Raw genomic sequence first — 215,722 nt, 5'->3', positions numbered from 1 at the left:
AGACAGAAAAGAAAAAGATAAGAACACATATACGAAAGTCGTTTTTTTTTTTTTTTTTTTTTTGGATTCAAAATATGAAGCGGTGATTTGAAGAAAAAATAAGATAGTTGTAATCCTGGATTAAAATTTATATATAATGATTACCATCTAACTTGGTAATGTTGAATCTGTCGGTATTCTTAAGTATTTGCGCATAAATATATGCTCCTCTTCTTCTTCTTCTACGCGTTATTCCCGCTTCCTATGCAGGGTCCGCGTGTTACTTAGATGCGACTTCTTGTTAGTACTACTCCCAACCGACCCGTCGCCTGGTCTGCTGCTGGTGGGGGGGGATATATTTTTGACTGTAGAGGCGTATGTTCACGGGGCCGGTTTGCCTGTTTGCGGGATGAAAAACGCCAGATAAACTGGCGGAATAACCCTACTGACCGCGCCCAAGACCGGCTAACTTGGCTATGCCTGAGGAAGATCCTCAAATTCCTCACGTCTACAACGGGAATCGAACCTGGGACACTCCTTCCCCGGGCATATGGTTGCGAAGCGCAAAGCCACTAGGCTAACCGCGCGGTCTGCGCATAAATATATACTGAATGTCAAAAATAAATTATTTAAAAAAATGTGAGGAAATGAAAATGAAAGTGGTTTTTGGATTTACGCAACTAATGAAAAACCTGCGTTTTTCATTCTGCAAAACCCGAGAGGGGAAAATCCTTCCACCTCCATATGAGACTAGATAACTCACCTGTAGATGAAAAGCTCTGATAAAGGTTCTTCATGTCCTGTATGGAGAGAGAATCCAAGTCAGCCAAAGAGAATCGTCGATAACGACAGGGCCATACTTACACTTTTTTCGAGGCGAGTGGGGCCCGAGGCGTAAAAGATGAGCTCTGGGGGTACCTCCCTCATTGTTTGGGGACCTTAAATTGCCCCTAATTTTTCGGGGGCCTCAGCTAGAGCCTCGTGCGCCTGTGCATAAGTACTGCTCTGGATACCGACCGAGCTGTGGAGAAAGAAAAGGAGACATGCTATGAGTGAGTACATACAAGCCAACCTATACAGGTTGCAAATTTCGTGTTATGTGTATCGGTTTGTCACAGTGATTATTACTCCTTATAATGAGTTAATATTTCGTTATTTGTTTATATTTGTCAGGCACTGAGTAAGCAGTTTCTGACTATAGCAGCGGAGTGGCTTCAATACAGCTACTTCAGTTTTCTTTTCACAAACATAAAACCGACTTCTAACATTTATTTAGTAGTGGTTACATGTCAAACTTTAATGTGTTTGAAAAATATAGTGTAGTAAATTTAACGTATTTAAATACCACATAATTAAATGGAGTTTATCAATAATCTTACAACTAATATTTCTAGATAATTCCAACATGTGTACCTGTGGTGTAGTGGTTATCACATCCGCCTAACACGCGGAAGGTCCCAGGTTCGATCCCTGGCAGGTACAGATTTTCTTTTGTCCATCCATGGATGGATCCTCTCACCCCAAAAATAGAACACTTGCTTTTAAATTCATTATTAAACTCTTATTTTTGTCTTGTCTGATCCCGTAAATTTAATATAGTCAGATAGACATACGAATTTGGGAATTCATAGAGTTCATGGGGCAGCGGCCACTGACTTCCAGTTAGTCTTCTGAGATACAAATTGTTTCTTAGAATCAAAAACTTCACTGTGAAGTTTTTGATTTGAATATTCTTAGAATCAAAACTTCACACAGTGAAGTTTTTGATTGTAAGTTGTTATGGAAAAAAAAAAAAAACTTTTACACACAATTGCACTCACTGTGAAAAGGAATGTAAAATACTGGCCGATGGTGCTCCTTATGTGGATCAAGGTCTCCACCTCTCTAAATACCGGTGAACATGTTTCTATACTGAGTTCACTTCAATAGAGTCCAACGTGACCTCAACGACATATTATTATTATTATTATTATTATTATTATTATTATTATTATTATTATTATTATTATTATTATTATTGCGTGATACTCCCAAGGAATCCCAGAACTCACAGGGACACACACAACTCCCCACTTGACCTACTACTTAATCCTCCAACGACGACACACCGCCTCCACTACTTACCGTATTTACTTGAATATAACTCGCACTTCTCCCCCAAAAATTAAAGTTAAAAAATCGTGTTGCGAGATATATGCGGGGATTTTCGGAAACTAAAGTTTTTCAGGAAAAAATTAAATTGACGTTTATAATTAAATTCATTATAATTTATAATTGCTCACATTATTTATAAAATGAATGCATTTAACTTTTAATTATCAACGTTATTTACGCGATCGGCCGCTCGGCTTCATCACGCGATATTTTGAATGAATCTTTTTCTTGTAATTAAATTAATTATTTCTTTCGAAATCATTTCCCAAGCTCTCCAAATCCAGTAGTACAGCAGTTCTAATGATGGTGTCTTAATCTTAATCCATCCCCACGCAATTCAAGATCAAGTAGAAGTCAATGCTCTCACTCCCACGTTTCCTCTACTGGTTGCTTCCATCTTTGTGCATATCATTGGTACGGTATTTACAAAAGATCGTGCGACTCAACGACAAAGGCAAGCCGACGATTGTTGAGTTGAAATGCTGATTCCCTTCACTCGAATTTTTAAAATATCTGAAACTGCCATAACAACATTCACTATTTATTTCTTAAAGTTGTAAACTTTTTTCATGGGCGAACTATATGTGAAACTTTTTAATTTCTTTTTTCGTAAAGTAAAATCAGGGGTGCGAGGGCGAGCTATATTTGAGTAAATAGGGTAATTCTGCAGCTACACACAACGCCATCTACCGCCCACCACCAACAATAATATTTTTTTATCTGTAAATTACGAATGTTCATTTTGGACGATTTGCCTGCTGGATGGAAAATACCAGTGAAGAAATAAGCGAGAAAAAGCCATGCTACCTCCAAAGATTATCTAACTCACCTTCAATTGAAAAAGCTCCTATAAAGATTCCTCTCGTCACGACGAGAATCGGAAACCAGTCGAAGGGCTCAATGTCCCGTCAGTGATATAGAAATACATTAAATTAAACGGAAAAAGGAAACAAAATAAGGGAATGAACCAATTACAAAATTCCAGAAGATTTCACGAAGTAATTGTCGTATGAAAATCTTACGACCTTCGTAAAGTAAATCGCCAGAAGGTTCTAATCCTTCTTCTTTAACATCTAGAAAGAGTAATGACCATTTGTTATTATTATTAAAATCTACGTCTGATAAACCTTATCTTCATTTTTTTTTACTAAAGTGGATTTTCTTTTAATGATCTAACAAACAACAAAAAAAAAAAAGAGTTGAAATAATAATAATAATAATAATAATAATAATTACTATCACGATATAAACATTTAATGAATTATTATGACGAATTCAAATTTCGTCACGCTTTGAACAAATTTATTGACGCAGTGAACGATTTCGAGCCGTAACTATAACAGTCTACATCCTTTTCCACTTATAAAACATTCAAAAGACTGAACGTGGGAGTTACACATATGCATCTTTAAAATACAGCGTGTTAGACTTTGAAGGCTAGATATAATGGTCAATAAGCATTTCAGTTCTACGCATGCAAGCAACAGTTTATTTTAGATTTTGTTGTTCTTGTTTTCGTCAGGTGGCTATTCTGGTGTATTCTGACCCGAAAGTATATAGAAAATGAACGGATACATGGTTGTTGTTTTAAGTCATTTTATGCCAATTTAAAATTATTTTAAAACTAAACCATTTCAGTTTCGGTTTCAGTTTTTTTTTGGGGGGGGAGGAAGGATTATGCAATCTCTCTTATGATCCGATGTCATGTAATAAAATTATTCCTGTTTTCTGACAGAAAAAAAAAATTAAACTTTAAAAATTGTTCCGGAAAAAAAAAAAAAACTTGCATCTATATCTTTACAGAATGCATCTTGGTTCTTTAAGCGCATCTAAGGAGGTTTAATTTGAGACTGATGAGTATAAGGAACCTATCAAACCGGTATCAGAGCGTGAATGACGCATATCCTACTTAAGTTCGTGAGCCCAACCCAGATGTATCCAGTCCACCATAGGGCACGTAACAGTACAAAAGCCGACGTGACGGACGCTGTGTTTTTCAGGTCACTTCTAAGAAGTTTTTGGATTTCGTCCGAATGATGGATACTTTGGAAGTTTTCACGGCACCATCTATCATGTCAGCTTTTGTTTACATTCGAAACACTATGCGAGGGAGAGTTTCTTCGGTTGTCATGCTCCTCTTTCCGCTGCAGATGGTCAGCATGCACGTGCGATGGTTTAGCCGAAACACAGTATCCTAGAAACAATATGTACTCCGTCTATTTACATCTCTGCTTTGAACGGAGGCTAAGTGTCAAACCTTTCGACAGATTTCTCGTGTTTTCTTGACCGAACTGAAAACACACTTTTCTTTATTGAGACATTAACAAACATCGGTGATTTTGGTATGATTTTAAAAATTCGAGCTTTTTTTTATATATAATAAAATCAAACACAGACCATCACCTAGGTAATTATGTAATACATAATTGTAAAAACAAAATAACTCATAAATAAGAAAATCCTTTGTCTGCTTGTCTTTCTCTACAGACAAAACATTTCATGCATTTCTTTATTATTGTCATCTCCATAAAATAAGCATCATCTTTACAGTTTTCGTGAACAGTTTCTCAGTATTAAAGAAAATAATCACCATTTTTTTCATGTCCCACACCATGCGTGTGTGTGTATGTGGGTGTGTGGAAGGGAGTGCGCACGTGAGTATTCGCAAAGTTATTCTTATAAAATTAAAAACAAAACGATATTTTATTTAATGCGTAACAGGCCACTAGGCCTAATACGTAAAGGAAGAAGAAGATTTTTATTTAATGGTGAAATTCATAAATTTATATTTATATATTATGTCCATATTCGAGCCTCCATAGGTCAGTTGGTTTCGACGATGCCCTTTGGTTGGAAATACCTGAGTACGAATCCAGGTCTAGTACACAAAGGATCTTTATCAGGACTTTTCATCTGAAGGTGAGTTAGCCCGTCTCATACACAGGTAGTAGGATTTTTCCTACCGGAAACTCGGGTTTTTCGTCCCATAAAACAGGCAAACCGACCACAAGAATACACGCAATATACACACACATGACACCATCCTATTTCGTTGAATATGGTTTCGAACGCTTCTGTGGTAAAATACGGGTCTACACGTAAGCGTAAAACAGGAAGAAAGAGGAAAGATATTCATATTCATATGGAAGCAGCAGAGTTTCATAACACATGCAGACAAATTGAGCAGAGAAAACATACAATTAAGAAAATACTATTAGTGAGCGTAGATAGTGGGTTTTGTGCTGTGGAGTGCCCTTCCGCAATGAATCCGCTGCATCTTTAGCTGTTTCTCAAGAATGAGATCAAATCTAATTTAAAGTGTTAACGACAATTGTTTTAAATTACTCTTTTAAAAAAGTACAATCAAAAAACAAACATTAGTAACAGAGATGTAAATTTTTCAATAGAAACAAAACACTAACTAAAAAATCAGCTTGTAAAGAATTTTAATGTGAAGTTTGTTTAAATTAGCGTATAACTGATGGTCCGAAAAATATTGATGCCATACGACAACAATAATTCTGTTGCTTTACAATACGTTATTACGATCTGCATCTTTAGCTCTTTCTCCATATGAGATGAAATTAAATCAAATTTAGTTTGCATGTTGGCTCAGTGGACAGTATCTTCCCTCTCCAACAAACAGGTCATGTGTGCGAATCCCACTGTGGCTAAGGACGTTTGAAAATGTCTTTAAGTGTAGACGATTTTAATCGTCCAATGTGAGACCATTATCCTGTTTACTAGAAGTCTGAACTGACTTGAAAAGTTTCATGTTTGGGCTCTAGAACAGAGTTTAAGGAGTATCTACGCCTTAGCACACCCGTGATTCTAATGTAATAGGTTTATAATCTTTTGTGGGCGGTTCTTACATTAAAAAAAATTGACCGTTTGAGTCTGACATATGATATCAGGACCAGAAGATTGTGTTGCCATCCAAATGATTCAAGATGTTTTTTTTTATTTTTTTATGATAAAAAATGAAAGCAGGTATGCAGTGAACTATTCTTCGGTATAGCAAAATGTGACTTGTCTTGCTCATCTATGCAGGAGATTCGAGGAGGAGAAGAATCATGACAGAAGAACAGCTTTGTTCCATGTGGATATAAGAAAGAGAGAGAGGAGGAAGAGGTAAAAAAAAACAGGGAAGAGTTAAAATTATAACCGATGACCTTTGCTGGGAACCAGTAAGCACGACTGCCATTTGAGTAAGATGCTAGTTTTCTGCACCTAAAATAATATCAGGAATCGGATGAAATTGTGTAGGGGATTCCCAATGTCAATTTAGATCCATATAATTTTATCTACCATCTTACATCTATGACACAGTTCAATTCAAACTATATACGGAACAGAGGTAGGACTTGAAGCAAATGCAGTTACTTGTTAACTGTTTCCCGTCTTATGATTAAGCACTGACCAGTTTTAAGCTTTTCTTTCCACATTTCCATTTGCACGGAACTTCTCATCGAGTCGCACTATTCGTTAACGGCTGGATGCAAGTTCCTCTTGAATTCATGTAGAGTAAATGTAGTAAAATTATCTGCGAAATAAAAATCCAGTATATTTTTTTCTTTTCATTAAATACTAGACATTCTCTTCAAATGAAACTCAGGTATAAGTTTAACGCGAAAAGACCACAAAAACTAATGAAGAATTGAAGATACTATGAAAAAAAAAAATTTAGATTGCAATATGAATGTCCCATTCACTTTTCTAAGAGAGTAAATGTAACGGTTCATTCGTTTATTCAACAGCATTATCACCCGAAGCCTACAGTAAGCCATTCTAGTGTTTAATCTTTACAGACTCAGAAATTGTAACACCTCACTTAAGAATTAAACATAATTTATTCTAATAAACTTATTCTTAAAGTGCTAAGTCGTTTATGATACTTCAGCACCTGACCTTGACAGCACACCCAGTTTCGTATCTCTCTCTCTCTCTCTCTCTCTCTCCCGGACATAAGAACCAACTCCAACTTCGTAGTTCTATTGTACCAGTAAAAACACACTTTTTTTTTTTCTTCTGCTGTTTCTTAGGAAGCATTCCACTACTATATCCTTGTCACCCCAAGTTCCGCGATGCTGTTTTGCCCTCGCTTGTGACACTCAAATTTCAGGCTACAAGTCAGCTGGGCTTCAACGGGTCCGCGTTGCTGCTGTACATGTGACACCCGCCCACACATGTTCGAAACCCCGCTAGTGGGACCTCACGCCTCGACATTCTCTCTGCCGGCAAGGAACAGTTGACATGATGACTACTGTTTCTAATATCTGTCACCACCTGTCGTATGTAGGGGGAAACGTCTCTTGACATTCCCCCCATCAAGTGTGCGTACTTGTTGGCTCGTTTCCTTGAGCAAAGATTATTTGATGAGAGGGAATCGTGCCTTGTAGTAGTTTCAAGGCTATAAAGTCAGACCGTTGCTATCTTTGGAGACCATCGACGATATATGGCTTTTCCTATTAAATAGAAACTGATAGCCGAGCTTGAGAGTATTTCTCTGTTTCGTGGGAAGTAATCTGCGGATTTATGGATCCATTGTCGTATAGCCGTACTAATCCGGCTTACAACTTCGCGATGTGGAAATCAGCTAATTCTTTCAACACCGTTGCATTTCCAAGTGCTCATACAACATTATCAGACAGAAGAGGAAATATTCTCTCTACGCCATCATTCGTATCACTTCCCCCCACTACATATGAGGAACAACCTTCCGTTATTCCGGATCTACAAGTAGATGAAGTGTTCTCTCTGTCTTCCGGTACCATCCATTCTCCAGTGCTTAAACCTTTTGCCCAAATTTCTGACTTCCCAGAGATTTTGAGTAACGGTTCGATCAATCGAAGGAATAAATTGGGAAGCGAACTCCAGACTTCCGATCGTACCTGCTTTCAGAACTTCGACAACGGTGACCTTTCCGCACTTCGCCAGAGTAAAACATCGGAACATGATTATATTTCTTTGTCCGATATCGAGTTTCAGGAGGAAGATGACGATTCTAGTTGCGTGTTCGAGACGATGTTTGATATTAACGACAATGCCAATGCAAAGGCAGATTGTTCCGAATGTTCGTCGGATCTTTCGCCCCAGACGATAAAAGAAAAGTGTCACTTTCCAACAAGAGATACGACTTCATCAGGTAGGCTTACCCGATCATGTACGTAAAATTGAATTTTCTAAATCCTAATGTTATATTATATATATATATATATATATATATACATATATATATAAAGAACAAAAAGACGAGTTATTGTTTTGTTATTTTGGGTTTCAATATTTATTAATATACTAATTTTGAATCGATTATCTGTAAATAAAGATTAAATTAAACACTAAGATAGTCTTCAATTGAAAGAGCCGTATAACTAGTATTTCGTTACAGAAGTACAAAATCTAAAGGATATTCATAATCAGCATTTTAGCCAGGAAGCAAGAACATCTAGTTACTGTGCGGATTCCTTGTTATGATTAATAATTTCTTTATTATCATGATTATTCTTGCACATTTGTATTTTGTCTAGGAAATTAATTAATTCTGTTTAAGACGTCGCTGTCACTTTGGAATATCTTAACCGTCTTGTCGAGAAAGCCGATGTCAAGAATCCTTTGAGTGTATCACGTCTTTCAAATTTCCCTACTGGATAAATCTAAAAGGATTTATGAGAATGGATCCTCCTTTTAGATTTATTCTCCTGGATAAATCTAAAAGGAGGATCCATTCGCAGAAATTATTATCTTCATTCAAAAATCTGCGGATAGACTCTTTCTTGCAAATTTTTCAAGAATACGATGATGAAAATACTTGTATTTTCATCATCCTTTTTTCATCCCTAAATGTGGTTTATTGATTTGTGTTGAAATGAAATCCGGTCTTTTGAAACTAACCATAACTTCTATACGGTCACTTCGGCAACTGATTCGCAATTTGGATGGGTTTCATCAAAGTTGTCTTCCGCGCAGAATGTGAACCAGGCAATAAAATTATTTATATCTGTGTCATCTTTAGCAAATCTCTCTCTTCCTTAATCTTAACCCGATACATCTCTGAAAAAAAATCTTCATTATTTGCATGTATTTCCTTTATAATTCCATTGGGATACCCAGCATTTGATTCATTTTGCAACATTTCACTGCCAATTATTGTTTTCTTGCTTTTTTGAGACATTGTTCTCGGCACAATGGAACTCTCACCAAACTGTAGAAAGTGATGTTAAAGCATGAAAAATTACATTAGGAAATTTCTTAAAATCAGCAAAAACATTCTTTTTTTTTTTTTTAAACAAAATTATGTTTTTTAACTTGGCAAAAGTACAGAACTCTGTTGGCGCGGATATTCAAACTCATACTAGTTTACAACTAAGATTCTTATTTACAACGTGTGTAACTTATTTATATTAGTTATATACGCTGGAATGACCTATTATAGCGTCATCGGCAGAGTAAATTCGTAAGGGGAGGGGGATAAGAAAAAAAAAATTATCATGCAGGTTTTGAAATCTGTGTAACTGCAAAGTAATAGTGATCAGTGTCTAAAGAAGCTTCTATTTTGTCCCGATCTGCTTCTCAAATACATAAGGGGGAAAATCAGTTTGAAATCTTATATGTTTTTCTTGTTGTGTGTGGGATCGTCACAAACAAACCAGCCAGAATAACGCATGCATTAAAATCATAATACATTGGCCTCATAGCCTTAAAGCAACAACAAACCAATCAGCGGGAGATATAAAGAAATATTTAAAAAAAAAAATATATATATATATATATATATATATATATATATATATATATGTATAATGTTAAATAAACAGCAAACATAAACTCAGGCGCTTCATCATAACTATTACAATCGATGTACAAAACCAAATTTGTTTTATATTTAGAAAACAATTCACCGTTTATAGAGAGATTGTAATTGTTATCATAGCGGTATATGAAATGAAGAATTTAGCCGAGTAATGCATGACTGAGTTGGTCCGAAACATACAGGCTCCAAGGAATTGACAGAGTCTGCGCTTAGGCTGGGTAACATGTTTTCCGGTACTCAGTAATAATGGAACCAAAGCTTTCTCTGTAATGAAATAATAAATAAAATAAAATAAATATTCTTTCTTAACGTTTGATAGTTCATAAATAATTCTGAGGCTTACGAGTTTTTGTTTTATTTCTCTTTTCCAAATTTCGAGGTTTCCCTTTCTTAAGATGACACTGATCACTTGTGCAACGACGTGTCGCTAATTCATATACTTCATCGACGAACGAAATCTCTTGGATCGCCACTGAAATCGGGTGTGGAACATTATGAATGGCTTATCAGATTCAGGAGAATTTCAGTGTAACAGTGTGCGTGTGCGCGCTACACTGTCACTTGTTTTACTGAGACACCGGAACTTCATCCTTACACTATTGAAAAAAAGTTAAAAGCATAAAAATGTCTTCCCCAAATATTTGAAATGTGATTAAATAATTTTAAATAATGCGATTATTCGCAATTTCTACGTCTATAAAAAACAACTGATTTTCATTATAAAACTGGAATCTTTAACTCTGCAGTCATGGAGCATTCTTGCCCATGTTTATAAGACAGTCATTATCACTGCATAGATAATTTTGCTAAGTGCTGGATTAGGCGCGACAAAACCTCATATTTTGTAATCAAGTTAAATTTTTGTATTGAAGTTAAAGTTTACAAACCTAGTGAAAGGTTGCTTCCCTGGTTTTGTTATTCTAATAAAAACTAGTTCGCACTTAAAAACACGTACTCTCTATACCGGAAGTCAAATGAATACAAGACCTTTCGTATGGCAAGAGCTACCTACAGACTTGACACAACAATACACAGATCGCGCATGATGTACCTAATGATGCACGTGATTAGCTATATGTTATCAATTGCTTTGACTTAAACAAAGTGTGGGGGGAGGGGGGACCGGTTGTTAATTGTTTGGCTCTTTCTGTATGTTCTCTGCTGCTTTTCACGATACTGTTAAGTAAATGGCCAGTGAAATGTCGAAGGTCATGTAATTTCTGGAATTAACTCTCTACGATCATTATCTCGTATTTATTATTGGAATTAACGTTTCTGTATGAAGCTCTGCGATCATGGTAGCATCGATTAAAAAAAAAAAAAAAGGAAAGAAACAAGAGTTCGATGCTACACACCATAAATACAAATCCTGTAATCACGATGTGCTGATGGTGGATGCTAAATCCAGATGAACACTTGATAACAAGATTCATCGTTCCAAGGAATGCTTTTAAACTATTTAACTGTCTCTAAACATTACTATTTGTGCTCGTCTTTCGAAATAAAATTCCTTTTGACGTACTGCACCGGGTATGGTATCTATATGGTCCTGTACCCTAGGCTTCTTTCCCCGCAATTTATTATGATCATTTTTTTATTTTTGCAACCCATACCTACCTAAATATCATATGAAATATCCATAAAATTCAAGAAAGTGAACGAAGCTGGAAGTGTACTAATATATGCTGAGTCTTGAAAATAACTTGAAAATAACAAATACAACTATGCTACTAACATAATAGCACCCTCACAAATACGTGCCCTACCTGTTCCTTTGGTGTCCAACTAATAATACGTAAAAAAACTTTAAAACAATCATATTTAGTTATGATTCCTAGATTGTGTGAAATCAACCCGAAAGTTGGTTTTACACAAATCTAGGAGATTTTAACTTGTAAATCAAATTGGCTCTCCTTCTCTGTCTTCACAGATCAAGCTGGAAGGGAGGATGAATCAGTTGCTATCAGTCCTGATCAAATACAATTAGTTAAACCTGCTAACCAGAATATCAGATAATCCATTTCTTAACCAAATCTCCCTACAAATACACTTTTGATAATTGCTCTTTTCTTGGCAACTCCGACCAAAACTTTATCCACGTTTCCTTTTCTAGAAATGGATCTCATACGAGCAAATCTTCGCCTTGTATCCAATGATATTACAAATGGGATAACCTCCGGGATATCTACGCCTCTTTTCCATGGTATGATTACTGTCTCCGCTCACTCAATTCACGTGCATGCTCCGATCAAATTAGTGATCGACCTTTATCCAAACTCTAGTTTTTTTTAGAAAAATGCCCTGTGCTCTTCCTGCTATACAATATCTTAAACACTGGTCGTTTCGTCATTCTCAAGTGGAATAAAGATAATCTAGTGAATTAGTCCTGCTTTATTATCACAGGTATTATGGATCTCAGGTTAAGATCCATAATAGTCAATATCCTGGATGGAGATGACACTTGACAAGTCGGGACGAGACTCCGTTCTTTACAACCTTCTCCATACTTTTTCCCAACGAATATAACCGTCAACTTTTCAAGAAATGTTAATAGATTCCAACTTTCATTTGCCCACAAACGACACCGTCATGGTCATGTCATAGGTGTACAGCATCGAATGACCCCTCGTTTGTAGGGTTAATAAATAAATAAATAAATGAAAAATTTAATCAAACTTAGCCTTTATAAGAATTGAACTTGCAGAAGGACGAAATATTTTCCGACTTTAGCTCACAGATGCTTTAACGTAGGAGACTGGCTAACTAAAACTAACTGGCTGGCTCAAGTTCGAAAGACCTCGTCAATACCAACTGAGCTATTATATCATCCCGCAAAACAGAAGAAACCAGCTGGAGAATAAAAGCAATTATTAGAAAATATAGTGCTGGATTTATAGCTTTAAGTTCCTTTGGCTAATTACAATCAAACCAAAATTCTGCAACCATTCTTCTCTAAAATAACAGATGATTTAGAAAACTTACGCAATTCTGAACCATTCATCCTGGAATCTGGGTTATTCAAACGTTACGCATTTTCTTGAAAGACGGTATCTGAAAATATGCATCTTTAGGTTAAAGCTTTTGAATTTTGGAACAAAAAAAAATCTCAGTATGTCTTCATAGAATACAACATTGAGTCGCGCGATATACAACACACACACACACACAGGGTGCAATGAAGACCAAAATTAAAACCTTTTTACAAATTTAAATCATTCTGTCAATAAAAATGCGCTGCTTGCAACTAAAAGTAAACCATGATCACTTTCTGAACGTCCCACAACCTAAATTAATTAAATTCCCTCTGGTCAGAGCAGAGTTACTGCAAATACTGTATATGGGATCGATACGTTTTCTTTTCCCACTATGTGCACCTGCAAATGGTCCGATCGAAACAAAAACCGGAATGCCAAACAAATAGAAATTCTTTCAGCTAGAGTCTAGGAGTAGCTTGTGTACGAACTGAAAGGTTGACTGCGCATATGAGAAACGCATCTAAAATAAAAGATATGATGAAATTAATCGTTGTGATTCTTCGGCTATGTGCATGGTCAGGGAGGAGCAACCAAAATTTTAACTACTGGTTCGAGTGTTTAATTGTTCACAGCCAATTCCAATTGATACAAACTGTACTTCCTCGATTCTAAGATGCCAACGATTGTTAAGACGCACCATCATTTTCAGCATCGCTAACAAAGAAAAAAAATATTACAACAAATTGACAATATCCAAACAACAGAAAACATTTAACTATGTACATATTATCCTTCATGCATATCCCATCCATCGCATCCAATTTTCATTCGTTCAAACGAGTTGCGTCTCTGATTAGGAGTTGTAGGTAATTCATTGCAACCAGGTTGCCTTTCCTCTGCTGCATTCCTTTAACGGTTAGTATTTTATGCCTGTGGATATGCGTTCACCGGGCTGATTTGCCTGTTTGAGAAAGAAAAAAAAAACTGAGTTTCGAGAAGAAAAACCCTTCACCTCAGTATGTGACCGGATAGCTTATCGTCAGAGCAAACTTTGTTTACAATTACAGTCTAAATCTTCTGAATCCCTTTTTCACTTTAGAGTCGTTGATGTCCGCGCTTCCCTGAAAAATCGATAACCGTCCTCTCGGTTATCGAATATTGCTGCCGGAGCATTTCTTAAATGAGTGCTCCATTATAATATTTCAGTATTTTCTTTTTTTTTTTCAAGTTGATCGATTTGTAGGTTTTGATGGAGGTAATCTCTTTATCTGACCAGAAAGAAACACCAGCCAATATTTGTATTCCTTCATGCAACCCCTCACGACGCAGAGCCGGCGCTAGGGTCTTTGACGCCCGCATGCAATTTCTATCTAAGCGCCCCTGTAACAATCCGGGAGTGTGTGTGGGTCTTTTACGATAATAAAAATTTAAATTATTTGGAATTTCTTAAATAAATTTTGACAGAACAGCCACACGTTGGTTCGCTAAATGTAACGAACCGGGAGTGTTGACTAGACAGGATAATCGTTAAAAACCCGTAAATTGAAAAAATTCTCAAAAGTTAAACCAATTTTGATAAAGCCACTTCACTTTAATCGTTGAATATAATGATACAGGGATTATGGCCTTCTCACCGACCCGAATCGCTAACAAAATTAAAATGAATTTTAATTAAAGTTAAAATTTATTTCAACTAAAGTTTAAAAAAATTCTTGCATTTTACAAATTACTAAATTCTTAGAAACTTGTAATAATTTTTATAAGTGGAACTGTCTTTTAGGAAATTAAAAGAAAGTCAAGATAGATGAGAAAATAATAAAAGAATTCAGAAATAATTAGAACATTTAATAAGTATTCAAAAAATAATATCTTTACAGAATAACAGAAAATAAATTAAATTACATAAATATACTTGAAATTTTTTAAATTAAAATTTTAAGTTTTTGATTTCATATTCACAAAATTAGAAATAATGGTCTTAACATCTAATTCCGCACATATATCATTTTCAATGGCTATTAACGCCAAACTAACAAGCCTTTTTTGTGACATACTTGTTCTTAAGTAGGTTTTAATCAATTTCAACTCGGAAAAGGAACGTTCACCGCCCGCTATACTGATAGGTAAGGTTAATAGTATTCTTAAAGCAATTGAAAAGTTAGGGAAAGATAAATTATTGGACACAATAAAATTAAGAATATCGAAAGGGCTTTTGAATATTTAAATTATCCTTACGAAAAATATCCCGGAAAGCACATAACTCGTCATATAGTTCTATTGCATTTACGTTTTTTTTATTATCGCAGTTACTGTCGTAGGGAAAGAGTAATTGAAGCAAGGTTACGGCAGGAAACGAAAATTGGTGAGGAGCAGTTTGGATTTATGCCAGGAAGAGGGACAACGGATGCAATATTTGCGCTAAAGCGATTGATGGAGAAATATAGAGAGATGCAAGTGGATCTGCACATGGTGTTTATAGATCTGGAAAAGGCATACGATAGAGTGGCCAGGCAGGAGGTATGGAAGTGTATGAGGAAGAAGGGGGTGTCGGAGAAGCACGTGAGGTTGGTGAAGGAGATGTATGAGGAAACAGAAACTCAGGTCAGGTCTAGTGTCGGCATGACAGAAGGGTTCCCTATTGTCGTAGGGCAACACCAAGGGTCAGCTCTGAGCCCCTACCTCTTTGACCTGATCATGGATGTACTAGTGGAGGATGTCAAGAAGGAGGCACCATGGAGCATGCTGTTTGCCGATGACATTATTCTATGCGAATCATCCCGAGAGAAGCTTGAAAATACCCTGGAAGAGTGGAGAAAGGCATTGGAAGAGAGCGGCATGAGAATTAACCGGGTGAAGACTGAATATATGTCAACGGGGAGTGATGAGGATATCGTCATACGACTCCAGGGCGAAAGGCTAATTTCAGGGAAGAAATTCAAGTACCTTGGGTCGGTTGTCGAGAGTAATGGTGACCTGGATGAGGAAATACAGCCGAATAACATGCGGTTGGATGAATTGGAGGAAGATGAGCGGGGTCCTGTGCGACAAGAGAGTGAGTTGTAAGAGGAAAGGAAAGCTCTATAAGATGGTGGTGAGGCCGGCGATGCTCCATGGTGCGGAGACGTGGCCTATAACCAAGGCACAGGAGAGGAAGATGGAGGTAGCGGAGATGCGGATGTTGAGATGGATGAGTGGTGTGACAAAGAAGGACAGGATAAGGAATGACTACATCATAGGGACGGTTAAGGTGGGACCAATTGGCAAGAAGATACAAGAAAGTAGGCTGAGGTGGTTTGGACATGTTGAGAGGAAGGGTGAAGAGTATGTTGGTAAACGAGTGGAGTATATAGAGTTGGAGGGAAGGAGGAAAAGAGGCAGGCCCAAGCTCAGGTGGAGGGATAAGATGACAGAGGATCTTAGGGAGAAAGGATGGAGTCCAAAGGATGCCCTGGACCGGAGAACTTGGAAGAGGAAGGTTAAAGATTGGTGCGCCGATCCCGTTTAACATGGGATAAGGCAGAGTGAAAGAAGAAGAAGAAGAAGTTATTGTCGTAGTCCTTCAAGAGAATCTCTAAATCGTCACAAATTTTTCGTAAATCTTCGTTATTAATTTGTAGTCATCTATACAAGAAATTGAAATGATCATATATTTTAGTTGTTCAAAACGTTCTATTAACGAACACATTGCAAGTCTAGAAGTGCATAAAACACATTCGCTCTAAATTTATCTTCTGGCGATTGTGGCGTTTCGTCATGATGCTCGTATTCAAATTGTCGTGTCTTCTTTCGTCATCGAACTTCCGTACCAGTTTTAAATTCTTGTTCTCCATCCACCTCTTCACTCAGTTATTTTTCCGTTTTTAGAACTTCTTTAAAAAAATTTTTTTTTTGATCGATACTCTTGTAAGAATATTTTTAAGTTTTCGATAGATTCTAAAGCAAGTGTAATGTTCATATTTTTGTCTTGAATCATTTTACTCACAGGGTTTATTCCGTTAAGTAAATCATACCAAGTTTTAAGAGAGCAAATAAATTTGTAGTCCTTTATTTTAGCACATAATGTTCGTGCTTCATGCTGAGTTTCTTCTTTAAAATTTTCATTATTTAAAATTTCAAAAAGTGCACCATAAATTTCTCCTAACTAATATCATAGAGGATGGACTGCATTAATTTTACTTTCCCATCGCGTTTCTGATGGCTGTTTCAATGTTAATTCTTTTTACGAACTTTAAAGGATTGTCCAACGTTTGTAAGAGAATGAAAAGAATTGTATATTTCTTGAATAACTGCAAAGAAACTAAATGTATCTGCATTCACTTTGGCTGCATCGTTAATTATTAAATTTAGAGTATGAGAAGCACGTGGCACGTTAAAAGCTAGAGGATTTTTGTTCAAAAGCAAATTTTGAAGCCCATATTTGCTCCATTGTCATACCCTTGACCTCATATGTCTTCAATGGGAATGTTCCATTTTTCCAGTTGTTCGACTATTGTTGCACATAAACCACGTCCTGTGGAATCTGATATATCTGCAAAACCTAAAAGGTTTTCCCTGATCTTGATAATTCCATTGTCACAGGAAACAAAGCGAATAATAATGGTCATTTGTTCTGTTTTACTTGCATCAGGTGTGCAGTCCAAAATTATGGAATAATATTTAGATTTTAGAATTGATAATAAAATTGTATCCCTGATTGCGTTACTTGAAGTTTCCAATATTTCATTTGACGTCTTTACTCAAACAGTGTACTCTATTGTTTCGTTTTAGGGCTCTTTCAACATGATTTTCCATAACAGGATCAAACTTCCCAAACAGTTCGTCTAATTTTAAAAAAATGCCGTTATTTCTTTCATGTAATATATCAGATTATCCGCGAAAAGCTAAATTTCGGCTTCCAACGAGTTTTATAATTTCAATCAAGCGTTCTAAAACACTCGTCCAATGTTTCTTTTCCATTTCAATACATGCTTTGAAATGGAAAAGTAGTTTTCTTTTTTTAAATTTTTATCGAGTTCCTACCATTTTAAGAAATTTTTCATGCGAGTTAAACTAGTCTCATGTCTATGTAAAGTTGTACTTACATTTCTACAATCGTTATAATCTTCTACAAGACTCAGTGGGTGATTCAGTTGATTCAGTAGGCGACAAGTTTGCAACAAAAAAAAAAAAACAGAATTTAAAGTTTCGGAATAAATGAGCCATGTTCTTTGCACGAGCTCCCGTTTTCCATTTTTTATTATAATATGTGTCGCCAAATTTACGACTATATGTATCTCTGCGATATATTATATTTTTATTTTGAACAGGCCCCATTTCAATTAAAACAATAGTTCAATAGTTGCAATAGTACCTTCATCCAAACTTGATGATGTGCATGGTTCTTCAACTCTGATGTCTGATGTATCGAGTTGGTTACAATCTGCATCAGAATATTTTAATATTTTAACAAATTTATTAAGAGCCCCAGTTTGTTTCTTAATATCTGCTTCTTTCGCAGCATGACGCTTATGATTTTGTGCACCGGATAACTTTTTCTTAAATTTTTGATTCCATTTCTATTTTATACCCACAAGAAATTATTACACAACACGACACAGAGACGAAATAATAGTCCGCACTGCGCTACTGTCAGTAGCCTACTGAGATGCGTACCATATGACTGGTTAACTAGCAACAAATGTTTTGTACGAAAATTCGTTTCTGCGCATAAAAACTGTTCACCGTTTTACTTTAGATAGACTGCAGTAGACACAACATTCTTTAATCAAGCATTTAGCCTGCTCTCGCTGCAAAATTGTAAACAGCCGGCTGATCAAAGAGGCGGCAATATACATTTTTTTTTTAATTTTTATTCAGTGTACACGACCTCATTTATTTTAATATTGATCATTCTAAGAATTATTTTGTTTTTATGATAAAAATTTTGTTTCTTAAAAATTAACTTATGAACCGTTCCCTGGCGGCGGCACCCCCATTAGCGGCACCCGCATGCCCGCTTCCGTCGGCCCTGCCACGACGTTTCAATTCATGAAACGTCGTGGGGATTGCAGCTAACTAGTCACGCTACCAGGAATAACAACCAAGTCCCAAAACATTTCGGAGAGTTTATTCTTTAATTGCTTAGTAAATATCACGAAATGCATCAGGGACGTCTGACATCAATTCCAGACCACTTTTACTAGTTCTTCTATTAGCTGAAGCTCGGTTGTTATCTATCCTTGTGTGAGTGCACTTATAACATCTTGGCAGATCTCACTAGGGATTATTTTCTGTTTAAAATTAAATATGGGGGTAATTTTCGGCATCGGCAGTTATACATAACATAATAGTGATATGGTGCTTTTGGAAACTCATGCTCGTGATTTTGATCTCTTTAGCACTGAATTTCGAGGCATATCGAAGAAGTCTGCATTTTCTATTTGACTTAACTGCTTCGTTTTCTCCTCAGCTAAATCATGGAAAGTTAAGTAACTTTCGTTGAAAGTAGTTTAACCTAGCAAAACTCCTTGGCTCTCCCGCTGACGATTAGTAATTTTTTTTCACAGCAATTCTAAGACGCATCCTGATTCCAGACTTTAAAATGTAAAAATATGTACGTCTAAAAATCAGAGAACAAAGTGTGTGTGTGTGTGTGTGTGTGTGTGTGTGTGTGTGATTACTTTTTTCTCCTATACGTCCACTTATAATATGACCTTTTTTTTTCATTTTTTTAAGGTGATGTAATAATATGAAATGAATTAATAACATTAAAAATAATACGATAATGATTGAAATACAAATGCACTTAACAAAATTAAGAAAGGTAAGAGAAAATAAATAAAATTACTAAAGGAAAAATACTGTTTATTTATTTATTTTTTATTTTTAATAACAAGGTTCGAATATTCATATTTTGATGGAATTTTAACGGATGTCTTCTATACCAGCGCTTCCCAAACTGTGGGCCGCGTCCCCCTCGGGGGGCGTAGGTTTTGTTGGGGGGAAGCGTAAAATAATGAAAGCAAATTGAAATGTTTTAAGACTAAGTAGATATTTTTATCTTAAAAGAAACGTATTTAATTTTTATTATTTATTATTTCTTTTTTGTTGTTTTTTATATTTTATTGGAAAAAAAAATCACACATTGGTGTTGGTTCATAAATTTTGCTTGCTGCGTATTTCGGTGCTTAATGAATATTATTAAATCTATGCTTATTCATATACGTTTCATTTCGAAGCAGAAATCTAAGAATTGCAGTTTGAAATATTTCACCTGATATTCGTGTAGCAGTATTGAAACACATCCATCACATTAAATTGTTATTAAACTTCTTTTATGTTTTTAATTCTTTCTTTCTTTATTACTAATCGTTTATCGTTTTATGTGCTTGTACTGTAAATGTACAATAACAAGATATCTATCTATATAAAATATGAGATAATGTGCCATGTCAAATATGTATGTAAGATGCTAAAAATGTAATACTATTTGCATTTGATTTTTGCAATATTCGCTGTGTATGTTTTGTATCGAATATAAATACAATAAACATTATAATAATATATGTCTATATTACGATTTTTTTTTCGAGGGGGGCCGTGAAATATTTGAATTTTTTCAATGGGGGGCCCCTGACATCCAGAAGTTTGGGAAGCACTGTTCTATACCATGTCTACCGAAAGCACCCGTTTAGCTTAAACGGTTTCAACATCGCATCCTCGTAGTGATAATCCCAGCAAGCTTGGCGTTCCTTTTGAATGCAAGAAGCTTAGGGATTTCCTGAGATATAGAAGATATTTTTATTTTATTTATTCTCGTTTAAGGCTTTGAGCTTCTTTTTTTTTTCGATAAATATCTCTTGTACTGATAATAATAATAATAATTTTTTTTTTTTCATATGTATTTATTTTATTGATTGCTAAAATATTTATACATACAATAAACATCTTGTGTGACATTGCACCTTATAATTTTACAGAGTTCAGCACTAAGTGCTGCAATTCGTACATTGGATTTCAATTAAAATTTTTAATAATACTTTTTTGCCTTTATATTATGTGTTTACAACACATGTTCTTCTAATATTTACAATAACGATTATACAGAACTTTTTGTATAATTTTTTATTTTTTATTTTTATTTTTTAAAGTTTGAGAAAGAGTGATTATACACACAAATTTTTGCATTTGCTTATAAGGATTACTTGTAGATGAGTGAGGCAAGTTAATCCCACCTACTTCGAAGCTTGGGTTAGCTTTTATGAAGAGAGTGGGATTTAGCCTTCACTATTTGTGTTGTTGCTACTGTTTATGTATGGGATGTAGGCATTGGATGCTAGTGATTTGTGATGTGTATATTAGTGTTAATGGTTTCTTAACTTTGTTGGTATATTTTCCAGAGTTCGTTTTTTAATGTTCTGTAGTTATCTACGTGTTTTAACTTTCTTGGGAGGTTATTGAATTGCGTGGGTATCTGATGTGATCTCACAAAAGAACCGTATGAGTTGTTGAAGGGTGTGGGGATGTAGAGAGTTGTTGTAGGTCGTGTTTTACGATATGCGTCTCTGTTGTTTCGATAGGTGATGTTGAAGTAATTCCTTGTTAATGTCATGTAGTGTTTCAGGTTTTTAATGCTCAGAAATCTATGTGTATCGCCATGTGCTTGTCGGATATTGGTTGTTGCGTGTAAGGTGTCCAGATCACTGTTGACACTATTTGCCTGTGCAGTGTTTCTAATTTTGTTAGGTGGCTGTTTGATGTATTTGTATGGACTGTTATTCCGTATATGAGTAGGGATTCGCAGATACCGTGATATAGGAGTTTTTTTTTTATGTTGGGTGGAATAATGTCTTTAACTTGGAAGAGTTTTGCTGCGATGATCCGGAGTTTGGTGTGTAGGTATTCTATATTTTTTTGTCCATTTAAGTTGGGAATCTATATAGAGACCAAGGTATTTTGCGTGTGTTACAGGTTTGATTTCGGAACATTGGCACTTATTTTTGTTGTTAATGCAGCGGTATGTGTGACAATGTATCGATAGTGATGCGGGGCGTATGATTCTTGGGTTGTGTATTATCAACATCTGTGTTTTGGTGCCCTTGATTAGAATTGCGTTTTGGTGGAAGTAGATTGTGATTTCGTTTAGGTCTTGTTGTGCTTTGCAGAGAGCTGTGTTAATGTCTGTGTGAATTGCTAGTAGTGCAGTGTCATCTGTGTATTGAAATATTTGACTTCTTATGGATATGTTATGAACATCGTTAATGTATATGTTGAATAGAGTGGGTGATAATATGGCACCTTGAGGTACACCGTGTTTTACTTGTATACTCCGACTGTGACATGTACCTATTTTTGTTACTTGTGTTCTGTTTGAGAGGTAGTTCTTGAACCATGTATGCAGTGTTCCTCTTATACCTGTTGAGTATAGTTTGGTGAGTAATATGTCATGTTCAAGTGTGTCAAATGTTTTGGTTAGGTCCAGCAGTATAAGGACGGCATACTTGTTTTTGTCGAGAGCTTTGTTTATTGTGTCGGCGATGTCTTCTAATAAAGTAATGGTGCTTTTTGTTTTCTGAAAGCCGTATTGGTTTTGTGAGATGATGTTGTACTTCTGTAAATAGTTCTGTAGTCTGGTGTGTGTTATTTTTTCTAGACTTTTTGAGATGACTGGTGGTGTAGCTATTGGTCTGTAGTTCTGAGTATCGTTTCTTTTGCCGTGTTTGTATATTGGCGTAATTACTGCAGTTTTTAGTTGTGGAATAATGCCTGTGTCGAATATTATGTTCACGAGTTTCAAAAGTATTGGATTTATTTGTTCAAAGTGTGTTATAAGATCTGTGAGTCTTATTTTGTCAATTCCTGGAGTGGTCTTTGGTTTTAGTTGTAGGATTGCTTCTTTCAGTTCCTGTTTTGTTATGGGTGGAAAATACATCGTTTGTTGTTGACTTTGTGTCGGTAGTTTTTTGTTGATCGTTGGTAGTTTGTCTTTTTTGAGTTGTGTGATGTTGTTTGTGAAAGCATGGTTGAATGAGTCTGCTAGTTCCTCTTGGTTTGTGTCCTGACCGAAGCTTTTTGCAATAAAATCTTGTGCTGAAGTTTTCTTTTTTCGGGTTACTAATTCGTTCAGTGTAGCCAGTAGCGCACTCAGGATTTAATCTTCGAGGGGGCCCGAGTTGAGTAGACGATTTGAGAATACTACGCACCGCATACGACCTATAACTGAGCATCTGCAATGATCGCTAATTCATAAGTACAGTACTGTAGAAATAGAAGACACGACACAACATAAATTTTAAACAAGAATGAATTTTAATTAGGGAAAGATTTTTGGAAAATTTTCTAGTGTTTTTTTCCTTTTTCTTTGGAGGGGTCAGGATCCTCTGACCCCTCCTCTGGGTGCGCCACTGAGTGTAGCCCATGTTTACTTAATGTTGTCGTTATATTCCATGAATTTTTGGAAGTAGTAGCGTCTTTTTGCCCTACGAATTTTTGTTGTTAGTTTATTTCTTGTGTTTTTGTATAAGGTTTGTAAATGTGTGTTACTGGGTGACTTTTTAAGTTTTTTCCACAGATTTTCTTTTACAGTAATAGTATTTAGTATGTCGTCATTTATCCATGGATTGTTGTCTGTTTGTCGCCGTTTGTGTAGGTTTTGTTGCTTTTTTGTATATTTCTGTGAACTTTAGTTGAAAATTCTCATATAATGTTACAGGATCGTTTATTTTAAGTAGGAAATTCCAGTCCGTATTTTTTACTTGATTATCGACAATGCTCTTTAGTATGATCGAGTTTTGTGGTGGTGGGAGGGGGGGGGGTAGGAAACGTAATAAAACGTAATAAAACGAAGTTGAGACAAAGTAGACAATAATAATAATAACAATAATAATCAGCAGGTTTAAATCCTTAAAACTGCTGATTAACGAAAGTTACTTTAAAATTAAAAATCATTTCGGTACTCTTTGCGGAAAAATCATAGAGATACACATTAAGATAAAAACGGTTGTCTGTTTGGTATTATCTGTTAGGTAAGCTTTATTTATTATTTTTATTATTTTTTAAAAAGGTAAGTCAGTGAAATACGTAGTCACCTTACACCTCAATCTGACGTATTTTTTTAGGCACCTCCTAGAATTTTACACTTTTCTTTATAAAAATGTTTTCATACCCTTAGAAGCCTCTTTGTTTATATGTAACAAAGGGATGCTTACGTATAATCGATATATATATGTAAGCATTTTGTTTTTACATATATCGATTATGTTATTTCATGATCGAGAACATATATCTTGCTTTTGTGAACAATGATAACCAACGAGAAAGAAGGAGACAGCAGCGCATGCAAGTAGTCTGTTTTAAACAGTTCTGGAAGTGAATTTTAAATTGATTTAAAAATATTAAAATTAATACTAATTTTAATTTTTCACACGATGGAATCCAGTCAGTATCTATGATAAGAATTAAAAAAAAAAAGTTTATCATAAAGTGAGGGAAGGGCATGATTTTGTAAACTTCAAAGTCCACTTTCTCAGCATAAAAAGTTTTTTTTTTTTTCTTGTTACTACTTAAATAAAGAATAAAAATATCGAACAGACAAAATATAAACCAATAAGCACACTGTTATTAGATGTTATTAGAATATAACATATACTAAAACATGCTATAAGCTCGATTCCCGTACCAACAAATCAATATACAATTTCGAGAATTCATTATTTCAGACCAACAAATCATAAATTTGATTAGATCATAAAGATCATAAATTTGAGACCAACAAATTCGCCAATCTGACCATGAATTATTTGAAACGGTCATACACTGTTACTGAGTTGCTAATCTAGTCGTGCAAATTATTACAAGTTTTTCGTTCTTCCTGATTTCTTTTGCATTCTAATATTTATATTGGTCTTGAAAAATTAAACGCTTACTCGTTTATATTCATATTCGTATAGATCCATGTTTCTAACTTTTACACCTAACTGTACCTTCGTAGTGCCACTGGAAGAACGACAGGCATGCGCCCTTAGATTGAAAAAGCTCCGAGTTCGATTCTCGTGGTAACGAGAGGGATCTTTATATGGGGATTTCAACTGAAAGTGAGATAGCCGACCTCCAGATAGCTGGATTTTTTCTCGGGAAAACTCGAGTTTTTCATCTGGCATACGGAATCTGCCAGAGAACACGCATACATATGCAATTTACAGAGAAACACCCAACTGTAGACAGCAGTGTGTGTGTGTGTGTGTGTGTGGATGGTGGCGTGGTGAGTAGATGAAGGTTGAAATGATGTAGGTGGTGAGTTGTATGGAGTAGAATGCCCTTCTCGAGATGTGTTCCTTGACTCCTTGGACTTGTCACGTAATAAAGTTTTAAGTTCCGTATCAAAATATTCTATAAAAGTAATTAAGAATTTGTACAAAATGATTGTAATATGTCTCCGTATCAATATTTCTTTCAAAAAAAATTAATAAGTAAAATTGTAATATTTTAGTACATTTATTAGTCTTTCGGGTTGGTTGCGCCGGGGAAGCTCTGTATAAAGTAAGCTAAAGAAAAGTAAAAAAAAAAAAAAACACGTATAGTACTAGGAACAGTTCACAACAGTGGATCTAAACAGACGAAGTGAGAAATGCGAGAATGAGTACATATTAGGTTCTGTAGAATATACAGATCTTTTGCTAGTATACTGTCATTGAAGTCATCGAGAGATGACTTCAATGACAGTATACTAGCAAAAGATCTGTATATTCTACAGAACCTAATATGTAAATTCTGAAAGATATGTTCATTTTATGAGGCGAAGGGATTTAAATATCAGATCTTGTGGAGGTAAGCCTGCTAAAAGAATTGATAATTCGATAGCGCACCCACTATTATTTAGTGAGAACAGAAGACTAATTATAATCATGAATTGCGCGTTTTAGAATTAATGTCAGTGATGAAATGAGCATAGTAATGCCTCTCCGATTATGTAGATTACCCATCGAGTAGACGAAACCTGAGGAAAATAGAAACTTGCCACTACTATATGAAACTGGTTAACTTACTTTCAGCTGAAAAGGTCTAGAGCAGTGTTTCTCACTGTGGGGCATACGCCCCGAGGGGGGATTTGAATATTTTTTTGGGGAGGGGCATTAGAAAATGATGTTGCATTCGTCACCTTATCACCGATATACTCAAAAAAACTCACCACTGTCGGCGAGAAATTGTCGATGTTGCAACTCTGACTTTCCGAGAAAAAAAGCTGACATCAAAAACCCTCAGAAAAGCAAAATGATGAGCCTATTAGAACTTCAGTTCCAATAGACTGATAGATAGTTCTAATAGAACTTCCAGAAAGCAATTTTAAGATCTCTAAATTGTCCGAAAAAAAATTTTCAATACGAGAACAGAACTTGATGTACGCGCGCTATTCTCTGAACTCTTGATAGTCATCATCATCATGCGTATCAAGGATTTAGGCCTAGCATGGCCTGTTCCAGCCTTAGAAGTCATCGTTGAACTCTTGATAGTGCGGAGAAGAAACCACAAAAGTGCAAATAGAATCACACACTCTTCGTATAAAGTAGTAGCACATCTTGGTCATGTATACTACAAGTATGAAAAGAAAATAAATGACGAATGATTCAGAAGTTTTTACTTAGTATGGCTATCAGTCTTGAAGTTTTTTTTTTTTTTTTTTTTTTTTGTTCTTATTCTGGATTAAAAGTAATCTAAATAAGATCAAAACATGAGTTGACAAAACATAAAACAGAAACATTTCGATATAACTCACCTATGCCGTTTTCTTCATTTCAGAGAGCAGCGTTCACAACGGCGATGTCCACACCAGGTCTCGAAAAGAGCGGACGGCATTTACCAAGCACCAAATTCAAGAATTGGAAAACGAGTTCGTTCAGCATAATTATTTGACCAGGCTAAGGCGGTATGAGATTGCCGTTTCGCTCGATCTCACAGAGAGACAGGTAAGCAGTGATATTTTTATATGTGAATGTACACTGATCAGGGATCAGGGGTGTAATGATCGTGGCGAGAAATCCTGCAAATAAAGGAAGGGTGGAATTTCTGAGAGTTTAAAGAATTCTATGTAAAGGAAAGACTTACTAAACTATTAAAATATGACTCTAAAATTTTCAAAAGAGCCAGTGGAAAGCTGATTTTTTTTTTTTTTTTTTTTTTTTTTTTGTTTTGCGAGAAATCGAACTTACGCCATTAACTGTTCATGTAAAATTTATGACAATGAAAATTGAGTTCCCAAATATAATTAACAGAAATGCAATACAAACCTTCTAATTTAAGAAAATGCATTTTAACAAGTACTCGATGTTTTCTTTAAAATCAATTGCCTTGAAAATGCGAAAATTGCTTGACGTGACAAAGCGATCTGCAATTTTGTTTCTTCTGGGTAAAGCGAATAAAAACTGCTTCATCTAAGTTGCAGAAAAGAGCGTTTTTGCTTGACTGTTATGCATTTAATAAGATTACTACATAACGAGACAGCTAGTTTCGTTCTAATTACATGGAACTCATCCAGTTGTAAAAGAAGAACGATAAAATATCAAGTAACAAACTTCCAAACAGTAAAAAAAAAGCATGACAACAACAAATGTGATATTATGTAGGATTCCGATAATTCAAATGAGTTGTGAACATATATCCATTGCTGAGTATGTTCTGGGTTACATATTTGATTGACCTACAGCTAGGAAACCGGCTCTTAAGTCGGCTCTCTTAATAAAAACAACAAACTTCCGGCTGAGAAAGCCACTAGAGAAATCGGCTGTAAAGAGTCTACGAACCAACACCAGCAGATGCAATACAGTAATTCGTGATGCGGATAATTGTAATAGCAAGATCATAACTCCTTCATACATGTACGTACTCTGTACTGAACTATGATCTTACTAGAGGGTTTCAAAATCGCACTAACAACCTTCTAAAAACTACTTATAAATTTAGTAGAGATAACAGAATACTATTGCGATCTCTCCATCTTCTCATCCTTTGCCTTTATGAACCCCCCCCCCCAAATTCACAAAGATATTCCTCTGCATCCAAATGTCGAGGACGTAGATTCCTCAACATATACTTTTTTCCAAACATTCATCAAAATTATTAACGAAGCCTTTTAATACCTCGTTTCTGCTATCAACAACATCGCTCTTGATAAACACGATATCTGAACTTTCATGTAGTTAATTTGTTTACCAAAATGACGAATGAAAAAAAAAAAAAAATCACTCCTACAAGGCAAATTCTCTAAAAAAATATTCATACTCCTTTTGAACATTGTATAAAACAACTGAGTACTTCAACTACAATGATTTCAGAACTAGCCATTGGCAGACCGCAGGACTAGCCATGGGCAGTCCTCTTTCTCCAACGCTAGCAAAGCAAACTTTTATATGGTAGATTGAGAAGAAAATCTTACAAGAATATGCTCTCAAACCTAAGATATAGAAGAGATATGTTGGAGACGTTTTCTTAATCTGAAGACACAGACATTGTCACAGTTTGATCTTCTAGACCACTTCAACAGCCGACATCCAGATCCCTTAAGGATTATAAAATAAGGTTTACTTACTAACGAGAATTTAATGGTTCGTTTCCTTCCTTGGAATTTAACTAAAAGATCTGGATAATTAACTCTCTATCTTTAGAAAATCAATCTCTACTAATATATACCATCAAGCTTCTTCACATCATTATAAACCTCAAAATTTAGGCATTATCTCATCACTAAAAGTGAGAGTTTGTTGTCTTCTTAATGATGAGGAACAGTTAACCAAAAATTTTAATTTCTAACACCTAAAGTTAACTTGTCAACTCTAGACTCCTTGCTAATCAACAAACTTACCCATCCTCAGACGATGAGGAAAATAAATGTTTTATTTCTCTTCCCAGATTGACTCTATTTCAGTAAAACTGGATAAAATTCTTAACGGGTATAAACTTAAAACAATGTTTACCCCTTCCATCGGTATACAATCCATACTTCGATCCCCTCAACTAAGACACTGTCTTTTGAACAGCCAGAAGTTTATTGCCTGTGGTGTCTGCAAGATCTCATACTATAGACAGATAGAGAAATCATTTGATCAGTGTATGTTCCTCAATGTGATGTTCAAGAGATAGAGAAATCTATTGAGCAACGCATCGAGAAACGTGGAAATATGCTGGTGAGGCCAGGCCACAGCTTTGTTATTTATCACGTGTTTTCTTTAGCGTGTTTTCTTCAGAATGATTCGGAAATCTCACAACAATGCTGTGACAAGACCCACAGAAAAATCAGGGACTCTGTGGAGATGTTATTAGACCTGTTCACCCGAGTACTCCAAAATTAATCTGTGTGAATGTTTTCTAACAATAGTCAATGAGATAACATTAACGCCCATTCTAGTATGCGATTAGGGAAAATGTGATTATACAAAATAGCAAACATATATGCATTATATAATTCTATTTTGTACAAAAACAAATGATTATTAAGAAGTTCATATTAGTCGCTGCATTTTCTCCAGAAATTTGTCATTATTTTTAATAAACGTTTAAACATAATTTACTGAAAAGCAGAGTTATCGCGAATATTATAAAGGAGAACGGTTTTTTAATGTTACTCTCACCCATTTCCTCCTCATTTTTATCAATTATATATATATTGTAATTTTAATCTATTTTTACATAGTCCGGAAGCCCTGCTAGAGAGACCAAACGTGGAACAAGCCACATCAATTTCCAATAAGCGGGATAGTGGTCTAGAACTGGGGAATGAAATTAATCTCCCACAATAAAGACACTCGCCAACATTCATGTCCGCGGCAGGATTCGAACCCGCAGCCTGTTGGTTGTAGAGCAGGAACGATAACCATTCGGTCAACCAGGCCGGTAATTACTCTACGGAAGTAAACGTATATTAAAAAAAAAAAAAAAAAAAAAAAAAAAAAAAAATATATATATATATATATATATATATATATATATATATATATATATATATATATATATATATATATATATATATATATATATATATATATATATATATATATATATATATATATATATATATATATATATATATATATATTTTTTTTTTTTTTTTTTTTACTTTTTCCTAGGAAAAAGTAAAAAGTAGTCATATTTTCCCGATCAGAACTGAATATATGATAATGCTACATTATCACAAATTGCGTGCTGAGTATAATACTTCCATAACTTTTGTTTTAAGTCATTGCTTATTCAAGGATAATTTAAAAAGTTTATTATTTTCCAGCAGTCACCAACTCTGTCATACAGAAACATAACTTTCTAGATAAAATGAAACTCATCTTCATCTTGACTGACGCTTTGATTTTGAGGCGTGGCTATTAGTTTTGCCGCAAATCAGTTCTGTCAAGTCACATCTGAGCAGAATTGGATGGGGTAACGTTTTTAACCTTCAGATAGGAATACGTTTACAATCGCCAGATCAAGTTCGCGGGATCAACCTCACTCTCCTGTACAGTGATAGCGATAAGAAGCCCTATCAGAAGCGACAAGACACACACACACACACACATATATATATATATATATATGTGTGTGTGTGTGTATATGTGTGTGTATATATATATATATATATATATATATATATATATAGAGAGAGAGAGAGAGAGAGAGAGAGAGAGAGAGAGAGAGAGAGCTCTGGATACAAGCTGGCCACTGAATTAGTAAAGATCTAATAGTAGCTGGCCTTGATGGCTGAGTGGTTAGCGTTTCCGCTCTCCAACCAAAAGGCTGGGGATTCGAATCCCGCAGTGGGCATGGATGTTTCTAATTTATGTAGAATTACTAGTGGTGATGGCAGACGATAGATGGCGTTTGTGTAGTTGTGGTTAGTTGTAGTTGGTGGAGATAGAGAAAGATGTTGAGTAGGTGCCCTCCCTCGGAGTTTATGTACTCCCTGGAGGTGTCCAGTAATAATAGTATGTTCACTCCTCATTACAGGTATTTTTTTTTTAATTGAGACAAGACCTAAGTGAAAAACAGATACATAAAATAGATAAACCCATCATATTCAGAAATATCCGCATGATTATAAAATTTACTGTTTCTGAGGTAAGCCTTACATTTGGTCAGCCTGGTCATAAAATTATAGAAGATGAACAAACAGCAATGTCTCTCATGAAAGATAAGAGAAGTGTGGCAAACCACATCATGGAATGAAAAACGACTGCTATGTCATGCTCGGAAATTTTTTTCCTTGTCATCGTTTTTTAAGAACTGAGTGTAGTTTCCGTTCGCACAGAACTAGGATTCATTTGATTTTAAACGACATTAAAGTGCATATCGAATTTTCTAATACTTCAGACTGTAATTAGTCTAACAATCAACAGAAAGAAAAATGAGTCAAGTTTGTAAGCAACTCTTTTACAGTATATCATCATACAGCAATCTTCGTTCCATTTTATATCAATGTTTTGCATCTGTAACTCCGAAGAATATATATACAGTATATATATATATACTTGCAGCACTGACAAGTAGTTTTTATTTTCGGCAAATCAGGTTTGAACACTGCATCTCAACAAATCGACTATAGAACTCATACTATTTTAAACAATAATACATACCTGTTAGATTTGAGTGCCAAGAAATGGCGACAGATGTCTGCTGTACTCTTTTTCTTTGATGCCAATGAAATCAGCTAACAGTAATGAGTAATGGGTGTGCCCGCCGATCGTCTTAAAAGTTACTTTGGCTACAAGAGCTCTGGCTTACACAAGCGGGCCACTGAATTAGTAAAGGTCTAATATATTCAACACTTATTGCAGGTTTCTTTCTTTTTTTTTTTTTAATTGAGGAGAGACCTAAATGAAAAACATATAGATAAAATTTGATTAGGTTCCATATAATTAGATTCAATTATATCACCTATTTAGTTATTTTACTGTAAAATTATAAACACTGAATGGCCAGTTTGTTATAGATATTCATTAGTAATTGGGTTTTTGCAGTTCTTATACATTTGTTGACAGTGGATCGTCACAAACAACTCATTCCCCCACATCCCAAGGTTTCTCATTGTAACTTAGATCAAGTGCCTGAGGGGGAAAACAGTTCATTAAAGCAAAGTCACTGCCGTGTTCTGTAACCATTTACGGAAGACACGTGTCCTGCGACATCCTTTTAGATGTGTCCATCACATGTAGGGTACATGTTCAGTATGAATGGCCATACTTAATCGGGCAAGGATGTTGTGTTACGCACTATGTAGGCCTTACTCAACTGCTGCCAAAGGACTTAAGAGTTCCAGTAATATCCTCCCACGGTGGCCATAAGTCAATTGCTATCAACTTGAATTTTGGTGATAGAGCATTATGGGTGCGTGTTATTGTCAAAACACCGTCCACATAAAAGAACGAGAAACGGAATTCATTATTCCATGCAACCTTACTTCAGTATTCAGCTAGCTGGCTAAATGACTTTCGTACCTTAACCGTAACGCTGTCGTTTCTTCATCTTGTCTCTGCCATCGATCATCTATTTCCAAGCAGATGACCGACGCTAACTTTGTGTTTTCCATTTTCCAAGTTTATCACACCGTTCTAGGTATACTCGAGACACTGTCGTTGCATGTGATCATTCAAGCAGGACGCCAACACACACACACACACACACACACACACACACACACACACACACACACACACACACACACACACACACACACACACACACACACACACACACACACACACACACACACACACACACACACACACACACACACACACACACACACACACACACACACACACACACACACACACACACACACACTTAAAGAGTATACAGGGTGTCCACAAATGTTTACCCTGATTTCAACTGGCTGTAATATTTTAACAATGAAACTAACTGAATAAATTTTGTTGCAAGTAAACTTGGACACTCATAAAGTTTCCATACTGGTATCTTCAGTATACTGCTTTTGCCACCAGGAGCGCTGCTGCTGATTTTCTTTAAAAATGGCTCCAGTACAGGAAAAAGCCCAATGTGTTCTCTGGTTAGCAGAAACAAAATCTTCAGTTACAGTGCCAACGTTTGCGTACCAATTTGTGGTACGCAAGCGTTTGAAACTATTTGCGTACAAAGTCCAAATTGTCCAGGAGATAAAGCCAGATGATCGTCCAAGGCGTGAAGAATTTTCTAACCTCATTTTGAACCGCATCGATGAGGATAATGATTTTTTGCAGCGTGTTTGTTTCTCTGATGAGACAACATTTCACGTGAGTGGAGTAGTCAACAAGCACAATGAAAGGATCTGGAGATCTGAAAACCCACATGCCATAAGAGAACACATTCGAGCTAGTCCAAAACTCAATGTGTCGTGTGGACTAACGCATGATCGAGTGATTGGCCCTTTCTTCTTTCTTGAAAAAGAAATGAATGGAAATGTGTACGTAGACATGCTCAATAATTATGCCATTCCCCAGCTACAGGAGATGTAACCAAATGTTATCTTTCAACCGGACGGAGCCCTCCCTCATTGGTCTCGTGATGTTCGCAATCGTCTTAATCGAGAATTCCCGAATCGCTGGATTGGCAGAGATGGTCCAATCCCATGGCCCCCGAGGTCATCGGACATTACACCTCCCCCTAGACGTGTTACCGGCGGTGCACATGTTGAAGTTGTTCATTGACTTTTTTTTCTAAATGTTATGCATTGAAGTCTAACTTTGTGTTCTATTTCAAGTATCCACTGATGATGATTTATAATATATTATAATCAGGATAAACATTTGTGGATACTCTGTATATTGTTTCCCAAAGACAATCTACCGTTTATTTATAACTATAACTGGCACCTGCTAAATGCTATTAGTCATATATTACTGGGGAATTTCATTTAGCATGGGAAGCTTTATATTTTGGCCACCGTGTATGCATTACTATTATTTACAGCCAAGCAAAGCATTATACTAACTCATTAGGCTTTTTTAATTAAAAATTATGACACATTATTGCGACATGGTTGTTTTAGGCATTTCATATTTCAAATGGTATTGTTGTAATTAAAAAAAATGCATAAACGAAAATGATTTTAAATGATAGAGATAAAGATTAAGATATATACTCAGGATAGAAACATAATCGAGAAATGAATAACAAATAAAAATTAATTTAAATTATTAATTACTGTGACTGTAATTTCAAGTTACATATTAAATAATGACGAAAAACCCCACTTTAACTGTCATGTTTTTACAAATAGCCAAAGCAGATGCAACTTTGGTAAGTTGCCAAATCACTGCTAAGGAAGTATGAGATCAGCTACAATTCTATCACAGATTAACAAATAACCTCAATGACATATGGTCGTGAGAATAAAGAGCAGGAAGTCACGACAGTGCTGATTTGATCCTCGAATTTAAAGTTAAGAAATAGAGAAGCGAAAACTTATCGGTGAAGTCTCATGAAATATGTCTACAGTTATGTCTAGTTTGTAGGGTTTTTTTTTATTTTTTATGTGTGTGTGTGTGTGTGAAATCCGAAAGGACGCAACAGTCTGCATGTGTTACAAGTTTAACCCGTCAGATGATTTCGGAGGGATTTCATCTTAGTCGCACACTACAGACAGTTGTTGTCAAAATGAGAGTGGTGGTTTACATAATTTGACGTAAAGACAACAAAAACAAAATATTCTAAGCTTGTTTCGTGTATTTTTTAATTTTATTTTTTATTTTTTTTTATTTTTATTGATCGGGTTAACATCGTATACCAGCTTATCATTTCATAAGTCAACAGTTTTGAAAATTACATTCGAAAAATTGTAATACAGGAGGGGAAGTTACAGTATCTGTTCTTGCCTGCATATTTCATGATTAGTTCTCATGGTTTACATCTCTATTTGGCAAGCATATATAGAGTTTTTTTTTTTTTTTCTTCTCTCCAAGCAGTTAGAGGAATTTCCTCATTGCAACTGGAGGAGCACAGAGCGCCGAGTAGGAAAAGAAGTAACACACTGAAATTCTCTAAGTTAAGGTAGAGAGATTTTAGAGTACTAGATCGTGTTTTCAGGGAAACGATCACCTTGTGTACTATATATAGTTTATTCCAGGCACTTAAAAATTATGTTTTTTCTATCTTCTATTTTGGCTGACAATTTTTGAAGTTTGAAGTTGTGGGTTTATGTAGCAAACAACTCATAAGAGATATCTTTCTCCTTTGTCCGTCACAGTTTTCCTTTTGAAGCGCATTTTAACGAAATGAAGATGCCACGAACATGATACTGGACGATTCAAGATGTTTGGAGAAGAGATTTCTGTAAACTAAATTAGTTCACAGAATTTGCTGGAATATACTATTATTTATTTATTTTTTAATATCATTCCTGTCCACGAAATGTCCAGAAAATTCTCTGATTGTTTGACCCACTGAGGGTCAAACAATCAGAGACTCTTGTTCTAGACACTAAACGTACATTTCGAGCTGATTTAAATCTCCAATAAACAAACTGGTGGTCGGACTGAAGGGGGAAGAAATTCATTTAACACCTAAAACATTCACAGATATCAATGCCGCAATGGGATTCAAACCCGCAGCCTGCATGTCAGGGAGCAGACTCTAACCACTGCCTGGTAGTAGTGACCAGCCACTTCTGACAACATCAAGATCAAGATAAGATAAGGAATCGTGACGTGAATGAGATGATGACGTCATTGTGTATGTGTGACGTCATGAGTTTGGAATGTTTGGAATTTCCTTTGGGACATATCTGTCAATGGCTTCAGTTCTTGTGTTTTGTTCGCGTATGGAATTATGGGAATGATTAGAGAAAAGCATTCGTGTTGTGATTGGTGGGACACTTCTGACCAGATCAAGATCAAGATAAGATAAGGAATCGTGACGTGGGTGTGTGTTGTTACGAGATGTAGATAAGTGACGTCATTTGTTAGTTGTAAATAAGTGACATAATTTGTTAGTTGTAAATAAGTTATGTTAATGTATTGAATGGAAATGAAGATATATTATTATATAAGGAATCGTGACGTGGATGTTTGTTATTATAGATTTTGGAATATCTGGAATTTCGCTGGGCCCTCGTCTGTCAGGGACATCAAGTGGTGTGTTTGGTTCGCTTATAGCTTATTGTGGGTGATATTTAGAGATAAGAATCGTGATGTAATGTGTTTGGAAATTTCTGGGGAACATATGTCTCTCTGTGATATCACATGGTGTTTTGGCTATTGAATTGTGGGCTGAAAATGTTTTTGAGATAAGATACCTTGAAATTTTCTCAGGGTGACACACATCGGTCATTGTCGTCAAGTTTTGTTTTTGGTTGTCTATAGATGGGTGTACTAATTTTCCAATTCAGTTTGGGGTATTTCTTTCCTGTTAAAGGGTGGGAATTCTTAGAGTAAGTCGTGATGGCGGCTGTGTTCACGCGTTTCTGAATAATTGAATTATATGCTGATGTCCCTCAAACATACACTTTTTTTTGCTCCGATGTTATCACTATCAGTTGGAGGAGATATCACTAAAAGATTAGTGGCAAATGAAAACCTCTTCTCGAATTAACGTTATCTTGTTTACTAATGTTTGGGTAATGGTGTTTTTTTTAGTTTACATGAAGAGAAAAAAATCAAATGGTATTTTAAAAATTAAATTAAAAATAAACGGAGAATTAAAAGTTTACAATAACTTTTTTGTATGTAGTCTAGAAATTCTAATGATAATTAGAATTAATTAGAATTAAAATGAGAATTATAATTATAATTAGAATTAGAATTAAATGATAATGATAATTAAATTTACTTACAATATTTCCAGAATGATTCATCTTAATGCAAATAGATATTCCAAAATAGTTGAATTGTTATCCACACCACAACACACAAAAACGCAATCTTGAAAGAATGAAATTTCTGTAATAACCTGAAAAACCATCTGACTTTTGTTCCTTAGATTTTCTGTCTGTTTGGTACACCGTTAATTCCTTCGCATTGGGTCATACTATGTTTTTATTCCCAAGGTGGTGATTGTAACCTCAAACTGTCTTTTCCTGACTAATATATCCGACAGCCATCAGTAAACGTTCACACAGAACAATATTTCTGTTAATAACCAGAAAATATAGTTGACTACATCGTTTAGATTTCCACCCTTTTGGTTCCATTCGTTTTCTTGGAGATGACTCATTAATTTCTGGTCTTAGTTTTTGACCTCTATCACACTATGGAACTATTTGTATTAATCACATCCTGTAATATATGAGTTGTGGTATTGTTCAAAAGGTATTATTTTCCCACGGTTGGATGTTTCTCAAATACTTAAATATATATCTAAGTGATTAGCATTCACATGATTGTGAAGACACATATCGTAAATTTATTCATTCCTGATTAAAGATTTTATACACTTATTGTTTTCAAGTAGATGGCTTGTTTGTTGTTTACATTTTGTGTAGCTAGGAAACTGGAATTTATTTCAAATGAATATTAGCTCTGTAATATATACTTTATTAATTTCTATGTTACCTTTTATTTGCCTGTAATATTATTAGCAAATTGTATTTACTGAATCTAACATGCAGAAATTAAATAAAATGAAAAAGACAGTATTTTGATTTCTTATTTTTCCGATTTCATATTTGCATTGATGTTCATAGTGTATGATATGCTACTGGTGCTTACGTGTAATTCACGTGGTTTTTCTTTATTTGACATTTCAACACAAGTTGAACTATGGTTTGTACATAGTTCAACTATGTAAAACTCATTTCCATTAGTTCCAATTGACTGTTGTCCTCTCAGCCTGACATTTATTTCTGACATTTTGCTACTGTGAAATAAATGTTGCCCAACATTTATTTCACAGTAGGGATATTTATATATATATTTTAGCACAATTATTATATTACATATTCTTTCCAATACAAATAAATAATTAATTATTCTTCTTTCAAATGAAAATTAGCTCAAAAAGAAAGAATGAAAGAAAGAAAGAAAAATGGTTATCCTCAAATAAATATTTCTGATCACAGTAAACAAGAAATTCATCAGCTTTTTCAAAGTTTTGAAATTCATGCAAATATTGTCTTCATCATTTGGTATCCTTTCAATGAGAAACGGGTCTAACTATTAAGTTCGTTAATGTTTTTTGATTTATTTCTTCCAATGGCTAGTATTGTTTGATATATGCATGTTGATTCACTTGTTATCTGCATGCTACGATACCATTTTATTTTATTTTTTTACTTTCCAGGTAAAATATTTTCCACTAAAATTCTGCCCATTAATTTAATACCCATTTCCTTTTGCTACAAAGAGTTGACACAGTTTCACTGAGTGGATTTTCAGAAAAAAAAAGTCTCTGGTTAGTTTGTGGCATGAAATTTCACAAGGAAAAAAAAGTTATGGTCTTACTTAAATTTGTATAACACATTCAACAACACCCAATTTATTCATTTAAATTTACACATTTGATTTGAATGAAATATTATTTACAAATTGTATTTACTGAATCTAACATACAGGAAATAAATAAAGTGAAAAATACAATCTATTTTTTTGTTCCTTAATCTTCTTATTGCTAAATCTGCACTGTTGTTCAAACGTTCTTCCCATGCTTGTCGAATTACCATCATGTGGTTTTTGACAATATGACTCTCATCCTCTCATCTGAAAGTTAATTTTCATCTGGTGATTGTTGGGAATTTATTACTGTAGTAAAATTACGGTTTACATATTTACTTTTTGAAATCAATACATATATTTCTGAGATTATTAAAAGCACAGATTCTTTCATTATGTTTCCAAAAGCATTTAAAAGTACACATTATGTTTTCGCGTTTTGGGCATTTAATTTCATTTAAATCAAGAACAGGCCTCCCTATTAACTTCGTTAATGTTTTTGATTTTTCTCTTCCTTTGGCGAGTAATATTTGATATTTGCATGTTGATTTTATCATCCAATTTCTTAGTTTGTGCAGAGATAGTGAACCAATTTCCCACTTCAGCTAGTGGTTATATTTTATTAACCAAAAATTCTGTTTTTTAACTCTTTCAGGTAATTCTTTCCAACTACAAGGTGAATTTGTCAATGCATATCTTACAATAATTGCATCGGAAATACAAATTTCTTTAGGAAATAAATTTGAAGTCTTATTGAAAAGAAATTGACAATCAGTTATTCCAAGGATAACTGAAATTCGTATTTTTCACCCACTGTCGATTTTTCATATTCGTTTTCCTTCATTCTTCTTCTTCTTAGATTACTTCATATGGCACCACAAATAAATAGTTATTTATTATTATTATTATTATTATTATTATTATTATTATTATTATTATTATTATTATTATTATTATTATTATTATTATTATTATTATTATTATTATTATTATTATTAGCTCTGATCTTATATTTTAAGTTAACTTTCTGTTACAAAATTATAAACAATTAGAACTTTTCACAATGAAACTTCAAAGAATTTTGTGGCTCACCCATTATTTTTACATTACTGAATACAAAACAGCAGCTGCATTGGATGAACGATTACCTTAAGTCTAAAGTCACTCGACTCTATGGTTTTTTCTTATAGTACTGTTTGCACTTACTATGTGTCCTACCCTGACTGTTCCTTCAAAAATGAACCTTTTGGGAAGATGACTCAATGATATGTTTTCGCATACTGTTGGATATACTGTTGGTGTATTTTTTATCTTACTTTGTATTGGAAAGGTAAAATTTGTATTTGTGTTATCTGGAGAGTACAAACATTTTTTCTATACCAAACTTCAAGAGTTTAAGTTATATTTTTGGGTTAATTATCTGCTATCTCTCTGTAAAACAACCAAATTCTAATTCGGATTTTCGATTATGTGAACGAATTGTTTTCAGATAACTCAAACAATATCAACAGGTATCATTAGACAATTTTTAAAATAATCAATACATGGATATCGGTTTTCAACACTCCCCAACCCCATTACTGGTATTAATTTTACAGTAGTGATTTTTTTTTAAATAATTAAACAGAATTGCATTAAGGTATAAAGTTGTGGATTTAAATATCAAGTTCTAATCCAATTAACTGAGTAAAAAATTCACTGTGGAAAAACACAACAACAAAAGCACACATCTTTGTTCATTTAAGTTTACAAATGCATATTTTATTTTGCTGTAATACTATTTACAAGTATATTCACTGAGAAAAATTTGAAAAATATAATTACCTAAAAATATTTCACAATATTTAGTTTAGACTCTTAACATTTTCCAAAGAGTTCAATGAATAAAATTTTTGTTACTCACTGTTTCTTGGTTACATTACATCTAAATAGCTAGATTTTTTAAATCAGATATCATGGTAAGCACACCTCCATACATTTGATATTGTGTCAGTCTGGAAATGACACATGCCTCCCTAAACATCCTGTGTATTTTATTGTCACCAAATACACACAAACAGTTTTCGTAAAATGTTCCTAAATCCCAAAATAAAGATTCTTTATCGAATTGGATAAAATCTTGAAAGTCTAATTTTACCATTGATGAATTTAAATGATTAGCGATAACTTTCCCCATGATACGATTACCTGGTAATTCAGTTTTTTCCGAAAATAGTAAATGATTATCAATGTCATACATTTTTGGTGAAAATCTCTCAGCTTCTTCATATCTAATAGAAAAAACTTCACTTCCATCAGCTTCTGTATCAAGTATCAGTTCCCCATCTTGGCATTTCAGAATATAACACTCACCGAGGTCCATTTCATAGTCAACACTTCTTTGCAAGTAGCCGAGGATATCAGACGACTTCCTGCATGACTTTTCCCAAGTGGTCCTGGATAACTACATCACAATGTACGTGCCTTCTAAAATAATAATCGGTTTCAATCCTTTTAGAGCTATGCGAACAGCTTTGTCTCGTGATACTTTCCTGAAGAAAGAAAATTTCAATAACTTTTGTGGCTCACCCATTATTTTACTGTACTTTCCTGGATACAAAACAACAACACAATAGATAGCTGCACTGGCTGAACGAATTGCCGTAACTGCAAAGGCACTTGACTCATTTTTCCTTGTAGTACTGTTTACCTGACCCTTAACCCGGACCGTTCCTTCCAAAATGAAACTTTCGCACAGATGATTCACGGACATATTTCTACATGCTGTCAGATATGATATTGATGTGAGATTATCTTACTTTGAGACATCATAGGGCAAATCTTATCTCTGTGGCTCAAAGGGTATTCTATATTATTTGTCCTTGTTATGTTAAGTATTTTATCCTCAAAAAGTGTTTTCGATGTTAGACCATATAAGTATTTTTCTCACTCATATGTCCGAAATTGTTGGGATGGGAAAAAAAATCATTAGGTGGTGGAAATGAAAAGGTCGTCAAGAGGGTGACAGACGTCTTCCCTTCAATGCTCCCCCACCCCATCATTTCCCCATTCTCCCCTTCTCCTCCAGAAGATGTCTTCTCAGCATAGTGGAGATGTGCGAGCTCAGCATTTGCGGATATCTTTTAGTGATGTCACCTCCAATTGATACTAATAATTTTGGAGGGGGAAAAACCTCCAACTGATACTGATAAATGCAGAAAAAAAAAAGAAAGAAACGCTTCCCTGCAATGCTTCCGCACCCATACTCTAACCCCTCATCCCTCTCTCTCCTCCAGAAAATGTTTGCTCAGCCTAGTGGAGATGAGCGAGCTCCTCATTTGCAGATATCTTTTAGTGATGTCACCTCCAACTGATACTCATAACTTTGGAGGGAAAAAAAAACGCGTTTTTTTTTCCTCCAAAGGAAACAAAACAACCAACGTGACGTCACACACACAGATGCTCCCCAGAAATATTCCTAACATTCCAAACTCATGACGTCATCATCTCAACAACCAATCACTTCACGATTCCTTATCTTATCTTGATCTTGTCAGAAGTGGCTGGTCTACTACTCCCAGTTTATCCATTGGGTAGAGGCGAGCAACCAGACCGGCAGACTTTTCATAGCTAAAATTAAACAACAACAATAACAACAACTAATATTGATTTAATTAATTAAATGAAATAAATATCAGAGTATATAGCGATGCCATGATATTTGTAATACATTGATCTTGATCTTCAGCAATTGAAGCGATGACGTGAACCCTACCCAACCAGCAACTCAGAACTGAAAAAACGAGCCTACAAATATATTAATGTGAGCAATAATTTCATTGAATAAAGATAAAAAAAGAAACATGTTAATCACATTCTTGTAGAGTGCTATCATTCATTATCAGAAATGCATCCACAGCCTTCTTGTTCATTTTTTTGTCATATTTTGTTTTTCCTATTTTTTCTAATAAAATGGTCCGATTATAGTTTAATAAAAGAAACTATGATTATCATTTCAACTAGTTTTACACAAAGACAAGACTTATAAAGAAAATAAAAGATCTAATCAGTATAATATTACACAATACTATACTAATCAGAGCTGAATTTTAAAATGTTGACATTTCCGTTATTTTTGCAAGAACCATCATTGTCTATGATTTCTTTCTTTCACTACGCGTTATTCCCGTTTCCTATACAGGGTGCGCGTGTTACTTAGATGTGACTACTTGTTAATACCACTCCCAACCGACCTGTCGCCTAGTCTGCTGCTGGAGGAGGGGGAATATATTTTTGGCTATAGTGGCGTATGTTCATGGGGCCGGTTTGTCTGCTTGAGGGATGAAAAACGCCAGATAAACTAGCGGAAAAAACCCTACTGCCAGCGCCCAAGACCGGCTAACTTGATTATGCCCGAGGAAGATCCTGAAGTTCCTCACGTCTTTGACAGGAATCGAACCTGGGACACTCCTTCCTCATGCATATGGTTGCAAAGCGCAAAGCCACTAGGCTAACCGCGTGGACCATCGTTGTCTATAAAGTGACTATTCAAAGAAATCTGTTGAGCACTGGTACTTCTGACATTTAAAAAAAAGTGTCAAAAGTTATACTATATTTTATGACAGGTCAACTCGTTTTAGACTCATATACTCTGAATATACCGATTTATTATTTTGCCAAAACAAATGGTCCGACTGTGCCGGTCTAACTATAATATAAAGACAAAGTTACATAAAAACAAAAGTCATTAACTTTCATTCAGGCAGTGAAAAAGTATTAATATCAACTTGAATAATTTTTCCAATAAAATGATTTTTCCAATAGAATCATCATGGTTTATTCAAGTATGAGTACGGAGATATGTACAGAAATATCCATATAACAACTCATTGAAATAACATCTATTAAATGTCAGTGAGCTAAATTGCTCCATTAGTAAATGTCTGTTGGTGCACGTCTTATCTTCAAAAAACTTTTTTATGTATTGCCAAAGCCGTTTTCTTGGTCATCCGCCTTCTCTGTTTCCATTAGTTGTTTGTACGCAGTAAGAGCACTCAGGAATAGAGCACTCAGGAGAAGAGCGAATCAAGATTGGTCTAATGGATCCAGTCTCTAAACAAACGCATATACGTTTGTGCTAGATTTATGATTTAACACATTAGACCGCAAATCATTAAAAATCATTTAATTTAATTTAATTGGTTAAATTAAATCATTAAAAATATTTAAAATTAAAAAATAAATAAACAAGGAACTAAAAGCTACCGTTAGTTGCTAAACTCTTATTACCAGTTGTTGTTTGCAATTACGGCTGAAGCAACCTAATGCCATGTTTTGAAAAGGAAAACGCTGCCATTCTCTTTATATATAAGTTGAATTTAATCCAGACAGGACAATTTAATTTAAACAACAGCTTTTACTTATTTATCTCTTCTTAACAAATGAAAGTGAAAAAACTAATTTCAAGAACGTTTAAAGACTTTAAAGGTTGTTCTCTGTTTTATTTTTATTTGCAGGTTAAAGTGTGGTTTCAGAACAGGCGGATGAAGTGGAAGAGGATGAAAGGTGCCCAAACAAATGGAAAAGATAAAACGAACCAGAAAACTTCTACGTGTAGCAGAATATCTAGAAACGACGGAACATGTAGATCCTCCTGAGATACCAACAGGGATGCGATCTGGTGAAGAGCGAAAACGAATGTATGATAAGCGATGAAAATGCATCAAAAAGAACTTCTGCTGAACTGGAGATAAAACAGATGAATGATGTGTGCAGTATTTGTAATTAACAGCTCGATGAATGAAAGAGTATGATATACTCTTATTGCATGGTTTTTTGTTTGAGTGAAAAACGAAAGAAAAAAAAAAGCATTTCTTTACTTAATCCAGAATGAGTTAATCCAGTTATTTTCTTTAAAAATAACTGAATAGCTATCCCTTTATTAATTAGCAAACACTAATATTTTTACTAAGGTTCTAAATTGACTCCACCTTAAATGTACTTCGTCTTATACGCTTCCAATTTGATTTAAATAGAATCAACTTTTTTTTTTTTTTTCAATCGCATGAGTCCAGAAAGTTTTATGAACGAAATCAATATATATATATGTAGACAGTATTTAATAAATATTTCATGCTTAAAACTTTACTAATGGAACTTGTAGTTAAATCATACGCACAATAACAACAGTATACGGTATAAAAATATATGAATATGGGACAACTATCAACTTTTTCAACCGAAAATATTGATAACTGATCAACAAGCGTAAACAGAATGAATTATTTAGTTTTAATTCGCTAGTTACCATTATAAATGTTATTCGTTACTTTAATATTTTCGCTTTTCATTATTTATCTTACTGAAGAGGAGTAGGAATACTTATGAAATATGAGTGCAAAATTTTTATTTATTTTATAGATACTAAGCGGCACCTTCCGTGGAATATTTCTAAATTTTTATAGTATAATCGTGCATATTCAGATTTAAGAGTTAAAATTGTTTTCATGTTTTCAAAATATTACACTCGTGAAGATTTATTCTAATGGATGAATCCTATTTTGCAGAGTTGTTTTTTTGGCATGCACTTACATCATTAGTTATTAAATAAATGCAGAAAAAAGTAACTTCAAAACAAACGGCACTTGTAGTATGCATATGTGCCATTTCAAGATCCGGTAAAAAGATTAAAATAAATGGGTAGCATTCAAAAAAAAAAAAAAAAGTAATTTCTGGAACAAATGTTCCCTATTTCGTTCTACATCAAAAATAAGGAACATCTGTTCCAAGATTTTATTTGTTTATTTATTACAAACGAAAGAGTAAAATCTCTCTAAATTGTGACGTCATAAATATGATTCTTAAGTACTTTATTCTAACTAATATGATGATATCTTCATTCAAACTGAGCTGACCAAAGGTCAGGTGAAAAGTAAGTGAAAAATATAGCTTTAATCTATAAATAACCTACATGTTATTAAATACTGATGCATGCACTAGTTAGTTAGCGTATGACGATTCAGCGGCAGTGAGGCCGTACGGGCAGCTACAGCACCATCTCATGAAATGAATATAAAGCTATTGGTTCTAATGTACTTTTGTCTCAATTGCATGTATTCTTCTGGCTTGTTTGCCTTGTTGCGGAACGAAAAACCAGAGTTTCCGGGAGAAAATCCCTGCATCCTCCAGAGCATACACTAAAAACCAACATTTAGGAGACTGTATTTCTTAACGACTCACCAAACTGTAGTCATCCGCTGGTAAAAGCTTTACCTGAAATAATTTCGTGTTCCATATATAAAACATACGTGATTATACTACATGCTAAACATTTGCATATTTATCTATAATGACTGAAAATAAAGAGACAAGAGGCTTCACTTCGGCGATGCAAAATTATATTATACAAATTAAGTGAATATTGAATCCAACATTATTTCAAAGCCGAATATATAGAAACTACAAGAATTTCTTGCCGAATATAAAAACTACAAAAGTTTCGGCGGATCCAAGCGTAAGCAACCTTTCAGGACAAGGGCAACTCGTGGCAAAGGTGGAGTAAGTTCTGATCACTTTCCTTAGTATTCTTCATAATGCAAAGCACATCTCCTTGCGGATGCTATGCATTATGGGAAGGGATCACTACCCAGATCAGTTTCGACCTTTGTTCAGGTCTCGTCAGTGGGAGCCAGACCCAGATATACCCAGGTTGAAATGACGCAGAAGTCATTCTTTCCCATATAGGTTGCCAAAAGGTGTCACATTTTAGAGGTACAAAGAATTACTGAAAATAAAGAGCCAAGAGGCTTCATTCGGCGATGCAAAATTATATTATACAAATTAAGTGGATATTGAATCCAACATTATTTCAAAGGCGAATATATAGAATGGATGGATCCGAAACTTTTATAGTTTCTATATTCGGCACGAAACTCTTGTAGTTTCTTTATATTCATCTTTGAAATAATGCTGGATTCAATGTCTATAATGATATTTTTTAAAATTTATTTTGAAAATAAAAATTCTTAAAAATTATTTTTAATAATATATTCTCTCTCTCTCTCTCTCTCTCTCTTTCTCTCTCTCTCTCTCCAGAAAGAGTGGAACTCCTTTAACTCTGACTAACTTCTGGGAGTCAGTGGGCACTTGGTCTCCACCCTTAGCCGTCAAGGATGATATTAAAAACATCGGGCAAAAGTGCGACATAATGTGAGTTGTATGGTCGATTTTTCTCAGATGGGTTAAAAACCAACGTTTCCAGAAAATAAAAGTCAACGTGCCTGCGCCAAAGATCCTTGAATTCTGACGCCGATTAAAAAAAAAATAATAAATAAATAAAATAAAATAAATAAATAAATAAATAAAAGGTCAAGAAAAAGTTCTAGTCGGCAACTAAAATTGAACCCTATAATGATCAAGCATTACAAAATCGTTGCCACATCATTTTATTAAAATAATTTAATTCCATAAATAAAAATACTAAGCACTTAATTAAAAATTATTATGCTTATTAAAATTTAAAATTTTATTAAAATGCCCTTTGGTTGGAAAGGCCTGGATTCGAATCCTGTTTAGGATGCAAAGAATCTTTAGAATGGCTTTTCCACTCAAGGTGAGTTAAATGGCCTCACACGATGGTAGTGCCAGAGTTTTTCCTTCGTAATTCGGGTCTTTCATCTCTCTCTCTCTCTCTCTCTCTCTCTCTCTCTCTCTCTCTCTCTCTCTCTCTCTCTCTCTCACACACACACACTGACTAAAGAATACACGCAACTGAAAGACATAAAGATAGATAGAATTAATTGACCTATCGTAACAGGACCTCCAAAAGATGTGATGTTTCGAATTTTGGTTCTATTTGTTTGGCTGGCCCTCTCAGGAGAATTCAATTCCTTGAAAAAACGAAGACGAAAACTGGAAAATCAAATTCTAAGGTTCTAACAAATAGAACGACAAATTGGTATCTAAAATATTCAAAGCTCGGATCGTAACGACAAAGAAGGTTACGCGGCATTGTTCGTCAATGAAATGATGGAGTTCATCAGAGAAGACAAAAGTATTACTCTAGCAGATGAAGAGGCTACTAAAATCGAAATATTTTCAACACATTTTAGCATTTAGAAGGTCGTCACATTAATAAAAATCTGCGTCGCTTTGTAGAACAGAAACAAAAAACAAAATAATAATAATAATATTCATACGCAATAAATTTAAAGTCCACCTGTACTTCAACTGAAAGGTACCCGAACTATTTGGTCTGGTTCCTCAGTATTACTTACCTCCTTAAAGTTTATTATGCCGCAGTAATTTGTAAGCAAAATCAAATCTACAGTATATTGTAACAAGTGTGTGCATCTGTGCAAGATTGGTCTGGCAAAGATTGAAAGCAGTTAAGTAAACATTCGAGGTATTCTTTACTATTTAGCAAATAAATTTGACTTTATAAAATAATAAAGTGCGGAATAAAAAAAGTTCTAGAATTGGAAGAAAGACAGAAGCTGGGTGGGGTTGGGATAACACATTTAATGGAGGCTTGCATTTCTCTGGTTGAAGACTGATGCATTGAACAGCAGAAGCCTTGAATTGAGCAGAAGCAATGAACTGCCTTAAATTATCATGTAACACATAACTACATTGTGTGTGTGTGTGTGTGTGTGTGTGTGTGTGTGTGTGTGTGTGTGTGTGTGTGTGTGTGTGTGTGTGTGTGTGTGTGTGTGTGTGTGTGTGTGTGTGTGTGTGTGTGTGTGTGTGTGTGTGTGTGTTTTCGCATGCTGTTGGATATACTGTTGGTGTGTTTTTATCTTACTTTCTGTGGGGAAAGGTAAAATTTGTATATGTGTGTGTGTACGTGTTCTCCGGTCGATTTGTCTGTTTTATAAAAATCAATTCCATCTCGTGCGAGATTAGCTAACTATGAAATTGGAAAGCCCTTTTCAACTGTAAAGCAGTATAAAGCGCCTCTATTCCTAGACTTTGAAATTCGAACTCGGGTCTTTTCCAGCCACAGAGCAAATATCAGGACGTCATGGCGATTGCGCTACAAAACCGTAAAGACAGAAGATTTTCGCCAGAGAAAAAAACACGCCTGAGTTCCACTCCCATCTGGGACGTGAGGAGCATTTATAAGTTTCGAGTGAAAGTCAGGCGATCTCATACAGAAGTGGAAGAGTTTTCTCCTCCCATAAACATGCAAGCTAGCGCTTGAATGCTGTCATCTGATAGGTGGGGGAGTAACAGCTATATACTTCTTGCTCTTATTAATTCGTGGCACGAACTCCACGAGACGTTGACAGTGTCCAATAAGGATGCTGGACAGAGAGAGAGAGAGAGAGAGAGAGAGAATGATGATTAACGCAAAAATTAACTTGATTAAATAAATTTAATGAAATTTTGTACAAAATCGCTTCATCAGATACATATCAGTTCATAATTAATAGTTACTTTTTAATCCCAAAACAAGATCTATTCATAAGTTTTCTTAATTAACAAAAAAAGAAAGAAAGAAAGAAAGAAAGAAAAGAAACCATTAATAATAGTACTAATACTACTCCCAGAGAAGTATATCTGTTGCTATTTGAATATTCTTGATGACTAGAGAAAAGTTTGCAGTTAAAACAACAATATCATTTTGTTCACCAAATGACTGTATAAACTCGATTAAACATGCATATTAATGAATCATTATTATTATTATTATAAAAACCTCCATGGAGTCAAAGACTCATCGTGGGAGGTCCACTGTTATACACACAGTTTATCATACTGTGCCTTAAATATATTCACTGTCTCTGCACACACCACATTCTCGGGCAAAATATTCCAATCACTCACCACTCTCCATACAAACCCTCCTTATACAGCTTCCAGGAATGACCTCTTGTTCTGCTATCCTCACCCATTCTGTGCAAAACCTCCCCGACATTAATCTGGTAATAACCTCTTAACAGCTTATATGTCTCAATCATATCCCCCCCTCCTCCTTCTATCCACCAATTTCTGCAAATTGCATTTTGTCAATCTGTCTTCATACTCTACATTCCAGAGACCAGAAACCACCTTAGTCAATCGCCTCTGAACTTTTTCCAATGCAATTTCATCTTTTTTGAAAACCAGGTGACCAGATCTGTGCACAGTAATCCATATGTGGCCTGATCAAAGCCTTATAAAAGCAACCATAACATCCTTACTTCTACAAGTCAATGTCCTCCGCATCATTCCCATTATCCGCTGTGTTGTCTTCACTATTTTAGTAACATGTCCCCGAAATTTTAGGTTCTTGTCTACAATCACTCCCAGATCTCCACATTTCCTCTACCTTTTCCAAGATATTTGCACCGATTGTGTACTTTACATCCCACCTCTGTTTCCCAACTTTCAAAACCTTACACTTTGAAACATTGAATTGACATCCCCACTTATTTACCTATTCAGCCAGTGTATTCAAGTCCTCTTGCAAAGCTACACCATCCACACTACTCCTGATAGCTCTCCCCAACTTTGCATCATCTGCAAACAACTGCACATCACCATTCAGACCTCTCCAGATATCATTTACATACAAATTAAACAGCAATGGACCTAAAACAGACCCTTGAGGTACACCACTAGTAACTTTCCTCTTGTGGGATATCGCTCCTCCATAGACAACTCGCTGATACCTATCAGACAGCCAATCTCCAATCCAGCGACCCAATTTACTGTTCAGCCCCTTCCGTTCCAATTTAATTACCAGCTTGTCATGTGGCAATTTATCAAACGCCTTTGCAAAATCTAAATATACCACTGTATATGCAACACCCTTATCCAACGCATTTGTCATTTTACTATAAAAAGTAAGCAGGTTGCTAAAACACGCTTTTCCTTTAGTAAATCCATGCTGGCCGCCAAAGAGTATTTTTATGTTGTCAACCCAATTCTGAACTTTATTCCTAACCAACTTCTCTAATACCTTGACCACAACTCCAGACACACAGACTGGTCTATAATTCAAAGCCTTACTCTTATCACCTCCCTTATGAATTGGAACAATTTTACCCTCTTTCCACTCTTTTGGAACTTGACCCAGTGAGAGACTCATGTTGAAAAGATATACAAAAGCTGTTGTTAACTCTCTGGCACATTCCCTCAAGACACGTGGTGAAATAGCATCAAGTCCCACAGCCTTATTTACATCAAGTCTATTCAATTCCTCATATACCTAATATTTATATATTATATGAATATTAGATATAATGTAAACAGTAGTAATAGATTACTAGTATGTCTAATGGAGGCTTGCATTTCTTTAATAATAATAATAATAATAATAATAATTAAATAGACATCTTTTTTTTCATATATGTTGTTTAAAAACGTATTTTTAATGGTGATTATTTTTTTTATTGCATTCATGCATTACGTCTAGCCTTTATGTCATGTAAATTGGTTTCATATATGCAATTTACTTAATTTACAAGTAAACGTTTTTTTCATTTACAAGATTAAATAAAACTTGTAAAAATTTTTATTTTATATTGTAAATTAACTTTTCTACATAAACTTGGCAAAAATTGGTATGCATGTTTTTAATTTATTTAAATCGCAGATCTAGCTCTCAGAAGATGATAGGACAACAACAACGATTATTCCCAAAGCAGGATCTATTCATAACTTTTCTTAATTAACAAAAAAAAAAAAGAAAGAAAGAAAAGAAAAAGAAAAAAAAAAACGAAACATTAATGATAGTACTACTTCTCCCAGAGAAATACGTCTGTTGCCATTTGAATATTCTTGATGACCAGAAGAAAGGATGAATGTTTCTTGGTGCTGTTTGCAATTAAAACAACACTATTATTTTGTTCACAAAATGACTTTATAAACTTGATTACATCTACAATGTCGTCGCCTGCTGTCTTGAAAATGAAATAAACGAGCCAGACGATCTTGTCAGAGAGAGCAAACCTCCCGGATGTCATGGTTATGTATCACGCGCACCGCTCGCTTTCACACAGTAGCACGTGCTGCTCATATATTCAAGGATGTCCGTTTGTAAACTCCACCGAATTAAAAAAATAAAATAAAAATTTATCTTTCGCAGAGCTCAAATGTTGCAGTATTTCCCCTCCTGCCATGAAGGCCGCTTCTAGAAAATCATGAGTCATTTTTATACATATAAAGAATTTATCCTTCAAATTTTAGAGAGTCGAATCCGCTTTTTTGAAGTACACATTTATGTTAAAAATCTGGAACTACTCAGAAATGAAGTGCACGCTAAAAACATAATTAGGAATAGCAAGGCATATTAAATGCGCTTTTACACTGCACGTGAAGTTCTCAAGAGGTAGGGGGAGTACCAGCTGGAGTTACCAATTACTTCAAAGTGAGGCCTTACCTAAATGAAGTGAAAGTCTGAGAAGAGCGGCCATATTCCTTCATTATCAGTAAGGAAGTGTATGTTCTTTCACAATGATAATTATTATTTTTTGAAATAAAAATTCACGAGTTATTAGGAAATATGTTTTCAAGTAATGCATTTGACCCAGTTTTCTCAACTCTTAATCTTTGTGTTGCATAACAATAATGAAATTTTTGGCGCACACAGAAAAGCAGTACCATTTACAGGAATAGGAAAGGATTTGAGAAGTTGAAATAAATGTCTACAAGAATTTCTTTTCAGCAATGTCTCTTAGCGATCCCATTTATGAGATCACTTATGTAATCTAACGAGTATAGTCTGCGTGCTAATTTATGAAATCACAATTATGTAATTTAATTGGAATCGTTTGCTGTTTCAGATTATTCCTTGAAAATTATTTATTTTTACACAGTATAAAAAGTTTGAGTTTCCAAATGCAGTAACAGAAAGTTCAAATTAACTTATTCTAACGTAGCCTTATTTTCTAGTGCAACAGGGTAGGCATAATAATACATGCAATAATACATATTAAATATGCCGATATATACTATAATATGCAGTGCAATGATACATATTACATATATTCTTCAAGTTGCGTATTATATATTATTATATTTCAAAATACAAGTTAACGAATCCATCTCCTTATAACTGAAAATCTCTTACCAGTATCTAACCTTTAATTTCATTGCCTTAAAACATAACATAAATCTGAAAAGCAATGAACATGTATTTTACATTGTATACTTTTATTTTTATTAATTAAATACAACACACACACGCTAATTGGTCGTTATAACTGTATGACAGCGACATCTAAGATGCACAGTAAAACTAGAAAATAAAATAAATGCAATTTTTTAATAAGTACAGTGGTACCTTGAGATACGAGTTGAATTCATTCCATGACCGAGCTCGTAAGTCAAAATGCTCGTATCTGAAATCAATTTTCCCCATTGAAATTAATTAAAATGAGATTAATTCGTACCAGCCCCCAAGAAACCACTCCAAGTTTTTTATAATAATGTATTTATAATGAACAAATATTGTATACAAACAAAATAAAACCGAATACTGTACATGCATACATGTAAAAGAGAATCTAAAGAAATAAATAGATGTTGGCGGAGCCGATTACCGTATGGTATTAATTTTTTCTTAAATTTCACTTTTGCTTAACTTAATTTTCTTCTTCACTAGTTTTTTTCTTTTTTGCCACGCTTTCGTCACTTTCATCCGCAGGGCGTTTCAATAGAAACCTGTCCAAGAGTGTCATTAAATAGCGCCGCTGCACGATCAGTTGTAACTTTTTCAGGGTGTCTCTTTTCAATAAAGTCCGAAACTTTTTCCCAAATTGCCAACAATTTCTTTATCTCACTTGAAGATATAACCTCCTCTGCCTCTGCGGTTGTACCAATCTCCTGCAGAACCTCCGTATGTTGCTGCGTGTGTAGTTCCGTCAACTCCTCCATCGTCAGTTCCTCGGAATGTGCGGCGACAAGGTCTTCGATGTTTCCTCATCCACCTCCAGGCCCATGGACTTTCCGAGGGACACAATCTGCTCCAGCACTTCCTGTTCAGGTCTAAATCCTTCAAAGTCCCTTTCAGCCACAGCCTCAGGCCACAGCTTTTTTCATGCAGAGGTCAAGGTCCTTTTGTAACACCCTGCCAGGCCATATCAATAATTTTGAGGCACATGACAATGTTGTAGTGGTCCTTCCAGAACTCTCGAAGAGTGAGGTTGGTGCTCTCCGTAACCTCAAAGCAGAGTCGGAACATGTGTTTGGTAAAACGTTTCTTGAAATTGGAGATCACCTGTTGGTCCATGGGCTGTAGGATAGGGGGTGGTGTTGGGTGGAAAGTAGAGAACCTTTATAAAGCTGAACTCCTCGAGGATGTCGTCCTCAAGGTTTGGTGGGTGGGCAGGAGCATTGTCAAGGACGAGAAGGGCTTGCACGAGTAAGTCATTGACCTCGAGGTATTCCTTAACGGCAGGACCAAAGACCAAGTTGACCCACTGTACAAAAAATTGCCTGGTGACCCACGCCTTTGGGTTTACCTTCCACATAACCTGCAGTTTTTCTTTTAAAACCTTATGTGTCTTGAAGGCTCTGGAGTTTTCTGAGTGGTATACGAGCAGCGGCTTGATCTTGCAGTCGCCACTCTTGCATTTGCACACAGTGCGAAGGTCAACTTATCCTTCATTGGCTTGTGACCTGGCATCTTCTTTTCTTCTCCCGTTATGTAAGTTTTGCTTGGCATCTTCTTCCAGAAGAGCCCTGTCTCGTCACAGTTGAAAACTTGTTGGGGGATGTATCCTTTGGCTTCGATCAATTCAGCAAAGGTTTTTACAAATTCTTCATCTGCCTTAGAATCAGAGCTCGCTGCCTCACCATGCCTGACAACGGAGTAAATGCCGGTCCTTTTTCAGAAATTTTCGAACCATCCACGACTGGCTTTGAACTGCTCTTGTGAAGCCTCCTGTGCTGAAGTATCTGGGATCCGCTACAGCAAATCTGCATAAATGGCTCGTGTCTTCTCGCAAATTATAGTCTCTGTTACAGTGTCTCCTGCAAGCTGCTTCCCTGTCAACCAAAAAATCAGCAGGTTCTCCATCTTTTCATGGACAGAGTTGCGTAGCTTTGAAATAATTTAAATGCCCTTAGCTGGAGTTATAGCCTTTATCGAGTCCTTCTGCTTCAGAATAGTACATATCGTAGAAGTAGTGCGATCGTACTGCGTTGCCAAGTCTATTACTCTTACGCCTTTCTCATGTTTGTCTATTATCTCACACTTTAATTCCATGGATATCACCTTTTTCCTTTTCTCACCACTGTTCTTTACACTCACCTTCTTTGGACTCATGTTTATACGAAAAAAATTAGCTAAATAACTGTACATACAAAAAAAAAAAAAAAATTAAAACTCAACACGACATAAATGCTTCTGCGGTGAGATAAACGTGAACTGAACGACGCGCAAGACTCGGGAACAGGGTGACCACATCTAGTACGTTTTATAAATTTTTAGTGTTCTAGTACGTTCACCAACAGATCTAGTACTTTCTTCCTTCCGAAAATAACAAGATGAGTTAGACATCTGAGTTTAATATTTTTCTTTTTTCCCTCCTCCCTCTCAATGTCCGCTAACCTTCTCTTCCCCCTGATCCCATGCTCACGCAATCCGACTGGCATTAGCCAATGAAAATATATTCTTCGCTATTCAAACACTTCTCGCGCGTTATAAGAAGTCCAGTGCTTTTATTAATTTTATTAACAAAAACTTGTTTAATTCTTCATAAAAAATATTATTATTTAGATTTTACTTTTAAACATGGAAAAGTGACAAGAAAAATGTTCTAAATTTAAATTTGATTCTAAATCTCAAGAGAAAATGTGGAGTGCATGAGTCAGTCAAGTACATAAACGAGCAATTGAAAGTGAAGATCTCAATGCCAGCCCTTCCCACTCACAAGAAACCACTTCTCACACAGGTAATTCAGATAAAAGAGAAAGTGATGCTAGGTATGATTCAAATTCAGGTTTGCAAGGTTCATCTAAAAAGATGAAAAAATCATTTAAGCAAAAATTCAAAGAAGAATGGTTAGAGGATCACTTTCTTAAATCCTGGATTTATTCAGGTAAAAGTAAAGAACACACTGCTTATTGTAAATTTTGTGAAGAATTAATGGTAGCAAATGTCTATTGATTCGTTATGCAAACACCCCAAAATACTAGCAGAATGCAGAATCTAAAAGAAGCTCACCAGGTATAATGTCATTGTTTAAATCCAGTTCCGAATATCAGTCAGAAAAATAAATTAAAGAGGCAGAATTAAGATTATGTGCATATGATGCAGACACCCCCTTTCGTACAGGGGTGCAAAGAACCCGAGCGGCACAATTTAGGGGCAGTATAATCGAAAATGTTCATAAATAATTGGGAATAAATAATACACTGAACTGTTTGTGCATATTTTCACCTTCGAACGTGAGAGATTTCAGTGAGGAGCTGAGTCGTTGGGTAGTTAAATAAATGGTACGAGCTTCAACCCAACTTACTTTAATCACTGCTGCTCTCAGCACAGTGAACAAACATTCTAGGAATTTCTTGCGTTTTCTTCTTGATGGACCTGTGTTTCACTCAGGATTTCTCCATGCGTGCAGGTCACAAAGATACCTCCGACGATCTCGATCCTCTCTCTTCCATGTTATACCCATAGATTTCACTAGTGGATCTTCTCATCTTGTAGGTGGTCTTCCTGGTTTTCTCTTTATTCTTGTTGCCAGTTGAATATTCTATATGTCTATCTGTTATTCCTGAGTCTGGCTATGTGACCTGCCCATCTCATCCTGCTTTCATATACTGCAGTTACCACATCTTTTATGCCTGATATCTTTCTTAGTTTAGTGTTTCTAACACGTTCCATTTTGCTGGTGTTACAAATTCTACGTTCCATTGCACGCTGAGTGTTATTCTGAGAGTCTCTTCTTTTCTTGTGTTCCATGTTACATTTTAGCAGTATGTTTATTATATAAAAATAAGGTTTGTTTTTACTATTTGTGTTTTTTCCTTATTTTAATGTACAGTCCTCTTAATGTGCAGTATAATAAAACGATTCGTAACGTGTTATTGTACTTTGGGATCCTTTAATTTTAACGGAAAGGGGGCACAAAACTTTTGCACTCAGGAGTCGCAAACCAACGGAACGGCCCTGGATGCCGAACACAATCTGCTTTTGTGGCTTATGGATACTCTTCCAACTCTATTGAAAATTGCTCCTGATAGTGAAATTGCTAAGAAAATGCAGTGTGGACGCACTAAATGTAACTATCTTATAAAAAATGCTTTGGCTGTAGATTCACGCAATGAAATCTCAAAAAAAAACAAAAAAAACTCCTTTGATGAATGGACTCCTTTTGACAAAAGGAAAATTGAAACATTCATCAGCTACAGATGTTACTATTTCTGAAGAATTAATTAATTTAGCAAAATCTGATAAAAAAAAATAATGAATAAATACTTCCAGTGTTTTTCTTGTGAGTGGGAATCCCTGTATATATTCAAAAAGCATAATAAATAACTAAAAATTTAATGTTACATTACTTTAAAATTAAAATGAGACTAAAAATTATATGGTAAATTAACATACATGTGAAGTGCTAGATTACAATTGGGAATTCTGTTACGATGATTGACAACTGCAGCTCTTGGATTCATAGATGACTACAGTAAGGTGAGTTTTGACTTTTTTTCTTTTCATATTTGTTATACATGTGTTAATTTAGCGGTTTTACATTGAGTTCATCTATAATAATAAGGTAATAATACCGTAAAATGCCCTAAATAGAGTGAATGAAACGAAAGCAAATAAAAATTTAGTACTTTTTTTTTTTTGAGATCTAGTGCTTTTTTCCTGCATAAGTTAGTACGAAATATTTTTGCTGAGTAGTCACCCTGCTCGGGAATCTGAGCTGAGTGGTGGTTGTGACGTCACCGAAGCAGGCTCGTATCTCAAATTCTGGCTCGTAACTCAAGGCAAAAAATCGACCTAGTGACCGCTCGTAACTCAAAAAACTCGTATGTTGGGACACTCATATCTCAAGGTACCACTGTATAAAGAAATGAGAAATATTTAAAGTGATGACTCCTTTATGGGTCGTCGTTTATAAATACTGTATTTTAACTTGTTTGCAACTATTTATACGAGTTTTCTGAATAATTACATTAAGCTCTCTTCTGTATTTATTTATTTATTTATTTTTTTTTTGCACTTGATATTTCGTTATTGTGATTAAGCATATCGTAAATCAGTTCTGAATAAACACAAAACATAATTCAGTTTCCCTTGAATCTACTTTTATGTTTATTTGTTATGGTATCTGTTGCTCTTTGTTTATTTTTCTATTTTGACTAAAAGTCTCGATATCATATCTCATAAAATAAATAACTTGTAGCTCTTTTTAGACTAAATCATCATACAATAAAACCTTATCAAATAAAGCAATAAGATAAGATACAGAAACTTCAATACTGTTCAACAAACATTTAGACAAAACAGACCACTTAATAAGAACTGATTATTATTATTATTTATTTATTTATTTTCTTCCAGCATATAACAGTCTATTTAGTTCAGATTAATAGCACAATTCATTAAAAAAATTGCCCTAATAGGAACGGAGAGAAAATGGAGGAAACTCCATATGAATAAATAAAAGTGCCTGAGATGGTTTGACCGTAATTATAACCAACCAAATGTGTTTTTAAGTTAGACAAATAATAATAAGGTTATTGCAGTTTGTTGGTCATTTTCATACAAAATTCAAATTCAAAAATCCAGAAACAGCGAAAATCACACAACGACCCCAATATTTTCAAACATTGAGTACCAACGACATTTCACATGGCACAGCAAACTATAAAGACGAGAATACATTTAAATAGGTTTAGTTTTTCATGCTGGCAATAGGATATACTTCAGGAAATGATTTCTACAACGTATTATCATTGCCATAAACTCCTCCATAAACTCGCAATGAGTTCAATTTCTGTTTTTTTTTTTTATTATTATTCCTGCATGCAGGCAAATCTGCCATGAGAACACACGCAATTTACAGACAACAACGAATGCTTCTGATGGGCAGTAGGTGGCGTTTTGAGTGTTGATGGCAGTAGTAGTAGTATTGTGTGTAGTGAAGTAGTGTGCCCTCCCAGGACGAATCCTTAAGCCCCTTGGAGGCGTCGGATGGTAATAGTAGTAATAGTAGTAATAATCATTAATTAGCTCTTGCGATTGTTGTTTCTATACAGTGTATAATGAAATTTCTATACAGAATTGTGGACATATAAATATTTTAAAAAAGATAACTGGCAAACATTTAATGAAAATGGGAAAGAAATAACTAAAGAAGAATTAGAAATCAGCCTGAAAGAAACAAGCCGGAAAATCACCTGGAGAAGATAAGCAGTTCAGAATTATATAAATATGCAGGAACAAGTTCAAAGAAAGACTCGTATTATTTTTAAATAAAATCTATTCAACTGGTAACCCCCTACTAGAATGGAAAAGAACAATTGTGATTCCTATCTTTAAAGAGGTAGTAGAGATGTCCCTCAAAACTACAGAGGTATAAGTATACTAAATTCCTGTTACAAAATATATAGCAGAATTTTAAATAACAAACTAATAAAATACTCTAAAACTTTATTTTAGAAGTACAGAATGGATTTAGAGAAGGACAATCGTGTATAGACCTGGCCTTTTGCTTAAAATTAATAATAGAGAAAAGAAGAGAATACAACTTAGAAACACATATTGCATTTATTGACATTGAAAAAGCATTTGACAAACAAAGTTAAAAGAAACATATTATTTAACATTTTAAAAGAAAGACAAATACCAAATAATATCCTAAAAGCTCTTATAAGTATATATGAAAATAATCAAATACAAATAAGATTAAATCATGAGCTATCATATGCGCGAGAGATAAACCAAGCAGTCCGACAGGGATGTCCCCCTATCAGCAACTCTTTTTAATATTTACCTAAATGAAATAATAATAAAATGGAATAAAAATTTCCATCAAGGTATTAAACTTTCTCCTACTGTGAATTTAAACACTCTCCTTTTTGCCGATGACCAAATAATAATAATTACAAATTCTGAAGATAACTTACAGAATGCTATTTTAAATCTAAATGAGATAGCTGATAATATCAACAGAAAAATCAAGAACTATGGTCTTTAAAGAACAAAATCCAGAATGAACTAAAATAGTAATAGATAACAAGATTTTAGAACAAGTTAATTAATTTAACTACATAGGGTTTATGATTATATATGAAAATGAAAAAATATAAACCTTAAAACTGCAAAATATTTAAAAATAACAGGTGTAATTAACTCTATATTTAAACCAAACCTAGTTCAAAAACAAACCAGACTAAAAGTATACAACACATTAGCCCTACCAGTCCTGATGTATGGAAGTGAAATCTGGACAATAAAACAAAACGACAAACAAAGATTAATAACAGCTGAAATGAAGTTTATGAGAAAAACTGCAAAGCATACTCTATTTAATCACAAAAGAAACGAAGAAATTATGAAATTATTAAACCAGGAATCAGTAATAAAAAAAATTAAAAATATATAAACATAAATGGATGGAACACGTTCAAAGAATGAAAACAGAAAGATTACCAAAACAAGCCTTAAAGTGCAAGCCATTAGGAAAAAGAAAACCAGGACGTCCTCTTAAAAGATGCAACGATGACTTCTATGGCCGGAATAGGCCACTCTAGACCTAAATCCTTGCTAGGCATGATGATGATGATTGCCGCAGAGTTGAGGAGACAACTGTGGACGATGACAATGAAAGAGAAAAACGTGGAAATGTGGTAGTGCAAAAGACAGATCACAAAGAATTAAAAAAAAAAAACGTGGAAAAGGGATGAAGATGGCGAGTTGAAAAGTTGTGAGATTCTACAGTTGAACATTCAGTGGACAGTATTAGGATGTTATTTCCAGAATTACATACTTAATCCATAGCCTCTATTTCCATAGAGGGAAGCAGAGGCTATATAATTCAGTACGTATTGAATACGTTTGTTGTTGTTTTGGAATCATAGCCAAAACAACTAACGCTATGAAGACAACATTATGTATGCAAACTGCTTCTATTCTTCTAACCGGTTTGCCTACTTTTCGGGATTAAAAGCAGAGTTTCCAGGAGATTAAAAAAAAAAAAGCCTCCAGCTTTTTTTATAAGACTGGCGAACTGATGCTGGAATTATTCAACTTGCGTGTGCACAGCTACATCTAGGGCAATGGAAATGTGTGGTGTGAATCTAAAATTCTATAAACTATAATTTAGAGGAATAAATTCATTTTACCACTGTGAAGTTAATTTTACAGAGCATATAAAATTTACACAGGTGTTATTTGTTTTCAAACTCATGCAACAAAAAGCTTTTTTTTAAAAAATAAAACAATATTATTTTACTAGTAATAAATAAAAGAATATTGAACAGATGAATAACTTAGTAGATATCTGTATTACATTAACGTAATTATTTTTCTTGAAAAGATCCCTAAAGGATACCTCGTCAAACGTTTTTTTTCCTTTGTTTAAATCAAAGAAAAAAATTCTAAAGACAAAAAAAGGAGTGTACAGAAATATTTTGTAATAATTTACTAAAACATTGTACGAGATGAATGAGTCATTTAAAGTCCAGCTCCTGTGCTAACGTTTTCTTCATCTTCCGGCTGTTTTTTAAAGTCTGACACAGCAGGAGTTATCACCTGCTGAGAGCGATCGCCATCACTTTGAGTTCCATTATAGTTAAGAGGGTAAGAATAGCGTTGTTATCCAACGAGGCAGGATTTCTAGTGATTTTAAAACAATGTGATAGCATCTCTGTACGGTATTCTCAGGATAACTAAACCATTAAAATATTCTCAGGATATGCAATAAGAAACAGGAAGAAAAGGGGTGAGTGTATTCAATGACTTTAAAAAAATTAGCATAAAATCACCAAGAACTGAAATGAATTAAATCTTTGCTTTTTGGTGTTGTTATTTTGCTATCGGTTGTTTTAGTTTAGTTTTATGATCTTAAATTTTCTGACATGTATTGTTAAACTTTACAATTATACAATCATTGGTGGATTTTAAAGATTAACAATATTAAAACTGGCTGAACTGTAAAAATATGACAATATAATATAGCATTCAAATATTTCGGAAAACGTTTCAATATAGTATTTTGTCTTGTTATTTGAAACGGCATCATAATCTAGATATAGAGTATATTTTAAGCCTCAACATTTATAGTATAAATATTGTATAAAGGACTAGAGCCAGGCTTAGAGGCACAAGAAATATCTATTCGATTTACCAAAAAATAATTAATTAATTAATTTAATTAAAAATTAAAGAAATGCAATTTATAGAAAATTTAATTAATGTTTTGTTTGTTTATTTTTATGTCATTGACATCAAATGACAACATTCAAAAGCTAAATGGCAGTCTGTATGTCGATAAAGGAATTGTGCAATGAGCTACTGAACTAGCTAAACAATTTTTAATGTATGTGTTGATTGAATATATAGGGCATAATTATAATATATACATTTTTAAAATATATATACAATTATAATAATATATGCTATCCTTAATATCATTCATGAGAGATAAATATGAAGAATACTTGTTAAATGATTTTAAAAAAATTAAAAAATAAAAAAACGAAAAAAAGTTGGATAAAATACATTAAATAAGACAATACATTTAATTATATAGGATTACCACAGAGCTTGTATGTAGGGGAGGAAAGAGTATTAACAAAAGATGATACTTCCACGCTATATTTTATTTTTCTGTCCGAGTTTAGGTGAACCCCGACATTAACTATTAACAGTTCATTATAAAAGTTAGAGGATTCCAGAATCTAACTTAATTTTTTTTAATTTTTTTTTTTTATACCTAATGTTCAGTAGTCAAATTTAATTAGGTACTTTCATTGAAAAGAGGGGGTAAAATTACAATACGATAATAATAATAAATATAATATAACAAAATAAATACATTGAAATATATTGTGCTTATCAAATTAATATATCTTGATGTGTGTGTGTGTGTGTGTGTGTGTGTGTGTGTGTGTGTGTGTGTGTGTGTGTGTGTGTGTGTGTGTGTGTGTGTGTGTGTGTTCCTTTTAAAAAAAGGCGGTTTGGATTTAATTACCGAAACATAGGATAATAAATAAATAATAATAAAAGTTATTATTATTTGTTGCCTCCAGGGAGTACAAAGACTCATCGAGGGAGGGCATCTACTCTACAACTCTGCTTCCACCACTCACAACGTACCGACCGACCGCAACTACACCAACGCCATCTACCGCTGACCACCACCACCACCACTAGTATTTCCACAGACAATCACAAACATGCCCACGGCCTATTGACTAGATAGCGGACACGCGAACCATTCGGTCAGTCAGGCTGGCAAGTTTTGGTTCAACAAATTTTCTCATTTTTATAATAATGAAAAGCCAACAGTTTTTAACATTTTTTTATATAACATTATTAAAAATTTATCTTTAAGTGATTTTCTAATAAGTGAGTAAGATATCTACTTTATTTATTTATTTATTTATTTTTTTTTTTTTTCATGGTCAGCAATTTTTGAGTTTTTAAATTGCTAAACAGTGTTAAATAATTCGAAATATTTCTAAATATGAACCTAATCATATCAATGTTATGGTGTCCGAATAAGGTGGCGTAGATCGTTACCATACTCAAATCCCTAATATGTACCTACTGGGTGTACTAGGATATTATGATTAGTATAACATGAAATGTTACATCATTCCCGATTTCAGATCAATAGTTCTCATCAAATTGGTCTGTTATCTCTTGTCATCGTTGATCTGACATCAATATTGTCAGATCTTATATTTTGTATTTTGAAATATTTCTTCCTGAGTCAATCAAATCAACCAAGATCTTGGTCTTTTCCTGCCAGCACGGCATCAAACTTTTGCTCTTTCCTTCTAAATATCTTCTTTAATATGATTCTGCCATTGTTGCCATCAGTTTGCTCGCCGAATTTTTCTCAGAAGCTTCATATCTGTATTCTTCAGTCTTTGATTAACCTAGCTATTAGAAATTCATTCATTCGTTCATCTTCAAGTCCCGCCTTTCCTAACTGGGTTGTGGGGAAAGCAGCTGCAAGAGGTACTTCCAATGGTCACGATCCTCCGCCACCAAGCTCAGGTGTTCTGGTGGGATTCCCAAACGTGTCCACCCAAGGTTTTGAATATAATCTATCCAGAGAGTCCTTGGCCTTCCACCCTCTGGCTTGGCAAAGAGGGCCTGCTGGGGGAGCCTCTCTTGTGGCATCCTGACCAGGTGCCCATACTAACATAACTGTGATCCCTCAACACGAGAAGTAACGGTTGAGTATTGAGGGTTTCCAGAATTGCAGAGCTTCTGACTGTCGAGTCTTGTCAACCCCGCAACCCATCGAAGGAACCTCATTTCAGCCGCTTGGATTCGTGTGCGTATTCTTTCGGTCATTACCCAGCTCTCATGACCATAAGTGAGGATGGGGACATAGACTATATTGAAGACAGCCAGCTTTGCCTTCTGGCTTAATTGCCACTTCAATACTACCGAACGGCCAAGCTCTCGCAATATTGCGCTTGCTGACCCAATCCAAGTATCTAGCTCTTCGTCCCACTTTCCATCACTCGTGAATATAGACCCAAGGTATTTAAACTACTCCGCCTGCCTCAGTGGGACTCCACTCACATGTAGAGTGCACTGAGATGGTTGTCTTGAGACCACAAATGTTTCAGTTTTGGCCATACTGATTTTCATTCCGGCTTCTGCACAAACAGCTACAAACCTATTCAGGGTCCGATGGGGGTCATCTGTGGAAGAGCTAAGCAGAACTAGGTCATCTGCAAAAAGCAGATCCGATGCTACATCTTCCAATTCAGATGACACACTCATTGCCTCGGCTGTGCTTCAAAAAAAAAAATTTTTTTTTTTTTGAAGCACAGCCGTGTACTACTCAGTACATATATTAATATTAATTTCTGATATTCTTATATTTTTGTTTGGCATTATAATTACCACATGTTTAAATAAAGTTACGGAAGCAAATGGGCTTTTACTACCACAAAATCAAAAATGCCATTATAGAGGTCTACAAATGATACTTTTTATAAAAGGAGAGAATACTTTCGTGCATGTGGTAAAACGCACCCGAGTAATATGAAAAATGAAATTTATGTTAAATATACAGGAAACATGCAAATTAATGCGTATACCTGATTAGTACAAGGATATTAGTTTATTAGGATATTAGGAGATTAGTACAAGAGCAAAAATGTAAAAGCCGAATGTAGAAACTATGAAAGTTTCGTAAAAGTTATTTTAGTAAATTCTTTTACGCACCGACCAAGAGTTCGCTTACGAAAAATACACCTCTCCCACGTTTCAAGTTCCTTAGTATTGCAGGAGAGTTTTTGCTCTCTTAAGGTTTCTGCCTGGTCTCTGAGGAGAACCAACTAGTTCGAAATAGCTGTCAGGCCAGTGAAACCTTAAAAAAAAAAAAGATCAAATTAGAAAACGAATATATGGACTTCTGGGCAGCGTGCATGTTTTCTAAAGTAGTCCGTGATAGAGTGACTTTTAAATGCCAGTGGGCGTATTCCCATAAGCTCATAGATTCTACATTCGTGTAGACTCAATGGAAATGGCGTGTGCTGTCCGTGGCGCTGGACCTCCTGAAGGATGAGCGTCATAAGTTCTATTCTAGTAACTGACTAGAGAAACTTTTACTAAGCCTTTTTTCGCCTACTCCCCGAGGTAGTCGATCTCTATGGGCAAGTGCGTTTTTCATCCCGAAGGCTCAAGAAAATCGACCATAGAACCCATACTGTTTTCAGACAGTAGAACATAGTGTTAGGATTAGGGACCACGAACTGGCGACACTTGTTAGCCTCATATCTTCACCGGTTCTTACTAATTATACAGATTTGTATAATTAGTAATAATCTTGGGTCAGCTATCTCTGATTGGCTATCAGTGGACATTGAACTGCTCCCTTATTCTCCAAAAGTTAGATAGCGCTAAAACGGCCTCGCCTACTCCCTATAGGAGAATAAAAGGCGTTAGATGATTTATTTATTTATTACAGTAACAAGTTTGATATACTGCAAATTTGATATATTGCATCGTACGAATCCCCAATAACATAAAAATATTAAATATGTGCATCCCTTTAATGATCCAATCTCAAGAAAAAAAGATAATGATCAAATTGCATTCATTGTATCAAGGGATAATTAGAAAAACAGTTACCACAAAATACCACAATATGCAAAATGTAAGAAATGCTACACTGACACAAGAGACAAAAGATTGAACTAATTTTCAAATATAGATTTATTCCACAGGGAAAATAATGCTTCCAGTTTTTCAAAGGGTTTCATTATTCTCATTAAAGAATAACTGCAATCAGAGAATGTAATCTTTCTTATTATAATATATATATATATATATATATATATATAAAACTAGAAATATTGCTCTTTATTCTATGCATATTATATGTACAACACAAAAGCTTACTCTGGGTGATATATACCCAACATAAGAAATCTGCGAAGTTTTATAGGGGTAGGTCGCAGAATAAAATTAAGGTTCCATTCAGCCATAGAAGCGATGAAATCGTTTGGTAATGCCACTACATTGACTGAACAATAATCCCACCCTTGTCCCTATGAGAACTAAGAATGCCTCTTAACAATGTCTCTTAATCTTCATTTCTTAATGCATGCAGTGCTTGGAAAAGTGACATCCTTAATTCAGAACTGGCTAATGCCAGTTCTGAATTAAGGATGTCACTTTTTATGGATGTCACTTTTTAAGGATGTCACTTTTTAATTAAGGATGTCACTAATTATGTCTTTCCTAAAATTCTGAAAGAGAATCGCTGGCTAAAACATTTGATCTTGAAAAAAATTAAAACAAATAAAATAAAATAATTCCATGATATTTTTGAAACTAAGCATTTCATAAATTGTGTGGGACAACACAGCAAATAATGGGAATGATGCGAAGGGCACTGACTTGTAGAAGTAAGGATGCTAAAATAATAAGGCTTTGAACAGGCCACATATGGATTACTGTGCGCAGATTTGGTCACTTGATCTTCAAAAAAGTGATGTATTGGAGGGGATCTAGAGACGATTGACCAAGGTTGTTTCTGATCTCTGGAATGTTGAGTATGAAGACAGATTTAGAAAATGCAATTTGCAGAAATTGGTGGATAGAAGGAAGAGAGGGGATATGATCGAGACATATAAGTTGTTAAGAGGTTATTACCAGATTAATGTCGGGGAAGTGTTGAATAGAATGGGTAATGGATGGAAATGGGAAGAGAACAAGAGGTCATCCTTGGAAGCTGTATAAATAAAGAGACTGTGAGCAAAGCGGTGAGAAGCTGGTTTTTGCATGAAGAATGATGAGTGATTGGAATGCATTGCCCGAAAGTGTGGTGAGCATAGAGACAGTGAACATATTTAAGGTGTTGTATGATTAACCGTGTGTGTGTGTGTGTGTGTGTGTGTGTGTGTGTGTGTGTGTGTGTGTGTGTGTGTGTGTGTGTGTGTGTGTGTGTGTGTGTGTGTGTGTGTGTGTGTGTGTGTGTGTGTGTGTGTGACCTCTTGCGATGAGTCTTTTGACTCCACGGAGGTTTTATAATAATAATAATAAATAAATAAATAAATCTGATTCTTATTTCCCAAAAGGAGAAGGAGGCAATTTAGTCCTAAATAACTTTTTGAAGATCGTTGGCAATTAACTCCACTTTTGGCTATATCAGTAGCTTGTTCAAGACTATCAGTGATTTCGTAAGCATCCAGGGAGGAGAGTACTGAGATTATATATTACTGTCTGAAATGGTATCAGTTCTACAGCTGATTTATGGAGTTGCTGGGATAAAATCCAAAGTTTTTAGAGAGAAAAATCCTACTAGCCTGTGTCAGGGATCGACTAGCTCAGGCTGAAATATGGTGTAGAAAACGGTCCTCTAGTCGTAGGTTGACCATATTTCCCTGGACAAAAACGGGACATTGAGATGGCAAAAATGGGACGGGGATTACGTAATATTCTGTATATTCATAAAAAAGTAAGACGATAAAAAAAACAGTTTTCTTTGCCGAATATGTATGTTAATAAAACGTTGATAATTATTGCTTCTGATTTGGTACATGCTGAAGAAAATTTTGGTTCATAAATTTTATTTATTAATGTTGACAAGCAGTCATTTGCACGAAATTTTCCAGTTTAATAAATTTGAATTCTTTCTGGATATCGTCATTAAAAATGCAGTTTCACCTCTTTGACATTGCAAGGATAGACTTGAAGGCTTGAAGAATATGAAATGTAAACCACTTGCATTGAATAACAAAGCCTGGTTAGCATACAGGCAAAACAAAAACTAATGCTACAACAGAACAGACATGTGTTTTTTGATTCTGAATAAATCGCAGCACATATCAATATTTAGTATCGAACAATGCGACTCCATAGTTATGCAAATTACTGGTATCCATGATAGGTTAGGAATAATAATTTATGATTGACCAATATTAAAGTATATTTAGAGTTTTTATTAAAACGATGGGACGGCCGGGAAATATGGAAAAAAACGGTACTGTCCCGTTCAAAACGGTGCGAATGTCAGCCTATCTAGTCGGCTATTAGAATCGAACTTATAACGATCGTTCTTCTGGCAGTCTAGCACTATGGAAGCAAATGCTATTTCCAAAGGGCTACACAAACACCCACAATTATTTTATGTAGATTATGTCAGCGACACGACACCCCGATGCAAAAATCTTAGTTTTTGGATAACTCCCCAGTATTTTTGTCATTTATTTCATTGATGCTAGTCAAAGTTAATGTCTTTAACATTTAATATTTTTAATGCTTTATATGAATTTAATCTGAGTATTGAATATTGAATCTGAGTATACACTATGCATGTTTTCCTGTTATAAATAGCAATTCTGCAGCAAATCAGTATTACTTTGTAGTCACCAAGTATTGAAATTCGAATTTTTCTCGAAATTATTATTTGCAATTTAATGAATCGCAAATAATAATTTCGATAATTTCTGAAAATCTTTTTTAATAATTTCTAGTACCCTCGACGGAATTCAAATCGAAGTCTTTTCAACCAAAACACAAAAGTTATGTTATTCGACCAGCTGTACCGAAGGAGACACTAAATCTAAGATAGAGACAATAATCGCACAATATTCAAATTAAAATATTTGAATGTAGGATTGGTTTAGTGTCTCCTTCGGTACAGCTGGTCGAATAACATAACTTTTGTGTTTTGGTTGAAAAGACTTCGATTTCAATTCCGTCGAGGATGCTAGAAATTATTAAAAAAGATTTTCAGTTCTAGGCGAATTTTCTCTCATACAGGTGTATCACAGTGTTTCTTCAGGAACTGAGATTACTCCTACAAAATAGGCAAGCAAATGTATTTCCATTGTTTCTATGTGTAATTATTTGTTGCTCAGCAACAAATAATTACACCCAACCTCTGAAACTTTCAATGATTCCAAAAAATGAAAAGTATTCAGTAGGAACATATTATTCATATTCATATCGTATTCATATTCAAATATGAATAAGATAATGACGGTGTAACTTTTGGAATGATATTAACTAAACAATCAGTTTATTTAATATATTTTTTTCTTTTTAATATTTCACTCTACGAAAACAAGATCTTCAGAGTGAAATATTAAAAGAAAGAAATCTATTAGTACAGTTGATTGTTTGCTTAATATCATTCCATAAATGCCCATCCGGTTCAAATTTATCTCAGTAGTATCATCATAAAAAAAAATCAACTAATGCCTTTTATTCCCTAATAGGGAGTAGGCGAGGCCTTTATACCCTATCTAGCATTTGGAGACTGAGTGGAAAGTTCAATCACCACGGTAGCCAATCAGATATAGCTGGCCTATGTCTATCACTAATTATAGCAGCCACCGATGAAGAGGCTGGCAAACAAGTGCTGCCATCTCTTGGACCTAACCCTAACAAGATATATCACTGTCTGAAATAATGTGGGTACTACGGTCGATTTTCTTGTGTTTACCGGACGAAAAACCCGAGTTTCCGGGAGGAAAAACCCGCTTGCCCGTGCCAGAGATCGACTAACTGGGGAACCGGTCGAAGATAGGCTTAGAAAAAGTTCCTCAAGTCGGCGACTAGACTAGAACCTAGGTCTAACTTAGTATCAATGAGTTTCTGTAAGTTCTCGAGACGATGTACTTTGATGACAAGTTACTGTTATGAAATAACAGTGGGGAAAATTCTTGGAGAACATTGATTTTAAGGAGACCGTTTCGGCTTAAAAAAATCTTATGATCTTGCTGTCTTGAGATATCGCAACTTTATTGTTTTGGTGACATCACCGTCTGAATTCGATTGAAGCAGAAAAAAAGTTGCAGAAAACAATTATTACAAATCTGCTTATTACAATAGTTCTATAATGTACAGTTATTTTTCTTAATGTAGTTATTGTATTTTCAGGTAGAACATATTCTGCTATGGTGAATTTTTTGGGCTGCAAATATGAATAAGATAATTTCATGGTGGTGTTATATTGTAGGATGTTTATTTCTTGTCATTTCCTACCGTGTGGAGACATCGCACACAATAATCAGTAAAAGAGGCATCGTGGAACACGATGGTAAGTATGGTCATTTTCAGTAAAAGTTTAAAATCTAGTAATTAGAATTTATCACTACTTTATCCTTCATTCCTTATATTCAGTTAACAATTTTGGCTCAAGACATGTCAAAGCTAGATGCAAGACATTTAAATTTTAAGTTGGACTATTTTTTTTTTCCAAAAAAGGTCCACCAGATAGCAGCTTCTTTTTAATTCCCAGTTTTCTTCTGAATGATTTAATACTATTTATAGTTACGTCACAACTCCAGGGAGTCCAAGGACTCATCGAGGGAAGTTCAACTCTACTGCACACAACTCATCATTTTCACTACTTACTTAATCTACCAAATACACACAATGCTATCCTCCGACAACCACAATTTATTTTCATTTATTTGAATTATTCCTATTTGATATGGTTCTCATCTTCTATTTTCTGATCATGTGGCATTTATTCGTGGTCCTCGTAAGTATTATATAATTGGTGTCCCAAACAAAGCTGGTCTGCATGACCATATGAGAGTTACGAATAAATGCTACAATTGCTTCATAGAGCACTAAAAGCGTTGGAAAGAAACTTAATAGAATATGTACAGTTTTTGAAAGAAATATTTCTTAATCATCACCTTGATTATGCCTAGCAAGTCTATATTACTAGATATACTGCGTTATGGTATCATATTTAGTTATTTTATTATACTTTTGCCGTTTGTCCAGTCTAGTAATGTTAATGTGCAGTATATCCTGCATCCCAAATTTCATCAGTCTGACTTTTGTTATTTCCGTTTTTTAAATGTTGAATTTCTCAGACACAACTTTCCTAATAAGGAAATCGTTTCAGTGAATATTTTACTATTCGCAGTTTCATTGCGCTCTTTATTTCCAACTCAAATGATCCAGTAGGTAGAGATGCTTTAGGCATTTGCTAATACTACTAGTCTCGTAAACTGTTCACTTGTTTATCATACAAATAATCCTAAACAAGCACATTTACAAAACAGGCGTGAATTCTCCATGCTTGCTCCATAAGCATTCCATTTAGGCTTTTATTTTTGTAGACAGAAGACGTCTTAAGCTTGCGAGGCAATAATTGAGCTTTGCGTTGTGTATCGAAGGCCGATGCTTGCTCGTCTAGTCAAAGCTACCTTGGCTTGCTCGGTTGTGGGAGCTTCCAGGGTCTAGCTGCAGCACTGTGATTTCATGCGCACGCATAGCCATTTCACGTCGTCTCACTCTGTTGCTTAAACAAAGGCCATATGCAGTCAACGTAGGTCTAGCCAATGAGATTCAGCCAGCTTTTACAAGTGTGCGTGTTGCTTGGGAAAATTAAGTTACAACGAACTTTTTATGACGATGTTATTGACCAGTTCATAAAGAATAACCGTAGGGTAAAATTTGTATTCAAGTAGCTAAATTCAAAAAGATAGAATATCATTTGTAAAATAAATGTTGTTTTTGTATGATTAAATGTACATAAATTTCTAAATATATAGTTTTAAATGGTCAGTAATTCATTATTCCGCTAATCAGACTTCAATCACACCTCCACTCCCTGAAACAAGAGCAAGCGTGAATTTCAAGACCAGCATTCGCCCCTGATTTCAAACACGTTCGATCTTGTACCCACCAATATTCCTAGTATCAAAGAATGTAGTTTATCCACTAGGGAATTCAGAATAACAATGTACTTTTGATTTAGTATCCATGAACACTAAATTCCAGCAACTCTCTTCGATTTCTTTCCTGACATTCTAAGAATGATAAGCGGAATACTTTTAGTGATTCCTATGCTTCATTTACTTTACTAGATTATTGTTTGCGGTCTTCTGATTGAAAGATTTGAAGTGAACTCATCACATATAATTCTTATCGGTGTAAAAATATCCATCTCCTATTCCACCTTAAAATTTCATTCCTTATCTGAGCTTTAGTTCTCTGAGAACCATGTCAAAGCTGTTCAAGAGAAGAATCATGAATATTGCAGCGGTCTTTCATCAAAATCTTCATCTTCCTTTTCTACCTATATTATAGATAAAATAAAAATAAGTATATTATCAACACATCCAAATATAATTCTGAAAGCATACCGTTAGCAGGAAATCTGCATATTGTTCAAATCGAAGCCACTGCCTTTGTTCCTTGCACACATATCTTTTATTCTGCCCTTCCACATGTATTATATCCAATATCTGTTGCATTGTTGCTTACAGGAAAATCAATCTTCTGAATCTTGCTTCCCGTTAATTCTTGAATCCCTCTGTTTTGTTTTTTTTTTGTTTTTGTTTTTTTTTGCCAAAAAAAAAAAAAAAGATAACCAGTACTTTTTGAAATATGAATGCCAAATCATCTCCTGGATGATTTGGCATTCATATTTGGCTTTCATCTCCTGGATCATTATTTCTTTGGTTGTTCCTAACAGTGGGTGTTTCATACAGGACATTATTATTATTTGACATCTCCAGGGAGGCCAAAGACTCATCGAGGGAGAGTGTGCCAACAGCATCGAACGATTGATCCCCTTCCAACTACCAACCGCGCTCAAACTTACTTAACTGAGCCATTAGTTGCAGAGGCTCTACCAATCGACCAACCTTTTCTTTTGCTGTATTTTTTTTTTTTTTTTTTTTTTTTTTGTTCTTCAAATTTCAGGTTTTTATTCTGCAGTTTGGAAATTAGTCCTTATCCAGTCCATTCCTAATGAGAATGACAAATCTTTATGTTCAAGCAACTCTTGATTTCTAAAAGAAAATGGAGAAATTTATTTCTTCAGTATGGTCATGTATGGATGCGATTGAAACTTTTAGTGAAACACCAGTGGTTGCTTTGACATGTCTAAGACATTTCATCAAATGTAGTATAAAGGCTTATACGATTTCTATATTTGTAAACAGGGCTGCCTGTTCTGGTGTGTGTGTGTGTGTGTGTGTGTGTGTGTGTGTGTGTGTGTGTGTGTGTGTGTGTGTGTGTGTGTGTGTGTGTGTGTGTGTGTGTGTGTGTGTGTGTGTGTGTGTGTGTGTGTGTGTGTGTGTGTGTGTGTGTGTGTGTGTGTGCGCGCGCGCGCGTGCAGGGTCGTACTTATGGATAGGTGCATGAGGCCCTAGCTGGGCCCCCGAAGTAGGGCCAAATGAAGGGTCCCAAACGATGAGGGAAGGGCCCCGGAGCACTCTAGCGCCGCGTTCCCCGCCGGTCTCGGGAAAATTGTAAGTACGCCCCTGTGTGTGTATGATAGCAACTAAATATTTGTCTCCAAACTTTGCGATTAATTTTAGGATTAGTTGCAAAGCTCTAATCTTTCACTAACTCTACCTTCTAAATATCATCAGCTACACCTATATTTACACACAGTGCTGTCGACAGGGTGTAGCATAGAAGCAGCCTGCCTAACGGAGTTGCTTAATACGGGCGTTCGTTTAGCCATATTGCGGTAGGCGCCGTCGCTACGCTAACAGGAATTGTTAGCATAGCGACGGCGCCTACCGCAATAGCAGTAGCAAGTGCGGAAAGAAGATTTTCCAAGCTTAAACTGATTAAAAAGTATTTGCGAACAGCAATGACCCAAGAAAGATTAGTTGGTCTAGCAACTATATCGATAGAGGCGGACATAGCTTATAATTTAAATTTAGAAGAGCTTATAAACAGTTTTATTGTGCGAATCCCTGTAGAGCAAACAGTATTATTATTATTATCATTATTATTATGTAATCGTTTTGCATTAATGTTTCTCTTGTAATGAAAACAAAATAGCAATTGGAGATATTCTTATATTTTTGTCTTATAATCCATCAGAGGCCGTATTTAATTGTTTGCGTCAGGGCGCGATCTAATCTGGTGACGGCCCTGTTTACACCTATTCGTAAATAGGTGTAACCTATTTTGATCACCCTCCTCTGGATCCTCTTCCCACTTCCACATCTCCGAGAAATCCAAACAGCGAAATCTGTTTCATAATTGTCTAGATGTAGTCGGAGCAAGTTTTATGAAGAGGGGATAATAACGTTGTTATCTCTGCTTGTCAGCGTATTTTTGACATTCGAAGTGATCGCTGAGCTATATACTTGCCTATGGTACTTTTGTTCTGATTTCTTGAAGAGATCAGAGATTTTATCCTCTTTGGGATTCTGCCACTACATCTGTGCATTCAAATAAGAAACGCAATATAATAACAGCCACGCAGCTCTTAACTCCACTACCACCCCCAGCTAAAGTGTAAACGTTATACAGTATTTGTAGGCTTATTATACTGCATCCACTAGCGATGGCATACTGACTTTGAATTGTGGTCTATTCATGATCCACCGGCACTCATTTTTAAGTTTTGTGAGTTTTTTCATGTCACTGGAAAGAAATTATCTATTTATGTATGATTATTATGTTTAAATTTTATTTCAATGTAGTTATTACGGTTTGAATTGCCATGGTGTAATTTCTGTTTGGTCTACCTGCTGTAATATGAAAACCTTATAAATCTAGATGTCGCTTTATTCCGTTAACAACACCTGTTGATATGCACGTGTATCTTGGAATATATAGTTGTATGTGTATTCAGTATATTATGCGAATTTTCTCATTTAGCTCGTTGCTTAAATCGAAAATATTGTATTTGGTTTTCTCTTGACCTAGAGAAAAATGTAATGAAATTTATCATTCTACTATATTTAGCACTTTTGCAAGAGATTAAATATTTTGAGTTTCTTAATCATTTAAACCACCCGTCATGATGCACGTTTTAAAACCTGTCAAAACTGTTTGGAAGAAAAGGATGAAGATGTTTTATGAGAAATTTTGCTATCCAAATATATTACGGTAAGTGAAAAATAGCATTTAGAAAATCTGATTAATATATCATTATTACTGCTATTAATATCATTATAATCATATAATGGTATTATAAAAACTGGAGTGTTTCATTTGGTAAAACAGGATAACCAGCTGGAGAACATGTAATTAACAGAAAATAAATTTGAAGAATCGGAATGGTTTTTCTGCGATGAGGCAGTAGAGTTCTATGAAGGTGACGGATAGTAATGTGATTTACATTACTAATGTTGGGTATAAATTCGCGTTTGGCAATGTTTTACTCACTGCTGTTGAAAAAATTTATTACACGTTTATATATTTAAGGGCCTTCGATTCTCTTTAAAACAATCCCACAGTATCATTTGTTTCGAAATGCACATACCTTCCATTAGAAATAGTGCTGTTTGTAAACAGTGCCTTGATAATGTAGTCAGGGCTCGACAAATGCACTAGCCTGTGGCGAGTAGATTTTGCCAGCTGGCGAGTAATCGAAGATTGAAAAAATTATAATATTTCTTTATTTAATAAATAAAAAAAAACTTTCTAGACGAAATCTTTTAACTTTAAAAACACACAGATACAGCGTCGCTGATCAGTTCATTGAACCCCAATTGATTTATTGAGACATAAAAAATGACGGTCTTGGGCGAGTACGTTTATTTCTTCTATCTGTTAATTTTTGTGACTCGCACATCTTCAGTCTATCCTCATATGGAACATTCCACATACTCGCAGCCATCTTGGTTATTTGCCTTTTAATCCTCTCAACCATCTTCACATCTTCAAGAAACCAAGGTGACCAAATACAAGCACAATAGTCCAGATGTGGGTGATCAGAGTCTTATAAAGAGGAATAGTGACTTTTCTGTCCCTACTATCAGTGGCACAACCAGAGGGGGGAGGAAGGGCCCTTCCCCTCAAAGAAAAGGAAAAAAAAAAACACTAGAAAATTTTCCAAAAATCTTTTCCTAATTAAAATTCATTTTTTTTTTTTAAGTTATGTCTCTATACTATTTCTATACTACTTATGAATTAGCGATCATTGCAGATGCTCATGCATAGTGTGTATTCTCAAATCGTCTACTCAACTTGCCACCCCCCCCCTCGATTAAATCCTGAGTGTGCTACTGCCTGCCTACTAGTCAGTGTATTTTTGAGTATCGAAGTAATTTCCTGAATTGTTGCAAATTTTTGCAGTATGACCTCTGAACTTCAGTTCCCTATCAACCATAAAACTCCCAAATCCCTGGCCTCATCAATTTCCAGCAATGAAACCCCATCACTAGAATGCACAGACTGAAACTTTTTCGATCCAAAAGTGAATAACTTTTCATTTTCCACATTAAAATAAAAAATGTTATTCTCTGACCACAATGGCAGCCAATTCAAATCGTCCTGCAGGATTGCTGTATTGCCTTTATTTACAATAGCTTTTCCCAACTTAGCATCATCAGCAAACAACTGTATATCACTCTTCAAATTATCTCCAATATCATTAATATACAGATTAAACAACAGTGAGCCAAGAACAGGGTTTCATGGTACACCACTGGTCACTTTTTTAATCTTTGATTCTGCTCCACCATACACTACTCTTTCTGATGCCTATCTGACAACCACCCTGTTATCCAATTCACCAATCCAGTATCCATTCCCATTCTTTTAGCTTATTTAACAGATTCTCATGTGGTATTTTGTCAAATACAGACAAATCATTTCCAAATCATTGCCTTCAGGACACATGCAATTTACAGACACAAAATACTAGTGGTGGTGGTGAGCAGTAGGTAGTGTTGATATAGATGATGATGGTAGTGGCAGTTAAGTGTAGTTGGTGGATTAAATGGTGGAGATGGAGAGTTGCAGAGTAGGTGCCCTCCTTCGATGAGTCTTTGGACTCCTAGGAGCTGTCCTGAAATAATAATAATAATAAAATCTTTTGTGAAATCCAACAATATAACGCTATAGGCATTACCTTTATCCAACTCTCAAGTTACTTAATTATAGAAACAAAGCAAATTGCTAAGACAAGACCTCCACTTAACAAAGCCATGCTGACTTCTAAAAAGTATGATTATTTTCCACCCAATCTTGAATTCTGGCTTTAACCAACTTTTTCAAAATCTTAACCATCACTCCCAAGCTAGTAACAGGTCTGTAGTTTTCATCCTCTGTTTTTGACCCACCTTCATATCATACCACCATCATACTTTCCTTCCACATTCTTGGAACACCTGAACTCAAACTTAAATTAAAAAGCCTAGTCAAGGGTACGGCCAATTCCCTTGCACATTCATGCAACACACATGCCAAAATCCCATCTAATCCTATGGAAGAATTTGCATTGAGATTTTTTAATATCCCAAGCACCTCTAGTTGGTCTACTTCAAAGATGATATTCATGCCTTTCTCATCAGCTACTACTGTATCTTCATCCTGATGATAAACCTTCACAAAAAAATCACTCAGTAATTCAGTTATTTCTTCTATTTCTTTTACCTTTGTACCAGCAACATTTTCCTTTTTACTTGCAACATAGCAGAAGAATTCCTTTGGATTCACTTTAGAACTTGCAGCAAATTTCATCTCATGTGATTTAGCCTTCCATACCATGCATATCTACTCTGTACTGTTCATCGTCTTGTTAGTCACATCTTAGCTTGTATTCCCTCCACAGTGACTTCTTGTTCTTCTTTCATAACTTGTGCTTAATGGTATTATTTATCCATTTAAATCCAACCTTTCTTATGCTTCTCAGCTTAGGAATGCAGTCTGATACTGCTGTCTTCATCTGACATTTTTCCTGTTTGTATCATATGTTTTCATAGCAATGTAGTCTTTATTTCTTAATCTGACCAAGTCCCTATCACATTGAAACATTAAGGTACATGGTGTTTTTATATTTTTATAATTATTAAACAAAATTAGGAATCTTTGATTTGACTTTTATGTTTGTTTACAATGTGACAAAGACATTCATTCCTGATTTGTGAAATATCTTCATCGTATCAAAGGGTTTTCTTTCAAAATTAAAATTCTCCACTGTCTTTTCGATGCATTATTGCTGTAAACTAACCTTGCCAACTTTACTATCACTCTTTAATTAAACTTGCCAAGAAATTATATTCTTGTTAATTTTTTATCCAAGTGTAAGCAAACAGAGTTTGTACATGAAATATCTTCATGACTAGGCTACTTGTATATAGAAGCTAATAATCACATTAATTGCCTTAGTATCCCATAATACAAAGCACACATATCCTTTTGGGTGTGTATAATGCTGTGCATTATGGGAAGGGCCAATATGCAGACTGGTTTCTACTTTTCTCAAGTCTCATCAGTGGGAACCACACCCAGAGAGATACCAATTACCAATTCTATTACTATCACTCGTGATATATTTCATTGACAAGCTTAAGCAAGGACAAAAAAAACACTACCATTTCTATTCCATATATCTGAAGTACATCCGAAAAGATAGCCAAAGTACTAATAAAATATATAATTTCACACCACATTCAAACCAACTTTGATCTGCTCTCTCTCCTCAGGACAAAGTCTATCCTCTAGCACATCCTTGCATGTATGAAGGTCTCTGTGACTGTGACTTAGCCTATTATGGACAGACAGGAAAATCTGTTAACATGTGCCTTGGAGAACATAGGGAATATGTTTGCTACCATTATTAATGGAAGTCTGGAATGGCAGTCCCTGCTTTGGACAGCCATTCATGTAGGATGAGATGGAAGAAAACCAGTATGCTATATAGATGCCTTTATAGGTCAGAAAGATTATTTTTACAGTCAGCAATGGCTATGAAGCATTCTCCTAACCTTAACAAGTATGACTGCTTAATTTGCCAAAAAAATTTAGGAGACTGTTATCCTAAAATCAACTCTTACACGACTATAATACTTCTTTTTTACAACATTAGAGGATGCCACATTAGGACCTTAGATCTTTTGTGCATTACAATTTGAATTGTTTCATTTAGTTATTGTCACATATAAAGTGAAACATGTTTGCTCTGAAGATGCTGGTTTGAAATTTAGTGAAATATTATTATTATTCTGTGGTGCCTCAAAGGAGTCCTTGAACCTATTGTGGGAAGGCATGCTGCTCCACTACACAACTCACTGTTATTTCTAAGTAATCCTACTACACACTATGATGTTAATACATGATACCATTTACTGCCAACCACCAATAGTATTTTGTGTCTCTAAATTGCGTATGTCTTATTAATAAACATCTTTTTTTTTTATAATTTAGTTTGTTTGGTGTTGTAATGCTGTTAAAGTAAGTTATGAACACTCATGATGTATTATAATGGAATTTATAGTATTGTCAACTACTTTAATATTAAAGCAGAAATCATTGTATTTGCACACATAAAAAGAATTGTTCACAGACATTTTATTTTGATATTATTTTGTTAATTTTATTTTGATACATTTTTGTGGTATTATTATTATTAGATAACACCTCCAGGGAGTCCAAAGACTTATCGAGAGAGGGCACCTGCTCTACATTTCCGTCTCCACCACTCCACTAACTGCAGCTGTCTTCATATACACCAGCACCATCTACCCCCAACCACCACCACCACTATTTTCACAGACAATCACAAACATCCATGCTCATGGCAGGAAGAGGCTGGCAAAAAATTGATTAATTGCTGCGAAGTAAGTTGCAGTGCCTTAACCTTATATGTATTAGGCCCAGAGTCCGGTCTGTCCTTATCAAGGGGAGTGCTAACCTTCTCTCCTCTCCTTTCATACAACACAATACATGATGAAAATAAAGATCTCACTGATAACTCTGCTTTTTTTGTGCCACTCAGCTGCTTATCTACACACACACACACTGTTATGCCAGGGAAATGTGCGACTCCTGCAAAAGTTTTAATTTTAATTTTTATTTTTATTGTTTTTACATTTTATTCTATTGGTTTATTCCTGTGCAATTCAAAACTTTTGAAAATGCCTAGAATTACTAGATTATGATAAGAATTGGTTACAAGGCATATAGTAAGGACATGCCGGGTAGACATATACAATTTTTTAACTAATAGTTTCACACATATAAGGGAAATAAAAGATTAACAAGAATATAGTTTCTTGGCAAGTTTAATTTAAAATGTGATAGTAAAGTTGGCAAGGTTTGTATATAGCATAATACATTGAAAAGACAGTAGAGAATTTTAATTTTTAAAGAAAACACTGCTATATGATGAAGATATTTCACAAATCAGGAAGGAATGTTTGTTACATTATAAACAAACATAAAAGTCAAATTTTGTAAGGGAAATAAAATTTGAATTTATTAATATCATGTTTAAATTTCAGTAGCCTTCGTTGTTATTCATGTCAAAGTTTCTGGAACAAAAAACTACATAGACAATGGGATGTAAATAAATAAATTACCAATTATTTACTGCCAACATTTCACTTGCTTAAGTTAACATTATCAGAGGTAATTTAACACTACACTCTCAGTGAAAACAGAAAATAAAATAATCTCTATTACAAGGGCAAGCATGTGCATGGAGAGAGACAGTGGTGCTCTTTGTAGCCTATTGTTCCAGGCTCTACTCACATTATTCCAACAAAATGGATACAACAAAAACATACTGGTCAAACTCTTTAAAATGAACAACAAATCCCCATCCCCTAAGCTAGACTATACATACACTATATCTTTGCTTTACATCAAAGGCACAACAGATAAATTGGGCTTCCTCTTGACGCGACACAGAATCAGAACTGTGTACAAACCTCTACACAAGATTTCTACTTGCCTAAAACAAATTAAAGATTGCCTAGATCCTCTCTCTTTTCCAGGTGTCTGCAGCATCCCCCTTCCAGTGTGGGACTCAGTATTTTGGACAGACAGGATGAACTACTTTGGCCAGGAAAAAAAGAACGCAAAAAATACATCCAGAATGGAGTTCCAAAAAAAGTGGACTATCTCAATGTGCCATAGAGAAAACCTCTTCATAAGATGGAAGAAAGCCAGACTACTTCACAAATTCCATTTCATATAAAGATCTTTCCTGGAAGCAGCACAAGTTCTACAGACTCAGTTACCTACAACAGAAGAACAGATGGCATGATTATAAACCGATTTTGTGCGCTGCACAAAATCGGTTTTATAATCTGTCTATGCAACCGGTATAGCAACAGGAATTGTCATGAAGAGTGCCACTGTCACTGTCCACACACACATGACTGTCCTTGTTATCATTTGTTACTGTCTTCACTAAGTTGTGCAATGTTAAATTGCTTCTGATAATTGCTAGTGAAATGTTGGCTGTAAATAATTAGTAAATTATTTATTTACATCCCATTGTCTACATAGTGTCTTGAATTTATTAAATACTTCTATATATTTCGCTCAATATGTCATGAGCATCCCATGTAGGGACACCTGTAACCTCCATCGGGTGCATCCCCTGGTGGCGGATTGGGGAATGCTCGTCATAGTTTACTATGAAAGGTAGGAATGAAATAAAATACTTCCCTCGGACCAGCAGGATAGCACTTCTCTCATAGGCCGGTCTGAGGGCCTTGAAGGTGGCAACCCCACCACCAGACTTGGGTGCTGAAGGCTAATCCCCTACACACCTTAAAATTTCACCCGTTAAAAGAAATAACAAAGAGAAAGCCGAACTGCCTAAATGGTTAACGACAAAGAAGGAAAAAGGTACATTAGATACAGAACATTAAAAGTCTACATGGAAAAGAAGACAAATTAATAGATGAATTTAAAAAATCAAGATCGGATCTGCTAGCAGTCACAGAAAAGAAAGGTCAAGGTTGCCAGAAAATGAAAGATGGATATACGCTTTTCTATTCAGGGGTAAACCCAAGAGAATGGAAAAACAAAGGGTAGCATGGATAATTAAACAAGATCTCAAAGAATATATTACTAAATGGCAAGTAATAAATGAAAAGTTGTTGACAATCACTATAGATTTTAAATCAGATAACCAAGTATTCACTGTAATTATTGCATATGGCCCAAATGATATGATAATAAAGAAATTAAAGATGCATTCTTCGAACTCTTTGAATTATTCGAGAACTGTGTAGCTCAGTGGAAATGGCGTTTGCTTCCTCAGTGCGAAACCTTCCGAAGAAAGACCGAGTTAAATTACCTCCCAGATGAGTCTTTGACTCCATGAGGTCTTGGGGTAATAATAATAATAATATAACTCTTACAAAAAAACAATTGAAGAAGTTCAAGGGCATATTATACTACTAGGAGACCTTAATGGCTGGGTAGGGAATCAAGTAGATGAGGAAACGAAACAAGTGGTGGGATCACAAAGTGAAATAACCTGGAATAATAATGGAGAATGAATAATAAATCTTTGCTTTATAAATAATTTAGTAGTAGCAAATACTATGTTCAAGCATAAAAGAAATCCATAAGTTTAACAGGGAAGAGCCCAGTAGAAATGAAAAATCTGTAATTGACTATGTCATCATAAGCAGATCGTACTGAAAGTATACAAAAAAACGCAAGAGTATGTAGAGGTCCTGAAATAGGCAGTGACCACTACTTATTAGTATTGGAAACGATCCATAAAATAAAAGTTGAAAAATGTAGAAAAGGTAGCAGGGGAATAAATGTTAAGATAAAGAACTACAAACTAAAGAAAGAAGAAACAGCCAGATGTAGAAAAAGAGATATATGAAGACCAAGATGTAGAAAGCCTATGGTGCAGGTTCAAAACATTTCTTCTAGAAACAAGCAAAGAAATTTGTGGTGTATCATTAAATAATAAACAGAAGAAACATAAAACACCCTGGTGGACTGAAGAACTAAAAGAAGAAGAAATTAAAAAGAAAAAGTTATTGTGGAAGATATATATAACATTAAAGCTGCAGGTTGACAGAGAACTATACAACATCCAAAGAAATAAAGTTAAAACCTTAGTGAAAGAAGAGAAAAGAAAATGCTGAAAAGACTTTAGATGTACTTTACAACAAAATTTTAAAGGAAACCAAAAACTCTTCTATAATGTTTTAAGAAGAATGAGGTCAGAGAAAGAATACCCCATAAAGTTTATCAAAAATAAGGATGGAAAGTTACAAATTCCAAAGACATCATGGAAAGGTGGAAACAGTACTTCTAAGAATTATTGAAAGACGCAGGACATGGAAAAAATAGAACCCTAAGAGCAAGTCATGCAAGCAAAATAGAAGATCAAAGTGAGGAAATTCATGCAAATGAACTGTTAGCAGCAATACATAAAATAAAACTGGGAAAATCAGCAGGCCATGACCAAATAACACCAGAAATGGTAACGAATTTAGGAACGAAAGCCATAAAATTTCTTTTACACCTATTCAATGTTGTATGGAAAAATAAGAAAATTATTCCCAAAGACTGGGAAGTAGCAATAATAATCCCTATATTTAAGAAAGGAGATAACCGTAACTGTGAAAACCATAGAGGGATTTCGCTTTTAAGGAAATTTGTATTTCCTTAAATTCCAGGAAATTTGTATGCCCATATTCTGGAAGAGAGGCTTAGGAACCAAATAGAGGATACACTGGACAAAATGCAATATGGCTTTCGAAAAAATAGATGCACACACAGTCTTATCTTCAGTCTTAGACCAATATCAGAGAAAATATTTGAATATGGAATAGAACTGCATGCATGTTTTATAGATTTTGAAAAGTCTTTGACCGAATTCCCAGACACTTAATATGACAAACATTAAAGAAAAGCAAGATACAAGGTAACTTAATATCAGCTATACAAAGCCTCTACAAAATTAATAGAAATTATGTAAGAACCTGTAATAATAGATCAAAAGAATTTGAAAAAAATGTAGGAGTGAGGCAAGGCTGTATCCTCAGCCCTCTTCTTTTCATTATAGTAATGGATGAAATTTTAAAGGCATGCCAAACAAAAACAAAAAAGTTCCACCTAGGATACAGGAAACTGAAAGAAACCAGTATTTCACACATGGCTTTTGCAGATGATGTAGTGATTCTAGCAAATACAGCTGAAGATTTGCAGTACAACCAACATTTGGTATGAAGAAACAAAGAAAAAGAGTATGACCATAAATAAAACTAAAACAATGATCACATCTAGAAACCAACCAAAACACATTATAAAAAAAAATTAATTCAGAGAACTAGTTGATAGTTCTCTGAATTAATTCAGAGAACCATCAACTCGAACAAGTTCACTCCTTTAAATACTTGGGATCATATATACAAGAAGATAGTAGACTAGACACAGAAATTAACAACAAGATAACTGGAGGAACAAAGTTATTCTATGCAATGAAAGGCCCTCCTAAATAAGAAAGAAGTTATACAGTATACCAAAATGGCAGTGTACCGTTCAGTGTTTGTACCAACATTAACATAGTTGTGAGTCTTGGTGTTTAACAACAGGAAACACAAATACTACAAACTACAAACAATTAAAATGAAATATCTTAGGAAAGTGGCACAAAAAACAAGACTAGATCGAATAAGAAATTAAACTATAAGAGACAGCCTTCAGGTTGTACCTCTGAACCAGTTCATAACACAAGCCCAAATGAGGTGGTTTGGACATCTTAATCGAATGGAAGAAGGAAGAATAGCAAAAACTGTGTATAAAAGCCAGATAATAGGAAACAGAAACATAGGCAGGTCCAGGAAAGGTTGGCAAAAGGAAATTAAATAAAAATTGGAAAAGAAGGGAATTAACTGGAAAGAAGCAAAAGAACAAGCCTTAGACAGGATGGCATGAAAATCTCTTTGGCAAAATCTCAACGCTTAAAAATCATACAGCATGTGCATTCTTCCACATTCTCAGTCACAGCTTTTCCTCCTACTCGTGCAGCTGTAACCAAGACGTGGAAGCGTGCACATGCTGTATGACCCATTCTTGTGTTCATAATTTAAATGTTGTAACCAATTCTTGTGCCTTCTCTCTGAATGATGCTCATGACATATTGATCAAAATATATAGCATAGAGTAACTGGTAATTAGCTTAAGGAATTAACAATGCATATAACGGATTTTAATTACAGCAAACTTTAATGAATACCTTCAATATTTTGACAACGTCACGTTGCCATCTTCAGGAACATACAAATATGGTATGTGCACGCAGGCACTAACAAAAGCAAATGAGGAAGAAGGCAAGAAACTAATATTGTTCCTAAAGTTCATTGGGCTGAAGTTCTCATAATGTAGGCTTCCCAAATTTGGGGTAGTTTCATGCACCCAAATTTGTTGAGGTTTTGAACGTTTTTTAGAGCTGCTGTCAAGATTCCATGAATAATCTTTCGTACTTGAACTTGCTGCGGTGTATTATTTTAGTTTTTTTCCAACAAATTCTATGGCGGGTATCTAGAAAACTAAAATAATACACCGCAACAAGTTCAAGTATGAAAGATTATTCATAGAATAATCAGCAGCTCTAAAAAACGTTCCAAACCTCAACAAATTTGGGTGCATGAAACTACCCCAAATTTGGGAAGTCTACATTATGAGAACTTCAACCCAATGGCCAAGACCCAATTAGCCCACTAGGGGGCACCATTAGGACTTTAGGAACAATATTAGTTTCTTGCCTTCTTCCTCATTTGCTTTTGTTAGTGCCTGCATGCACATACCATATTTGTATGTTTCTGAAGATGGCAAAATATCGAAGGTATTCATTAAAGTTTGCTTTAATTAATATGTTATATGCATTGTTAATTCCTTAAGCTAATTACCAGTTATGTATGACCAACGTATAAGCCTTGCTACAAGAATAGCATAGAGTATATAATAAATTCAAATTTTATTTCCCTTACATGTGTGAAACCATTATTTAAAAAATTATACTAGATTATGGTTTTGTTGTGCTTCACAAAATTAAAATTATGTTTTTCACCTGAAAGGTATTCAGTATTTTTTTACCCTATGCAGTTTTGAAAACAAATGCAAATTGTTCTAAGTATTATTATTATTATTCAGGCCTCCATGGAGTCAAAAGACTCATCGTGGGAGGTCCTTCCTAAGAACATAAAGTCTGTCAAGACTCATCGAGGGGAGGTTCTCCCTAAGAAACACAAAGTCTATCATACCACTCCTTAAACTCATTGACCGTTCTCGCCCTCACCACTCTATTAGGCAGTGCATTCCACGGCTCAACCACCCTCCATGCAAAGAAACCACTCCTCACCCTCTTGCTCACAGTTTCCTTTCATAACTTCCAGGGATGGCCTCTTGTCATCACTCCTTCCCGCTGTTCAACCAAGTGAAAGAACTCCCCAGTGTCAACCCTGTAACCACCTCTCAACAGTTTAAAAGTCTCAATCATATCACCTCTCCTTCTTCTATCTGCCAAACTCTGCAGTCCACATTCCCTCAGCCGATTCTCATAACTATCCTTGTACAGTCCTGAGACCATCTTTGTCATCCGTCTTTGTATCTTTTCCACAGTTAATTTATCCCCTTCAAATCCTGGGGACCAAATCTGAGAACAATAATCCAAGTGTGGTCTGATCAGAGACTTATACAACGGAATGATAACTGTTTTATCTCTGCAGGTCAGTGTCCTTCTCATAATTGCAGCAGTCCTCTGTGTTACCTTCACCACCTTTGCAATATGTCCCCTAAACTTCAGCTTTCTATCAATCATCAACCCCAGATCTAAGTTATTCTAAGTTATAGTTCTACAAAATATCTGTTAATCTGGTTAAAGAAAATTTTATGGTAAACTGCTGCAAACTGAATGTTTTCTGACTCTTTTTGGGTAGTCAAAGACTAAAAGCACTTTTCTGGTAAGTTATTTCTACATTAATCTTATCTGCTTCATTCAGAACATCTAATAAAGAGCAAAAGGAAATTCTGCCATTGGTGCTGATGGAATTATATCAGGATGTATCAAATCCAGGTCATGTGCCACTTTTATTTGAAAAAGCAAAAACTAAAACAAGTAAAAATGTGCTCTGTCTTTTCTTAAATAAACATAAATATACAGGGTGTTCGGGATAAATTTGACATATTTATAATTAATTATATTTTTCCGTAAGTTACATGTATTAACACACACTTCTCTTCATTTAAAAGTTTGGACCCTTCTTCATTCATATACAAGATGTCAGAAAGGATGGATAGCTGGAACCCACCTGAATCATGGAAGAGAATAACTTGTATCATGATGATTCGTGCCCGCCATCAAAATAAGGATATTACGACTGCTGCCCAATGCTCCCTGAATACAGTAAAAACAATCAGGCATGAACTAGAGACTTGCAATGGTGACTACGAGGATGTAGCAAGAAGAAAGATCCCTAGCAGACGATCTGATTGCGTTCGTACAGCAGAATTCCTCGCAAATCTGCAGGAACAGGTGTTGAAGAACCCTGGCATTGGAATTCGGGCTTTGTTCGTGGAGTTGCTAACTGTAGTCAAGCCCTGGATAACAAGGGTAGCCAATGGTAGGCCGTATGTATGGCAGCAGGATTCGGCCCCTTGCCACACCTCTGGGAAAAGTCAAAAATGGTTGTCTGAAAATTTCTACGAATTCACCAGTCCAAATGTTTGGCCTCCAAACTCCCCAGACCTTAACCCCATGGATTATTTTGTATGGGGCGCAGTTGAAAAAGACACCAATCGCACTTCCAGTAATACAAAAGCCCAGTTAATGGATAAAATGAAAACAGTTTTTGCGGCCCTTCCCAGGGAGACTGTAGCATCAGCTTGTTCGAGGTTCCGAAGCAGAATTGAAGCTGTGATCGATGCTAATGGTGGTTATTTTGAGTAAATCTTGTTGATAGTATTGTAATTAACTCTGCCTGTAATGTTTTTTTGTCAATTCATTAAATTTAATAGATACAAAGAAGATTTTCTTTTTCCTTACGAAACTGTCAAATTTATCCCGAACACCCTGTATATATCTTGAATCTTTGCATAATGCTAATTAGGAATGTTTTCAAAAATCTCTGAATGCATTTTTTTTTTTTTTTTGTAGAACTTCAGGCAATGGTTGAGAATTTTTCTTGGATGAATGCAACATCGTTTTCTGCACTGCTTTTTGATATCACCTATTATCAGTTAATTGCTGCAGCAAGGTGAGATATAGTTAGTGTAATTAACATTTTGAATATGTATTCTCAAAGTAATTTATAAACAAAAAGCTTAACATAGTTAAATTTTTAGTTGCTAAATGTAATTCTTTTTCCAAGAACAATAAGCTATTGTAAGTAAAGTCCATTATATCCAAGGTATGGTGATACTATATTTTAAAATAGCCATAAAATTATATTTTAAAATAAACAACATTAAAATGGCAATAATTTTTCCCTTTTTTGACATGTATGTAATAGAATGGAACCAAGCACACATTTTATATGAAGCATGTCATTATAGTTCTTTTCCACTAGGTATAGGTAATGATTTTTTTTTTTTTTTTGTATACTTGAGCATTGTATCACCAAGTTGACCTTGTGTATATGTGAGTACTAACTAGATTTGAAACCCTATAATTTCAACATCAAACCATTCTTAATTTGAAAAATGTCATAGCCAAAGAAAATTTAACGTTCAAGAATGGTACAGAAATTTATTATAACCAAAGTACTTACTAATCAAGGTTGAAAGTATGTTGCTTATATTATTTTTTTTTTAAATAAAAAAACTTTGGTATGGACAATGCTGATAAATTTAATTTACATTTGTGCTTAAACTTAGATCTGTGTCTATAATAAAAATGTATTATTTGCTTATAGAGAAATGGATGTTATAATGTTTCCATGGAGTTGTAAAGCAAAGTTTTTAGTACCTGAGCATTCAGATATATGCCATTACAGTAGACCTCACACTTTTACAACCTACTTAGTTCCTGGAAAATTGTTGTTAAATAAGGTATCCTAAATCCTAATTTCCCATAGGCTCTGTCATGAATTGGATTTACATTCTTGGAAATATGGTTTGAACTGTAATAACATAACATTAAACTTTTTGTTTATTCTTTAAGATGGTACTTACTATAGATTGAAATATCTGAAACTTGTAGGCAAGTTCCATCACTTTTCATTCCAGATTTGTGAAGACTTAAAATATTTCACATTTCTCTTCCAATTTTATTGCTTTCTGCTTCTTTAAGGATTTTTGTATTCTCATATTCACTTTCCCTAGGCAGAAATATATAACACTGTAAATAATTTTAAATTAAACTAACAATAAATAAAGAGCAAGGCAAACCACAGTGGTTTGCTTCATCTACAGATATATTAGTAGACCAATTTCCTCTACAACTGAAGTGATCTAGGCACAGTGATAGTTTTTTAAAATGCAAGTATGTGTACAATATTTTGTGACATAAAACTTTGTTATTAGATCAAAATAAACCATGCCAATTCCATTATTAGAAGTCATTCATGCTGGTTAAAATGTTTTATTTCTGGTTGTACAATGTGGTCTCATTGAACTGATAACCTGCCATCACAGTATATGCATGCCGATTTCCTCATTTTTATGACTAAGCATTTCATACATTCATAATAGAAATTTATTTCAGTCATAAAAGTGGGTGTTGGGGGGGGGGGCAGTTGTAAAGCAGAGGTCTATCAAGTATTTTAACTCAAATGTATGCCAAATGTTCTTTTGAATTAAAAAAAAAAATTATTTAAAGTTTTTAGTAAATCATTTTTTATAGTTAACCATTCATCTTCATTTATTTTCAGTACAATATTATTATTATTATTATTACCTGACACCTCCAGGGAGTCCAAAGACTCATCGAGGGAGGGGGCACCTACTCCACAGCTTTCTGTCTCCACCAACTGCAACTACTTTCATCATCTGAACCAATGCCATCTACCACCGACCATCACCACTAGTATTTTCACAGACAATCACAACCATCCGTGCTCATGGCGGGATTCGAATCTGCAGCCCTTTGGCTGGAGAGTGGATACGCTAACCACTCAGCCAACCAGGCTGGCCTGTAATATAATGTTATGTAATCATATGTAATGATAAAAAAGTACTTTACAAAGAAAAAAGAGAAATTAAATCAGTTGTTATTATTATTATTATTATGTGACACCTCCAAGGACTCATCACAGAAGGGCACTCTACTTCACTAAATACATCTCACCCTCTCCACTACTACTACTATGACACTACAACCATCAATGCCATCTATCACCCATCTCATCCAACAACAGCAGTTTCCTGGAAAAAAAACAGGTTTTTTTCTGGGATAAAAAACTTGCTACCTCCATATGAGATTGACTAACTCGCCTTCAATTGAAAAAGCCCATATAAGGATTCCCCTCATCACAACAAGAATCAAACCAATGTATTTTCCATTCAAAGGGCACAGTGTTTTGCTGTTCTTCCAATTGCACTTTGGAGGCATATAGTTATGTTCAGAAGGCTTTCCTATTTATGTTGTATTAATGAATGTTAAGAACAGAAATTATTTATTAAACTAGAATAAGGAAGGAATTAAAAATGCAGGCAATAAATGATAAAATAAAAGAACCCCATACAAATTGGAAAGAACATACAACAAATGGAAGAAGGAAAGCTACCAAAGAAAATAATAAAATATAAACCTAAAGGGAAAAGAGATATAGGAAGACCCAAGAAGAGAATGGGAAGCATAGTTCTTTAGATGCCAAAAAAGGCTTTTATGTATATCTTGAAAGAAGAAGAAGACTATAATAAAGCAGTACTAACCTGTGTGGCTAAGTGTATAGTAATTCCCACTTTGCAACAGCAAGCTCTGAATTTGAATTCCACTGTACCATGGACTGAATGCCTTCAGGTAGATGATCTCATCGCTTAGTGTGACACCACTGTCATACTTTTGGTGGAAGCTGAAGCTCAAAAAAAAAGTACTGTGTGTAGTTTCTAGAGCAGGATGTTCCTGAATTATCTTATTCTTAACCCATCTGCATTCTAATGGGAAGAATAATCCAAACTGTCTGTGTTTGAATGACTAAGATTATCCACATAGCCAACATAAAACTACTACTACTACTTGCTAATTCTCACTAGGGAAAGGATTGGGAGGAGGGTGTGTAAATAACCTAATTAATGCCAATAGTAGTTGTCCTTAATTATGTATTCATTTTCACGAAAAAGATTCTTTTCACATATGCTTGCCTTTGCTAATAATTGTATCTTCTGCAAATTAGCTGAAATTTAAGCAAATTTCCAGCTAATTTGCTTAAATTAAACTTCATAATTGAATATACTTCACAACCAGCCACTATGCATCTCTACATCTTGCTATCTTAGCCAACTTTTCTTCCTTGATATGTCATAGTACCAAAAATTGCAATCTGCAAATTTTTAAAACTAATATTAATAAGTTTTCACTTCTCAACATCTATAGATGAAATGTTATAAAAATTGATTTTTAAGAAATTGAGCATGCTAAATATATTTTTTTCTTCCTGTACAGCAATTTTTTGTTGGAAAAAGTTTATCCTAAATACTACTACTAGAATGTCAGTCATTTCTGATGTTAAAAATTAAAATATTCAAATGAAAATTTGAAGAGTATATTTCATAAAATTGGTTCAGAAAATGAATTCATTTTAGTGTTTAAACTTTTTTTTAAATATTGGTCTTCTTTATTTACAGAAACTACATCTTTCGATTGACTTTAGAAGGATTAAAGTTACAAGAATATGTTTTCTTGCCACCATCACATAACGATCGATCTTTATGCCTTCAAAAGGGTAGATCAGAGGTAGAACCTGTTTAAATAAATATATTTTAATTGTATTCGAAGTAAACTTTAGGGTACATATATATTGTAAGTGTATAGCATTTACTACCAGTTTAGAATTGAGTATCACATTATCCTTAACTATTAGTCCTAACATAGCATTAAAAAATTACTATGCATAAATATATATTCTGTGCTCATTCTCAGAATTATTATTAAGAATTTAATTGAAGTAATAAGAAATATGGTTATTAAATGTGTCAAATATGAACCAATAGCTCTCCTTTTTTAATAAATTAATTATGTAATAAAAACATAAATGGAAATTTATTAGTCACGCTATAAGAAATCACCAGTAATTTGATTGCCATATTTCTGCACCTTTTTGTATTAGACACTGTTATAACAAATTCACTCAATATAACAAACTACCAAAAAGTTCTGGCTAGAGCTCCACTGATACAATGGTTTTGAAAAGAAATTCATTATAGCAAATTATTCACTATAACAAACTATTCGTGTGGTCTCTGAGTTCTCTATAGTGAGTTGACTGTATAATGAACAGTGTTTGCTATACATTTATGTAACTAGTGAAAATCTACAATTAGTACAAGTTAGTATTTTAAAATTTTATATGCTTCATTTAGTATCAGAAGTGATATTCTAATTTTTATAATAAATATAAAAAGAGCTTGTAAATGAAACATATAGAGGGTGCCATACAAAATGTTGACCTATTGAAATATTTCATAAAAGACTTGTTTATTAGTCAAATGCTACAAACTTTATTAACCTTGTGCTTGGAAAATATTTTTATTCATAATACATATTCATACATCTTTCATTTTGTTTAAATTCTTGAAGATATATCAGTATTTTGTAATGATACTATAACACATGTTCACATCAGTCTTGTGATGCAAGTAAGCAATCACAGTTCTGTTTCCAAAAGTGTCTGCATTTGTAATGATCAAAACAACAGCATGAGATTACAAGTGCTGAAGATAGTAGACTGAGAACCAACTATCTTGCTATGTGTTCCTTCATGATTTAATAGGAAATCATTTTGCATCATATGTATACCAAAAACTTTCAATTTTCTTCAAGAAAATCAGTCTAATTAAGTCATTAAACTTGACATGCACACCCACACAACTGTTTTCTTGCTAGTGCTACTTCTCCACTGAAACTGGTGAGAATATTCTATTCTCCAAAATTGTACATTCTGCTTGTTCACTGTCTAAAGGAAAATTTCTCTTGTCATGCATGTGATGAACTAATGGAGTTTTCTTTGTTAATCATGTTTCAGAAAGAATGTTTCTGAATATTATAACAATACTATAAAAGTTTATAAAAAAATCAAATTTATCATTTATTGAGGCGGGGGGAGATCAGAGGAAAACATGAATCTAGAAAAACATGCAGTATTATAAATTCTTATTATTCAAAAAATGAAAAATTAAAATAAAATTATGCCTGTTGCTTTCCTGAAAGTAACCTGTGTTGTACTCTCTTTATGCTACCCAAAATTCCAAAGCCAGTAATGAGAAAATTGCTTTATAACTCATATTAATAGTGCTGTCCCTGAAGATCGAAATAAGTACTTTTTTTATTAAATTTACCATTCTTTTGATTTGTTTTTAGCCATTTTATTTGATTCATTTAGAATTACAAATAAAATTAATACAGAAGTCAGATTTCAAGGGATGAAAACAAGTTTTTTATGTTTATGAATGATGAGGAATGAATTTTAAAAACATTTGAGATCCACATTAAGAAAGGAACAAAGTAAATAAGATATTTATTTAGCTGATAATATTTTGCTGGTTTTATACCCAACATCTTCAGAGCACAAATAGTCTGTCACAGCATGCAAGTACTAACAATCAATTATTAGTAAAAACATTTTAAAATTGTAATGGACCAACATGGAGAACTAAAATTCTAATATGATGCTGTCCCAGGAAATGTAGAAATAACTCGGGTGACATGCATCAATTTTATGATTTTCTCACATCATTTCCTTGTTCTATCTTACCTATATTCCTATCTGAAGTGATGGAATCATTGTGTTTTCAGTGTAATTTGAGCTTAAAACTGTACTATATTCTGATGGTTCTTTTAAATGAAAATACAGGAGAAAATAACAGTTAACTTGGTTTTAAATAAAATACAGTATGGTGCAAAAAAACAGTACTGAACTTTGACACCCCCTCGAGGTTCACAAAATTCCTGTACCCTTCACATTCTTCTGATCTCACATCACTTGATGCCTTCGTTTGGAGTATGTTGAAGGAATGGGTATTCCACCATGACCTTCAAACCTTAAACTAAGGGATAATACATGATATGTCCAGGTGTCCCAATCCTTGTACTCCAAGATGACTGAGAACCTTCACATGCACTATGAAACCTGTCTTAAAAGACAAGGTGCCCATTTTGAGCATGTAATCTACTGTTGTTAATGCTTTTAATATTAATTTGTTGTTAACGTTAATTTCTATTGTTTGTAATAGTGAGCTGAAAAAAGCATTGGTTGTATGGGACTTTTCCATAGTTTGTTGTAATGAATCATTTCATTATAGTGGTGTGTGTGCTGTAGCACAAGTCTGCTGTATTTGCATATTTAATGTCAGAAATAATTTCATTGCCAATATATCAAGATATTATAATAGATTCCTTTAAAAAACATTTAAGTATGAATACATATTCATCGAAAATAAAAATATTACAAAAACTTAACCCAGTTGTATTGTCATTTAAAAAATTCTCCAGTAGAATTAAAATCTCCAGATAGAAGTTATTTGGTAGAATAAATGAGATAGAATTTAATTTGACATTTCACATCAAAACTTTCCAAACCTAAAATCTCCTTTTATGGTTTGCTATGTCTCAAAATTTCTTTACCACATACCACACTCCACTGCAGTCATTTTCTGCCGTAACAACTCTCCAAAGTCTGACATTTTGATCTCTGATTTTTTTTATATTTTTATTTTTTATATCTCCGGAGCTTGATTTTTTTTTGCGATTTAAGTACAGTGGTATCTCGCTAATTTGAACCTCTTTAGTCCGAACCCTCCAGTAATCCGAACTGTGGTTTGAAAGAAAAAAAAAAGTTTTATTTATTACGTATTATTTTGTATACTATTATTTTTATTTAATAATTATTATTTTAACTATTATTATTTATTTTATTATTATTACAATACAGTATAACTACGGTGATACACAAAAAGTGGAAATTCAAAACGTGCATAATTTGGTTAAAAATATAAATCCAGATGTTGAAATTTCACAAACAGATATTACGGAATGGATTACAGGTAGAACCGAAAGTGAATTTGAAATCAAATCAGATGCTGAAATTATAAATATGATGCTACAGAATGAATTAAAAGATGATGATGATGGCGATAAAGAACTCGAAGAAAAAAAAAAGTAAAACGTGAAGAGGCAGTTTTAATATGTGTATAGAATGAGCTAAGCAGAATGATATGCCATTCCACAAAATTTTATTGCCAATGCAGCTCCGAGAAGAAGCATTCGAAAAAAGTTTAACCTCCAAGAAGCAAAAGAAAATCGGTGGCTTTTTTACAAAGAAATAAAAAAAACTTCTTTTGTGTGTTATTTTGTGAAACTTTTTTTATGTTGTGCACAAAAAAGTGATATTTTTTACGCAAATTAAGTTATGTACTGAACGATGCAATTTTATTAAATCAGAATCCTCAACAATACAGATATATAAAATAAATTTTTTACTAAAATAAACTTGTGTACTGTATTATTTTTTTTTTAAGTTTTACATTATAGTACAGTAGCTTTTTTCTATCAGTCACTTCATTTATTTAGAATTAAATTGGCATACCATTAGAATCTGATTATTTTTGTCTTAAACGCTAGTTATTGTTGTCTCTTGAGGGTTAAATTCTCTAATCCGACCTTTTCGCTAATCTGAACGAGCACGGTTTTTATTAGTTCGGATTAGCGAGATACCACTGTACTCAACCCTTGGGGCTTCAGTATTCACAACTATAGCTGCCTTTGCTTCTCTAATACTGCTGAAAAAATTACTGAGGTATTGGCTGTTAGTAATAATCTAACAATGATTGTATTATTCACCAGAATTCCAGATAATCTCCAGCATTTCCCCAACACCTTTTCTTAACCTGCTTTTCTTTCAAATATATACCAGTTAATATCCTCTAGGCATCTAGATTACAACCTTATCCATTTGCTTTCTTGTAAAATATCTAATCATTCTTATATCAGTTTGGTATCACTGATGTCCTTGGTCAAAAAGCCGGTTTAAATCTCACATAGGATACAAAGAATGTTATAAGGATTTTTTTCATTCTAAATGTGACCTAACCCAATCATGTGGAGGTTGCAGGGTTTCCCTTCTAGAAATTTGAGTTTTTCATCCTACAAAACAGGCAAACTGGGCAAAAGTACATGCACACATAATGGTCACTGCATCATAGCCTTAGTTATCTTGGTTGCAATATTGTTTCAGAGCAATCCAACCCATCCATTTTCAGCCTTATTTCCTTTAGTACTACAGTGCTGGAGGGATGACCTCCATAGTTTTACTCCTGCTTTCTGTGGTCTGCTTACTGGTTGTATTGGTGATACAGATAACTGAAATAATACTCCAGAATGAATGAAAGTCTTTATCTCCAATTCCACCAATTCCAATGCCTTGGTTTTCAAAGTGTAATAAAGTAGTTAGAGAGAGAAATTCGGCATATCTCGTGGCTTAAGTCAAAAACTGAAGTTTCACACTCAGCCTATGCTGCAACTTAAAAAAAAATAATTAAAAAAAAATTCCTTTTGAAAGGACAAAGGCATCAGTCTTTCTCTTGTTTAAGTGCTCTAATCCCTTTCAAGCCATTGAGCAGTCCCATACTTCAGTTCTCCCATCCATCATCATCATCAAATTCCTGATATGTACTTTCTAGGGGGGGGGGGTGTACAGGATATGATAGTACTACATAAAAAATTTACATCATTACTATCTACAATTTTCCTCCAAATCAATGTGTTACATGTCAAGACTTCAACATTATCAGATCTTATATTTCTATCGTCTAAGGCACTTTTTTACCTTATCAATCCACCTATATCTTGGTCTTCCTCTGGGTCTTTTTCCTGCCAACCTGGCAGAGAACATTTGTTTAAGTGACCATACCACCTGAGATTAACCCTGCTAACACATTCCTGGATGTTAACAATGATGCTGATCGCACTCAAACTTACTTAACTGAGCCATTATTAGCAGAGGCTCTACCAATCGACCAACCTTTAATTTGTGCTGATTTTCGTTGACATATCCCATTCTGATCACCAAAAATTTATAATATTATTATAAATACTTACCAGTGAATGCAGACTTTTTCTCCTGTGTGCTGGTAGTTTTCTCCTCCTTTTGTACATCCTGGAGATCGCTTTGTAGGTAGATGACTCACTATCTGTTTCATCACAAACATTTCCAATAAGAGATTTCTTAACACCAAAATTAAACAAAGTCCCTCTTATTCATATTAAAATTAAAATCTGCAGACCTATTACTTTTAAGAAATCGCGGCACTACTGTTTTGAAACTTTCACCCTACAATACGAATTTGCGAAGAAAGTATTCAGTATTACTAGATTTGAGAACCAGATACAGACTACCTTGATCTTCAATTTTAGTGGAAAAATTTTCTTTATACTTCCTTGCCGATTGGTTACTAACATTTGCAACACAGATGTTATTTCTTTCAGTTTTGAGAACAGAGGATACACCGCCCATTGTTGTAATCGGCTTGCAGGTAATTTTTATGATCGGTCATAAACAGCAGTATGCTCTTTCCCGATTGTTGAAAGATTTCGATGTGTGAAAATTAACGATACATAGATATTAATAGGCATTCTGGGTCTGAGCTTTTCGACATATTCACAAATATTATTCTCCTCAGAATATTTCCACTATAAAGTATTTATTCTTGAAAAATGCTTAGAAAACTAAAATGACAAATTCCAGGAGAACTTCTCGTGGAACACTTATTTACCTTCCATGGAACACAGTTTGGGAAACCCTGGTGTAGGTGTTTGCAGGCCATTTGATTAAGTCTAGCATAGATGCCTGCTTATAAAACTGCCATTTTATGATTTGCTGTCCTTTTCATTTGGGTTTTGAGTTTCCTTTCTGGTTGTTTGCTGTTTCTCGTGGTAGATAATTTTCTCTTTTTAGTTTTTCCCACTAATACTGGAATACACTAGATCTCTGTATTTTGCCCATACTCTTCCTCTTATGCATTGATGATCTCTCACTAAACTTAAATGTTATCCATAGTTTTTCTCATGACAGTACATCCTCCTCTTCATTTGACAAACCTCATAGTGCTCAAATGTTACAGTCTTCAAGATCTTCCATAACCAGTGCTGGTTATGGACCATGATGAGTTTAGTTGTGGTTTGTTGTAGTTGGATTGAGTAGTGGAGACAGAGAGCTGTAGAGTAGGAGCCCTCCCTCAATGAGTCTTTGGACTCCCTGGAGGTGTTACGTAATAATAATAATAAAAAAATAATATAAACAAGGCAGTGTCATTAGAGATTCATTATTGAAACCAGAAGTGTAGCTTTTACCAAGATTAAATGTTACCAAGAGACAAAACACAACCTTAATTATGAATAGTATTCAGGCTAATTTGATGAAGAGAATGAGCAGAAAGACATAATAACATTTCAGAAACAGTCATTTCATATTTAGAGGATTATAAAACATGCATTTCTTGGAAAGAAAAAATATTAGAACATAGCATTCTTTGAAGAAATTAAAGGAATACATCAATAACAAAAATTCAAAAATTGAATACTGTGCTGTAACCTATTTTTCAATTCTTGACTAATAATCTGTTTTTTTATCAATCATTTTTCTACCAAAACACCGTCCTGTCTTATTTATCAAATAAAAGAACCTTTTTCATGTCTTTGCACTGTACTATTCAGCTTTATAGACAAAATGAGATTTCATTCTGTTGAATAACTGTTATTCATTTTTTTGACATCATGGTTTCCTCAGCATTCAGGAAACTAAACTTTTCACTTCACTGTAGTTATTTTGTTTATAAATTATAACTGCCTTGTAAATTTTTTATCCTTCCGGCCATAGAGTACTGCTTTTATATCTGGGATGTAGTGTTTGATTTCTCAAAAATCCATGCCACTATGTAAACTGCACAGTGGTCTGGAGAACTGTTAGTAGCAGAATTAAAGCTAAGCTGAGCATTATATCAGTGCTCATCAACAACACAGAAGGCTGACTTGTATTTACTCCATAACATTTTGCCATTGACCACATAGTTCATCTAATGGTGTTATGTTTCAGAACTTATTAGATCGATTCATATATATTTGTATTACATACTAAATAAAGCCCATTTTTAGCTAATTTTCTATAATTGTTTAATAATTTCTTTTCCCATAGGAAGATTGCCATAATTTCATTAAAGTGCTTTTGAGAGACAGAAATAGAGTCTTTGTGTGTGGAACAAATGCATTTTCTCCAGAATGTTCATGGAGAGATGTAAGTTTACAAATTTACAGAATAACTCTTTTGTTGATTTAAATGTTGATTCCATGTTTTATTTGTACAGAATTTATCTCACTAATTAAATGAGCACAATGCTCCTTAATTAGACAGACCTGTGCTCAATACCTCTCACAATATGTATTAACAGAACAATCAGTTACACTTTTCTGCTAAAAGTAAGTTAGTTATTCTCCTATAGAGGTGGAATTATTTTCCATGACATCTCACTATCACAAATCTTATCCATACTTTTACTGATTTCAATATACTTTGTTCCTCTTCTCCATTTTCTGATTTCTATTTCTGCCTTATATCTCTTATATAGGTATTTTCATACATGCTGTTTCAATGAATTGGTTACCATTATTCCTCTACTTTTAAGTTTGTAAGCATAAGACCACAAGCAGTTCAGTTTCAGACAGTGGTGCCTCGTCTATAAGAGCTGCAGCCCCTCCAGTATAAAATTAAAGTTCCTGTTTTATTATTGGTGTTGTTAAATTTTTATATATTTATCTAAAAACTGTTATTTTCTTGTTTGTAATACAATACCGCTCGATAGTATTTTATATAATTCATTTTCTAGCAATAGTTGTATTTTGCAATAGTCAATGTGCTGTGTGGGCTAGGACTAGTATCAGTACTGGAAAGTATACTCAACTGTTGAGCTGCATTCAGTGCAGACTGCACCAAACCGCTATCTAGTGGGGGTAACGCTTGATTTATGTGCAGTTTGGGCCTGTTAGCATTATAGCCCAAGATACATTGCCATTACACAAGCACAAACAACACAAATAAACATAGTTTTCATTAAAATGGATCTAAAAACCATTCTTTTCTTGTTTGTAATACAATACCACTCAATAGTATTTTACGTAATTCATTTTGTAGCAACAGTTGTATTTTGCAATAGTCAATGTGCTGTGTAGGCTAGGGCTAGTATCAGTACTGGCTAGTATACTCAACACTGGAGCTGCATTCAATGCAGACCATACCAAACCGCTACCTAGTGGGGATAACATGTGATTTACGTGCAGTTTGGGCTGGTAGCATTGCAGCCCAACCACTACAAATTCTTATGAGTCACCACTGGTTTCAGACCTACCAAACCAACTTCTTACCTCTTTTATTCCATTTATCATTGTTTTTTAGAACAGCCTTACTCACCTTATTTTTGCTGACTTCCATCTGTTCAAGAAACACAACAGCATTTCTCTTTCTCCTTAACTACATGTCCACATAGTACATACAGCATTATTGTATTATGCACTGAAGCTTGCAGATTTTTTCATATGATGTTGCAACCTCATACACAATAAGTTGAAAGAATCTGTAGTGAAGGTGGAGTTTTTTGTCACATCTCATTTATATATGAAAAACTTCCTTCACATTAATTTTTAAAATGATGCAAGCTTCTTTTCTTATTAAAAAAGTCATTGGAATAATGAAAACATTTGTATGATTAATGAAAGAGATTAGAAATTTCATAATTATTTATCAGATATAGTTTTATATTAAGTTGTATATTTTCATACTTTTAGTTTAATTCCATGAGTTCAGTGCTGCAGACAGTGAGTGGATTTGGCAAATGTCCTTATAATCCTCATACAAGCATGACTTCTGTACTTACGATACAAGGAGATTATTTTATTGGATCAGCATTAGATTTCTTAGGAAAAGATTATGGTATTTATCGTAGCATGGGCAAGGGTCCTGTTTTACGTACTATTCCGTATGATCACAAATGGTTGAACAGTAAGTGAATACTTTTATAATTATATGCATTATTATAAAGTACTTGCCCTTAAGTAACATCAGAATTTTTACCATAAGATGTTTATTGAATAAATTGAACCTCTGTTGTCACCAGAATAATTTGAGTATTTTTTATTCTGTTCTTTTATATTTGGTCTTCATGAAATCAGTCATTTGATAATTTTTTTAAATCTTTCTATCAAGCTTTATTATGACAATAGTCATCTTTATATATTTATTATGAGATATCATATACAGTAATAAAAAAATAGCAGTATCCCAACATATGTGATTATTATAACTACTGTATTTCTGTATCCCAAAACAATTATTCATCACTTGTTATTTTACCAGTCGCACAACTTTCATCACTATATTGAATTTTTGATAGCATATTAGTTGACCCTGAGCAGAATGAAAGTGTTAGCACATATGAGAAGCACATGATGATAGAATGGTGATATTGAAAAAATAAATCGGTTTAGCCAGTGTGTTGAACAAAAGAGTATGCAATGACAGCAATGTGGGAGTGATGATGGAAGTAAAGGTGGGAATGCTAGTTTACCTGTGACTAGATAGGAGTTGACAGTTGTAAAGTGCAAAGTGAAGTTTGTAAGTTCAGAAAGAAACTGGGCATTGAAGCAGCAATTGGCAGATAAAAACATTGTCAAAGGATGCAAGGATGGCCTCGTATAAGTCAGTTATTAGCTGTGTGGTGAATGAAGAATGCATAAGATGCGTTTTCTAAGAGTATGATGAGAAAGATAATTGAAGCTTTGAGTGAAAGGTGTATGCATGTTTGTCAGAAATGGCATTGGTAGTAGGAATAAATAACTGATACATGAGGAGAGAGAGAGAGAATGTTGAAAGGATTTTGAGGACATGGTTGTCTCAACAACCATGACCTGTTGTTGTGACAACCATGTTTCAAAATTGTGTTCATTAGAATAGTGTGATTGGGAAAGTAGTTGTGTTTCCTAGGTATGGTGATTTGTGAAGTGGAACTAGTGATAGATTTTTCTAAGACAAAAGATGTAAGTTTATGAATATATGGTATGAATTTTGAAGGAAATTTGAAGAGAGAGAGAGACATGGACAGCATTTGTTAGTGTTGAGAATTTGGAACAGTTCTTATTGGATGACAGAGAGTGAGGCTGTAACAGTAATTTTTGTTGCAGAGATGAGAGACAGGAATGACAGAGAGAAAGATGGGTATCAAAAATAAGGGAGATAAAAATAAGGCATGGCATTGAATGAGTCAGTTTGTATAAGGATTATCAACATATGTAACTGAAAATGATGTCCTGACATGAATAAGAAGTTGAACGAAGCATGTCTTCTGGGAGAACAGTAGGAACAAAAGGAGGGGGGGGGAACATGTGGTTACTGATGGCAGAAGAAACACCCATTCAAAACGAAAGTACAGAAGGCAGTACACAGTCATTTTAAGACTGGCTTTTTAATGTGAAGTTGAAACAGTTGTTTAGCAGGATATTTTTTATAGATATGAAAATGCAGAGGGTGATGATTGTATAATGTTTATCTTGTTTTAGGCAAGTAAAATGATGGTGATCCCATTAGAAGATTTTAATTATAGTAACATAATTAGGAGAAAACAGCATATGGAAACAAAAAAGAATGAATTTCTTTAGTTTCTGAAGAATGGTGATGGAAGCATCCCAAGTTGGAGTGTTTTTTCTGGTTATATTCTTGGAAATGCAATTGTAAATGAGGTATCAAATTTACTTCTGGTTATTAAGAGTGATTATGAGATCTTGACTTGTGAGGTGGCTAAACAGTGAAGGCTTCTATTAAAAAGGGAACATATATGGAGCTGCAGAGTTATGGAAAGCATCATAGCCAACAGGACATCACCATCCCTTTTAAGGAGCCAAACATACCAGCAAATCACTGTCCACGTGCTTTGATCTGTTGTTTGCGCAAGATCTTGAAAAAAATTGGTTTCTGGAATGCAATAATCTATTTTCCAAGACACATTTTGGCATCCAGAAACATTTCTCTATGCCAGTGGTGTTCAACCTTTTTTACTACGCAAGCTACTTTTCTATAAAAAGTTATTTGGCGATCTACTCTCTTATATAGATCATGTTCCCCCAACCTGATAGTTGATTACGCACAAATAAACAACTAAAAAAAAATACACAACTAAAAACTTTATTTGTGTATTTAAAAATTTATTTATCACTTTTAATTAGTTTAATACAACAAAAGAAAACCTAAATATATTGGAATAAAATATTTATTTCTCTTATTAATTATATGAAGTGCCAAAGGCTTCAATTCAGCGACATGAACTTATTTAAGTTAAGGGATATTACATCCCATATTGTTTCATAGCCGAATAAGAAACTCAAAGAGTTTCATGCCGAATATAGAAACTATAAAGTTCGGCGAGTCCAAGCATAAGCAAATACCTGGATAGTGCAACATCTGACCCATTTGGTAGTGCTACACTGAGGCAACTCATAGTAAGGGTGGAGCAAGCTCCGATCGCTATTCTTGGTATTTACCCATAATGTGAAACCCAGCTCCTAGGAGCTGTATTACTGTTCTACATTATGAGAGGTCACTACCCAGACCGGTTTCAACCTTTATTGAGGTCTCATCAGTGAGTAGGTAGACCTAGTAATACCAAGTTTGTATCAAACAGAACTTACATAACCTACTATGAGAATAGCCAAAAAGGTGTCCTAATAAATTATTAATTATATGAAGAGCCAAAGGCTTCAATTCGGCAACATGAACTTATTTAAGTTATGGGATATTACATCCCATATTGTTTCATAGCCGAATAAGAAACTCAAAGAGTTTCATGCCGAATATAGAAACTATATAAAGTCCGGCGAGTCCAAGCATAAGCAAATACCTGGATAGTGCAACATCTGACCCATTTGGTAGTGCTACACTGAGGCAACTCATAGTAAGGATGGAGCAAGCTCTGATCAGATGCAGGACTTTTCCTCGAACAGAATTTACAATTTTAAATGTAATATCCAAAACATCTTTTGTGTTTAATCTTTTACTACACAGTACTTGTTGGTGAATAATACAGTGGTACGTTAAAAAATCTAGATATTTGTCGTCGTTTTTACATAATGAAATGAAGCCTGATTTATTACCTATCATTGCAGGAGCACCATCAGTAGTAATAGACACAAGTTTAAAAAGTGGAAGTTTGTGTTGTTTCACAAATTCATCAAATTGCCAAAAAAATGTCTTCTCCGCTAGTCCTTCCCAATAATGGTATAATTTTCAAAAGTTCTTTTTTACTTGAATAATCTTGAAATACCATGCGAATAAATACCATTAATTGAGCAATATCAGTGAAGTCATTTGATTCATCAAATTGTAATGAAAACGCAACACACTGGTGAATGTCTGACATTAACCTGGCCTGGAAACTTTTCTCCGGCAATTGGAACTCTTCCTTTCGGCAATTTGAAACCTTGTCTGCGGCCTAGAAGTAGTCTCTCTCTAGCGACGTCTCGAACCGATAAGCTCCTTTCTGGAAGCGGGAAACTCCTCTATCAAGCAACGTGGATCCGGGCAGTCTCTCTGATGGCGACTCTGGACTAGGCAGCTCCTCTCTGACAGCAATTCTGGAACCGGGACCCCTTCTGCTTGCTTCAGTCCCTTTTTATTAGACCTCCTCTGAGACCTCGCATGAAGTTTGGCAACCCCCAAAGAATCGGTATGAGTCTTTCATCTTAAGTTTCAAGTTCGATACACCTTTTGTTCTCCTCCGCTTTCTTTTGATTGTAAGTTGCCGGCCATTGGAAATTTGTTTGAACTCTTTCTGACTGACTTCGGAGATGTTTACGCTTAGAACCTGCAAGCCTTTCTCATACATATAAGTTTCAATAACAATCTTTCTAATGCCACCATGTACAGCTTCGGCGACAAAAACATTGTCTTTGTTTTTAACACTCTAACATATTCTTATTAAAGCAGTATATATAATTAGCTTCAAAAGTTATTTACAAAAACATCTAATACAAACTATACCGAGACAAACAAAGTTTATTTTTTTACAATATTCACTTGGGACTTAACCTAAGTAAAAAATCGATGTAACGTGCTTTGGAATATTTAAGCTACAATTGAGTTTTTACACTTTGCTTATAATCGTATTCACTCAGCTTGCTGTTTCTTCCACTGATCCAAATTAATTCATTTATCTGGATTTATAAGAAAATTACTGATTTGACAATTTTAACGAAAAATAAATAAACAATAGCAATACACTTAAAGCGAATTAAAAATAATACAAAATAATGATAAATAAAATATTATGTTTTCAGTTTTAATTAAATTTGTAAGTAAGGAGGAATACACAAGAGATCGGCTAAAATCGCTCTATGATCAACTGGTCGATCACGATCGACAGGTTGAACACCCCTGCTCTATGCTATATCATTTAATCCAACTGGAAGCATCATTTTTTTAGAGAATGCAATGCTTTCCTAAAAAATGAGCTTTTTGTATCTGCTTTCTTTGATAAATCAAAAACAGACAACACTGCTTGGAGATTTGGCATATTAAAAGACCTGCACAACACTTTGGTCTCAGAAGAATTATCTCTCTCTCTCTCTCTCTCTCTGTCTTTATTAAAAATCAAATCTTCCAAGTGAGATCAATCCTCTCTCAACCCTTTCTTCAACAGTAGATTATCTCAGTTTTTGCTGTCCTAGTTAACTCAAAAACAGAACAATTTCTTCCAGCTGTAAGTTGGAAGAAGTTGTTCTGTTTATGCTCTCTAGTCTATTTTTCAAAATTTTGGCTATGAAATAATGACAGATTATAGTATATCCTATTTCTAGTAATTTACTTTGCTGAAATGAAACCGTTTAAGGTCTTTTTTTTTTTCTTTCAATAATTACAATTATAAGTTACCCAAGACTTCGCTTACAAAAAATACAATTATCTGACATAGGATTACTATGATGTTGAACAGAGAGTTTTTGCTTTCTTAAAGTTTCTACTTAGTCTCTGATGAGAACCAACAGATTAAAACAGTTGCTGGGCCAGTGAAACCTAAAAGCATTAATTAATTTATTTTATTTATTTGTGTGGGATTCCTCAACTGCCCCTGTTCTGAGGGATGAAAAACTGAGTTTCCAGGTGAAAAAACCTTCTGCCTCCATATGAGATTGGATAACTTACCTTGAGTCAAAAGAGACCAGATAAAAGTTCCTCACTTCATGGACAGGAATCAAACCCAGGTCTTTCCAGCCAAAGAGTTTCATCTATACCAACTAATCTACAGAGCCTCTAAAGCACTAATAAAAGGCAAGTTCAAGACAACTCTTTTATCATTCTTACAACATGAGGTCATAGAATGACAGTTGTAGCAAGCCAATGACCATTTATTTCCCAACATCATCAAATTCCTGCCATGTACCCTCAAGGGGTGTACAGGATATGATAGTACTACATGAAAAAAAATTACATCATTACTAACTTCCTATCTACAATTTTCCTCCAAATCAGTCTATTACTTGTCAAGACTCCAACATTATCAGATCTTATATTTCTATCATCTAAGGCACTTTGTACTGTATCAATCCACCTATATCTTGGTCTTCCTCTGGGTCGTTTTGCTGCCAACCTGGCAGAGAACACTTGTTTTGCTAATCTTTCCTCGCCCATTCTGTTTAAGTGACCATACCACCCGAGATTAGCTCTGCTAACGCATTCCTGGATGCTGACAATATCAAGTTCTTTCCTAATATTCTCATTTTTAATGTGATATTGCCATTGATGCCATCTGTTCACACCTCTCATCTTTCTCAGGATTCTCATATCTGTGGTCTCTAGGTCAAGTGTTTTACTTCTGACCCAGCTCTCAGATCCATAAGTTAAAACTGGTTTGAACACTGTCTTGTATACAGCTAATTTAGTGTTCGACTAATTTCTCTCTTATTCCATATGAATTTATTCAATTGACTTCCTACCATACTAGCTTTGTTGATTCTGTTGTCTATTTCCATATTTAATTTACCATCTTCACTAAAAATCGTGCCTAAGTAGCTAAAATGTTTTACGTGTTCCACAGGTTCTCCATTCATAACACAGTTGACATTTTCAATGATTCTGCCTATTTTCATTGTCTTTTTATTGCTGACCTTCATACCATATCTATTACAACAGTTATTCAATTTAGTCAGAGAATCTTGCAGACTTGTAGCGGATTTATTTAGAAATATAACATCGTCCGCATAAAGCAAAGAGCCGACATTAACATCTCCAATTCTGATATCATGTTTAATACCACTTTCCTTCATAATGTGATCCATATAGATAATGAATAACAGAGGGGATAATGTACATCTTGTCTCACACCAGATTTAACATTAAACCATCTTCCTGAACTTCCTTCAATTCTAACTGCTGACTTACAACTCAAATAAAGACTAAGTATTGCCTTATATGATGCCCCGTTGACACCATATAACTGTAGCATATTGAATAGCTTCTCTCTTGGCACCTTGTCATATGCCTTTTTCCATATCGACAAAACTTAAATACAGATCTTTGTTATATTCCCATGATTTCTCCACTATTTGTCGTAAAATGAAGATCTGATCCTGACAGCCTCTATTTGACCTGAATCCAGCTTGTTCTTCACCAAGGCTTTTCTTCCACAATTCTTCTCAACCGTTTCTCAAGTATACTTGCATATATCTTACCAGGAACACTCAATAGGGATATACCTCTGTAATTCTCACATTCCGTTTTATTTCCCTTTTTATATATAGGTACTATGAGAGCTCTACTCCAATCATTGGGAATTCGTCCCTCTGTCCAGGCTTTCTGAACTATGCAGTGCAGCCATTGTAAGACTCTTATACCACCATACTTCAGCATTTTCGGTCAAATATCATCTACTCCTGCAGCCTTTCCACATTTCAAGCCTTTGATGGCTTTTTCTAGTATGGATATGTATTCCTGACTGCATGCCTGGTCAGTGTTTTTTATCACTGTGCTGTCATCACTGCTTGTTTCATTTAGCAGTTTTTCAAAGTAATTACTCCATACTTCAAGGATATCTTTTTCTCCTGTTTTCATTTCACCTTTATCATCTCCAACTCCTTTTACAGCACACTTTCCTCCATTCTTAAGCTTCTTCAACCACCTCCACAATATTTTGCCATCTTCTTGATATTTATTTTCTATGTTCTTGCCAAAGTCCTCCCATGACTTTTGTTTAGCTAGTTTTACACACTGTTTAGCTTTCTTACATTTGTCTCTGTATTCTCTAAGAGCACAAGCTGACTTATTTTCCAGGAACTTTTGATATACTTTCTTCTTTTCCTTCACTGCCTCTTTAACTTCCTGTGTCCCCCATGGAGTTCTAATTTTTCTATCCTTGTAGACAACTTCACCACATGGCTTTCTAGCTGAATCAATCAGGGTTTTTTTCAAGGCTTGCCACTGAATCTCCAAGGTTTGGTTCCTGTTCTCAAACTCTTTCATTTTTCCTTCAATAATCTTTGTGTATTTTAGTCTACAGTTCACATCTGAGAGCTGCTCAACTTTTATTCGCTTTAAAACTTTCTTACATGTAATTCTTTTCAATATGAAATTCAATTTTTTCCTGCTCAAGACTAAATAGTGATCACTTCCAATTTCAAATCCTCTGTACACTCTGGTGTCCTGCACCAGGGAGAAAACATCACTATCAACAATAACATAGTCAATGATACTTTTCTTATTCCTTGCCTCTTCTCGCCACGTGAAATTGTGCACATTTTTATGTTGGAACATAGTGTTAGTAATAACCAGTCCATGTCCTGAGCAGAAATCCAACAGGTATTTGCCATTATTATTAGCTTTGCTCTTTTCTTCAAATTTTCCCAAAACATATTTGTATGTCTGACAATCACTTCCTACTCTGCTATTTAGATCCCCAACAAGGACCAACTTTTCCTTTTTCATTGTGTCAGTAGCTTTCTCTAGAGCCTCAAAAAATTCCTCCACTTCTACCTTAGTAGAGCCTTCTGTGGGACCATAGGCACAAATAAGTCTTATTGTCCAGTTTCCCCATTCTGATATTCGCCCAAATCACTCTACTTGACACTGCCTGCCATTCAAGAAAATGAGCCTCGTATTTTGTGTTGAATACTATGGCTACCCCCTTCTTTTCCTTGATTGTCATTGCCTGAATATAACATTTTGTATTTATTGCTCAGATAGATCTCACCAGTTTTTGTCTTTTTTTGTTTCAGTCACCCCTATTATGTCGATCTCTTACTTATCTAATTCCTCTGCTAGTTCCATTTCTTTGCCATTCAGGCTTCTTATGTTGATAGTACCGATCTTGAACTCTGGTGGTGTTGGGGTGTGTTTTCAAATTTGTTCCAGTAGCTGACTTTTCGCTGTTCGCCCTGGTTCCCTAGCGAAAACAACGGGGGCTTTGTTTAACCGCATTTGTCATGTTGTACCATCATTTTATATTTTGGTTTAACCAATAGGAATAAAATTTGGTCGGCTAAATCCCAAATTGCCAGCCCATCCTCGTTCGTCCAGTATCCAGGGTGATACCCAACAGGGTGCACCACGAGAAGGTGAGGATTGGACATTAGGTCAGAAGTCCTGGTCAGTTCTCCGCAATGCTTGTAAATTGGTTTATATTTTTACCATAAAAAATTGTTCTCAAACATGAGGTCATCCTCACCCAGAGCTAAGACTAGGACATTAATAAATGCTAATCCCAGCTGCAATGCAAGCAAGGTTCTTGGGACTCGGGGGGGGGTTAAAATAAAATAAATGGACATTTCTACCTCATGTATGTTATTTGTGAGACAAGTGCTGAAGAAAGATGAACATCCTTTGCACCCTAGCTTCTATTTCTTCGCTGTTGACAGATGTTCACTGCTCTGCTCATAACAACCACTTATCAGATCAGCTCTTGATTACAGGTCTCAAATCTATAGGAACAGTACACTTGATAATGCAATCCACTATTTTTTTCCTGCTGCTGAAAAACACTTTATAGAGTCCCAGAACCTAGTCAGTTAAAACCTTGTCTGTTACCTTCATATCGCTTACCAATTGTATCCCTGAAGATGCCGATGGCAAAAATCAGTGAAACTAGTAGGATGATAAATAAACTCACTTGACTAACATTCCTAAAATGTGTTATAGTTTCTTATACAAGTAGTCAAGAAAGAAAATCACACCAAGAATATACCATATTTTTCCATGTATAAGATGGTACTTTTTTTCTAAAATTTTTGGACCAAAAATTGAGGGTCGTCTTATACACGGGGGGGGGGGGTAACCAGTTGAGAGACCCATGGTTGCTGTGACGAAACTGCCAGTACCTTGTCTCCACGAACAGGCTTCTGCCAATCACTAGCCTTTGTTAACTCTGTAGATTGACATCATTAGTGGCTGATTCTGAATAAACTAATCAGAACTCTGAAAGTATTCATACATCTGCAACTCGTTGGTGGGGTAAGTTAATGTATTAACAATATTTTGAGCACTAGCCCATAAAAATGTCCAAAAATAAAAAACAATTGTCATGAGTGATGCATAATTTCTTAGTATGTATCTTAAAAATATTACCTAATTACTAAATATACTTTGAATATTTAAAAAAATATCAAATGTGTTCTGTTTTATGTTTAAAATATTGATTTCTTAATTTTGGGTTCGAAAAAGTAGGGTTTGACTTATACATGGGACCATCTTATACACGGAAAAATATGGTAATATTTTTACAATTATAATTTACTTTATAACCAAAGGAAATAAAGTTTGGATAAAATATTCTGCATCAGAGATAGCTTTATTTTAATAATAAATAAGGTGATACGCTTTTTTTGCTACTTGTATATGGATAATATATAACTTCTGCATTAATTCAACCTTAGTATCTTTCAGGGTCTGGCTCCTACTGATCAGACCTCAATAAAGGTCAAAGCAGTGATCCTTCCTGTAATGCATAGCAATATACACATATGAGAGGAAGTGTTCTTTTGCATTATGGGATACTAAGGCAATTAATGCAACGTCAGCAACTTCTATATGCAAGTAGGCCTAGGGAAGAAAATACTTCTCACACAAGCTTCAGTAAAGAAATAAACAACTATATAATTTCTTGGCAAGTATAATTTATAATGGCAGTATACTGAATTGATATAGCTAGGATATAGGAGAGTTATAAAACTCCACATTTTAACAAATACGTCAGAATTAGAAGAGAGCAAAACAACAGTCATCTGCAAAGAGAATATATCACAACACACACACACACACAGTATCAGATCCCATGACCTGCTGCTGTATTTCTCATGTATATTGCTATGCATTATGGGAAAGGTCACTAATCAGACCAACTTCGACCTGTATTGAGGTCTCATTAGTAGGAGTCAGAAGTGGAACTTGTGCAGTCACCAAGTTCCACTTCTGTCAGCTTTAAACAAGTTGCCATGGATGCAATAAGCATGGCAGCACTGACATTAGAGGTATGAGAAAAGGTTGCCTGGCCTGATATATTTCCATTCCATTTGATCTATGCTGCAGTTATTATTGGTTATGATCTAGGGAAGTGTTTCCTTGCTTTCTTTCATATTAAAGCAATCTCTGAATGCTACAGCTTATTCCGACATCAACCCTAAACCACTAATGTGCCACTGCTGCCATGTCATAAGACACTGATCATTTGAGGAATGGTTCTGGGAGTATCATGGTGATGTTACCAAACTTATTTGCCTGCTGAATCTCATCCCAGTTGAGCACATCTGTAGGATGAAATGGAACAAGTTATGCATAAAAGAACTCCACCATACTCCAATATTAGGCTTCTGTGGGTTGTGATCAAGCCTACAAGGGCCACATCTCTTTAACTGTCAGCTTTAAACAAGTTGGCATGTCTTTAGCTGTTCTGAGTGCTATTTTTTTTTTTTTTTTTTAAATTTTTCAAATGCAGTTCTTTCATGTGTTTCTGATATTTGACATTCCTTTCATTTGCTAAATATTTTTTTGAGTAATAACTTTCTGATCTTTTCAGCTTTAGAACTATACTCTAGTGTCTCAACTTATTTAATAGTTCTTTATAAATCATTTGTTTAAAAAAAAAACTTCTTATTATGTCTTTAAAATTTATCCGAATACTAATATTAATATTTTGTTTGGCAATAATTGTTATTTTTTATATTAGACCCTGTATTCATTGCATCATTTGAAGTTGGGAGTTTTATCTATTTCTTTTACAAAGAAGTAGATGATAGTATTTGTACTTCTGATACTTGTGAAAGGAAGGTGAGTTCTTATTACTTTAGAGTAACTGATATGATTAGCATAGATTATGGATAATGTATGACTTTAATTCATCCTGTCTGAAATTCAATTTGGTTGATAATTTTTATATATAATTTAATATCAGTCTTTCTTTTATCTTGAAACTATTAGATCAGATACTTTATTTATTTTTTAATGCAAATTCTAGCCACAAAAGGTTTTTAAACCTCCAGCATATTTATGTCTGTTACATTTGTTATTTTCGCCAGGGAACCAGGGCGAACAGCGAAAAGTCAGCTACTGGAACAAATCTGAAAACAAACCCCAACTCAACATCACCAGAGTTAAAGATCGGTACTATCAACGTAAGAAGCCTGAATGGCAAAGAAATGGAGCTAGCTGAGGAATTAGATAAGTACCAGATCGACATAATAGGGGTGACTGAAACAAAAAAGAAAAAAAATTGGAGAGATCTTTCTGAGCAATGAATACAAAATGTTATATTCGGGCAATGACAATCAAGGAAAGGAAGGAGTAGCCATAGTATTCAACACAAAATACGAGGCTAATCTTCTTGAATGGCAGTCAGTCTCAAGTAGAGTAATGTGGGCAAATATGAGAATGGGGAACTGGACAATGAGACTTATTTGTGCCTATGGTCCCACAGAAGGTTCTACTAAGGTAGAAGTGGAGGAATTTTTTGAGGCTTTAGAAAAAGCAACTGACACAATGAAAAAGGAAAAGTTGGTCCTTGTTGGGGATCTAAATAGTAGAGTAGGAAATGATTGTGAGACATACAAAAATATTTTGGGAAAATTTGGAGAAAAGAGCAAAGCTAATAATAATGGCAAATATCTGTTGGATTTCTGCTCAGGACATGGACTGGTTATTACTAACACCATGTTCCAACATAAAAATGTGCACAAATTCACATGGAGAGAAGAGGCTAGGAATAAGAAAAGTCTCATTGACTATGTTATTGTTGATAGTGATGTTTTCTCCCTGGTGCAGGACACCAGAGTGTACAGAGGATTTGAAATTGGAAGTGATCACTATTTAGTCTTGAGCAGGATAAAATTGAATTTCATATTGAAAAGAATAACATGTAAGAAAGTTTTAAAGCGAATAAAAGTTGAGCAGCTCTCAGATGTAAACTGTAGACTAAAATACAGAAATATTATTGAAAAGAAAATGAAAGAGTTTGAGAACAGGAATCAAACCTTGGAGATTCAGTGGCAAACTCTGAAGGAAACATTGATTGATTCTGCCAGAGAGGCATGTGGTGAGGTTGTGTGCAAAGATAAAAAAAATCAGAACTCCCTGGTGGACACAGGAAGTTAAAGAGGCAGTGAAGGAAAAGAAGAAAGCATATCAAAAGTTCCTGGCAAATAAGTCAGCTTTTACTCTTACAGAATACAGAGACAAATGTAAGAAAGCTAAACAGTGTGTAAAACTAGCTAAACAAAAGTCATGGGAGGACTTTGGCAAGAATATAGAAAATAAATATCAAGAAGGTGGCAAAATATTCTGGAGGTTGTTGAAGAAGCTTAGGAATGGAGGAAAGAGTGCTGTAAAAGGAATTAGAGATGATAAAGGTGAAATGAAAACAGGAGAAAAAGATATCCTTGAAGTATGGAGTAATTACTTTGAAAAACTGCTAAATGAAACAAGCAGTGATGACAGCACAGTGATAAAAAACACTGACCAGGCATGCAGTCAGGAATACATATCCATACTTGAAGTAGAAAAAGCCATCAAAGGCTTGAAATGTGGAAAGGCAGCAGGAGTAGATGATATTCGACCAGAAATGCTGAAGTATGGTGGTATAAGAGTCTTACAGTGGCTGCACTGCATAGTTCAGAAAGCCTGGACAGAGGGACGAATTCCCGATGATTGGAGTAGAGCTCTCATAGTACCCATATATAAAAAGGGAAATAAAACTGAATGTGAGAATTACAGAGGTATTTCCCTACTGAGTGTTCCTGGCAAGATCTATGCAAGTATACTTGAGAAACGGTTGAGAAGAATTGTGGAAGAAAAGCTTGGTGAAGAACAAGCTGGATTCAGGCCAAATAGAGGCTGTCAGGATCAGATCTTCACTTTACGACAAATAGTCGAGAAAGCATGGGAATATAACAAAGATCTGTATTTAAGTTTTGTCGATTTGGAAAAGGCATATGACAAGGTGCCAAGAGAGAAGCTATTCAATACGCTGCAGTTATATGGTGTCAATGGGGCATTATATCAAGCAATACTTAGTCTTTATTTGAGTTGTGAGTCAGCAGTTAGAATTGAAGGAAGTACAGGAAGATGGTTTAATGTTAAATCTGGTGTGAGACAAGGATGTACATTATCCCCTCTGTTATTCATTATCTATATGGATCACATTATGAAGGAATGTGGTATTAAACCTGATATCAAAATTGGAGATGTTAATGTCAGCTCTTTGCTTTATGCGGATGATGTTATACTTCTAAATAAATCCGCTACAAGTCTGCAAGATTCTCTGACTAAATTGAATAGCTGTTGTAATAGATATGGTATGAAGGTCAGCAATAAAAAGACAAAGACAATGAAAATAGGCAGAATCATTGAAAATGTCAACTGTGTTGTGAATGGAGAACCTGTGGAACAAGTAAAACATTTCAGCTACTTAGGCACAATTTTTACTGAAGATGGTAAACTAAATATAGAAATGGACAACAGAATCAGCAAAGCTGGTATCATGGGAAGTCAATTGAATAAATTCATATGGAATAAGAAAGAAATTAGTCGGAACACTAAATTAGCTGTATACAAGACTGAGTTCAAACCAATTTTAACTTATGGATCTGAGAGCTGGGTCAGAAGTAAAACACTTGACCAAAGACTAGAGACCGCAGATATGAGAGTCCTGAGAAAGATTAGAGGCGTGAACAGATGGCATCAATGGCAATATCATATTAAAAATGAGGATATTAGGAAAGAACTTGACATTGTCAGCATCCAGGAATGCGTTAGCAGAGCTAATCTCAGATGGTATGGTCACTTAAATAGAATGGGAGAGGAAAGATTAGCAAAACAAGTGTTCTCTGCCAGGTTGGCAGGAAAACGACCCAGAGGAAGACCAAGATATAGGTGGATTGATACGGTACAAAGTGCCTTAGACGATAGAAATATAAGATCTGATAATGTTGGAGTCTTGACAAGTAACAGACTGATTTGGAGGAAAATTGTAGATAGGAAGTTAGTAATGATGTAATTTTTTCATGTAGTACTGTCATATCCTGTACACCCCTTGAGGGTACATGGCAGGAATTTGATGATGATGATGATGATGACATTTGTTATTTAAGCATTAAAGAAAATTTTAAAATTAATTATTTTGCCATGTAGAGTCAAAGGGCCAATGCTAGCTAACTGGGAGGAGATGTCCATGTGACCTACAAAGAACGTAGAAAACTGGCAGGGCACTGATGATATCATGAGCCATCTTCTTGGATGCCAGTAAATGAGATGTGCTTGTCATTTTTTATGTAACCAACCAAACTGTATTCTCTATTGGCTAAAACTAACTTAATTATTACAGTAAACCTGATTAAACATCATGTCAGCCGGGCACTATCAGTTACTTGGGGGACCCTGCTGTTTTTAACTGGGAACCACAACAAATAATGAAAATTCAGTAATGTAATTCGAACAGCCTCTTCAGCAGAATTGAAGCATCATCAATTGAAAAGAAATGGAGCTTACAAAAGAATTGGAGAAGATACTCTGATTGGTGTTTTTCATCATCAATTCTGATAGTAACTTTGAACATATTTTGGCTAATTTCTCTCTTATTCCATATAAATTTATTCATCTACTATCCTATATACTCCTTGATAGTACCCTCAAGAAGTATACAGGATAGCACTACATAATTAAGTTTGCATTATTACTAGCTTCATATCAGTAATTTTCTTTAAGATTGATCAATTGTTTGTCAGGTTTTTAATATTGTTACTCTTATATATTGGTCTTCTAAGCACTACTGATGCCATTCCACCTAGCTCTTGAGATTTCCTGAGTCTTTTTCCTGGTATCAGACATTTGCTTTGCTAACCTTATCTCTCCCATTCTGTTTAAGTGATAGGCAAAACATGTTTATATTTATAGGCAAAACGGTGATTATACCATTTTAGAATAGCTTATCTTATGCATTCTTCAGTGCTCATAATTCCCAGCTCTTTTCTAATATCTGCAGTTTTAATGATTCTGAGGTTGATGCTATCTCTTCACTCCCTCAATTCTTCCCAGAATTCTCTGATCTGAAGTTTCTAGTCTTTGATCAGCTATTTAATTTCAAACCCACCTTTAAAGTGCTTTGAACATGTTTTGCCTAATTTCTCTCTTATTCCATATAAATTTATTCATCTAGTTCCCTTCCATACTGGCTTTTCTTATTTTATTATCTATTTCCATATTTAATTCCATCTTCACTTAAAATTATTCCTGTTATATTTGCAAAAATGCAAATATAGGCAGAAGCACGGAAAATCCATCTCTTTTGGTAGCTAATATCTTTCCATTCTAAATAGATGCTCTTTCCATTTCTTTTTGTATTCCTTGATCTTTTCATTTTACATTATATATATCTAGCTCTCTTCCTATGTCTTCATTTTTAATATAGTCTAATTTTGTGCATCTTTTAATTTCTCTTAAAAATCTCATTTCTGCAGCTTGTATTTTATTTTACTTTCATCTTTCTTTTTAACTACATTAAATTTAAGTATGCATTTTTTATTCAATGTTCTTTTAATTGTTCCACAGATTTTCTGAAAATTTCTTTATTTTTTTTTTTATCTTTATCTTTCAGATATGTTATTATGCAGCCTAAATAATTAAACTTGTCACCTCTTCTATTATTTTATTTTCTATGACTATTTTTGATCTAATATGATCTCAACCTTTAAATACCATGATGTTTGTTTTATTTTGTGAAATTTTTAAATTGTTGGCTTATTTTGTTTAATTCATAAACTGATTTTTGAAGGTCATCTTCATTGTCTTGTAATGTCATCTGATCATCAGCATACTGCATTACATTGACAACAGTTCTGGTTAACCAGATATCTTGTTTAATTGTTGTTTTCCACATTTTAATAATCTGATCAATATATATATTAATAGAGTTTTAGATAAGCTACATCCCTATCTAACCTTGATTAATTTCAATCTCTTCTGTTAATTTATTACTTAACTATAACTATATTTTTGTATCTTCATATAAACATTTTATAGTTTGTACCAAGTGTAATGGATATTCTTGTTTTCTCATTATATTCCATAATTTTTCTCTATGTATTTTATCAAAGTGTTCTCATAATCTATAAAGGCCAGATGAGTCTCTAAATTAAATTCTCATATTTTTTTAATAATTTGTTTTAACATATAAATATTGTCTTCTGAGAGTAGCTTGTTTGCAATATTTCTAAGTCTTTTTTTTTTCAGGATTTTACTGTAAATTTTGTAACCTGTATTTAATACACTTATTACTCTATAATTTCCACAATCATCATTGTATCTTTTCTTAAGTATAGATAAAACCTCAGCCTTTGATCAGTCTGATGGAACTTCACATTTCCTCCAACAGTTATTTATTAATTTTGAGAATCTGTGAATTGGTTCTGGATCAGTACTGATGTCATTATTTTCTGATATTAAATTTGGGTCATACCATAAATTCTTATAATGTTATATCCATTGTTTTTCTTGTATTATATTAATTTGTGCTGTATCTCTTTCTTCATTGTTTAATTTCCTTAATATTTTATAGGCCATGTCTTGTCTTCCATCTATGTCTTCTTCTATTTTATTAATAAATCTGTCCCAAGAATCTTATTGAGCTTTCTGTATACTATAGTTTTAAATATATTTCTTTTGTTTTTTTATATTTTTTCTGTTTCCTTTGTATGTTTTTGAAGGAATGGTTTGTATGCCATTTGTTTTTCTTTTATTGCATTTTCTATATCTGTGTTTTAAATTTTTAATGTTTTTTCTTTTTAATATTTTATTTTCCTTTCCAAGTATTTCAAAGGCTGCTTTATGATTATCTTTATTAAAATTTTCCATTCTTCTTCTTCTACATCTTCATTGATTTTGGCTTCTTTTAGGTAATCTGTTAATCATGATTGATATAGCATTTAATGCTTTATTCTTGTAATAGATATACTCTGTATGCTTGTTCTATTTCTTGTTTTTTCTTATTTACTTCCTTTCTCCATTTTGCTAGTATTTCTATTTTAGAGACTACTAAATAATGATCTGAAAAAATTTCTCTTCCTCTGTAAGCATGTACATCTCTCACACGTGAAACTAGTTTCTGATTAGTAATGATATGATCAATGATAGATCTTGTTCCTCTTCCATTCCAAGTACATTTATTATATTCTTTTTTTGAAAAAAAGTATTGGTTATTTTTATTGAAAGTGCAATGGTCAAGAAGTCTAATAGTTCTTGACCATTGTTATTCATGCAAATTTCTCCATATTTTCCTAAGACATTTGGGATTGGATTATTTCAACTCTAGCATTAAGATCTCCTACTATTAATATGTAGTCATTTTTATTATATTTATTTAATCGTTTTTGTAATTCCTCATAAAATTGTTTGGAATCCTCTTTCCTACCTTTTTCAGAGGCATATGTAATTATGTAATTACATATGTTGATGTAATTAATTATGTTGATGTAATTATCAATGAGGTATCAAATCATCCACCAATTGGTGAAAGTGACCATGAGGTGATTACTTGGGTGGTTGCCAGCAGTGCAAGGACCCCTGTGAAAAAAGGGTATATGTGGAACTACAAGGGGGGTGATTATGAAGAGCTCAGGAGACAGCTTGCAGGTGTAGCATGGAATGAGGAGTTAGCTGGAAAAGAGATCAATGCAGCTTGGGGGATTTTCAAAAAATATTTAGTGGATGCAATGTCTAAATGTATACCACGGGTGAGAAGGTTAAATAAGTTAGGTGTGAGATGGATGAATAAAGAGATTAAGCATGCAATACAGAGAAAAAGGGCATTGTGGAGGCAGCATAAGAGAAGTGGAAGTAACCAATTTCATGAGTTCTACAAAGACCAGGCAAGGAGAGTGACTTGGTTGGTGAGAGTAGCTAAAGAGAGGTATGAACAGCAGTTAGCTAATGAAGCTAAAAAGAATCCTAGGGAGTTCTTTCGATATGTAGCCAGCAAAAGAAAGAATGATTATGGAAGGATGACATTGATTGGAGGAAATGGTATAAAGAGCTGTTGCAGAATGTGTGGTGGAGATACTTAATGAGCAGTTCATAAAGATCTTTCAATCTTGTGAATGTGACTTCATGGAGAGATTAAGAGCAGTTGATGATGGGGAGGAGAGACTGACTGTAAGTGAGCAAGAGGTGTTTGGGGAGTTGAGTAAACTAGATGTAAATAAGGCTGTGGGACTTGATAATATATCACCGCGTATTCTGAAGGAATGTGCCAGAGAGTTGACACCTGCCTTGACATATTTTTTTAATACGAGTCTTGCACTTGGTCAAGTCCCTAAAGAGTGGAAGGAGGGCAAGATTGTGCCACTTCATAAAGGAGGTGATTGAACTCAAGCATCAAACTATAGGCCTATCTGTGTGTCAGGTGTTGTGGTTAAGTTGTTGGAGAAGCTTGTGAGAACTAGGATCCAGAGTTGGGTTGACAACAATGGTATAATCTTTGATGGACAGCATGGATTTGCTAAAGGGAGGTCGTGTTTTAGTAATCTACTTACTTATTACAATAAAGTGACTGCTTCCTTGGACAGAGGAGAAGGATACACAGTAATATACTTGGATTTCGCAAAAGCTTTTGATAGAGTACCTCATGATAAGTTGACAGTCAAACTAGAGCAGATGGGGTTGGATATTAGATTAGTGCATTGGATTGGAGACTGGCTATCTGATAGGTATCAACAAGTTGTGTATGGAGGTGCAATATCCAGGAAAAGGAAAGTCATTAGTGGAGTGCCTCAGGGATCTGTTTTAGGGCCATTACTATTTAACTTGTATATTAATGATATTGGCAAAGATTTGGATGGAGATATTCAGTTGTTTGCAGATGATGCAAAGTTGGGACAAACCATAAAGAGTAGTGAAGATGTTGTGGCCTTGCAAGAAGACTTGAATAAATTGAGTGATTGGGCAAGAAAATGGGGATGTGAGTTCAATGTTGCAAAATGTAAGGTTTTAAAATTTGGAAAACAAAGATGGGATGCAGAATTTATGCTTGGTGAGAATATATTGTTGGAAGTAAAGGAAATAAGAGATCTGGGAGTGATAGTGGATAAGGATCTAAAATTTAGGGGACACATCGCCAAAATTGTGAAGACAACACAAAGACTTCTGGGAATGATGAGGAGGACACTGACGTGTAGAAGTAGGGAGATTCTTGTTCCATTGTATAAGGCTTTGATTAGGCCACACATGGACTATTGTGCCCAGATTTGGTCACCTGGTTTTCAGAAGGATGAAGAGATGTTGGAAAGGGTCCAAAGGCGACTGACTAAGGTAGTTTCTGACCTCTGGAATGTCGTGTATGAGGAAAGATTGAAAAGATGTAATTTGCAGAGTCTAGTGGAGAGAAGGAAGAGGGGAGATATGATAGAGACCTACAAGTTGGTAAGGGGTTGTTATAGGATCAATGGTGGAGAAGTTCTACAGCGAATAGTGGGAGATCAGGGGAGAACCAGAGGTCATCCCTGGAAACTGTATAAAGAGGGTGTGAGTAGGGGAGTGAGAGGCAGGTTTTTTTCGTGCAGAGTTGTGAATGATTGGAATGCCTTGCCTGAGAGTGTGGTGTCTGCAAGGAGTTTGAATGTGTTTAAGACCCGATATGATGAGATGTGTGTGAGATAAAAGGACCTCCTAGATGAGTCTTTGACTCCATGAGGTCTTGTTTAATAATAATAATAATAATATACTACTATGATATTTCAGTAGCTTCTATTTGTTTTTAATTTAATTGTTATAATTCAATCATTTACAAAATTGTACTGTCGTATTCCATTTTTGCATTTATTATTGATTAAGGGGCTACTTCACTAGAAGCTCTGATATGTTGGTCCATTTCGCTGTATAACATAGTAAAGCCATCTATATCTTTTGTTTCTGTTATCTCAGCTATATTAATGTTTTTACTTGTTTTGCTAATTCTAATTTCTTTGTTATGCTTTGCGCATTCCACACGGCTACTTTTAAAATGTCCAAGATTCCTAATTGTTTACTTTTATCCTTTCTTGGTCATTTTCTATTGTTTCATCCAGTGAATTTTCCAGTTGAAGCACCTGAGATGTAGAAATTTTTTACATGGTAAAGGTAATCAGTCTTACATAAAACCTCCAAACCTGGAAGACCAGGGTATCTCTCTTAGTCTTGCACCTACATCTCATTTGTCCAGCGAGGGAGGACCTACCAGTAGCTTAGCTACCACTGGCATAGCTCTTGAGATTATTGATGTGCTCAAGCCTCCTTACCACGTCAAGGCAGAGATACCATTAAAGAGGATAATGGTTATTCAATTTAGTTAAATCCTAAGACCTGTACCAGATTTATTTACAAGTATAACAACATCTATATAAAATAAAGAAAGACAAATTCATATATATCTCCAATTTTCATATTAGCTTTAATTCCACTTTCCTTAAATCTCTAGATCTTCAAAAAGAATATCGACAGGTACTTTTCTCTCTACCCTTGCTCCACTCATCACACTGATTTGCTAAAGGTTTTTGCAGCCTCTCATCTGTGGAAGTGATATTAAAATATACACACACACACACATACATACTATGTTGACACACACACACACATACTATGGACAAAAGACTCCCAAGATTGGTCAGTGTGGTAAAACTGACTAAATCTTCCCCCCACCCAAAAAAAGGAATTGGCAGAATTGAATGCTGTATCGGCTAAGGCCACAGTTACCCTGAATGTGATATTTACTTCTCAAACTAATAATGAAATTGACTCAAACCCTGATGGAAGGCCTCTCTTGATAAATGTATCTGTGAAGAACACCATAAAGAAATTGAACATTTGTACTTATAATGCCAAAACTCTGAAAGGAGAAGAAAAAGAAGTTATGTAAGGCACTAGGAAAAATAAAGTGGGATATTCTCGGTTTAGCTGTTGTAACTTGAAGATAAAAAAAAAAATTATTGAATGAAGCAAGTATATTTTACATATCACTGAGGGAGATTATGGTCACAAAGGAGTTTCAATTATGGTTCCTAATAGATGGAAAAATAACATTCTTGAATTTAAACCACTGACATAAAATTGCAAACCTCGGATTGAAAATCAGTAGTTTGATGTGAGTAATACAAATATATAACCTATCTTGTCATTCAGATGAAGAAATTGGCAATTTCTATGAGGATGTTTCACTAATACTCAATGATATATGTCACTGGAAAATTATCATAGGAGACTTTAACTGTAAAGTTAGTAAGAAACAACATGGAGAAAGTGCTTTTATGCAAAGCATAGACCAAAGAAATGAGAGAAGGCAAAGGCTTATTGAAATTGCAGAGCAAAGCTAACCATAAAGAAAAGTTTGAGGAAATAATGGAAGGAAAGTTGAAGGGGAAAAATATCTATAAATCAGACTTATCTGAGAGAATGGAGGAAATAGCTTTATTGGTAATAGAAATTACTAAAGATTTTAAAAAACTTATTACCAGCAAACAGAAATATCTAAAGAAAAACTTATGGACATGGTCTAATAAAAAAGAAAAAGAAAAAAGAGAAGTATTAATGAAAAGAAGACACAGAAGTAGCACATATACAATATAGAATTTGTAGAAATGAGAAAAATAGAAAAGAAATCAGAAATAACATCAGAAAATATAATATGAGAACAATTCAACACAATAGAAAACAAAGAATCATTGCACATGATCAAACAAGGGTCACACAGTAGGAAAAATGGATTCCAAAGATTAAAAAAATAAGCAAATTCCCTGGAGAAGAATGTATGTTAGTACAGTACAATACAATAAAGAAAAAAAAATGGAAATATGCAGTGATTCTGATAGGGACCTATACAAAGTCAGAGAAACAAATACAAATCTGTTACTGAATTTAAATGAAGTAGTACCAAACCATAATAGAATTATGGAAATTCCTCAAATCAACAAAGAATAATAAAAGTCACGGAAAAGATTGTGTGTAATCGTAAACACATAAAATCAGTAGATTCATGGTTTTATTCATTCTACTCAAAACTACATGGTGATTATCTCCTACTTCAAATTCCCTGTATGCTCTGGTATTTTGAAAAGCTGTAAAACTATCACAATCAACAATCACAAAGACATAATGAAAGGCTTTCATGTTGGTGATTATTCTTCACAGTATAAACAACACCAATAGAGCAAAATAAATTATTAAGTTGCTGATATCTTGTCTGATTTCCAGCCAGCATTTTCAGAGCACAAATTATAACTGTTATAAAGCAGAAACATTATTTCAGAAACATTTCAAATTATAACTGAAAAGGAGCTAATGGGCCTACCAAGGCACTCAGAAATGGGATTTCAGATAAAAGGAAATTAATTCAAAGAAGCCAGGTGTAAGATGTGGTTTTAGAATGACTCTCTTTCAGATCAGTACTTATGGAGTTTGGGAGGAGTGTTTCATAGCTTGCTGATTCTGAACATGGCATGTAATAAAATAATATTGAATAAATATTTTTACTTTATATAATAAATTTACATTTTAATGTGATATATACAGTGGAGTCGACAGAGACCAAAGAGCACAAGCAGGAGTCATGATTTGGATTCATAACTCCCTTTCAAAACAGTTAAAACATTATAAATTATGGAATGAAAGAATAATAGAATCATTTTTATAAATAAAAATGATTACGTAATTTTAGCAGGAGACTTAAATTCAAGAATTGGAAACATGAAAATTAATAATAATATAGGAATACATGGAGAACATACTCTAAACAGGAATGGTAAAAAATTGATTGACTTTGTTGTTTATAATAACCTAAAAATAATGAATTCCTTCTATAAACATAAAGACATACATAAATATACTTGGGCAGCAAGAGGATGGAAATCAATATTAGATTACTTCATATTAAATGAAAAGACATCAAAATTTTCACTGGATGTTAGAGTCCACAGAGGATATGAAATAAGCAGTGACCACTTCCTTGTTAAAATAAAATTAAGATTACCACCTAAATGGCTACAAGTAATAAAAACAAAAAGAAAAATTGAAACATTTGTTTATAAAACTAGACTATTGAATGACACAAATATACAATGGCTATATGAACAAAGAATTAACCAATATCTAGATAAAATAAAACAAAATGAATAAATAGAAATAGAATGGCTTAATATAAAAACGATACTAAATGCAGCAGCAAATGAAAGCTTAGGAAAGGCCAAAAAATTCAATAAAAGGAAAAAAACTGGGATGATACAATCAAAGAAATAATCAAAAGGAAAAAAGAAGCCTATCACAAATGGTTAAGCAGTAAAAGATTAGAAGATGAAATAGAACATAAAAGAATAAGAGCCATAGCTAAAAGAGAAGTCAGAAAAGACATAGAGAATCATAGAACAAATTTGTTTCTAATTTAGAACATGATTTATATAAAATAAGACCCAATGTATATAAGATTTTGAAACACTTAAATGTAGATACCAAAGAAAACATAAAATTAAATACTGAATTGAAATTAGAAGAATTTCTAAATTACTACACAGAACTGTGGACAGACAAATATTTTAAAAAAGACAGCTATCAAACAATTAACGAAAATGAAAAGGAAATAACTAAAGAAGAATTAGAAATCAGCCTGAAAGAAACAAGAAATGGAAAATCACCTGGAGAAGATACGTTAGGTTCAGAACTCTATAAATATGCAGGAACAAGATTCAAAGAAAGACTCTTATTATTTTTAAATAAAATTTACTCAACTGGTATCCCCCCAATAGAATGGAAAAAAGCAATTGTGATTCCTATCTTTAAAAAAGGTAATAGAGATGATCCTAAAAACTATAGAGGTATCAGTATACTAAATTCCTATTACAAAATATATAGCACAATCTTAAATAGCAAACTAATAAAATATTCCGAAAACTTTATTTTAGAAGTACAGAATGGGTTTAGAAAAGGATGATCATGTATAGACCCGGCCTTTTGCCTAAAATTAATAATAGAGAAAAGAAGAGAATACAATTTAGAAACACATATTGCATTTATTGACTTTGAAAAAGCATTTGAGAAAGTTAAAAGAAACGTATTATTTAACATTTTAAAAGAAAGACAAATACCAAATAATATCCTGAAAGCTATCACAAGTATGTATGAAAATAATCAAATACAAATAAGATTAAATCACGAGCTATCATATATGAGAGAGATAAACCAAGGGGGTCCGACAGGTATGTCCCCTCTCAACAACAACTTTTTAATATCTACTTAAATGAAATAATAATAAAATGGAATAAAATTTACATCAAGGAATTAAACTTTCTCCTACAGTAAACTTAAACACTCTCCTCTTTGCCAACGACCAAATAATAATTACAAATTCTGAAGATAACTTACAGAAAGCTATTTTAGATCTAAACGAGATAACCAAAGATTATGGAATGATAATATCAACAGAAAAATCAAAAACTACGATCTTTAAAGGACAAGATCCAGCAAGAACTAAAATAGTAATAGATAACAAGATTTTAGAACAGATGAATTCATTTAACTACCTAGGAAGTATGATCACATATGAAAAAGAAAATCTAAATATTGCGAAATATTTAAAAATAACAGATGTAATTACCTCTATATTTAAACCGAACCTAGTTCAAAAACAAACCAGTCTAAAAGTATAAAATACATTAGCCCTACCAGTCTTAATGTATGGAAGCGAAATCTGGACAATAAAACAAAAAAACAAACAAAAATTAACAACACCAGAAATGAAGTTTATGAGAAAAACTGCAAAGTATACCCTATTTAATCACAAAAGAAACAAAGAAATTATGAAAGAATTAAACCAAGAACCAGTAATAGAAAAAAATTAAAAAATATAAACATAAATGGATGGAACATGTTCAAAGAATGAAAACAGAAAGATTACCAAAACAAGCCTTAAAGTACAAGCCACTAGGAAAAAGAAAACTGGGACGTCCTCTTAAACGATTCAATGATGACTTCTAAGGCCGGAACAGGCTATGCTAGGCCTAAATCCTTGATACGCATGATGATGATATTGATGATGATAATAAATTTATAATTATATGTAAATTTATCATCTTTCACCAATCATCTTTTTTTCTTTAATTTCATTTAACAAGATCTTGGGGATGGGAAGATAGATGACTTTCATTGTCTGCCTTCTTGCTTATAGGAAGCTTTAAGTGATCTGCTGCCATGTTTGGTCTCCAAAGCAAAAAATTTTTCACTTGCTCCCCTTCTCACATGTGGTGCAGTGCAGGTAATATCCTTCAAGGACATGCCACGTACAGTGTAGGGACCCAGACAAGGGTCCCCACACTGTATATATGACACAGGTGGTGCAGTGTAGGTAATATCCTTCAAGGACATACCACATACAGTGTAGGGACCCAGACAAGGGTCCCCACACTGTATATATATGACAGTTCAAGTAATTCTCTATTCAAGGATACAGCAGTAAATGGTTCTTCAGTTAACTTAAGTTCATTTGATTTTCCCTCCTTTTCATTTAAAAAGGACAGGAAATAATGATACTCTATGAAACCAACAAATTTAAGTTCATTTGAAAAGTCCTGCTCCTCACATCATAGATGAGAATTTGAAACCAGATTTTTCTGACCAAATAGGATATCATAGTTACTCATCAAGCTGTGGAGGCTCCAAGAAAAACTGGGCCTATGCATAACACCAAATACAGGCATTGTTTCTCCACTTTAAAATCATAAAGTGATAATTAGAATTGAAATCATTATTAAAAACCTAAAATGTCAAATTAAAATTAAAATCCTAAAATGGCAAATTAGAATTAAAATCCTAATTGGTCTAATAAGAAAAAAAGAGAAGTATTAATGAAAAGAAGTGACAAAATATGACAGTTGGAAACAGAATGTTTATTCTGGACATGTCACATGAAATATGAATGATCCACTCAACTTTTGTACAAATGAGGCACATTGTACAATATTGCAATATTTATTAGTATATCTACATATAAGATTACTACTTGTGTCAGAATATTTTATTTCTTTATTATATTTTGTCATATAATAATGTCATTCTGGGCTGCTAATGGACTGCTGATCCATAATATCTAGCATCTTCTAGTCAAATCAACTCCACCTTCTTTAAGTGTAGCATTTTCCACTAGAGAGGTTTGTCAATATCAGTGAGCAATCTCAATGTCAAAGAATATCTTCCCAGTTAGAGGCTATTCCAACTACATCTGTTAGGTAGTAGGTGACCTCCATTACTATAATTATATTTTGTTCATCTGTGAGTCCTATGTTACTCCCATTGAGTCAATATCAAGAATTTCAATTTATGGACTTATTATAATCTGTACCAGTTACAAAATTCTAACATGGTTTTTCTATAAATTTGTGGCATGGTTTTCCTGCAAAATATGTGACAAGTGACATTTATGCTGGATTTTTTGAAGTGAATTACTAGCTATTATAGACTATTTCTCTCTGAATACAAATAATACAAATAAACATGTACTAGCCTGATGGAATATTCTCACATACCCTAATGGTATGTGAGAATATCTGAATAAGCAGTTCCTTGCTGGTAGAGTATTTATGCCATTTTGTAACATTGACTGCCATAATTACTGAATTTCATTCCTTCCTCCAGAAAAACTCACTGACTACTTCAGTGAATTTTTTTTTTTTTTTTATGCTGCAAAATCATTAATAATAGCATAGGTCTACATTTTCTATAGTGAATGAGTCAAGTGTAGTAGCCATTTTGAACTTTAAACTAAACTCTTCTAATGTAACCTTTTTACCAGTAAATAATGTTCAAGTGCAAAACACATTTCATAATGTGTTTTGCACTTGAACTTGAACAACTAAAAGTTCTATAGCCATTCAAGTCTGCATTCTTATGAGTTTTTCTGACTAGGATTAGTTTCTGATTAAAATCTAGAAGTAATAATCTGCATAGCTGTATGATAACTGCATTGTGTTAGGTCTTCAAAAGAGAGACAGTATGATTCTAGTCACTGACTAGGGTAACTTTTTCTAGTCCTTTTTTTCAGATATCAGAATTAATCTTTACTTGAGATAAGTAGAATTTTTTTTTTCTAGAAAGGACTCAGATTTTTAATGTTACACCTTAACAAAATCAAACATACAATACATACAAATCCAGAACAGCAGCAATGACAGGTGAAGACTAGATGGTTGGCTGCAATTTCAAAAAAGGTAGGGCTAAAATAGTACCACCAAATATTGTTGGAGGAATGAAAGCTGTTAGAGGATTTGGTTATTTATTATTCATCATCATAATCATGCCTATCAAGGAATTAGACCTAGAGTGGCCTGTTCCAGCCTTAGAAGTCATCATTGAATCTCTTAAGAGGATGTCCTGGGTTTTCTTTTTCCTATTGGTTTCCAATTTAAGGCTTGTTTTGGTAATCTTTCTGTTTTCATTCTCCACATGTTCCATCCATTTATGCTTTTTTTTTTTAATTTTCTCTATTACTGATTCCTAGTTTAATTCTTTCATAATTTCTTTTGTGATCAAATAGAGTATACTTTGCAGTTTTTCTCATAAGCTTCATTTCAGCTATTATTAATCTTTGTTTGTCTTTTTGTTTTACTGCCCAGATTTCACTTCCTTACAATAGGACTGGTTGGGCTAATTTATTGGATATTTTTAGTCTGGTTTGTTTTTGTACTAGGTTAGGTTTAAATATCGAGTTAATTACACCTGTTTTAAAATCTTTTGCAATTTTTAGGTTTATATTAATTTTCATATGTAATCATACATGTTAGGTAGTTAAATGAATTCACCTGTTCTAAAATCTTGTTATCTATTACTATTTTAGTTCTTACTGGATTTTGTTCTTTAAAGGCCATTGTTTTTTTATTTTTCTGTTGATATTATCATTCCATAATCTTTAGCTATCTCATATAAATTTAAAATATCTTCAGAATTTGTAATTATTATTTGGTCAAAAAGGAGACTGTTTAAGTTCACAGTAGGAGAAAGTTTAATACCTTGATGGAAATTTTTATTCCATTTATTATTATTTCACTTAGATAAAAAATTAAAAAGAGTTGCTGAAAGGGGACATCCCTGTCGGACTCCTTAGTTTATCTCTCTCGTACATGATAGCTCATGATTTAATCTTATTTGTATTTGATTATTTTCATGTATACTTATGATAGCTTTTAGAATATTATTTGGTATTTGTCTTTCTTTTAATATGTTAAATAAAATGCTCTTTGAACTTTGTCAAATGCTTTTTCAAAGTCAATAAATGTAATATGTGTTTCTAAGTTGTATTCTCTTCTTTTCTCTATGGTTAATTTTAGGCAAAAGGCCAGGTTTATACATGATCGTCCTTTTCTAAATCCATTCTATTTAAAACAAAGTTTTCAGAGTATTTTATTAGTATGTTATTTAAAATTTTGCTATATGTTTTGTGACAGGAATTTAGTATACTTATACCTCTATAGTTTTTAGGATCATCTCTATTACCTTTTTTAAAGATAGGAATCACATTTGCTTTTTTTTCATTCTTTTGGGGAGTTACTAGTTGAATAGATTTTATTTTAAAATAATAGGAGTCTTTCTTTGAACCTTATTCCTGCATATTTATATAATTCTGAACCTAGCTTATCTTCTCTAGGTGATTTTCTGTTTCTTGTTTCTTTCAGGCTGATTTCTAATTTTTCTTTAGTTATTTCCCTTTCATTTTCATTAAATGTTTGCCAGTTATCTTTTTTAAAATATTTATCTGTCCTTCTATACAATTCTGTATAGAAATTTAGAAATTCTTCTAATTTCAGTTTGGTGTATAATTTTATGTTTCCTTTAGTATCTGTACTTGTGTTTCAAAATCTTATATACATTGAGTCTTATTTTATGTTCATGTTCTAAATTAGAAACAAGTTTGTTCATGATTCTTTGTCTCTTTTTTCCGACTTCTATTTTAGCTATGGCTCTTATTCTTTTATGTTCTATTTCATCTTCTAATCTTTTACTGCTTAACCATTTATGATAGGCTTCTTTTTTTCATTTTGATTATTTCTTTGATTGTATCATCCCGTATTTTCAGTTTTTTCCTTTTACTGAATTTTTTGGTCTTTCCTAAGCTTTCATTTGTTGCTGTATTTAGTATCATTTTTATATTAAGTCATTCTATTTCTTTATTTTGTTTTATTTTATCTAAATATTGGTTAATTTTTTGTTCATATAGCCATTTTTAGAACAAAGAATTAACATAGTTATGTATTATTATTTTTATTATTATTTTTTTAATAGAATCAACATAGCATCACATGGTACAGTATGTCTTGTGTATATATTTGTGATATTTCTTTGATTTGAACAATTTATCTGTTACTAACTTTAAATGTATTGGGTAAAAATCTTGATTTTTAAAAAGAAATACCAAGTGTCCCTTCAAAAAATTATTTACATTGGATATATGTGTTGGAATGTGACCTCATGTTTGTTATTATGAATACAGAACAGTTGAGCATGCACTGAATTCTGCTACATCTGCTAACTGCCATGTTAAGTCAGTTAATCTAGCATTTTTACCAAGAATGAAATGCCACTATGAGAGCATTCTTGATATTCACCAGATTTAGTTAATCAGATATTTTTTCTCGAAAGGCCACAAATTTGATGACAGTTTAGGCTATTAAACAAAATTTGATGACAATACATTTAAATCTCTTGCCTTGCAAACAGATTTATACAGGGTGCACAAAAGTAGCAAAGGGGTTTACAATAAGAATAACTTTTTTAACTTGTAAGTTTTGAATTTATTTCTCTTCAAAACAGTAACATATAATCCATGGAGAATTTTATGAACTAGGTATGGAAGACTATGTCCTGTAAGTAACTACCATTTTAAGCTTTACAAAGTTGGGCCCCTTTTGAGAACATTTTCGATTATGTGTGTCAGAGTATCTGGCATTGATTCTCATATTTCAGCTTGAATGTTCTCCTTGAGCTGCTCTATGGTTCTGGGTTTATTCACATACACCCTATCCTTAAGATATCCCCAAAGGAAAAAGTCAGGGGCCATTAAATCTGGCAAATGAGCGGGCCAATTGAATTTCTTGAAATTAGACGTTTGCACATGATCTTGGCAGATCTCGCACTTCACCTTGCTTCCGAAAACATCCCACTCATCGTTCAGTAATCCAAGCGTGGATTATTGAATGATGATGTTCAAAATAAAGCTCTATGATCTTGGTTTGTTGCATAATGGTGTAACGTTCCATACTGAATCTCCCAGATGTACTTCCCAAGCTCTGAAAAGAAAAATTAGAACAACATTGAATTTCAAAAAGTAATGATTTTTTTTCAACCCCTTCGCTACTTTTGTGCCATCCTGTATAACCGTTTCTAGCAGTGGCAGAAATAATGGGCAAACTGTGTTGCTAGAAATGGGAACTTAATGTTGCAGAAGACTAGATTTTGAATTTCACAAGTCTCTTATTCTTTGTATATTCCCTTTTTTTTGGATAATTTAAAAATGGGCCTCATGTATGCATTGATTTAAAGGTTAAACAGTTATTTGGCTTAAGATTATATTAAGAATGAAATGTTTCATGGGTAAGATCACAAAAAATATTTTCTAGTTTTAACCATCTTAATACGTATGCATAATAACCATAGTGATTTGTGAATTTTTTGACATGGGAAGCTCAAATGAAGTTAGTTGATGTTCTGGTGTATTTTAGGTCACACGCTCTCGAGTAGCCAGGGTTTGCAAAAATGATAGAGGTGGTCACTTTGTGCTCAAGAATAAATGGACAACATTTCTGAAGGCAGATCTTAATAGTTCCTCCAGTAGATTTTTATTAAAAAATAGTCATAGCGAAATGCAAAGTATATTTTTTTTGGAAAATCAGCAGACCTTCTATTCAATTTTTACAAATACTGGGTATGTCATAATTCATTTTTATCGCTTAGTAATTTAAATTATATTTTATATTTATATATCATTATATATAAATATCATTATTATCTGTATGACTATAATTATATTATAGTCATACACAGTGGCGGCTCGTGGCTTGAAATCGTGGGTGTGGCGCAACTTTCGAAATATACATATACATACACACTGTAAGTAGTGTGTATGTATATGTAATTTTGATATTTTATCCAAACACAGTGTATATGTGTTTGGATAAAATATCAAAATTATGGTAAAAATTAAACATGAAAAAATATTGTTTATTATCGATAAAATTATACAGTTTGGTATAATTCAAAATTACTTAAAAATAAAATATATTCTTCTTGTTTTGTTTCATGAAAAAATATTGTTTATTATCGATAAAATTATACAGTTTGGTATAATTCAAAATTACTTAAAAATAAAATCCATTCAGTTAATTATAATTAAAGGAATGGATTTACAATTTTTGGACATTACAATTAAATCCTTTAATTGTAATGTCCAAATACGATAAGCACTACGAACACTCTACTTCTGCTGCAAACTGCATATAAACAACAGTGGAACTGCGTGACGGATAGTGCCACATTATGCTAATAGCTCGCATCTCACTATGACGTGCATATGCTTGCGCGTGTAGCAATATGGCACTGCGGTAAACACACTGCTGCTAGCATCCTTCGCCCTAAGTGCTATAAGATGGATTTTTATTATTTTTTATACAAAAGAAGAGAATTATATAGGATTGTTGATGATAAAATTAAATATTACAAGCAAATATTAATAAATATATTTATATATCGAGAAAAATTGGGGGTGCTGCAGTTCTGCAGTGGCTATGCATGAGCCACCCCTGGTCATACGGATAATAATGATAGTAGCCTGAATAACCTCTACAGTGTGTGTCTGGAAGGAGAACTGGTTGTGAATGTAAATTCCTCTCTTAAATTTCAGTGACAACAACAGTGGTATCACTAATAAGAATAATGTCAACTAAGACCACTTTTAAGTTGTAGCCAACATCCTGCTTTCTCAGTATTTGGCTTTTTTTTTTTTTTTTTGGTATACATATGCAAGTTCTTCCAGAACAGCCTCTGCTAAACAGATATTTATGGAAATTTAGTATATGGACTCCTCCCAAAAATCAGTCAAGCCATTTCAGTTCATTTTCAGCAGGATAAAAGATTTTGAAATAACATATAACAATAATTCTCTTCTCCAGCTGGATGGTATTCGTGAAATTTGTTATTTAGAATGTGTACTTCTATATATCTACAAGGTGGGGAGGGCTGGAAAGTTGTGATAAACACCTAGAACAAAAATGATATTAAAGCAACTGATATAACCACAAGAAAGAACATATATTAAAACCCTTTAACACCTCCCCCCCATGTTTCATCAAATTGTAATAATTTGTTCTTTTAGGTTATACCTAAAATTTTGTCTTTAATTTTTTAATTTAATTTTTGTTCTAGGTATTTGTTTATCAGAACTTTTCAGCCCCCCCTTGTATATAGTTAAGTCTGATCATTTTTATTAACTAAATTATTCAAACTGATACTAATAATTCTGTAATTGTTTGTTGGATGGAATTTAATGAAATTTGGTATTTATTACATTTGGATCTTTATTAGAATTTGTCAAGCCATTTCCATTTTATTTTCAATTTGCCAGCCTGATTGGCCAGGTGGTTAACATAACTGCTCTCCAACCAGTTTGAATGCCACTGTGGGCATGGATGTTTGTGATTGTTTTTAGGTGGGAGATGAATTTCATTGTTCAGTGTGACACTACTACTCTACTTATTTGAGGCATGAAACAGTTTCATGTTTGGTCTCTATAGCAAGGTTTCTGGATTATGAAAAAATAAATTTAAAAAATACAAAAAAAAAGGTGTGCAATTAATAAAAATATGGGAAGGGGTAGGGAAAAAACCAAGCCCACTCATTATATTATAATGTGTATTGTAGGTTTACAATCTTTCATGGATTGGGAGTTAACATAAAATGAAAAATAAGAAAGCAATTTGAGTGGCAACATTATACCTTATACTGATTGGACGTTACATTATATTGATTGGAGTGAGGAGAGGACACACAGGAGGAAGGAACTGGATTTTATGCGGTTATTAAGGGATAACTATCTGCGAGAGCATGTAATGGAAAATACTAGGGGTCAGAGAGTGCTTGACCTAGTAATTACATCTGAGGATTTGGCTGTAACAAATATGACCACGTTGCCACCAATCGGTGAGAGTGATCATAGGGTCTTAACTTGGGAGGTGGCTAAAGGTGTAGAATTTTCAATTAAGACAGGGTACATGTGGAATTATCGGGCTGGAAAGTATGACAAGCTTAGGAGTTTGATTGGTTCAGTGCCATGGCATGTACAACTGCAAGGACTAGAAGTTGATAGTGTATGGGAGGTAGTTAAGAACTGTTTGCAGGAGGCAATGGTTGACTGTATACCAAGAGTCCGAATAATAAATCAAGTAGGGGTTAAATGGATGAATAACACCATTAAGCTTGAGTTGCAAAAAAAGAAACAACTATGGAGGGAATTTAAGGAGAAGGGTGACCGGCAGGCACATGAACGGTATAAAGCGCAGGCCAGAAGGGTATCGAGTGTGGTAAGAAAAGCAAAAAAGGATTACGAAAGAACATTGGCCATGCAGGCTGAAGAGAATCCTAAACAGTTTTTTAGATATGTAGCAAGTAAAAGGAAAAATGTACATGGCAGATTGATTTTAAAGAATGCCGATGGTAGGGAGGTAACTGAATCAGTTGAGATAGTTGAGTTACTGAGTGAGCACTTTGCAAAAGTATATCATACAGGTGGTGACATTGCAGAAATGAATAAACCAGTAGATTATACGGGAATTGTGGTTAATGAAGTGGAGGTGAGTAGTCTATTGCATAACCTCAATGTCAATACATCTGTGGGATTGGATGGTATACCAGCTCGTGTTGTAAGAAGCAGCTAAAGAATTGTCAGTACCCTTGACCATTTTGTTTAATTTGAGTCTCGGGTCTGGGTTAGTCCCGAGCGGGTGGAAAGAGGGGAAAATAGTTCCACTGCATAAAGGTGGTTCCAAGACTGCTGTTGTAAATTACCGACCGATTAGCATATCAGGAATCATTGTCAAGGTCTTAGAGAAATTAGTCAAGAAAAGAATACAGGAGTGGATAGATGAAAATGGGATATTGTATGGGGGACAACATGGTTTTGTGAAGGGTAGATCATGCCTACTCACCTCCAATCCATCTAACTTGCTCACGTTTTATAACACAGTGACGGCTGAACTGGATAGGGGTAATGGGTTTACAGTGATACTACTGGACCTTGCCAAGGCCTTTGATAGGATACCACATGGAACCCTAATCAGTAAACTGGAGCAGATGGGTATAGATATAGGGTTGGTGAGATGGATAAGAGGGTGGTTGAAGGAGAGATATCAAAGAGTGGTTTATTCAGGAGTGGAATCTAAAAGACGTCTTGTGACTAGTGGAGTGCCACAGGGCTCTGTTCTTGGACCACTGCTTTTCAATTTGTTCATCAATGATATTGGAAAGGATCTGAGAGGAAGTGTTCACTTGTTTGCTGATGATGCAAAGTTGGGTAGAGCAATTGTGAGTGCACAGGATGTCAAAATTTTACAGGATGATTTGGGATAGTTTGGAGGACTGGGCTAGGAAAAATGGATGTCAATTTAATGTGGCAAAGTGTAAGGTTATGCACTTTGGGGTGAAAAGAATAGCAGCAGTATATCGCATTGGTGGAACCATACTCCAGGAGATTGATGAGGCCAGGGATTTGGGAGTGTTGGTGGATAGGGAATTGAAGTTTAGGGGGCACATTGCAAAAGTAACTAAAACAGCTCACCAAATCACTTGGCTTCTGAAAAATACTTTAACATGCAGAGACGAACAAGTTGTTGTTCCTCTGTATCGAACCTTGATAAGACCCCATCTGGACTTCTGTGCCCAGCTATGGGCACCAGGGTTTCTTCGTGATGGGGAGGAAGTGGAGAGGGTCCAGAGACGAGTGACCAAGATGATAGCAGGTCTGTGGAATGAACCTTATGAGAATAGGTTGAAGATTTGTGGGTTGCAGAAATTGGACGATAGGCGAAGGAGGGGTGATATGATTGAGACATTCAAATTACTGAAGGGTTTTTATAAGATTGATCCAGAAGATATTTTTGAAAATATGACTGGTGGTGGGAGGACTAGGGGCCATGCATGGAAGCTGGGAAAGAGCGTGGTTGACAAGGGTGTTAGAGCTAGGTTCTTTACTTGGAGAGTGGTAAATGAGTGGAATAGGCTTCCAGAGTCTGTTGTGGGTGCTACGACCGTAAATGAGTTCAAGGCAAGATATGATAGATACTGTGTGAATGTTGAATAGTTGTTCTTGACATGATGTTAGGGTCTCCCTCGATGAGTCTGTGGACTCCTTGGAGTTTCCCGGAACAATAATAATAATAATACCTTACATTAACACACACACAATGAAAGTAAATAAACCAAAATTTAAAATTTTCTCTACAAATTTCAATTTTAGTTTCATTTGGATTCTAATGGTAAAATTATATAAAACAATATTATGCCTATAATACAGTGGTGGTGCTATTCAAGAATGTTATTATGTATGGTTTTAATGAGATTTAATGTACTACAGTTCTGCCATCTTGTCTAAAAGAAGAAATAAAGTACTGTGTGACCACAGATGCGAGAGAACCCTCAACACTTCTGCGCATGGCAGAAGAAGGCGAATCCATTCCAATAATAGGGTAATCAATGCATTTTGTGGGATGAGTGTTTATTATTATGTTGGAAAATTAGCTTTTCTTTTATGAAAATTCTAGTTTTTAAAGTGGTAACTATTTTACTTGTAAAACAGTTTGAAAATTTTACATATAAAGCATGTGATTTCACATGTTGGTAATGAATTCATACATTGCCTTATTCCTTTCTACCTTTCAACATGAATTGACTCTTCTTGACACATTGCCAGCCGAGGTTCTCCCATCTGTAGTCAGACAGTAACTACAAAAATCTTCATACACTTCTGTGTATGCAAGCTGTCATGACATTTTTTTACCAAGCTAAGACTTGCTGATTTATTTTTAAGAGGCATGAAAACAGTCATACTTTAACACACATGTATACATTGGTTAGCATGCTACTTTAGTTTCTCAGAAATACCTCTGATGCAGGGTAAAGTAATCATCATTATTATTATTATTAAGAGAGACCTATAGGGAATCAGGGACTCATCAAGGGAGGTCACATACTACACGCACCCAGCTATCATACTTGTTCTTGAATTCATTCACACTGCTTTCACTCGCATCATCAAATGGCAATCCATTCCAATCACGTACCACCCTATGAGAGAAAAATCTAGCCCTCACCCCTTCTTAGTGGTATTCATTCTCAGCTTCCAAGGATCCCTCTTGTCCTTTCCCCACCCTCCATCAATTGAAATCCTGTATGACCCTTTCAGAAGTTTGTAAGTCTCAATCATATCACATCACATCTCTTTCTCCTGTTTGCTAGTGTCTGCAGTCTATTTTTAATCATACTATTGTAATTAATGTCTGAATAAGGTTCTTGTTGGAACTTTAAATGTTTTTTTTAAATATATTTCTCTTCATATTCATTGCTTGCAATCATCTATTATATTTATTACCAATTTTATATTCTGGCAGTATCCAGCTTTTATGAAAGATAATGGCGGAAATGAAATGGAACGTGTGTGTCTGTCATCATGAATGTTTTCTGTAGCTGGAAAAGGATATTATCCTGTGTAGTCTTTAGGGATTCTTTGTAGGTGAACTTGATAGATTTTATTTGGATAGAAAGAAAAACAGAATTCAGAGCCTGGGTCAAACAAATAAAAATAAATAAAATAAAAAAAACATCCACATAGTTGTAGATAGACTTGATACTCAATTAGAAAGTATCAAGCCAGAAAGAAAGTATTGAAAGAGACTAAAGTTATCCATAAATCTTGAATGTGATGATTTTTTGAATAAGTGTGCTGAAACTAATAATCAGTTCATGATCTTGGGAATTAATGGCTCAGTTTAGACCTCTGATGTTTATGTTTCACCATTGTTTAGTATTATGATTCTATTGTGTGATGAATGTATTTCATTGTACATAACATTTTGTTTTTATTAAGCCTTGAATATGTTAGATGTTAGAAAAGTATTAGAAAAACTTGTCAATTTGTTAAATTTAATTTAAGGATCTAATGCATATTTTAATTCTACTAATCTATACAATGTTAAGCAACCAGTATGAATCAGTTATGACTATTTATGTAGCTTATCTAAATTTGTATTATTTGTTAAAGTTAAAAAAAAAAAAAAATGAAATTTCTGAAATCTATTTGTATTTCACAGTTAACTATGCAAATTTGATAAACACATAATTTTGCATATTATTCTTTTAAATAATATGCAAAAATAAGGACACCTTGGTGGAACCAAGAAGTCCAAAAAACTGTCTGGGCAAAAAAGGAGTCCTACATAACATGGCTTAGGGTCAGGTCACCTGAGATGCGTTTGCAGTATGCTGAGGCAGTAAAGACGACAGCAAAGCAGAAGGCTTGGGAATCCTATGGAGAAAGATTAGACTCATCCTATGCAAATGCAAACAAAGTATTCTGGCAGACCATCCGCCACCTTCGAGGGAGGAAATTGTGCACAGCAAGGGCAATTAAGGCCTCTGATGGTGCACTTTTAACAACTGAGAAGGATATCCTTCACAGATGGAGGGAATACTTTGAGAGCCTTCTTAACCCGGGTGGCCCAGCAATTGTGGACATCCAAGAGGTGCAGATTGGAGTAATGACTAGTCTCACAGCAGAAGAGGTCCATTTAGCAATAAAATCGCTAAAATCTGGCAAGGCTGCTGGCGATGATGAAATTACGCCCAAAATGCTAAAAGCCTTAAATCGAGACGGTGTTCTCTGGCTGACTCGAGTGTGTCAGGATGCTTGGATATCTTACCGAGCACCAAAGCAATGGCAGACAGGCATAATAATACCAGTCTTCAAGAAGGGAGACCAGAAGGATTGCAGTAATTAACGTAGCATCTCTCTGCTCAGCCTGCCTGGGAAAGTGTATGCTAGGTGCTTGGAAAGACGGTGCAGGAGCATAGTTGAGTCAGTTCTAGGAAGAACTATGTGGCTTTCATCCTGGTAGAAGCACAACTGACCAAATCTTCACTTTAAGGCAAGTCTTTGAGAAATCTTGGGAATATGCCAAGAATGTCTACACATGTTTTGTGGACTTGGAGAAGGCATATGACCTGGTTCCTTGGGATAAGCTTTGGCAAGTAGTACAGAGCAAATCTGAGATTTTTTCAGATGACATTGTTATTATTGAAGAAGACGAAAGAGAACTACAAAAAACACTGAAACTGTTAAATGAGGAAGGGAAGAGATTTGGACTTGTTATGAACTTTGAAAAAACAAAGACAATGGTATTTGGTGAGAAGAACATGAAACAAAAGATACAAGTGGATGGAACTGATATAGAAAATGTAGAACAATTCACATATTTGGGAAGTAAACTGACATATGATTTGGACTGTAAAAAAGAAATAAAGATCAGGATTGCAAAGGGAAGAACAAATCTGAAGACCATGGATAACATCTGGAAAAGTAAAGTGATCAGTCTGCAAACAAAACTAAGAGTATTGGAAACATGCATCTTCAGTGGTGTACTGTACGGATCTGAAACATGGGTAATAAATAAGGAATCAAGAAAAAGAATTTTGTCATTTGAAAGAACTTGTTACAGGAAGATTCTAAGAATAGGATGGGTACAGAAAATCACCAATGAAGAGCTCTATCAGAAGATACAACCAAAACAGAATCTAATGCAGAAGATTATAAAACGGAAGCTGCAATTATTTGGACACATCTGTAGAATGAGTGAGGACCGGAAGATAAAGACATTTATGTTTGGTATTTTGGATGGTTCAAACAGAAGAGGTAGACCATACAGAGAATGGATAGACGATATAAAAGACTGGTGTGGAATGGGTGTACAAAAACTGCGACACTGTGTACCGGACAAAGAAAGGTGGAAGAAGATAGAGAAACAGGCATCAGACATCAACGGGCAGTGAGCCCATGATTCATGATGATGATGATGATGATGAAGTAGTACAGGAGTATGGAGTGGATGGCCAACTATTAGCTGCCATCAAGTCCCTGTACGAATGCCCAGAGTTTTGTGTCAGGGTAAACAGCACAAAGTCTGAACCTTTCACAGTCTCCGTTGGCCTCTGCCAAGGGTGTGTTCTGTCACCCCTCCTTTTCATAATATTTATGGACTGGATTGATAGGCACAGCTGAGGCAGTGACTGTGTCAAAATTGGAAGATGTAGCATTGGACATCTGCTTTTTGCAGATGACCTAGTTCTGCTTAGCTCTTCCACATATGACCTCCAGTGGCCCCTGGATAGGCTTGTAGCTGTTTGTGCGACACCGGAATGAAGATCAGTGTGGCCAAAACTGAAACATTTGTGGTCTCAAGACAATCATCCCAGTGGAGTCCCATTGAGGCAGGTGGAGAAGTTTAAATACCTTGGGTACATATTCACGAACGATGGAAAATGGGATGTAGAGCTAGATACTCGAATTGGCTTAGCAAGCTCAATATTGCGGGAGCTTGGCCGTTCAGTAGTATTGAAGCGGGAGTTAAGCCAGAAGGCAAAGCTGTCTGTCTTCAATACAGTCTATGTCGCCATCCTCACGTATGGTCATGAGAGGTGGGTAATGACTGAAAGAATGCGGACACGAATCCAAGCGGCTGAAATGAGGTTCCTTCGAGGGGTTGTGGGGCTGACAAGACCCGACAGAGTCAGAAGCTCTGCAATACAGGAAATCCTCAATACTCAACCATTGCTTCTCCGTGTTGAGAGATCACAGTTACGTTGGTACGGGCACCTGGTAAGAATGCAACAAGAGAGGCTCCCTCAGCAGGCCCTCTGCCAAGCCAGAGGGTGGGAGGCCATGTGGAAGGCCAAGGACTCACTGGATAGATTATATCCAAAACCTTGGGCGGACATGTTTAGGAATCCCACCAGAACACCTGAGCTTGGTGGCAGAGGATCGTGACCATTAGAAGTTCCTCTTGCAGCTGTTTCCCCACAACCCAATTAGGAAAGGTGGGCCTTGAAGATGTATGTATGTATTCTTTTAAATCCCATTATAATTGATCTATGATGTACAATACTTTAGTATTGTACTTCACATATGGAGAAAAAAATGGAGTTGAGATGTTTTATCTTATGAAGCATTATCTGTATAAAAAGTATAATCATAATTTTATCTGTATATTAAGACAAATACTTCATATAATGATATTTTCTTCATTTAAAAATATTTCCATAAATAAAATTGAAAATATAGTCCAAAATGTCTCTATTTATCCCCATGCATCTGAATGACACTTTTCGTTTAAATAATGGCATTTGAGAATAAAATAAGTTACATTCTTTTTAAATGTTTGTTTTTCCTATTTATAGAGACATTAAAGGATCTACTACCATCTTCACATTTAATATTTCAGCTATCTACAAAGCTTTTAGTGGACCATTTAAACATAAAAATAATCTTGATCTGTCATCTGAAGAGCATTATCGACTTCAAAGGCATTTTCAGGTTTAATCAGTTTTAGTTTCTGCTTTATTATTTAACTTTTTTTAAATTAGATTTTATTACTGTTAAACGTATTTTTTTTTGTTTATATTAATGTCTCTTTTTTCTCCCCAGCCTTTTGTCCATTTAATTAGAAGGAAACTAATATAATAAATTTAATTTAATCCTTTATCCAAGTGTGAGCAAACAAAGTTTGCGCCTGAAAGTATCTTCAGGACTGGGGGTAAGGTGGTACAACACCAGGGCGACTCCTTGCAGAGGTGGAGCAAGCTACCATCACTCCTATATCAGTATCTCCCATAATGCAAAACACATCTCCTTGCGGATATGTCTAATGTTATGCATTAAGAGAAGGGTCACTACCCAGACTAGTTTTGACCTTTATTGAGGTCTCTTCAGTGGGAGCCAGGCCCAAGTGGAGATACCAGCCAGAAGCATTAGCAAGGTCATCTCTATCTATAGGAGTTGCCAAATGGTGTGCCACCTTTTTAATAAATTACTCTGGATTTAGAGAAAGATGTTGAAAGTTTATTTTTCACTTGGTTAGATATAATAAATTTAGTTTAATCCTTTATCCAAGTGTGAGCAAACAAAGTTTGCGCCTGAAAGTATCTTCAGGATTGGGGTAAGGTGGTACAACACCAGGGCGACTCCTTACCACCTTACCCCAGTCCTGAAGATACTTTTAGGTGCAAACTTTGTTTGCCCACACTTGGATAAAGGATTAAATTAAATTTATTATATTCTAACCAAGTGAAAAATAAACTTTCAACATCTTTCTCTAAATCCAGAGTAATTTATTAAAAAGGTGGCACACCATTTGGCAACTCCTATAGATAGAGATGACCTTGCTAATGCTTCTGGCTGGTATCTCCACTTGGGCCTGGCTTCCACCGAAGAGACCTCAATAAAGGTCGAAACTAGTCTAGGTAGTGTCCCTTCGCTTAATGCATAACATTAGACATATCCGCAAGGAGATGTGTTTTGCATTATGAGATACTGATATAGGAGTGATAGTAGCTTGCTCCACCTTTGCAAGGAGTCGCCCTGGTGTTGTACCACCTACCTCAGTCCTGAAGATACTTTCAGGCGCAAACTTTGTTAGCTCACAACTTGGATAAAGGATTAAACTAAATTTATTATATTCTAACCAAGTGAAAAATAAACTTAGAAGGAAACTAGTCCACTAAGATGAGCAATCTTCATAAACTATACAGAGAGAGAAAGAGAGAATGAAATGCATAACCTTCTAATGCATGTGTGCATGTACACACACACACACAGGGACCCATGAGGAATCTGCTTAAATGTGAGGGATTTCCTCCATTGCCAGTATATGGATATATGGCAGTAAGGAAAAAACTGCTGTGCACAGATTTGGTTACCTGGATTTCTTGGGGATCGGGAGGTGGTGGAGAGGATCCAGAGATGAGTCACTAAGCTGCTAACAGGTCTGTGGAAATATTGAGGATAGATTGAGATGTATGGGCTGCAGAGTTTAGTTGACATGCATGCATGCAGAAGAGAGGGGACATGATAGAAAGCTCTAAAGAATAAGATTGACATGTAGAAAGAGAAAAAGGGATCAACCCTAGAAGTTGCGTAAGAGTTAACAACTCTTGCACAACTTAACTGTGTAGTTAACACAGTGAATGAGTTTAAGGAGAGATATAACATTATTATGTGAATAATGGTTGCCATGGGTCTCCCATGATGAGGCTTCTGACTATGCCATGTTAAACTTGTATTTTTGAATTAGAAGTTACCAAACGCTTTAATGTCATCTTAAAACTTACTCTTAAGTTGGAAAATCAGTTACTTGAACAAATGAAGTCAGTATAACTCATAATGGCAACTCATAATAGTTGCTCAAAATGTTCCTTCTAGTTGGATAAATATACTATGCATTGCAATAATGCTTACCCTCTCTCTCTCTCTCTCGCTCCTGTTTATTTTGTCATTATGAATATAGTCTGCACTATCAAAAATTCTCTAATGCAGTTCCTCCTTATCATTAACCTTTGCATGCATGCACACACACAAATTCATGTGATCCCAGACACAAGTTTAAACAGTTAAGGTCGGAAGATCTAGTTAACGAAGGATAAGGATCCCCTTATCCTTTCAATCCAATATTTGGGATATTAAAACTTCAGATAATCGGTATTCTGAGGAAGAAAATGCAGTAGCGCTCCACATGGAAATACATATGCCATCTCATCAATAAAAGAACATTCTCCAAGAGGCCCAGCAATTCATTTTGCTGTTTCCCTTAGTTAGATGATTGTTACATATATAATCCACTTAATATGTTGACAAGCATGTTAACTAACTTAGGGCACCACCATCAAAACTGGACAACAGTGCATACAGTGGGTGACCTACAGTTTATTAGAAAATAACTGCTGCACTGCCTAATTGCAAAATGTACTGTGTATGCTTGAGTATAAGGTGTACTCTCTGGGTGACTTTCAGCATAAACATGCTATCAGTGAGTCCATTTTGCAAATATATATTTAATATTATGCAGTCAGCATGTTCATTTGGGTTCTAACAAGTGTATATCCTACATTCAGCGAAATCTGCTTTGGAAATTTGGTTCAACTGTCGCATGAAGATTTTTACCACTCATACGTGCTCAGTATACCTGCACATACATCAGAATTTGCAAGCACTCAGTGAACAATAGTTCACTTGCAGTTCATGATTTATCTTTTCAGTATATCTGTTTTCTTTATTCCATATGGTACTGATTTAAATATATTATACTTTTGAGGCCTTGAAACAGTGTCTGTTAAATAATTCGAAGGCATAGAAATGTTTCAGGTCTGTGTTGTACTGCCCCAAAGCACATTATTTTGAAACTTGGTGATTAATGCCATGTTATTCATCATGCTAACACCACCACCAAAACACTAGTTTTCCTGCAGGTGTTGATGTATCTCAGTGAACTTTTTAATTAGGGGATAATACGGTTGAGAAATTGCCATCAGTATTCTTCGACAGCAACTCTTGTATATCTGTTACAGAAATATAAGTGAAGTGGGTGCTATTTTTTCAGTAAAAACCCACAGTTAAGCATGGTCAACCAATAACATGTAGTAGAGACTGTTTACAAGCTCTAAGAATGCATGTAAGAGCTAAATTATATAACTAGACCCCAGTAAATTCACAATTAGGCAGTGCAGCAGTTACTAGCCACTGGAATTATGAAATGGCCATGCTATCTCCACATATCTGGAGTTGGATCCATGTTGATATAATTGTGTCCAGAATCATTCAAGAAATCAATTACCAAAGTTTGGCAGTTTCTGGGTACATCCTTGAGAACCTGTACCTTAGGAGATTATGAGATTTTGAAATACAGTCAATTCTCAACTTATAATTGGGTTCTGTGCTGACAATCCCATCATAAGTCACAAATTACTATATGAATAAGGATATGTTAATAGTTAATATGCCTGAATGCTAAAATGTGAGAGTCTGGTTTCGTATATTTCTTAACTAATTTTACTGTTTGTTTCTTACCAGTAATAGTGGATTTGCACTTACCAGTAATAGTGGATTACTGGTAAGTGCTCCACTTACCAGTAATCCACTGGTATGTGGAGCACTTACCAGTAATTGGTAAGTGCTCCACATACCAATGTGGAGCACTTACCAATTACTGGTGAGTGGATTTATTACTGGTAAGTGCAAATAATAACATTTCTGTACACCATATGCACTTACCAGTAATATAATCCACTAGAAACAGATGGAGCAAGAATCTTTAAAGCTGCTGCTTTATTTATTGTGCAATTCATCAGAATAGGCAGGGGAAGCTAGGCAACCAACAACAATTTCTTCAAATATTTGCATAGTGTTCTGAGAATGGTTGACCCGAAACTTGTGGAAGGTCTAGGCTTATCTTAGGGGTGATGGAGTGACAGTAGGATTGTACTTCTTTAAAAATGTGTACCTTATATCCACCTTAATCTGCACAGGTTTCCTTTTCTTTTCTGAATAAATTTCTCTGTAGCAAGCAGTTACAGCTTGCATCATCCTGTTTTCATGTGGGATCCATTTCCTCAAACAACAGACCTTTCTTATTAACAAAGGTAAGTGCTTCTGCCAACTTTTTCATCGTAAACTTTTTTAGGGAACTTAGCGTTTCTCTTCTTGTTCTGCTTTTTTTCCTTTCTTCTTCATCTTCTGCAACTTTCTGTGCTTCTAGCTCTATAAGGACTTCATTTGAGAGCTTTTTTTCACAGCAGCCAACAAATGCTGTACATCCTCATTGTCAACTTTCAACGTTTTAACTAGCAGCACTATCTTGTCACCAGTCTCTTCTAACATTTTTTGTTTTTGTCAAATCCTGTGATTGTATGAACATATATTTTCAGTAGCTTCTTTGAGACACTATTCATACACCCTGATGTCACCTCACTCCATGCTGCATCTGTAAGATATATTCTTTCCAGAAGTCTGAAGTTTTTCTCAGTAGAAGCAAAATTATTTCTTAAATAATATGCCTTGATGACAGCAATAACACCCCAGTCCATGAATTGTAGGAGTGAGGTGGTATTCAGTGAACATGTTAATGGGATGACCATCATAAATATGAGTAGTCAGAAGTCATGGACTGACTATATATGTTTCTTTGGGGGGGGGGGGGATTTTTTTTTTTACTTTTGCAAACTAATTTCTGTTTAAAAATAATTTAGTTGATATGTTTCTGTATTCAAGTAATTGATAATTAGTTATTATTAAATCCAGTTGTTAACATAAATGCAGCTTAACATGTTCATGCTGGAACAAACTTGCATATCATGCACCAGATAGAAGCTAGACTTGACTGCAGCAAGCATGCTCATTTTTACAAATCTTTTGAGAACTGCTGGGTGTTAGTCTTTTTCTGTAGAAGTTTCATGTAAACAATGTTTTTGATCTGTCTCAGTGATGTACTCCCAGAAAACTGTCACAGCAGTGAATGCAGGAAGATGCCATACTTCAAGCACTCAAAGAGTATTTCATGCTTAAAATATTATGGATTATAGTAATCATTCAGTTGTTATTTGCACTTAGTAAAGAATCCAAGTATCAAAATGTATTTTAGTAATATACAATTTATGATTAACATTCTGTATTCTTCAAGTAGCAAGAAAAAAATAGTTCTTGCAATTAGTATTTTTCTCTCAAATTTTATAAACTTTGGCAATATTTATTTTTTAAAAAAGACAAGTCTTGTAAATTTTACTGCTTGTCTTAGAGCAGGTTTTTACAAACATCCATACTTAGGTGAGATTTGAACCCTTAGCCTTTTTACCAAGCAAGTTGCGGAAGCAAGCCTTATTTTCTGCAAATATTTCTCCTGTCCTCTAAGAGTCAGTAGAGAAATTGATATGAGAGAGAAAACACTATTCTTTTGAAATGATCATTAACCTCTCTACTGGCCATGGTGGATGAAATAGTGACACGAAATTGCACTTCTTATCCATGTTGTTCAATAGGTGTTATAGAATTGTATCCAGATTTTGCTGAACGTCTATAGATGTCATGGCCGGTTGGGGTGTTAACATTCATTTTCTAATTATTAAACATTTCATTGAAACTTTGGATGATTTTATAAGTTCATGCATTTTACAATATGTAAGTCAGACTAGTAGAAATTTCAAAATCTGGGAGGTAAAAAAAAGACAAGAAAAATCTGGCCTCCTCATGCATGTATCTGCTACTAATCACAATGTATGAAAGAGTTCACTGAAGTAATGTACTCACATGGCTCTCTCTCACTAGGAACCAAGGATTCATTTTCAGTGATGTGTGGAAGTTTTAATATGATATGTTAACATACATGACTTCAATTTTTTCGCCAATAATCTAAAAAAGTGTCTGTGAGAACAGATGATACATGATCTGTGCATGTCTCATGATTCATTTTTTGTTTGCATTGCTGAAGATTTATCTGATATTTGCTTTATTTATGATGCTTTCTTTCTAGATATATACTTTGAAGAAGCAATATCATTTGATTTAGAAAAGTATCTGATTTAATCAGCTGCTTTTTATCACAGCCATTTTATTCAAGATTTATCATTGTGTTTTTTTCCAGAACTTATCATATTACAGTATTATTCATTATTGACCCAACAGCAATAATTTGTTGATAAGTTTGTTAAGTTTATACAGATTCATTTATTTCTTTGCAGATACTTATAATTGAATACTTGGTGACTCATTTAGTAGCACCCTGATCTCAGAGGGGTGAGGGAAAATAATGAAAACTTGTATGGGCTGTTTCAACTGATCATCTTCATAAGAGCAACGGAAAATAATGAAAGGTGAAGTCTGTGGCAAGTTTATTTTTATGGTTGCAGTGAATTTTTTAGGCATTGCTCATTGGCAGAAATCTTGAATTTATTTGAATACGGTGGAGCTTCCAATTCTCTGGGATCACATAGGGATGATGGATATTTATGGAATTGCTGTCACATCTTATAGCTATGGTTTCCAAAATTCTTAACAATCTTATCCCTCTGATGATAACTTCCAGTCGAAACAGCCCATACACCGTTATTTTATTTTTGTTCATTCATTCTTCATGGAAGGTCACGCTATGTATTCCTCTGTTGTTGTTTTTTTAATTTTCCATATATTTTTATCTTTATTTTATTCCCTTCTGGTAAAAAAAATTCCATGCTTTTAAATCTATCTCAAGGTTTTAAATTCCTCTTGTGAATTATTATTCTTATGAGTTTGATTCCACTTGTAATCTATTATTCTTTTAAGAGTTCAGATTATGAGTTTATATCTACCAACATAGCTCTTTCAAAATTATGTTCCAAAAATTTTTTTAAGTCAACAAGTCAAACACATGAAGATCTTCCCTAAGGTATGTCTAAAAACATCTTTCATGTTATCACACTTTTAATATATGGCTGAATATATATAATTTTATGCTTTAATATTTAATCATGGAATTGCCAGTGTTTCTATACCAGGGGTGTCCCTTAAGAATAGGCAAATTTGCCATATTGTATTGATTAATATACTTGATTGAAATCTGAGAATTATGTTGTTGTTTTTTTCCAGTTGTGTTTCCAAATTTTTCCATCAATAATTAAGTTATTGATGGAAAATTTGTTGTGGAAACATTAAGGATTAGTGATGGAAACACTTATTGGAAAAAACAGATAATTGTAATGGTTAATGAAGTACCATAAACTGAATAATGTATTGAATAGATATATAGATAGCAGCATATGCCTGTGTTATAATTTGTTTAGCCTAAAAATTATGAGAATTTAAAAAAAAAATGCAAATACATACTTGTTGCATTTTTGTAGTGCTCTTCACTAGGCAGTGATCAGGAAGCTCTAGATGCTCAGAAATACCAGTTGATGCAGCAGGCAGTACCATTATATGAAATGCAACCAGTTAATACAGAGCTTGGAAGGTATTGTATTATTTAGATTGGACTCTCTCTATATATGTATCTGTAAAGAATTAAGTTTTTTAAGTTGAAGGAAGTGACATCTATGATTCAGTGTTTCCTGTTAGCATAGAAATATGATCTTATAATGCTATAAATTGATTATTAGAAAACTATTTTTTTTTTTACATTATTTTCATAGAAAAATAATTTTAAATTAGTGTTTCTCAAACTGCTGGTAGCACAATAGATTCCTGAGTGATGTTATTATTTTAAGGCACCTCCAACACCTTTCGTATCTCTCCAGTAACTGATTCTCTGATGTAGCATTTATTGCACTCACTTGATACCCCTTGCATTCACTTACCACATACCATGGGAAAAATCTAGATCTTACTGGATGCAACCATAAGAGGCATGATCCCTTGTTCTTCCCTGCATTAAAACAATTATGCTGCTGATTACAGTTGGGACCTTCTATTATCAGAAAACCTCCCCACCATCAGTGCTTTAAAATCACTTTGCTGATTTATCATCGTCAAATTCCTGATATGCCCTCAGGGAGGGAGGTGTACTGGATATAATATTATTGCATGAAAAGCTTATATCAGTACTAACTTCCTATTGACAATTTTCCTTCAGATTAGTCTGTTATCTGTCAGGACTCCAGTATTGTCAGATCTTATATTATACAGTAAGGAGTGTCTTCTTACTGTATAATAAGAAAGAAAAAGCCGAGTTCTAGGTATACTGTACCAATATACCTAGAACACTTGGCTTTTCTCTGGGTCTTTTTATTATTATTATTATCTGACATCGATAGAGTCCGACTCATCATGGGAGGTACATACGCTATCACATACACAAAGCTTATCCAACCATGCCTTAAACTGACAGCAGTTTAAGCCTTAAACTCACTCCTCTGTTTACACCATCCTTATACAGTTTAGGAATGGCCTCCTCTTCTATCCCCTTCTCCCATTCTGTGAAAAATTTCTTCCATGTCAACCTGATAACAATCCCTAACTTATATGTCTCACTCGCATCCCTTTCCTCCTATTCACAAAGCTTTGCAGTTTACATTCTTTCAATCTTTTCTTGCTCCACATTCCAAAGATCACTGACCACCTTTGTGAATCTTTTCTGGACCCTTTCTTACATATCCTTGTCACCATAAAAACCTGGTGACCAAATCTGTGCACAAGAATTCGTAAGCCCTTATACAATAGAATTATAGTCTCTTTATTTCTGCACATCAGGGTCCTCCGCATGATTTCCATTATCCGATGTGACGACTTCATAACTCATACAATGTGGCCCCTGAATTTCAAGTCCTTGTCCACCACCACTTCCTGATTTCTCATCTCCTCTACCTCCTTTAAAGTCTCCCTGCCAAGTGTATACTTTGCTTACCAAATTTCAAAACCCTTACACTTTGCAACATTGAACTAACGGTTCCACTTACCTGCTCATTCAGCAGGTAAGTGGAACATCTGCTTGAGTCTGCATTGCTCTTCCCAATTTTGCATTATTTGCAAACAGCTGCATATCATCATTTAAGCCCATCCCAAAAATATTAACGTACAAATTGAGCTTTTGCAAAATCTAGGTATATTACTTATATTACTGTGTATGCATCTCCTTGATCCAAGACATTTATCACCTTGTTATAGAACATAAGTAAGTAAGTAACAAACCCATGCTGACAACCACAGAGAATACTGCTTTACCAAATCACCATTTCTATATCTAGTTCTCACCAATCTCTCCAGTACCTTAATCACAACTCCAGATTATAGATTGGCCTATAATTGTTCCACCTTTATGCAGTGGAACAATTTTACCTTCTTTCCACTCTCTTGGAACCTGTGCTTTTGTAAGACTTATTAAACAGGCATGCCAATGCTATTGCCAATTCCCTGAAACATTCCCTTAAGACACATGTGATATATCATCGAATTCTATCACCTTATTGACATCAAGGTTATTTATTTATTTCCTCAAATACCTTCTACTCACTCACAATTAAGCCATCCTCTCCCATGTCCTCTATAGATGAGTTTTTCATGATTTCACGCTGATGAGGATGAAACATCCTTATAAATTGTTCACTGAATACCTTAACAATGTCTTCTGCAGCAGTTACCATTCTACCATTTTCATCCATCATCTATTACTCTATTAAAAAATAATGAGGTGAACCACCATCCTGCACAAGCTATCTCAAAACAGCTATGTAGCTATGTGTGTTTGAGAAGTGGATACAGTAACAAAAAAATAATATATATAACATATGGAGGGTGTTATTTGAAAAGTAGTTATGCCCAAGTCCATGGATACCAGACATACTGTGTCTCACTACTTTTCAAACATGACTAGTAAATTGTGATTAGTATTAACAGTGGCACACTTTTTGATGCTTAATGGTTTGTGGGAGGGGGGGGAGAACAAATCATTGCATCAAGGATGTATTGTATTGTATACAAAATGTGCCATGAGTGGTTCAATATACGTAGGCTGTTCAATAAGTAATAAGATTATATTTATACAGAAAACAGATTACCTTTAATCGTCATCATTTACATGATATTTTTCGAAGTAACTACCGTGAGACGCGATGCATTTGTCCCAACGTTGCGTCCACTTCTTAAACACATGTGAAAGTCCTTTTTTTGAGAGTTCTTTCAAAACCGCCTCCGCAGCTTTTACACATGCTTTGTTGCTTTCGAAATGGCAGCCTCTTAGTGGTTTCTTGAGCTGAGGAAACAGCCAGAAATCGCACGGTGCAAGATCAGGACTGTATGGAGTGTGTGGTAGGATATCTGTGTTGTTCTGCAAAACGTCCACTACACAACCAGCAATATGTGGCCTTGCATTATCGCGGTGCAGTAAGAAGCCATTCTTCAGCAATGGACGCTTCCTTTTGACGTGCTTGGTGATAATCGCTGCTGTGTTGATCATTGTCTCTGTGATGGACGTTGAAGGTCTTCCCTCACGTTCAAGATCTTCCACATTTTGCCTTCCTTAAAAGTTTGATGCATGCCAGCGAAAAACACTTGTCCTCAACATTGCTTCATCGTGGAAAGCTTCATGTATCATGTTAAAAGTGTCTGATGCCAATGTTTGCAAACGCACACAAAATTTAATCGCAAAACGCTGTTCCAAGGCGCTTCCATTTCGAAGACTGGTTGCGCCTCGTAGGTGCGCCAAAACAAGCTTGCGTTTAGTCACATGACACTCTGGCACATCAGCCCATATATGCCATCTATCAACCTCTTTTGTTAATACAGACAGCAACATTTCTTTATTCCACAGAAATTAATATTGTGATGAGTGGTTTCACCACAGTAAAATTAGTCTTATTACTTATTGAACAGCCCACGTACAAAGGGATTCAAAATGTGCCAGCATGAATCTTTCTTGCATCTGATATATCAGATTAGTTGTAAATGATAATAACTAGTACTGTATATAGAATTTAGCCACTAGATGGGACTGTGGATGTTAAGTATCTCAATTTTAAATATTTCTTAAAGTTTGAAAATATGAACAGAATTTTTTTAGTAAGTAAATTTAGATAATTTATATACTTTAAATTACACTGAATATTTTAGTAGGTGTTATTAATTTGATTGAATTAAATAACAATTTTGTTTTACTTTTTTCATAATTGTAAGGTACATTTTTCAGATTTGACTACATTGTGGTTGATGTAGTTTCTACTAAACACAGTGATGAAGTTAAAGTTATCTTTGTAGCTACAGTAGATGGCATAATTAAAAAACTGATTCAACTTTCGCATACTTCAGAAATCTGTATCAGTGAGAAACTGTTTCTTTTTCCAGTTAATGGTGTTGAGAGGATTGAAACATTGAGACTGTTCAAGGACACTGTATGTATCATCTTATTTAATTATGTATACCAGAAATATGCATAACAGTTTAACACATGTAAAATAAAGAGAGAGAGACAGAGCAAGTTATTAGTTATTTGCTCTGATATTTCCCCATTACGAGTGTATCTTCAAAGATAATCCACCACAATCAAAGATATTGTGCTAATAAGTGGTAAAACAGCATTTAAAGGTGGTGATAGGTTGCATGCCAATAGCATGAAGTATGAATCTCTCCTTGGACATGGATATTAGTGAAAATCTTTATGTGCACTTTGTTATCATGTGAGATTACCACCCTCTTTATTGGAGACCTGAAGTGGCTTGACATTTGGTCTCTAGAGTGGATGGGGGGGGTAGAGACTGGATTATTCTTGCCTTCTTTCTGTGAGATTCACATGAAAAATAAATATGAATAAAGGCATACATCATTTGTTTACTACTCGAGTCTTGGTCACAGCTGTATTATGGAGAAGAATATACTATTTTTCAAAAGAATTGGTGAATAATCTTAAACATCTTCTATAATGAATTTATGTTAATTTATCCACAAAAGATTTCACTTTATATTTAATGCAGTAAGTGTGTATGTTGTGCATATGCATATATAAAATTAATAATAGCTTATGGTAATTGCCTCTTCCCAAAATTTGAATATTGGTATGCAATCTTGATAATTCAAATTGGACCATGAAAAGGTCCCATGTCACTATCAATGACATGGAATTCAAGGTCAGATTCTAAGTATTTGACTTTAATTTTGACTTTCGCTAATGACCACTTTGTCCAAAATAGGAACAGATTGCAGAGTAATGCACCTGGTAAACATCTGATAAGGATAATGAGGTAATGTGTCGTAGCAGATGGCAGAAAGGATATAGTATCTAGATCCTATTCACAAAGAACTTATGCTATCTATCTTGATATCTGTATATAAAGCAGAGTATGACACTCTTAATATTTAATTGAAGTCTAACTGAAGTTGATACTTATCAACGATGTTAACCTGTGAATGATTAATCTGGTTGTAGCCATTAACAGTCATGGTAGATTTTATGTTCATCTGAATCAGACTTTGCAAAACAGATGGAATGAGACTAATGAACCAGTGTTTTGACATCTGCCTTCTATGATAGATGATGATCATGTGAGGATTACCAGACCTATTCTAGCCTGTAAATATAGATTTCTATTTGACCAAAAATGAATGGTATGATAGGAATATATGTTATTAATATGAACATACTGCAAAAACATAATCTACAAAGCAAAGCCGGACACAAGACTGTGAGAACATGGAACATTTGAGAGTTGACTTTTCAAATGTTCCATGCATTAGTCTGCTAATGTAGGAGAGATAGTGATTAGATTAATGATACCTTCAGGGGAAATTCCATTATAAAAAACTAAGATTCTCTTAGAGTGGTATGTTTGTGAATAATGATACCATGGTAATAGAAATCATCATTTTGGTATCAAATAAATAAAGATGTTCTTATTTAGAATCATTAGTAAAATATAGATTTGTAAGTAATTATATATTTGGTTTAATTCTTTATCCAAGTGTAAGCAAACAAAGTTTGTGCCTGAAGTATTTTCAGGACTGGGGCAACTCATGGCAAAGGTGGTATAACTTCTCATCACTTGCCTTAGTATCCCATAATGCAAAGCACATCTCCTTGCAGAAATGTATAATGCATTAAGGGAAAGGCCACTACCCAGACTGGTTTTGACCTCTATATATATTTAAATAAAGGTCGAAAACGGTCAGGGTAGTGGCCCTTCCCAAAATGCATAGCATTATACATTTCTGCAAGGAGATGTGCTTTGCATTATGGGAGATACTAAGGCAAGTGATCAGAACTTATTCTACCTTTACCACGAGTTGCCCCAGTCCTGAAAATACGTCAGGCGCAAACTTTGTTTGCTTACACTTGGATAAAGGATTAAACCAAATATATAATTAGTAACATAGCCAAGTGAAAAAACTTCCATCATAGATTTGTAAGATTTACAGACAGTTTGACTAGAGTGTGATACATGCTAATATGTACCCCCACATGCTAATACGGCTAAGACACGTTTAGACAAGTCTTAACATGATTTTGTATGCAGTTGCGTGTTCTACACTGTATATTAAGAATATTTTAAAACAGATGTGTTACATTTGTAAATTATTTTTATAACTTTATAAATTACAAGAAAACCAAAATATCCCCTAATTGTTTTGAGTAGTATAGATCCTTGCTTATCACCAAAGACAAATTACTTATCCTATCTTAACCTGATATTTATGAAGTGTTTCGTTCTTGTCACCTGACTTGTTTTATTAATAATTATTAAAATTATATTCTGAAGTTATGCCAGTGTGAAATTCTGACAATTGTCATCAAAATTTTCATGAATGTTATTATAATATAAATAATTTTGCTGTAAATAGATGTTCAGAATTATTTGTTAGTTCCTTTGAACCTATAATGTTAGGTTCTCTTGCACATACAGCTATAACCAAGACTTGAGGTGGAAAGAGGGCATGTAATTATATGAACCTTTGAATGATGCTTCATTGTTTCTTAGCATTCTCTCTCTCTCTCTCTCTCTCTTTCTGAAGATGCCCTCATAATGAATGATGAAATATAAGAGCCATTAAATCTTGTTACATATGTTAGACATGATTTTAGTATACATCTGACATCCATGTTTCTCTGTTTAATTACAAATATAAAATTATAAGAAATTTTTATTCATTCCAAAATTGTGTACGTGCACATTTATGCATGCAGGCAAGCACACAAAAGGAATATTTTCTTTCATCTGAGTTACATTTTAATAGAATCATAACTTACATACCTCGTAATTTCTTTTGTTTGTCAGGAAATATAAAACTTTTATTTATTTATTTTTTTTTTCACATAAAGAAATAGTTTAGTATCCAATACTTTGAGAAGTCATAATTAACAAAACAGTTGATGGAAAAAAAAAAATGTAAATGCTTCTAGTTGGCAATAATAAATGTTTATCGTTATGTTATACCATGTAAACAAAAAAGTTTACATTTCCCTTTGAAAACTTTAAAAAAGATTTCCAAGTAAAGTAATTGAAAACTTGTCAAAATAAAAACCTTTGGCATGGATTGGTGGTCAACTGGAGCAGGTCATTGATGTATAGTAGAAAGAGAGTGGGTGACAGAAAAAAACCTTGTGGAACCCTAGCATTAGTTGCATAGTTAGAAGATAGGGTACCATCCACCATCACATGCAGTATGCATCCAGCAAAGAAAACTGCAACCCAGCTGTAGAAGTCATGGGACAGACCAAATGATGGGAGCTTACTTATTAGGTGCTTGTGTCAGACTCAATCGAAAGCCTTGAAGATTAGCATAATAATTAAAAGTTGCCGAACTTTTCCATGGTGCTTATCCAGGGGTGGGTCACACTGGTGAGATCTCCTGTTCAGTGACATTTGCAGAATCCATACTGGCAGTCATTTATTAAATGAGGTCTTTCAAGGTAGCATAGGAGTGGGGTGTTGATTGTTTTTGTCCATTTTGGAGAGGACTGAGATGAGAGAGAGATCGGATGATAGTTTGATGGTAAGGATCTGTCACTCTTGAGAATATGTTGGACATGAGCTAATTTCCAAGAAGTAGGGCAGATAAAAGTAGAGTAAGAGAGCATTAAGAGGTGACATAACATATAAGTCAACTCTGCAGTATAAATCTTCAGGACAATTGGAGAAAAGTTATCTGGACCAGGGGACTTTTTGGTATCTAATTTAGACAGGAATTTTCTTATCACTTTCTGGTGAAAGTTCAGAGGAGGCATTTAGCATTGGGTGTTTGAAATAGTTGGGGGATTATCAAAATCATCTATGCAGGCATTTGAGGAAAAGTATAATACCAGAAGATTTGGGTGGTGATGCAATACACCTATCTGGGTGTAGTGTTGGGCAAAAGTTGTGGCCAACTGCTTTTGCAAGAATGCAAGTTTCCTGCTTTTGCCTCTTTGGAAATTGTTTTTTGATGCATTGAGTTTCTTGCATCTGTTTCCACTTTGGTGTAAGCAGTGAGAGAAGGCAGAGTTCTTTGTGATAGCTAGTTGTGGTATGCTTGGTTCTTCATTTGTACAATCTTGGCACATCTTTTAGAGAACCATGGCTTACTGAGGGGATGGGAATTTAGCATAGAATGGGGAATATATGCTTCCATTCTGGAGAGGATTACTTCAGTGATATGTTCAATGCATATCCTTTGGTCGAAAGGTTGAAAGCAATAATTCAACCAAGGTGAATGAGAGCGATATAGACAGCATATGAATTTTACAGAATAGGAGAGAGAGAGAGAGAGAAGAGTGGAACTGGCTGTTGATGTTGGAGCTAAGACCATGTGTATTTGTAAAGTGGATCGGGAGGTCTCTGTGGATCATGCACATTCCCTATACAGTACTTATACTTTGGTTTTCAAGTTGGCTATTAACAGCACTTGATTTCCACACACTAATATTCCTCTTTATAGTCAGTGTACCTCATTTCATCAAATTTGACATGCTCTTGAAGGCCATCACTCATGCCACATGTGAAAGACATGTAGAGAGGGGGAAAGAAGCTGGAATCCTTGCTGTAACATCAACCATTTCTATCATCCAGTAATGGTTGTTGTTCTTAAGGTAGTGTTACATCTGCCACGATATTTTCTGCATCTAGGGAAAATATGCTTTTATGATAGCACCTTGTTGAGGTTTTGGAGACCTATTTTTGTGGAAAAAAGTGATCATGTCAGGAGATTGCACCAAATCAAGTATGCATAGAAGTTAACTTGAAGATATTAGAATCAAATCCATATATTTATCCATTACAAATGATAAGATCAGATTAGGAGATTTTATTTCTGATTACATAAGAATTAAATCATCATTACATTTTCCAAACATAAGCAGAATGCACCTTAAATTTCACTAGGTATATTTTTTATGTGTATGAAATAACTCCAAAAGAGTGGACCTTAAATTTCACTAGGTATATTTTTTATGTGTATGAAATAACTCCAAAAGAGTGCCACCAAACTAACAGTATAATTTCATAATTTGCAGAAATAGTAAGTTTATTTTGCACATACTCAGAATGGACAAATTTAATACATGAAAATATTGTTTCTTTATTCACAGAACTTTCACTCATTGTGTCATGGCATCTTTGTTATTATTTGAAAGATGGAATAATTGTGTAAGCATACATAACATAATTAACAATTCAGATATTGAGAAAATAGTCCACTAAATGATGCCTGGACTCAGTTTATTTTTTAAAAAAAAATTTTTTTTGAAAAATTTTCCTACTGGCTGAGGAGATCCCAGTAAGAATTGAAACAACTGTCTGCTGACTTAAATTCTTTTAAAAAAATATTCATTTCTAATTATAGTAGATGTTGCTCTTAGTATTAAAATATTGTAAGTCACTTCTTGTGCTTGCAATGGGTAAATATAAGAATTTAATTTATTTTACCAATCAGAAATAAAAATCTCTAAATCTGAAATATTTAGAGGAAAGCTCATAAAATATCAGACTTTAAGGTTATTTTGAGTAGATATTATTCTTTTAGAATGCCATTGTTTTAGAAATAAAGAATTGTTTATATACTTTTCTCCCTCTAAAATATTAAGTAATAACTTGGGAAACATCACCTGTATCCTCAAATGGAGAATTTGTAGAACAAGTAAAATATTTCAGTATATTTAAGCACAGTTTTTTAGTGAAGGTGGAATAGATATAGAAATAGATAATACAATGCTTACTAAATAGCTTAAGGAAATTACAACGTACAATAATATACATTAAAATAAATTTTAATACACTTCCAATATTTCGGCAATGTCACGTTGACATTTTTACAGGAACTTAGAAACAAGACACGTGCATGCAAGCACAATACACAGTAAATGAGGACGAAGCAGGAAGTTATTCTTTCTCCTAAAAGTCCTGATAGTGCCCCCTAGTGGGCAATGTAGGTATTCTTGGTCGTTTGGGCTGAAGGTCTTCTGATGTAGGTTTCCCAAATTTGGGGCAGTCTCATGCAACCAAATTTGTTGAGGTTTTGATTGATTCTTAGGGCTGAGGCTGATTCCATGAATAGCCTTTCGTATTTGAATTTACTACGGTGTATTATCGTGGCTTTCTTCCACCATATTCTATGGCGGTTATCCAGTGCATGGTCTGCAAGACCAGAGTGGCGAAAACGGATGTAGTCCTTGTGTTCTGAAATTCTGATATTAGCTGTCCTGCCTGTTTGGCCAAAGTAGGACAGCTTACAGCTGCAAGGGACCTGGTAGGTCTAAGGGAGGAGGTTGGTCATTAGTGGAGCAAATAAGGGATGCCAATTTTCTATATGGTCTGTAACGAGAGGTCAAGTCATGTTTTTTTAGGATTTTTGTAATTTTTTCCGAGGTGCCTTGGATATAGGGAATGGTGATGGATTTAGAGTAATCCTTGTTGTGAAGGGGAAGAGGGGGGGGTTGTGGTTTATTTTTTGGATTTTTTTTTTTGGGGGGGGGTAGCCATTGGCTGAGAAAGTGTTGAGAATGTGGTTTAGTTCTGTGGTTAGGGCATTGTCATTTGAACAGATAAGTTTAGCCCTGTTGTGTAGTGTCTTAATGACTCCATATTGTTGTGAGGGGGGAATTGTTGGTGGATGTATCTGCCTGTGTCGGTGGGTTTTCTATAAACTGAGAAAACCAAGGTTCCATCAGGCTGGCGGGTGACTAGTGTGTCTAAGAAGGGAAGGCAATTGTTTTTTTCTTCTTCCAGGGTGAACTTGATTCTGGGGTGCTGGTTGTTTAAATGTGTTAGGAAGGAGAGGAGTGCGTCAGAGCCATGTGACCAAATAACGAACACATCGTCAACATAGCGAAGCCATATTGTTGGTTTTTGTGGGCAGAGTTTAAGGCTTTCTCTTCAAAGTCTCCATAAAAAAGTTGGCCAAGGATGGGGAGAGAGTGGTGAACCCATGGCTGTCCTCTCTATTTGTTTGTAGAATTTTCCTTACCAAACAAAATAGCCTGAGTTCATTGTGAACTGAAATAGGGCTGTGATATCGGGAGGAAATTTAGCTTGGATTAGCTCTAAGGATTCTTTGAGTGGGACATTTGTGAATAAGGAGGAGACATCAAAACTGACCATTAAGTTGGTGTGTTGGAGTGTAAGGTTTTCTGTGCTGGCTTTGAAATGGGCTGAGTTTTTTATATGTGAAGGTGTGTTGCCAGTATAGTGTGCGAGAGCTTTGGCCAAATGTTTAGCTAGTTTGTATGTGGGGGAATCAATGCCATCCACTATGGGACGTAATGGTACATTTTCTTTATGTATTTTTGGGAGTCCATATATACGGGGGGGGGGTTAAACAGCTTTAATTTGTTAGTGACTTCTACAGGCCAAGAAGTGACCTTCTTAAGGAGCCTGTGGAGTTTTCTAATTTGTGAGTTGGTGGGATTGTACTCGATAGGGAGGTAAGTAGCCCGATCTAACAATAGAGCATTAAGCTTACCTGTATAATCCGTTTGGTTAAACAACACTGTGGTGCTCCCTTTATCCGCTTTGGTGATTATTATTTCCTTGTTTTTCTTTAATTCTTGCAGGGCTTTGAATTCCTTATTGGGCATGTTGGTTTTTGGTGGTTTTGCTTTGGTCAGAACACAAGCCACATCCAGTCTAATATCGTTGGCGACGTGGTTTGGAAAGTGTATCCCAGATTCAATTTGTATTATAATGTCTTCAACAGGTATTCTTCTGGGCGCAATGGCAAAGTTGTGGCTACGTGAGAGAGTGTCGAGTGCTTCAGGTTTCAGAATAATTGAAGAAAGGTTGACTACCATGTCGGTAGGAAGTTGTGGTTTGGAGGTTGAGTTCTTTTTTAAATTCTCAAATTTCTTGATGTGTCGGACACATCAAGAAATTTGGAAATTCGGACACATGTGAGACTAGCAGATTCATTTTTTCAACATAAGTGGTTTAAAATAACAGTGGCACTTCCTTTATCAGCTCTAGTTATTACGATGTTCAGATTTGACTTTAATGATTTCACCGCTGTTAATTCGTGTTTTGTTAAGTTGCTTGTTATTGTTTTGTTATGATTTAAAATGTTGGCGGTTTCTAAACGTATTTTGTCTTCTATGTTATTTGGGATGAATCTTAAGCTTTTTTCAATGTTACAAATAAATTCAAGTTTGTTTATTGACCTGGGTGCTATGGCAAAATTTAGACCTTTGTTAAGTACCGAGAGTTCGTCTTTGTTTAAAGTGTGGTTGGATAGGTTAACTACGTTACTGTTACCTGGAGGCGATTGGTGGCTCCTGTTGTTTCTTGCTTCAGGTTGGTTGTTATCATTCACTGTGGAGAAATTTGAATATGGCCATTGGTTTTGTCGATCTTTTAGTCTTTGAAATTTGGAAATTAGGTTTTCTTTCTTCATTTAAAGGATATGATTCACCGTGTTGTCCGTAATCTTTTCCAGGATCATCCAGATATCTGCGTTTAAGTAGCTTGAAAGTTCAGATTTTTCATTTTGTAGCTGGTTTTTTTTTTTTTTTCAATAGAAGTCATGCCAGTAGAATAATCTGTGATCAATTCATTGTTTCTCTAGCTTACTGTTATGTAATGTAACTCAGCTTGTCCTGTATATTTGTATATGCTCCAGATGATGATCTTAATATGAAGATCGAAACGTCAGGATATTAAAAGTTATTTATAACATGGTTGTAAATTCCATAATTTCTAAAATAAATTTTAAAACTTTCTTACATTACTATTCTTTTCAATGTGATATTAATTTTATCCTGCTTAGCACTAAGTAATGATCTTTCCCAGTATCAAATCCTCTGTACTCTCTTGTATCCTGAATCAGCATGAAGATACCACTATCGACAACATTGTAGTCAATGAGGGTTTCTTGTGTCTTCTCTCCACTTGAACTTGTGCACATTTTTTATGTCGGAACATGGTGTTTATAATGACTAGTCCATGTCCTGAGCAGAAGTCCAGCAAACACTCACCATCACTATTAGCTTTTACCTTTACGTCAAATTTTCCCAAAATGTTCCTATATGCCCGGTAGGATTCATTTCCTACTCTGCTGTTCAGATCTCCAACAAGGACCACTTTTTCCATTTTCTTTATTCAACTGCCTGTTGTAATGACTCGAAAAATTCCTCCACTTCTTTCTTAGATTAGCCTTCTGTGGGACCATAGGCATAAATCATTTCTCATTTCCCCATTTTGAAGTTTGCCTACATAACTATACTTGAAACTGCCTTCCGATCAAGAAGTTTATGTTTGTATTGAATGCCATTGCTACTCCTTCCTTTCCTTGATCAGAATTATCTGAATATAACATCCTATACTTATTATTTAGTAAGATATCACCTGTTTTTGTCTTCTTTGTCTTAGTAATGTCAATTATGTCCACATGGTATTTTTCCAGTTCTTCTGCAAGTTTAATTTCCTTTCCATCAATACTCCTTATATTGATTTTCCTATCTTCAGTTCTTCTGATGTCAGGTTTCTTCTTCTTCTTCTAGATGTTGAGTTGCATCTTGTTCCAGTAACTGACTTTTCAATGTTCACCCTGGTTCTCTGACGAAAAACGTGTGGGGGGGACTTGTTTAACCTGGTAATGCCCCAGCTGGAATAAAAATCTCATTAGGTTGTACCATCATATGCATTTCTGATTGAAGCCAATAGCGAATACAGTTTGGTCAGCTAAGTCCCATTTTGCCAGCCCATCCTCGTTCATTCAGTACCTAGTGGATGTCTACTAACAGGGCTCACCACATGAAGGTGAGGATTGGATATTAGGTCAGAAGCCCCAGTCAGTTCTCTGCATTCCTGAAAGGTGATGTGGAGGTTTCTTTCCAGTTATTTCTTTGATTCTCAAGCGATCAATATATTTATTCAACAAATACTACACAATTAATATGTTTCTGTTCTTCAACAGAAAAGAATGCAAAATGCTTACTTTATCTTTTTGTTTATTATGTGCTGCTACCAGTGGAAAACTCAAACTAATGGAGAAAGAATTGGAGAATATTAGCTGGGATATGCCTGGTTGGCCGAGCGGTTAGCATTTCCGCTCTCCAGACAAAAGACTGCGGGTTCGATTCTCGCCATGGACCTGGATGTTCATGATTGCCTGTGGAAAATAGTAGTAGTGGTGGCAGGCAGTAGATGGTGTTGGTGTAGTTGCAGTTAGTTATAGTTGGTGGAGACAAAGAGGTGTAGAGTAGGTGTTCTCCCTCGATGAGTCTTTGACTCCCTGGAGGTGTCACGTAATAATAATAATAATATTGTAGGTCTCTCTGAAACACACTGGCCAGGAGAAGGATCAATAAAAATAAAAGATGGAAGAATTTTTTACTCAGGAAGAGATGGTGTTTCCATATTAATTAAAAACAACTTAATAAACTCTATAACATCTATAGAACCACAACGGCCTAGAATAATTGCCATAAGAATAAAAGGGAAAGAAAAAGGAGTCTACTACAAAATAATTCAGATATACACCCCAGATCAATCACATGGAGATGAAGATCTAGAAAGCTTCTATCACCTAGAAGACCAAATTAACAAAACAAGTAAAAAAGACATTTTAATAGTGATGGGAGACTTCAATGACAATACTGGAAAATACACACCAGACATGATAGATGTAATGGGCAAATTTGGTGTGAATGAAAAAGGAGAAAGACTCCATGAATTTTGGACACAGAATAACCTGTTTGTCACAAACACCATCTTCTTCCATAAACCTTCACTTATGCATTTATGTACATATTACTTATCTACATAAATGGACCTCACTATTTTGATTAACCAAATGGTGAGGTCCGATGGATTAACCAAAAACTGCATTGACTATATACTAGTCAGAAAAAAATTGGGAATCATCTGTTCAAATGTAAGAACATTGAAAAAACCAGATTTTGACTCTGATCATGAAATCTTGGCAGCAAAAATTAAATTAAAATTCAAGAACATACCTAAGATCCATAAAAAAAAAAATAGACACCTATACAAACTCAAAGACAGAGCTATGCAAAACAAATTAAAAAAAGTAATAGAATCTAAGATAAGCCAAGTGATCTCTGACAAAGTGGAACATTTATGGAACCAAGGTAAGGAAATCATGGTGCAGACTGCCCGAAAAATATTAGGAACAACTATTAAACCAAATAAAGACTGGATCATTGCAGAAATATTAGAAATCATAGAAGAAAAAAAGATATGCAAAAAGCCTCTTAAATAGAGAAAACACAGAGGAAAACAAACAGAACCTGAGACGACTCAAAAAGAAAATCGACAGATTGTGCAAAACAGCAAAAAACAACTGGCTAATAGAAAAGGCAAAAGTGAAGCCAATAAAAGGAATAGCAAAACAGTCTACAGAATCTCAAAAGAACGCATGAAATGATATGGAACCAAAACACTAAAAAAAAATGAAGGATGAAAATAGCAAAGAAACTGGATCTATACAATAAATAATGCAGAGATAGGAAGAGGAAAGGTACCACTGGTAATAAAATAATAAATTCTATATGCTATAAACCAAATGAAAGAGTCCAAGGCTGCAGGTATTGACCAACTACCCATACAACTCTGGAGGAAATATGGAGGTTATAAAGCAACTAACTTCCTATTAAAACTCTTTAACCAAATTATAGGCACAGGAGAAATACTAGATGATTGGAAGACAGGAATCATAATACCTATTCACAAAAAAGGAAATAAGCAAAAATGTGAGAACTATAGACAATAACTCTTTTAAGCCATAGCTATAAGATTTTTACACACATCATTCAAAACAGAATTCATAACATAAAGGAAGAAATTATAAGAGAGGACCAAGCAGGTTTTAGAGCCAGCAGATCAACAATAGACTACATCTCCGCTGTTAATAACATAGGTGAATAATACTGGGAACACAATATGCCTATATACTTCTGTTTTATAGACTTCAACAGTCCTTCAATTCAATAGACAGAAATAAACTGATTCAAATCCTCAAAGATAAAAGAATAGACTCAGAAATCTTATCATTCATCAAAAACTACTATAAAGGCACCAAAGCATTCATTAAACTGATAGAATAAAGACTGATATATTTAAAATAGAAAAAGGAGTCATGCAAAGATGCCCACTCTCACCACACTTATTCATAATAATGCTAGAAGAAATATGCAATGCAGTAGATGAAGAACCAGAACTACAAATGAATGGAACTAACATAAACCATATTAAATATGAAGATGATATTATCGTTCTGGCTGAAACTAAGATACAATTAGAGAAAACAATAAACACCATAAACAGTAAATGCAAAAAGTACAGAATGAGAATTAACTCGAACCAAAGTAATGAAAGTCGGAATACAAGAAGAAAACCTAACAATGTAATAGAGGGAACAAGAGGTTCAAGAGTTTTGGATTTGGTTATAGCATCAGAAGAGTTGATAATAACTGAGATGACATCTCTCCCACCAGTTGGAGAGAATGACCATATGGTTTTGACTTGGAAAATGAATAGACATGCAGGAGTATCAAAGAGATGGGAACATATGTGGAATTATAAGGCAGGTGATTATAATAGTCTTAGACGTCAACTTGGGAAAGTTTCATGGAGGGAGGAATTGGAAGGCCGGGATATCATTAGTGCGTGGGAAATTATGAAAGAATATTTGTTAGCAGCAATGGTAAATTGTATACCACGAGTGAACAAGAGGACACAATTTGGAGTAAAGTGATGACAAACAATATTAAACAGGAATTACATGCAAAAAAGAGGCTGTGGAAGAGATATAAGGAGACAGGAGAAGAGAAGATGCATGAAGAATATAAGACACAGGCCGGAAGAGTGACTAGTATGTTAAGGAAGACGAAACTGGAATATGAGAGGAGATTAGCCCTAAGATCCAAAGAAAATCCTAGGGAATTTTTTAGATATGTGGCCAGTAGGAGGAGAAATGATGTGGAAAAATGATATTGTGGGATAAAAATGGGAATAGAGTGACTGATGCAGCGGACATAATAGAATTGTTCAATGAACACTTTATTGGAGTATTTCATCCTGGAGGAGTCAGTTTTAATGCTAGAGGGATAGGGCAGGTTCAAGGTTTAGAGGTACAGGAGGAGAGAGAGTGTGTTTAAAATACTGAGTACTCTGGATGTCAGTAAAGCTGTGGGACTGGATGGTATTTCACCATGAGTTTTGAGAAAATGTGCTAGGGAACTGACAGTGCCTTTGACCTGGCTTTTCAATGAAAGTCTGGCTGCTGGAAAGGTGCCCATGGAATGGAAGGAAGGTAAGATAGTGCCATTGCACAAGAGTGGTAGCAGACTGGAAGTGTCTAATTATAGACCGGTTTGTGTGTCATCAATAGTTAGTAAGATCTTGGAGAAAGTAGTGAAGGACCGTATATAGCATTGGGCAGATGAGGGTAATGTTATCTGTGAGAGTCAACATGGATTTCTGAAGGGGTGCTCTTGTTTTAGCAATATGCTAGCCTTTCATGATAAAGTTACAAGAGCATTAGATGAGGGAAAGGCATATACTGCCATTTTCTTACACTTAGCGAAGGCATTTGACAGGGTGCCACATGATAAGCTGATATTTAAGTTGCAGCACATGGGTCTGGATGTCAGATTGGTCAACTGGATTCAGGATTGGCTGTCCGATAGGTATCAGAGAGTTGTATATGGTGGGGCAGTTTCAAGGAAGCAGAGGGTTACAAGTGGGGTCCCACAGGGCTCAGTACTGGGACATATATTGTTTAACCTTTATATCAATGACATTGTCAGTGGATTGCAAGGGGATATTCAGTTGTTTGCAGATGATGCGAAGCTGGGAAGGATTATTAGTGATAGTGCAGATGCGGCAGCCCTGCAAGAGGATTTGAATAAGCTAGATAGATGGACAAATGAATGGGGGTGTCGGTTTAATGCAACAAAATGTAAGGTCTTGAGGTTTGGGAAACATCGATGGGACACTGCATACTCTATGGGAGGAGTTATTCTGGAGGAAGTAGAGGAGACAAGAGATCTGGGGTTGATGATTGATAGAACCCTGAAATTAAAGGACATGTTGCAAAGGTGGCGAAGGTAACACAGAGGATTGCTGCAATAATGAGAAGGACACTGACCTGCAGAGATAAAACAGTTATCATTCTGTTGTATAAGACCCTGATCAGACCACACTTGGACTATTGTTCTCAGATTTGGTCTCCAGGATTTGAAGGGGATAAATTAACTGTGGAAAGGGTACAAAGGTGGATAACAAAGATGGTTTCAGGACTGTATAATGATAGTTATGAGGATCAGCTGAGGGAATGTGGACTGCAGAGTTTGGTGGATAGAAGAAGGAGAGGTGATATGATTGAGACTTTTAAACTGTTGAGAGGTGGTTACAGGGTTGACACTGGGGAGTTCTTTCGCTTGGTTGAACAGCAGGAAGGAGTGATGACAAGAGGCCATCCCTGGGAGTTACAAAAGGAAACTGTGAGCAAGAGGGTGAGGAGTGGTTTCTTTGCATGGAGGGTGGTTGAACCATGGAATGCATTGCCTGATGGAGCGGTGAGAGCGAGAACGGTCAGTGAGTTCAAGGAGTGGTATGATAGACTGTGTGTTTCTTAGGGGGGGGGGACCTCCCAAGATGAGTCTTTTGACTCCATGGAGGCCTGAATAATAATAATAATAATAAAATCTTGAAGGACAACCACTAGAACAAATAAACAGCTACGTATATCTTGGTAGACTTATTATAAATAAACTAAATAACCTTGAACCAGGAAAGCACAGACTCAATATAGGATGGTGAGGCATGAACAAAATGAATAAGATATGGAACAACAGGAATATAACAACAGACCCCAAAACTACAAAACTGTCATAATCCTCACAACCACATATGGAGCAGAAGCATAGAAACTAAACCAGAAAGAAATAAAAAAAAATTCAAGCATTCGAAATGAAATGCCTAAGGATAATAAATAAGACCAACTGGACAGAACATAAAACAAATTAGAAATGACTTAAACTACAGAGATGACATCATGAATCAGATCAATAAACAACAGCTCAGATGATTTGGACATCTTCAAAGAATGCTTCCCACTAGAATACCGAACCCTGTGTTGAATGGACAGGTAAAAGGAAGCAGACCAAGAGGGAAGCCAAGAAGAACATGGCTCCAGTTGCTAAGAGATAGATCACAATTACCTAGCTACAGAATGATGACCGAGTTAGCAAGAGATAGAGCTAGATGGAGAAGATTCTTACATAGAGGACTCAACCTGTATAAGCACATATAAGAAAGAAGACCACTGGCAAAAGTAAGTATTTTTATATGCATGCAGAAGACTAATTATGTGCCTATTATAACTATTGATGAATATACCCTGTGCATCACCAATCCTTGGTGGCTAGACAGCTCAACAGGCTACTAACTGGACTCGGTGCATGATAAAATGGATGAATCACTGAGCATAACTTATAACTTTATAACAGAAGAAACCTGATTCATGGTCACATTCCATAGTCAGATGTTGAAAGTAAACTAAACACACATCACTGAAATAAATAGGAATATTTTTAAATATCGACATAAGTTTGTTGTTAGTATATGTGGTTAATTTTTTTTACTTATTTTTGTACAATTATTGTATTTCTGATTTTGCTGCACCTGAGGCATCCCACCCTAGTAACTCCCTGAAGATGGCTAATTAAATATCTAGTTAGATAATGATTATATTTCCATTTAGCTGATCTTCTTAAGACATTAAATAACCTATTTAAATAACTTCCAAATTAACAAAACCTTAAGGTCGGATTTTTTACAAGTTTTATTTTGAATATTCTTTGGTTAGCCACTTCAAAGTTATATTTTTTTTTTTGTTTATTTTTTTCCTTTCTCCCTCTGTTTCAGTGTTTTAGTTATATCAATTATATCTATCAATTATTCATAATCATAATAATAAATTTAGTTTAATCCTTTATCCAAGTGTGAGCAAACAAAGTTTGCACCTGAAAGTATCTTCAGGACTGGGGTAAGGTGGTTACCACAGGTGCAAACTTTGTTTGCTCACACTTGGATAAAGGATTAAACTAAATTTATTATACTCTAACCAAGTGAAAAATAAACTTTCAACAATATTCATAATCATTTTGACTTTATTTGCTTTTCTGAATAAATTAACTAGAAAACTGAGTGATTATAGTGAGCAGCCCACACAAAATAAATTTTGGCCAAATTTTGTATTAGAAGAGCAACTTGAACTTCAGAACACTTAATAATTCAGTTATTCTTATTTCAGAGCTCTTTGTATGTTGGAACAAATTTAAGTATCTATAGGGTACCACTACATAGATGTCAAAGATTTATTTCTAGAAGGTAATCAGAATTTACTGGAATTTATAACTGTAAATTTAAAAAAAGTTGCTTAAATAAAACCTTTCCAATATTATTGGAAAGGTTTATTGATTACAACAGATGCTTACTAAAAATTATTTTATCATGTAAATCTCTGTCTATAATATTTAGTAAGAAAGTGTTAAAAAGTAACCATTCATTTTTTTCATGACTGTTTACATGGTTGTTAAAAAGCTTGAAACAGTTTAACTTTTACTTCATAAGAACTCAGGAACTTTAGGAATAGTTTAATAACTTGAAGATTTGTTATAGTGAGTGAGTGCATCTGCAGGAAATTTGTTATAGTAAGTTTAGCTATGACTTGTGTGAGCTATACTAAGAGTTAATTGGAGCCCTCACAGAGACAAACATGATATGCTTAAAGAATTAGGTGGGCAAACCTGTTTCATCTTTATAGGATTGACCAGTTTCCTCTAGCCAGAAATTAAGAAGCCTAATTTTTTTCTTGAAGACTCAAAAAAAAAAAAAAGTTTCAAATACCATATTATGCAGAAATACTTCAAGCTTAGGGTTCCCATTCATCCCGTTTTTTATAAAAAATGTCCCAAGTTAATTCCAAAAGTCCCGCTTTTTTTAAGTATTCTTCAGGAAAAAATGGATAAACGGATTTTATCTCGTTTTTAGTACCAATTTCTATTACAATGTTGATAATAATAAATTTTATTTATTTATTATTTATAATAATAATCATTAGTATTATAAATAATATAACTAACTAATAATAACTAATAGTAATGTTCTTTTTTTCCCATGATTCTGTTATAACAGTATCTTACTTGATCAATACTTTGCATATATAATAAATATTATTTATTATATATATATTATAGTTTAATATTTATAATTTATTATATATATATTATAGTTTAATATTTATAATTTATTATATATATATTATAATTTTTATCGTTTCTACCCCTATAATGCTGAAATGTAAGTGCAGTATTAATGATTATATTAGAAGAGAATTTCCTTTCATTAAAGGTGTAGATGAAAATGTGGAATGTACTTTATGTAACTGTAAATTTTGCATTTCACATGGTGGTCGGTCAGACATAGTCAACCACGTGAAAACGAAAAAACATAAAGCTGCTGTTCGAAGTAAGGCTTCCAACTGCAGTATAAGTAATTTTTTAATTGTGAAAACCAAGAGTGAAAGGTAAAAAGCGTTATCACTTGCAGCACAGGAAGCAACCTTCGCGTATCACACAGCGGTGCATAACTACAGCTTTAACTCCACGGACTGCACAACAACCATCGTGAAAAAAATTTTCACCGATAAATTAGTGTTCGCAAACAAAGTGCAAGGCAATAATAACCAATGTTATTGCACCACTAGCGACAAAGCAGACTGAGGAAGAGCTAAAAGAAGTTCATTTTATATTAGTACTAATCGATTCATCAAACCACTTTGATATGAAATTAGTTCCTCTGATCATACTATCATCCAGAAAAGGTGTGAAGGTGAATGTGTTGGAGTCAGTTAATTTAGGTGGTGAAACTTCCGAACTTTTATTTTCTTATGTGTTGGAAGTGTTTCAGAAGTTAGATCTCCTGAAAAAGGTTATTGCTATATTAGCAGATAATACAAATACAAACTTTGTTGAAAAGAAGAGAAAGGGAAAGGATAATCTGTACTTCAAAATGTAAGAAAACACTGAACAATTTAATTGGAATTGGTTGCCCTGCACATGTGATACATAATGCTGCAGACTGCTTACCTATCAATCTTCAGTTAATAATTAACAAGATTTACCAACATTTCCACATATATTGTGTACGAGTTGAGGAACTTCAATCATTTTGTGAATTCACAAACACAGAGTATAAAACTGTTTTGGGTAACAACAAGACAAGATGGCTCTCTCTTTGCCTGCAATCCAGAGGGTTATTGACATGCTCCCTTTATTGAAGTCATATTTTCTTTCTATTGACAAATGTCCTATCAGTCTCAAAAATTTCTTTGAAAATCCACTTTCAATTACACTCCTGCATTTCCTTGCCAGCCAGTTAAAAGCCAGTTAAATGTATTGTAAAGCAAGATTATAACAGTAATTGAAGTGAAGGAGGAAACAAACTGGTGGAAAGGTTAAATTGTAGGAAGGCAGAAAAGTTTCTTACAACTACTGTGAGAAAACAGTTGCAAGAATTAGAAAAAAAAGGACACATGACAGTCGAAAAGTTTGAAATCTATGTAGTAGATTTCTACTGCACCTGCATTGAATATATTCAGAAGTGGTGCACGCCACAAGTGTTCTTCAACCTGTGGTCCACGGACCGCTGGCAGTCCACCAAAAATTTCTTCGTCTCTCAGAAACAATGCTCCAGTCACGTCAGCAGTGTAAAAAGGTTGAGAAACGCTGGTGTACACCATTTCTCACATCTCTTGTCTTTTGCTGCTCCTTTTGAAGGTGTTCCAGTTCTTCCATAGTGAACTCATTCCTGTGGTCCTCTACTAATTCCTCCACATCAGCATTGTCAACTTCCAAGCCCATGCTTTTGTGTCTCTGGACAAAAGCATGCTTGAAAGTCACTTGCAACCAGGCTTTGTCAAGGATACATAAGCAATGGAGGATGTTGAAGTGATTTTTCCAGAATTCTCTGAGTGTTAATTCTGTGTCAGAGGTAACTTCAATGCACCTTTGAAATAGTGCCTTAGCTTAGAGTTTCTTAAAGTTCAAAACGACCTGCTGACCCATGGGCTGGATTAGAAAAGAGTCAGACTGTCCTTCATTGGCTTGTGTCCTGACGATGCTTTTTCCTCTTGAGTGATATAGGTCCCCCTTGGCATTTTTTTTCCAAAATAAGCCGGTTTCATCACAGTTGAACATTTTTTGGGGAAGAAAACCCTCAGCCATTACACAGTCATTAAATTCTTGCATATATTTCTCTGCAGCTTCTTGGTTTGAACTCGCAGCCTCCTCATGTGCCTAACCACACTATGTAGCATGAGGCTAACCACTTCTCCTCTTAAATTTCTTGAATCACCCTCTACTAGCTTTGAACACATCAGTATCAGCACTCATACCAAGTTTTCTTTAACAGGTCATCAAGTGTTTATTATCAGAAACACTAACTGTTTCTCGTTTATCCAAATCAACAACAATTTTTCCATTTCTTCAATCGTCTGTGATCTTTGTTTAGTAAGAACTTTCACTCCTCTTGCAACATCAGCTCCCATGATCGCCTCTTTATTTTTGAGTATTGTACAGATCGTTGATTTTGCCACACTGAACTGCATAAGATCTGAGACACAAATGCCATTTTCATGTTTGGATATGATTTCTTTTCACCTCTATTGTGGCTCTAACAACTTTCTTTTCGCTTTGCTGCTATCACTATCTTTCTTTGACCCCATGGTGACTTATTTAATAATAATTTATAAAAAAACAACAAAACACAAAGAAAATCAAGAATTTGCACTGCAAACTCAAGCAGGAGAATCAGTAACCGACACTCTCCCGCCGTACATCGGAGCACGTGGTGCAAGTTTGCCTGTTCGGGAATGAAATTCTGTTTGGTGACTGGTGTGTTTTTTGTTCAGAAAATATGTTCGGGAATAGATTTGTTCGAGATGAGAGTTGTTCAACAACCGAGGTTCCACTGTATATAATTACTGGTAACCTGTTTCTTCTTTGTCTTCTTTTCTTCAGGCACTTCAATAAGTACTGTTTCCACCAAACAAGCATCCACTTTCTTTGAATTGTATAAGAATATGAGTAGCAACTGAACAACATCCATTCACCGTCCATCTAAAACCTACCAACTGCTCTTCCTCCTTCATGTCATCTACTGTAGGAGAATTGCCTTGTAACTTCACCAAAGGCTATAGTCTCCAGTTGTTCACATAAAAAATATCAACATGTTCCTCATGTCTTCATAACTTCTAGCCTACACAGCACTAATGTGATGTTTTGTAATCTCTCATGTGTGGGACTGATATCAAGTAAATAAAATACTACATGATGGGGAAAGAGAATTGGAAATAACAAAACTCACTCATCTGTTAGTGAAATTCATCAATGATAGTTGAAAAAAAATTTTCTTTTTCAATCTTACATTAATCATGGTGCCCTCTAATGTTATAAAAAGAAGTATTACAGCTAGATAGGAGTTGATCTTAAGATAACAGTCTCCCAAAGGTTTGGCAAATTAACACAATTCATGCCTGTTCAGGTTAGGAGAATACTTCATAGTCATTGCTAACTCTAAAAATAATCTTTCTGACCTGTAACAACTTCTCTATGGTACATTAGTTTTCTTCCATCTAATCCTGTGTGAAGGGGGGTCTCCAAAGCTTAGTCTGCCAGTCTAGACTTGCCATAATAATGGTAACGATTCTCTTAGATTCTCTGAGACAGATATTAACAGATCTTCTTGTCTGTCCATAGTAGGCCAAGTCACAGGGAACTTCACACACTCCAGGATATGCCAGAGGATGGAGTTAATCCTTTGGAGAACAGATCAGAGTTGTTAATTTAACATGTGATTTGCATGTAGTACGAAGGTCATATTTTATAAGTACTTTGGTGTACCTTGAACATAGGTAATAGGAATAATAGTGTTTTGTTCTTGTGTGTTTGAGAAGGGGAGAAGTAAGATGGTCATGTAATATTTTATCTATTTTGTAGGAGCTATAACTATTGCCCAGGAAAGTATGGTGAAGATATTTAAGTTCTATGGAAAGAGCTGCATCATTAGAACAAATGGCCTTGCCCCCACGTGTAAGTTTTTAGAATACCATACTGTTGGCTGGATGATGATGATGTGATTGTTTATGTAGATATCTTCCTGTCTATAAATGGAAGCTTTCTATAAATGGAAAAAGATAGTGAACCATCTGAAAGGCAGGTGTCAAGAAAAGGCCAACAGTTATTAGATTATTTTTCTATTGTGAAGTGGATTTTGGGGTGTTGGCTGTTTAGGTAAACACAACTGACAGCCCTTTGTTGCTTTACTGATGTAAGTTCCAAGATGCTATGACATAAAAAATATAGTGCACTTTTCTCTCCTTCATTTTTTCTCTTTCCTTAACCTTTCCTCATTCCTTCGCACTAATAATTTACTAACAATGAGGACCCTTCTGCTGAAAGATGAGCCAATTTATATTAGCCTATAGCATATATAGGTTAATATAAATTAACCTGTATATGCTATAAACAATACTAAAATATAAAATAATTAGAACTATAAGGAAAGAAATTACTGTTTTCTGTTAGAATGAATATAAAGCAAAAATGAAATAGCAATACATATTACTATTTATTAACTAAAAGCCTGAGTGTTTTCCCACTCAAGCTTATAGTTCATATTCATAGACAATATTCACATCAAGACAAATTAAAAACTGTAATGAAGAAAAAAAATCAATAGTAAAAAAAAAAGTTGATAAAAACATGAATCCCTGGGTATCAAAATACATGTTTATAAATACATCAAACCTTATGTCTTTATGAATGAATTCACTCACTCATTCATTCATTGAAAGATTTAATTCATGTGTTTAATACTAATGCCATGTCTCCAAGCCACTGGATGTCACCCACAGTCTGTTTGTTAACAATTACTGTGATGTTGCTGTTTAACTTGTATATAAATGATATAGGAAATAACCTGAAAGGAAATATTCAGTTATTTGCTGATGATTTGAAATTAGGTAGGGTATAGTTAATCAAGACAATGTTGGAGAGCTTACAGGATGATTTAAATATGCTGTCAGTATGGACAAAAGATAATGGGTGTCAGTTTAATGTGGAAAAATATAAAAGTTATGCTTGAGATAAATAGATTACAAATCTATCACATTAATGGCACTGTACTCCAAGAAATAGATGAATGTAGAGATTTAGGGGTGGTGGTAGTAGACAGAGAGTTCAAGTTTTAAAGACATATTGCTAAGGTAGCCCATAAGATTACTTGGCTATTGAAGAACACATTAACAAGTAGACATAAGGAAGCTGTTATTCCTCTTTATAAGGCCGTGATACACCCACATCTGGATTACTATGCTCAAGTCTGGTCTCCTGGGTTTCTTGAGGATGAGGAAGTGGCGAAGATTGAAAGGCAAGTGACGATGGTGAGTGGTCTGGAATGTTTTCTATGAAGATAGATTGATGGTGTGTGTGTGGATTGTAGAAGTTGGTTGATAGGAGAAAAAGAGCAGGTATGATAGAGACATTTAAGTTGCTAGAGGGATCATTCCTGGAAGTTGCATAAAGGTGTGGCTAAGTAGGGGTGCGAGGACTAGATTTTTTGCTTGGAGAGTTGTGAATGAATGGAATAGATTGTCAGAGTCAGTTGTGTGCTTTATCTATTAATAGGTTCAAGGAGAGGTATGACAGATTGTATGGATAGTTTAGGTCTCCCACGATGAGTCTTCAGATTCCACGGAGGTGCCCATACAACAATAATAATATGTTATACATTTCTAGATATTTACTCTTATAATCATGCTCCTGGCAAAATGTACCTATTGGCACATGAAACTAGCTGATATATTGTTATGTTTGTTCAAGTTTTTTTTTTTTTATTTCAATATAGGTTCTTTTCATGTTGTCATTATACTCAAATTTTGAAGAAAAGAAAAATGCTTTCTTTCTTTGGCGCTCTTGAACCAAAAAATATATATTTTGACAGAAGTAAAAAGTATGAACCATTGTTAATGAAATTTCTGTCTTACTAATTCTCTACCTTACTTTTTTATATATTGTCCCCTTTTCCTTTTATCCTCTTTCTTTAATCCTTCACATTAACAATGATCCCAATCAATGAGGTACCTTCTGCTGCATCAAGAAAGGTTGCATATATTTTCAAGTTAAACAACTGGAATTGTTTAATTTGAACAATTCAAATTCTTAACAGACTATTTTGAAATGATATAACCTTGCTACTGGTATAATTAGGTATTATTTCATTAAAATGCAGTTTGGAATCCATTTTATTTTCTGCAGTTTTTTGTTTGTTTTGTTTATTTTTGTTTTGTTTCGTGGGCAATGCAAGAGATGATTTAAAATAGGGAAGTGGGTTATAGCTAACTTTTTTTTTTTAAACCACAGCTAACAAAGTAAGATAATGGCACGCAGCATTGCAAATGCTGCGTGCATTTGATAAAATTTCTGAAATTGAAGGACTATTTATTTAACTGAAGTTATTAAATTGATATCGGATGCTGTTTCATATGTAATTATGAAGTTGCCTAATCAACATTGATTTTTACAATGTTCAGTTGCAGAATTAATGTGATATAATTTCATCACCTTCATCATTATCATTGGCTTGACAGCTCTGTATGGGCCCTGGCCTTCTTCAGAAACTTCTGCCAGCCTTCCTTATTCGATGCCAATTCATACAGTGAAATAATAATAAAAAAAAAGATGCATAGCATTTATAGGCATAAAAAGATTCCATTCAAAAATAGCAATTTTATTTAAAAGTATTATTATATCTGATAACCAATTTAGATGTGGTTTTTTTTTTTTTTTTTTTTTTGTGACAGATTAGTAGCTGTAGATTCAAAATATATTCTCTAATTGTATTTAATTAGAAATGATTATCTTAGAGAAATTAACAGCTAGTTTTCTCTTTCCTACAGAGATTGTTTAACTTCAGTTGATCCGTATTGTGGATGGAACAAACATCAGCAAGCTTGCACAACCATAGAACATCCTTCAAGTTCCAGTTGGGAGCAGGAAGTAATTTCATGTTCTTCGACAAATATGAAAGGTAAAAAACTGACTAAAGCATTTATTAATATATTTTAAGATATTTTTGCAATTTTTCAAGTAAGTAATGTCCCGAGAGAGAGATTACAAAAAAATTTTTATTGGACGAAATTTTAGTTTTCATTTTTCATTTATGTATGTATGTCCCAGAATTTTTTATTTATTTATTTATTATTTTGGGGGAGGGAGTGTTTTTGATATGATTAAGATTAGTAATTTATTTAGATAAATTGTGCATAATAATTTAATATAACTTTAATATATTATGTAGCACCTCCATTCAGGTTTTGCCATATTTAACTAGCCTCTCATATATGGGCTCAACATAAAAAAAAAAAAAGTTAGTCTTTTGAAATTCATAGCATTATATTTTATGGGATAAGGTGTTAACAGAAATAAGGCTGAGGCTACAGATTAGGCCATTCTACTTGTTTGGAGTTGTTAAGGTATTAGATTAGATGTTGAGGACTAGGATTCAGAATTGGGTCGATAATAGCAGCATTCTCTATGATGCTCCATGTGTTAAGGAAAGATCAGGTTTTAGTAATCTGCTTACATACTGTAACAAGATAACAGATTCACTGGAAAAGAGAGAGATGCATATATAGTGGTATACTTGGATTTTTCAAAGACCTTTGATATTGCTACATGAGAAGCTGACTAGCAAGTTGGATAGGTATCAGCAGGTTGTGAATGGGAGGAGCAGTATTCCAAAGGAGGAAGGTCACTAGTGGAGTGCTGCATGTTAAGATTGTAAAAACATCACAATGGATTATGCCACTGATGAGGAGGACCTTAACATGCAGAAGAAGAGGCTATGGTTCCCTTGTATAAGGCCTTGATCAGGCCCCATATAGTATTCACAGATTCGATTGCCTAGTTTTCAGGGGGGGGGGGATGAGGATATCTTAGAGAGAGGTTCCAGAGCAAGTTCACTAAGTTGATGTCAGGAATGGTGTATAAGGACTGATTGAGGGAATGCAACTTGCAAAACCTTGTGAACAGAAGGACAGGAGGATATGATTGAGATGTATAAGTTAGTAAGGAGTCGTTACCAGATTAATGTAGAAGAAATTTTTCATAGAAAAGAGGAAGACAAGGGAAGAGCAAGGGGTCATCCCTGTATAAGGAGGGTGTTTGCAAAAGAGTGAGGGCAAGGTTCTTTGCATGGTGAATGGTTGGTGAGTGCAGAAACTGTGAATGGGTTAAGGTGCATTTTGATGATCACATTGCATGAGAGTGTCTGATGTTAGTAATAATAAAAAAAAATTTATCTTTTTGTTTTTTATTGCTGATGTACACATATTTAGTAACACGTATGCTAAGGATTTTTTTCCTACTTTTATTAATTTTTATAAGCTTTTAAATTTATTTTTTATCTGAAAACCCTGCTCTAGAAACCCAACATGGAACTTTTTCAAGCCACTTCTGGTATCCAGTAAGTATGGGGAGGTGGGGAGGTGACAGTTCCACACTGAGTAATGAAATTCATCTACCACCACCTAAAAACAATCTCAAATATCTATGGCAGGATTTAAACCCACACCCTATTGGTTGGAGAGCAGATAATTAGTCAGCCAAACAGGCCACTATTGTACCACTAACACTAACTACTTTTTGATACATAATATATTGTATCATTAACAGTATACAAAGGAATTGCTCATCGTTTTAAAGGTTTTTAATTGCATTTGTTATTTACATTTTATGCTAATTATTCATTGCTTTCTTTTGTTATCTTATTATCTTTTAGCATGGTCTCAGGTAGTAAATCATTGGTCAGAATGGACTTTATGGAGTAACTGCAGTGCAGTGTGTGGTAAAGGTGTGCAAACTAGGCACCGTCAGTGTCTTCATAATGATAGGACAAAATGTGTAGGATGTGATCAGGAATGGAAGTGGTGCAATATTCAAAAATGTCAAAAAATATATAAGTCTATTAGGTCACCGTGGTTCCAAGTTAATTTTACAAAAAATATATGCTTGGAGCAGCGTTATCATTTTACTTGTAATGTAGATGTCCAAGATAAAAAGGAAATTTATGTTGATGTGCTAAAAGAGGAACGCATTAATTCTGAAAGTATCTTGAAATGCTCACATGAAGGTAAAGTATGTTTTTTTCCCCTTGATATTTTAAAAAGATATATTGGTTTCTTTGTAAAATTCTTTGTTTCCAAAATTTAAACTACCAAAATAATATTTGAAATATGAAATATGCAATCAAAAAGAACATTTGAAGTCCTGCAAAGGATAGCAAATGAACATTAATATGATAATGTGAAATTGATAGCAACAAACATTTTATTTTATATTAGCACTTTTATACTGAAATGAAATTACAGTATAAGAAAACTTAATTGGCTTCCCAAGTAGCTGGCATCATATTAGAACCAGGAGCTTCTAGGCCAAGTGATAATTATCCTTTCACTAGCTGTTTGTTCTGTTTGTATGTATGTAATTTAAAATTCAAATTATAGAGAGTCATAAGAAAAAAAGAATTCACTAACAGGACTCTTAGCTAAAAGAAATAATTTCAATAATAAATTCATTAATTGTTTATTGCATTTTTTAACACAGAAGTCATATCATGTTGATTAATTATTATAGAACTTTAGTCTTATTCAAATGTGCTAAGTTAGTTAGCATGTGTTTATTTTTTTATTATGTAGTTAGTATATGTTTATGCTTATGACAGTGACCTAAATACCATGGTTGAAATATTGAGATAATTAATTTTAAATAAAGTTATTTATCTGGAAACAGTAGTGATTTTGATTTTCTTTTCCATATGTCTCATTTGTTCCTTTGTTTCACTTTTCAAAATAATCATTATACTAGATATCCATATTTTACCCTCCTTTATAGGCATTGTTTTTCCCATGTTGACTGCTTTATAGCATTCAAAGTGTGATTCAGAAATTAAACAATGAACTTCTTAATCCATTTTGACATCTGTTTGTTGTTCACTAGTGTTTTCAGATCACTTCATTATTTCAAAATTGCCATACTTCAAGTTACTTTATACTTAATAAACAGTGCTATTTAGAAGCTGCAGGTCTAGCAATGGGCTTTTCCCACATTGCCAACTTCTTGAAATCTTTTTAAGACAAATACTCAACAAAATCTCGTTAAAACCCAAATTGTCTCAGATATGTCGATGATATATTCATCATCTTGCCACACGGTTAACAACTTTGTTACCTTATCTGAAATTAACAGTTTCCATCTCCATATTAAATTCACCTTGAGTTAGTAAACTTTCCTAGATACCTTGGTATTAAAAAAAAAGCTTTCTCACATGCATATTTTTCACATTAAGTATACTAATATTTCTTCCTTTTTGATTTACACTCATGCACAGACATACTTTACTATGCAGGCATTTCAAACCAAATCCAATGGAATAGGGTGGTTATCCCTTATTCCCAGAGTGTCCTATGTCTGTATATTATGTGTGTTCTTCTGGCTGGTTTGCCTGTTTTGAGGGATGAAGAACACAAGTTTCAGGAGAAAAAAACCCTACACTTCCATTTGAGACCAGCTGAACTCAATATTTGATTGTAAACACCTGATAAAGGTTCCTCACATCATAGATAGGATTCAATCCTGGGTCTTTCCAACCAACATTACCTGATATTAATCAGATATTTATTGAAAAAACAACAGTACTCTGAACTTTAGAGACCCCACTTTTAAAACCCAAGGTTTATCAATATTGCTGTGTCCTGTTTAAAAGGCACCATTGAAAATGAAAAATTAGCAAATATTTTAAGAGCAATATCATATACAAACTATCCACAAACCTGTAGAGAAATTTTCAAAACACCTGAGACAGACAAAAGACAAGTACAAGCTACTTTCCTCTTTTATATATATAAACACAATTAGCTGCAGATGTAGTGCCCTTGCATTGAAACTGTAAGAATAATTTTTTTTTATTATTCAGAATGCAAAACGCTACAATAAACTAATATCCATCAAAGTTCGTGCCTTATTTCATATGCAGTAAATAAAGACAGCCTTCACCTGACACAGCTAAATTATTGCAGTGATCCAATTTTAAAAATTGTTTCTTGAGGCTCTTGAGATAGTGCACCATCCTAGTAACGTAAATAAAGAGAGGAATAAAATTGTCAAGAACATGGCAATCAGAAAGATGCAAATGTGGATTGTCATTTAAGGTCACTTCTCCAAAGAACCTAATCACAGTACAACAGTTTTGCTTATCCTTAAGATACATTACCTGATTTCCAGCCTGGCTGGCCGAGTGGTTAGCATATCCGCTCTCCAGCTAAAAGGCTGTGGGTTCGAATCCCACCGTGGGCATGGATGTTTGTGATTGTGGGAAAACTAGTGGTGGTGGTTGGCAATAGATGGTGTTGAGATAGTTGCAGTCAGTTGGTGGATAATTAGTGAATGAGTGGCGGAAGCAGTTGTAGAGCAGGTGCCCTCCCTCAATGAGTCTTTGGACTCCCTGGAGATGCCAAATAATGATAATAATAAAAAAAAACGTGTTTAACACTTATTATACCATTATAGTTCATTAATCTTATATGCTTCCTTTGTTTCTAAGTGGTTTCAGTTCTGGATATATTTTATTAGTATGAACATAAATGTTTGTCATAAAAATTCCACCAATTGACCTGCCATTCCAAAATTTGTGTGATCTTCTGTTTTGACTAGAAAAAGACTGTAAGCTATGTCTGGATCTGAAGTTTGAGAAATAAAGTGAGAAAAAATTATACTGCTTGGTTTCATCAGTGGGGTGCTTAAGGGTCAAAGTTGTATAACTGAGAGGAGACCTCCACATAGCCTTTAAAGGAATGCGGAGAACTGACCAGGGCTTCTGACCTAATGTCCAATCCTCACCTTCTCGTGGTGCACTCTGTTGGGTATCTACCTGAATACTGAACGAACGAGGATGGGCTGGCAATTTGGGATTTAGCACACCAAATTGTATTCTTATTGGCTTAAACCAAAATGATAGTACAACATGACAAAATTTCATGCCATCTTGTTTAACGGGACGTCACCCGGTTAAACAAGAAGGCCTCCGTTTAGGGGTGACTGAAACAAAAAAGACAAAAACTGGTGAGATCTTTCTGAGCAATAAATACAAAATGTTATATTCAGGCAATGACAATCAAGGAAAAGAAGGGGTAGCCATAGTATTCAACACTAAATATGAGACAAATCTTCTTGAATGGCAGGCAGTCTCAAGTAGAGTGATGTGGGCAAATATCAGAATGGGGAACTGGACAATGAGACTTATTTGTGCCTATGGTCCCAAAGAAGGCTCTACTAAGGTAAAAGTGGAGAAATATTTTGAGGCTCTAGAGAAAGCTACTGACACAATGAAAAAGGAAAAGTTGGTCCCTTGTTGGGGATCTGAATAGCAGAGTAGGAAATGATTGTGAGACATACAAAAATATTTTGGGAAAATTTGGAGAAAAGAGCAAAGCTAATAATAATGGCAAATACCTGTTGGATTTCTGCTCAGGACATGGACTGGTTATTACTAACACCATGTTCCAACATAAAAATACGCAAAGATCATTGAAAAAAAATGAAAGAGTTTGAGAACAGGAACCAAATCTTGGAGATTCAGTGGCAAACCTTGAAGAAAACCCTGATTGATTCAGCCACAGAGGCATGTGGTGAGGTTGTCTGCAAGGATAGAAAAATCAGAACTCCATGGTGGACATAGGAAGTTAAAGAGGCAGTGAAGGAAAAGAAGAAAGCATATCAAAAGTTCCTGGTAAATAAGTCAGCTTGTGCTCTTAGAGAATACAGAGACAAATATAAGAAGCTAAACACTGTGTAAAACTAGCTAAACAAAAGTCATTGGAGGACTTTGGCAAGAACATAGAAAATAAATATGAAGAAGGTGGTAAGATATTCTGGAGGTTGTTGAAGAAGCTTAGAAATAGAGGAAAGAGTGCTGTAAAAGAAGTTAGAGATGATAAAGCTGATATGAAAATGTGAGAAAAGGATATCCTTGAAGTATGGAGTAATTAGTTCGAAAAATTGCTAAATGAAACAAGCAGTGATAGCACAGTGGTAAAAAACACTCAACAGGATACAGTCAGGAATACATATCCATACTTGAAGTAAAAAAAGCCATCAAAGGCTTGAAATCTGGAAAGGCAGCAGGAGTAGATGATATTCGACCAGAAATGCTGAAGTATGGTGGTATAAAAATCTTACAGTGGCTGCACTGCATAGTTCAGAAGGCCTGGACAGAGGGATGAATTCTTGATGATTGGAGTAGAGCTCTAATAGTACCCATATATAAAAAGGGAAATAAAACTGAATGTGAAAATTACAGAGGTATTTCCCTGCTGAGTGTTCTGGGCAAGATTTATGTCAGTGTCAGGATCAAATCTTCACTTTACGACAAATAGTTGAGAAAGCATGGGAATATAACGAAGATCTGTATTTAAGTTTTGTTGATCTGGAAAAGGTATACAAGAAGGTGCCAAGAGAGAAGCTATTCAATACACTACAGTTATATAGTGTCAATGGGGCATTATATCAAGCAATACTTTAGTCTTTATTTGAGTTGCAAGTTAGAATTGAAGGAAGTACAGGAAGATGGTTTAATGTTAAATCTGGTGTGAGAGAAGGATGTACATTATCCCCTCTATTATTCATTATTATCTATATGGATCACATTATGAAAGAAAGTGGTAGTGGTTTTAAACATGATATCAGAATTGGAGATGTTAATGTCAGCTCTTTGCTTTATGCGGACGATGTTATATTTCTAAATAAATCCGCTACAAGTCTGCAAGATTCTCTGACTAAATTGAATAGCTGTTGTAATAGATATGGCAAGGTCAGCAATAAAAAGTCAAAGACAGTGAAAATAGGTAGAATCGTTGAAAATATCAACCGTGTTTTGAACGGAGAACCTGTGGAACAAGTAAAGCATTTCAGCTACTTAGGCACAATTTTTAGTGAGGATGGTAAATTAAATATGGAAATAGACAACAGAATCAACAAAGCTGGTATGGTAGGAAGTCAATTGAATAAATTCATATGGAATAATAGAGAAATTAGTCAGAACACTAAATTAGCTGTATACAAGACAGTGTTCAAACCAGTTTTAACTTATGGATCTGAGAGCTGGGTCAGAAGTAAAACACTTGACCAAAGACTAGAGACCGCAGATATGAGAGTCCTGAGAAAGATGAGAGGCGTGAACAGATGGCATCAATGGCAATATCATATTAAAAACAAGAATATTTGGAAAGAACTTGATACTGTTAGCATCCAGGAATGCGTTAGCAGAGCTAATCTCAGGTGGTATGGTCACTTGGGTGAAGAAAGATTAGCAAAACAAGTGTTCTCTGCCAGGTTGGCAGGAAAACGACCCAGAGGAAGACCAAGATATGGGTGGATTGATACAGTACAAAGTGCCTTAGACAATAGAAATATAAGATCTGATAATCTTGGAGTCTGGACAAGTAACAGACTGATTTGGAGAAAAATTGTAGATAGGAAGTCAGTAATGATTCAAATTTTTCATGTAGTACTGTCATATCCTGTACATCCCTTGAGGGTACATGTCAGGAATTTGATGATGATGATGGTGGTTTCATCAGCTGCAGTGAGGAAGGGAAGTTAATCTAGATAGCAGCCCTATCCTACAATTTAATAACAGCACTCCATACCCATAAACTCATTTGCCGTCACCGAATTCCATAGTAATTAGACCTATATGCCTCCCCCAGCAAAGAAAAGAGACAATTAGGTTTACAGATTATGTTGATGTGTTCTCTAAATGTGTAAATGTACATAAGATTCATGTTTTAACAGGTAAATTCATCTGGTCATTACTATATAGCCACTCTGTAATCATTTATTCTAGTGGTAAGACTTATACGTTGGTTAGACATAACTGGTAATTAATTTACGGAATTAACAACGCATATAAAGTAAATTAATTAAAGATAACTTTAATGAATCACTTCTATATTTCGACAATGTCACATTGTCATCTTCAGGAACATAAAGATATGGTATGTGCACTACAGGAACTAACAAAGCAAATGAGGCAGAAATTAAGACACTAATTTTGTTCCTAAAGTCCTAATGGTGCCCTCTTGCGGGCTAATTTGGTAGTCTTGGCCGTTGGGCTGAAGTTCTCATAATGAAAGTCTCCCAAATTTGGGGCAGTTTCATGCACCCAAATTTGTTGAGGTTAGGAACGTTTTTTAGAGCTGCTGAAGATTCTTTGAATAATCTTTCGTATTTAAACTTGCTGCGATGGATTATTTTTGTCTTCTTCCAACGAATTTTATGGTGGGTATCTAAGGCATGGTCTGCCAGCCCAGAGCGGCTGTACTGGTGAAACCGGATGTAGTCTTGGTGTTCTGAAATCCTGATATTTGTTGTTCTGCCTGTTTGGCCAAAGTAGGACAATTTGCAGCTGCAAGGGACCTGGTATACACCAGGTAGGTCTAGGGGAAGTGGTTGGTCTTTGGTAGAGCGGATAAGGGATGCCAACTTTTTATATGGTCTGTAACAGGAAGTAAGGTCATATTTCTTGAGGATATTAGTTATTTTTTCAGAGGTGCCCTGGATGTAGGGGATAGTGATAGACTTGGTGTAGTCTTTATTGTTGAGGGGGGGAGGGGGGTTGTGGTTTTCAGGTTTTAGTATTTTTTGGATTTTTTTGGGGTTATAGCCATTGGCTAAGAAAGTGTTGAGGATGTGGTTTAGTTCTATAGTCAGGGCCTTGTCATCTGAGCAGATTAATTTTGCCCTGTTATATAGTGTTTTTATCACCCCATATTGTTGTGAGGGGGGGGGGGATTGCTGGTGAATGTATCTGCCAGTGTGGGTGGGTTTTCTGTAAACAGAGAAAACCAAAGATCCATCAAGCTGGCGGGTGATTAAAGTGTCTAGGAAGGGTAGGGTGTTGTTTTCCTCTTTTTCTAAGGTGAACTGGACTCTGGGATGTTGGTTGTTTAAGTGTGTTAGGAAGGAGTGGAGTGAGTCTGAGCCATGTGGCCAAATAGCAAACACATCATCCACATAACGAAGCCAAATAGTGGGTTTTTGTGGGGCGGAGTTTAAGGCTTTTTCTTCAAATGTCTCCATAAAGAAATTGGCCAAGGGTGGGGAAAGTGGTGAACCCATGGCTGTCCCCTCTATCTGTTTGTAGAACTTTCCTTGCCAAACGAAATAGCCTGAGTTCATTGTGAACTGAAATAGGGCTGAGATATCGGGAGGAAACTTGGCTTGGATGAGCTCAAGGGTTTCTTTGAGTGGGACATTAGTGAATAGGGAGGAGACGTCAAAACTGACCATTATGTCAGTGTGTTGGAGTGTGAGGTTTTCTATACTGGCTTTAAAGTGGGCCGAGTTTTTTATGTATGATGGTGTGTTGCCAGTGTAGTGTGTGAGCGTTTTGGCTAAATGTTTGGCTAATTTATATGTGGGGGAATCAATGCCATCCACTATGGGACGTAATGGCACATTTTGTTTATGTATTTTTGGGAGTCCATATAATCGGGGGGGGTCTAGAGTTATAAGGTTTAAGCTTGTTGGTGACTTCCACAGGCCAAGAAGTGACTTTCTTAAGGAGTCTGTGGATAGTTCTAATCTGAGAGCTGGTCGGATTATATTCAATGGGGAGGTAAGTAGTACGGTCTCGTATTAAAGAATTTAGCTTACCTTTGTAGTCTTTTTGATTGAGTACCACAGTGGCGCTTCCCTTATCAGCTTTGGTGATTACTATTTTTTTGTTGTTTTTTAATTCTTGTAGGGCTGTATATTCGTTTTTGGATAACTTATCCAAAATGTGCCATTACGTCCCATAGTGGATGGCATTGATTCCCCCACATATAAATTAGCCAAACATTTAGCCAAAACGCTCACACACTACACTGGCAACACACCATCATACATAAAAAACTCGGCCCACTTTAAAGCCAGTATAGAAAACCTCACACTCCAACACACTGACATAATGGTCAGTTTTGACGTCTCCTCCCTATTCACTAATGTCCCACTCAAAGAAACCCTTGAGCTCATCCAAGCCAAGTTTCCTCCCGATATCTCAGCCCTATTTCAGTTCACAATGAACTCAGGCTATTTCGTTTGGCAAGGAAAGTTCTACAAACAGATAGAGGGGACAGCCATGGGTTCACCACTTTCCCCACCCTTGGCCAATTTCTTTATGGAGACATTTGAAGAAAAAGCCTTAAACTCCGCCCCACAAAAACCCACTATTTGGCTTCGTTATGTGGATGATGTGTTTGCTATTTGGCCACATGGCTCAGACTCACTCCACTCCTTCCTAACACACTTAAACAACCAACATCCCAGAGTCCAGTTCACCTTAGAAAAAGAGGAAAACAACACCCTACCCTTCCTAGACACTTTAATCACCCGCCAGCTTGATGGATCTTTGGTTTTCTCTGTTTACAGAAAACCCACCCACACTGGCAGATACATTCACCAGCAATCCCCCCCCCCCTCACAACAATATGGGGTGATAAAAACACTATATAACAGGGCAAAATTAATCTGCTCAGATGACAAGGCCCTGACTATAGAACTAAACCACATCCTCAACACTTTCTTAGCCAATGGCTATAACCCCAAAAAAATCCAAAAAATACTAAAACCTGAAAACCACAACCCCCCTCCCCCCCTCAACAATAAAGACTACACCAAGTCTATCACTATCCCCTACATCCAGGGCACCTCTGAAAAAATAACTAATATCCTCAAGAAATATGACCTTACTTCCTGTTACAGACCATATAAAAAGTTGGCATCCCTTATCCGCTCTACCAAAGACCAACCACTTCCCCTAGACCTACCTGGTGTATACCAGGTCCCTTGCAGCTGCAAATTGTCCTACTTTGGCCAAACAGGCAGAACAACAAATATCAGGATTTCAGAACACCAAGACTACATCCGGTTTCACCAGTACAGCCGCTCTGGGCTGGCAGACCATGCCTTAGATACCCACCATAAAATTCGTTGGAAGAAGACAAAAATAATCCATCGCAGCAAGTTTAAATACGAAAGATTATTCAAAGAATCTTCAGCAGCTCTAAAAAACGTTCCTAACCTCAACAAATTTGGGTGCATGAAACTGCCCCAAATTTGGGAGACTTTCATTATGAGAACTTCAGCCCAACGGCCAAGACTACCAAATTAGCCCGCAAGAGGGCACCATTAGGACTTTAGGAACAAAATTAGTGTCTTAATTTCTGCCTCATTTGCTTTGTTAGTTCCTGTAGTGCACATACCATATCTTTATGTTCCTGAAGATGACAATGTGACATTGTCGAAATATAGAAGTGATTCATTAAAGTTATCTTTAATTAATTTACTTTATATGCGTTGTTAATTCCGTAAATTAATTACCAGTAATCATTTACTATTTATGTGGACCTTATTTCTCATTGGCTATTTATTTATTTATTATTATTCATTTATATTTTTTTACAACATATCTCTCTCTCCCTCTCTCTCTCTCTATATTGTTGTGTCGAGAAAATGTGATGAGTCATCTCCCTTTTCCGACCCAACATAGGGTTAGCTCAGAAGGAGTGGATAAGGACATACTTATGCCTCCAAACATAAAATGTGCTCATTAATGACCCAAGAAACATGTGTATATCCAGATTAGTAAATTCTAAGCAATGTTAAAGTATCCCATAAACCAAATAGAGAATGATTGTATATTTATTAAAGTAGAAAATCATGTATAAGGTCTAAAAAGATGTGTACAAGCGAATAATAGTTTTTGGCCATGTCAAAGGCATTTTGTGGCAACAGAATCAAATCGGCAGCCGCCGTACGTATGACGACACCACCGAGTGAGGGCGCTGTTTTGTAGTATATAGGTTTCGGCGGGGATTTGAATCGCTCTCTTTTCTTCTTGTTTCGTCGGTACCTGGTTTTCTGTGCGGAAGGCTGTATAGTTGTGAAGAGCTTGCCGCCATGCATAGCGAGAGTCTTCCCTTGCTATGTGTGCTACATGGATCAAAGCTGCAGCTATAATACATCCAGATTCCTAAGAAGAAAGGGCCACTGATGAGTTAACGTCATTGTATAAGTCAGTGTAAAAGTGTTTCGTTTCGTGTGGAACAAAAGAATGGTGAAGCCGCCATTAAAGAAAGTACAGTAAGGAGATCCAAATATCCAGATAAAGCAAGAACGGTAAGCAGAAATCTTTTCATATTAATATCGGAGTAGCTGTGGAGTAAGGAGAACTGATCTTTAAGAGCACAGCCCATTTCTGTGAAGTGTTACAAGAACTGTCTGCAGTTTGGACATTTTGTCTATATCTAAGGAAAAGGCATCTTAGGCTTGAGCCAAGTAGGAGACCGAGGCTACGAACTGTTTGTGTCTAAAGAATAATAATGTTGTACTGTTAAAACCTAACTGAATGCTTACTAAAATTTTGCGGGAGGATTAAGTCTAAAATATAAGGAGGAGCATTGTCTCAAGAAATCTATGTCAGAGTTACTGAATTACCTTGTATGTATATGTAATTTGCATGTGTAATAGTGAATAGATAATTTAGTATATGTTGTCAGAGTCTGAGGATAGTTATATATATATATATAAGTGAAAGAATTTGTGTCAGTGTAAAGGATTACAGTGTAGAAATTTTGGATGTGTTAAATTAAGAAAGGGAGGGAACCCAGACTCTATTTTAATTAAAGGTTTAACTAACATGTATCTTTATGTTTTGTGCTAAAATAAACATATTTCTTTATGAGTAATCAAATGAGTTTGTCGTGCTTTCTGTGGATTGAATTACCGCTTGGAAAATTACGAACCGTGCATAAGAGGGGAATCCACTAATAATATAAGAAACGGGACCATGACTGCATACTTCATGATCCCTGTATTTTCTTTCTATGAAATCTTGGATAGTATATCAGAATTAGTTGCCGGCTGGTGCAGTCATTAAATGATACAAATTTGTCGGCAAGCGAATTAACTGATAAGTAAAATACAAAAATTAATAATGAAAGATAAAGTATAAGATAAAAGAATGAGAGATAAGACATGCCAAAGACTGAAGATATAACAATGTGTATATATATATATGTGTGTGTGTGTGTGTGTGTCATCAATGTCATGCAGGGTAATTCCAAAAGCTGCAGGTTCAAATCTCATTGTGGGCATTGATGTTTTGTGTTGTCAAATTTCATTGCCAAGTTGGGAAATAACCATCTTGCTTATTGGATGCCTGAAATGGCTTGAAAAAGGTATGTTTCATTTAAAGAGTAGAGTTTCCAGGTTAGTTAAGTAAAAAAAAGATGATAATAATAATAATTATTATCTTTTTTTTACTACTACTACTACTAATAATAATAATAATTATTATTATTATTATTATTATGGGCGACTCCAGGAAGTCCTTACACTCATCGAGGGAGGCCCTAAGCATCATGTCCACACAACTATACAACATTCTCACAGTATCAAACCTTGCCTTGAACTCACTCACCGTCATAGCACCCACGACAGACTCTGGCAGCTTATTCCACTCATTTACCATTCTAAAAGTAAAGTGAAGAACCCAGCTCTAACACCCTTGCTAACCACACTCTTGCCCAGCTTCCATAGGTGTCCCCTAGTTCTCCCACCACCAGTCCTGATCTCAAAAATATCCTCTGAATTAATCCTATAGAAACCCTTTAGCAATTTGAATGTCTCAATCATATCTCCCCTTTTCCGCCTATCAATTAATTTCTGCAACCCACAAATCTTCAAAATCTTCAACCTGTTTTCATAAGGTTCATGTTGGTCATCTTGGTCACTCGCCTCTAGATCCTCTCCACCTACTCCCCATCAAGAGGAAACCTCAGTGACCAAATCTGGGTACAGTAGTCGAGATGAGGTCTTATCAAGGCTCGGTACAGAGGTACAATAACTTGCTTGTCTCTGCTCGTCAGAGTATTTTTTGACAACCAAGTGAGTTAATGAGCTGATTTAGCTACTTCTGCAATGTGTCCCCTAAACTTCATCTCCCTATCCACCAACACTCCCAAGTCCCTGGCCTCATCAATCTCCTGGAGTACAATTCCACCAATGTGGTATACTGCTGCTAATCTTTTCACCCCAAAATACATAACCTTACATTTTGTCACATTAAATTGACATCCATTCTCCTTAGCCCAGAACTCCAATTAATCTAAATCATCCTGCAAGATTTTGACATCTTCTGCACTCACTATTGCTCTACCTAACTTTGCATCATCAGCGAACAAATGAACTGTTCCTCTTAGATCCTTCCCTATATCGTTAATGAACAAATTAAACAGTGGTGGTCCAAGAACAAAACCCTGCAGCACACCACTAGTTACAGGCCGTCTTTTGGACTCTACTCCTGAATAAACTGCTTTCTGATATCTCTCCATCAACCACCCACCTATCCATCTCACCAACCCTATATCCATTCCCATATGTTGTAGTTTACAGATTAGAATTCCATGTGGTATCCTGTCAAACGCCTTACCCAGGTCTAGCAGTATCACTGTAAACCTATTACCCTTATCCAGTTCAGCCGTCACTGTGTTATAAAACTTAGCAAGTTACTGAGGCATGATCTACCCTTCACAAAGCCATGCTGTCCCCCATACAGTATCTCATTTTCATCAATATACCTGTATTCTTCCCTTGACTACTTTCTCCAAGACCTTGACAACGACTCCTGATATGCTGAGCGGTCGGTAATTTGCAATAGTAGTCTTGGATCCTCTTTTATGCAGTGGAACTATTTTCCCCTCTTTCCACACCTTCGGGACTAAACCAGACCTGAGACTCAGATTAAACAACATGGTCAAGGGCAATGATAATTCTTTAGCCGCTTCACGTAAGACCCGTGCCAGTATACCATCCAATCCCACAGATGTATTCACAGTAACATTCTGTAATAGACTTTTCACCTCCACTTCATTCATCACAATTCCTGTATAAACTAATGGTTCCTTCATTTTTTCAATGTCACCACCTGGATGATATACTCTTGCAAAGTGCTCGCTCAGTAATTCCACTATATCGGCTGATTCAGTGTCCTCCTTACCATCATCATTCCTTAAATCATTTTTTTTGGTTGCATCATATTGAAAGAACTGTTTGGGATTCTCTTTAGCTTGCATAGCTAGTTTCTTTTCATAATCCGCTTTTGCTTTTTTTACCACACTCGTTACCCTTCCGGCCTGCACTTTATACTGTTCGTGTGCCTGCAGGTCACCTCTTTCTTTAAATTCCCCTCCACAGTTGTTTCTTTTTTTTGCAGCTCAAGCTTAATAGTGTTATTCATCCATTTAACCCCTACTTGTTTTACTATTTGGACCCTAGGTATACAATCAGCCATAACCACCTGTAAATGCTCCTTGACCACTTTCGATGCTCTATCGACATCCAGCCCTTGTTGTACATGCCATGGCACTGATCCAAGCAATCTCCTAAGCTTGTCATACTTGCCAGCACGGTAATTCCACATATACCCTGTCTTAATCGAAAATTCCACACCTTTAGCCACCTCCCAGGTCAAGATCTTATGATCACTCTCACCAATTGGTGGCAACATGGTCATATTCATTACGGTCAAATTCTCAGATGCTATTGCCAGGTCAAGCACTCTCACACCACTAGTATTTTCAATTACATGCTGTCTCAGATAGTTATCCCTTAATAATTGAATAAAATCCATTTCCTTCCTCACATGTGTCCTCTCCTCCTTCCAATCAGTGTTACCATAGTTGAAATCCCACATAATAATTACCCTCCTTCCGATCATTTCATCAATTTGTTTATGCATACTATCTCCACCATCTATTCCATCACCTGGTCTATAGCAACACCCAACTGTATATTTTGTTCTGCCAGTCTCAATCTCACACCAAATAGCCTCAAATGAGCTCTTTTCACTATCATGCGATACAACTTCAATTCTCCTTGGCTGCAGTTCATCAGCTATCATCAATAACACTCCTCCCCCCCATTTTATTCTCTCTGTCCCTCCTAAACACACTATAACCTATACATTCTATCCCACTAACTATATCATCTTCCATCAGCCATGTTTCACTAATGCCAATAACCTGTGGCCAGGAAGAGCCAATCAAGACCAAAAATTCTTTCTTCTTGTTCCTAATACTCCTGGTATTAGTATACATGAAATGCAGAGGTCCCTTTGTCCCATCCCTATCTTGATGCATTATTCTAACTATCCCATTCCGATGTCTTGTCTTTAGTACTGGCTTGGGTACATTATATACATTCTTACATGTTGAAAGTTTATTTTTCACTTGGTTAGAGTATAATAAAATTAGTTTAATCCTTTATCCAAGTCTGAGCAAACAAAGTTTGTGCTTGAAAGTATCTTCAGGACTGGGGCAAGGCGGTACAACACCAGGGCAACTCGTTGCAAAGGTGGAGCAAGATACCAACACTCCTATCTCAGTATCTCCTATAATGCAAAACACATCTCCTTGCGGATATGTCTAATGTTATGCATTAAGGGAAGGGCCACTACCCAGACTAGTTTCAACCTTTATTGAGGTCTCTTCAGTGGGAGCCAGACCCAAGTGGAGATATCAGGCAAAAGCCTGATATCTCCACTCCTATAGGTAGAGATGACCTGCTAATGCTTCTGCCTGATATCTCCACTCCAATAGGTAGAGATGACCTGCTAATGCTTCTGCCTGATATCTCCACTTGGGCCTGGCTCCCACTGAAGAGACCTCAATAAAGGTTGAAACTAGTCTGGGTAGTGGCCCTTCCCTTAATGCATAACATTAGACATATCCACAAGAAGATGTGTTTTGCATTATAGGAGATACTGAGATAGGAGTGTTGGTAGCTTGCTCCACCTTTGCAATGAGTTGCCCTGGTGTTGTTACCGCCTTACCCCAGTCCTGAAGATATTTTCAGGCGCAAACTTTGTTTGCTCACACTTGGATAAAGGATTAAACTAATTTTATTATACATTCTTACACTCAACTGTCTCACTGATGTCCGCATATCCACTCCCCCCTCCCTTCCTTGGTAGTTTCCCTGGTTCTGCACATTCATTTTCACTTCATTCAGCAACACTTTTTCCAGTCTCTGCACACCAGATCTATTCAAATGCAGGCCATCCATCTTGTATAAATCCTTTTGCCCATCAAACTCATTCCACACGTCCAAGAATTCCACACCACACCGTCTGCATAACCTGCGCATAAAGTCATTTGTGATTATGGCCTTCCTAAACTCCTCTCTGTCATACCACGGCAACAGACTCACCATTCTAACTCTGCCACATAATAATAATATAAAAGAAATTAAAACTTAGCCTACCCACGGTACTAATATACTATAGGTTTAAAATATTTTGTGAGAGAGAGTCACATGAAGAATGCAGGAAAAAATAAAATGAAATATTATCATTTAGATTCTGGGTCATAAGCTTACTCCAAATACCCCTCCTCAAATATTTCATTTCTTCTAGTAGCAATGGTATCCATTAGCAATAAGTTGTGTGGCATCATTACCACCGCTCGAATGCTATACTTGGAACACCTAAACCTTTAAGTTACTTGACTTTCAGATAGTGGTTGGTCTTAATAAGTCTATTCATCAACCTTTCTCTGATTTTCATCACTCCTTTTTCATAGTGCCTGATGGCCTGACTGATCTGGTCTTTTCAAATATATTTTATTATTATGATGATGATGATGATTCAGGCCTCCACAAAGTCACAAGACTTGTCGTGGGAGGCCCACTCTAGAAAACACAGTCTGTCATACCACTCCTTGAACCCATTGACCATTCATGTTCTCACCACTCTATCAGGCAATGCATTCCACATTTCGACCACCCTCCATGCAAAGAAACCACTCCTTACTCTCTTGTTCACAGCTTCCTTTTGTAACTTCCAGAGATGGCCCCCCTTGTCCTACACTCTTCCCCCCCCACACCCTGTTCCACCAAACAAAAGAACTCCTCCAGTCTCCCCTGTAACTAGCTCTCAATCATATCGCCATGTTCTGCAGTCCACATTCCCTCAGCCTATTCTCTTAACTAACATTGTACAGTCCTGATATCGTCTTTGTTATCTGCCTCTGCATTCTTTGCACAGTTAATGTATCCCCTTTCAAATCCCTGTGACCAAATTTGAGCACAGTAGTCCAGGTGTGATCAGGGCTTTATACAATGGAATGACAACTCTTTTATCTCTGCAAGTCAGTGTCCTTCTCAGTATTGCAGCAATCCTTTTTATTCAATATATTCCCTGAATTTCAGGTTTCTATCAATCATCATCCCAAGATCTCATGCTTCCCCCCCCACACACACACTTCCTCTGTTACAGTTCCTCCAACAGAGTATATGCAGCCTCCCATCAATGTATCCCTAACTTCAAGACTTTACATGAAGCTGAATTAAACTGGCATTCATTTGCTCATCTGTCCAGTTTATTCAAATCCTCTTGCAGGGTTACCACATCTGCACTATTACCGATAACCCTTCCTAGCTTCACATCATCTGAAAACAACTGAATATCCCCTTGTGATCCATTGACAATGTGATTGATATAAAAGTTGAACACAGGTTCCAGTACTGAGCTTTGTAGGATCCCACTTGTAACCTTCTGCTTCCTTCATACTGCTCTGCCATACACAACTCTCTGATACCTGTCATATAGCCAATCCCAAATCCAGTTCATTAACTTGACATAAACCCATGTGCTGCAACTAAAATATCAGCTTACGTGGTACCCTGTCAAATGCCTTTGCAAAATCCCAAAAAAATGGCAGTATATGCCTTTCCCTCATCAATTGCTCTTGTCACTATATTATAAAAGCAATCATATTACTAAAACAAGAGCACCCCTTAACAAATCCATGTTGACTCTCACAGATACCATTACCCTCATCTGCCCAATGCTGTAAATGATCCCTCACTAATTTTTCCAAAATCTTAACTACTATTGATGCAATACAAACTGGTCTATAGTTTGACACTTCCAATCTACTACCACTCTTATGTAATGGCACTGTCTTATCCTTCTTCCACTGCTTGGGCACCTTTCCCACGGTCAGACTTTCATTGAAAAGCCAGGTCATCGGAGCTGTCAGTTCTTTAAAAATTCTCTCAAAACCCATGGTGAAATACCATCCAGTCCCATTGCTTTATTGACATCCAGAGTACTCAGTATTTGAAACACGCTCTCTTCTTGCACTTCTAAACCTCAAACCTGACCTATCCCTCTAGTTTAAAACCTGCTTCTCCAGGATGAAATACCTGGAGAAAGGAGCTGTTGGATAAAAATGGGAATAGAGTGAATGATGCAAAGGATATAGCAGAGTTACTCAATAAAGTGTTCATTGAGCAACTCTGCTATGTCCTTTGCATCATTCACTCTATTCCCATTTTTGTCCAACAGTTCCTTTCTTCCACAACCATTTCTCCTCCTGCTGGCCACATAATGAAAGAATTACTTGGGATTTTTTTGGATCTCGGAGCCAATCTCTTTTTATATTCCAGTTTTGTCTTCCTTACCATAATAATCACTCTCCTGGCTTGAGTCTTATATTCTTCATACATCTGCTCTCCATCCCTCTCCTTATATCTCTTCCATAACCTCTTTTTTACCTGCATTCCTATTTGATATTGTTTGTCATCCACTTTACTCCAAATTGTGTTCTCTTCACGCATGGTATACAACTTGCCATTGCTGCTAATAAATATTCCTTCACAAGTTCTCAAACACTGATGATATCTCAGCCTTCCAATTCCTCCATCCATGGAACTGCCCAAAGCTGATATCTAACACTAATATAATCAGCCTTATAATTCCACATACATTCCCTTCTCTTTGAATACTCCTGCATGTCTATTCATCTTCCAAGTCAAAACCACATGGTCACTCTCTCAAACTTTGGGCAGAGATGCCATCTCAGTTATAATCAAATCTTCTGATGCTATGACTAAATCTAAAACTCTTGAACCTTTCTACTACATGTTATCTAAGACATTTGTCCCTCAAGAATTCTAGAAATTCCATTTCTTTACTCTACATGCAGTTTCCTCTTCCCAATTTATACTGCCATAGTTAAAATCTCCCATACTAATCATTTTTTTTGCATTCGCCAAGCTCAACTGCCTAAACATCTCTTGCTCTTCACCCTTTATGCTCCCTGGCTTATAACAACACCCCACTAAATATCCTGTCCTGCCTGCCTCACACCGCTGCCCTCCAAATCCTCCACTCTGAGAGTACATGTCATCACTTATCGTAAGCAATACTTCACCACTGCGTTTTTCCCTTCCTATCCTGTTGAAAAATGCTATAACCTGCTACTTCTATTCCTGTCAATATATCATCTTCTGTCAACCATGTCTCAGAGATCCCAATAATCTTTGGACAGGCTGATGCTATCAACACCACCAATTCATCTCCTTTATTCCAGATACTATAAAGAATAAGGCATTGTCACTATTTCTATACCTATCATTATCTCCTCCAGACTGCAATGGATTCAGCATTACCCAGTGTATTCTCTCAAGCACCTATTCCCACAAGAGGCCACCCCTGTTACCATCCACCCTGATAACTAGTTTCCCTGCATTGACACACTGACCTGTTCAGAGAACAACATTCTTTCAAGATGCCTACGGCCTTCCTCATTCAAATGCAAGCCGTCTCTCGCATACAGTTCCTTTCTGTCCTCAAATGCCCTCCAAGAGCATCCACATAATCCAATCCTCTCTTTCGACACATTCTGGCTATTATACTATTCGTTATTGATGCTCTTCTCTGCAGCTCTGCATTATCATACCTGGGCAACGCGCACACACACATCTTCTCTCTCTTAGTCTTCTTCCATAGAACCTCAAGCATGAACCTCAGATCTCTTGTCACTTGATTCACAATGCCTGAAGTCATTCGTGTCCACCATCACATCATCTCATACATCCTTTAACCTCGCTTAATTGCCCTAGTCACACTATCTATTGTTCTTCCAGGCAAGCACTCATCTGGCATTCTATCTTGCACACCACACCATCGATCATCGAGTCTCCATACATCACACCTCTTACCACTCTGTTTCTTCCTTGCTCACCTGCATTCCTCTCTCTTTCTCTCTCTCTCTCTCTCTCTTCCCCCTCTTCTAACTCTTTCTTTCTTTGTTCTCCACTTACATGTCATCCTGTCATCTCTCCATCTCTGGTTCCAGCACTGTCTTAGCTTTCCCTCATTTCCTCTCTTTTACTGGTTCTCCTATTCTCTTCCCTTCTATCATTCCCATAACTCTCTCTTGCTCCTACTCCGATTCACTTTGAATTCATTGTTTCCAGTTACCTAATCTTGTCTTTCATACTTCTCAACTTGTTCCTGATGCATTCCACTTCTACTTTCAGCACACATCTCTCTCTCTCTCTATACATATGCAAGCTACCTACTCTTGCTCGAAATTCTCCTTCCAATTAACACCATCTTCAAAAACTTCATGATGTTTCAAACCTACTACACTCCCTACCTTTGTTTTTTCATTCACATTCCACTCATTTTCCTCACCCTCGACTGTGCTACTCATCTCTTTGTCAGTATTCACCTGTTTCTGATGCAATACTGCTGAGGTCTGTTATGCTAATTTCTAAATCACATAGTTCTTCTCATTTTCTACAGACATGCACTCTCCAATTTCTCACCTGCCACATTTCTAACTGCCAGGATGCGTACATGCCTCAAGCACCACATACTACAAAATCCTGTAGTATACTGCGTAAAGTGTAGTCCTTAAATGGGGATGGACTTGGTGTGATAAACCACTGGCAAACTGCCATTATTTAAATTCTGCACAAAGAATAATGCAAACTATACTGAAATATTACGTTAAGTACAAATTCTCCAACTCAATTTACCTGCAGACTATATGCTGTATCTGGCTTAGATTCTCGCTGCTACCTCATAACACATCTGACTATAATCTCGCTCTCTGGCGGACTCCAATCCTAATCTTATTTTGCTAAATCATCTTCTGCCATTGTTGTTAGTTTCTGTTACATCAGCAGCTTCTGCATAATACACATGAAATAGTTTTTATTGACTTTATACTAGATTTTCTTTTGATTTGACTAGGAACACAAATAACAGTTCACTGTCATGTGTGGGTATTACCTTGGGTAGACCAGTGTTAAAACTTTGCAAATTTTATAGAAAAAGGTTTGAAAATTTTATATTAAAATTTTCAAAACCATTTAAGGTTTGAAAATTAGGTACACTATTTAAGTTTTAACCTACCAGCCTACCATGAATATATTAACCAACAATTCCCTAAAACTGAACCTTTGGATATTCCATGTCTATTTGACTCTTAGAAGTCTCCCCCCTCCCCCCCAAAAAAGCATAAAAAAGCAAGGAAGTTTGGTGAATTTTAATCATCAGTAAGAGAACTTATATATGGAACATGGTCTGGCTTTCTTCAAATCTGTTAAATCCAATAAATTATATATTACATCATATCATAGCTGTTGTCATAACCTATTTCTCTTATTGATGGAATTGACATTATAAAAAATATTATGCAAACAAAAAATTCCTTTCAGGTTAAATTTATATGGATAAAATTAAATTATCATAATATTTTCAGTATATCTAGTGTTTATTATATTATCTATCATACAGCCATTTTTAAATCCTCTTTTGGTCTTTTATTCTATTTTATTCTATAAAATAAACTGAATATACAAAAAAAAAATAGATAATTGATTTCTCATCTGGAGCAGAAATTTGTTGGTTTTAGCACAACTGGCATACAACAGCTATCCTCCAAATTCTGACAATTTTATTATAATTATTTTTTAAATAAGTTTTTTCTGTTATAATATTTAGTGTAAATAATCAGTTATGAGATCAAAAGCATGTATATTCAAAAGCTATTTCATTTACAGTTTATTTTTCACTTTTTTTGTAGATATTGAAGCAAGAATACCCTCACAGACTGGTGTAGAAAATCAGAAACGTTATTTCTTTTTTAATCTCCTGCAGGACAATCATGTGTTTATCATTGTGGGTGTATTTGTAGTTGGAATTGTGTGTGGAGCTTTAGGAATGTATGTAGTCCTAACATGCACTCACAGTAACCAATATAGAAGACCTTCAAAAAAACAGGCTTCAATGCAATACCCCCAGTATAACAGAGAGCACAGAATTAGAAGTGGGATTGAAAATGACATGAGAACTCCAGTGGATTTAAATATATTTTTTGATACTTAAAGAAAAAAATTAATTCATTTTAGCTTTAGATTTCAAAACAAATTGCAAATTTGTTTTGAAATCTATTAATTTAAAAAGATTTTTAAATTAATCTTTTGTATTTATTTAAAATTTACTTTAATAAAATTAAATTTAAAGTAGTTCTGAAAAATTATGAATTTATTATTTATTAATGCCAGATTTTTCAGCAATCAATCAGAATTGTCTTCAAAGAAAATTTTAAAATTCATATCTTCACCTGGTAATGATTCTGTATATAGAATTGTATATTTTACACAAATATTTTCTTTCTTAGAATGTTACCATCTTGATAAAGATTCAACATACTCAGAAGTATTTATGGTTAAAGCATCATTTTTAATGCACTATCAGCAAAAATTATATAAAGCTATTGAGATTAAAAACTTGAGATATAAAAAGTTTTATATCTCAAGTCGAAACACGAAGATAAAATTCTTGATTACCAGGCGGTTTCAAGTAGTTATGTGGGTAAATTTCAAAATGGAGAACTGGACAATGAAACTTATTTGTATCTGTTCCCACAAATGGTTTTACTAAGAAGAAATTGAGGAATTTTTTAAGTCATTAGAGAAGGCAGCTGACATAAAGAAAACAGAAAAGCTGATCCTTGTTGGGGATCTAAATAGGAAAGGAATCCCCAGCCATATAGAAATATTTTGGGAAAACTTTAAGAAAGCATCAAAGCTAATAATGATGGTATCTGCTGGATTTCTGTTCAGGACATGGACTGTCATCACTTACACCATGCTCCAACATACAGATGTGCATAAATTCACATGGAGAAAAGATATGAGAAACAACAAAAGTGTCACTGACTGTGTTATTGTTCACAGCAATATTTTCATGCTGACTCAAGACAAAAGAGTATACAGGGAATATACAAAGTGATCACCATTTCGTTTTGAGTAAGAGTAAATTGAATATCATATCAAAAAGAAAAGTGTGGAAGAAAATATTAATTTTCAAAGTTGATTAGCTTTCAGAGAGGTAAACTGTAGACTCAAATATATAAATGTTATTCAAGAAAATGAAAGAGTTTGAAAACAAGAACCAAACCTTGGAGATTCAGTGGTGTATTCTTAAGACAACATTGATTCAGCCAGAAACATGTGAAAAAAAAAGGAAATTTATCAATAGTTCCTAATATGAGAGAATGTAGAGAAAAATGTAAGAAAGCCCTATGTGAAAAGTAATTAAAAGTCATGGGACAACTTTGATAAGATATAGAAGATAATATCAGAAAGGTGATGAATGGAGGAAAGAGTACTGCAAAAAGAAATAAGAGAAACATAGATGACATGACTGAAGATAAATGCATTCTAGATCTCTGGAGATGAAATGCTACAGAAAACTTTTGAAGATACCATATATGGCACACATAACAAATGATGAGGTTAGAAGGGAAATCTGCTCCATTGCTAGAACACAAGAAAATAACATCACTAAAATACGTCAGAGCCAGCTCCAGTGGCTGGGCCACATATCTAGATCAGAGAGCTTACATAAATTAGCACTAGAGGGCTAGATTTCTGGTAAAAGACATCGGGGATGACCTAGAATCACTTGGATAGATAATATTAGAAAGTTGACTAATTCTTCGTTCTCCACTTTGTTAAACAGATCCCAAGACAGAAACATCTGGAGAGAGTATGTTATGACTGTCACCTTTATAGTGCCCCAACTATGGATGAAGGAGAAGATCTCTGGAGTAATTACTTTAAAAGATTGTTAAATGAAACAAGCAGTGACAGAATAGAAGTAGAAAATATTCAAGAGGAATGCTGATTTTCAGGAGTATATCAATACTTGAGATAGGAAAAAAAAAAAGAAAAAATCAAAAATCTGAAATGTGGGAAGGCAGTGAAGTAGGTGATATTGACCAAAAATGCTCAAATATGGAGGTATAAAAGTTTTATAGTGGCTCTGTGTAATTCAGAAAGCCAGGTCAGGAAATCCAATTCCAGATGATTGAAGTAAAGCTGTGATAGTAGCCAGCTATAAAAAAGAGAGATAAAATTGAATGTAAGAATTACAGAAAACTTCCCTACTTAGGTTCTAGATAAGATTTATACTTGAGAAGAGGCTGAGACAAGAAAAACTTGGAGAAAAACAAGGTGGGGCTGAGGCCGGATAGGCATTCTCAGGATCACATTTTTGGCTCTACAAATAGTATAAGTATTTAAATTTTGTAGATCTGAAAAAGCATACAGCAAGGTGCCAAGAGAAAAGTGTCCAGAACTTTGCAGATATATCGTGTAAATGGGTCATTATAAATACCGATTATTATTACTACCTGATGAAAAACCCCAGATAAACTGGGGGGGGGGCTGCTATCCACACCCAAGACCAGCTAACTTGGCTATGGCTGAGGAAGATCCTTAAGCTCCTCAAGTTGTCGACGGGAATCAAACTTAGGACACAGACCCCCTTCCCCAGGCATATGGTTGCGAAGTGCACAGCCACTAGGCTAACTGCGCAGACCTATTATTTCATATTTATATAATTTTTTGATGACCAGTTTCTGATGGTCATTTAAAAAACCCTTCAAATGTTTTCACTTGGACTAAAAAATCCCCATAAAAAACTTAGTTATTTTCAAATAAACAGGAGGCATTTAATATAAGTTAGCAACAGTGTCATCACTATAATGAAATAAGCTATTTTTATTAATAGTTTTTAAAGGTTGCCAGTTTAATATGGCAAAGTAGTTGTGCATCTTATGATGAAAAGATTTTTAGCTGCCTACTACATGAATGCAAATGGACTACAGGAAATTGATGGTTGATTTCATTCTAGGAATTTTGGGTTGGTAGAGAGGGATTGCTTGGTTATTCAGCAAAGATAAATTATCATTGCTCTTCATAAGGCCTTAATACAACCACTATAGAAGACTATATTGCACTATGCTATACTGTAGATCGCTGGTAGCAGAATTCGTGGCTTGTAAACAAGCCGACAGGGGTCGCGACGTGAATACTTCTGCTATGACCCCCCTATGGGAAAGAGCATCACATGTTAAAATTATTGATAAGGTTCTTAATGAAACGTCGGCATAAAAATTTGTAGGCTTAAGGCATATTGCCTTAAGCCTACAAAAATTGACCATCTATACTCACTATCTGGTATTTGCACCTCCTCACATGAGCGAAAACAACAACTAAATGATGAATGGCATCCTTTGTATGGACATGTTGCAATACATAAGAGGCTAAAATCAAGGAAAAGTTTTATTCACTCAGTGGAATTGTTGGTTGATTCCATAAAAGCTACAATGTCAACAATGTGGCAAGAACAATCTGCAGAGGCTCTGAACTTAAACAAATCTCTTCCTTCTGGCTTGCATCCTGACTTTCAAAGATGGTAGACATTGAATAGACTTCGTTCCAGAATGGGCAGATCAAAGCACAATATGGCCAAATGGGGCTACATAGACAATGACAGCTGCTCATGTGGTGAAACACAAACCCTGGATCATCTTCTGCAGTGCTGCTTAATAGACATTACTAATATATGTATCTGAGAAGATTTAATGCAGTGTAATGAAATAGCTTTAAAGTATATTAATCACTGGATGAGTGAAATTTGACATTTTATGTTTTTGCTTATTATTGCAAGTGGCATTTTTGTTTTTTAATGTATGCTTTTAATCGCTATTCTATTTTAATGTCATGCATTTAATCATTTATATGTATGCTCTTACATTTTCTGTAGTTCACACACGAAATAAATAAAATAAATACAACCACTTCTGGATTACTGTATACAGATCTGGTTACCTGCATTTCTTAGAGATGAGAAAGTGGTGGAGAAGATGCAGAGGCAAGAACCAAGATGGTGATAGTCTGTGGAATACTATCAAGATAGACTGAGAGTTTGTGGGTTGCAGAAGTTGACTGATAGGTTGATAAGAGGGAATACAACTGATAAATACAAGACTACCTAATGGATTTTGTAGGATTGATGAAGGTAAATCTTTTTGATATTTGGCTACAGGAGCAGAATAAGTAGTCGTCCTTGGAATTTGAGTAAGAGTATGGTAAGCATTCAGAAGGCCTAGTTAGAGGGTCAAAATTCCTAATGATTAGAGTAGAGCTCTCATAGTACCCATTCTATAAAAAAGGGAAATAAAACTGAATGTGAGAATTACACAGCAATTTTTTACTGAGTGTTCCAGTAAGATTTATTAAGATTTATACAAATATACTTGAGAAATGGCTAAGAAAAATTGTGGAAGGGAAGTTTGGAGAAAAACAAGCTGGATTCAGGCAACATAGAGGTTGTCAGGATCAACTTTTCACTTTAAAACAAATAATTGAGAAATCATGGGATTATAACAAGGATCTGTATTTAAGTTTTGTATATCTGGAAAAGGCATATGACAAAGTAAGAAGAAAGAAGCTGTTCGTTACAGTTATATGGTGTAAATGGGACATTATATCAAGCAATACTTAGTCTATATTTTGAGTTATAAGTCATCAATTAGAATTGAAGGAGGAATTGAGGTACAGGAAGATGGTTTAACGTTAAATCAGGTGTGAGACAAGGGTGTGCATTATCTCCACTGTTATTCATCATTTATATGACTAATCAGCATATCAGGAGTTGTCAAAGTATTGGAGAAGTTGATCAAGAGCAAAATATGGAAATGGGATATTGTATGGGGGGGGGGCAACATGGTTTTGTGAAAGGTAAGTCATGTCTCAGTAACTTGCTCACAGTTTATGATACAGTGACAGCTGAGTTGGATAAAGGTAATGGGTTTACAGTGATACTGCTGGAGTTTGCAAAAGCCTTTGACAGGATACCACATGGAATTCTAATTGGTAAACTGCAGCACATAGGGATGGATACAGGGTTGGTGAGGTGGATAGTAGGGTGGTTGATGGAGAGATATCAGAGAGTAGTTTATTCAGGAGTAGAGTCAAAAAAGAAGGCCTGTGACTAGTGGCATGCTGCGGGGTTCTGTTCTTGGACTGCTACTGTTTAATTTGTACATTAATGATAAAGGAAAGGATCTGAGAGAAACTGTTTAGTTGTTTGCCTATGCAAAGTTGGGTAGAGCAATAGTTAATACAGATGATGTCAAAATTTTGCAGAATGATTTAGATAGGTTGGCAGACTGATCAAAGGAGAATGGATGTCAGTTTAATGTGGCAAAGTGTAAGGTTATGCATTTTGGGGTAAAAAAAATTACCAGCTGTATACCACATTGGTGGAACTGTACTCCAAGAAATTGAAGCCAAGACTTGGGAGTGTTAGTGGATAGGAATTAAAGTTTAGGGGGCACATAGCAAAAGTGGTTAAAGCAGCTCATCAGATTGCTTGATTACTGAAGAATACTTTGATGAGCAGAAACAAGCAGGTTATTGTTCCTCTTTATTGAGCTTGGTGCCCAGATCTGTGTGCAGATCTGGGCACCAAGCAATGTTCCCTCTAATTTTTTGCTGTGAGTGTGCGCAGAAATTTGCATTTGTGCAAAATTTGCCTTCTTTTGAAAAATATGTGTGCACCCATACGAGTCACCATACTGATAATTTAAGCAAAAAAGTTAAAAGATTTTAGTTCACTCTTTACCTTCTGGTGTTAATGGACGTCAGCCAGGTCACCCCAAAACTCCCCACCGTGTTCCCACACACACGGCAGTAGCCTCCCCAGTAAACAGTCAGAAATCACGATTCACAAGCCTTGGGCAGGACTCGATCCGGGGACTTCGCGCATGCGAGGCCAACACGATACCGACTGTACTAGATAGGATTCTAAGTGTGTGTGTGTATTATTACCATCACCAAGTAAGTTGTGTGACATCAATCACAGAGCTAACATAAATATTTTATATGTATTTAATATTGATCTGATTAGAATTAAGAAATAAAGTAAAAAAAAAAAAAGATAACACCAGTGACTGATTGCCTTTAATTAAATTTTCTACCTTTGCAAATAACTCTAAACATACATAATAAAATATTCCAATTACTAATTCTCACCTTATTAAACATTCATAATAAGTCCGTTACTAATTCTCATCTTGTTTAGTTCTAGCTTCTATCTCTTTATTTTTTCTCTCTTCTCTTTGGCATTCACCCACTCTTTATACACACTATCTAAATTAATTGAATTTCCATATAATTGGTAACTTTTCACTCTCATTAGCATATCCAAATGACATTCTCCTAAACGGTTTCTAAGTTGGTTTTTTATTTGATTCATTAGACTAAAACCTCGCTCACAGTCTGCACTAGATGCAAGGAAGGTTCCTCCAATATCCATCAACTTTGCCAAATCACAAAACTGCTCATTTTGAAGAGCAAATACAACCATTTGTGTAAAATTTGATATCATTTTGCAATTTTTTCTTGTACAGAAAATTTGAAATCATTAAACCGACTAGTTATCTCCAGTAGCTGGCAATGAAAATTTTGTTGCCTAAGTTTGTGTATTCAGATGTATTTTACTTGTCAAATGGCGTTTCAAAAAGTCCAAGTGACATCAAACTTCTTTCCATTAGCAAAATCCCCAGCAACCTTTGCATCACGACAATAAATACAAATACAAACACCAATTGTAGCATCATACATAAATATTTCACGCAGCTGAATGTTTATTAACTCATGAGCTTTTGGCGTAGTAGTTTTCACTATTTCATCCAGCCATTCACTTTTAAAGCAGCTAGCAGTTCGTTTTCGCTTCACACCTTTTGCTTCCTTTGAATTTGACATGGTGCATCAGTTTTTTGCGATTTTGTTATTTGAAGAATGTTTTTTATTGTTTTTATAAATTTACAAATGTACACTATTCACTGAATAACTTGGCAAGGCAAAAGCTGAACCAACACTAAACATTGCCAAGGGCAACACAAGAGCTAAAAGATATGCCTAGAGGCTAGATTTAATTAACTTGGTTGTATCTTAATGCGTGTACATGAATGTTATTATTTAGTCTACTATTTTAAAATTCCTTTTAAAAATGAGAGAATTTTGAAACGCTACAATATTTTTAATTGTACTCTAATTTAAGTTTTAAAAGTATTTAATTATTTTTATTAAAATTATGAAACCAGTTGTTTTAATTCGTCATGATCTTGAACTATTTGATCAGTCAATCACGTTTGGGAATTTTCCATGAGTCAGGCCTGAGATGTAAACAAACCGTGCGCTATTCTATATGCTACTTAAAAATTACACATTTAAGCTACACCCCTTTCACTTTGGCATCAAATCGCTAGCCTCAAATAGGGTTACTGTTAATAATTTATAAGTTTTCAAGAATGTAATAAAAATTGCGAGGTTATAGGCTTGAGTGTTGCCATATTTTTTAAAGAATTTATAGGTTAATGTTTAGGTGGAACGTCTTTAATTAATAAATTTTAATTTCATCTTGAAAATCTAGTGTGCGCATATTTTTTGCTTTGTGCGCTGGTTGTAGAACATGTGTGTGTGCGCAAATGCGCACAGCTTAGAGGGAACATTGGCGCCAAGGTTTCTTGGCAATGAGGAGAAGAGGATCCAGAGGCGAATGTCCAAGATGGTAGCAGGTCTATAGAATGAACCTTAAAAGAACAGGTTGAAGATTTGTGGGTTACAGAAATTGGTTGATAGGCAGAAAAGGGGTGATATGATTGAGACATACAAATTACTGAGGGGGGGTTACAAGATTAATTCAGAGGAAATTTTACAGAACAGGTCTGGTGGTGGGAGAAATGTGAAAGCTTTCTGAAATAATCTCTTGTATATAATAGCAGTTTCAGGGCATCATAGGATGATTGGTGAGGTGAGGTGAGTGGGCATTGGAGGTATCTACAACTGTGGGTTGATTTCCTGTAAACATTTAGAGAGATATATCACTCTCTACCTTTTTGACAATTAAAGTGGCTTGTTATAAAGCTTTCTCCTTAATTTTTTCCATGTCAAAGTTATTAACTGGAGAAGATAATGGAGAGTTTATAGATTCCTTCTTTAAAAATGCATCGCACTTTTCAGGCATTTTAGTAGTCAGGATGTATCTTTATTTGCAAATGTACTAGTTGAAGAATTCATTGGAAAAACTAATGCCACCATTGACTTCTACAAAACTTAATCAACATTAAGTTGATTTATTTTGTCAAATTTAATCAACATTAAGTTGATTAAGTTTCATCATCATCCTTCAAATGGAAAAGCAAGTTTTATATCCAGAAATATGCTCTTAATTCATAATAATAATTATTATTATTATGAATTCATTGTTATTATTATTATTATTATTATTATTATGAATTATTATGAATTAAGCCAGAAGTTGGGGAATAATCATGGTAGCCTGGTTGGCTGAGTGGTTAGCAATCCGCTCTCCAGCTAAAAGGCTGCAGGTTGTGTATATATATTAGAGTGTATTAGAGTTTGGGGAATAATCCCCAAATTAGAGTTTGGGGATATAGAAGTTGGGGAATAATCATGGCAGCCTGGTTGGCTGAGTAGTTAGCAATTCGCTCTCCAGCTAAAAGGCTGCGGGTTCAAATCCCACCATGGGCATGGATGTTTGTGATTGTCTGTGAAAATACTGGTGGCATTGGCCAGTAAATGCCGTTAGTGTAGATGATGATGGTAGTTGTGGTTCACTGTAGTTGGTGGATTGAATGGTTAAGACAGAGAGTTATGGAGTGGGAGCCCTCCCTCCCTCCCTCGATGGGTCTTTGGACTCCTCCAAGGAGTCCAAAGACTCATAGAGTATAATACTTAAAGTATCATACTTCTCCATGAAATTATTCACTATTAGTTCAGTCTTAGGCACAGGTAAGTGTGTGGTTTTTTCTTCCAGAAAGATAGCAGTTGTATGCTCTGCTCTCATCATTTGTATATCTGCAAATTTTTGCTACAGATGAATTCAACTACCAATAGATTAAGGGTGGAAATTAGCTGGCTATCAATTTCTAAAATGATAAGGTTAAAGGCATTTCACCTATTCTCATTGAGGAATTAAAAAGCATTACATTTTTTTATTAATATTAAACCTCTCTTATTATAAGGAAATATATAAGTTAATGAGCTTTAGTTGGATGACCAGAGGTTTTCAAATCTTGTCTAGGATGTAAGTAACCTTTATAAGTGCTTCTCAACTGAAAAGATTTGGCTGGTCTCATACAGAAGTGACAGAGTTTTTCCTCTGAGAAACTAGTTTTTCATCCTGCAAAAATAGGCACACTAGCATGGAACACACATGCAGTAACAAACATAGCACACCACACACACACACACAAGTTTTATTGCCTCATTCTGTATTAATGGTTTATATTAAACTCAATTACTTGCCCATTGAGAGAGGAAATACCTTAAGAGGAAACTTAAGAAGAAATACAGAGTAACTTGTCCTAGAAGAGGAGTTAAATGGATGAATAACACTATTAAGCTTGAGCTGCAAAAAAAGAATTGTGGAGGGAATTTAAGGAGAAGGGTGACCATCAGGCGCAGGAACAGTATAAAGCTCAGGCCAGGATGGTAACAAGGGTGGTAAGAAAAGCAAAAGCAGATTACAAAAGGAAATTGGCCCCGCAGGCTAAAGAGAATCCCAAACAGTTTTTTCAATATGTTGCAAGTAAAAGGAAAAATGCTCATGGTAGAATGATCTTAAAAAATGCTGAGGGTAGGGAGGTAACCGAATCAGTCGATATTGTGGAATACTGAGCGAGCACTTTGCAAGAGTATATCATCCAGGTGGTGACTTTGCAGGAATGGAAGAACCAACAGCTTATACTGGAATTGTGATGAATGAAGTAGAGGTAACTAGTCTATTACAGAACCTCAATGTCAATACATCTGTGGGATTGGATGGTATACCAGCTCGTGTCGTACGTGAAGCGGCCAAAGAATTGTCAGTGCCCTTGACCATTTTGTTTAATTTGAGCCTCAGGACTGGGTCAGTCCCAAGGGGTTGGAAAGAGGGGAAAATAGTTCCACTGCACAAAGGTGGTTCCAAGGCTGCTGTTGAAAATTACCGGCCAATCAGCATAACAGGAATCATTATCAAGGTCTTAGAGAAAATAGTCAAGAGGAAAAATACAAGATTGGATAGAAGAAAATGGGATACTGTATTGGGGACAGCATGGTTTTGTGAAGGGTAGGTCATGCCTCAGTAACTTGCTCATGTATTATAACACAGTGACGGCTGAGCTGGATAAGGGTAATGGGTTTACAGCGATTCTACTGGACCTTGCTAAGGCCTTTGACAGGATACCACATGGAATTCTAATCAGTAAATTGCAGCATATGGGAATGGACATAGGGTTGGTGAGATGGATAGGATGGCGGTTTACTCAGGAGTAGAGTCCACAAGACGGCCTGTGACTAGTGGTGTACCACAAGGATCTGTTCTTGGACCACTGCTGTTTCATTTGTTCATAAATGATATAGGAAAGGATCTGAGAGGAACAGTTCATTTGTTTGCAGATGATGCAAAGTTGGGTAGGGCAATAGTGAATGCAGATGACATCAAAATTTTGCAGGATGATTTGGATAGATTGGAGGTCTGGGCTAAGGAGAATGGATGTCAATTTAATGTGGCAAAATGTAAGGTTATGCATTTTGGGGTGAAAAGATTGGCGGCAGTTTATTGCATTGGCGGAACCGTGCTCCAGGAAATTGATGAGGCACGAGATTTAGGAGTGTTGGTGGATAAGGAGTTGAAATTTAGGGGACACATTGCAAAAGTGGCCAAATCAGCTCATCAAATCACTTGGTTGCTGAAGAATACGTTGAAAAGCAGAGACAAGCAGGTTATTGTTCCTCTGTATCGAGCCTTGATAAGACCCCATCTCGACTACTGTGCTCAGATTTGGTCACCTAGGTTTCTTCTTGATGGGGAGGAGGTGGAGAGGATCCAGAGGCAAGTGACCAAGATGATAGCAGGTCTGTGGAATGAACCGTATGAGAACAGGTTGAGGATTTGTGGGTTGCAAAAATTGGTTGATAGGCGGAGGAGGGGAGATATGATTGAGACATTCAAATTACTGAAGGGTTTCTATAAAATTAATTCAGAAGATATTTTTGAGAACAGGGCTGGTGTTGTGGGAGGACTAGGGGACATCCATGGAAACTGAGCAAAAGTGTGGTTAGTAAAGGTGTTAGAGCTGGGTTCTTTACTTTTAGAGTAGTGAATGAGTGGAATGCGCTCCCTGAGTCTGTGGTGGATGCTGTGACAGTGAATGAGTTTAAGGCGAGGTATGATAGATACTGTAAGAATGTCAAATAGTTGTGATGAATATGATTTGGGGCCTCCCTCGATGAGTCTAATGACTCCCTGGAGTTGCCCGTAATAATAGTAATAGAAGTGAAAAAGAAACAAGCATTTTTTATATTATTCATCATATCTAAGAATAGCTTTGTGTGCAAGAAACATGTATTTTCTTTGTGATTTTACGGATTAGAGCATTTCTTTCTTGTTGTACCATACTCAAACCATCATTCGTATTAATCTCTTTATCCTGGATGCTTATGGTCACTTGAAAGAACTAAGTTAGAAATAATTTTATAAAGTGTGCGTGCAGAGAGTTTTCTTGTGTCAACAAGAATTTTATGCTGATATTGTTGTTACATTTAATTTTAGAAATTTTTGGTTTCTATTTTCCAGATCTTTTTCTTCCTCTTGACTAACCACATTTCTATACATTTCAACTTTTATTTGCTCTACATTTTCCTCATTTATGATTTTGTATATAAATATCGAAAGGTTGAGGAACCACTATTTCTCTTATTGATTTACCAGTTTTTATGAATGATTTTTATATAACTTTTTTTTCCTGAATTTTATAACCATTTTTATAGTCTTTATTGGTATCTTGAGTTATATGTGGCCATCTGTTTGTCTTTTTCTTTCTTTAGTCATATACTTTTTTTTTTTTCAAGAGTGTTAATTCCATAATTTGTACAGTGATAATTTCATATACAGAAATTCAGTTCCAGTTATTGTATTTAGTCAGGATAGGAAGGAGAAGTGAAATAGATGTGAGGTGTTTGGATTCCTGAATTTTGGATGGCAGTTGCTTATTGACTTCTATATAAAATTAAAATTTAGAAGTTATTGAAAATATAGTTTCACTTTAGAAATAATAACATATAGAAGTAATCTTTCAATCAAATCCAACTTAAATAATTTCATATATAAAACACTGTAATCCTGTGATAAAAAGCCAAACAGCTATTTTTGGCGAAGTTAATTAAATTAAGGGGATAAAAATCCCTTATTATTTTATAGCCAGTATGCGAGACTCTGAGATCGAAAACTACGATCTAAGAGTTTCATGCCGAAGAACTATCGGCGAATCCAAGTGTAAGTGAACACCTGGTAGTACAACACCAAGGCAACTCGAAGCAAAGGTGGAGCAAGCTCCCTCACTATTCTTGATATTTTCTCACAATGTAAAACACAGCTCCTAGGAGATGTAATACTGCCTTTCATTATGAGGAGAGGTCACTACCCAGACCGGTTTCAACCTTTTTTGAGGTCTCATCAGTGAGTAGGTAGACCTGGATGATATCACATTAACATTAACATTTCTGGCTAGATGGGTGAAGCAAAATTGCTTTTCATATTCCCCTTTGTCTTGTAATGGAAGAACTTTGAATGGAGTGTTTGTGAGCTATATGCTCGCCCATTGAGGACAGTGAAATTAGTTGCGTTCAGCTGAACTTAAAATAGATTTTGGTCTTTTAAATTTGTAGATTTCTTCTTCATTATATTCCGAGGCTTCCTTGATTAACGGGTTTGGATGGTTACTTGTCTTGGTAAAGAACTTCTCAGCTAGATTTATGAGAAAGGAAGAGATATAAGGGATATTAACTTCTCTATGGATCTGGGTGTTTCTTATGAACCAGGGGGGCATCCAGAATCATCCTCAGGCACTTATTCTGTAATCTTTGAAGTTTTAGAATGTTAGAATTTGCGGTGTGGCTCCAAGCTGGGGATGCGTAAGTGATAACCGGTCTGATTACCATCTTGTAAATTGTTAATTTTGTTTGCATGTCCAGTTTACTTTGTCTGTTGATCATAGGGTAAAGCTGTGCTAAGACGTTGGTTGTCTTTGAAGAAATGTAACTAATATGTTTGCTGAATAGGAGTTTACTATCAAGAATCACTCCAAGATATTTAACTTCAGTCTGCCATGGAATCTTTACTCCCAATAAATAAATATCCTCCATGGTATGGATTTTCTTTCTAGTAAACAGTATGGCTGAGCTTTTCTGGGGATTAACTTGGATCCTCCAGTCTGCCATCCACTTTTCTAAAGTGTGTATGCTATTTTGTAGTCTTTTAGTTGCCAGTTTTGGGCTCAGTGAACTTGACATCAGTGCAGTATCATCAGCATATAATGCAGTGAATGTTGTTCTTGGGTTCAGAGGGATGTCTGCTACATAGATTGAAAACAGTAGAAGTGCCAGAAGAGATCCTTGAGGTACGCCTGCCGAGATCCTGCGTCTGGTCGAAACCGCTTCGCCTACCCTGACCTGCATGTATCTGTCTTTCAGATAAGAATGTACTACCTTTATTAGTCTGACTGGGAAATTAAATTTTATCAGTTTGTAGAGAAGACCTTGATGCCATACTTTATCAAACGCCTTCTCTGCGTCGATGAAGATGGCAGCTGTATTGAGTTTCCAGTTGAAACCTTTAGTAATGATTTCTACCAGCCGGTGCACTTGTTGGGCTGTATCAAAGTTTAAGTGAAAAGAACATACCTCCACTATACAAATGCCAGAATGGTGTGCCCATATATTATAACTAAGATAAAAAGCCAAACGGCTATTTTTCTGGCGAAGTTAATTAAATCAAGTTGTTATAACTTAATTTAACCTTTATTGTCTGTGTTATAACTTTTTTGTATTTATTTAAAGCTAATAGTTAAAAATTTTATAACATAATTTTGATAATGTTTTTCCATACAGAAAAATATTAGTGTAAAACTATTGCCCACAATGCAGTAGGTAGTTGCAATATAATTAAAATTAAAGTGGATCTATCATGCACAGTTCAAAAAATATTATTTTATCAACACACAACTAACATATTTTTTGGCAGTCTCTGCTAACATTATTTGATTCATACTGATGGCTAACGCTTCCTATATATTATTGTGACTACCACCCATAGTACTGTGAGTTGGCTAAGATTTTTTTCTATTTTTATTAAGTTATATATATACTGTATTTGTATTTTTACCTAATCCGACAATCCTGATATGGAGACCAAACAGTTAAAACCTTTTTTCAGGCCTCCAGTAAGTGAGAAGGTGGTCTCATAGCAGGTGATGAAATTCATCTACTACCCAAACACGATCATAGACATTCATACCCAGGTTAGCATTAGTTTAAGAATCGGTATTGTTGAATGGTGAACAAAATTTCTTATAACGTAATTTTATTCACCACTTGTCAGCGTCGCTTTAGCATATTTTGGAAACTGGGGAAACAAAATTTTTAGAGTCCCGTAATCGCAGATTACGAGAAAAAAAAAAAAAAAAATGTGTGTGTGTGGGGGGGGGAACGCTTAGCATGTCTAGTTTGACTTATGGTAAACGCAGTCCTACAGTTTCTTATAGTACTATATTGTAACAGATCGAATGTACTGCGACATTGAACCCAATGTTACCCCCCCCCCTCTATATCTTGCTGACAATTAACTACCGAATCGAGTTATTTATTCATCAGAGCTTGGTCTCACATCTCTGTTATCTCATATTGAAATCTGAGATAAGTTTGATACGTAACGGTTTTTTCTACCGCGACTTTAATTTTCATTCAGGAGAAAATGAAATTAGAAATAGGTTAGTTACCGAATCTAAACTGTTGAAAGCAGAGGGTGGCCTTACGGTCGGACAAAAATGTGTCGCTACCAAGGGAGTGAGTGAAGTCACATACAGTTGCTGCTTTCCCATACGCAGCCTCACAAGATGAGTTCCGTTTTTGACGGGTAATGATGCGAACTTCTTCACGGAGAAGGTAGGGGAGAAGGAGTAGTTACCGTCGGTATTCGGAACCATTTCAAAGTTTTGTACACTTGAGAAAAACCAATGAAATTAGATTCAG

At 35.1% G+C, this 215,722-nt stretch overlaps 2 protein-coding genes and 2 non-coding genes across 4 annotated transcripts; 3 read left to right on the top strand and 1 right to left on the bottom strand.

The window, feature by feature from the left end:
• Positions 1 to 1,388: 1,388 nt before the first annotated feature.
• TRNAV-AAC (transfer RNA valine (anticodon AAC)) lies at positions 1,389 to 1,461 on the top strand. The gene has a single exon. It is a non-coding gene; the product is annotated as a tRNA-Val (tRNA).
• A 6,051-nt stretch (positions 1,462 to 7,512) lies between these two features.
• On the top strand, positions 7,513 to 44,281 carry LOC150099392 (uncharacterized). Its single transcript, XM_090404256.1, has 3 exons — positions 7,513 to 8,278; positions 26,695 to 26,861; positions 43,790 to 44,281. Exons 1-3 carry the CDS (start codon positions 7,669 to 7,671, stop codon positions 43,928 to 43,930), a joined length of 918 nt encoding a protein of 305 aa, XP_090260382.1. The 5' UTR covers positions 7,513 to 7,668; the 3' UTR covers positions 43,931 to 44,281.
• A 35,088-nt stretch (positions 44,282 to 79,369) lies between these two features.
• Positions 79,370 to 208,745, top strand: LOC150099390 (semaphorin-5A-like). The gene is made up of 15 exons (XM_090404337.1): positions 79,370 to 79,427; positions 87,731 to 87,830; positions 91,360 to 91,468; positions 98,919 to 99,017; positions 100,562 to 100,775; positions 111,967 to 112,067; positions 132,005 to 132,207; positions 141,777 to 141,912; positions 149,238 to 149,347; positions 153,014 to 153,215; positions 169,558 to 169,634; positions 177,265 to 177,395; positions 179,148 to 179,498; positions 200,350 to 200,488; positions 208,649 to 208,745. The coding sequence occupies exons 2-15, from the start codon at positions 87,742 to 87,744 to the stop codon at positions 208,743 to 208,745; spliced, it is 2,058 nt and encodes a 685-aa protein (XP_090260463.1). The 5' UTR covers positions 79,370 to 79,427; positions 87,731 to 87,741.
• Positions 79,402 to 79,528, bottom strand: LOC150099391 (U6atac minor spliceosomal RNA). Its single transcript, XR_016549428.1, has one exon. It is a non-coding gene; the product is annotated as a U6atac minor spliceosomal RNA (small nuclear RNA).
• Positions 208,746 to 215,722: the final 6,977 nt, after the last annotated feature.

Source organism: Typopeltis vanoorti, chromosome 14 (genome assembly GCF_054136105.1).
Source record: "Typopeltis vanoorti isolate ZY-2024b chromosome 14, IOZ_Tvanoo_1.0, whole genome shotgun sequence".
Classification (NCBI taxonomy): Eukaryota; Metazoa; Arthropoda; class Arachnida; order Uropygi; family Thelyphonidae; genus Typopeltis; species Typopeltis vanoorti.
Note: the sequence above shows the minus strand (reverse complement) of the source record. Positions and strands in the feature narration are given on the sequence as shown.

Excerpts from the sequence above, each read along its gene's own strand:
- LOC150099392 (XM_090404256.1), top strand. The coding sequence starts at position 7,669 with ATGGATCCATTGTCGTATAGCCGTACTAATCCGGCTTACAACTTCGCG. Across the intron at positions 8,279-26,694 it reads AAGAGATACGACTTCATCAG|AGAGCAGCGTTCACAACGGC; the intron begins GTAGGCTTACCC and ends TCTTCATTTCAG. Across the intron at positions 26,862-43,789 it reads TCGATCTCACAGAGAGACAG|GTTAAAGTGTGGTTTCAGAA; the intron begins GTAAGCAGTGAT and ends TTTTATTTGCAG.
- LOC150099390 (XM_090404337.1), top strand. The coding sequence starts at position 87,742 with ATGGTTGAGAATTTTTCTTGGATGAATGCAACATCGTTTTCTGCACTG. Across the intron at positions 87,831-91,359 it reads CAGTTAATTGCTGCAGCAAG|AAACTACATCTTTCGATTGA; the intron begins GTGAGATATAGT and ends CTTTATTTACAG. Across the intron at positions 112,068-132,004 it reads CTGATACTTGTGAAAGGAAG|GTCACACGCTCTCGAGTAGC; the intron begins GTGAGTTCTTAT and ends GGTGTATTTTAG.